The sequence below is a fragment of the Euprymna scolopes genome, chromosome 10 (genome assembly GCF_053919585.1).
Source record: "Euprymna scolopes isolate OS-2025 chromosome 10, ASM5391958v1, whole genome shotgun sequence".
Classification (NCBI taxonomy): Eukaryota; Metazoa; Mollusca; class Cephalopoda; order Sepiida; family Sepiolidae; genus Euprymna; species Euprymna scolopes.
In genome coordinates, this window is record NC_136491.1 from 56,660,408 (window position 1) to 56,948,765 (window position 288,358).

Consider the following 288,358-nt stretch of genomic DNA (forward strand, 5'->3'; position numbering starts at 1 on the left):
AACTGGATTCCAACAGTTGACACTTCAGAAAACTGAATTATAGCAGAACAACTTGAGGGGTTACTTATAAATTACTTAAATAGCTCTTAAAACTATGAAAACATACGATTTTACCCAGAAAAATGCATCATTTGAAATCAACATTTAAAATACCGCAAGCACTTTAAGCCGTGTTCTGTGTTTTTTTCGTGATCTTAACCATGTCCAAATCAATTATATATATGTTTCTGTTCGGCATGTTGGCGTTAAGAGGAATAATTCGGCTAGTTTCGTAGATATCGAAATGTATTACATTTAATTTTCTTCGTGGTGTGTGTGTGTGTGTGTGTGTGTGTATTGGAAGGAAAGGGCAAAGAAATAGGAGTTACGAATCTTCACCTATTTTTCTAAATATCCTATCAAAATATTTATATATTTAAAAAATATTTTAGCGTATCAAAATGGAAATCGCCACGCCTTATAAGGAAGAGTACTGCAATGTAGTTAAAAGTAAAAACATTTCTAAGATATGACAGATATCTTGTATGCAAAGCTATAGTACGATTTTCACATTAGGCCATGCCCATTGCAAGTTCCTTTGATCTGAACACATATGTAGGTTGCAAGCCGACATTTGGGTATGTGTATGAAGAAATAAGACTAGGACGAAAAAACACGACTATGTGAGTTCTGAATCTCGACTTATGCTTTTTAATATTCAATCAAAATCTTACATTTTAAAATATGCTAGCGAATAAATAGTGTTACGTTTTAATGAAAAACACATGCAACCTAACTCTGGGTAAAAACAATTTGAAAAGAACATTGCGAATATATTGTAATAAAAAGAAAATTATACATATTATTTTTAAAAAAATGGGGGGGGGGGGCGTTGCCAAAACTAAAAATGTTATATTTTCACAGAACACGTTGTGTAATGTAACTGAATAAAATCATTTAATAGAATAGATAGCGAATATGTTGTAATCACAAGGAACATAGATTATATTTTTACATTCATTTCTTTTTCAGACTATGAGAATTCATTGGCTTTTTTCTTAGATATCTTACCACATTATATATATATATATATATATATATATATATATATATATATATATATATATTTGTGTGTGTGAGTGTGTGTTGGCGTGGGTGTATTAGTCTTGACGGCGTTTGGGTATCGGTACGAATGGGAGAACCAGTAAGATGATGTTGCACTAAATCTCTACAGATTTTTTACATCCTGTAAAATCTTTTATATATTTTAAAATATTTCAGCATTATCCACAAAAAACGTTATATCTGAACGGAAAACGTCCTGGAATCTAGCTGTGGTTGAAGTATTTTAAATGATATAATTATTTTCTAAAAAAAAGAAGCTAATATTAATAAAAAGTTTTTATTCTTTGCCAATTCATACTTTGTTTTGGATTGTTTATAAGTAACCTGGCTGCATAATTCATAGGTTGCTTGACGGCAATTTGATGTTAGTAAAAAGTATAATACGCTAAGTTACAGGAGATATGACTTGAATCTTGACTTTTTTTCTAAATATCTTATCGAAACATTTATACATTTTAAAACTATTTTTGCGTAAACGTTAACTCTTAACGGAAAAAGTTGTGTGAAAAAGTTGTAAATGAAAACGGTATTAAAAGACCTGACGAATATCATTTCAAAACAAAGAATTATAACGAAATATATTTATTATATCTTTCTGATGATCACATAGAGAGCACTGGGGAGGCCTTTTAGTGCGTGTGCTTCTGCGAAGAGGTACATTCACTGTTTCAGATTCGGGCTCTGGATCTGGTTCCGCCTCATCAGATGAAGTATCGCTATCAGTCTCTGGAAGGGGCTCACTGAATCCGTGCATCGGCAGCTCATCGCTAGACGCTTCACTGCTTTCTTCTGTAGTTATATGACGCACCTCGGTAGCTGGGCGAAGATCTCGCACATGTCGTGGGGTTCCATCGACCAAAACAGACTGCTGGCTAATCACTCCAGATATGTGTCCTCGCTTAAACTTGTCGGTGCACCGATTTCCTGGAGGCCGCACCCACACTGGATCTCCCACTTCATATCTGTTATATGTTCCCTTGTCGGTTGGCTGCGTAGTGTTGATTCCCTTCACTCCGACTCGGTACGTGTAAATAGCATTCGCAGGTGCGGTTGAAGGGGACGTCCCGTCCTTTGGCGTAATGTTGTACCAATATGTTGCTTCCGCAATAGTACATCGCTTCCTGGCAGCAATTCTCTTGATGCTGCGATGGCTTCTTTCAGCAATGCCATTTCCTGATGGCACATGCGCACATCGCAACCGTAGACGGACGCCCCACTCATCTAACAACTGCCGGACTTGCTGGCTACAAAACGCTGCATCATTGTCAGTCAGGAGCTCTTCCGGCGCACCTCGCTCAAAAAAAATGGATGATAGGTGGCGAACAACATTTGCTGAATCCTGTCTGGTCATCTGCCGCCACACCGCAAATCTCGTAGGCCCGCAATCAATGAGAGTTAGAAAGGGCTTGCCACTGTAATGGGTAATATCCATGGCCAGCCGCTGCCACACACTCTCAACTTCCAAGCGACCCTTCTGCCATCGCTCTGGTGCAGGATCAATAGACTGGCAAGCCTCACAATTTCTGACGATCTGTCTGACATCCATCTTGGTCACTGCTTGGTATACGCGCCTCACAAAATAAAGGGTCCTCTTGATACCCGGATGTCCGCTCTGTGCATGAATTTTTTTGTATTTGACATGGGTCGATTGCAACTGCACAAGATCGAGCAGTAATCTCCATTCCCATCTTTGCGGCTTCATACCATTTGTGAGGTACTCGGGTCAGTTGGTCAGCACGATTACAATGTGATGGCACCAGAGTGACGCTCAGTGATAGCCCATACTCAGATACCAAGTTTTTTAGCGTGTCTAGCCTTCTCCGTATTAACATTTCGCTTGCTGCCTTGGTACGGATTCGTGTCCGTCCTGAAAGTGTGTCAGACACCCAGTGGTAGACACAGAGAGAATCTGTGTACAAGGTCAACTTCTTAGACTGCCACTGCAAGGCCAGATTTACCCCCTTTACAACAGCGTCCAGCTCGGCCAGGTGGATATGCTGAGAATCTGTTACGGGCCGCAGCCAACACGCATCCTCGAACACGTTTCCTCCTTGCTCCAACGATACTCCCAACGCCAAAGAACTGGCATCAACCCACACACCTACGTTGTCTCCGTTAACACACCACCGCCCACAGGCAGGGTCCTTCTTGTTCACTCTCTCCAGTGTCTCTTTAATCATCAGAGTTAGTAGGACATCATCGGATATGTCATCCCAACCCGTGGTTGTTAAATTTGCTCTGCGTTTAATCACACCAACAGCTGCGCGGAGCCAGCCACAGACCGGTAAGTGACCAACAAGTTTTCCACACCAAGAAAAAACGGTCCGCCTTGTAACGAGGTTGGGGATGCTTGGAATTTCACTGCCACGCCTCCATTGTAGGGTGCCATCCTCTTCATAAACATCCAATCCCAATACACGTGCTCCTTCCCTTAAACGTTCGGGATTCTTGCATTCCAGACCAAACTGAGCCAACTTTTCTTTGACACACGACGCAGACTGTACATCTTCATTGACGTATACGTCATCAATGTAAGCTGACGTTGAGTCCCTCATGGGCTTTTCTTGGGACAATACTGTGTTGACAATAGTCTTCATGATCTGTGGTGCCACATTTAGGCCGAAGCCAAGGCGTGTAAGGCAGTACCTCTGCCCCTGGAACCAAACTGTCTGGAACGGCCACAACGTCTCATCAACTCGCACCTGTAAATAGGCTTTTCGTAAATCCAATATTGAGACATTAGTGCCTTTCTGACGCCATTCCCTCAACTTACTGGCGCATACGTCAGCATCGGCAGTGTAGGCTTCAATATGCTTGTTAAGCTCCCTATAGTCCAGCACGGGCCGTACTTTCGACTAGTTATGCTGGACTACTGCCATCAAGGGTATTAGACCCTTCGGAGGCCCAAGCTTGTCCTCAGGGTAGGGGATTAACCAGCCATCTTGGATCCACGCCTTTAGCTCCCTTTCGTATTCTGCTCGGGCCTCACTGGGTATAGGGTACTCTGCAACCCCATTCTTGAGTTTAGTCGGTGCCATTCCCTCGGTCCACTTCCAAGATGCAATCCAGGCCCTCTTGCGCGAGTCGTAGTCCACTTTAAAATCCGGCCGATCGATATGGAGCGCTGCACACACTGGGGCCTCTAAGAATCGCACCTTTCCATCCCGATGAATTGCGACTCCCCCCAGCGCCTTGATGGCATCGTATCCGAGCAACAGGTCAAACCCCAGGAGATTTCCTTGGGTCACGAGCACATTGATCTTAGTGGCTGCACCGGTGTCCGTGTAGATCTTGACAGTTCCAGCTCCACAGCATGTCTGGGTCTCGCCTCCTATCGTGGTGACTTTGATCTTCCTCTTAGTCCAACTTGGACACAGCCTGGTGCTCACTATAGTATGCGAACAGCCTGAGTCGAGAAGTGCTGAGCAGGGTATCCTGTTTACGTAGACGGTTATTACTGGTTGCGCCTTGTTCAAATTTTGCTCGGGGAGCAGGGCGGCGCTGACGTCCTCTCCCCTGATACGTTTCCCGCACAGTTTTGGGCTAGATGCCCCAAACCGCCACACTTAAAGCAACGCACACGCCCCCTGTTGGTGCAATTCCTTGCAAAATGTCCGCGTCGGCCGCAGCAAAAACATTTCCCATTGCTTGCAGGGTTCTGATTCGGAATCTCCCGAGCGCCAATCTGGCCTGTCTGTGTCGCCATCACAACTGGTTCCCCCAGGTCCTCCTCATCTTTGATGATGGCTCGAGCACGTTCCATCAAGTGTTCCATGGTCGTTGTTGAAACGCTAGTAGAGGCTCTCAGTAGCTGCTTCACCCGAGTGGGAAGGCCCGCCACAAACGCGTACGCGAGCGTCCGCTCCGACACCCCTCCACCGAACAATACTGCGAGTTTCTTTAACTCAGCGAAGAAAACGTCCACGCTTTCCTCCGGTAGAAGTTTTCGGGAAGCAAATTTTTCATAGGCCGTACAAGGATCCATGGCAAATGCCTTGTACAGCGCAGCTTTAATTGCGGTGACATCTCCCTTTTCGGCAGCACTGAGTTGCTGATATACACTCAAGGCACCCCCAGCCAATCTCAGGGGAATTACAGTGTGTACCCTTTTCACCTCACAAAGGTCGCACATCAGCTCGACCCTTTCAACCCAGTCGACGATGGACGTGGACCCGTCAAACTCGGGTATGAGCTTTAAGTCAAATTTCGACTCGGTCATAGTCCTAGAGGCCAAATGGCCGAGATAGCTTGAAAGAAAAACAATGTAAGGAAAAATTAAAGATGGCGCCCGACTCTCTCTTTAACACGGTAAGATATCCTCAACACGGCACAAGAAGCAACAGCCACACGATTCCCCAGCCAACTCAATCGTCCTCGCCCACGTCTTTCCTCTCACCCGCTTTTATCGTCGTTCTAGGCCGGCTAAATTTGCATATTCCGAGAATTCGTGTGACTTTGCGAGACATCATACTTTACAAAAGACGGCGGTCGCCATCTTGGTCCCTCTTTTCTATTTTTGGTCGGTAACGCTGAGCTGGTCTCGAGGTAAGTCTTTTTCCCCTCATCCGTCTCTCCCACGTACCCACACAACACGCAAACACGCGGGCGCTTATCTCCTGGATGCAAGTTACAGTAAATAAATTTATTATTGTTTTGTAATAAAAAAGAAAATTAAAGTAAATAAACTTGATAGTGTGTGGAATAACAAACAAATCTAAGTAAATAAACTTGTTATTGCTTTGTAATACGTTGGAAACAATTGAGCTAGTGATTTTGTGCAGGGTGGCGGGGACGCATACTATGGTTAACCACGGTTGGCTTTTGGGCTTTTGCTAGAACTTTTTGGAGGGTATGAAGCTGAGTATACCGATAGTCCGAGCAAAATAAAAAAAATGTTTATTTGCTTTGAAATTAATGTGTGTGTTTATTGAGTAATAGATTAAACGCACCGAACGATTTTTCCATTTCTATATATGGAAAATAGCCAAAGTATAATCGTCCAAATTTCTATATATGGAAAATAGCCAAAGTATAATCGTCCAAATGCTAAAGGTCCACAATTATAGGCAACAAAAATTGGAAGAAAGGCAGCTGTTCTACAAACAAAATCAAAAGAAAGACAGCAAAAGTGGTTTATGGTGTTACATAAAAAACAAACTGGATTCCAACAGTTGACACTTAAGAAAACTGAATTATAGCAGAACAACTTGAGGGGTTACTTATAAATTACTTAAATAGCTCTTAAAACTATGAAAACATACGATTTTACCCAGAAAAATGCATCATTTGAAATCAACATTTAAAATACCGCAAGCACTTTAAGCCGTGTTCTGTGTTTTTTTCGTGATCTTAACCATGTCCAAATCAATTATATATATGTTTCTGTTCGGCATGTTGGCGTTAAGAGGAATAATTCGGCTAGTTTCGTAGATATCGAAATGTATTACATTTAATTTTCTTCGTGGTGTGTGTGTGTGTGTGTGTGTGTGTATTGGAAGGAAAGGGCAAAGAAATGGGAGTTACGAATATTCACCTATTTTTCTAAATATCCTATCAAAATATTTATATATTTAAAAAATATTTTAGCGTATCAAAATGGAAATCGCCACGCCTTATAAGGAAGAGTACTGCAATGTAGTTAAAAGTAAAAACATTTCTAAGATATGACAGATATCTTGTATGCAAAGCTATAGTAAGATTTTCACATTAGACCATGCCCATTGCAAGTTCCTTTGATCTGAACACATATGTAGGTTGCAAGCCGACATTTGGGTATGTGTATGAAGAAATAAGACTAGGACGAAAAAACACGACTATGTGAGTTCTGAATCTCGACTTATGCTTTTTAATATTCAATCAAAATCTTACATTTTAAAATATGCTAGCGAATAAATAGTGTTACGTTTTAATGAAAAACACATGCAACCTAACTCTGGGTAAAAACAATTTGAAAAGAACATTGCGAATATATTGTAATAAAAAGAAAATTATACATATTATTTTTAAAAAAATGGGGGGGTGCCAAAACTAAAAATGTTATATTTTCACAGAACACGTTGTGTAATGTAACTGAATAAAATCATTTAATAGAATAGATAGCGAATATGTTGTAATCACAAAGAACATAGATTATATTTTTACATTCATTTCTTTTTCAGACTATGAGAATTCATTGGCTTTTTTCTTAGATATCTTACCACATTATATATATATATATATATATATATATATATTTGTGTGTGTGTGAGTGTGTGTTGGCGTGGGTGTATTAGTCTAGACGGCGTTTGGGTATCGGTACGAATGGGAGAACCAATAAGATGATGTTGCACTAAATCTCTACAGATTTTTTACATCCTGTAAAATCTTTTATATATTTTAAAATATTTCAGCATTATACACAAAAAACGTTATATCTGAACGGAAAACGTCCTGGAATCTAGCTGTGGTTGAAGTATTTTAAATGATATAATTATTTTCTAAAAAAAAGAAGCTAATATTAATAAAAAGTTTTTATTCTTTGCCAATTCATACTTTGTTTTGGATTGTTTATAAGTAACCTGGGTGCATAATTCATAGGTTGCTTGACGGCAATTTGATGTTAGTGAAAAGTATAATACGCTAAGTTACAGGAGATATGACTTGAATCTTGAATTTTTTTCTAAATATCTTATCGAAACATTTATACATTTTAAAACTATTTTTGCATAAACGTTAACTCTTAACGGAAAAAGTTGTGTGAAAAAGTTGTAAATGAAAACGGTATTAAAAGACCTGACGAATATCATTTCAAAACAAAGAATTATAACGAAATATATTTATTATATCTTTCCGCCCATTACTCTCTTTTTCAGACTAAGTTTCGTAGATATATGGACACTATATATAAGCTGCTTGGCGTCCTTCGAGGTGAGAGCAAAACCACGAGGAGAAAGATCAAAGCTATAAATACTGACTGATATTTTTCTAAATATCCAATCAAAACATGTATGCATTTTAAAACTATTTTTGCGTCGTCAAAACAAAATGGAAAAAGTCCTGCAATGTAGCTGTGAATAAAAGCGTGTTTTTTTTTTTTAACGCATGGCAAATATCTGGTAATAGGTTTTTTTATGAACGCATCTTTATATATGGTAATAATTTCAAAATCAATTATATTCTAAACTAGGAGACCGCCCGGCATTGCCCGGTCGTGAAATACGCTTAAATATAATATTTAGATTAGTGTAGATTTCGTTTTTATTATTATTATATTATATTGGACAATATATAATAATGATTTAATTTTTTTTTAAATGACACGTATACCACGACGTAGAACCAAAAACAAAACGTTTAGCTTACGATTTACGTTTTCCTTTGGCGTTAATGCCTGTGCTATGAAGACATGTTTGTTGCAAGGCTGAAAATTAAAACATAAATCAATAGCTATTACGTTAGACATGCATATTTGTAATACCGCCGTTGGACCTTCACCTGGCAAACCCTTTTATTTAATTTTCACACTTTTTCACAGATTTTCCCCGGCTAAAATGCAAATATAAAGTTTTCCGAATACCTATTTATTAAGTGTCATGTATGTAGACCAAAAACTGACAGAGGAGTTTCGTAGACAATTTTTAAAAAATATATATATACGCATACATAGGTATATATAGAAAGAGATGTTTGTTTCTATAACAATTTTACGCGAATATCACGCAAGTATAAATCATGTAGAATATCTGGATTAATATAATTACACATAATCTTGTATATAATAAATTAGACGCTGGGCGAAACTGTCGTAGGTAGACAACAACAGATGTAACATAGAAAAGTAGTATGTTTCCATCATTAGCTATTACGTTATCTAAATATAGAAGGCAATTACATAAACATTACTTCGTAATATTAAAACTTACTTTTATTCCGAGGAGCGGCATGGTTATCATCGTCCTAATCTACAAAGGAAGTACCTAACATTTCACCCATTCTATACCGATTCTTCTTACGACATCATTCTACACCGGGTTCAATTACTCTATCCCCCCCTTTTTTGGAGTCATTCCCGTCATTATCTGACGAGTGATTTCATACACAAACGTATATTCTTAACACCCTCGATCAACACAAATAATGATTTCTCCCTTCCATAAATCCGGCAAATTTTATTAGCTGAGAATTATACATTCTATAATTTCTTATTCGTTTAGTCAGCCATTAATCGAACATTTCGAAACTATATCGCGGCGCGATTTCTGTATGTAGACAATATTCTTTCGCTTTAATTATATAATTCACGACAACTTCCCACGTGTTAACTCTTACATTATAATGTTTGTTTGTGATAATATTACAATTCAAAACAAAAAGAAAAATATCTTTCTCCTTACACGTAAGTTACATTTACCGTTGCTTTAGTTGTTAATCCATTAACGCGTTTTCGACCACTGTACCGACAGACAGAAAAAAGAGACAGACAGACAGAGGGAGATAGAGAGAGAAAGAGAGATTATATCTGCTTTTGTTTTATTCGAACACACGTTTCATTAACTTTAGATGCACCTAACAATTACATGGAAACATAAAGATATCGTAAAACTGTAATTTTACTTTAAAATACTATTTACAAAATCCGGCGCAGTACGCACTGCTTTCAACTACGATCAGCGTTGCTCGGAACACGACATTAACCGCCGGACTCCACCGAGCTCCGCCGAGCTCCGCTGAGCTCGGACGAGTTCCGCCGATTATGAAAGCGTAACAAACGCTGCTAAAAAATAAATGAATAAATAAATAAAAGGAAACATCTAAACATACTAAGTAATAAACCAAGAAACAACGTTGTTGTTTTTTATTTAATATATTTTTAATGTATTTTTTTGTTTTCTTGTACTACGAAAATTACAAAACAAATCAAATAAACAAAGTTTTTGTTTTTTTAAGTTATTGTTTTACAATTATAGAAACTTTTTTTCAACAAAAAAGATTAATACATCATCTTTTTTTTGGGGGGAGGGTAATGGCAGTTTTTGCCATGGGGCGGCCGGAGAGAGAAGTTTATTTTAAAATCCATTCTTAACATGGGTTGGTTTGGAATGCATTGTGTGCCCGTGCATCTCCACCCACGTCCATTTTTCTCAGATCTTTTGGCAGTGATGCACTTCTCGCCACAGAAAACGCATTTTTTCTTTTTCAACTATTATTTTTTTTTCTTGACAATATGAGACCGCTTGTTCCGGCGTCATCAAATATTTTTCCTTTTTTTTTTGTTTATAGTTTTCAGAAAGGTTATGTTACAGGTGTGTGATTTTTATTTCCTTTCAATTTTTGTTTCGAAAAGTTCATCTGCTACTTTGCAGTGTATTGATTGGCTGATCGATGTCTTACGTTACATTACAATGAAACCCGATCATATAACGCCATGTTCCTAGCAAAGCCAATCGGAGGCTGAGTTACATCTGGTTTAAATTATGCACACGTAACAAACTTACAATGATTGAAAGTTAAAGTGTGGTGTGATTATTTCTAAAAAAATATATACAATAACACTCCAAAATAATATATATATATATATATATACGATCTTTTTCCTAACACATAAGTCATATTTATCGTGGGCTTGATTATAAATCCATTAATAAGTTTGTAAGCACGGTTACGACCGAAAGAGAGAGAGAGAGAGCGAGAGAGGGAGAGAGATAGAGAGAGAGAGAGACTTATATCTGTTTTTGTGTTCGAACTCACTTTTTATTTACTTTAGACACACCTAAAACTTTAAATTAACTTGAAAATACTATTTTAAAAAATAGTACGGTAACATAAGTGCATATGTACCATTTTATTTTACATATTTCATTTCCTAAGGACGGTTTGGATGAATTCATAATTATTGAAATGTAATGTGTTGTGTAATTATTGTATTTTTATTAAATAAATAGATGTTACCATGACTTAAAGATCATTATTTCTTAGTACTTATTTATTTTTATAAATCATTACACAACACTTTCAATTTAAATAATTGTGAATTTATTCAAACTGTCCTTTGGAAAATAAATATGTAAAATAACGTATTGCTTATGCACATGTGGTACAGTGCTATTTTTGAAAATAGTATTTTCAAGTTAAATTCAAGTTTTGTCTTTTTTATTAAATTGTTAAGTGAAAGTATTGAGTAATTACAATACATCCGCCACTTCAGTAACATAAGTTCACTCTAAGTCAATCTCCCCTTCAATATATATATATATATATATATATATATATATATATATATATATATATATATATATATATAATAGAATGATTATATAAATTCGAGTTTTACGGTATCTTTTTTGTTTATTAAATTGTTAGGTAAAAATACAGAATAGTTACATAACACCCGCCAGCCAGGTAACATAAGTGCATAAGTACCAAACAAGTGATTTTTAATATTGTATTAAGCTAAATCCATAACAAGAAGCACTTGATTAAATGATTTCTTTTATTCTCGCTACACCATAATCACGTGATAAAAATTTTACCAGACGAAAATTGGGAAGCAAAAAAGTCACAGGAACCAAGATGGAATTTAAATTGTTCGCAAATATGTAGTTTTTCGAATAATGAAAAAAAAGCGTTATTTGCGAACTATTTGCGTTTATATAAAAAAAAAACACTTTATTATCGTATGCGCATATGTAGGTTTTTAGAATATTCATCAATAGAACTTTATTCTTTACTATTAGAATAAAAAAATATCATGTTAAGTAAAATCAAGGTGATTAAGCACAAAGTTATTTTATAGAAACTACAGTTGCAAAATTATTTAAAAAAATGTTTTTAATTGGCGTGCATACGTGTTTTTTTTTTACCTATTTGTCTTATAAAATGACTAATATTTAATGGAAGGTTTCGGGCAATGCAGTCACAAACGTTCCTCTTTCTTTCTTTTTTTAAAGTTTTTTTTTCTTGATCGACGCACACTCTATAACTAAAAGCGAATCTTAAAGGTCAACACGGATATTTTACAAACAAGGATTGCTTAAACAACACTCTCCCCCAACATGTTCATAATGACTTTCAAAATAATAACATATTTCCAGCACGGTAACAAAAATTACATAAGTATCTAATATTTACATTTTTCAGACCGACACTGCACAACCAAAACATTTACATTTTTTCCGATCGACACGGCACACCTCAAATTACAAGGTTGATTTATAGTATTTGCGCGTGGGGATCATAACAACAATTATCAAGATTAAATTTAAGGCAGATAATTTGGCAACCTGCCCAACACAGATAGAATGTCTATTCCGATATCTGTTATTAATAGGTGTGCGCATTCTAAAAGCCATTTTTTGCATGAGAATTTTGGGAGAGTCTATTCCAAAAGCTGTTCTTAACATGAGGAGGTTTGGGGTTTGGGGTTTGGGGTTTGGGGGTTGGTGTTGGGCAGTACCAACAACAACAACCGTACTTGAACTTTTAACGAGGGTGAGGCATGCTTCCATCGGGCAACGCCGGTTAATGGATCCTGCTAGTAGTAAACTAAAGATGATCATCCGATAAGAAAACCGAAAAACTTATAGAGAATTAATTAAAATGAATGCTTAAAAGAATATGCAACTTAGATCTTTTGCAGGTGAATGCATTTCCACGACACATATATATACAAAACTGTGTCTTTTTTAAAAGTAAATAGAAAAAAGTCATTTTTTTTTCTTTTGAGCCTTTGGACCGTGATCTAGATGTAGTATATGTTCTGATGCTTCACTTAAGTTAATTTGTCCTTCGGGAAACTTTTCATAATGAGACCATTGTTATTTTTGGATACTACCAGAGTGCCCTTCTTTTTTCCCTTCTTTTAGGGGACCTGGTTTTCCTTCACATAAAAACAACTTGTGTCACTTTTTTATTCGTGGGGAAGTAAATAAATACCTAAATAAATAGAAAAATTGTGTTTAATATGAATATCAACACATATAAAAAAAACATGCGTTGTGAAGTATTCTTGAAATTTATCAAGTAAAAACGAAGCTTGCCGTTTATGCTATTTTTTCAGTTTATCAATTTAATCAATAATTAAACAATGTAAACATATATATTTTATTTCGAAATAAATTTATAATAACACATAGAAATCTAAGACGTTACCGTTGAAAATGATAAAGAATGACAAATATAACTGCGGAAGAATTAGACAGAATATTTACAAGAAAATCTAGCTTTTGAAGCGGATTTATCTCTTTCTAAAATTGATATACCCACCAAACTATATTTTGGCATTGCTTTTCCATTACCAACCCGATAAAATAATATGATTTGTATTAAAAAACATCTTTAATATAAACGTCATGTGAAACAATTTTGAAATGTATGAATCGATATTGCAATAAATTTGCCATAAATATTCCATCCTTCATTTATATTTTTAAATAGTGTATAAATCGTATTAATTTCAAATAATGCATTTCTCATAACATTTCTTGACAGTTATATTAGATTACATTTGAATAAAATGGCTTATCTAAAATTAGAAATATGAGATAAAACATGTCATTGGACTAATATTTAAATATATTTATATATTTATATTTAAATACCAGTGTTTCTCTCAGAAGATTTTGGCAACTTTTCCTTACTCTATCTCTATCAATCGTTTATATACACACACACACACACACACACACACACACACACACACACACACACACATATATATATATATATATATATATATATATATATATATATACACACGAATATAGACGAATATTGGCTGAAGAAGGCTTATAAGGATATATTAAACGCTCCTAATTATCGGGATTGAAACCGAAGGTACGAATGTCTTGTCTCATATAACAACTTTCTGTACACAAAATATAATATATATATATATATATATATATATATATATATATATATATATATATATATATATATATATATATATATATATATATATATATAAAATAAGATAAAAATTATAACACGGAAATTACATAATTGTCGATGCAATAATTTATTTCAACCTTATGGTATTTTCAAGCATCTAAATCAGACAATTACATTTTTGATACTGAAAAAGAAAAGAAAAATCGTGCTTCGACCCTCAAAAAACCAAAGGTGGTGGTAGTAGCAATCCACTTAATACATTTATAGAGAGGGTGGTAGGGATTTAAAAAAATAAAAATTAAAAATTAAAAATAACTAATAAAAAAATTAGATTAGACACTTATAAGCGGCAGCTCGATGTAACCATAGATACACACACACACACACACACACACACTCACACACACACACACGCAACACATACACATACACATACACACACACACACGCCTCTAAGATGTACGTTCTGACATGTAAATGCCTTGACACGCGTTTATTAACCTAGGCAGGGGGGGGGGCGAAAGTATACGGATATATAGTGAAAGAAATAGAACAGCGCGTAATGGAAAAAAGAAGAAAAAAAAGAGGAAGAAAAGAAGAGGATACAGTGATTGAGTCATGGAAAGTAGGTCTATTAAAAGATAAATAAATTAATAAAAAATATAACTAAAAAAATAAATAAATAAAAATAAGAAAATAAAAATAAGAAGAATATTATATATAAAGTTTTAAAACTATCTGTATGTTATTATGTAAAAATTAATATTATCTTATAATTCATTTAAATATTTTATATGTAATATAATACTATGAATTTAAAAATTGAGTCTATATATTTAATATTTTATATATTTTCATGTAAATAATTTTATTGGTGATTATAGCGGTCGTTGTAATTAATATTTCAATTCTTAATTGATTAAGAAGTGGGAAAATGTAATATTGATCGCCCCCAATTCGATAGGACGTATCTAGTTTCGGTTAATATATACTTTTATTCCCTCCGTACAACAAAATTATTCTCATGCACGCATAAAGAAATAAGTAAAATAATTAAATTTTTGTGTTGATTTGTATCAAATCTAATAATATCTAGTTTTAGTATTTGGTCTTTTTGACTTAACTCAGTTTAATAACTAATGTATTATCTGCAGAGAAAAATTATTATCTTAAGGCTATCTCATTTATTTATAAGTAATTTGGACAAGCCAGGTACTTCGGGGAAAATATATATATATATATATATATATATATATATATATATATACATATATATATATATATATATATATGCCTAGCTTAGATTTCGGACAACAAATCGTAAAGTAGTTATTATCGAGTATATACCGGACAACACTATAATTGCCGGTGGGGTGGGGTAGGATTGTTTATCGTAATTAATCTAGTGGTGTTAGATTCGGTGTCTTTACCATTATAGAATTCTCTGTTCGTCGGATCTAGAGTTATTGGTTATTTTAAATTTACATTTATGTCTACATCTGGCCATCAGTTCATCTCGTTTGTTTAGGAGATTACTGTGTTGGTACTTCAGGATTCTTATTTTTTCCTCAAGGCATAAACTGCATCTCTGCCTAAAGCCGTTTGGAACGTCCGAATGACATAGGATTGACCATGAAATCACTGGGGATCGATTCTCATTTTTTAATAACCACCATTGTTTAGCTAACTCGGTTTTATTCTTAAGTTCTGGGTTATTGAAAGAATGTTTGTGGTCATAAAAACGTTGTTTCCAGCTTCCGGCGGAGATACCGAAGTAAACTTTTTTGTCCCTGTTATTATCTTCTGGGTGGATAGTGGCCTTATAAACCACGCACTCAACTTTACAATTACCGTCCAGTGGGCAGTTATTTTTCACTTGGCAGTTACATTTGTCTACTGTCGCCTTATTTCTATTAGAGTTGTTTAATATTTTATTATTATGAGTGCTAATTATTCTGTCCATGTTTTTAGTGCACGAGTAACTTATTTTAATTGTTTTTCTATTAAATATCTTCCTAAGTGGATTATTTATGGTAAAATGTTTATCTATTAGGTTCAAAAATACTTTCCCTATGTTTATGTTGGATAGTTGACAGTAAGGGGGATTAAACCATATTATTTTCCGGCCTCTGTTCTTAGATTTATTTTTGTTTTTATTTTCCTTCTTAATATATGTGAGTTTTTCACTGTATCCGCTTATCTCTAGTGCTCTATTGTATAATTTTTTATTTGCTTCAAAAATTTCTTTGTTAGCCGAAAGTTTATTAATCCTAGTGTTAATCGTTTTAGGTATTTGTTTAATTATGCAACTTGGATGGTTAGATCTAGTATTAATATAAGAAGGTGTGTTATTATCTTTATTGAACGGCTTGTATATCCCCTTTCTTAAGTCTAGAGTTATGTCTAGATAATTAACTTCTTTACAATTTGGGGTAATATCTATTTTAAATCCTAGGTATTTGAAGGCTCTTACTAATTTTTTATGTATTTTCGATACCATGGGGCCGTCACTATTAGGGATAACAATTAGTCCATCATCCCTGTATAATCCCACTAAGTTAGGCTCTATGATTCTGCTAATAGTGTACATTATAAATATGCCCACTAGGTCGGCAATCTGGGCTGAGTCAAAAGCCCCCATCGGGACGTCAAACTCGTTGTTATTCGATTTGATCCATGTTTCCTGATTGTTTAAAAGGATGGATCTGCGACAAGCCATAATCAGTTTTACCTGATCATCGGATACATCCACGAAATTCCTAGCATAATTAATGCTGTTCATGAGTAATTCCTTGGAAATTGAGGGATAGAAATCCATGATATCGAATTGGATGAAACAAGCATTTCTCTTATTTTCAATCGATTTAAACCATTCGATAGTATCCGAAGAATCCTTCCACAGATTGAATTTAGTGGCCTCCAGGGTTACCTTAATAATGTTCCTGATAATCTCCCTAGATACATGACCGAGTTCCGATTTAGTGGAGTTGATCAGTCTAGACTGCTTCTTGATGTGGAAATTTTTCTTGTGGTCCTTGATGAGTATGTATGCGTTTCTCTTATCTATTTTTCCCACTCTATCTTCTATACCCAGTTTGGATGCAAATATTTTGGTTTCTTCATTGATTGTATTTTCAGTGTCGAGGGTATCCTTTTTATAACTATTACAGATGTTCTCCAGAATAGTTTTCCTGTATTCAGATGGGCACATCTTGTAAATATTCGTTGATTTATCAGCATCTGAATACAGGAAAACTATTCTGGAGAACATCTGTAATAGTTATAAAAAGGATACCCTCGACACTGAAAATACAATCAATGAAGAAACCAAAATATTTGCATCCAAACTGGGTATAGAAGATAGAGTGGGAAAAATAGATAAGAGAAACGCATACATACTCATCAAGGACCACAAGAAAAATTTCCACATCAAGAAGCAGTCTAGACTGATCAACTCCACTAAATCGGAACTCGGTCATGTATCTAGGGAGATTATCAGGAACATTATTAAGGTAACCCTGGAGGCCACTAAATTCAATCTGTGGAAGGATTCTTCGGATACTATCGAATGGTTTAAATCGATTGAAAATAAGAGAAATGCTTGTTTCATCCAATTCGATATCATGGATTTCTATCCCTCAATTTCCAAGGAATTACTCATGAACAGCATTAATTATGCTAGGAATTTCGTGGATGTATCCGATGATCAGGTAAAACTGATTATGGCTTGTCGCAGATCCATCCTTTTAAACAATCAGGAAACATGGATCAAATCGAATAACAACGAGTTTGACGTCCCGATGGGGGCTTTTGACTCAGCCCAGATTGCCGACCTAGTGGGCATATTTATAATGTACACTATTAGCAGAATCATAGAGCCTAACTTAGTGGGATTATACAGGGATGATGGACTAATTGTTATCCCTAATAGTGACGGCCCCATGGTATCGAAAATACATAAAAAATTAGTAAGAGCCTTCAAATACCTAGGATTTAAAATAGATATTACCCCAAATTGTAAAGAAGTTAATTATCTAGACATAACTCTAGACTTAAGAAAGGGGATATACAAGCCGTTCAATAAAGATAATAACACACCTTCTTATATTAATACTAGATCTAACCATCCAAGTTGCATAATTAAACAAATACCTAAAACGATTAACACTAGGATTAATAAACTTTCGGCTAACAAAGAAATTTTTGAAGCAAATAAAAAATTATACAATAGAGCACTAGAGATAAGCGGATACAGTGAAAAACTCACATATATTAAGAAGGAAAATAAAAACAAAAATAAATCTAAGAACAGAGGCCGGAAAATAATATGGTTTAATCCCCCTTACTGTCAACTATCCAACATAAACATAGGGAAAGTATTTTTGAACCTAATAGATAAACATTTTACCATAAATAATCCACTTAGGAAGATATTTAATAGAAAAACAATTAAAATAAGTTACTCGTGCACTAAAAACATGGACAGAATAATTAGCACTCATAATAATAAAATATTAAACAACTCTAATAGAAATAAGGCGACAGTAGACAAATGTAACTGCCAAGTGAAAAATAACTGCCCACTGGACGGTAATTGTAAAGTTGAGTGCGTGGTTTATAAGGCCACTATCCACCCAGAAGATAATAACAGGGACAAAAAAGTTTACTTCGGTATCTCCGCCGGAAGCTGGAAACAACGTTTTTATGACCACAAACATTCTTTCAATAACCCAGAACTTAAGAATAAAACCGAGTTAGCTAAACAATGGTGGTTATTAAAAAATGAGAATCGATCCCCAGTGATTTCATGGTCAATCCTATGTCATTCGGACGTTCCAAACGGCTTTAGGCAGAGATGCAGTTTATGCCTTGAGGAAAAAATAAGAATCCTGAAGTACCAACACAGTAATCTCCTAAACAAACGAGATGAACTGATGGCCAGATGTAGACATAAATGTAAATTTAAAATAACCAATAACTCTAGATCCGACGAACAGAGAATTCTATAATGGTAAAGACACCGAATCTAACACCACTAGATTAATTACGATAAACAATCCTACCCCACCCCACCGGCAATTATAGTGTTGTCCGGTATATACTCGATAATAACTACTTTACGATTTGTTGTCCGAAATCTAAGCTAGGCATATATATATATATATATATATATGTATATATATATATATATATATATATATATATTTTCCCCGAAGTACCTGGCTTGTCCAAATTACTTATAAATAAATGAGATAGCCTTAAGATAATAATTTTTCTCTGCAGATAATACATTAGTTATTAAACTGAGTTAAGTCAAAAAGACCAAATACTAAAACTAGATATTATTAGATTTGATACAAATCAACACAAAAATTTAATTATTTTACTTATTTCTTTATGCGTGCATGAGAATAATTTTGTTGTACGGAGGGAATAAAAGTATATATTAACCGAAACTAGATACGTCCTATCGAATTGGGGGCGATCAATATTACATTTTCCCACTTCTTAATCAATTAAGAATTGAAATATTAATTACAACGACCGCTATAATCACCAATAAAATTATTTACATGAAAATATATAAAATATTAAATATATAGACTCAATTTTTAAATTCATAGTATTATATTACATATAAAATATTTAAATGAATTATAAGATAATATTAATTTTTACATAATAACATACAGATAGTTTTAAAACTTTATATATAATATTCTTCTTATTTTTATTTTCTTATTTTTATTTATTTATTTTTTTAGTTATATTTTTTATTAATTTATTTATCTTTTAATAGACCTACTTTCCATGACTCAATCACTGTATCCTCTTCTTTTCTTCCTCTTTTTTTTCTTCTTTTTTTTCTTCTTTTTTTTCTTCTTTTTTCCATTACGCGCTGTTCTATTTCTTTCACTATATATCCGTATACTTTCGCCCCCCCCCCCTGCCTAGGTTAATAAACGCGTGTCAAGGCATTTACATGTCAGAACGTACATCTTAGAGGCGTGTGTGTGTGTGTATGTGTATGTGTATGTGTTGCGTGTGTGTGTGTGTGAGTGTGTGTGTGTGTGTGTGTGTGTGTATCTATGGTTACATCGAGCTGCCGCTTATAAGTGTCTAATCTAATTTTTTTATTAGTTATTTTTAATTTTTAATTTTTATTTTTTTAAATCCCTACCACCCTCTCTATAAATGTATTAAGTGGATTGCTACTACCACCACCTTTGGTTTTTTGAGGGTCGAAGCACGATTTTTCTTTTCTTTTTCAGTATCAAAAATGTAATTGTCTGATTTAGATGCTTGAAAATACCATAAGGTTGAAATAAATTATTGCATCGACAATTATGTAATTTCCGTGTTATAATTTTTATCTTATTTTATCTTATTGCTCTGTTTACCACATTGAGCTCTCATACCCGGATTTCCTCTGGATTTATTCCATTATAACACTATATATATATATATATATATATTAGAAATTAAGAATTAGACAAATTTATTTTAGGTAGGAATTTTCGAGGGTGGAGTAATTCTTCATATTTACCTTCTTTTTTTCCAATAACATAAGAAATTAAGAATCAGACAAATTTATTTGTGGTAGGCTTTTAAAAATAAAAAAATAAGATAAACAAATGGTGCTAGTGCACTTAGCGATCCGCGCTATTTTTTAAATCGTATTTCCAAGTTTAATTAAAGTTTTATGATGTCTTTTTTATTCAATTCTAAGGTTAAAGTACAAAATATATATTGAAAATGTATATATATATATATATATATATATATATATATAATTATATATATATATATATATATATATAATTTAAAAAATAGGGATTTCTTTACCCATCGATTAATTAGATAGTTAAATGTTGTAATTTGAAAGTCGTCAACATGGGGTGCACCTGAAAGGCTCATTTCTACCGGAAATGAAATATGGCGGACAGTCCCGCAGTTACGAAAAATATTTTTATTTTATTTAATATATTTTTATAATTTGCGATCTTAACGATCGTAATTTATTTTAATAACATGCAAACATTCCTTGACTTTACACATAAATTTCCTGGAAATTTCAATTAAATCGATAATGTAGAAATATGGTTTTATGGACTTTGAACGAACCAAGAATTATATATATATATATATATATATATATACATATATATATATATATATATATATATAAGTGATTGCAGAAATCACCCTCTGAACTAAAGTACCGTAGTTTTGTAACAGATGCCACATATAAATTTATTATGTCTACACCATTTGCAATATACAAATTATAACTATATTTTCCCGGAACTCACGCAACTTAATCATAAATATACCATTGTCTTTCCAATTCCCGACCCCAAAATAATAATTTCTTCCATTGAAATCTCAGCAATTCTCATATTAAGAAATTCCATTCTTCTCTATATAAACAAGCAGTTATAAACATTTGTAAAAATTGATTCACTGAGAGAAAATATTTGGCCGGGCGATGCGCTCGATTTAAAAAGCACACCATCTGTTTTTATAACTATTTCAACAACAAAACAAAAACGTAATGTATATAGAGAGATATTCGGTAAACTTACAATATATTTACATTTTTATTTGTTTTGTTTTCTGTCACGTTACGTTGTTTGGATTTACATGTATTTCCTTAGAAGTCAGAACATAATCTTACCTACTATATACTGAAAATACGCCCGTATATCTATTTATACTTAATTATACTTACAGAATACGCCATAGCTTATATATTATATCCAGTTATACCTGTACTGAATTTTACTTCAAATCATAAATATGTCGGTCGCCATTTGAATCTATATGAAATATACACCTTATTATCCTTCCTGTCGTTTTAAATATTCAGAGTTTGGGCACTGCATTATATTTTAATTTGTAATATCAATTAATCATAGTTGAACATGTTATCTTATTCATAAACATATTAACATATTAACTCCTAGCTTTCTCTTTCCTTTTCTTTCTCTCTCTCCCCTTCTCTATTTCTCTCTCTCCCTCTCTCTCTCTCTCTCTCTCTCTCTTTCAACCCGATCTGTTGCAAATTTAGTTGCTTTTACTGCATGAATTTTAACTCATCCCCTCTTTTGAAATGGAAGGCATAGTACTATCCTTTTATATCATTTTGAGGAGTGTAACTTTTCAGTAGATATATAACCTTTACCAACTAACCTATAGCATTAACTTCGCATAACTGTAATTTCTGAACGTATATACCATATGTAAAGCAAAGCAGCGGAGGGTAGAGTGATAGCACTTGATAGATCTAAAGCTTTGACAGGGTATGGCACGATGGTCTTCTCAGGAAAATCAGATCATACAGTATCACTGGGTGAATACTGAACCTAAGTAAATCCTTCTGAAGTAAGAGGATAATTCATTGTCCTCGACGGTTGTACATCTAAGCAATATGATATAAATGCGGGAATACGTCAGGGGTGTATTCTTGGACATTATTATTCCTAATACTCTTAAATTACCTTCATGATAAAATAGTATCTGAGATGGCTATATTTGCTAATGGCACCACGCTCTATAACAGGCAGGAGGGAAAAACAAATGAACACATATGGCAGAAACACTAGAGGAAGAGCTCTAATCTGTAGTGGAATAGGGACATAAATGGATGTTTACATTCAATGCTGCCAAGACTAAGCTTGTTTACATCAATAATTTACAAAAATTGTCACTCCTTGACAAAGTTCAAAAGAGAGTCGCCAACGTGATAGATCCTGAACTTTCATCTAAGCTCCAACCTCTGCCCCATCGACGAAGTGTTGCATACCTCTGCTTTTTTTACAAATATTTTAATGGTGAATACTTCGACGAACTACAAGCACTTGTACCCCCTCGGCGTAAAGAGCTCCGACAAACTCGATAAGTAGCAAGATCCCACCCCTGCACAGTAGAGATCCCTAGATGTAAGAAAGCTTTCGACTCCAATAGTTTCTTCCCCAGAAATATTTTGGAACTAACTTACCACGATTCTGCTTTCACAAATGTACTGACATGCAGAAGTGCATGTGTACTGATAATACACATCTTGCTGCTCATCTCCCTACATAGTATCCTTGCAACATGTGCCCCGATAGAAGCCTCCTACATCAAAGTGGCATTGTGCTTGTTTGGGGTTAAAATGGAATTAAAAATAAGTATTGTTATTGTCAACTATATTTGTGTGTTTTCACCACATTTATAATAAAAATATGTAAAAATACGTTCATTTTTTTTCATTTACTTTTTTATCGCATATTTTTGCGAATAACTATGTTCATTTAAGGTAATATCTGATATATTTTGTCCAAGTTTGTGCTTGACACCTCTTCCAGCGCTTTGAAAGTTATGGTCTTACCGATTTTTTTAAGCGATTATTTACTCTACAGTTTTAACGAAAATTTCAATAATTAAGGAATTGAATTCGGTGGAGCATTTTATTTAACTTTTATTAAAACGTTATTTAAATTTCTTTTCTGGGATAATTCCCGAGATTGCACACACATTAACTTGGGGGGGGGGGGATTTGGGCATTAGGTATACCTCAACAATTTTCTTTAGAATGACGACTTTTAGAGGTTTTCTACGATGCGGATTTAAAAAACCTTATTCAAATTTGGCGGACACAAGTACTTACAGAAAGATAACGACCTGTATCAAATACTGTAATTCACTGGCTGGCGGATTTGTACGCACGCGCGATAAACAAATCTACGTCTCTCCTAGTGACACTGCCACCGCCAATTTTCTTTTTTATTAGCGTTTGCGGATGGGTATATTAACAACGACTATCGGGGTTAAATTTGGGGGAATTATCTTTCCATCCCACCCATGAATATGGGGGTTGCCTTCTCCTATTACCGTTTTACATGGGATGTTGGAGCAGTCTATTCCAAAACCTGTCTTTAACATAGAGAGTTTCGGATATATATTCCAAATGCCGTTTTTAACAAGAAATACTCAAAGAAGTGAAGAAAAAAAGTCGCCAGTTAAAGCCAGATTATTTCATTTCGGTCACGGTCCCCAGTGTTCGCATGTATGCAAAGACGGCAGAGATCATGACCAACAAGTTTACTTTTTCGTTTTTTGCAAAGGAGGAGGCTTCCACTGGGCAACGCCGAAAGTGTGTGTGTATATATATATATATATATATATATATATATATATATATATATATATATATATTTGACGTTTGGAATAGACATGTATATATATATATATATACTATATGTATATATATATATATACGTATATAAATAAAAATGAGTATAAAAGTGATATAATAATGTTTAAACATTATTATAGGATAAGATCATTGAATAACAAACATATGTATAAGCATAAAGACGAACATACGCACGGAAATGCATAATCATATATATATATATATATATATATATATATATATATATATATATATATATATATATATATATATAAGCGAGATAAGACACTGATAGAATTCAGATGAAAAATCCTGATAGATATTACTTGGAGTAATAGTTTCAAGGTGATCCTAGCCAAAAAGGGGAAAAGCCCAATAGGTGTGGGTGTGTGTGTGTGTGTGTGTGTGTGTGTGTGTGTGTGTGTGTCTATACATATAATTATGTACGTATGCATTTATGTGAATATGTATGCATATATATGTATATATGTACGTATGCATGTATATATACACACAGATAGTTAATCTCAATTAATATATATATATATATATATATATATATATATATATACATATATATATATATATATATATATATATAAATGTAAATGTTGGTTCCTTCGGAGTAAATTGTCTAAAAAACCACTGGACGGATGGCTTCCACGTTTTGGTATAATATGTTTACTATATCCATGTGTGTTTTTATATATTCCTTTTTAATTATAACATAATACTTAATTTTTCTATGATAAATAGGTGGATTTCTTTTTACCGAGAGGCGATTATTTTATTTAGGGACAATTATTTATTACCGATTCTTGTCACGTGACCAGTGTTACAATTTAGCGGTTTTCCTGCTAGATCTGGAGATTTCGTTTACAATCTAGCGGGAAATTCTAGAAAATCTGGAGGTATTTGGCACCCAGAGACACCCGCATAAGATTGCTTGAAAATACTTTAAAACATAAAATAAACTCACTCATGTAAGTAAAAAAAAGTAGCATTTATTGTCTTTGGTAACAATTATTTATTGATTATTTGTTTTGTTTTTCACATTTTTTTCGACTAACCATTCTTAAATCTCACTATAAAATCGATTTTTCCAAGTACATTTTAGGTGGGGGGGCATTCCAATCTCCCCGAAGGGGTTTGTATTACTGTACACGGGTTTGTATTACTGTACACATAGATTCGAAAAAGTTGTCAAAAAACAAATATATAACAAATAAATGTTATCAAAGGCAAGATAAGTTACTTTTCTGCCAAACTGGCTAGCGATTTTCTGGACATTTCTTTTCTCCTGATCTCGCGGTTTTTTTTTTAAATCTCAGTTGACAACATTGCATCACTAAAAAAACACCACAGGCTTAATGTAAACAGAATGTGTTTACAATATGGTACATTTTCAATGGGTTTATTGATAATGTAACCATGTGATTGAACTTTAATTTAAATTAACCACACGTGGTCGCAAAATGAATGCCGACGCTCAAAGTGTATACACATTTTGATTCCTCGCTTTACTTAAAAATTCACAAAAAATCAGGAAATTAACGAATTTTAATGAAAATTGCAGTATTTTTAAAATAATGATCGCAAAATATAATGAACTAATTTTTACTTAACTCTTGGTGAAAATGTTTTATTTTGTTTAAACAAAAAATACCTTTACTAAAGTTATGGTTTTCAGTAGTAAATAAAAATCGCAAAAATTTATTTTTGCTTTTTTTAAAGCATCGTAATTTGTAATAATAAAAAATAATTTTTACAGTAACATTACGAAAAAAGCCCCTAAAGTCCGTATTAATATATTCGATATAACTCGAAGAAAAATGAATTATCGGATACTATTGAGGAAATTAAAGGTTCAATTAGATTCCTATTTCAGTCACCTAAATTATTTAAGGTGAAATGAGTTTAGGAATTTATAGCCAAACCTAAATATTTTTTCTTTGGTAAATATCCAGATACGCTACTAGAGAACACCGACCACTCTAATTTGTTTGTGGGGGATGTGATGTTGGGGCGCCCCCAATGTACAAAGTAAAATCTTCGGAAAATGTTAAATGGTGTTCTAATTGGTAAATTTCGGTGCGTTACTTACGGAAAATTGGAAAATTCGATGTTCCAGGTAAAAAAAAACAGATAAATTACCCCCCTACTCCAACTTGGTGTGCTTTCCTTTTCTTATTTTATTTCTTTTTTAGCTAATTTTAAATTTTCCACCCAAAAAGCGCTATAATGTATTTTTGAAAATTAGAAAATTCTATGTCCTGGAAAAAATTCCCCTCCCCCAACATAGTTTGCTTGGTGAAGCCGTCGTTTATGCTACAGCGTGCATGCGCATAGCATAAACGGATGCTGCAAAATGGTGGAAAGAAGTTCGTGGGTTCAGGAGTAAATATCATGCAAACGGTAAATTTGCCCCGAGTTTGACTATCAGATTCGTTGTCAGCGACCTCAATTACCTATAAAAAAACAAATTAGAGTGGTCGGTGTTCTGTAGTAGCGTATCTGGATATTTACCTTTTTTTTCTTGCTTAAAAAAATAGCATTAATACAGTAAGTTAGGTAAACTGACTTTTTCGTTTAAAAATGGAATTATTTCCCTTTCGCTATTAACTTTTTTTTTTTAATTTTTTTTTTAATAAATATTTTGTGGGGCTTGTATTACTGTACACATAGATTCGAAAAAGTTGTCCAAAAAGAAATATATAACAAATAAATGTTATCAAAGGCAAGATAAATTACTTTTCTACCTAACTGGATATATTTTTCGTATTTTTATTCAATGTAACATGTTTATTCAGCTCAAAAACCATACAGTGTTTACCGATGTATTGGAACATTCAAGATGGCGTCTGATTCTCTCTTTAACACGGTAAGTGTGGGAAAAGATGTTATAAATACAAAACCGGATAAAATACTGTTAAAAACTCGCTCAATATATGTTACCGTGACATACGTGTACATATATTCGGCAGGTTTTTAATAGTATTTTGTATAGTTTTTTATTTATAACACCTTTTTCCATACTTACGGTGTTAAAGAGGGTGTGAGACGCCATCTTAAATTTTCGAATACATCGGTAAACACTGTATGTTTTTCGAGCGGAATAAATATGTTACATTGAATAAAAACGCAAAAAATATATCCAGTTTGGCAGAAAAGTAACTTATCTTGCCTTTGATAACATTTATTTGTTATATATTTGTTTTTGACAACTTTTTCGAATCTATGTGTACAGTAATACAAACACCCATTTTGTGTTTTATATACATAAAGTACAATTGTTGAATGTTACTGTTTTGATTATATTCGTTTGGGGGGCACAATTAAAAAATTAAGAAAGATTAAAATGAAGCGAAATTTAAGTTTCCGTTTCATTTTTACAACAACCGTAAAACAGTGCATACTCAGCAAGTTTTATCGTAATTTATAAGCATATTGAAACACTAAATCAACATTTTATTTATTTTTTTGCATAATTAATGATGGAAGTATTTTTCTGTTTATTTTCTTATCATCTGTTAAAAAAAAATAAATAATTTGTACATTCTCTTGAAAAAAGAATTAAACTTTTCTCTACTTTCACATGTGTTCCATTTTAACAAACTGAGCCACAGCAACGCGTGGCCGGGTACAGCTAGTATATATGTATATATATATATATATATATATATATATATATATATATATATATATATATACATTTAAGTGTGCGTGACTCATAAAAAAACAAGAAATAGATGCTGCATGTTATCTAAAAAATCAAGAATCGGAAATAATTATGCAAAAGTCCTTACTGTTAAAATATATTTCCCTTTTAGACAATAAACGCTTTTTATCACTTCCTCAAGTTTTAGTGCAAGGAATAACAAGGGAGTGGTAAAATAAGAAAAAAACAAACTTTGTTTATTATGTATTTGATGCAGTATGTGAATTAGCATTCGTTATTGTGTATATTCGTATATAATTCACTAGATTTCTTCCAAATTATAATAGATGGTCTATAAATGGCACGCGCGGGAGAGTAAGAGTCAGATAGATAGATAGATAGATAGATAGATAGATAGATAGATAGATAGATAGATAGATAGATAGATAGATAGATAGATAGACATGCTTTAATTTTATTTATTTCTGTAAAAAATTTTTCATATAGTTTTAAGTGAGACAAAGAACGTTCATATATATTCATACTTAAAGAGTAGGATTCCCCCTGCATATCCTTTTTACTTTTTTCATATTCCAGAATAGAGCGAAATATTCAAGTAAGGAATTACCTTAATGTTGAATAAAAATCATCATAATTTTTTTCTGTGTTGCTATTGTTTTTTATTAAAATATTCTTGATTGTCATACAGTTAGTCATTTAAATTTTTTAAACTGTGTTTTCCTGATATGTTTGTTTTATTGCTATGAGAGGTTTTATTTCACTACAACAATTATTAAACTGATTATTTTTTGTTGTTTACATTTTTTGCTACGTGCCTGTTCCCTATAAGATGTATCTTTTTCTATAGGGGTAAATCTACTGTCAAACACATTTTACTGAGCTATTCTTTTACAAAATATTATCTAATTTATCGCAAGCGGAGGTGTTCAAATATACATAGTCTATCGTTATTTATTAATATTCTGCACATGGTGTTGAATTCGCAAATGATTTTGAATATCAAGTTGTGATTAATGTTAAACAGCCTTTTGCATGATAATTATTAAGTAAAGAACAGAAACTGCATAAAATTGAACGAAACTATATTAAAGTTTTATATGTTTATATTTTGTTTAGTAAATGAACCTATAAGTTTAATGTTAATATAAAACTTAGTTCAAGAATAACCATATTTGCTATTTTTATGTATAAACATATGAAATGTATGCATGAAGAATTCAATAAACCAAACTGTTTTATGCTGAAACGATTAACAATAAATTCAGAACATATCAAGTCTAAATTGCTATTAAAATCTTATTTCATGCAAGCAAAAAATGTGAGTTATGCCTATATCAAATAGTAAACCACATATTGGGGGCGGTTTCAAAGTTAAAATGTAATACTTCATATATTGATAGCTTCGCAATTTTATGACGTTTATCGCCTATCTGATCAAACTCTTCATTTGTTTTAGCTAGCAAACCACTGAAGCGCATAGAATAAAATAGTATGTTAATAGACAAGACCAGTTTTGGTCACTTCGAATGATGACATAGATAAATTAGTGACTAATATAAAAAATGGGCAGTAAAAATTAGTTTAAGTTTTTTTTTACAAATCAACCCCCTTTGGGTAGCTATCTGAAATATAACAAAAAAAATCCCTTACTTAGAATTATCTCAAATTAATTATTTTTGATTGATTTCCTGCATAAACAATGTTAGTATTACGTTTTCTTGTGTTTGTATTATTATTAAACTAGTATAATAAAGGATTGTTATTACGAACCATTTCCGGTTGTTTGGATGTTGTCTACCAAACTGATCACGTACGTATACACAGAACTATTGTCTACCAAACTGATCGCGTACGTATACACAGAACTATTGTCTACCAAACTGATCGCGTACCTATACACAGAACTATTGTCTACCAAACTGATCGCGTACGTATACACAGAACTATTGTCTACCAAACTGATCGCGTACGTATACACAGAACTATTGTCTACCAAACTGATCGCGTACGTATACACAGAACTATTGTCTACCAAACTGATCACGTACGTATACACAGAACTATTGTCTACCAAACTGATCGCGTACGTATACACAGAACTATTGTCTACCAAACTGATCGCGTACGTATACACAGAACTATTGTCTACCAAACTGATTACGTACGTATACACAGAACGATTGTCTACAAAAGTTATCGCGTACGTATACACAGAACTATTGTCTACCAAAATGGTCATGTACGTATACACAAAACTATTATCTATCAAAATGGTCAGGTAAGAATACACAGCACTGTTGTCTACCAAACAGATCACGTACGTATACACAGAACTATTGTCTTCCAAACTGAATACGTACGTATACACATAACTGTTGGCAGACAAATTATTCGATATGCATGTGGGTATAACATTTTCGTAATACATACGCATAATTCTCTGCCTTAATTCAATTTAGTTAAGGAAGAAATATCTGAACTGGCGTCATCGAGGTTTATTTTAGGTTACATATGCGTGTGCGTATATGTCTATGTATATGTGTGTGTCTCTATGTCTTTATATATGTATACGGGAGTGATTCTTTGCCCACGACTTATGTATCTACACATGTTGCTCGTCAATACTAGTTAATCTAAGTACATTAATGAGCAGTCTCTCTTATCAAATAACACTTTCTTTTTACTTTAGAAGTAAATTTCAAAATCGTCGCTTGTGAAAAATGTATGAAAAAATAGCACAAACTTTTTATTCTGGCTTCTAGTCAATAAAATTAAAAAAGTAAATTAAAAGAAAATACAATTGTCTTTTTTAATTGTGATGTTTGGAAATTTATTACTGTGAGTTGTTTGTTCTTTACAAGCACCAGAAAAAAAACAAGATTTATGTTTCCAATAATAAAATAAAGAAAATGTTAAGTATTGGTTCCGATTAGGTAAAACATTTTATGATAAATTGTTTGCTGTTGTAAAGCACTGCTTAACAATTAGAGACAAAATAATAATACTCATTATTGATTTAGTAGTAGTATTAGCCAGTAGTAGCATTGTATTAGCAGTAGTAGCAGTAATAGTAATATGTTTTACTTACGAATATTTTTCACGCGAACCACTATCCCTTAATTCTAAGGAAGAAGTAAACCTAGATTCCAACACTAACGACAGATTTTGATAGGAAAATTATTTCACGTTATTACAACAAGTGTTAATTGACTTTTTCTGTCAGTGACCGTTAGTGTTTTTGTGCATTCGAATAGATAATACTTTTTTTCTAATTTTCAGTTGACAATCTGATTTTTGCCTCGGCTGTTTCATCCTCCTTTAGCAGTCATAGCAATTTTATGTGATACCACGCAAGACTGGTGTAATCGAGTGTGGTCATGCACGAGCGGGTGCGTTTTCTATAGGTAGACTGTATGCTTGATGCATTTCCATTTCAGTTTTGATTGATACATGATATGTTGTTTTGTATATTTGTTTTGTTTTTATTGTGGTCGAATTGTACATTAATAACGGTGATGAGTTAAGTTAGAACTTTTATTATGCGAACAATCTCGGGCAACACTTAATTGACTTGCTGACTCCAGCTTTTTGGTCAAGGACTAAACCAACTGAGAAAAAGTAGCCTCAGTTAGTGGATTTGGGATTGACAATAAGATTTTAATAATAATATCGTTTGTGAAGAAAACAAATTTAGTTCGAGATAAGAGTATGAAAAGTTGCTTTGGCTAAGTTTGGGAGCAGAATATGACCATGAAGTCAACTTCCAAGGACGGTCGGCGTAAGAACAAAATGGAAATTCACTTTGATACACGATTATACACGGTTTGCACGGAGTCTATAAGAAGAAAATGATATATATCGTAGCGACCCCTGATTGGCTAGTTTTGACCGGGAAACTGCATATATCACCTAGTCCCTGAATATATAAGATTGTGCACGTTCGATGTTACTAGTCAGTTTACTAGTAGAATTGAAGAGAATTCAATAAGTTTGAACTGACAACGAGCTGAATAATAAAGCCATTGGCCGCTGAGGAATACGCCTTTGTAGTTTGAAATACCGATATCAATCTTTCTCGCGCATGCGCATGCTGAAAACTTTTGCTGAATACTCTTGTAACATATCCTATTTTGGACAAATAAATATGGAATTGTGTTCAGCTAAAACCCTTACTGCTAATAATTACTTCCTCAAAATTATCGCGAACAAAGGCTTTCCCATACATCCACATTTGCAGACTGTCGGTGACAATATAGGAAGAAAAGAAGGAAATAAATTAAGATTCACGTAACTGTTGCAGTCAATTTCAAACCAATAACTATTTATGATATACGAGTATTGAATCCGGAATTATTGGCGACTTTTTCATTCTAGTGAAAGCGGTGCCGGTCGCACATGATGCGACACGTGTTGAACTGTAAACTGAAGTGATTTAATTTCAACTGTATACAATTATCTTGAACAGTGGTAGAATTTTTAAGTACGGGCCATATACTTAATAACGATTATGTTATAATATTAACGCTACGAACATATTGCTGTATAATCTGATTTATAAAAACCATTATATATTGGTGTATGTCTTTTAACTTTTTATAATACATATAAGGATAGCTTAAACAGAAACAACTAAGACTGGAACGCTACATCTTTTGGTTCCGGGCACATACGTTGGAGCTTCTGGTGCATTTCGTCAATTTGTCGCCGTAATCGCTTCGCCCAGATTTCATAAGCTGCGATGAATGAGACCGACCGCAGACAAGCAAACAATCAATATCACCTTTTTGGATCAATGACGGCTTCGGAAAGTGTTGTTGAGCTTCTCCGGCATCTAACCACTATTCCGAACGTTTCCGGTTATCGTAGAGGATCCACTTCTCATCACACGTCATAATCCGCGAGAAATGGATCGTTTTTGTTTAACAGAATGAGCATAAAAGATACCTCACAACGGCCGATTATTTTTTTAATATCGTTCAATTCTACGCGGCATCCATTAATCTAAATTTTTGACTTCCCTATTTGCTTTAAATAGCTAACGACTGTTGAGTAGTCGAGCTCGAGTTCAACTTTTCGTGTAGTTTTGCGAGAATCAGCTTCAATTAAGTCTTTCAAATGTTTTTTATCAACAGCAGTCGGTCAACCGCGACCGTATTCATTTTCAAGGCTCTCGTCACCGTTGCGAAATTTCTTGAATCATTGTTGTGCCACACGTTCGTTAGTGGTTCCTGGACTAATTGCATTATTGGTATCACGAGCTGTTTCGGCAGCTTTTTTGCCTACTTTGAAATTGTGCGAATTTGAATTTTGTCCATGCTCTCGAAAAGCATGCAAAAATAAAATAAATAAAGAGATTGAGAAGGGTAACGAATAACACGATTCGATAGAGCAAAACCCGCGCTTCGAAATAATATATTACATGGCTATATATATATATATATATATATATATATATATATATATATATATATATATATATATATCAATGACTTAATTCAGAAACTATATAATAAAGTAACATATGTGAGAAAATGATATTATTTTTACACCAACCTAATAGATTTTAAAATAGCATGAAAATCTATGAAACTATTACACTGCTAATATCTTAGTTTTTCATGCGTTTCTGGATGCTTAGACTTCTTCCTTTCGAATCAATATTAGTATAATTTATAATGTCTCTATATAGCAGAACAACCTCCAATGTTCTACTCTGACAATGAGACAAAATCTAAATGCAGTAAAAAGTGTAAGGTAAATTACGTGAATTCTCTGAGCGTTGGGAATCGCAAACAATTGATGAGACGCGTATTTCTCGATTTGTTAATAATAAAGATAAACATTTGGGTGGGTTGAGAAACGCATAATCTCTGATTCGTGAATTTATATTCGGGATTGTTTAAGTGTGTATACGAAGTTCAAGTGCTTCTTTAAAAGCAACTATGCGTTAGGATCGGTTTTCATCTTCAAATAAGAGCAAATTTTGCAAATGTGTACTGCAATTTTTTAATTCTGATATTTTCTTTATAAACTGATCAGATCTTTGAGTAACTTCAGCTTGAAAGTAACTATTTAAACTAATAAAAGATTACGCCTTTCAAATCTTATTAGGGTGCTATCATGTTTTATTTAAAAAATGACATTTTGATAATTTTTTAAAATAAACTTAATGAGTCTAAATACGCACAGACTGTCTCTAAAATGGTTCCGGTAGTTTACACCCCGATATTCATGATAATAGGGATTCATCTGGCACTATGTAAGTCAGACAAGAGAAGAGAACACAAGCAGTTTAACCACTCGTAGTGAATACCAGGGCTCTTTCATCTTAATATTGTGATCCCTAAACAGAACTACAACATTAGAGACGTATGGATTCGAAAAAGACCCACAAGGGTTTCATTTGGACAAACAACCAACTTCATTTCAACAAACTTGTATTTTGCTACCTTCTTCGAAAAAGTAAATATTGGCTTCACAAAGATTATGTAATGGAAAAATCAAACACTATCAGAGTCTGCGCAGATTTCTAGACCAGGATGAATGCCGCACTTAAGGATCATTATTACCCGCTACTCATCCCGAAAAAGTTTTTACGAAACGAAATTGAGTAAAATTACTCTAAAAAAATCCATCTGAGCGAAACGCACCTCCAGATTCCCTTTGAAAATGAAAGCCCACAACATGTGTACTTTACCACTCACAAGGGACTATTTTAGTCCAATAAATTAGTTTTCAGGATCAAAGTCGCACCAGCTACCTGTCAACAGAAAATCGACACGATGTTGAGCGGCCTTGATTTTTTCATCGGATACCTAGACGATATTCTAATGAAACACGAATCTATAAAGCAACATAGACATGACGTTTTTCAGGTATTCGAAAACTTAAACGACTACGGCTTAATAGACACAAAATGTGAATTTTTCTTCGACCAAATAAAATACCTAGGGCGGATAATAGGAATTGTTGACAGTCCGATCCAGAAAGGTTTATAGCGTTAAAATGTGCCTGAGCCACACGACATACCCAAACTGCCAAATTTTTAGGCTTAGATAAACGATAGACAGCCTGATCCAGAAAAGTCAATACCAATACAAAAATGCCTGAGCCAAACAATATAACAACAGTGCAAAGTTTTGTTTTTTAGGATTAGCCAAGCACTACCAATACTTCATTTCCTGTATGCACACATTACGCGCACATTAAAACGAACTACTTAGAAAGGATAAGGTTGGAAGTGGACCACGTATTGCAAGAGTGCGTTCGAAAAACTGAAAGAATTCTAACATTAGAACAATTCAGAACCAACTACAACCCAGATTTAGACATTATCGTCACAAGTGACGCGAGTGCATATGGAATCGGCGTGTGTAGTCCGCATAAAATGCCGGACGGATCTATGAAACCTATACCACACGCGTCGGGAAACCTACTACCCGCGGAAAGGAATTATTCCCAGATGGAACAATGATCCTTAGGTATCTTTTTTCGGGAGGAACAACTTTCCACAGATACCTGCATGCACGACAAAATATCTTTATTTTTACGCAGCGACGAACAGGTAAGTTTTGCGTCTTTGTAATAGTAATTAATTTAATGCACTCACCTCCAAAAGACAGAAAGTTTGTTCTGTTTGCTGTCAATGCACAGGGGTTGGGACAAGAAGAAGAAGAAGAAGAAGAAGAAGAAGAAGAAGAAGAAGAAGAAGAAGAAGAAGAAGAAGAAGAAGAAGAAGAAAGAGGAGAAGAAGCGGTAGGCGTGGATAGTTTTATGGGAGAATTCCCGAGATTTGAGAGAAGTAAAAGACCGAACTCAGACGGATAGGCGACCGTGCTTTTGCTCAAGCAGAAAAAACGGTGAGAGGAGAGGAAATCCCGTCAATGAAGAAAGTTCCGACTCAAGATGAAAAAGAAAGTGAGACTGAAAGATCCAGCAGTTTTCGCTCTTCAATCTAAACACTTCAAAACTGTGTAATACGAAAACTGCCGATCGCTGTATTGAGATCAATGCCAATTAATTGGTCAAAATCAAGAGGGTTTCCTTACATGACCAACACATTGATAATGAAAAGTTCTGTAGGAATTCTTAAATTTCCTTTTTAGCAGCAGGTCTACGTTATAGCAGTCATCGTAATTATAGCCATCTTTTGTTATGACCAAGACTGACCAAGCCTTGTGCGCAAAATGAAAGCAAGTGCCGAGGATAGCCACGCAATGTGATAATCAACACAGTTGACATTCTTAGTATGGCAATGACTGGCGTCTCGTCCCCAACTTCACGACAATCTCTAACGACCAGTCTTGTTGAACCGCCAATTGAACATTGTCTTTCACCAACGCTCGAACTTGAAACATCTCTTCTACGGTTAAATAACCCGCTCTGCATACCGGGCGCAACAAATTTCTCGCGTTCTCAGGAATATCTCAATTTGGATTTAGTTTCTTTAGTCAGTTGTTGAAGAACTGCAAATGTCACTTCCCTTATCAGCTGAACTGAAATCGCACGATGAAGCCGCTTCCACTAGATGTCAAGACTTATTACCTTATCTTAATCAATCCAACGACTGCTCCGGCACCATCAAACTCAAGAACGACCATCAAATCGAAACAGCTGTACGTTAAAAGTGAGAATAGATTCTTGTAATCTTGTAAAGTAATGTAAGCAGCGTAGAATTTTCACAGGGTTCCGCTAGGGAAATATTATTTTATAAACAAGCATTTTTCTTCTAACGAATGGTAAGAACTAGGGCTAGGACAACAGCATATTCTTTTCATTGCTTCGACTCTCGAGTATGTATCCGTTGATATCTTATATGGTTTGATATAGAGATGTGGTTCTTGATTGCGGATATATACTCAAGAATCAAAACAATGGTAAGAACATTCTCTTGTCATAGCCCTAGTAATAATAGAACCTGAAAATTCGGCTCATCTTCCCTTCGTTATCAATCCTCAATGAATAATAAAACTGTCGTTTCCTCAATGGATTATGGAAAGATACGTAAGATACGAGAGGCGTGTAATAAGTAATCTCCCAGACCCACTTCCAGTTATCTGATCTAGCTGAAATTTTGCATGTGCAATGATTTATATATCTACGGCTTATGTGACAAATTGCAGCTCTGAATAAATTGTGGTTTCTGTTTTACAGGTGTTTGAACTGAGTCAGGTGTGAAATGGAGCCTATTGAATATCGAGCAGTGATTCGGTTTGTTTACGCACATCACAGGGGACTTTTGATGAAATGAAAGAAACTTATGGTGATAATGCCCAATCATATGACCTTGTAAAACGCTGGCATCGTGAATTCAAACATGACCGGAAGTCTGTGGAAACATCTCCCAGACCTGGTCGCACCTCTTCTGCAATTGATGAGGCATCTGTCCGTCAAGTTGAGGCTGCCATTTTGGGAGATCGGCGCATTACTATCCGCCAAATGGCCCAAGATGTCAAGATTAGTACAGGGTCTGTGGAAACTATCAGTCATGACCATTTGCATATGCATAAGGTGCCTGCCAGATGGATTCCCAGGTTGCTCACACCATTCCAGAAGCGAGAACGCGTCGAGTGCTCGAGGATAAATTTGGAAATGTGCCAAGAATATGAGTCAAACTTTTCGAAAAGACTGATTACACAGGATGAAACCTGGGCCCATCACTATGATCCAGATACCAAAGCCCAGTCAATACAATAGAAGCACTTGGACTCACCACCTCCAAAGAAGCAAGGGTGCAGCCATCCGTTGGCAAGGTCATGCTCACAGTCTTCTGGGACCAGGAATGAGTAGTGATGACAGATTTCCTGACAAGGGTACCACAATTACAGGAGCCTATTATGCTTCACTTTTGAGGAAATTAAGGGAAGCTATCAAAATCAAGAGGCGGGGCAATATCAGCAAAAGTACCCTCCTCCTGCAGGACAACACTCCGTTCCACAACTTCCAGATCAGAAGCACGGGCGTGTGGTTATGAAATCCTTCCCCATCTTCCCTATTCTCTTGATCTTGCACCCTCTGACTTCCACCGCTTTCTAGTCATGAAGTTGTTTTTGAAAGGAAAGTGTTTCCCAGATGATGAAGCCTTGATTCCTGAAGTCACATCGTGGTTGTTCTACAAAAACGGTATCCAAAGCTGCATTAAACGATGGGAGAAATGCATAACTGTGGATGGTCCCTATGTAGAGAAAGACTAATAACTGTGCCAAGGTTTGTTGCTCTACAGCTATGGGAAGTGGGTCAGGGGCCTTACTTATTGGACGCCCCTCGTAAATCAGGCAGAAGTTCTTATGAAATTTGGTATGTAACTGAAAACAACGTTGGTGGAATTAATTTTAAGAGAATGATATATATTAAAATAAGCTTTTCATTCAAATGGTAATTTTTATACTAACGTAGGTACATCTATACATGTATGTTTTTTGGAGATGTTAGCAGTTGAGTCTTTGTTTTTAAAATGAAAAAATATTAAAAACAGTTAATTACTTTTGAGTATAAAATTTTGTAAATAACATGGTCGTTCTAAAAGTAAATCCTCATTTCTTAACTCAGAAAGTTGAAGGACTACAAAGAGGAGAGCGATATCATTTAAACGAGTGACGTTTTGTATTATCCACAATTTATTTTCCACATAGTCATCATTATTCTAAATACCCATTTGCCAGGAATTCAATAACGCATCTTTGCTTTTGGTGCACTTCTATGAGAAGGGTTGCTTTTTTTGGTGTCATAAACTGTCAATATCTTCAATACAAACAAAAAATTTTCAGGTCAGGTATGGATAATTTAAGTCATCATAACAATGTAATTTACAACCACTTTGATTCATTCGGCAGAATAAAAATAATAGGTATTACTTTTGGAATGCCTCTCGAGATTTTTAATTGAATTTTCACTCCAAACAAGGCACAGTGCCATTTTTATGTAGGAAGCTCCTATCTGGGACATAATTGCAGAGACTCTATATAAGGAGTTGCGCAGCAAGATGTTTTTTTTACATTACACCTGGAACCCGTATAGAAAATCCGAAGTCTAGCAGTTCTGGGAAAGAAACTATTAGACTAGAAGGTTTTCTGGCATCTGGGGATGTCTACTGTGTAGGGTGGGATTTTGCTGCTTGTTGGGTTTGTCGAGAGGGTACAGGGGCTCGTAGTTCGTCAGAGAATCTACATTAAATACTTGTAAAACAGGATGCAACATTTCGTTGATGGGACAGAGGCTAACGCCTAGCTGACAGTTTGGGACCTATTACGTTGGCTACTCTCTCTTGACGCCTGTCCAGGAGTGATAGACTACTAGCAGACGCACCAGCCTAAATGTGACAACAATACTCAATACTTGCGCGATTAGTGGCCTTGTAGAGATAAAGGATACCTTCAGGCATAAGTAACTTTCTAGCACGGTAGAAAAAGCCCACCTTCCTGGTAGCAGCAGCGGTAATGCTTTTGATGTATCTATTCCAACTCATGTTCACTGTGAACGTTAAGCCGAGGAGTTTGAACGAAGTACTTTCAGGTAATGTGTTATTAGCCATAGTTATTGTTGGTTGAGAATGTTGGAAAGGTAATTATTAAAGATAACAAGCTTAGTTTGGGCAGCATTGAATGTAACCATCTATTTATGTCGCCATTCCACTTCAGATTTGAGGTCTTCTAAAAGTTCCGCTATTGCCTTAGATATGTGTTCATTCGTTTTCCAGTCGTGCCTGTTAAAAAGTGTGGTGTCATCAGAAAATATACCCATCTCAGAGGAAATTTTATCAGGATGGTCATTTAGAAATATCAGGAATAATAAAGGCCCAAGGATCGATTCCTGAAGTACATCCATATTTATATAATATTGTTATTTAAGAAGGATTTGATTATGTTAAGTTAATATGATCTTATTTTCCTGAGAAACCTATAGTGCAGTAACCTATAAAAGGTCTTAGATATATCTCCGGCTACTGGCCTACCATCCCTTACTTGGTCTAGTGCATAGTACATACGTTCAGATATTACAGTTAGTCGTTGGTCGGGCAGAAAGTTAGCGATTGTAAGATGGTGGACTAAAGTTTAATTAATTATGGACGTAAGCTTCATTTACTGTAGGCTCAAATATTTTGTCAAAAAGACGGAAAACGCTAATGGGCTTATATTTTAATGCATAAGTTCCTACATCCGAAGTCTTGTAAGCTGGTACCACAGGGGCATTTTTCCAGCAGTTTGAAAAGCAAGGTTCGTTAAGGCATTTGTTAAAACGTTTTGAGAGGACTGGAGCAACTTCAGCAGATTATTTTTGTATAGTATAGTCGAGATAAGATCGGGTCAATGTGCTTTTGATGTATCTATGACTTTTATGATATCATGCACTTGGAGTGATTTTAAGATAATCTTCTGTGGTAGGTGTCCATAAAGGAATATCTGGGAGGGAGTGGTTTACTGGCTCTAATGTAGAGTTTGAGGCAAATCAACAGGCACGCAGGTTAGCGTTCTTGGTCGCCGTGCAAACAACCTCACGATTGCTGGATAGTGGTGGAGTTGATTGTTGTATAGTGGGAGAATTTATGATTTTATTTGCAAAATCTCGTCAGCGAGCTCCTGTATTTCGATAGAGGATAATTTCTTATGATGAAAATAATATGCAGGCGGTTACTTACTTATTACATTAGAAGTGCAATACATTAATCTTCACTGTATAGAAAACTAAAATAATGCTTCCGACACAATAAGGATTCCAACTCCTCGAAACAAAAGTTTAAGTCACATAAACCAAGTAAAACGTTGTTGACACTTTCGTGTATCTTGAGAGCACTCTTTCCCAGGGCATATCTCTCAATTCCTAAATACTTCTTTTAATCTATAAGACTAGTAAATCCTTCATTAGTTTTGAAATACGTGTGTGGTTTGAAAATCATTATCAGAAAAAAACATGTGCACGAATTATGTCTTATTTATATTTCTGAAGGTCCTGGATATGACCTTAAACTATATCCGATGGTGAGGCCCAAGCTGTGGGATTTTTTTTTGGGGGGGGGGGCAGCCACCCTTTAATTGGCATTTCTCCCAGGCCCACTCCGGCCCGGAGTGGTAGTACCTGTTAGGGTCCCAACTATGGGTAAAATGGAAACAAACTTGAAAAGAATAACAAATATATTTTATTAAAGAATTTTTTAATCACTGAATTCAGCATTAAATAACCTGAAAATGGTTGATATGCCGTAAAACAACCAACCAACCAACTATATTTCTGTATCCTTCGGAGATACAGATCCCGTAGCGCCAACACATGACCTATCTGAAGATACTTTTCTAAATATATGTAGCGGGATCGTAAATGTTAATTGGCAATTACACGCACCAGACACTACTGTCTTTCGGTAAGCTAGTATGTGTGTTACAAAAACCTAAGCTGAACTCGGCACCTAATTAGGATGCAAGACGACACCGTTGTATAAATGCATGTTGTATGCAGAACTACAGCATGCAACCATTAGAGATAAAAAGAAAAAGTATAGTTAATATGACCAAATAAAACACCTGAAAATCCTGACCTTGCGTGTGGAGGGGCGGCGAAAGTAAGTTCGACAGATCGTCATTATTTTAATTTTGGATGTGACAATCTTTTTTAGACGTCAGCCAACATCAGTTTTCATTAACTTTTCGTTTCGGTGTTTGTATTTTCCGGAGCTAACATTCCGTAAGTGGGCTTTTATTATGGGGACTTACCCATTCACTTGTAAGGTGTGGGGTATATGGTTAGAAAAGAAGAAGAAAAAAAAAGAAACGTACCGGGCGTATCTGCATCGCTCTTTAGGAAAGAAGAAGGAAAGGGTCGCCAGCGCATTTGTATACGCGAAGGGAAACTTAGGAAGCCAGAGCATGATGGGAGAATCTATGTTTTTTCCTGCCGCTTTCTTTTATTTCTGGATAGGAGGAGATAAATGCTGGGAAAAATTCCCTGGGGAGCAGAAAGAAAAGAGTCGTGAACATCTTCTCTTGAAAAGAATTTCGTATTGCTGACGTTCGGATTGTGCGGTGTGACATTGGTGGCGAGAGGCCAGGTGTGGTCGATTAGAAAAGAAGAGGGCAGAAACGCGCTGTTGTAAAGAGAGTGACTCACTCCTTCCTGAACCCCAGGACCGAATCCTGATTATAACCCTAGAAGCTATTTCGGCCAGTCAAGCAGGTTAACATGGCTGAATGGAGACTCTCAACTCAGATGTTGAGACCTTTAACTGGGGAGGGTGACCTAATTAAATGGCTAAAAAAATTAAAGATGGTGGCAAGGTTGCAAAACATCGAAGACGTGGTTACCCTGTTGCCGCTCTACTTAGAAGGGGAAGTTCTCACTATTTACCAGCAGATGCGCGATGAAGATCCTTATCCTCAGTGTAGCAAGGACTGAAATTGGCTTTCGCCGAGAGTCCATTTGAAGCACTCGGCAAGCTTGCAAGTTTGAGGTGGACCAGCGAGTCTGTTGGCGTCTTTGCTGCGGTGATCAGATGACTGGCAGAATTGGTTGGTTACGTGGGGAGGAGTCTGGAGATGACGGTAAAACTATAACTAGTGAATGGCTTCCCAGAAGAAATCTCCGCGAACATGCAGAGAATCACTGAGATCAATACGATGGAAGTGGGCGATCTCTTGGTCCACGTCAGAGTCCTAGTGAAGAATGTCAAGGGCCCAATCGTGGCTGCAGCTATGAGTGGAAATAAGTGCATGAGGCCGCATTTGAATGACGAGAGACAGGCAGCGAGGCGACAGGAGGGGAGGCCTGCCATCGTGCTTCCGATGCTAGGGTCCTCACCTGCTCAAGGACTGCAAAGAGCCGAGACCAGGGGTCGTCTGCTACCAATGTGGACGAGTGGGGCACATTAGCCGCTATTGCGTTGCTGCACGGGACCAGGGAAACGAGTAAAGGGAAGCCATTGCGCCAGTGGTTTCCCCTTCTATGTGGATTTCCACATACGAAACGTTGCCTCAGTTACCGATAGTAGTCAATGGGAAGAGAGCCATGTCCCTTGTTGACTCAGGCTGCACCACGACGTTGGAAACGAAGAATGTCGCTATATCATGGAGCGGATCCAGGAGCAGAAAGACCGTGAATGGCAGGGAGGTGAAATGCCTGGGAGAGACAACAGCGGAAGTACTGGTGCAAGGTGTGCCTATTGGACTACTAGCCCTGGTGTTGGATTGTCTGGTTGGTGATGTTGATGTGGTTTTAGGTGTAAGTGCGATCAACCAACTGCATTGAGAGGGGGCCAAGTAACTTTCGCTCGCCTCAGCGCAGTAGGAATGGCAGGAGTGGAAGGTGATAGAAATATCAGAATACAAAAACCAGAGGCTTGCTGCATCGAGGACGAGGATTTTCTGGCGAGGTTCGATGGTGAAAGGTGGACGGTGGAATGGAAATGGATCTCCGGACCCCAGGAACTACGAAACAAAGTAAGCTGCTACGAGAAAACACTGCGAGGAGAAATAAGAAAATGATTCGAGGAAGAAGTGGTGAGGTGGATAGAGGAAGGAATTCTGAAACCGTGGACAGGGGAAGAAAAAGGAGTGCTACCATTACTGGTGGTTGTTCAACCCACAAAGAATAAAGTTAGACCGGTACTGGATTTCAGAGAATTAAACAGATACGTAGCCTGCCACATTGGGGAGAACTTGAATGGCTGGGGAGAAGTTGAATGCCTACTAGACACTATCCTCGAGTGTCTAAGGTCTCTCTGTACAGGGGTTTGCCAGAACAATCTGGCATGAGGATACCTTTTCCATAGAAGTAAACCCTGACCAAATATTCAAAATCACATAGTATTCGCAGCCCAAATAAGATCTCCTCACTACGGCCACTCCACAGTTTCCGAAGAATGGTGCACCTCCTCCAAGTGATATTACGTCAAGTAATAGCACGAAGCTGGATACTCCACCAGACTAGATAAATTCTTGTCCTGGAATCCAGTACGACCAATAGATCAACATAAAAGATATACTAAAACGTATAAAAATGGTTAATTGGGGAGAGGAAAATTATGTTCTCAACTTCTTTACAAACTCAGTGTTTAAGAGATAAAGAACTTAAATGGAACATTCGAATATCTATGTATCTCATATAGAGTTCAAGTGTTAGCCCCTGGTTGTGGGCCCCTTAATTTCTGAGAACTTCGACTGAAGTAAAATAAAACAAAAGAAAGGGGATTGATGTATACGAAGAGGTGATGAGAAAATGGAAGAGAATGAAGCAGGCCACTAAGATTGTTGACCTGGAGTCGGCTTATCTTCAGATCCATGTAGATGAAAAACTCTGGAAACATCAATTGGTCCGGTACAAGGGGAAGTTGTATTGCCTGACGAGGTTAGGCTTTGGGCTGAGCTCAGCCCCCAAAATTATGACTGCCGCGCTGAACACGGTGCTGAGTAAAGACTGTAAAGTGGACAAGGCCACTAGTTCGTACATTGACGACATTCTCGTGCAGGAAGCAGAGGTGACAGCAGAGAAAGTGAGAGGTAATGTCGCGAGGTACGGGTTGACTGCAAAACCGGCGGAGTTCCTGGATGGAGGAGCGGCGTTGGGGTTGAAACTATGCCGAGATGGCAAAGGAAGCCTTGTCTTTAGACGAGGGATGCAATACCTGAAATCGGAACCGACCTGAGTAAACGAGAACTCTTCTCGGTCTGCAGGAGACAGGTGGGACACTATTCAATCGCTTTGCAGCTTTATTAAACGACAAACGAGCACTGATGGCTGGGAGGGCCGTTTGACGAAGAAGGTCACGAAGATGCTACAAGAAATCATCGCGAGATTGACGAAAGAAGACCCAGTAAAGGGGGAATGGTACGTCAGCGGCGGAGACGCGGGGGTGATTTGGTGTGATGCCAGCAGTCTGGTATTGGGATTCGTATTAGAGATGGTAGACGTAACTGTGGAAGATGCGGCGTGGTTAGGGAAGAAAACGACTATTCCCATATCAACGTAGCCGAACTAGAAGCCGCTATGAAAGGAATCAATCTGGCCCTGAAGTGGGGATTGAAAACGATTGAAATCAAATCCGATTCGGCAACGGTAGTTTCATGGATCAGGTCGGCAGTGACTGGCGATAAGAGAGTTAGGACCAGAAGTGCTGCAGAAATGCTGATCAAGCGCAGACTTGGGGCACTTGCAGATTTGATAGTGGAATTCCAGTTGAAGGTATCTGTAGTGCTGATCCCATCAGAAAAGAACAAGGCGGATTCGATGACACGGGTAAAGAAGGCCTGGCTGCAAGAGAGAAAGGAGATTTCCTCAGTATGCTGTGCAGGGGAGGAAGTTAAAAAGTTACATGAAATGCACCACTTTGGTTGAGAGCGGACGTTATTCCTGGCAAGAGAGGTTTACTCGGAAACCACCGAGAAGGAGGTCAGGGAGGTAGTGGAGCACTGTCTAGAGTGCCAATCGATAGACCGCGGACCGTTATATGTGCGATTTCAAATACCTGACATTCGTACAAAGTGGTACCCGAAGGTGGTGCCCATTCAGTGATAAATGACCAGATTACCGGAGGTCGGGGATCTCAGGTTGTGAGAAAGCTCACCAACAAGTGTCCTGTTTAGGACGCTTATGATTGGTCATTCACGTACCTTACATGTACGTTTCGTAACATTTAAACTAGCCAATTACCACTAGAAATGCCAGCATCTAGCTATTCCATTCCTGCTCAGTATCTTAGCTCTCCTTTCGTAGAATACTGTATATGATTAGATTGAATAGAACCACGAAGGAAATAATTATTATAAAAATGAAGGTAACCGAAGTAGAAATTATTGATATTTTTGCTGGGGATACAATCAGAAATTTCTGGGTAGATAAATTAAAACGTCAGAAAGTGCCGCATATATTTTCGTGCGAATGTAGCCAAATTTAGTAAATAGGAAAAATATTTAATTTTTGAATAACAGATAGCAATTAAAATAGTTTTGCATTCTGTTAATTAGTTAATTTTTTTAATTAAATATTTAGATTGTTGTTCTGGTAATGATAAAGTAGTTTGTATTTAAGATAACAAAATCATATTTTAGATATATCAGCGCCAGTAGAACGTTAGACAGCACCTTAAAAACAGTATGAGCTGACAGGTCTAGGAGAAGATTAGAAAATAACTCCAAAATATAATGCCGAAAATGTTATTTGTGCAGTTTTAACGTTATTTTATTAAAAAAAATATCGTCTGCCCTATCATGTTACGGATTTTTTAATAAGAATTTCTTACGGTCACGGGTATCTACATCATACAGATTTTCTTTGTGTTTGTTACTAGTGTCTTTGCAAAACTACAAAAGCACTTTTTCTTCTAATAAACCAATTCACTCTAGTTTGGGCAACTTTCTGCCATTTCTCTAAAATACACGGAAAATTCCGACGATAGCGATGAACCTATTCCACTTGAATACCAATTTTTTAATAGTTATTTTGATGACGCCGAGGACAGCGTCGACAACGTAAACGGGCAAATATATCTTAGTCACACACACATACACACAAACACACACACGCGCGCGCACACACAGAAGAGGATAATTCTAAACACAAATGAATTTTCTAGAGAAAGAAAAACAGTGATAGAGAAGGCAGGAGGGGATATTGGGTTAAAGAAACCACATTTTTCTTAAAGAAATACAAATATTTTCCAAAACAAATAAGCAAATACATTTACTAAAAAAAATTCTATACATATTCCTTTTACTGTAAGATTCGTTTTGGATAAATATATATTTGTCGCACACACACACACATACACACGCACACACACGCATACACACACCCACACACACGAAGGGTAATACGAAACCCAAATTAATTTAGTAGAGAATGAAAAACGGTGATGGTACTTGCCGTGTCGACTGCTTCTTCGTTTGACTAGATTTGCTTCTGCACTGTCATATTTAATCAGCCAGATTTTTCTTTAAAGTATTATTGGTTGACTTCAGAAGCATCATAAATTCACACATAAACGTGAAAACATGAAGTGTGTACATTGGAGTATGATTTAATTGAACATTTTTCATTTGTTTGTCCCTATGATAGTCTCCTTCTATATTTCAATAAATATTCAACAAATAAAAATATTTAAATAAATAGTAGATTACTATATTTATTTCTATAAATATTCGATTAACATAGATATATATTAATAAATATTTGACAAATCTATATAGTTCGATAAATATATGATTAATGTGTATATTAAAAAATATGTGATTAATGTATATACATATTGATGTATATATATATATATATGTATATTTCAATAAATATTCGATTAATTTATTCATATTTCAATATAAATTCGATTAAAATATATATATTGATAATTATTCGATTAATATATATATATGACAATAAATATTCGAGTAATGTATATATTTCAATAAAAAGTCGATTAATATATATATATATATTTAAATAAATATTAGATAAATATATATATTTCAATAAAAATTCGAGTAATGTATATATTTCAATAGATATTCGATTAATATATATATATATATATATATATATATACATATCAGTAATTATTCGACTAATATATATTTTTAAATAAATACTCAATTAATATACATATTTTAATAAATATTCGATTAATTCGATATTTCAATAAATATTCGATCAATAAAAATAAATTCGATTAATAAAAAAATTTATAATCAATATTCGGAAGCTGACGTTTCTCTACATTAAAAACCGACGTTACGTCTCCATCTGTGCTAACTTTAGTTTTTTATTTCAATTTTTTATAGCTATCGGTACGACACACGGAGCATATAGCTTGATGAGGATACCGATATCAGAGGGATAGAAAAGCAAGAAAAATACAAATATTTTTGCATAGAAAAGCAAGAAAAATACAAATATCTTTGCATAGAAAAGCAAGAAAATTAAAAATATCTTTGCATAGAAAAGCAAGAAAAATACAAATATATTTGCATAGAAGAATACGATGCGATTCATGTCAGAATGAGAGAAAAAATAAGCAAAGGGTACGTGCGCCGTGTCAGAAAAAATTCGCAACACACAACTGACAAACAAAAATAAAGGGATTCCTATCAACCAACTAGTTATGTCAGTAGTGACGAATAGCTTTTGCATTGTTGACTGGCCACAGTGAAAAACTAACAGGCTAGACACTAACACAAGAAAATGTTAACTATACCGAGTAATGTACAGAAACCAGTGTCCACCATGACTTACAATCCTCTGAAAAGCACACTTTTAAAACAGGACTAAAAGGAGCACGTGCTTGAGCACCCCTAGATCCTCTTCTCCACAGCTCAATAGCGGTTTTAGAATTTCGTTGTGGCGAGGAGAATCTTGAAGATGACAAGCGTAGTGGTCGGCTATCGGATGTTGACAACGATCAATTAAGATCTTTAACTGAAGTCAATCCACGCACGAGAACTTGCTTCTGAATTAGACGTAAAATATACGATGATTTTCAACACCTTGATAGTAATGAATCGTGGAAAGACAAAAACCTTGATAAATATGTGCCCCACAAATTTAACGCAATCAAAAGAAATGCCGTTATTAACTTTTTACACAACAAGAACGACCCGTTTCTCGACCGTCGGGTTGTGACTTGCGATGAGAAGTTCTTTACGAAAACGGTGACGCTCATCTCAGTTGATAGACGATCACACTGAGTGTTAGGTTATATCCATTACAGTTCTTTTTTAATGCAGACGAAACCATTACGACGGAGAATTACTGTCAACAAATAGATGAATGCATAAGATATTTCGATAACAACACCCAGCATTTTTCAACAGAAAATTCTCAATTCTCCTCTACGAATGCTCGAGCGCACGTTGCTAAACTGACACTGCAGAAGTTGAACGAATTTGGCTAAGAAACTCTTCCTCGTCCGCCATACTCTCTCCGTACCGACTACCACTTTTCAAGCATTTCGCCAACTTCCATGCGTGAAAAATGTTCCACAAACTTAACTGATATCAAAAACGCCTTCAGCGACTTAATCATCACCAGAATGCAAGATTTTTCGTTACTGGCATAAATACACTTGTTTTACGTTTGGAAAAGTGTGTGTGTTCTGATGGTGCTCATTTTGATCAATAATTTTTTGTTTGAGCCGAGATATATTCATCTGAATTGAAAAGTTAAAACCGCTAGAACTTTTTTGTCAACCTGGTAAAATAAAAATGAAATAAACAACTGACTTATTACTAATGAGACTTGAAAGTCCTTCTTTATAAAACTACTATTTTTTTTACAAACGTTTGTATTGTTTCGCAACAAGTAATACGTAAACGCAATTCTTTTACACGTATGCACAGTCATCCAGATTGTGGCAATGATGAAGCATATATAGTTTGTAGTTTAGCTAAGAAGCGACTAATTGATGATAAGAAAACAACTCATATTTCAGAGAATCAAATCAGAAGTTTCTAAAATGAAAATACATCATTAAGTAACATGTGATAGTGGAGTCAGATAAGTTTACACATGTTCACAAATCTTTTTTTTTTTTAGATAAATATCCTTACCTACATCTGCATTCAAAAAGCTGTAACGGTAATACCAAACACTTAGCGTGAACTGCAAATCTGGCTTCGGGGAGTATGACGCTTCGTCAGCGTCTATCCACTGAGTTGAGCGTCATTGGTTGTTGTAAATAACCCAATTCTCATCGCAATCACAGCCCGCTCGAGAAACGAGTTATTCTGTATATATATATATATATATATATATATATATATATATATATATATATATATATATATATATATTTTTTTTTTTTGCTGTACCCTGCCACGCGTTGCAGTGGCTTAATTTGGTGTAATGTAAAAATTTAATAAAAAAGAGAAAATGCATGTTTCTTATATTCTTAGTGCAGCAATCCACTCCAAAAAGTGAAAAAGAAGGCGAAAATGAAAACAAAAATGGTACTCTCGCAAAATTTGATCTGGATCCTCAGGAGTTTCTGTCAATCGTTCATGGTTTGGATTCGACCAACAATCAGTGGATGAAGCCGAACGTAGCAAAAATGTTGAAACGCTAAATGTTTTTTTTTCTTTATACAAAAATGTGAGTTAGTAATTAATATTTGGTTGATGGGGGAGGGTTACTATACACAGATAAAAGTTGTCCAAAAATAAATAAATTAAAGCAAAGGTAAGGTAAGTTACGTTTCTACCTAACTGGATAATTGTTTAGTGTTTTTTATTTAATCGGCTCGAAAAACAGAAATGGTTGCAGGCTCTGGTGAATACATTAAGTTTGAGAAAGTAAGTTGAAAACTAAAAACTATACAAAAGAGTGTCTAAAACCCCACAAATATATGTTACCATGACATAGGATGGCATAATCGGTGGGTTTCTGACAGTATTTTGTATAGTTTTTTTTTTTAGTTTTAACTCACTTTCTCTAACTTAAAGTAGTCAACAGTGTCCGCCACCATTTTTAGCTTTCAAATACACCGATAAACACTGTTTTTTTAGAGCCGACTAAACGTTACATTAAATCAAAAGGGTACATATTACTAAACACAGATACAAAAAAGTTGTCAAAAAATAAATATATAGCAAATAAATGTTATCAAAGGCAAAAAAAGTAAATGTTCTACCTAACTGGATAAGATTTTAGTGTTTCATGTAATGTATAATCGGTTCAAAAACATTCAATGTTTATCGGTATATGTGAAAAATACAAATGGCGGCACACTGTATCGAACACATTAAGTTTGGGGAAATTTTGGGAAAATGAGTTTAAACTAAAAAACTATACAAAATACTGTTAGGAACTCACTCAATATATGTTATCATGGCGTAGGCTGGCATATAATCGGTGGTTTTAAACTTTTGCTCGATACAGATGACGAATTTTAAAAGTCCCTTTTAGTGATTACCTGGTTTGAGGATATTTGTACAACTAAACGGCAAATCTTCTCCACAAAAATCCGGTATTATTTTACTTTAAGGCCCGTTTCACGTTCGTATATAACGAAATATTTTATTGTAGGTTTTGGTGTGCTAAAAACGAATCTGAAAACCGTTTCCGTAACAAAAAGAAAGTTTTCATGATATTCATGAAATTACTTTTTCGAAAAGCAGGTGATCACTTTTCAATGTAAATTTAACTTAGAATGAGCACCCACTTTCTGGCCACCTGAGAGAGGGGCATTTTTCTGTGTGTTTCTTGGCTAAAAAGTTTTTTGTTTGATTTCTTTTACTTGGTAATAATCCCTGAACTCTGGAACTATTTTCCATTTCACAGCCGTAGGCTTCGTTTACATTATGCGTGAGCATAAACGAAAGCTGTTTAGCCAATACACATGGGAAACCCCCCCTCTGTCAGGTGACTAGAAAGTGGGTTCTCATTTTAAGTTAAATTTACATGAAAAAGTGATCGCTCACTTTTCGACAAAGTAATTTCTTCATATCATAAAATTATTTTTTGCAACGGAAACAGTTTGCAGATTCTTTTTAAGCACACCGAAGTCTACAAAAAAAATTGTTATTTACGAACGTGAGACGCGCGGCCCTTAATGGAAAATTATATCAAAAATCCGGGAGAAAATAGTTTTCAATAAAAACAGCAAATGAATTCGATAGAAAAAAAATGGGTGCTATGTTTTTTTTGTTTTTTTTTCCTGTGTGTTTCTTGGCTAAAAAGTGTTTTGTTTGATTTCTTTTGCCTCGTAATAACCCCTGAACTCTGGCACTATTTTCCATTTCACAGACGTAGCCTTTGTTTATGCTACGCGTGAGCATAAACGAAAACTGCTAAATATGCACTCGCATACCAAACTGCCTTGTCAAAAAACCTTTAAGCCAATAAACACGAAAATAAATGCCCCTTTCCCGTGTGGCCAGAAAGTGGGTGTTCATTTTAAGTTAAATTTAGATCGAAAAGTGATCACCCACTTTTCGAAAAAAAATTTCTTCATATCATGAAAACTATTTTGGTACTCATTGTGCGTTGATTTCCATGGCGACCCGCAGAATTATTCAATGGTCGTTCCCTTAGTCTCCCCCCCTAGTCAAGGCTAACAAATGTGCACGTAACATTTTTTATTTATTTAATAACGTGGCGGAGTTATACAACCATCACCCCCATGCGAATTTCTATACTGATAGTTTTTTTTGAAATTTTTTCACTGGATTATTATTGATTGAACACTAACCAGATTATGAAAAAAAATTGAAAAAAAAAATTATTTCAACATTTGAAAGGGGTACTCACTTTTTAGTTACCACGTTCTGGTAAATCGGTCACCCATTTTGGGGGGGGGGTTAAATACGGAAGTGTCTTCGGGAGATATAAAATGGTCGCATGTTGACGAAGCAATGTATCAGGAGGCGTACGGGATGGAAAATTATTGGTACATTTTTAGATTAGGTCCACCTCCTCAATTTTCTTTTAAATGACGACTTGTAATGGTTTTCGATTATGATGAATACGAAAATCGCAGTGAAATTTTGCAGAAATAAGTAGTTATTAAGATATAAAAAGTTGTATTATGCATTGTAATCTTTGGCGGTCATCTTTTTTACGCGCGTGCATTTGTTTGTGGCGCGTGCGCGCGTAAAAAGATGGCCGCTAAAGAATACAATAATAATATAACTTTTTATATCTTGATAACTACCGATGTCCGCAAAATTTCAATGCGATTTCCGTATTCAGCATACTCGAAAAACTATAAATGTTGTCATTTAAATGAAAATTGTGGAGGTGGACCTAATCTAAAAAATACAAAATTATTAAACATTTAGGTACTCATGCAGAGAGTGATCCGTGCTGAAATAATAATGTTATTATTTTAAAAGCCATTCTTAGCATGGGGAGGGGAGGGTGTTTTGTACATATTTTGTACTTTAACCTTACAATTGAATAAAAAAAAACATCATAAAACTTTAATTAAACGTGGAAATACGATTTTAAAAAAAATAGCACGGATCACTCTCTGCATTAGCACCAACATTTCTCCAGCATGTTAGTGAAATTTATAATACTTAAAAAAAATTATAAAAAACAAACAAAAAACTCTCACCTTTCATAAAAACAAATTATTAAAACAAAAACAAAAAAAACACCCACAAACTTACTTTTAACTAAATAAGTAAAAGAAAAAACAAAAAAAACTCGAAACTTTATTTTCATAAAAACAATAAAAAAGTCATGTTCAATCTATTTTTTTTCTTTGAGAAACAAATATATTTCTGACTTACAAATGCGGTAGAGACTCGTATTATTTTTACTTTTTATGGTTTTGATATAGCGCGTTTTTATTGGTTACAAAATGGGTGACTGATTTATCAGAACGTTGTAACTAAAAAGTGAGTACCACTTTTAAATGTCGAAATAATGATTTCTTTTTTCATTTTTTTTAATAATCTGTTTAATTAGTGTCCAATCAATAATAATCCAGTGAAAAAAATTTCCAAAAACCTATAAGTATAGAAATTACGCATGGGAGTACAACTACGGCACTTTCGCACTTACTTTTACAAAGATTATTTACGTTAACTCTTTTCATAATTCTTTTTAAAAAGTAACTAAACCATTTATTGATAATTTGTCACGTGTAAAAACATTTATTTATTTATTTACCTAGGCTTTACTCTTTTCATGAATAAGAAAAGTGTTACTCTTTAAGAATAATAAAAGGAAAAAATGCAGAGAGTGATCGGCGCTATTTTTTAAATCGTATTTCCATGGTTAATTAAAGTGTTACGATATGTTTTTTTATTCAATTGTAAGGTTAAAGTACAGAATAGATACAAAACACCCTCTCCTCCCCATGTTAAGAATGGCTTTTTAAATAATAACGTTATTATTTCAGCACGGATCACTCTCTGCATGAGTATCATAAAAATTAATACAAATAATACTTATCTCAATAAGTGAAAAGCTCATTTCTACCGGAAATTTCTACCGCAGTTACGAAAAATATTTTCATTTATAATTTAATATTTTTATAATTCGCAATGTTAAATTATTTTAATAACATGCAAACATATTTGACTTTAAAAATAGATTTTCTGAAAATTTCAATTAAATTGGTAATGTACAAATATGGTTCTATGGACTTTGAATGAACCAAAAATTACATTATATATATATATATATATATATATATATATATATATATATATATATATATATATGTACTTACATACATACATAAAGTAAACTTCAAATAGATTTGTTAACAAAGAAAGCCTCCCTGTCTCGATAAATAAATCTCTAAATGATTAAAAGAAGACATTTATAAAAAAATTATAGGGAGATGAAGATTTAAGTTATATCAGAAATTAATTGTATTATCGTGTCAAATTTTCTCTTTAAATTATCTCCATCCTGTTCACTGTTCCTCAGTTTCGCCTTTGGAATATTTATACTAGCTTCCCATTTTTCCTTTTCCATTAATTTCTTCTAAACTTAAATGTGTATCAAATCATAAAATGAGTATAAAATTTTGCATAATGCTTGTTTTTCTCTTCTCTTTTGATTAGAAGCATTTAGCTTTGAAATGCCAATTTTCCTTTTCACTTATTATAATCATCATGAACCTTGTAATAATGATAATGTAATAAAATTCTTAAAATAACTTTAATCTTTACCTTCCCATATATATATATATATATATATATATATATATATATATATATATATATATATATGAAGAAGAAGAAGAGAGTTAAGCCCCGAAACGTTTATCTACATTAAAATCCGTGTACGTAGATTACTGTTTTAAAAAATAATCGAGTGAATAAAATTACGTACAAATGAAATATGGGCGACCTTCTAACCTTCTAAAACTAAAAAGCACTCGATCTCCACACATATATATATATATATATATATATATATATATATATATATATATATATATATATATATATATATATATTAGATATATATATATATATATATATATATATATATATATATATATGGATTTCGGCCTTTTGGATTATTTTCGACCATTTTCCAATTACGTGATTTCCTTTGATTTTACTTGTGCGAATGGAAATTCAATTGAATTCAATTAACTTATATTTTTGGACTTTACCGTCATTGGATTATTTACCTTTCACCAGACTATCTATTCACGTGAAATCACCCTTTTCTCCACCATATTCTCTCTGCTTCATCTTTTGTTGTCAAGTAAGATATTTGACTTACTTGCAGTTTAACCAAATACATTTGTATGCAAAATCCGATCCCGCATTTTGCTAATTCCTACCCTCTGATGCGAAGGATAGTATTTCTTCGAAACTTCACGGATTAAGGACTATCCATTTATCAAGTGTTTTCTTTTCAGATTAAATATGTTTTAAACTCTTTTTCAAAGTGTTTTTAACATGTTTTATTAACTATTTGCTCTTATATATATATATATATATAGAGAGAGAGAGAGAGAGAGAGAGAGAGAGAGAGAGATTGGTTAAAGCGTTGCTGGTAAACAAATATAAAAGTGTCATATAACGCTGTTAGAAATGTAGAATGTGACGTATGAACAAAAAACAGACAAACTGCATTTTCACAGCATTCTTTTCGTTTATTTTCTTTTTAAGGAGGACACTATATTCTTGAAGTTGACATATTCCCTCGGTGTTATCTTCACCAGTAAGTGCATATTTTCTGGTTTATATATGTGGGTTATTCCGAAAATTAAATAGATATATGAAACTGTATAATTTTAATAATGCGTTCGCTGACTTGCCTGCTTTTGTTCATATGTGACGTCACTTCAAAACCTCGATATTCTACATTGCTAACATTGCTTCGTGATAACGAAGTAGTAAGATATCAGCTTCGTAGGCGAATGATTTGACTTTCGAATAATAAATTTGTCGAGGTGAAAGATCTCTATGAGGCCAGAAAACATGTTGAGAACTTCGGACTTAATCTATTTTTAATTTGTATTAATATTTCTTAAATATTTTCTCCTGTGATGTATATGTAAACCAGTTGTATATTCTTGATAACAATTTCTAATCACGTCCAACACTTAAGTAAATGCATTAAAACTTTCACAACTGCGATAGACATTTCATATTGTAGTTAGAAGCAATCGGCCATATCAGTAACTACTCAGTACAACACTACGTCGATATATACAGATATTCCGGCGTGTTCTTATATAATAAAAGAAAAATACTTAATGGTGTTTTATCATTTCTTTTACTTTCTTTTTATCCTGAGTTAATCTATTCTTCACATCAACAGGTAAGATGGGTTTCTCCTGCCAGAATTTGCTCTTACCGTAGGAAAAAAAATCAGAAAATAAACTTCCATTCGTAATCATTATGGATAAAAGAAGTTAGTATAAAAACAGTGATGTAACTTGGTTAAAAGACGTAATCAAATTGTCAGGAAAGAAACACAGTATGTTGAGGTTTTCGATCCCTCCTTTTTTGATAACAAGCCAAACTGCACAACCATTGCAAAGAATGCTCATAAAAGAATCCAGCTCCTCGTTTTTTTTTCGGATGGCCTTGCATGTAATTAAGGTTCAAAATGTATTGCCTTTTGTCTATGATTGGAGCCTTAGAAATTTGGGTATAAAATGCGTGTACAATGATTCTTCTAAATGATAATATAAAATTATATGTTGTGCTCACGTGTTGTTTGCAGAAAGAAGTTAATCTTGGAAGCGGAATATACAATTTTATGCTGCATGACACTAGATTGAAATAAACTATGCCTCCGGGGAATGAAATGGTGATTATATTAATAAAGCGACAGTTTTGTCTTATTTCCTTAGGTAATTGAGCAATGATCCTAATTTATTACGATAAGTTATGATAAGCATTAACTATAGGAGCACTCTCCTAGGCATTGTCTTTTAATTTTTAAAAGGAGTTATTTCTATTCGCCACAATTCTCCCTAGGAAGTATAGCTTTCCATAACTATTAGTCTTCCACCACATTTTTAATTTGTAAATCCGCAGTTTAGAAAAGTGTATTTTTCATTCCCGTAGTTCAGTTTATTGCACCTTGTCGTTCGCAGGTAAAATCACTGGTCAATTGCCTAAAGAAATAAGGCTTAATTAGTTGTTACTTAATAAAAATAAAATTATTTGTTGTTACTGTAATCATATATATATAAACATATATATATATATATATATATATATATATATATGAAAATATATATATATATATATATATATTTATATATATATATAAGTGAAAGAGTCAGTTTGTGTGTCGGTGTGTCTGTGTGTCTGTGTGCATTTCGCTGCACAATAAGTATCAATTTTCAGTCTCGATATTTGGGTTATGAGATTTGGAAAAATCTTTGTAATTAGTTTTCGGTCAGAAATTTGGCTGCTAATTTTGGGTCTAAACACTTGAAATTTTAGATGTAGTTCCTTGGACATGGATTTAACTTAATAACTTGAGTTGAGCCCAAAACAATACATGTTAACGGGTCATAATAGGGGACAAATTTAAAAAAAAAAATTGATCTCTGCGCTCTGTAATAAATTACTCAGACAATTTCTTGTTTCAACATTTTAAATTTTACATAAAGTGTATTAAGAGATAGGGCAAGCTTTTTAATCAGTTTTGGTCGAAAATTTGAGCTACAAATATATAAATCTATGTATGCATGTTTGCATATCTGGCTAAAATTTTCGACAGAGGAAACGGATTTTCACAAGATCAGTATCGTTTCAAAGTTCGATTCTTCAGACGAAAAATAACGAAATATTGTCTAAAAACATTAAATTCTTCACCCTCACCTGGACACTTTTCAACAGGGAGGGGTCGCTTTTTTCGCCGATATTGTAAAAAGTCATACCCTCTTTTCGATCGTCTAGCCTTAGTTTATACCTACGTCACTTCCGGTTTGGCGGTGGTTGTGACAGCAAAGATGTCGCGTTTTTCACATTCTTTTCCTTCTTCGCTGTACGGGTTCGAGCTTGCCTTCCTACTTCCATTTTTCTGCTCAACACCCCCCAAACACCCCGGCAACGCCGGGCACCCACGCTAGTATATATATATATATATATATATATATATATATATATATATATATATATATATATAAATGTCCATATGTATATATTATTAAAATTAACAACAAGTGGTTTTATTTTTATATTAATTTACACAAGTATATACGTATGCTATATATATATTCGTATGCAAAAGTATATATATATATATATATATATATATATGTATATATATATATACGTTATATATTCTTATGTTCATATACACAAGTATGTATATGTATATATATATGTTATATATATGTTATATATAGATGACATATATATACTTGTGTATATGAACTTTTACATTTATATATGCAGTTGTGTCTTATATTTATGACGTCATATATATATAGATTTTGTTTATATAAAATATATACTCAATAAAATACAGTAAAAAACATTTAACAATAATAATATATATTGATATTTATGTGTGTGTTAAATCTTAAAAAATCAACCATATTTCTCGCAGTTGCGATTGGCCGTGGGGTTCGTTTCTTGCTCATAGAGTCAGAGCTTGCTTCCTTGCAGAGTTCGAATATCTCGATCAGTAGTAATTGTGTCACCCTGCACGGATGAATCCCGAATGGATGAAACACTACTATGTGGGAGTATTCAAAAGTTATTGTTGTAGTAATTACGCCAGCATCTTTCATAAACTCGGTTCTTATTGTTGAGCACTTTTAAGTTGAAATAGAAAGTCGGTCACTAAAGCTCCAATACGTAGATTATGATGTTAAAATCATTAGATTACTATGGCCGGATGTTATGACATTAAAAAAATAAATAATTAAATTTCAACGATATTTCTTGCGGTTGAGATTAGCCCTAAGATTTGTACCTTGCAAACCGGGTTCGAATCTCCTCACGGGAAGTAATCGTGTCACCCTGCACTGGTGATTCTCTGAAGGATGAAACACAAGTGTATGTAGGTATTAAAATACTATTGTAATATATATATATATATATATATATATATATATATATATATATATATATATATATATATATGTGGAGAGAGAGTGAGAGAGTGAGAGAGAAATATGATTGTACATTATATTTAAAATAAGTTCGTTTTTATTTTTTATGCAATTTTCCGAACTTCGGACGAACAATCTGAAGTTGTATACTATTATAATAATAACACACCATATTTGCATGCGTTTTTACTTTTTATGATAAATTTAGTTACTGGACTGTTTAATACTTACATTTTAGGAAAAAGTGAAAGTTATTTTTGTTAATAAATTTTAAAATCGTTTTAGGAAATGTCGGGCGTGATTAAATGTTGGTAGATGTAGCTGCGTTGAATGGTAAACTGGTGTGTAAGGATTCTTCCTATAATCATGCCAATTTTACATGTAATTTTAAAAATACACATTGTTCTTATATCTTGTCAAATATATTTATACTAGGGGGAACAGGTATATTATTTTTCAAACGTTTTTAATCGAATTTCCAATTTACCAATTTTAATTCTTCTTCTTTCTGAATATGAAATATTGCGAATTTCTTCCTTTGGAAGCAGCCATTTGCACATTGTGGGGAGTTCAGTAACGAGCTGTTTAGACACATGTTTCCACTTTATATGGTGTTTTGAACAGGATTGCCACTGAGGTTGCAACTGCTTTCACGTCGGTGTACGAAGGTGTTGAAACTCGACCGAACACATTGAAATAAATACAACACAAAAGTAAAATAGAACGGACATATTGAGAGCAAGTAAATATATACACTCTTTATATAGAGTCCATTGGTATAGTCATGGGCAGATCGTCCCTGCAGAAGGTGTTGGCTAGGTAGTTGTCGACTCTTTATCTCGTTGTCTCTCGTTGTCTCTCGTGAGGTCTCTTCCGTCTGTACGTTACCAACCATATTTATATGGTTGATAATCTACGTATGCTAATTAGGTAGGTCCTACCACAACAGAATGTGATCCTAAATTGAAATCTGTTGCATGGGAAAGAAGCGTGGTCGCATTAGCCACAAACCAAAGATACGAAACTCTAATTTAAAATGGCTTCTCCGAGTCACGCAACGATTTGTGTCCATGTCCTGAGTTTTTTGACTTATGTGTTAGGAATTATATTGATTGGAAGGAGTAATACTCAAATGCAACAAAATCCTGATACCTCGACAACTTCGCGCAGAGATATTAGAATATCGTCATTTCGCAAATCAAGGCGTGAATGGTATGCTAATGAATGTAAGATAACGATGGTTCTGGTCAGGTTTGAGTGGTAAGATCATGACAACTAGATGCAAGTGTCACACTTACAATAGAATTGCCCCATTCCAGCCCGAGGAGCTGATGATCTCACCAGCAGACCTCGAATTTTCATTCAAGCAAGTGGTGGTTTATTTGTCGATATACAATTTAGGAACTTTATGGTGGGCGCTGATCGATCTACTGGATGCGTGGAATTGGTCCTAATGATGACGAAGTGAGAAAACTCGCTATACGAGAACTTGAGAATTTTGTCCTGTACTTACGGTGCACCTAAGAAGTTTCTTCAGACAGAGGACCATCGTCCGTGCCCCAGAGGACTACTCCTTTTTGAGAAAGTGGGGTATAGGGAAAAGTACTTCATCCACCTATTACACTTACAGCAACAGCGGTGCAAAATTATTCGTGAAAACTGCAAAACGACATGAAAAGCTGCTCGGGTATTACTAACCCATCACAAGACTCGGATCTAAGACCTTAAAATTTCCCCGACCATTATGTTCTATGGTCGAGTTATTCTAGACCTCGTTCCTGTTCTACGGGATAAATACCAAACGAACTAAGAGAGGTTGCAATGGTCAAGAAACATATGCGAAACTAACTGTACTCTGACCAGCATTGTCGTCCACTCAAAGAAACTCAAAGTCGGGGACTTTGTCAAGATCCAAAACTAGGATAATTACTACCCACATTGATGGAAAAACATAAGGAAGATCGCAAAGATACATGGAAACCGACAGTACAATGTGCGAGTGAACCGGAGCAATCGAGTAACACTGCGAACCCTCATTTTTCCGTATAGTATACCCAGTTGTGTAGTATCCACATTACGCCACACCTGGGGTTCTGAACCCGTTCACAAGCTCTGACCCCTAAAGAGAACAACATCCTAAAGAAGCAATGCAGGTCAAATGGTACACCAGTTTTGGATTACCCAGTGGGCATGATTAAAAATAAATGGAAGTTGATGGTAACACAAGAAGGGGTACACACCTGATCAGTTTCTTTCCGTTAAGAGAACCTTCATGTCGCAAAGCAAAAGCATAAAGAAACTTACCGCAACAAATGCGCGAAAAAAACACACGAATTTTCGGTGCACGTAAATATGGCCACACAATCCACACTCTGGTCACGATTGAATAGTGAATATATTAGTATAAGAGTTGTCTTACTGACAACAGGAACTGACTAAGGGTAATGGGTGATCTCCCCTGATGAGGATTTAAGCAGGGATGATCTCCTGTGGTTGCAATATATAGCAGAGATATGGAAGCAGCCTTTTGCTTTCTGTGTGGAGCTCCGTAACGTACGACAACGACATATTTTCCCACTTAACAACTATGTTCGTAAATAAAATATACAGTTCATCGTTCTCATAATAAAATATGACTGACAGAGCGGATGAATGTTTTGGAACTTTTGATTGCAGTTATTTAGGTACAAAATATAATTTGATCGACACACGATACAGTCATGTAAGCCAGACCGATTATTATTAATGAGCATGAAGCTTATATGGCATGGATAATAGATATTTATAAAATAACTACAGTATAGCTCCTATAATTTGAACATCCGCTTCGTTCAAATTAGAGGATGCTGTTCAAGTTTTGTGATAAAATAATGTGCTGCAGTTACCTTTAATTTTCTAAGAATTAAGAAATAGTAAATGAAATTCATTGCTATATGATACTTCAAGTATATATTAAATTGAGTTTACGATATATTGCAAGTAAGAATTGTTAAATATTATTACCAGCAACAAAAACATTGAAAATAAATTAAATCTTCTCTTACTTGTTAGGTATTTATTACCTATGTTATCATCTACAGAAATCATACATTTATGTAGAATACAGGTTTTTTGTTATTCATTGAATGAGTCTTATTGAAGTTTCTATTTTCATCGATTGAGCTCTCGGGCGCTGCCATTATATTCCGTACGCGTTTTCTGCATCATCCCATGATATTGCTTCATCAGAGTGTTCTTGGTTATTTACATTAGGGTCAAGGGAATGGGAGCTGTCACTATTTTCATAACCATTACTTCCTACAGAATATTGATCAGTAGTTTCCTCATCTGATTGCATCCACATTTCAACATCATTTGTATTAAGTGATTTAAGAACAGTTTGTAGGTCGGTAACCGTTTGGTTTCAAGAATTTTTTCTAGGCCAGATGTATTCTCTGATTCTTTCATTTCAGAAGCCTTTGGTGCTGGGCATAATTTACCCCATGCTTTTGTTGATGTACTTGCTCGAACTTGATTCCATGCACTTGTGAGAGAAAATATGGCATCTTCGATAGTAAAATGGCGCAGAAAATCGCCAATACTCACAGTGCTATTTCAAATATTCATCATGAAATCATTTCTGTAGAAACATTTTAAGTTCCAAATAATCCCTTGATCCATAGGTTGGATGGGAGAAGTCATATTAGGTGGTAAGCAGCACACAAAAATATTCCCGCAAGATGACACTAGTTCTGACTTAGGAGGATGTGCTCTACAATTGTTCGAAAGAAGCAACCACTTTGAATCAGGTTTACCTAATTCAAGAAAACACCATCTGAACAACTGGCAAAAATTCTTGCAAATAACATTTTTTAAACAACTGTTGATTCATCCATCCATTTCGTGAAGAATAATAGGATATTGACAAAGGCGAAACTCCGTTCAATGCTCGTGGACACTTTGATTTGCCGATGACAAGAAGCTTAATTTTTTGAGTTCCAGAAGCATTAGCGCATACCATCACTGTTAGTCTTTCTTTATTTAATTTGAATCCTTTTTATTTTCTGCTCCTCGGGTCCGGCTTATGTTTTTGCAGGTAAGCACTTCCAATTTACGCCACTTTCATCATCGTTGTAAACATCTTCTGGTGTTAAACCATTATCGGCAATTATCGTTTTGAATTTGTCACAATAATTTGATGATGTGTGTGTATCAGCAGACCGTTGTCCGCCTCACAGTGTTAATTGTCATATGCCATGTCTACTCTTAAAGCTCCTACGCCAGCCTTCACTGAATTTCATATCTTCTGTGATATTCAACTCTTCCTTAAGATAGTTTGCTTTAGCAATTAACATGGGCCCAGATATTGCTGCACCTTCATTCCGTTTTGCTACAAACCACTCATACAATATTCAATCGAATTCAACTTGCTTTGGTTTGCGAAGAGTCCTTCTTTTGACATGACTTTTATTTAGGAAAAAAGAGCAGCCTTCAATATTTCCTCCTTTTTCTTTTTGATGTAAAACAGTGTACTTCTTCCAATCTTATAATCTCTCAATATAACGCTGTTTTTAACTCCAGCATCTAATTTTTCTATAATTTGACGTTTTTCGAGTAAATTCAGTGTCACGTGTTTTGTTTTAGAGTTGCAAGCCATTGTGATGGGTTGTTTTACACTATTTTAAATATAGCAATCTGAAACAAAATTACGGTTAGTGTAAATTAATTATCAATAGCCAATCTACATTAATTACATAGTACCAATATTAACATTTCTGGGAAATATCTGACTAAACCATGTAAACAGTTTTACTGCAACTCCGCATCTAATATGCAAATACAATTTCAATGACGAGACAGTTCAAGTTTAGAGAAAGTCCAGGTTTAGAAGAAGTCCAAATGAGAGGAAGTCCAAATGAGAAGGTCCAAATGAGGGGAAGTCCAAATGAGGGGAAGTCCAAATGAGAGGAAGTCGAACTTTAAAGGAAGTTCAAATTAAAAGAGTTGTATGTATTTATATATTTATGAACAGAGCGTATATTTATATGGTAACTGGTTACTTATCCTATATATACCAAATATTTTATTGACTCTCTAATATGCATAGCGTGCGGTTTGTGAATCAGCTAAGTGCTTTTAGAATTAATAAATCTTAAAAGTCAAATTCTCTCAGAATCAACCTCTAACTAATACGCGTCAGAACGAAATCCAACTCACCAATATCTGCGTACATTAATTTCTATATTTAGTTACTCATTTTTCATCTCATTATAGTTTTTTTTTATTTTATCCTCGGCCGTCTTTCGTGTACTACCTTATAAGTGATGAACGCTTGCAAGACAAAATCTGTGTTACACGAAAATTAACTGGTTAAGAAAAATGGAAACGTAAATATCCTGGTGAATACGATTATGTGTGCATCTATATTTTTTTTACCAATACAAGGGATTCCACTCAAGGACCAGATGCAACATGATCAGTAATGGTTTAACTTGGGTAGGAATGGATTATTTAAGAAAAGAGAAACATATTCACTTTAAATGTGAAAATGAATATAATCAGCTAGGAACAGTCACACAGTAGTGTGTTCCACGGGCGGACAGTTTCAAGACAAAATATGTGTAGTTTTAGACATAGATCAAGTGTGAGTAAGGTGTTGACGGTTTCTGTAGTTAGACGTGTGATTGTTGCAGAACATTACACAACGATAGACTATAATTTGAAGCCCAGTCGAGCATCTATCATTAAAATAACAAGGAACAGAGACAAGCACGCACTGTATCTTCTGTGAGAAGTAGGAAGTAAGTTTAAAATACGGTTCTGGAATTTTTAAAACATGAAAAGGTAGTCTTAGGAGGCTCACTCTAGATGTGCCAACAGTACTGCATCTTAGGATCTATTTGTTCAAGTAGAGGATTGCATCGGAAGTGAGATATTTTCTAGCGGGATAAAAATATTTTACAATTTTCCAGTGATGTTGGCAATGGATACAATGTTTCACGTCAGGACTGAAGCGTAGTTTGTAGAAGCAGGTGCTTCCTCAAGAAGAGAGCCATTCATTTCAATCGGGATCAAGTTGATGATGAGAAGATAGAAGTTATAAGTCATCTAGTCTCTCTATCTTAAACCTTTTAAGAATAAAGTATTTTATAGCTGAGAGGACATTTCCAGCAATTATGCAACCAGAAATCTTACGAAGTAGGCATTAATGTCAACCCCTATGCAATGTTAAGGACTACTGCTCTAGAAACGGAGCCACCATCAATAAATTCACTGATTCTTTGTAATATTGCAGTCAGTGCATTAGCTATTTACCTTTCAGAATGAAAACTATATTGCTAGTCGCTGAATATGCTGCTTTGCTGAGGTAACTGAAAACTATTTTATTCATGACAGATTCAAGCAACTTACTCATAATGCACAAAAGGCTGATTAATCTTAAATAAGATGCATTAGACCGATCTCTGTATTTTAAAAGCTGGGAAGACAGTCAATGTGTTGGAAAGCATTTTCTCTTAAGACACTATCTAAACAACTTTGTTAGTAGAAGAGTCAACTTCGTTTGTAGTACTTTGTGCTCTATGCTTGAAACGTTTTCAAGTCTAGTTACTTGAAAGTCTGAAGACATTTCGGAGAGATATATGGATGTAGTTTAGAGTATATATAATCTTTGGCGTAATCGGTCAATATCACACACGGTGGAGTTTGATGCGATAGTTTTAGTGAAAGTTTTGGTTTGATCAGACGATTATATAATCAACTTAGATACGTTGATGATGGTTGGAATGGAAATACGCATCTGCTTCAGATCCTGTTTGTTACACACTAACAGTCCTGGGAATCTCGTCTCTAATCAGTTAGTCATACTTGACAATTATGGAAACCTACTCTTTCAAATTTCGATAACCTTTTAGCTGTAGTTGTATGCACTTATATGTGTGGTTTAAAGAATTAGGTTATTTCTATGTAATTCCACTGACTCATTCAAGTGCCTACCACGATTAGCTATACGTTGTCGGCTGAATTTTTTAGACGATATATAGTTGTCTATGCCGACAGTCAGCCAATCTGTCAAGTCGGCTGCTATAGAGGACACACTCTTTTTGAACATGGAGCATAGGGCTATTTCTGATATGAACGAATGGAAACAGTCCTAGTCGGCAATCGAGTAGTAATACACAGTGTAATTGAGACAGAATAAAAAATAAGCACGGTAAAATATACTCGCTTTTTATAAATATATATATTTTTTTTAGAAGATTATCTATTTTAAAAGAGTATTGATTCTACTTCAGTAGAACGCTGTTTTCTTTTAAACTATAATTTGACTAAATTAAAAGGACCGAATAAGCACTTTCACATTTACAAACAAAATATTTCGTAGTTTGTTTATTTACATGAAATTACACATATCTCTTGCTTTTTCTTCTATCTTTTCTGTTTTTTTCTGCTTTTGTCTTCTTTCTCTTTCAATTTTTCTTATTTATCTCTACCTATTCATCCACCTCACAAAATTACAATTCAATGATTCTACAACAAACGATACATGTCAACATGGCGGACCATACTCTTCGAATTGATTGCAATTAGTTTTCCTTGTGTCTTCACATATTACCTGATTGTTATTATACATAGACACCTATTTACTTTGTTATTATCATATATCTTCATCTAATACTTGTTTTATTTGTTGAAAATTTTCATTTTTTATTTTTATTATTCACATTAAGAAATCACGTTATTTTTCTTTATTCCTTATTTGGGATTAAGTTTATTGTCGTTTTACAACATATCATCAATTTATCTGATCTGATTTATTACAGCTTATAATCACGCTTACGTATCGGATCTTCTAGGAGAAACTGGTCTGCACAGTATAAATGAAAATGTTTTTGCACATCTTTTCTGGTTGGTTAATAAATACTTAACACAAGAAAAGGGATATAAGAAAATCATGAAAAAAATTGAGTTTCAGAATTGCTTGAAGGGAAACCTAAATCGATTAACCTTCTCACACCATTCAAACACCTCCTGTAATCATTAACACATAATCTCAATCAATAAATTACATAAAAACACTCATTTCATTTCTATTACAAACTTATATTTGAATTTCAACAGATATATCTTTTTTCCAGTAAGAATATTAACTGCGTTCATATTTTTAAAATTATATTAACGACTATATGACGTCACTAAAATTTCCCTCTCTTTAACAGCGCCAGTCCTCCCCCCTCCTTTTTGAATTTCCAATGTCTTTTTCCGTTTTTCTGAAATAGAACTGCATCACACTGTGCACGTGAAACATTTTCAAATAGTTTGTACTGGTATTTTTTGTTTCTTAATCTCATTCATCCAGAGGAAGTCTCGAAATAAAGACGAAACGTTGATGAATACATAATACGGTTTGTTCCTTTTTATATCTCTATTTTGTCGGAATACTATTTCCATTATTTTCATCATATATATGTGCGTGTGTGTGCGTGCGTGTGTGTTTGTGTGCGTATGTGTATATATTCGTAATGAACTATCAAGTCATTACACTGTTTTTGTATATTAGAATAAGAGTATATGTAAGACGAGTAAAAATTGGCATGTTTGTATTTGTATACTAGCAGAACATTTTGCTGACTTTGAACAGCGGAAAATAAAATGCACTTACTTTATAAAAAATTGTATAAGTTTTGAAAAAATAACATTAGAGAAAATACAATTCAAAATAATTTATTAAAGTTACATGAATTTGTTTTCACAGTGTAGCGAGTTTTCTGCATCAATGATCGAAGATTGAAAAGATAAATAACGTATATTACATTTTAAACCGTAATTTTATTCTGAAAAATAAAAGAAAATATATACCGAAAAGGAAAAAACAATTATTGTAAAATCGGCAAATATTCAAATAACGGCAGAATTGTAAGACGCTATTAAAAGTGTAACCGATTTAAATAAATGTAGAATTTGCATGAAATCTATTAAATGAACTATTAAATGAGAAAACGTTATATTAGTTACTTATTTACTAGTTTAAAACAAGTTCGATCAAAATAACTAATATTTCTTCCTAACTAATGTAAACAAAATTGACATAAATATATAGGTAAAAAATACGTGATCCACCATACAATATCCCAGATAAATAAAGATTCACTTGATGAAACAAGTGATAATATAAATATATGATGTTTTTATAATTATATTAATTTCCATGTAGATATTTTAATATGTTGTTATCTAGCGGCGGACATGAGATAAGAAAAGGGAAGAAAAGAAAAAAGAGTAAAAAGGGGAGCATCCATTTATGAAATGTAAAGGTGTTATTATTTTAACACATGTTAAAAACAGATGAGGCAAATCTTATAAAATTAAAAACAGACATCACGAGACAAGACGTGATTTAACGATATTCCATCGTCCGGTGGTTTTTAATTGAAGTTTTTTTGTTACAAAATGTAATTAAACTGTTTGGTATCAATAATTCAGAAATAATATCACCTAATATTTTCATTGACTGAATGTTCTTTTTTTTTTTGGTAAATTTACTTTCAATTCGTAACTAAATACAAAACCTCGAAAGTGTATAGTTAACGCCATTTAAAGTTAAACCCATAGACATGCCGACCCACACACCTCAAATAGGTCGACAGATATGTTGTAGAACTAACAATAAACTGAGAAGATTAGTTTGATTAATCTAAAAATACCAAAAAGTATCGTTCACCTAAAATTTCCTAATTGTATATATTGTGCGTTTGAATATTTTCTGCAAATTTTTAAAACAATGAGTTAACAGTTATTTAATTTTTATATAATAATATACATGTAGGTATATAAAGAGACAGAGTAAGTTTTAAAATGCCCATAAATTATTTAGTGGAGACTAGCCTGGGTGTCCGGCATTGCCCGGATGCTTGGAGGTGTGTGTTGAACAAAGTTTTTTTTAAGTGGTTTTAGGTAGGTAGGACTCGTACCCCGAAGGAGGAAAAGAAGGCGAAAACAAACCTGACGTCTCTGCTGTTGAGTTCATCGTGAAACTGGAAGTGACGAAGATTTAAATTAAGGCTAGTCAATCAAAAGAGAGGATAACTTTCGAAAATATCGGCGAAAAAGCGGCCCCTTCCTATAGAAAAGTGCTCCAGTTGAGGGTGAAGGAACGAATGTTTTTAGCCAATGACGAAGAATAAAATTTCCAGTTGAGTAGCCAACTCGTAACGTCATGAATTATAAAAGGTTTGCAGACGAACGGAAAATTTATGTGCGGGAATTTTAAATAATTCAGTATGTTTTATGGAGTGATTCTTGCTTATGATTGGCTATTAGCAGAGCGCCGTTCTGTTTAATTGGGCAGTTCTTATCACTCCTCTCTATACAGATAACTATTTCAATTTCTGTAATCATCCCCTTAATATTAGAACAAAAATATTGCAACAACCCCTTTTTACTATAATGGATAAGACTTTTCAGTTTATATTTTGTTAAAAAAATATGTAAAAGAAATATAAAAATAATAAAATAAACAAGTAAAAATTAAAAGTGTTAAATTATTTAGTTTTAATTTTTATAAATAAAAAGGTGAGCATGTAAAAAACGAAAACATTTTAATTTTAATTTGTTTAAGATGTATTTCTAAAAGAAAGAATAGAAAAAGTATTTTCAGAAAAGTGTGGTTTTTGTTAGGTAAAAGTAATATTTAACATTTATTATGTATTTTTGTATGTTAATAAAAAAAAGTCTTAAAAAGTCAAAAGGATGTAGTTTATGTCTTATCCAAGACGATTTTATTCATTATTTCTTCTCAATTAGTGGTATTCCACCTTCTTACGTGAAAATAAAGTTATTTAACGTTAAGCTCCAACGTGTTTTTATTTTGTCGCCAGTTTTGTAGGTATATCGTTTCTATTTTTCTCTAATTCTATGTAATGTATTTATTTTTTACTGATTTTAATAATTAAGTTTTTACCTCATGAAGTGATAATAAGTAATATATTTTTAGATTTCTGTTGTTTTCAGAAGTATGCCTGCATGATTCTCGCAATTAACTACTTCGGAGTCTTTAGATAATTCTGGTTTTAAAATAGTATTGAGAATAACCTTAAAATATAGCGTTTCTTGACTAGAATCTGAAGGTTCAAGACTTTCAGTTTTACAAGTTAAATGTGCAACAATTTAGTGCTGTTCAGATTGCCACGAAATAATAGGCCCGTTTTTTATAGTCTGCACAGGCATATTTTTTCTATCTTCATCGTTTTTCCCATCTGTATCTATCTAATTTCAAAGAATATGTAGATTTCATTAATAGGAAAAATTGTTCCTTATACTTATTGTTCCTTATTGTTAAATAACTATTGACTTATTTTAGTTCTGGTCAAAACCGTAATTGTAGGGCATTCTAAATTTGTGATAGTTTTCTTACTGTGTGACATATATCGGGTTTTGTTGCCGCCATTAAATACTTAAGACTCCTTATGATCATTCAATATAGTTTATCAGGCCACTTAGAGAAGCTGTCCACTACTATGAGGTAGTAGTCGCCATCGTGTAGTCCACGTCTATCAGTGACTATGGATAGCCAGATTTGGGATATGTTCTATATTGAATTGATGGCGTTTTAGCAGCTAGTGCACATCTTGTGAATGCTTTCACTTTTTCTTCAATACCCTTATCCATGTTTTCCCAGTACACGTATGACCGCAATAAACTTTTGATTCTGGTGGCGTGGTGTGTGAAAATCGTTAAAGATTTTCTGTTGGAGGATCCTGGAACAACTACTCTCTCCCGATATAATAATACCTGGTCGCATGTTGAGAAAATTTTCTGCTACTTGTTAATCTGTCTGCATTTTTTCCTTGGTTTCTCTTATAAAATCGTCGCTTTCGGCTTCTTGCTTTAGATCATTCAGAGTAACGGAAAGTTCTTTCACAGTGTTGGATAGAATCCAACTATAATCTCTCTGACCGTAGTGATGCGATCACCAAGTCTTAAAGTGGTTCACCATTCTTTGGTATTAACCCGGATAGCTAATCTACGCGCCCTAACCTCTTTGACGGAAGGAACTCCATACCAAAGCCGTAATTAGTAGTACTAGTAGTAATAGTAGTAGTGGTCCCTGTCTTTTACGCCTTTTTACCGTATGTGTAGGCAACCATTTCTTCGAGCCAAAGATAGAGAACAACGGCTTGTGGTCCGTTTGAAGTTTTATATATCGCCCATGGAACAATCTGTGAAATATTGTTACCGTTAAAATGATGCTTAAATATTCTTTCTCTGTCTGGGAATAATTTCTTTTCGTTAGTAGTAGGGTTCTCGACGCGTGGGCTGTCGGTTTTGCAGAACCGTCGGACATTATATGCAGGATACACACGCTGATTCCATATGCGCCCGCATCACTTACGACGATAATGTTTAAATCTGGGTGTAATGGCCTAAGAATAGTTTCGATGTGAGCATCTCTTGTAGCTTTTTGAACGCCATCTTGAATTCCATTATCCAATTCCAAACAATTGTTTTTCTTAAGTAGTCCATTTTAAAGTGCGCCTAATGTGTGCATATTAGGAATGAACGTTTGATAGTAATTAGCTAAGCCTAAAACACTTTGCAGTATTTTTTATGTCGTGTGGCTCAGGCATATTTCTATTGCAATGGACCTTTTCGGATTGGGCCGCTTACCATTCTTATCTATTATCTTCCTTAGGTATTTTATTTGGTCATGGAAAAATTTACATTTGGTGTCTTTAAGTGTGAAGCCGTTGATTGTTTACCTTTTCGAACACCTAAAAAACGTGTTTTCTCTGTTACTCTATAGATTCGCTTTTCATTAAAATCTCGTCCACGTATCCTTTGAAAAAATCAAGGCCGCTCAACATCGTGTCGATTATCCATTGAAAAATACCTGATGCGACTTTGATCCCGAATGATGATCTTTAAGTGATGTATTCAACCCAGTCGAGAAGTCTACGCAGACTCTGATATCCTTCGATTTTTTTCTTTACAGACAGGGATGGAAGCCCACTGTTGTAATCGACTCGGATCAAAATTCCTTTTACGCTGCGTTTCTTTTTGAAGATGTAGGTAACTTGAACATGAGTAAAACTTTGTATTTTGATTTGAGACCAAAACAATAAATGTTAAAGAGTCAAAATTGGGGTCAAAGTTTAAAAAGATTTACCTCTGCGGTCTCTACGAAATTACTCAGACAAATTTTGGTCAAAACATTTGAAGCTTACATAAAGTGTATTCACACGTAGGGCAAGTTATGGGGCCGAGCAAAACCGGACTGAACTGCTAGTATGTAATAGTTATGCTTTATTTCGTATTATTAGTTTTACATTCTTAAAGAATCTGGCATTTGCTCGGGAAAATATTGATCATTAGTCGTTTATTTCATTTTTTCTTGGATTAATCCAAATTATTTCATAGTATTTCACATATTCTAATGGGATCATATAACGCAGAAAGTGGACTGAATACATTATATAAGACAGATAACTCAACTGAAACTCCAGTTAACAATAATTAAAAAATATCACCCAAATTTCTAGCAGTAGTTGTTTATGTTAACGAAATAGCAGTAGTTGTTTATGTTAACGAAATAGCAGTAGTTGTTTATGTTAACGAAATAGCAGTAGTTGTTTATGTTAACGAAATAGTAGTAGTTGTTTATGTTAACGAAATAGGAGTGATCGCAGCGGGATGTCACTTCGGTTTAAATTTGTGTTTCAAACAAAAATCTCACATTGTTTAAAAAAAAAAAAACCTTTCTTTCTACGGTTTATTTTTTATTTTCACTTGAAATCGAGAGATTGAGGATTGTACCCGAAATTCTAAACTGTTTTATTACTGCATTATAATCAAGAATATATTGTTGATATTAGAATTACAGGATCTGTTAACATGAAACAAATCTAAATAAAATTTTAAAAACGGCGTTTGGAATACTTTTGTGTTTTGTACATATCTATCTTCGGAACGTGTAACGTGTTTTTGCAAATGTCCGATTTTTTTCTTTGGCAGATGTAAAATGTCTTTCCTTGGTGTCAGAGGACATGATTGATTGTCATAGATTTCTGAGGACGACGAGCTTTAACGGTGATTATTCGGAATGTGATTGGAATATAAATGAAAGCAATTTCAGATTCTCCTTTAACATCGTTAGAAGGCGATTCATGGTTGTAACGGCACTCCTAATCCTCATTACTCTTGTTAAAGGTTTATTGTATCATTAGTCATTTGATATAATGCCCTCGTATGCACACAAAATCTCCATGTATTTTCTGTAGTTTTTTTTACATATATTTGAGTTAGTAGATATGCACGCCAAGTATGTCGCAAAGAGATTCTGTCTATCAGTCGATTCTTCTATTTTTACGTCACGTTGATTCGCTACGTCGATTTATCCCTGTTTGTTAGCTCTTTTTATTTGGTTTTCACCGTTTTAAGGATTATATAATCACTAGTGAGAGCCGTAGAAATTAAACAATTGCTGTTTAAATAAATTTTTAAAGAAATACAAAATGCTATGAAATGTAAAGATGTTATATGATTTTCATAGTAAACCGCACGTAACGTATATATTGTCTACTTTATTGAAAATACAGACAAATAGGCTAGTTAATAAAAAATACCTTTTAAAGCTTATTTATATTGCCATTTATAACAAACGTTGTAATGCTTGGTTAAAATGTAGCAATTTAGCTGCAAAAAAACGGCCATATTCCGTTTCTAATTCAATCGATTATATATTAAAAATACACTATCAAAAATAAATTCTCTGCAGCTATAGTAGGCAATCGATTTTATTGGAAAACTAGTGGGGCTACACGACGTTGCTCTAGATCGTATAAACAATGAGGAAATTTAATTTGATTGTGAATATATTTGTAATTGTTAAGAGAGATAAATTTTTAATGTTTGTGATTCTCGTTTTCAAGTACTTTTGCCGGCTTATTGTTCTTGTTCTTGTTCTTGTTCTTGTTCTTGTTCTTGTTCTTGTTCTTCTTCTTCTTCTTCTTCTTCTTATTATTATTATTATTATTATTATCATTATCATTATGAGAAGAGAAGAAGAGAAGATAAAAGAGTTCACTAATTTCGATGACAATAAAATACAGGAATGTGAAACATTTTGTAATCATCATTCAATTCCTGACAACGTCGGATCACTTTGCTTGTATATAACACAGCGGAAGTAAGCAATCTTATGCCGTTTACCGTAAATTCATAAAAAAAGTTGCATTTGTTTAAAATAAATGTAAAAGTGCCTCGAAAATATCTATATTTAATCTCCACTATTTATAAAAAGAAACTTGTTTGTCGGGGACATAAAACAGCTTAGTCGATTTGTACAAAATTACACACAAAGTTTATGTGCTTGGCAATAATTTAGTGTCAGAATGCCTTCGATAAGTATTACTAATCGATAATCGAAATATTCCGATGAAAGAAAGAACACGCGATTTGGACAAAAGCTACGTTCTTACACAGCCTAACATTGACAAGTTTGATTACAGCATAAGCTGAAAGGCCCGATATATAAAATCAGCAGCAAGTACTTTAATATGACAAGAGCACCTCCGAAATAATTGTTCTGTTTAAATCACTACCGAACCATCACACTAAACTTTTTTCCATTTTAAAGTTAAATTCAAGCCACTATAACCACACAACTAGTAAAGCCATCAATATAAAATCAACAGTAGGTGATATGAATAGAGTGCGTTCAAAATAAGTGTTTCTGTTTAAAGCAGAAGTTTTGCATTTGAAAATTTAATGAAAGCAATTATATATGGCAGAATAGTTTTATAAAATCAACAGAGTGCTCTCTACAGCGCAATTTAAACTACAATATATTTCGAATTAAATCTCTGCGAGGAGCATGTTAAGCTACTTCAAGGCGCACCGCAATGGACTTCCAATTAGAGCGATTGAAAAATGAGCGATTTCACCGATGTCGATTACAATAAATATATGGGATTAATTGATCATTATTTAATCATGAGCAACGTCATGTTACCCCGTTAGTAGATTGGAGGATCTAAAACGATTCATTCCAATCTGGTTATGATGTACAGCTTATGGACCTATATTGTGTAGTTCAAAAGCGTCTCTAGTTAGTGCTAACAACCTATTTAACATTCCTCAATTATCAAAATCGTATGTCGCTATCTTAATATATTTTTTTTATTCAGTACGGATCGCTGCTGTTATTAGTGTCTCAATTAAGATTTCCATAAGAGGTAGTATATATGTCCAAGAAAAGCGAAAAGTATTTAAGGCATATAAAGGCGATACCATTTTGAAGAAAATCACTATATTTGCTCATTACCTGCACTACATACATCCCTAATATCTCACAGAAGAGTACCTCACGAATGCAGAATATATAAAACTAACCATTATTTTGTAATATGCACTGGATATATGATTAAACCTGACGCAATACAACAATAATGAAGAATTTAGAAAACTTAAAATACAATTTGCGTTGCTTATAATAAACTTACAACAGCTACAATAGCATAAAGAAAAATAATCATTCAAAAAAGAGAAGACTCATCGATGAATGTATACGATTTCAGTCAAAAATCTATACTTTTTAATATTTTGTAAAATTTTATAACACTTCGCCTGGGATAGAAGTGAAAATGAAAAAAGATTTGAAGCACGTCCTAATAAAACTTAAATAGGGTTCTCAGAAGAAAATGATACGAACTGTCAGAATAGCATGTCGTAGATGAGAGGATGCAAATTATATTTCCAGAAACGTTACTAGTATTTCATGAGATTCATACAGCAATTATTTATGCATATATGATTCAAGTAATACATATATTACGCGCTTGTTTTATATAAAGTAACGACTCTATATATAAGAGGGTCTTTCGGTTGGACATTAGTTTGATATTATTACGTCGCTACCTTTTGAGCGCCTTACTATTATATATATTACTACTTACTATTATATATATTGGCTTTTGGTTCTGTTTTAGCTTTGTGTGGTGAAGAAGTTTATCATTACACATGACACACACATTTGATTTCTGAATTTTTAACTGGAAGATTGAGTTGCATTTTTGGCATTGAAGATTGTAAAAAAAACAGCATGAACAGACACTAAGAAACGTTCTTAGATACGTTTCCTTCAAACACACTACAACCTTGTAATTTCCAAACCACTTTATATCAAATGCAACCGTTAAATAAACACTATTGAAATGAGAACACTGAAAGTGTTATTCGTTTTCTTTATTTGATATAATGGCAATGTCACATGTTATTAACTCATTACAGATTATCCATATATTTTATAGTTATACACATAAATTCGACTCGAGACAGCACATGTCTGTTCTTATTTCTATCTTTATCTGCGTATGTAACTCTCCCCTCTCTCTCTCTCTCTCTATATATATATATATATATATATATATATATATATATATATATATATGTATATATATATATATATATATATACACCGTCAGTGCCATGAAATGATAGTAACTAACGGAGCTAAACTAAAGGTGTAAAGATCACTACTGTACGACAGTTCCTAACATTTGAAGAGGGACGATTTGCTCGCCAGTGCTCAACCCTGTCAACAAGTTACATCAGGAAATTTCCAAGTTTCAAAAAGTAAACATTCTATGTTCGTCACCAGAATTATTTCATATATGGAACACCTTACGTACTTTGCTTAATATATGTGAGATATCCATGCGCTCCTTGGTAAAAAAATGAGTACAATTGCAAAATAGGGACTGTGGTAAATTGTTATTTAGAAACCGATTTTTAACATATGAGGTGAGTGCTTTTTGTAACTCTTTTGTGTATTCAACTATCATTTTCGCACCCAAACAAAGTTGAATAAAAGTAAATGTATCTTGAACATCAGAGCTTAGAAATGGCAGCGTAAGTATTCCGCACCTAAACAGCAATGCCGCCCATTGCCCGAAAGTGCCCTAAAGTGACAGTAATCATCTTAAAGAGTAATAGTTACAATGTATCACGATGCACACAACTTGATAACAGTGGCCGATAATTGAAGACAAACGTTTGCCGTCCAGTGCCCCCATTGTCAAGAAGTGACAGCAGTCACGTGAAAAATACACTGATAGCCAGTTACAGCCATTCACAGTCATAATCTGCCAGTGACTAACACAGTCCGCTAATGGATGAGAGGCGATTTCATTCAGATCAGTCCAATGGAGCTTGACACTGGTCTTGATAGATAGTAAAAACAATGACAGATACTTATAGAAGAAGCCACTGGCCGATAATAAATGCAAGTAACCCCCCAAAGTGCTTATGACCACCAGTACTCATTAGTGAATATATACACTTTTATTTCGGAGCAGTCTAAAAGACGCCAATATCGGTGATAGTCAAAAGTGAATGCGGGAAACCTAGAGTGACAGTTTTAAAGGAAACCACTGTCCGTCAGTAAATGCAAGTACCCTCTTCAAAACTTTAATGACAATAAGTGCACGCCATTGAAGACAGAAATTTTATTTCAGAGCATTGTATAGAGCCTCCCGGGAAACAATGATTCCGGACAAACCCGTTGAATTTGCAAAGAAGAGACATATTGTTTTGGTAAAATAACTTTAGCTGAAAGTTAATTATGTAAATAGTTAGATGATATGTTTTTAGATTTAGCTGTAGTTAGCTATAAACATAAGAATTTTAAAAAGTGACATTGATCAGGCCACATTTACATATGAAGTTATATTAAGGAGACGTGTTCTTTCACGACGACCTAACAAGAAAAGAGAAAACAATAAGTTTTAGAAGAGTCTATGAGACGTGACCAAGCCTGCTCCAACTCAGCCGTAATGCTGAGACTGAAAAGCAAACGTGTGAATCTGGGGAAACAGGAGACAACTAGAATAAAAAATATGTATAAAATATAAACGGCTGTACGTGTAATCTCTAAGAAAACTCATCAATATTCCACTATGGTTCGTTGTAAACGAGTATATATGTTGTAAACGTGTATATTCCGTCCCACAACCAACAGTTGTGATCGACACTGGAGAAAACGCCGGCCTATAAAAAGAAAGGTATGAACTCCTCTTTCATATATTTTATCTTCTAAGATTACTTCCCTATTGAACATATACATATTGTGTTCTTGTAGACCAGTCGTATCGGCTATGCGATATCGAACCTGGTTTGAAGAAAAAGGGCACAACGGAGAAAACAGGGTCCTAACTAAAAGAGTGATCCGGTGTCGGGAAAAAGCTTGGTGTATACACATGCAAACACACACTACATTAGAAGTAAAGAGATATAACATAACACTAGTGATAAGAATAATGTAAAGAAACGAACAAAAACGTAGAAAGAACAGTGAAAAAGAAATAAGAGCATTGTTTAATGTAGAAATAAAAACACGCATACACGCAAAAGCATTCATATGTAAAACATTATATGTTGAAACTAGTGAAAGTAAAGTGAAACCTTTAAAATATAAGAGAAAATCCAGTTATGAACAGAAAAAAATAACACTGAAAGTAACAATTAGAAGAAAGGAAAAAGAAGGTATATATTAAACTGTTAGAAAATAAAAAAAAGATGTGCCGAGAACAGAAAACTAAGAGAAAATATAAACTGACACACACGCACAGTGCGAAATCATCAAATGTATCAGATTGTTTTGATTAAATGTCAATCATTATAAACGTTTTTAAATTCGTAGGGGTTGCTGTGACATTGTGTTAAAAAAAGGCCATCACTGGGATTGAACTATGTGTTGTAAAATTGACGCTACTTTTGGGTCAGATGCAATGGGCTTTGACACTGTAGATTTTGTTACTTTTCCAGTTCAAACAGTATTGAACATTTTAAAGAGCTAGAAAACGTTGTTTTATGCGATTTAATAAGGAATTAATGTGGTAAAGGTTGGAATAAGAACACAAATTTGAATTGTGTTATATTGTAGTATGTATTGTAAGAATTTCTTTTTCAGAAGTTCAAAAAATGTTAATTTAGAAAAAAAACAACAGAAGGTTAGAGAGTCAGCGTATATACGATAATAAGTTAGGAGAGTATATATAAAGGGATAAGTTACGTATGCGGTAAACTGTTTCATTGTTTCAGGAGATTGTTTAGGATTTTGCAGTTCGTCGTATGAGCAAGCTTGAAGTGTGTTCAAGTATGAAAAATGCTATTTTCGCCGTTCTGTATATAGATCGTTTTAAGCCGACTGCAGTTACCAGTTGAAAGATATATAATTATTTTTGCATACGTAAAAGACAGGGGTTTTTTTTTCTGCAAATCTACGGGGTTCAAAAGCTAGTTATAGCTGTAAATAGAAGAGAACGAAAATATGCTACTTCCTATAAGGTAAACTTGCAGAAAAATGTCTCCTTTGAGCTTCGGCAGATTAAAAAAGAGACTCCTCCCGCACATAGTGCGGACGTATAATGTCAGACGTGGTCATTATGTTGTGAATTAGAGGGGGAGATGAACAAAAAGACAAAATAGATACTGGTGATACGTAAGAATTTAAGTAAGTAGAATTAGAAAAAGGTACCGTTTTAAATGTCTAAGAGGAGAATAGGTACCTTAGAAAATAGGCTGCTGGCCACTGGGAACTGAGTAAGTAGGGGTTTTCTGATTTAATCCGCAGACAAAGGGGTAAGTGATTATTAAAAGAAAAGTGAGATTGAGGCGCTTAAATACGCATGAAAGGACTAGAAAAAGTAATACGCATGAGTGGGAAAGGGTCTAAAAAATAATTTCTAAAAAAAAAGAGAAAAATAGGTTAAATCGAGTTTTTTAGACGCATAGTCAGCCTAATAAATAAGAATTTTAAAGAAATAACAAAATTAAATGTACGTAGGCGGTTTTTTGATTTGTTGTTTTCGGGAGTTGTTCGCCCAAATAAGTTTTTTCGTCACGCACAATCGAAGTGCCCCTATAGAAAAAAATCTGTTTTCTGTGATATTGTGTGCCTAGATAGAGGCAATGTTGCGCATACAGGTTTTGAGTCATTTTGGTAATTCTCAACATAACTAATTAAAAATGCCGATGGGGTTCTCTGAGGCATGGGTATCAGCTTTGGGGAATGAAACATATGGGAAGACATTCTTCGGCAAATCAGATAAAGTAGTAAGAGGAAAGTAATCTATGCCGAAAATGCGTAACAGAATAATGTTGTAAACCTTATAATTTATTGTATGTAGGATAACCCTGTTTTAGGTCTTGGGCACTCTGGTGGAAAGGAAGGAAATATCACGCAGGTGACCGTTACAGTAAGGGATTCAAATGCGCAGTATGATTTGGCGATGGAAAGGGGGTTTCAATAGTCAAGAGTGATGTTTTTTTATGTCTCTTATGAGTTTTAAGAATCCAGAATAGTAAATCCGAGTGAATCGGTATGATAGAAAGTATTTTTAGAAGCCGATCACTAAAAATGTTAAGTAAATATGTTTTGCTGTAGGTCCCTAAAATAGTCTAAAAATTTAAAGAAGTTAAATAATGTTAAAATTCGAGAAAGCTCTAATTAGTAATAACGCACACAGGAGAGAAAGAGACTGAGGAGCTATCGGACGGTATGTCGTCGGATTGTAGGATAAGGTGAAAGGTACATATGATTTTTTTTTTTTGCAGGGGATGGCTGATAAGACAGACGATATTGATCGTGAGGTAATTTAACCAACATCCCTGCAGAATGCCGTGGGGTGCCGAAGAGCAATTCTAGCCAAATAAAATGGTGACAAACTGGAAACATATACAATATAGTTATGATCTCAAACCTTTTTTTAGTCCACGGCTGTGTGAAAAATGTAGTTGTATAAATAGTGAGTATTAGAAAAATGTAAGCATTCTTTTTTAAAATGCCGTAAAGCTTTGAAAAGTCGTGTTGTATAGAGCTTCCTGGAAAATACTGATTCCGGACAACACCAGTTGACCGCGCTAGGCTAAGAAGAAAAATATTGTTTCGGTAAATAACTTTAGCTGGAAGTAAATTATGTAAATAAGTAAGTGATATGGTTTTAGATTTAGCTGTAGCTACAAACATAAGGGTTTAGAAATTCAAAACAATAATCGATAAGTGATATTATCCACGCGAAATTTAGATAAGTGGCCGGAACCAGGCTAAGGAGACGTATTCTTTACCCGGCTACATTACCGGAAAAGAGAAATCAAGACATTTAACAAGTCTAGGAGTTTTCGGCAAACCATTGAGACGTGAGAGAGCCTGCTCCAACTCAGCCTAAAAGCGGAGGCTGGAAGGCAAAACATAAGGCAGGCTCCTGGGAAAACCTGAGATAACTAGGATAAAAATATATATATAATATAAGCGGTCGTACGTATGGTTTCTTAGAGACACTCATCAAGATTCCAGTATGTTTCATTGTATGTCGTAAACTGACGTACGTGTATATTTCATCTCAAACCCAACAGCTGGGATCGAAGAAAATACTACCTATATAAACGTATAAACTTTCCTCTGCCCTATAAAGGTATGAATTCTCATCTCATATATTTTGTAATATGAAACCACCAATGAACAAGAGCAGCCCTTTAACGAGGCAGTGCACTTTGTGGTAACATTTGGGTTTATGGATTCGTGTAACAAAACTAGCATCAGCATATGATACCTTACTAGCAAAAATATTGACAGTAGCCACCGTCTTATCATATATGAAAATTAAGTAAGTGTACATGCGCTGAGTGCATGGAAAGAAGAGGGAGAGAAAAGGAAAATAAAAAAGATAGCACGTGGTCGAGCAAAGGACGCAATCGGACGTGTTTTGACTTTGGGCAGCGAGAGAGAAAATTCGGCGCGTAGTCGAAAAAGAGGAAAGACAAGCGACAATGACACATGCGTGAAATAGCGTCTTCACAGGCATGTTCGAAGCGTGAGTGATACTTTGAAGCAGGTAAAGCGCGTTGCCAAAAATTACTGTAATAAATGGTTTTTGCATTCACTTAAAAGTGCTGCGTTGGATTTTTATATAATCTTTCTTGTTTGTTTGTTACTGTGTTGATACAATCCAAGTGGTTTAAATAAAAAGACACGGTTAAAATGTAACCACGACGCCACAACCCAATGAAACCCAATACTGGTCATGGTCGACAGTTAACGCTGGAAGCCGACAGTGACAGCTGTAAATGGAGCCAATTAGTGGTAAATGCTAGTGAATGCAATTAATTGCGTCAAAAAGTACTTACCGCCATGACTGCCAGTGACTGCAAGTTGTAAAGGCAACCAGCGCCCATCAGTAAACACCAGAACCCGTAAATAATCATCCGATACCAGTACTAATCACCAGATACCACAAGTGCTGACAACGTCAACTAGTGACTTCCGTTATCTACTACTGTCAGACAATTCCTGATAGTGGAAGCCAGAAGATTTCATTTTGACCACGGCCGCCACTACCAGCAATTTTGCAAGGGTGATAATTTCTTTAAAAAACATAATTAATTATACACCTGAAAAGTGGCAGTGATTGCAGCGACTAACATGTTTTGTAAATAGCACTCTAGATTAAAACATTAATTCGATTAATCTAAATAAAACAATGTTTAAATTTATTTCCATAAATATTTCTGATAGTTTTTTTTCTTTGTTAGAATTAACACGCCTCCTACTACTAATAAAATACTTATAATAATAATTCAGTTGTTAAACTCAACGCTTGTAACGGATGAAGTAAACGCACGAAAGAATAACTATTTTATTCCGTTTTTTGCAAACACACTTTTTTTTATTTTTCACTGGAATCAGATTTGTAATATAGAGATTTTCTTGTAATTTATCGGGCCATATTTTCAGAATGAGATATGTTTCCACGTGACTTATGTAAGCCATCCTCCCAGACATTAGCTCCTACTTCAAATGGTTATTGTCTGAGAGACCCTCACAGAGAAATGCCGACTAATCTACGCTTTTTAATTTTTTTGTGTATGCTGAGGACACCTGGTTTGGCAAGCGCGTGCATACAGTTTTTTCCCGGTTCACTTGCATCCCTTATAAGATTCCGAGTATAGATTTTGATATCCTGTTAGGGGCATATTTCGATTATTTACTTTTCCTAATATATTAACGTTTTTACAACTGCTTCAAGGCAATGTTAATTCATAAAATATACCATAAATATTGTCCAAACAGCAGCGTTTATCTTAATGGTATACTGTAAGTATCCTGAGGAAACAATAATGCTTGAAAAGTTAATTTCGCTAAAGTAAATCCATTGCTAAATGCAACAATAATATTTCAAATCATTCCCACATAAAGCTTATGAACTTATAAGCTAGAATCCAGTGGTCAAACTGCATTGTCACAAAATTTGTAATATTTACATTGAGAGTGTGTACTCTAACGAGTTAATGTATAAACTTGTGACAATCAGGCATTTCTTTAAATGCTTGCAAATTATCTGCTACAAAAAATTCAGGAGTTTTTTTTTACTAGATGGCATGTTTCTTAGGTATAATTTCTTAGGGATTGTTACCAGTTACACAATTTATCAGACAAGCAGAAAAACATAAGTGGTTAACATGATCCCATATAAGCTGAAGACAATTTCTGTTTCTTTTTAATATTCATAAAGACTTAAAACATTTGATACTGAGTTCACAAAAACAAAGCTTGATTCGTAAAAGTGAGTAGAATCTCAGTACACATTAAGGGAATTATTTTACAACGTCTAGTCTGCATGTTATGTGTGTGTTTCAACGCCCACATGGTGTATCTATTTTTTTAATTTAATATTAATTAAAATCGTATTGAAATTCTAATCCTCACTACCCGTCCTTTTAATAGTGACCGTGATTCCAACACTTTACAGAAAGAATTGTTTCGGTCTGTCTAGACAATATCGGGTTAGAGTAATACAAAATTTCACGTGCTGACCTTCCTTTTTTTAACCTGATCTTAATTCTTTAAAATTTAGTCTAAAATCACTTTTTCTAATCAAGCCAGCGATTAAAGATGGCATACTGTTGTTCTCTTCCTTTTATTCATCGATCCCATTTGACTGAAGATAAACTTCTCTTTGGACTACTGTACTGTCCGAAAAAAACAATTTCCATTATTTCAGCTGCTTTTAAAACTTTCCAACCGGACTATATGAACCACAGTGGATGAAAGTTTGGACTGCATTATCTCTAAATAACTAATCACGCTTTTGGGGTTGCCTTGAGAGAATCTTCAGACAAGCTGAAATATTATGCCCGGTTTGTTTTTATAGTTTTTTACATATTCAACATTTTTCCACTTGCTTTTTCTTGGCAATTTATGACTGTAATAAATTGCGGTTTCACTTAATGCCATAACCAGCAAATTCCAGCATTGTTACAAATATAATTTGCTGATTTATTTCTGTCCTCAGATGATAATAATAGCAAGAATAGCATCCTTTGAAACTCCGCGGAATAAGGACTTTGTAAATTGTTTTTTGGAGTATTCAGTCAAACAATAAATTTTCATTGTAAATTTCAACTTACAGTTTTAATTTTCTTTCTCTTATAATATGCTCTACTCTTTATTGCGTATTGAGTTTTTTTATTCGGTTGGATTAAATTAGATTGCAGTTTACCATTGCATATATCAGGTAAACCATACTTTTGATTTCATTACTTATGTCTTCATGTTTTTATATCTGCGTATTCATCTTAATGCTTTGTAAGAGATCACGACGTTGACGATTTAAAACGCGAATTGAGCTCAAACGTTTGCTGATGATATCTATGTTCAGCTGGAACGTCAATTCTGTCTGTTTTGCGAGAATATGCAGCTTCAAACTTGTGTGCAAATATGGCATTTAAAACGTAAACATTACGGAACTATACTCGTAGAAGATCATCTGAAAAAAATGCAAACATTTAAAAAATGTCAGCGAATTAATTAAAATGTGAACTAAAAATAGTAGAGGAAAATCTGAGTAATTTAAGTGACTTGCTTTAAAAATGACCTTTCTCTCTAATGTATATTTACAGAGCAGATAGTATGAAAAAGGAATATGGCAAACAATTCTCTAATTGTAACGCATGTCGTTTAAAAATTAATATATTTGCATGACATTGCTTAATATTAACACAGTTTCCAATCAAATAATTATTAAGTCTAAAATAATGTGTTATGTGAAATATATTGCCTATTAACTTGGCTTTCCTTCCTTTAAAATTATTCCTGTTTTATTTACAATGTATTTTCAGATTAAGCATTGTATATATGACATATATTTATTGGTTTATTGTAGCAGAAGTAGCAATAACTAAAATGAGGGGGAAAAGAGCTTACCTCGGGTACGTCTGTTGTGTCACCGGTTGGGGGGAAAAAGAGAATTCCAAGATGGCGTCCGGGGGTTCTTATTAGCGTTTACCCCATGCAACTCTCGGAAAATCACGTTTCTTTCTCATGTGATTATGCAAATGGATAATTCCCGGCCACTATAAAAGCAGGAGGCTAGAGACGAGTCGGCAGTGTCCTGCAAATTGTGTGTGTTGGTGTTTCTGGCGATTGGAGTGTGTCTTCTTTTACCACGGTTATCACGGACAGGAATTCCCTCTCTTCTGGAGGTGGGCGATATTGACTATTTTGAAGGTGTACTGTTGCTGACAGAACATTTATTTTTTTTTTTGCCTACTACATTTTTGTTTCAAGCTATTTCGGCGCGAATATGGCGAAGGTGCAGATAAGCAGTGATATTATCAAGCCGTTCTCTGGCGAGGGAGACGTTGTAGCGTGGCTGAAAAAAGTGAGACTTGTCGCACAACTTCAGCAGGTGGATGATGTAGCGAGTCTGCTACCTTTATACATGGAAGGCGATGCGCTGGCCCTCTACATGGAAATGGAGGAGGACGATCAAAAGAAAATAGACCAGATTGAGGCTCGATTAAAGAAGGCATTTACTGATGACGCGTTTGCAGCATATAGAAAAATAACTATGGTTAGATGGGCTGGTGAACGTGTAGATGTGTACGCCAACAAAATCAGGCAGTTGGTTGGATTGGCCGGATTCACAGGAGAAAGCTTAGAGAGACTCACAAAATTATTTTTGTCACTGGATTCCCTGACAACATCTCAATTGCTCTTCAACAGGTGCCGAACATCAAAGCCCTGACCATGGGGGAGCTAATGTCGAGAGCGAGAATTTTGACGACGACTGGCGAACAAAATCAGGGTGTGGTTGCGGCAACACGCTCACCCAACAACAGGGCCCAGAATAATCCTGTTAACTTGACCTGTTTCAAATGCAATGTTAAAGGCCACCTTGCAAGGGACTGTCGAAAACATGGAACACGGTGTTACCGTTGCGGTGATAGTAGACACTGGGCTCGGAACTGCTCGGGAAACGAGCAAGGGGAGGACGCATAAGCGCCAGTCTCCTTCCCAACCAAGATGTGAACACGACGCTCCCGGTGATAAGCTTCCATGTTGACGGGACGCGATGTTTGGTGCTTATTGATACAGGATGCTCCAGGACAATTTTACATGCACACCGGTGCCGGTCTTGGAGAAAAACAAACGTAAATGTCAACACAATTGGTAGAATGTCCCATGCGTGCTGCGGTGTTGGAACGGTTTCTGTATCCACTGGTGAAGGTGTGTCTGCCAGAGTCGATGTGTTGGTGGTGCATGGCAAGCCACTGGGATTTGACTTGCTTCTAGGGATCGACGCCATAAAAGCTCTAGGAGGTGTCGTTGTCAAGCCTACAGGATCAGTGCAGCTGGGCGCCAGGAAAAGTATTAAATGCGCAGCCATCTCTATCGATGAACCAGATTTCACTGCTACCTTTGACCATCAAAACCGAACGTGGACCGCATCGTGGAAATGGTCTGTGGACCACCCCCCTGAAAGGCTGCATAATCGAGTGTCAGAGTACCCAGTGCCAGCAGAAATTCGTGAAGAATACACGCAGGAACTCCACACCTGGATAGATAATGGTTGGCTCGTGCCATACCCAGAGGATAAATTGGGATCCCCCAAGGTGTAATTCCCCTGATGGCTGTGATACAGCAGAACAAAGCCAAAGTGCGCTCGGTGATGGACTACCGGGAGCTAAATCATTACGTAGACGCATTTACGGCCAACGCAGATGTTTGTGCGGCTAAGCTGCGTGAGTGGAGACAAAAAGGTGTTAACGTGTCTCTACTGGACCTCAGAAGAGCATACCTACAAGTCCGGGTCCATGAGACACTGTGGCCATACCAGACTGTGGAAATCGATGGGAAAAAATACTGTCTGACCCGTCTGGGGTTTGGTTTGAATGTGGCTCCCTTGATAATGAGAGCAATTGTCAGCGAAGTACTATCTCAGGAAGAAGTTATAAGTCGCGCAGCATCTGCTTACATTGATGACATTTTTGTCAATGAAGACGTGGTGCCCGCGACCCGTGTTAGAGAACACCTCGCGCAGTTCGGGTTGGAGTGCAAGAACCCGGAGCAGTTGAAGGACAGTGCACGGGTGCTGGGATTGGCAGTCAGGATGGAACGCAATGAACTGCGGTGGAAGCGAGGAAATGCAATTCCGGAGGCTCCCAGTATTGTTACGCGACGAACAATCTTTTCCCTGTGTGGTCGACTTGTCGGGCACTTTCCGGTGTGCGGTTGGCTTCGTGTGGCTTGCGGAATACTCAGAAGGAGAGTAAGTTCGGTAACGAAGGGCTGGGATGATGAAGCAAGGGACGCCGTACTACATCGTATGATGTTCGAAACCTTAAAATCTGCGCAGCAGAACGATCCGGCACAGGGAAATTGGTGTGTGGACGGCAAAGAGCTGAATGTATGGGTCGATGCTAGCTCCCTAGCAATTGGGGCAGCCTTGGAGATGTGTGAAACTGTGTTGGAAGATGCATGTTGGCTGCGACCTGAAGATGACTCTCAACATATCAACTTGGCTGAACTGGATGCCGTATTGAAAGGCATCAATTTGGCTCTCCAGTGGCAGAGCAAGGTGCTACACATAAAGACAGATTCTGTTTGCGTATACCATTGGGTCTCGGACACGCTAACTGGAAAGGCGCGAGTACGCACCAAAGCAGCAAGCGAGATGCTTATTAGGAGGCGATTAAGCACTCTTAAGGAGCTCGTGAAAGAGTACGGGCTGACAGCGGATGTGACGCTGGTTCCATCAGCACGAAACATTGCTGACCGACTGACCCACAGCGGTGGTTTGAGGCAATGAAAAAGAAAAACGGTCTTGACCCAGTGATAGGCGCGGTCTACATAGACGAGCTGGATGAGAGTCAAATCATGGCTATTCACAAAGATAGTGGACATCCGGGGGTGCGACGCACTACCTACTTTGTCAGGAGAAGATGTCCAACCACGACAAAAGCAACTGTCAGAACGGTCATACAGAAATGCGAGGAATGTCAGTCCATTGACCCAGCGCCAGTCAGGTGGGAAAAGGGAAAGCTGGAAGTTAACGAGAATTGGCAGAGAATTGGAATGGATATCACGCATTATGGCACCTTCCATTTTTTAACTTTAACAGACTGTGGTCCATCGCGTTTCTCCATTTGGAGGAAATTAGCAAGGCAGGACTCGGCAAGCGTGATTCATCAGTTGGAGGCAGTGTTCCTCGAGCGTGGCGCGCCGCATGAACTCCATTTAGACAATGACACAGCTTTCTGCAGCAATGTTCCAAGCATTTGCATGTAAATGGGGAGTTCACTTGCGATTCCGTTGTGCATACGCTCCAGCCGGGAATGGCATAGCGGAGCGATGTCACCGTACAGTGAAACGAATAGCGGCTAGAATGTGTTGTCCCATACAGGAGGCTGTCTACTGGTATAACATCACACCAAGAGACGACACATCTCCCTCCACTACGCCTGCCAACAGGATTTATCAATACGAAGTTCGAGTAAAGGAGACCAATCTCGCAACTGCGTCCCCAGGTCCCAAGAACAGCTTTTACCAGGTTGGAGATCGCGTATGGGTCAAAAGACCGCAAAATCGATGTACCACGAGGTTCGGCAAGGGTGAAGTGACCAAGGTAATCAGCCCTCAGTAGATTTTGGTGGACGGTGTGCCTCGTCACGTGAAGGATTTGCGCCCTCGCCATTATGTTATAACATCGGAGGAAGAGGGAGACTCAGACAGTATGATGTCTTTTGAAAAGACAGAGAGTATGATGCAGGACGGCGGAGAGGATTTTGAGCCATATAATGTACATACTGAAGAAGCGGAGGAAGGACCACCCGTCTTGCCTTTACGAAGGAGTACCCGACAGAGACAAATACTGTCCCCCTGCCCTGATTGTGAAACACCGCCTATGGAGCAGACTGGTGGCAATAATGGCGATGAGGAGGATGGCAGGGAGGAAGTGCTGCCTCCGGTTCTTCGGAGAAGTACCAGACAGAGACGACTGCCCCCCTGCCCCATTTGTGATCATGAGATCAGGGGGGAGTATAGCAGAAGTAGCAATAACTAAAATGAGGGGAAAAAGAGCTTACCTCGGGTACGTCTATTGTGTCACCGGTTGGGGGGAAAAAGAGAATTCCAAGATGGCGTCCGGGGGTTCTTATTAGCGTTTACCCCATGCAACTCTCGGAAAATCACGTTTCTCTCTCATGTGATTATGCAAATGGATAATTCCCGGCCACTATAAAAGCAGGAGGCTAGAGACGAGTCGGCAGTTTCCTGCAAATTGTGTGTGTTGGTGTTTCTGGCGATTGGAGTGTGTCTTCTTTTACCACGGTTATCACGGACAGGAATTCCCTCTCTTCTGGAAGTGGGCGATATTGACTATTTTGAAGTTGTACTGTTGCTGACAGAACATTTATTTTTTTTTTTTGCCTACTACATTTTTGTTTCATTTATTCAGTAAGTTATTGACTGCTATTGATAGTAACATTTATATTTACTTAAATTTAAAAGTAAGTGTCGAAAGGTGCTGTTATTTACACAATTTAAACAACACACAATGCATTCATCATATCAGATTTTTTTTAACGAGGCAGCGTACATTGAGGTCTTTTTAAATAAATGTATCCTTGAATTCTTACACGAATCAAAATATTCTGATGAAATTTGGAACAAATCTCATGATTAAAGACAGGGCAGGAGAGTAACGACTGTCTTCGCCGAGCACCCTTTCCAAAAAGAACGACACAGGTTTTATCATCACGAGTGCTTTGGTTTACTGTCTGAGGATCGAGAATTGCTGCGTCTGCCGAGAGGCTGCGAATATCCGAATCAGTGTTTGATAATATGGCATAGACCAAAGTTATGGCTCACTGGTTTCAGTATCTGATTCGCTGTCGTCATCTTAAGGTGGTTGTTATTCTATCGCCGAGCGTAATTTTTTAACCTTACGGGACACACCATAAACCCGCACTTTTGCGGCCTGGTTATCTCAATGACTCATCCGCTACAGTAGCTTGTACACCTGCCGCGTGCTTTTTTGACCAAAAAGGCATCTCCCTTCTAAAACTTCTTTCTGATAACTTCCAGGTTGGGGGTGGGGTGGATTCAATACCTGTCACCCTTACATTGTGCTTACGCAATGCTTCTGCCGGTGATGTGGAAGATGTAAGTCATTTTTTGGAGCAACCTTGTACCAATAGACCCTCTCAGTCACTGTACAGTCCTTCTTGGCTGCGATGATCTTAACGATTCTGTTATTTCGTTCCATGATCTTGTTTCCACTCCGAAAATAGGCACATCGGAACCATAGATGCACGTCCCAACTATCCAAATATTTGTTGATACACGTCCCAACTATCCAAATATTTGTTGAATTTTTCACTAGTAAACGCAGCGCCATTGTCAGTCAGTATCTCCATTAGTGGGGCTCGCAAAAGGAAGATACTCCTTAAATATCGGATGACGGCGGTCGTATCTTGCCGACGCAGCGGCTGTCATACTGCAAACATAGATAGACCGCAATCGAAAAGCGTCCAGACATCCTCACCATTGTGATGGGTTATATCCGTCACCAGTCTATTTCGGTTGTATTTTGCGTTGAGTCCTCCCTCTTGTCCAGCGAACAGATGCCGAATCGACTGACTGGAAGATGTCGTTGTTTTTTCAACAGATTTTACGTTCTTTTTTGACACTTACGAGTCGATTAATCTGGAGAAGTACATATTCAGCTTCATACCTGGATGTTCACTTTGACAATGGAGATTGGCCACCTGCTTAAACACCCTCATTCGTGAAGATCGGCACAATTCCAACTCCATAACAAGCCTGGAAACTCCATCAATCGTCCGGATTCTTATTCATTTATCGTTCCACGTCCACCATCGATTCGCATTAACTATTGGCTAGGAACACTCGAGGTCGACGGACGCTGAGTCAATACGCCGTCAACTTCCGTATCATCCACAGCCAACGCCAAATCTATTGACTCAGCTTGGGACAAGGTAGCGACGGACCTTGTCCCGACACGCGTTGCCCGAAATGTGGCCTAGCTTGTTGCAAAGATAATAGCGTATTCGTATTTATACTCTTTGGTTATTTGTGTACTCTGTATTGCTCCGGCTTCAGTATTCTCCCAAGAAATGGTTAGATCCACGACATTTGTAGCATCTTGGGCCCTCAGTTAATGATTTTGGTGCTTTCGTAGTTCCGCAACTGGTCCCGCGTCTTTCAAAATATTTCTGGCCTTGACTTGCAATTCGTCCAAGCAAAGGTCTTTAAGCATCAAAGACACTCGCAGTAGCCGGTTACTATCGTCTGAAAGACCCACCAAAAAGCCGCATCCTAATATGCGTTCATTCGTTCCACCGAATGGTACAGCTAAGCTCCTCAAATCATCCAGGAAAAGGTCTATTGTTTAACACGGTTGGAGCCATCGTTCAGTAAATTGTTTGCAGGCAATGAAGGGATTTATCACAGGAGCCGCATATAGGGCCTGATTAATTTCATCCAAGTACACGTCATCCTCGAGTTGATGATACACAATTTGGGCTAATTTTACAAGCCTCAGTAGGATAACCAGTGTGGGTTCTTTTGTGTTGGACAGTTTGCAAACACGTTCGGCCTTTTCAAAACATTTGAAGACCGTCGAGTACAGGGATAAACTTTTGGTCGAATTTGTCCATAACGCCGAGAAGTATGTAACAAAAATAAGTAAAGGAAAAAAGTAATAAAAAGGCAAGACAACAAAATGATTCAGTAACATGCAACAACAGTCTCCAGGGATTTTAGTACAACCGTCTGTCCGCGTTCTTCCGTGGTCTTATTTTATGCAATCGAGCGATGAGATCTCGCACAAGAGCCGCGAGGTTTTGCATCACTTAAGTTATAAAAGTTGTGGGCGCCGCCACCTTGATTTTCTTCCCTTCGCCGACAACAGGAGGCACACATATGCAGACGCTTTGATAATAAACCACAATTTTTCCTACATTACTTGGTGAATAAAGTTTACAAATAAAGTGAACTGACTATAATAACAGGATAAAATACTAAGAAGACAGTTGTGATTGAAATATAGCCTGCACTTTATTATGGACGCATAGACGCGTAATTATCCAAACAGACTGTCATAGCTCCTCAGTGCAGCTATACCAGACACTATTTCAGGATGAAATCGAAGCTCGACCGGATAGTCAACAGTTCTGATCGCTATGCAACTTAAACTGCTACTAAATAGGTGGGAATATAACAACGATTAATATTGATGAATATATATATATATATATATATATATATGTGTGTGTGTGTGTGTGTGTGTGTGTGTGTGTGTGTGTGTTTGCTAAACGGTAAGTTTTTTATTTACTTTTCTATTCATGAATTCAGTGTGATGACACTATTTAATGAGCGTCTATAATATAATAAAATGCATAATATAATTATCCAGGGAAACGCTTTCTGCTATCTTATAATATACTATTTGTCTGGCAAACACCAAATTAAATCTGCTTTCCATGACATTATATACAAATGTAGGCAAAGTTGGGCATATTTTATTGGTTTGAAAATATTGTTTTATTTTTTACCAATTGTCATAAAATTTTAACCATAGAATTGTATTAGAATCTTCAAAAAGCCTGCATATATTCACATAGTTTTGTCCCATAGAACAAAATATATGAGCATTTCAATATTCAATTTGGCTACTAATATAAACATATCCATATATAAAGAAACCACCTTTTTGTCAATTTTATAAATTCGAAATCTTTGAATCGTATAGTGGGTCATGTAACATTTGCCCTTAAGGTCGTTCGTTTGTTTTTCAAAATGTGAGGGATCACTTGTTTACATTAATTTAAATGTAAAATAAGTACTCACTTTATAGCCACATTTGGGAGGGCTGTTATTTATTTAGGAGTTGTGTTTATTGTCGCCTAGTACACCAAAAATAAATCTACCCTTAAAACTTGTTTTATATATATATATATATATATATATATATATATATATATATATATATATATATATATATATATATATATGGGGTGTTAAATGAGTTTCGTAAGCGATTGTGCCTAAGAATAGAGCGTTAGCTTTCTTACTATGTGCATAAATATCTAGGATACACAATATTTGAGACTAACTCCTCTGGTGCTAATATATTTTGGGGAGCCTACCCGCGAACATCCTACATAAAACACTCCATGGCCATAGCAAGATTAAGCTAAGTTGAGTTTCACCATTGTTACTGATTGTCCTTGCGATATGTTGACTGTTATGAAAGAACATTATTTAACTGGAAACTGAATTATTTTAATATGATTTCCAGAATCTGATGAAATAATGAGTATTCTCCGAAGGGATACCAATATACCTGTTATCCACACCAGCTCATATGACAGTTTCTATCATATTAGGTTGTAGGTGTTCAGCGTACAGTCTTGTTCCATTGTATAATCGCAGAGCATCACGATTCTGGAGTAACATTATTGGGCATCCATCTTTCAGCTTTAATTTGTGTGGTTGCATAATGAATTTATAAATTATGCTTGGTATTGTACAGCATGGTCATCAAGGGGAGCAGAGTTTACGAAAGCTGAGAGTTTGTTTCTTCCATGGAATTTATTGATTAGCTGTTGATTAATGACATATATCATTTAAATAGCAAGAATTAATTACTCGTTAGTCAGTGAATATGCACATTGTCTTCAGCTATTTCCGGGTAAACTTTGTTACTAAGTTCTGTGAGTGATGAGACAATACGTTGAGTAATAACAAAGTTGTCATGTTTAACCCCCCACCCTTAAACATAAAGTAAAAACTTTCGGTAGGTATAGCAATTATTTCATAAACTTTAATATATCGAGTAAAGAAATCCTGGAAACTTCTCTCCCCCATAAAAAACTTTCATTACTTATACAGAGAAGGTACAGTGCTAAAATAGTAACATTATGAAAGAATGTCTATAGTTTCTCTTCGGGAATTAAGCCCTATTTTAGTCACGGGTATTCGTTCGAGTTCAGAGCAAACGACTTCGAAATTGTGTTCGTGTTTCTTTCACGACAAACGTTTGTTTCTCAACGTTATGAAAGAAAAAAAAAGTCGGATCCGGAATTCGTTATAATAATTGGCATTTTATTTCATCTCCCTCACCGTTACCGTCGTAATTCTATTTCCGGCCTCTTTCCAACTAACCTCACGTGCACGAGATTAAAAAATGTCACTGCTCCTGAATAAACGATAAAAATTTGCTTTTTTCTACTACTTTTTTTTTCGTATCGGATGGTTTTCGAATTCGAATGCGAGCGCTTTTCTACGGAGTGTAAATGCCAACCTTTGGCGCTTATTGCTGTTATTCTCCACGCCGTTATTTTATTGGGACTTTATGGAAAGGTTTTATTGTAACTATTCTGTATATTCATCTAACAATTTCATAAACAAAAACGTCGTAACACTTGAATTTAACTTGCTAATACTGCCAAGAAAATATTTTACGAAATCTGAATAAGCACCGATTTTATATTGATTTTTTATCAATATTTTAAAATACTTATTTAGAAATATTTATATATTGAATGAATTAATCAAAGAAACGAATCTCTAAAAACGTTATTTACTCATGCAGAGAAGATACCGTGCTGAAATAATAACATAATTATTTTGAAACCTATTTTTACATTTAGAGTGGAAGATAAGGGGTGTTTTTGAGTATTTTAATAAACCAAATGTATTGTAAAACTTGAATTCAATTTAAAAATGCTATAATACTATTTACTACGTCTGCATGAAAATAGTACAATTTAATTTAAAACGAAAAAAATTAATGAATATTTTAATGAAATTATTTGCAAATCAATGTATCGGGTAAATTAATCAAAAGAACGTTCCAACTAGCGGTCCTGGTCAATAAGTTGATACTATGAAGTATTTAGGCCGGTGAATTATAAGAGGCTTAACAGGAGAACACAATTAGAGAATATGTACCCTCTTACCACCTGGTAATGTACTTAATTGAAAGAACTACTCTTCTCGGATATTTTATAAGAATTAACAATATTGAAGTGACATTTAAATCAACAAAAACTATGAAGATAAGGAGAACAATCCGCAAAATAATGAATACACAAAACCTGACTACATTTTATTAATATAGAGATAAACGACCGCATTAAGTAAGTTAAGGGTCTCGGGAATGAAGTTGACAGACGTTTCAATTTATTAAGCACTGACTATGAGAACTTGGCGTTGCGTCCGTGATCATTACAATGTCATGAAATTTTAAATCAAACTACATTTGAAACTGTTAAAATAGGTATATTTGTTTATTGCTTGTGTAAAAAAATGTATCCTATGATCTTAACGTTGAATGTTTACTGTTGGGCGGTTGCTCCTGATTATACAATCATGTATAAAATGCGAATTGACTCGGGGGCACAACATCTGTTTGTTTGTTGTTGTAAATTTTGCAGTAACTCTTTAGAGAATTTTTTGGGACCTTTGTCTGAAAGCAAATCTTGCCGTAGCTGAGAGAGTAGCGGAAAGCTATCAAGTACCAACTTACCAAAAGAGCAACAAAAGAAACTACCAAAGATTTCTTTTAATTTGACTGCTGAGCAATGCTTACATACTTTGTCGATGTTTCCAATGTCAGCTGTAGTTAGAGAGTCATTTTTATTGCAGAGAAATCCTTTTCTATTGCAATATATATATATTTTTTAAATTGTCCCAAAGCAGTCATTCCTTGTTTAGCTGCCTCTTTTTATTTGTCATTTCCTGGAGCAACGTCATACTCTCTCCCTTTCTCTCTGTCTCTGTCTCTGTCTCTGTCTGTCTGTCTGTCTGTCTCTCTCTCTCTCTCTCTCCCTCCCTCACGCCCTGTGGATAGGCGAAATATTCGTTCGATATCTTATTTATCGTCTCGTAGTTGAGCTTCTCTCAACTGATTCATTTACGTCTTCTTTTTGTTTCCTCATCGGTTTCATTTACTTTCGCCTTACTTCTCCCAACTGACCCTGTGTACGTCTTTTTGTTTTCTCTTTTGTTTTATTTGCTGTTCTTCTTGTTTCCCTTTCCTTATCATTACTTTGCTTGATTTTTCTTGTGATAAATTTACCCATCTTGTAGTATGTCTAGTACTTTTAGCTTCTCGTAAGGTTTCCTTTTCCAAATTTGTTAATTTTGCTCTTCTTTCACTTTGACGTCTTAAAGATGTCTCTGTCTATGTGAAGTGTTTTCACTGGAGCAAATTGCAACAACACTATTATCCTCTAATCTTGCAAATCTTGCTTTCTCAGTTTTTTTTTCAATTTCGTTTGGAAGGGATCTTCAGTTCGTGTCTGAAAAAGGAAAGAAATCGTTTAACTTTTTCAAAAGAATTATATGCATCTCAAGAAAAAAAGATCCTTAATAATCCGTTACGTTTGCCAGCGTTATTTTGGAATGTCAAAATAAGAAGCTACAATGTCATAAATTAGGGATATGTTATGGATCACTCTTATGCCAAATTTCATCAAGGTGGAAGAGGTTGATCTGATTGAAATCCACAAAGAAGTTGGCCGGCGTCATGGTGGTGGCCACCAGTATAGTGGCGAGCCCAAACTTGATGTGCACCTTCCCTAGATGGACTACTTTATGAAGAGCTGCACCACATATGATCTTAAGATTTGACCTTGAAAAGTGGTGTGCACCATCCCTGGACAAGAAACAATTTTGATCATGATCGGTTCAGTGGTGTTGGCTGTACATATATATATAAACTATGATTTTTAACTTTGACTTTAACCTTGAAAAATAATGTGCATCAACTTAAATGCGGGGACTATCAAAATGTCAGATATATATATATATATATATATATATATATATATATATATATATATATATATAGATTTAATGATTAAATTTTGAATATATGACTGAACGTATAAAGCTTTACAAATTTACACACCCATATACGTATTGCATTATCGACAGAAATATATGCAATGTAATTGAATATTGACTCACTATTTGATGCAATATCTGCGCACCTTCAAGGACTCTGGATTTGTCTAAACTTCAACATAATCGAATTTTTATATCGTCGAAGAGGACAACCATCTCATATGCACTTCAAAATCACGGAATGAGACTACAAAATAGTCTGGATATATCGGATTACTTGATCACCTCTGATTTTCCCCTTCGATCACTACTCGTCCAACCTGGCAGTAATATCCTGGAAACTATTGAACTCATTCTGATATTGCACTGCGCAGGTTTTATGATGTCCTTTTTCTATGACTTTTAAGCACCTTTTAAATACATTTAAATAAAATGTTCAATATATGTGTTGATAAGCAAAATATTTGTTTATTCATAGCTGAACATTTTGCTAATTGCATTTCATTCCTTCTGATGATATTAGCCATTATTGAAAATCCATGGATAAAATGAATAAATAAAATTTTTCTCCATATATTCCATGTTTCAAGCAATAAATTCTTAACTTGAATATATATATGCATATATTTTTATCTAGAGAATTAAACTTTAATCATTAAACTTATATATTGCTCTATTTTTATATATTGCGCTTTACCTTTTGGTTAGGATCGTCCTGAAAGTATTTTCTCAATGTAATATCTGACAGGAAAATTCACTTGATTTCTAATCTGAGACTTCTCTCATATATATATATATATATATATATATATATATATATATATATATATATATATATATATGTATGTATGTATGTATGTGTGGGTGTGTGAGTGTTTCTATTAAAGTACCCTCGTCCTTTCTCTCTAAGCATAGATTCCATCTATTTTTTTTTAAGATTTGTAATTGAAAATGACAAAACTGGTATCATATATTTAATACAACTCCTATATTTTCACGCATTATGGCTTCCCCAAAGCAAACAAAAGGACATACCTACGCGTCCTATAATATCTAGCGTCGGTAGCACCACACACAAAATCGCACAGCCAATATCCACCATCATAATCTTATTAATTGACACTATTAGCATTTCTTGCTTTAAAAAATCTCTGGAGATTTTCTTTATAAAACAAGCGCACATGTACAGATAAACACTATACTCATCTTGAATGTAATACAATCATATGATAATGTTAATAAAAAATGGTTAAATTTACACGATATACACTTAAATATCAACATTAATTTACCGTTTCCTCCCAAAACCCTAATAAAAACCATCATACTTATAACTATCAAGAATATTTTAAATGTAATAACATTTTCTACAAGAAAAAAATTCCATAGGCAACTCTTTTAGTGGAGTACCAGCCTACTTATACTTAGAACTCCTGGAATGTAACCCTTTCAATATAAGATTACCTTCAAACACAGAATTATTTACATATATTGGCGAAGTGTTAGTTTATTACTTCCTGAAAACACGAATTAGGAACAAATTAGACAGTTATACCTTTCAAATAATTTACATATGAAACAAAGAACATTTTTTCTAGACATACTCATAATAAAATCCAACAATAATGCATCCTTAAAAGTTTATCGTAAACTACACATTTTTACTCACATATAATACAAAATTAAACAAGGCATGATAATCAGTTTCTTTGTGCATTCAGAATTCGTTGTCCATTAGATATAAACGAAGAATTTACATACATTACACATTCTGTTAAAATTTACATTACACATTTTATATTAAATTCTATTAAGATATCAATTACATTATTCTCTAAAACCACTAAACAAAAAAAACATACACCAGACACTGCTCTCCTTTTATCTACCTACGCCAATAATATAATAATTTACAACAGTCTAAACAAATTTGGAATTCTTATAACATAAACTGCATCACAAAATCTGAACATATTTTTCATAAAGCAACAACACATTTTAAACACTAACTAATATATAGTGCAGGAATATATAATATATAATATTTAAAGGAATATATATTATATATAATATTGAAAAATGATATATGCATGACATTTAAAAACAATATATTCTATGTATAATATTTAAGAACAATATATACTATATATAATATTTAAAAACAATATATACAAGCTATAATATTTAAAAACAATCTAGTGCAAGAATATATACTGCATCATGCCATAACTGTTGATGAAACTCAACGTGAGCTAAAGTGAACACGAAGAAAATAACAAAAATAAAATGACTCTTATTCTATTACATTAGTATCACTCTTTTCATTTTAAAGAAGCTAAACTCAATAAATCCGTTGTAAATAAATCTGAGCAAAGACTTCTTAAATCAGTACGCATTACAAACCCAAACAAAATAAAACAAGTTTATGGCTATTAACGTTTTCTTATTTTGAACAGTAATCTCATATTAAGAGAATATAATTTGGATTAAGATATAAGCTAACTCCAATCGCAGAAAATGATATCAACAATAAAAATATGTCAATAAATAAATGAAAACAAAGAAACACCTATTTTATTTCATGTACACATCCGACATTTTAAAATCTAACGACCATATTCATTCAGCAGAACAGATACAGCATCTTAATTTTCTAAGTTCTTTAGGCTACAAGTCGTTTTAAAGACTGTTTAACCCATTCGTACGAAAGCTTTGAACGTTAATGCCTCTTTATGGTTGTTCGAAATGAAAAACAAAAAAAACTCCATTTAAAATTACAATCACAAAAATATCTAAATAGTATGCTTATATTTTATTTCTTTAAATGAATAATTCTAACGGAAGTTATATAATAACTTAGAATATTTTTCATATATATGTGTGTGTGTGTGTGCGTGTGTGTGTGTGCGCGTGTGTGTGTGTGTGTGTGTGTGTGTGTGTGTGTGTGTGTGTGTGTGTGTGTGTGTGTGTGATAATCTATGAAAATATTAATTGTATGAAAATAAAACCTTCTACCAGGATGAATATGTAAAGTTCTGCAAAATCTATTTCGGGACAAGTAAAAATAATTACGATTTTCAAAACTAAAAAAAAGTTCCGCACTTTGATCTTCTCAAGTTCTCCAATTTTGCGATATTATATTTATATAATTACATAATATGGTTCTAATCATCAAACACACTGTCGCACAGATTGCAATAAAATGCTTCAGTCCTATCAATATTCCTTGTTAATTCATTTAGGTTGAGAAAAGATGATTTGTAAACATTACTTTGGTAGCAGACGCCTATTTCTCTGAATCATCTGAATCATCTGAATCATTTCCGCCAGACATAATTTACAAAGACAAGTTTGATGATAGTGTTTGACTTTGTCGGTTTCAGAACTTTTCTTTTGATTGTACACATCACATGAATCAAGTAGATGTTCTATTTTGATGTGGCCAAGAGTTTTCTGGTTCCGTATAAATCGTCTCTTGCAATTTTATAAACTCGCAAGTCTACAATTCTATTTTTCACATCGAAGATTACAATCTGAAAGTATATATGTGGCTAAGATTATATTTTTATTTGCTATGAAATTCTACTCAATATAGCTTTAGTATTTACAGGTTTCAAGAATATCAAAACGCATAATATTTCATATTAAATGCAGACATATGTATCAATTACAATTGTTGAAATAACGACGTGACCGTTCTGTATTTACTTTGTATATATTAATCCATGCTTATTCATTTTCGAAACATTACTGAATGTGAATAAATTCACTGTTCATTGAGTAGTTATCAGAATCTTACTCTTCACTGTGAGAACGATATCTGTTTGCAGAATATGAGTGTCGAAATTAAATCACGGATATTAAGAGTTTGATTTTTCTACTTCTACGTCCTTACACATTTATTTCATTACAGATCTATATAGATTCGCGACACACGAATATTGAAACAGGATGAAGCAGTACCTATGATTAAATTTGCTATTCTTTACTGTAATGCCTCATATTCCATATCTATTAGACAAAATAATATCATTATAAGATGCGACAGTCAATGCAATACCATTTGATACTTTGTAAAGATGCAATACCATTTGCTACTTTGTAGAGATGCAATACCATTTGATACTTTGTAGAGATGCAATACCATTTGCTATTTTGTAGGAATCCTTTCTAACGGGGTCTACTACATTTTTATTTTACTTTACTATTAGTTTAACAAATTCACTTTTTTTATTCATATTTCTACTGCATTTCAGTCAATATGCCACTATGACACTAGATAATATTTACTGTAACATTATTAAGTGAAATAAATTATGGAATACTTTATACTTAATGAACATTTATGGTAATTACATTTATAGAAAAAACAATTCAATTTTAAAATGCCCATTCAAGTATTTAGGCGACAATTTGTTTCGATTTTGAATAATTTAAGTTAAATCGTCAGACAAAATATAAACTCATGATTTATAATAAAATAGAACAATGTCCGTAAAATTTCACTTAAATGTGTTTTCTAAAAGAGAACGCAATTTGAAACTTTATGCGATTGTGTTTATCCTGATACTCTTAGAATACACTTAAAACTTATTTTCGTTATATTCCGAATCAAGAATTGGATTGACTAATGATATTTTAACAGGTCATGACATTTTATTAGCGAATCTTAAAAATGTGTTAAGTATGACTAATTAATAAGAATTTATTTTTATAGAACTCGACAGAAAACTATCGGCTAGAAAGACGAAAGCCGATGTCGGAGGCAGAAAAAAGGCTAAAGGAACAAAAAATATATCAAAGTCACGAATCAAATATTTCGAATTTGTAAAACTCCTCAATTTGTTTTTCTCTTTAACAAGATTAATAGAATTCTGTTTGTTGGTATTGTTTTTATATATCTGTATCTCATAAAAGCGATTTTCTTGTGTTTGTTTTAGCAATCGACCCTACCTTTTTAGAATAATTGTTGTGCCAAAACCAATGTTATGCGGACCTTTTAAAAATGTGGAAATGAAAAAACTAGTTCGAATGTTCCTCGTTTCACATGCAACACTAAATGGCTTTCATGGCGTATAAGACCACGCACACTATATCCTTAAATTATATCGTTGAACTATGTAAGTGGTGTTTCCCACATAATCAATTGGTTTTTATTAAGCACATCATTTTTACTACGTTTTTCAATTTAAAACATTGCATTTAATACATAGATTGCTTTCCTACTCGTAATTCTAAAATAATTTACTTTTGTTCCGCCACTTAATCATCTTAGAAAGTAGAATCTCATACTGGGGGGAGTGATTTGGAAGAAAGGGGTTATATTTATTATTATTATTATTATTATTATTATTATTATTATTATTATTAACACTACTACTGCAATCTTTACTATTATAATTACTATGCTTTTATAATTACGCGAATTCGCTTCGACCGTTATCATCCTGGATATGCCTAAAAAGGAAAATCAAATATTTCAAATGGTGATTATACATTTGAGTTTAATAAAATAAAAGAAAAATAGCGTCGCTGAAAACGGTTAAAGCCTAACCACATTCTAATTGAGTGATGAAAATACTAGCTACATCCTGATTGGATAAAAGAAATCTTACCAATAAGAACATGTTGATTGGCGTAAATAATGTATTTATTAACGCTTATTCATAAAAAAAAAACTTTATAGACAGAAGAAATAGAAATAAAAATAAAATTGCTTGGATGAGGATTCTATTGTATAACTTTTAAATGTCTGTAATAGATTCTTTTTTACATTTAAAATTATTATTTGTTTGTAAATAAATTAAATTAGAAGAATAATCATTTATATGTTATTGTGCTATTTTTAATAGTATTGACAAGTTGTTTTTCCTTTTTTTATACATTTGTATATTTTAAGATTTTATGTATAATTTTTATTATTTATTTATTTTTAGATAAGAGTTTTAACAATACAGGTACTCATGTAGATAAATTATTGTGCATATTTCTAAGTTCGTGGAATTTTTTGTTTATTAAATTGTTAAATGACATTACAGATTTGTTTAAAACACCCTGTCTCCATGTTCAAAATGGATTTCGAAATAATGGTGTTATTTAAGCACGGTCATTTTACTGGAAGAGAGCCATTTAAAAAAACTTAAAATCTCTCTCATTCCGTTTTTAGTTTGTTTGAATAATTCTAATTAATTTCCCCTTTCCTTCATATAATAGTAATGAGGTCAGTTTAAATACTTCAAAATCTTTTTCAAATGACAAAGTAAACATCATTATTATAGACAAAAATGCCTGACGCTGACTGATTAACAGAATTTGACAGTTTAAATACTTCAAACTCTCCTAAATTTAATTGTTAGGTGAAAGTGCAACATAGTTACCACACTCGCTTTCTCTTCCATGTCAAGAATGGCCTTCTAAATAACGATTTACGTGCGGTAACATAGATGAATAAGTATAATTTTTTATTTCAAATTATTTACCAAAGAACCAAATTTGATAGAATGTTATTTATTCGTAGTGATGGAGTGTGTTTTTTTTTATTTTATCTATTTTTCAACTGAAACAAAATCTTTATTTCTAATTACACTGTGCAACAAATTTGAATTGAAAAAAAAGTACAAGACATATAAGACCTGTTTCGGTGTAAGAAAAGTATGCTGATTCAAAATCTGACATTTATTTCTCTGGATTAGGTACCATTTCCATGTACTTTATTATTAATTATTTTGAAAAAAAAACACACCGAATTCACCAGTTTAAACACATTTGTCCTCTTAACTCTCTTGTGTAGAGTGTCATCATCTTTTTTTTTAAATTCCAGCAGTAGTCTGCCAACATACCAGTGTTCCATTTTCCTTTAAAACGTTTTTCTATTGATGAAATATCTTGATGGAACCTTTCGCCGTGTTCATCACTCACGTGGCCAAGATTCTCAGCAAAAAAATCCAAATGAGAGTGGAGCACATGAACTTTTAGAGACATGTTACATCCCATATTATGAAAATGATGCAATAGATCATTCACAACTTGCACATAGTCTTCTGAACGATGTTTTCCCAGGAAGTTATCACAAACTTTCTTGAATGACTCAAAGGCACATTTTTCTTTTCTCGTGTGATGTGTGTTAAAAGTTTCATCAAGAACACTTTTTCGAATTTGGGGACCTATGAAGAGACCTTCTTTTATTTTAGCTCGACTTAATGAAGGAAACTTTCCTGCAATATATGTAAATGCCAAGGAATCCTTGTCTAGTGCTTTCACAAACTGCTTGAACAAACCGAGTTTAATATGCAAAGGTGGTGAATGGATTCTATCACTTTGCAGAAGTGGTTTGTGTTTGATGTTATGTTTTCCTTGCTCGATTTCATCTCTAGCAGGCCAGTGTTTGCGTACATAGTGTTCAGCTCTTGCTCTAGAGTCCCATAAGCACAAGAAGCAACACAATTTAGTACAGACTGGCTGAAGGCCAGTGAGCATGGCTATAACCTTGAAATCTGCACAAACATGCCATTTATGGACTTTATAATGTATGCTTGCTAAAATTGTTTTTAAATTTTCATTTGATTATTTCATGGTTGTGCTGTAAGCTATAGGAACAGATGTCAGGGTGTTCCCATTGTGAAGCAAAACAGCTTTTATGCTTTCCTTGGATGCATCTAAGAAAAAGTCGCCAGTTGGTGTTATCATATTGTATTTCCAGCTGTTCAAAAAGTCCAACAATGTCATTGCAGAAGCATAAATCATCTGTCAAAGTGAACAAAACATGCAAGTTTTGTGCACGTTTTCTGTACAATGTTATTTTCACACCTTTTCTAACAAGATTTCGTTCTTTAAGCCTTGATGCAAGAAGTTCACTTTTGTCTTTGGTTAAATAAAGATCTCTGCATAAGTCATTTAGAGCATCTTGAAAAAACAGTATTGGTTTATTATTGCTTTCTGAATTAGAAAATTCTACTGTTTCATCACTGTAATGTTCATCCCCACTGCTTGAACTCACCATTTCCTGATCAGGGGGTTTTGGTACAGGTAATTCTTTTGAGTGCTCAACTGGGCGCATTGCTGATTGCGAATTTGGGTAAACAATGTGTGTCTTTTTTTTTGCTGTTGTACAGCCCGTATAGTCTTGCTGACAAAAATAGCAATCATTAGAATGATCTCTCTGCTCTCGCCAAATCATTGGCACACCAAACTTCATGTGAACATTCTTTTTTGCATACCATGCGCTCAATGTTTTCACACATGTAAGGCAACAGGTATGAGGAGCCCATGACTTGTCTTGGTCTCCTATAACAAAATGAAAGTACGCCTTGTACAATTTCTTGATATGGCTGGTAATGCTGCGCCTTTCTTTAGCAAATGTTAATTCGCCACATATGTAGCAGAATTTGCTTGGATCATTTTTGCACTGTCTTGAAGTCATCGTCAAAGTCTATACTGCATATAAAGAATAAAGACAAGAAAAAAAGTAAATTGTTTTATAAAGAAAAATAAGGATTCCATAATGTGAACGCTTATATAATTATAAACGCCCACTAGCAAGTTATTAGATTCTTTCGTACATAAAGTAAGGGGTTGATAAAATTTCATTTCTATTTTTTGCATTTAATTTAGTAAATTTTCAGAAAAGAATGTATAAAATGCCCCTTTATGTTTAAAACATTAAAATAACCAATAATCCGGTCTTTATTGTAGTTTTTAGTTAAAAAATACTTTATTAAATGGATATCTATTTTTAACCCTCAGATTTTTCCCGTGCCCTACAAATAAGGTTCTGAGGCAGGTTTTAGTTTCTCTTCCTTGATTTTTTTAGCCTACATTAAAAAATGCCTTTCTTGACGAATACCATGGCTTTTCGGAAGGTGGTGAACACCAAACCATGTGTTACAGCATTATGTTTTTACTTTTGAAAAAATTAGCCCTTGGTCTAGAAAATATTATGCTAACCAAGCTAGCTCTGTCATCTAGCTCTCTTAAATCTGGAAAAATAGCTCATTTCAGCTGACTTTAGCAAATAAATGATTCAAATAAATGATGTAACAAATAATGTACATAATATGTGTATATTAAACTGTGTTTTTCTCTTAAGATTTATAATTTAATACACATAATATGTGACTGCAAAGTCGTCAGTAACCCATTTTTGACGTGTTTACTGAAATTTACGACTGTGGCAATTTTGCACAAATTATACCTAATTCAACAAAAAGAAAGCCAGAAATAAAATTTCCACGTTACTAGGTATACAAAAATTCCTGCAGATATCCTGTACTTTTTTTAGTGTTGCACAGTGTTATTTAATCGAATAAAATTCCATATTTTACTTGATTATTAAAGTAAAAAAAAAAACCTTGATTTTACAACTAACTGCTTTTGTGGGGGGAGAGGGTCAATCCTTGTATCACATAAAAGGAACAAAATTTCCTAATCACCGTTATGTTCTTATTTACTTGCCCCTTTACGAGGGAAGACTTAGACACAAGATCGGTTTTATGTGGAGGAATCCCGGTCCGAAAATGGTCTGAATAGGAACAAAAATAAAATATCGCATTTAAAAGTAGTAGTTTTCCGGATATTAAGTAATTTGATTTTTTAGCTGTAAAGTGCTGCCCATATTTTTGATGTACAACTACAACCACCACTTTTAACATAAATTATATTGTTAATATCCGGCAAACTACTTATTTGCGGGAACTTATAATGAAATATTCGTTTTCATCATACCAGAAAATCTTTGAAGTCATTATTTTAAAGGAAAATTTTAAGGTGGAAAAAAGTAAAAGTTTACCGTTTAAAATTATAATTCTTTTTATATTGTTTAAAATTTTTTAAATGGTTATAAAATCACAACATGGGTCTACGTTCTAACCTTCCAGAGGCTGAAACCTAATTACAGGAGATTAAACCTGACCTTTTAGTTTAAAGCGAAACTGGCATTGGGCAGACTATGTCCCCAAATAAGTTCGTAATTAAAGGACACTCTAACTTAACTTCTAACTCTGACCCCCAAGATCGCCATGGGCATGGAATATGTACCTATATTAGAGATGACTTTCCATGTGGTAAGGGCATCTCCAGAGAAGATCCTAACTTATCCTACATGTGCTTCCGGGTTGGAGTAGCTCACAGTACTGCATTTATATTTACTCTCTATCGCCCGCACAACAGCTGAGTTAATATCTTTAAAAGCATATCTGAGAAAATTGACAAAGTCTTATCTGCTTATCCTTCAGCTAACAATAACGTATGTGGATACTTCAATGTTCATCATGTGGAATGGTTGAACAACTCAAACAAGATGATGAGGGGAGGTTCTGTCATTATTTCTGCATTGCTTATGACCTCACTAAGATTGTTTACGAACCCACCGGTGTGCCCGACAATGACGGCCAGTATTCGAGTCTACTAGACCTATTTCTCACAACTTGCCCTGAACTATGATCTTCCAACAACTCTGTTGTATCAATAAAAATAAAAATGAAATATAATAAGATCCCAGACGTACCTCTCCACCGTACAGTATATCGATACACTATGGCTGACTGGGATAGGTTCCGTACATTTAGATCGGATCTACCTCTGCGTTCCATGTTTAAAAAGAATGTGTTCTCTATAGTATCAAACCTGACGGAATGGTTAATTGTAGGTATATACTGTTTGATACCTTCGAAAAAGTTCCAGCAAAAACCTAACACCCAGCCATGGTTCTCTCCAGAATGTGCTGCTGACATTGCGTACAGAAATCACTTTTTCCACTGCTTCCAACGTAATAGATGCATGGAAACTAAAGCAGCAATCATTCTAAGAAAGTAATAAAGAACGCAAGAGAGAGGTATGCTCAGTCCGTCAAGTCCAAAGTAGCTGAGCAGCGACTTGGTTCCCATTAGTTTTGGAAAATAGCAAACAGAATCATGAACAGAGTGTGTACTCTATCCAAACTATCATCAATGGACCTGAGGTAATCTCGTCAGCATCAAACAAAGCCAAACTCTTTGCCAAGAACTTTGCAGCTATTTCTACGCGTTGCGACCAAGGCCGCCAACCTCGAATATTTGCTCATGTATCAGAAAACACGCTATGTGATATACAGATATCTGTATGCGATGTTGCCAAGCTAATCAAAAATCTTGATTCTAGTAATCCAATTATAATACTAAAAAAAACTTCAACCAGAACTAGCGCCCATACTTATAAAACTGTTGTAACGTTGTCTTAAGCAGAATTGTTTCCCATTAACCTGGAAAATCTCATCAGTATGCCCTGTATTTAAGAATTCTGGTGATCGTTAACCCCCCTCTCAGTGCAGGCCAATAATATCCTGAGCGTCATGAGTAAGTTGATGGAATCTATGTTAAATAGAGAAGTAATCAACCATCTCAGCAAAAATAACCTTCTTAGTGACACTCAATATGGTTTCCGTTCTGCTAGATCTACATCAGGTGTGCTTACAGTAATATCTCATAGGATTAACGAATCTCTCAACGAAGGCAACATTTCTAGGGCAATTGCTCTTCACATATTTAAGGCCTTTGATAGGGTATGGCATGAAGGTTTATTCACAAGATCTCTAGGTATGGTATAGCTGGAAATGTCTTCTCAATTGTTAATTAATTTCTTTCTGACAGTGTCATAAGAGTAGTAGTTGATGGGCAAAAATCAGAAGCTCACAGTATTAATGATGGTGTCCCTCGGGGGGCCATCCTGGGCCCAACTCTTTTCCTGATCTACATTAATGATCTTCCAAATCACATCCTTACATCATTTGTAGACATTTATGCTGATGACACTACCATCTATGGTAGCACATCTAAGTCAGTAAACGACCAAGTTCTCTCCGATTCTCTCTCCTCTGATCTTGAGCACGTATTACAATAAAGAAAGGAGTGGCTGGCTACTTTTAATACATCTAAAACCAAGTTTCCCTCTTTACATCATCAACGTTCTGATCCCCATCTGGCATCAATCTAAATGAATGCCTCTCGTCTTGAGGAGACCTCAAGTTTTGACAAGCTTCTGGGCTTGACCTTTGCTTCTGATTTAAATGGAACACATACATCAAATCTGTTGCCAAGGCCGCTGGGAAAATGTGGGGATCCTTCTATTGATCCAGTAGATATCGCACTACTGATGCAATTATCTATCTATATTAGAGCCAGGTACGTCCAAGGATGGAATACTGTTGCCACATCTAGGCAGGAGCTGCTAGAAAGGACATGCCCTATCTTAATAGAGTTCAAAATAGACTTCGTAACCTCGTAGGAGATGTCCTTTTCTCTTCCCTGCAACCTCTATCTCACAGAAGAGATGTTGCGAGTTTGTCTCTGCTGTATCATTATTTTCATGGAAAGTGTTCGACTGAGCTTCAGTCTATGGTCCCCGTTCGCTAAACTTTCACAAGAAACTATCGTCTCGCTGAAAACACTATAAATAATTTCCCCACTCGTTATATGTGCCTAAACCTAAACGTAGATTCCAGGAACAAAGCTTATTTCTTAGAACTGCACACCCGTGGAATTGTCTTCCGTCTTCCTGCTTTCCAGCTGACTACAATATGGTTGTCTTCAAGTCTAACGAAAACAAGTTCTTGATGATCCGTTCCACTTGTTTACAAATTTACTGAATTTCCATTACTAACGATTACTATATTGTCCAATTTCTACTGTACACTCTTTAACGCTTATCCTCGAGTGGCATCTTGGCCTTGATGAATGGTGATGTCTATGTAAAAAACTGTTCTGCGTATATTATTTAAATCAAAATAATAAAAGTTTTATTATTAACTATTATAAAAAGTGTCATTGATATTGTTTAAAGTTTTCTTAAGTTATGTATGTATTGTTTAAAAAAAAAGTTGTAAGTTCTGCTTATTTAAAACTGCAAACTTCTGAAAGATCAATATCATTGCTCATATATATTGTTGCTATTGCCTCCTCACGAGGCCAGAGTTAGCAACCAAGGCCGTTTGTTGGCATAGTAACATAACGATGGTTACGAAATTATGTTCGTTTTATGTTATAGAGGGATCGAGAGTATTTTAGCACCTAATCTCCAGTGTGATAAATAAAAATAAAAAATAAAAAATTATTATTTGTTAATTGTTTAGAAAATAGACCCCAATCCACCTCTAAATTCCGCAATTTACTTTTTTTTCTTTGTTCACATTAATCTCACCGATTACAAAATTAACTTGCAGATTTATTTATATTTTTTTAATGAATTTTATCCTCGGGATCAGTTTTCAATTATAACGTACTACTACGTTAAACACATACTCACCGAGAAAAATATTGCAGTTCGATGAGATTAACGTGGAAAGTGAAAACAAACGTGTTAATTGTGAAATTTAGAGGTTTGCTAAACGTCCGCTGTATTGTATGACCTTAATAACGGACTCGTAAAAATATTTACTTACAAAGTTTTTGTTTTTTAAAGTTATTTTACACTTATTTCAAACTGACATAAATTAGTACTTGTCATGTTGAAATTAGTACACATTCCAAAGCATTTCAGGTGAAACATTATTAACGACTAAAGTGGCATGTCTTAATATTGACAATCATACGCTGCATTTGTTGATAAAATATCTTTTAAACCTACGCTTTTCAGGTAAAACATTACCTACTTAAGTGTCATGTCGAAATAATTAAAATTATTTTAGTGTATTTGTTGATTAGGGATGTTTAAATCTACACATTTCAAGTGGAAACATTATTACCTACATACACGTCATGCTGAAATTAGTAAAAATTGCAACGTATTTCAGAAAAAAAACATTATTACCTACAAAGAGTTATGTCAAAATAAGTAAAATCATAAGACAGTTTTGTTGATTATTGATCTTTTAAACGTACGCATTTCAGGTGAAAACATTATTACCTACTTATATGTCATGTTGAAATTATTACAAAGCAATTACTACAAAGCAGTTTTCTGCAAATATGGAAAACCAGGCATTCTTCCATACACGCGTAATCCAAGATTTACTTAAATATTAAATAACTTAGGGTTATCAAAACTTACATAAAATCGACCTGACATAATATCGTGTGTGTATGCACATCTAGTTGAACTTTGGAAAGACATGAAAGACAGAAATGTACTAAGAATTCTATTTGCAAATGTTTATGTTACGGAATTTCAAAAACGATGATCATAATGTTGCGAGATCAGGCTAAGATCAGAACAGTTCACCAAATTAATGCAATTGTCATCAGAGATACCAGGACCTGAAAATTCAGAGCTTCGTGATTTAGTTAAGTCTTGAATGGTCCAACCTCAATGTGGTTGTTTGATTATGTGATAAGATGTTTCTTACTGACGAGTATTTTTTTTTATTTTTCTACTACCTTTGAATTTCCACATGTTCTGCCAGTTATTATTATTATTATTATTATTATTATTATTATTATTATTATTGTTGTTGCTGCTGTTGTTGTTGTTTTGTTGTTGTTGTTGTTATTATTATTTTCTTTAAACTAACGCAAATAAATCTAACCTACCAAATCTTTATAATTGCGAGAAAAAACATAAACATTTCTTTCTCTCACGTTATTTGACAACAAAACCATAGGTATTTTTTTAGCCGGAATGTCTAACATTATGTTATATCGTAGATTATATGAATAACAAGTCATTACTGGGGTTGTACAGAAAGGGTTTATTTCGGTAAAAAGGTACACACATTTCTAAGCGTCCATTGACAGCTTAGTAATAAATTCTGTCTCCCACGTGAGGAGAGTTTGCTTGTCTTTTTATAGACGTAACAGTCCATTCATTTGAGGGGTGTTGGATTAGTCCATTATATCACCTTCCTCCCAAGCTAAATTCTTCCCTAGAATTTCGCTTCACCATTTTTTTCTTTTTTGACTTTGTCCAAAAAATTCAGTTCTTTTTCTTTTTCTTTCACTTCTCCTTAAAATTTGCGTTTGCGAATTTTTGGATTTTGGAGAGTGACTTGTATTTTCAGTTACTGGTGCTTCCTTTTTTGGAGGCTCTATGTGAAAACTGTCATACAGTACTTCCATCGGTACTTCATTGTTTTTAACTATTTTAGTATATCGGGGTCTGAGTTGGTTTATATGTTTTTTGTGGGAAAATATCTGACCTTTTATAATGGACCATTCTTCCAATTCTTTTTGAGATTATGCCTTCTTCCCAAAAACTCTTCCCTGCCCGTTAATTGTTGAAAAAAAAAATTTATCCCCGTCCTTGTATATCTTGTATCGTCCATTATCTTTTACACTTTTTTTAACTTTTTTACTCGGAATTAACCGGTCGAACACAGAGCGCACTTTTGTGGCAAACATTATTTCCGCTGGGGATAAATTTGCATTTGTATTCGGATTAGGCGTTATCCTGTACACTGCTAAAAATTTCTGAAGACTTTTTTCTTCCGTGTCGATGTTATCGTTCTTTTTTAACGCTCGTTTAAACGTATCGACAAATCTTTCAGCTTGTCCGTTAGATCGAGGGCTATAAGTTGGTGTTGTGACATGCTCTATGGCCAGTGACTCACAGTAGATCTTAAATTCTTGACCTTTGAACATGGTGCCATTATCACTAACAATTGTCTTTGGTACGCCAAAACGCCCAAATACCTCGTCCAACGCCTTTATTGTGTTTGCCGCTTTAGGATGTTTAAATTTAAAAATTTCTGGTCATTTCGACATGCTATCTACTATTACCAGGTAATAATATCCTTTTAGAGGTCCTGCGTAATCTATATGGATCCGCGTCCATGGTATATCTGTTTTAGGCCAAGGTTGTGTCTTAATGGGCGGCGCTTTTGCTGCTAGTTGGCAACCCTTACATAATTTTATCATTTTTTCTATGCCCTGATCCATTCCAGGCCAGTACGTATATGCTCTCATTAGTGCTTTCATTCTGGAGATTCCAGGATGTCCCATGTGGAATTCTTTTAAAATTCTCTTCTGTAATACTTGAGGTATTACCACTCTATCTGCGTACATTAGAGTTTCATCGCACTTTGAAAATGGAAAAACTGTTAATCCTTTCCTCTTCTTTTCTTTTTGTCCCACTTGTTTTTTTATCTTGTTAATTTATTCATCTGTTCTTGCTGCTTTCTTTATTTCCTCAAGTGTTACCGGAAGTTCCCTAACAGTATTTATTAATATATCTGTTAGTTCATTTTCTTCTTTTAGTGCAGCTATAACAGTTTCTTCAAGTAATTCAGTTTTATTTGGGATCAACCTGGACAAACAATCTGCATGTGCAATTTTGCTGGATGCTAGGTGTTTCATTTTAAAATTGTAGTTTAACAGAATCATGCTCCATCTTTGTAACCTATTAGCTGTATGAGTAGGAACTCCTTTTTTGGAACCAAAAATCGATAACAAAGGTTTGTGGTCCGTTTCCAATATAAAAAATCTTCCATGGATGAACCTATGAAATTTCCTCATGGCGTATACAATTGCCAGACCTTCTTTTTCTATCTGACTATAATTTTTTTCTGCGGGTAGCAAAACCCTTGAGGCATGAATGATTGGTTTAGTCGATCGATCTTTGAGTCTGTGTAGTAGCACAGTACCTAAACCGTATTCGCTATATCTGCTGCTTCAATTAATTCTTTTTTCGGATCGTAGTGAGCTAGTGCTAAATCCAATGACAGACATTTTTTAATCTTTAGGAATGCTTCATCACATTCTTTTGTCCAGAGCCATTTTTTATTCTTTTTCAATAATTCGTTTAAAGGTGCTCTTAGTTCATGCATATTTGGGGTATAAGAATTATAATAATTGGCTAGTCCCAAAAATGACTGTAGCTGCACTATATTTTCTGGTCTAGGCATGTTTTTGCTTGCTTCAGTCCTATTAGGATTAGGTTTTCTACCATTTCGATCAATCACTTGTCCCAAATATTCAATTTTGTCCATCCCAAAATTACATTTTTCGAGAGCCACTTTCAATCCATAGTTTGATATTCTCTCGAATACTTTGCCAATGTGGATCTTCCATAGTTTTACTTCTTATAAGGATGTCATCTAGATAAGTCATAGCAAAATCCAAACCTGCTAGCATTGTATCCATAATTTGCTGGAACAAATTTGGGGCTACTTTTAAACCAAAAGGCAAACGTTTTAGTGAAAATAGTCCTTTATGGGTATTTAATGTCAGGTACTTAGCACAATCTTCCTGGACTTTTACTTGTCAATACGCTTCAGACAAATCAATTTTTGTGAAAATTTTTCCTCCGCTTAACTTCGAAAAAATTTCCTCTGGGGTAGGAAGCGGGTAGTTATGCTCCTTGAGACAATCATTTAGACCTGTCGAAAAGTCCGCGCATACCCTGATTTTATTATTTTTCTTCTTAACGTAAACCGTGGGTGAAGCCCATTCAGAGTAGTCCACTTTTTCTATTACTCCAATATCTTGAAGTCTCTTTAATTCTTTCTCTATAGTTTCTAATGCTGAATATGGAACCTTTCTTTTGGGTTTGAAAACTGGTTTAGCCTTGTCCTTTAGTTCAAATTTCACCTCCGTTTTCGTGCAGCAACCCAAACCTTCAGAGAATACCTCTTTAAAATCTTTTTTTAATTCGTCAATAAACTTTCCTGGTATTTTAGAATTTTCTAAACCCGCCAGACTTACTTTATTGCAAAATGAGCTTATGGGTTTTTCCCATAAATTAAAAAGAATCATTAAGTCTATACCGAATAAATTAGAATTTTTCTCCCGTACGACATATAACTTGGTTTTCACAGCATTCTCCTCTAGAGACACATTGGTAAAAAATTCACCCTTAAATTTTAGTTTATTTCCAGACACACTTCTGGCAATTTTTTTTTGTATTTTGTAACTTTGGAAACCCAATTTTCTTCCAAGTTACTTCGTCAATTATACTTATGTCGCTTCCCGTATCTAGAAGGCAGTTCACATTGCAGCCATTAATTTTAATTTTAATATATTTTCTTTTATCACACCTAGACTCATTTTTAGAACCAATGGTCTTTATTTCTGCTTTTCGGTATTTTCCTTTCCTGCATACCGTTGATTTATGGCCTTTTTTATTACATTTGTTACATATTTTGTATTTTAAGTAACAATCTTTAGTGAAATTTTTTTCCCCCACATGTCTTACAGGATTTTTCGCGTGCACATTTCATCACCCTTTTTTTTCCATATTTTTTCCATATTTTTTTCTTCAAAATTTTTTCCTTCGATGCTTGTATTGTCCTGCTTTAAATTTAACAGTTTCTGACGCTCTTCCATAACTTTTTGTAACGTTATTTCTGTGTCTTGGTTCACATTGGATAATATCCTTGAACGAATATCCTTATCTTTAGAGGCTGTTAAACCTTGCACAAAGATTAGACTTTTAAACATATCCTCTTTGAGGTCTTTTAATTTAAAGGATTCACAATGAGCATTCACTTTCTCTGCATAAGTAATAAAATCTTCGTCCTCCTGCTTCGTGATATTTAAACATTTATAACGTGTATAGAATAGACTCATTCACTGAAAATGTTTGACAATATTTTTATTGTTTCACTAAAAGAAATCTCTTCAGGTGTCTTTGGCAGGATAAAATTCGTATACTTTGTATTTTCCTGAAATCAAAGTTTTTTGAAGAAGAAGGATAATCTTCTCTTCGTCTGTCCAAGACTGACATCTCTTAGCAAAAATATTTTCGTATCTCCGAAAATATGCCGGAAAAGTTAACGCATTTGTCGGCTCGTATACAAATTCGGATAAAGAATTTGCTATTCCTTCAGGAGTGAAACGACAGTCTTTCTGCTGCGTTAAAATACTCTGTAGTATTTCGCTTTGCTTCAACTGCTGTTGCTTAAGTAATTCCATTTGTTTTTGTTGCGCAAACAATGCCGATTGCATAGTTCTAGTGAATTCCGCTAACTGCTCCATGTTATTTATTTTTTTTTTACAAAAACACACAATTAAACAAAAGATTAACTCATATATCCTATAAATTCAATGGATTAAAAGTACAATGTCCTTCCGAAGAGAAGAGAAAAAAAAACACTTCCAGCCGAATAAAACTTGAAATGGACACTTTTTTTTTAATTTCCTTTCAAAAAAATGTTCGCTTCAAAATGTCAATTTCTTTTCTTTTTTTTTTTAGGACTGTAACCGACTGAAACACTTACTTTTTAAATGTTGGCTCGGTCGAAGTTTTTCCTTTTCTCTTCCTTCTTTGGATTTCTTTTGTTTTCTGCTCGTTAATCTTCTTGTCTGCTTATTCCTTCGCTTTGTTTTTTAGTGAGTTTCGTTCGAATTCTTCGTCGCCAGTTGTTATATCGTAGATTATATGAATAACAAGTCATTACTGGGGTTGTACAGAAAGGGTTTATTTAGGTAAAAAGGTACACACATTTCTAAGCGTCCATTGACAGCTTAGTACTAAATTCTGTCTCCCACGTGAGGAGAGTTTGCTTGTCTTTTTATAGACGTAACAGTCCATTCATTTGAGGGGTGTTGGATCAGTCCATTATATCACATTATAAAAAAATGTTATTGTTTTTTACTTATAATAAGATATTAATTTATCTCGGTTTTATTATTTCCGTTGTCAATCTCTGTCTCTTTTTTTCTATTTCATACGACCAAAAAATTACCCCCCTCAGATTTTTAAAATATTAACTTGTTTTATTTATTATGTGAATTTAAATGTATTTTAAATCCAACTTAAAGCAACATGCTGATCATTTCCGGTGAATTCAGTAGATCACATATCTAATTCTCACATGTTAGCAAGCTTATATAAATTGTTAACATCCCTACTTCGACATTTTACCTGTTTAATAACGTGTAAAAACATTTCCCCTCTACAAATGAACATTTTTCAATCAGAAATATCTGTTAGAATTCTGATTGTCTATTAGTTTTTCATTTTATTCAGCTTAATGTATCAATAATGCACCTCAAAGGTTTCCAAATATTACCATTTCCATGAGCATTAACGAATATCTGAGTCTATATATATATACATATATTAACGACAACACATCTACTTTCCTTTGTCTCTCTATTTGAATTGAATTATAGTTCTCCTACACAATGCCGCAATAAATATGCACTCATGTAACCACTATTATTTCTAGTTTTCCTTACAGTTTCTATACGTTATGATAAAAAAATGGCATACAATCGTTTTTTATGTACCTTGATTTACATCCTATAGTACAGTTAAAAAAGATAACTAATAAATGAATAACATCATTTGATATCTCTTCTATAATTATGCGTCAAAAGTTGTGTTCTTTTTTCACATAAAGCTTAGTTTTGTTTGTTCTTTTCCTATGAATAAAAAGAACAAAACAAAGACGGGAAGACGCGGATATTACATGTATTCCTCACATCTTTGTTAATTCATCTTTTATCTATAATATTGTTTATGATTTAAAATAAAAAATGGAAACTCATTTATATCATAAAATATCTTTCTCCTAGATAATATCATTAGAGTAAATATTTTAATGTAATCATTCGAACATATTTTATTTTTTAATTAGCTTACACATCGAGTATTTATAGTATAGTATAACTACAATAATAATAATAATAATAATAATAATAATAATAATAATAATAATAATATATTGTGCTTGTGTTTTGCTGGAAATCATTTTTAGGTTATTATTAAAAACACGAAGATTTTTTTAGTATCGACTGCAAACAGTAATCCAACCATAAAGAAGTTCGTTTATCGCTTAGGAAAACAAAAGACGGCCGAGCACAAAACGTTTGTGAATGTTATTTTGCCACGTAAAAATTAAGAGTTGTTTTATGCCGGGACAGTGGAACTTCTTGCAGAAATATTTAGCGAGAAATTCTCTTTTTTCCATACGGGTTGAACAGAAATTTGCAGAAGAATGACGAAGATGATTTCGCAAATTACGCAGCCATGGTAAATAAACATTGCGACGAATTCAAACTTTCAGACCCCAGTGCAGAGAATTTTAAATGTCTAGTATTTGCGCAAAGACTGACTTCTGGTCGAGATACGGAAATTAGAATTCGAAATGAACCCAATCTAACCCTACAATAATTAACAGAAGACTGTCAGAAAATAGAAATTATAAAAAGAAAGATTTGATTGATATCGAATCAGGAGTCGCGCATAAAATAACAAACATATAATTTTAACAAATAAAACACAAGTTAGAAAAAAGAACATATTGGCACACAGAGCTAAGAAAGAATTTACAGAAAAACGTCCTGGCACAGTGTAAGTAATGTGGTAATTTGCATTGGGTTAATGTCTGACCATATCTATCTAAAATTGTTTAATATGTAAATATATATATATATATATATATATATATATATATATATATATAGAGAGAGAGAGAGAGAGAGAGAAAACACGGCAGACGTTTCGACTGGTTTAAATGTGTCAATAAATGACTTCTATTATCCCCTTGCTAAGCCATGAAAATATAATAAGAATAAACGGTGCTCAGGTTTTATTTAAAGTTGACTTAAACGACTCATATCTACAGATAGGATATAAGAGTGCTAAGTTACTCTGCATAAATACGCATCAGAGTCTTTACAAGATATGAAAGAGGCCACCATTTTCATCAGGTTATAGGCACTATGCAAGGCGATCTTGACTTTGCCATCCCATATCTTGACGATATTATTATAGCCAGCAATAAGAGGGAAAATCAAAAAGACCATAGTATTCAGACGAATATGAGATTAAGAAAAACAAATGCGAATTCTTCCTGCAAAACATAAACTATCTGGAGCATATAATTGATAAGAATGGCAGACGTCCAGATCCAGAGAAAGCCGTTGCTATAAGGAACATGCTGGCAACCTACAAATTTCATATGGCTCGTTAATCAGGGCTTTATTCCAAAAATGTATGAACTGCATGCAACTTTGAACCAGCTATTAAAAAAGGCCGAGCCTTGGGAATGGACGAACACGTATCAGCCTGCTTTTTAGGAAATTATAATGGTTTAAAGATCAGACATTTCCTCACATATTTTAACCCGGAACTAGATATCATAGTGGCTAGTGATGCTAGTCACTACAGTATAGGTGCATGATTGCTACATAAAATGCCAGATGGGTTCAAAAGAACGATTGCCTATGTATCCAGAACACTTCCCCCGACCAAAAAACAATGCTCACAAATTGAAAAGAAAGGGCCTCCGTATTATCTATCCTATCTCAAAATGTCATCGTTATTAGCATGGTAAGTATTTTACGCTTTAACAGACAATTTTTATCAAATATATGGCTGCCCACATTTCGGCGAACATTTTAGTAAGATGGGGAACTACTCTTTGGAATTATTATTTCAAACAGGAATTTTTATCTTTAAAAAATCGCACATGCAGATGGAGAGTCTGGTCTAATCCCGATATTAAACGAACCCCCTAGAGGACGAAGTAATCGCGACATTGCGCATAAATAGTGAGCTAAAAACGATGATTTGCAATACAATCCGGGAATTACCAGTGACCCTTTAAGAAATTACGACAGAAGTAGCAAATGATGAATTTTTAAAACCCACAAACAGAAATTAGAACAAGGAGAACTTACGTAGCTGCAGTTTTACTTCTTTATTTCTGATTCTCACCGGAACATACTTCCTTATGTTCTCTGTTAGTGAAGGTCCATTTTTGCATTTTTTTACGTAGCTCTTTTTTGCTACTTTTGCTCTGCTCGCTTACATAGGCCTTGTGCTCTGCTCGCTTGCATAGGCCTTGTGCTCTGCTCGCTTGCATAGGCCTTGTGCCCTGCTCGCTTGCATAGGCCACATGTTATTTTCCTTTGGTACTGACATGCATTGTACTCATGAGGTCATCCACATTTGCTACAAGGTGTCCTAGGATTTTGTCTATCCTGATAATTTTATGAATGGTTCTTTTTGCCTCTTCGTTGGTAATTGCTGGCTGGGGGGTCCTTTATTTTTGAAGTGCATTTTTTAATGTGAGCGATACCTGCTTCCTCTTTTTTTCGGGAATCTTGCTTCATTGCCACAAACCGTTGCCAATCTTCAGCCAGTTTCTGAAGCGTCAAATCAGGTGCTAATTCCAATTTATTTAGAGCACGACGTCTTATATCGGCGTCTTTTATGGCTATCAAACCTTGTGTAAATATTAACCATTTGAAAATGTCCGCTTTTAATGACGACAATTTGAAATCATCACAGTGCTTATTAACTATAGACGCAAATGTCGTATAGTCCTGATTCTCCTTACGTGTAAGATTCATGCATTTCCATCTTTTATGAACAGGGCTTTTTTTGGACAGTATAACTCCATTAACAGTTTGACTGCCTCGTCATACGACAATTCCTTGGTTTTTCTTGGTCACGAATTTGTTATGTCCGAGTGTAGGTAACTTCCGTAGCAATAAACGAACCTTCTTTTGATCAGTCCATGCACTGCAATCAATCTTTTGAAATGTTCCTCAAACGTTGGGTCTTCTTCGGGAGAATAATAAAATGTATCAATAGCTGACCAGATCGCATTTTGGAAAAAAGCTGTGCTGGTTTTTTCTCCGCTGTCCTTATTCACTAAAACTTGCGTTATCAAATCCATTTTCATCTGACTGGTTTTGTTGCTCTAAATTTCATTTTTTGAATTCAAATATTTGTTCATTAATTTCTTTCCTATCTCTTTCCTGTTTTTCCTGAAAGAATGTTATTAAATCTAGCTGCTTTTCCAATATTTGTTCGTTCATTTCTTTCTTTTCTCTTCCTCGTTTTTCTTCGAGATATTTTGTTAAATGGAACTGTTTCTCTTCGTTTTTTTTTCTGTATTACCAACTGTTTCTCTTCGTTTTGTTTCTGTATTGCCAATTTCTATTCTCTAAACCGTTTTTCAAGTTCTAATTGTTTACTTTGTTAGAATTTCACCATTTCCAGAATTTGTTTTGCAAACTTGTCCATTTTCATTTTTTGGGCGGTCTGGAATTTCTTAATATGATAAAACAACCTAATTCGTTTATTTACTTTTCCTATAGTACCAACTCTATAGAAAAAAACATTTACAAAATTCGTACCTGGTTATTTAACGAATATTTCTTTCATATATGTATTTCCACGCGTGGCAATTTGTCTGAGAAAATAATTCGGCGTTTGCATTCATACAGAAAGCAGTAGATTTCGTTTGTCATTCATTGTTGATCATACACGTTTTTTTTTTTCTCTTTTTTCCTTAAAAATAAAAAAGTTACTTATCTTTGAAAGAGAGTTTATAGCATTTATTTAATAATAAGCTATTCTTTTTGATCTCTGTGGGAAAAAAGAATGTCCTTTTCTCGTTAACACCTTACGTGTCGTGCTTAGCGAAATCGTTTTTTCTTTCTTCGACGTGAACAGTTTATTTTCATCGGATTAAAATCCGACGTCTTTTTTAATTTGTGCAAATACTCGCTTTAGCCAATAAAATAAAATATCTCATTTACTTTTGCAGGAGATGTTCACCCTTTTTCCAACGATAATGCATTTTAATCATAAGACGTATTAGCAAGACATGCTTTTTAGAATGACAAGGTTTTTTGTACTTATTGAAAACTTGGTCTCGTAAGAAATTGTCTGTATTTTTGAGATGAGTTGTTTTCATTGATTGAGATTGTCGGACTGACTTCCTCATCTTGGTTGTTATTGTCACAACGTTTCGGCCGTTTTGCCCTCCGGCCTTCGTCAGGTGAACGGTTTGTTAGGAGTCTCGAACCCAACCCTTTATTATTATTACGGGGGTACCGTGTTCGGACTCCAGCTAGGCTTTGGGACATAGTTGCTGATTCTCGGTTTTTCAATGTTACTTTTTCACTGCCTTCGTTCAGGATTGAACTCAGCACCTTTGGGTAACTGTAAACTTTGATACAACGTCTAGGACCACTCGGCCATATGTCACTAGGACAATTCTTAGTTGGTTTTTGTTAATGTTAAACCTATGTTGTTATTCAAGAATTGTCCTAGTGACATAAAAAGAAATCTGGCAATATAGTTTAATTATTCTTCTCTTACAGATATATAGAGATAGTTGTTGACTGTCAGAATTCTGAACCCCATGATATCAATGTCGATGCACTTTTATGATTTCTTTCAGTATAAGTTAACATGGTATTAATCAATGTTCATCTAATCATAAGAGAATTTATGACATCGATTTATAATAAAAATGCCAGGTTCTTACTCTTCGTATCTGGAACACTTAGTGTTGTAGTGATAAAGTAACTATCAATGTCCAGCCACTTGTTTGTCTCTATTCCAAATATAAGGCTGTCTCTTCGAGAAAACTATTTACTTTTCAATGACTTTTGCCCAGATCTGAAATAAAGAACGCCTATCCATTTTGCTGTTGAAATTTGTGCACTGGTTAAATATTTTACCGGTCCTAGCAAAAAAGTGTTCATCACATAATTAATAGCATATTTTTACTAATAAAATCCAATAATAAAGTATTCTTCACAGTCCACCTTAAAATACACACAAAAATGATTCACAAAAATGATACTCACACCATAACAAAAGAAAAACATGTATGAGCATTGGTTAGTTTCTACATTAAGAATTGGAAGTCCAGAATATCTGGACGAAGAATTAAAATAACTCACAATCTTTGAAAACTTTGTAAGACCTCACATATTTTAAATTAAATGCAAAGTAAAAGACACACAACTGTTTTCCAGAATAAATAAGCAAACGTCACATAGAGATACTTCTCTCAAAAACAGACATCTTCCTTTACCTACACTTGCAAGTCATACACTAATTTGCAACACTCTAAATAAACTAGGATTCCAATAAAACAAAACATATCACAAACTATAAAACAAAAATAAAAAAAACAACAAAACATTTCCAAAACAAACCAATTTACAATGCAGAAAATACACTGGGTTTTTTTTACCAAAACGGGCATAATATATACGTTCGTGAAACCCCCAATGTACATTAAAAATCCTCAATGAACATAAAAAAGATATAATAAATAACAATCCTATGAATGCATTATTATCCATTGCAGCATGATATTACTGTTTACTTCAAATAAGCAAAAATAGTTACATTTATTTCAAATTCTTGAATTAGCGATTATCGTAAATTCAAGAACAATTAAACAACGTGGAGGTTTCTATAATTTGTCGCCATTAATAAGCAAACTCTTATTAAAATGTATAATTTAATTTTGGACACAGGTTTACTCTCCAACGCTATAGAAAACACCTAAAATATATATTATTACGTATAATCAGTCATAAATTACATAACAAAAATACACTCATTTCATTTCATATTTAAATTAATACGGACAGATTTATTCCTAAAAGTATACATATTACATCATATTTTTAAAAATATATTAACGGTTGTATATCGGTAAATTAATCTTACTCTATATCACAAGGCTATAATTTTTTTTAATTTCCATCGATTACAACCAAACCATATTTTTAAATACTGGGTATTTTATTTTCTTTATTTCATTTTTCCAGAAAAAGTGTTCAATAAAGTCGAGATGTTCATGAACACGTAACTTAGTTTCTTCGTTTTTAATCTCTCTCTTTCTCTCTCTCTCTCTCTCTCTCTATATATATATATATATATATATATATATATATATATATATATATATGTATATATATATATATATATATATACTCGGATATGTGCGTCTGTGTGTAACAAGGTAGAAGCGTAAGTTCTTGTTGCTTTACGTGATTTCGACGATGAAAATCTCTTCCAAATAAAACAATCTATTGAAGCATTAATATCTCATATGGTTGGAATACACACACTGAATTGAAGCTTTTTTTCAAGTTAATGTTTGCTCTTTCAATTCACATGAGACTAAACACTGCCTTTTTCATCTTTCACATGGATAAATACATATACACAAACACACATACACATATCTATGAATGATTTTAATATATGTTTACGTATGTATATTTATTTGTTAATAGGTCACTGTGAATATGTTTATCTATGACCTAATATATATTTATATATCAGTGTGACGCAAAACTATATATAATTGTCTTTGTGAAACACTAATATAAGTAACGCATATATATGTACATATATATAATTTACTTATATACATTTGTATATATTAATCTATATATATATATATATATATATAATGCAAAAATGGGGCATATGTATAGCTACATCTATCTATTTATGCATGCATATACGTACGTGGATATGTATATATAAACACATATATGCGTACATGCCTATATCTAGAAAGATATAGGCATATATTCATGCATGCATATATATGTGTTTGTAAATACACGTATACAAGCATGCATACAAATATATATTTATCCATATGTATGTATGTTTGTATGTATATGTATCTTATGTTTGCGTGCATCTGTTTGTATGCATGCTTGCATGTGTATGTGTATATCTTTATTTCGATATGTGTGTGGGGTGGAGAAGACTCCCAAAATCCCTGTTAAAGCAACCCCTCTGGGTGAAGCCAATCTCTGATTTAAAAAAATATATAAAGCGGGAGACCAGTACCCGCATTAAGCTGGTCTGCAGTTTGATTTGTTGCTGGCTATCTTGATCATGCTTGTTGCTGGATCTCGACATTTTGAACCGATAGACAGAGAGAGAGAGAGAGAGAGAGAGAGAGACTTAGCTGTCGTACAAAGCTAAAACTCTGTAACATCATCTTTGTATAGATACTTCCTCAGGCATTTGTCTATAAAAATTGTCCGTGGCGATGGAAAAAGTGTCATGTGTGTAGCCCTGAAATGCTGAAAGCATGTAATAATTGATCTGCCATCATTCTATATATGCATATGTGTATATGTATGTATATATGTATGGATGTATGTATGTATGTTAATATATGTACTAGTGTATGTATGCGTATGTATACTTATTTGTAAATGTATGTATATATGTATGTGTATATTTTTTATTTATTTATTGTGTATACATGTTTATGTGTGTTTGTATGTATATACATATATATATTTGTGTGTATGTATATGTATATGTATATATGCATATATATGCGTATAGGTGCATATATGTCTATGTGTACGTATATGTAGGCAACTTTATGTGTATGTATGCATATGTGCATACATGTGTACGTATATGTATGTGAATATGTATGCATATGTGGGTATGGATTTGTATATGACAGTATATATGTGTATGCATATATATGTATATGTGTGTGCATGTGTGTATGTGTATGTTTGTATGTATGTGTTATATGTATTGTGTATGTATGGATGTGTGCATGTGTGTATGTTTATGGGTATGTATGTGTATGTATGTGTGTATATGTGTATATATGTATGTATGCCAAGGACCGTCTTCAATGTCATGTCTGCTTGAGCGTGTGAATTCGCTGGCAGGACTAAAAAAAATGTCACTTTCGGGCTCATGGACTTTCAGGTACTGAGGGAGTGGCACTCGTCTGACAAGACGTTGCAATCATCATATGTATCCTATACTACATGCGTATAATATTTATATATATTTGGATATATATATATATATAGATATATAGATATATAGATATATGTATCATATACATTTGCTTACGTATGTGTGAATGTATATTAATTTGCATAGTTATATTTGTATGTTCATACATTTAAGTATATATATATATATATATATATATATATGCATAAACACATATTGTACAGACTAAAGGCGCAGCTACCAATAATTCAATATATCAAAATAGTATTTATCCGTATGTTTTTAAAATCCTGCGTCAAAATCTTTTATGATTATTATACTACTTACAACCTAGTGGTGAACAAATAGTGTATATATTCTAACTTCGTATATATTTATAAATAACAGATAAATTATACATCTATGCATACATATTTATGTAATATATGTGCGTATGTTTAGTTCATATCTGTATATTTGTATAAGCCTATACGTGCGCACCTATATCTACGCATTATACTACACATACATTCGCGACAACTTACCAAAATTAAAGGTAATGTATGCATTTATACACCGATGTATAATCACATCAGTAAAATAACTTTTGTTTTTCATTTTATTTCATGTATATTTTTTGGATAACTACTGTTTGTTTTTACTGATTTGCAGCGTATCATCCGCCGACGCCGAACTGTTCACTTCGTCATGCCGAGTCAAACAATGCGTACATCAGTCGCCATGGTAATCGCTAAGTATTATTTGATTGTTTTCCGAAGACTCGATTCCTCGTCTGAAGAATTCGTTAAAGTTGTATACAACCATTTCTTTTTTTCTAATTCTAAACGTATTCTTCGCATTGTAATATATGTACAGCGTTTGCTTCTCTTATGTTAACAAAAGTCATCGGAATTCGTTTGATTTCTTTGCGTACCTCTTTCGAAAAAAGTTACCTCATTTTTTATTGTTTTACCACAATACACGTCAGTGCCGAGACAGAAACAAAATAAAAATGATTGATTTAGCATTATGCTATTTTGGCGTTTAAATCAAAACTTAGGCAATATCATTGAAGACTCAGCTAAGGACAGTGATGTACAAATATATACAAAACCTTTAATTGTCTATAAAGTAGTGAGTTCTTTCAGAATTGAAATAATTTCAAATTGGAGAGTTTATATTTAATGTGGCGAATCTATGCTAGGACGCTACAAAAACTAAACTTAAAAGACATGTCTAAATTACAGAATATAATGTTGATGCATTAATGCCAACTGGCGCAGAGGAAGAGAAAAACATATTACTATCTTTGTATAGTTATCACTTGCAACACATTGCCGTCAATTCGACCTAAGGTATCTGTCCTTTAAGTCCAGTAAACAAATAATAATCGTTCAAAATCAAATGGAAGTAGAGAAGGATTAACCAATTGAAAAATATAAGAATAAAGAAAGCTTGTCAAAACAAACCGTTTCATGGCATAATCCATGACATGTGACATCATCCAACGCTACATGAGCACCCACCAATATAAAAACCATCACAAAGGAGAATGCGCTTTAGCATATGTCTTCCAAAACCAGAAGCAATTGAAGGCGTGTAAAGATTTTTACACACTTCCATCTTAAAATAATAAATGGAAAATTAAAAAAGGGTAAAAGGAAAATTAGGGGGAAGTAACTAATTTATCTTTCGTGGGAGTGAATTATTAGTCTCTCAAACTTAGGCAATTACAGTAGTACGAACTCTCATCCCTTGGGGAAATCTGCTGCATGCCTAGCCATTTGAAATGATACCAGTAATTGCATCCATCACAGCATGTCATTAGACGACCATCATCCGTTCGAAAATAATGTTAATTCTGGGCAAATGCATGTGTGTTCAGCATCATTTAATGAATCATTCCTAAATGTATAATAATGGAATTATAAAAGGGTTTCGAGTGTAGGATTTCTGACAACAACTTTCCTCTGGTGGGTGATACTGTCACAGACCAACATATGAGATGGTAACAGTTATCACAACAGTCACATTTTATGGCATTGCCATCGTCTGGTTTACCATAATCAGAGCAAACCCAAACAAGCTCTCCGCCCTCTCCAACAGAACTACAATGATCACACACAGATATGCAGCTTAGTGTTGTCATCAGCATTCATTGTCAAAGAATCAAAGCTAGCAGCGTGTTTCTGATTGAACAACTCCAGGGGATAAAGGTGTTTCAAGGAATGAATTTACATGTCATCGCTTTATTTCAGCAGATCTCACTAAGCCGCCATCTCCTGTTAAGCAATGTGTGCCCCCCAATGGTCGAGGTTTGCTAGGAAGCTTGATTGTCACTACGTCTCCCGCATAACTAACGCAATCTTTCTTTTTTTCCATTTCACATATTCTCCTAGGCTCAACATATTGTTCTAGCATCAAATGCACTTATTTTTTTAATTACTCACCCATGCAAGTAAAGGACTTCAAAATATATCGGGAGTTTACTAAAAGGGTTGAAAATGATTTGAGCTTATTATTTCACCACTAGAGTCTGATGAATTTCTCTAAGTCACGGGACAATAATTTACAGTATCATATATATATATATATATATATATATATATATATATATATATATATGTGTGTGTGTGTGTGTGTGTGTGTGTATATGTATATATATATATATATATATATATATATATCAGAAAGAGTTATCAGATGATTGGAATAAGTATAACAAGCTCGACCCATTAATTTATATGAACAAAACTTGATGATTTGATACATCTGTCCTATACACTTCCATTGCAAAGTGAGAGTAAAGGTGTCTTAATGTGTTTGATTTTGCACGTACCTAATTTCTCCTTAGATTCACTGCAAGTAATGCCTCATGAAGTATGTCACACAATGTTAAAATGTGCCTGGCATATCCACTAAAATATATGAAGTAATGCTGTAAAGGTAAAAAAAATCGAATTAAACTCATTAGAAATGAATCAAAAGACATATTCTTAATTAATTCCAGATGCACCAATTGTATCAAAGAATTGAAAATAAAAACAAATACATCTTCGCCCTTTCTTCACTCCTCCGGACCCACAGATAACCTATACATTCCACCGCTCAGTGTAAAAATGGCCTTATCTAACCCACTCGTTGTTTTGGTAAAATGATCATTTTGGGATAGGGAAATGGAATGAAGTTGTACTTTTTCGAGCCAAGTACGTATGGTGTACTGCGCATATCCTTCCCAGATGTTGCACGATACGTACTTGTAACATTCAATAATTTCGAAAATGATGAATATATTTGTCATATTCTACAACTAGTGCCTCATGGATATACGAGGCAGTGCAAACTATTGAGGATACAATTGTTTTAATCTCTGGGCTCAAATAATTCAAAGAATTTGCTGACCAAGAAACCGGTCGGGTTTTCATCAGATAGCCAATATTACAAATTAGCCCTCAGTTTAGGTAAACTCTTGGCGATAAGAACAGCAAGTTTCTGTGCAGTCGGTACATATTAAAATTGAAAAGCTACGCCAAATTCAGACATTAGTTAACCCTCGTATTGAGCAATGTCTTTCAGTCGATTTCTAGTAAAAACAGTTTTGTGAGTGGTCTGTTTTGTTGACTAACAAGGATAACACATTCATGAATCAATCGCAATATTTAGTTTTAACTTGCTCTTAAATAGACTATCAACAATGTTCGGAGAAATTAATGACTGAGAAAACTGACAATAGCTCTAGAGGTGGTAAACATTTTGACTAAAGGCAAAAAAGAGAGATAAACTCTTTTTTTTACGAACGGCACACCGCAAAAAAAATATGCACTATGAGAGGCATTAAATAATAGAACTAATTCGTCCACCTTTTCTTCATCAATCGTGTTTTTCGAAAAGTGAGAGAACCAAGTTCTGATAATTCGGGGGGCAATTATCGCCCATTTTGATCGAAGTTCACTTGACACAACTTTATTTAACTGAAAACCCAACTTCCACAACTCACTAAAAAGAGTACGTACCTGTATAGATACTTGTAAATATGAGAGAGGAGAAAATATCGTTGATTCTTCAAACAATATACATCTCTTCGTCGTTGCCTCAAGGTAACAATTATAGGGAGCAATTAGGATTCTATCAATAAAAATGTCATAATGATAATCGTACATCTTCTTCTAAGAAGATCCGTGACTCAGAAGAATACTAATGATAAAACTCTGTATGATATTTTATTATACAACTAAGGACAAATGGACTTGAGCTAAACTCAAATATGATCGTTGTATAACAGTAACACTTTCATTTCTTACATTTCAGAAAAAAGTTATTCTCATCAAATTCATGAGCTAAATCGAATCATCAACAATGCCAAAAATTAATAATTGTTGAGTCAAAATTAGCATATCTATCCTTATATTAATCCTAACATAAGAAACCTCATTTAGAGACACAGGATTCCTGCCTAGGTGGAACGCACATATAAATATTGTATTCTTCAGGGGTGCATTTTAAAGGGTTCTATTATCCCTTCCTTTACTTAGTCCTCAAAAACCTTGGCAGTTTCCTTATACAATTCTGTATTCTTACTTTGTCCAGCACCCTAAGTGCTATGTGATCGTTAGACTGGCATTGTTATAGTCTGTCTTTATGCCAAGGTAATGGCCATCTTCATGAACCACGTTTGAAATTAATTTCATTATTTTATAGCTGCCATAGTGAGAAACTAATTCTATCTCAGGAATGCCCAGAGATACCAGACTAAGCATATATTCAAACCCTACAGTGCTTTCCTAAAAATATCGGCCAATGGAGTAACATAGTTCGGAACAGGAGCCACAATACTATTAACCAAGACATCAGTACAATGATACTCCTTGTCAATCTCATTATAGTTTAAAGCTCTTGAAGTTGTCTTAATCATGCTGCTATAGTAATCGTACAAATAATTATTTTGTTTTTCATGAAAATAACACTGACAGACGTCTGTCAAGCTGCGCCATTCATACATCGTATCACTCACACGGGAGTCATGTCTTGGATCAAATACACCCCATGAGACCATAAAATTGTACATTGCCACTCTATATATTTGCACCAAATATATAATTTAGTTTCTAAGGTTATTCCAAACAGGTGGGGGTGAGATTTAATTCACGATCAACGAGAGTAGGCAGTTGGAGGGGGAGCTACTCCTGGCAACACTTTTAAAACTGCTATTATCTGTTTGAATATTATCTGTTTGAATATTATCTGAAAAGCCCCAGCATCAATATCTATGGACTGCACTTCAAGTGCTGTAGGACCCTTCTACGATATACGACCTCTCACTGCTATAGTAAATAAGGCAATCCAGAGAAACTGAGAAGATTCTCCTTCTAATTGTGATGTTCACCATGGGCAGTGTGTTTTGAATGTCCCATATTCCTCTGCTGATATTTATTGCGCTTTATTCCATGGCAAATTGAGGAAATATAGAAGCACTATGTCTTTGTTATTTACAATGTGTGCCAGAGGATCTAAACCCCTTATCTTCCGGACAGGTTTTCCGATCATGGCTGGCAACTGTGTAGAATTACACAACCCCAGCTGCCTACAGCATTGCAGACACTCATTAGACGTGGAATAGGTATAAGGGATAAGTTGTACATTGAATGCTAACATGTAAGTTTCTTGCACAAAATTTGCAATAATAGATTTTGTCTACTAAGTTCAGGTCTGTATTAAAACTCTGTAATTCAGAGATTTTAGGTGGGGTTTTCGTCCAAACTGCATTTGACAGGCATTAACCTTTAAGTCGGTTCTGTTTCAGGAGTTACAATAGTAAGTAATGTCGTTATATATCATGACTGTAGTGGAGTATACAGTCCAAACCAGGATATGGTGTGTTAGCGAATCTTAGGAATTCAGCTTTCATCTAATCAGAAATCATATAAAATAGGAAATGATCCCCCAGACATCCACGTGTAGGGTCGCCAACCAGAAAATCATATGCATAATCAAAATCTAACTTGTCAAGTTCATATTTAATTTGGAAGAAATAGTCCTGTAATTGTTCATATAATATGTCTTTGTTATGCACGCATATTACAGTATTTTTGTAAAAATCTCTTTTTGAATTGCTTCTTTGCCTCAGTTCTCGTCTTTTAATACATATATTGCCACATTATGCATTTGATAATTTTCGGACAAATAATAGATTAAATGTAATGGCCGACGATTACATAGGCCTTGAGGTATATGAGTTTTCTGTCTTCCAGTTTACTCCAGATGTGCAAAGCTCGAAGCTGATTTGAAAATCCCGCAGGGAAAATTTATGTGTTTCATCTAAATGCTGGACATGTTATTTTTGGCTTAGTTAATTCAATGTCAAATTGAGATGGGGATGGTAGAATCGAAATGGTTAAGGATAGTAAAATGAGTAGGTAAGGAGGCATCCGATTCGGACAAATATCTATTCACACTGGTTTATTAAGCAAAGCTGTCTCATAACGACAGATAGTGTCGCTCTTATTATTTCTTTATCGAGGTGCAACGATTCTTGTAGCAACTGACGAGTATCTTGTTTATGCAACTCCAGCACATCTCTCTCAAGAGCGCTTAGATGTTCAAGCATTGGGTCGATCATCGTGCGAGAAAACCTCTGATCTTCCAACAAGGAAGATCGCGAGAATGGCCTTATTTGCTGTAAGGAATTCATTTAAATAAATGAAATGGTTCTGAACCAACGTTTTGTAGGGCGCAACAATAAGTATAATTAAACGACTTGGGTCAAAATTATAGAAATTTATCTTGACACATCAATGACATGCAGAGAGAAAGAGAAAAACACCTTACCTTGCTGTCATTTGTGACCCAAGATTTCAGTCCTTGAAGTCCAGTATTAAATATTAGTAATAGTACAAAAATAAATGGAAGTAGAAAAGGAGATAAACTACGGTGACAGTAGGAACCAATTGTAAAAAGAAAATGGTAAGAACATACCACAAAAAATTATTTTATAGAATAATCCATGACATGTGACACCACTAATGCTCACATAATTACCCATTTGTATAAAAACTACAAGTAAGAATGCGTTTTCTCATCTGTCTGCCCAAATTGGAAGCCATTTATGGTAAGTTTTTCATACATAGAAAATGAGTATCTTCGTAAAAGGTAGTTATGAATCATTCACTTTTATTTCGAAGCTGTAGAAATTAATCTTGAATTTTTGCACACATACCTTTGAAACATATAGTTTACTTTGGAAGAGTTAAGTTAAAATCTTTGAAAAGTAATGTTTTAAAAGAAATTTACTCAAACACCGGAACGGTACTGCTGTTCAGCTCTGCATTTACCTACGATAAAATTTTTAAAATCAAAATGCCACTTTCTTCAATAATGACTTAATGAACTCAGAACACAATGAAAAGATTAAATACAAACATTATGCTCCTCCTGCTGGCCGCCTTAAATCTGTAATCACACACAATATGACTCGCAAGAGACCAGTTCAAAATACAAGATCTGCCGCTATCAATAGTAATGAACCAGTCTACATATATAATCCAAACCGAAATACTAATCGTAATACATCTAACCTACCCAGTTGTATCAGGAGAAAGAATAATATTTGGTTTAATTCTCCATTTAGCGTAAATGTTAAAACAAATATGCGTAAGGAATTCTTCAACATTTTACAAAGCTCTTTCAAATACCCACACAGATATAGTTCTATTTTCAATAAAAACTCAATCAGGATTTCTTATTCAACTATGCCTAATTTAGCACAAAGAACATCTAATAACAAAAACTTATATCAGCCTCAAAAAACCCTTTCCCAATTAAACCCAAAACTAATTGTAATTTTAATAACAAACATACTTCCCACTCAATAATGATTGCATCCATAAAGATGTTATATATTCTTGCACAATTACAGAGATCCCACGCAATTCTCCCATAACAGACACTAATATTTTATTTTCTAGTTATCCCTCTTCCTATCCTCCATCTGATATAGTTACTAATCCAATATACTACGCAAGCAGCCCTTCCATCTACACTCATACTACTAGCAGTAATAATAATGATAATGATAATAGTAATGGGAATAATAATATTTCTCCTAACAACCATCTAAATATTAACAACACTCATTATTCCCTCCAAAACACTCCTCGTACAATCATTGTCCTGCCCTTTGTTCAATACAATGAACAAAATTTAAACTATTTCCCTAATACAAATCAGAAAATTAATATTAATTCCAGATCTTGAGCTTTTAATAAACTGCATACATATATCGGCGCTACTTCAACCTTAATTTAGAAAAGAATATCAAACTAGGTTTCCTCTTTTAACAACCAAAATTCTAATAATAATCAAGGAACTTCTCTAACCATTTTAATTAAGAAAATTAATTCTAACAATAGCCCTTTCTCAATTAAATGGTCTATCCTAAAAAAGTCATGTCACCTCTGCACAACCGAAACTATAACTATAATTAATTCAACTCAAAGTAGCAATATAATAAACTCTAAAAACGATCTGATCTCTTTTTGCAATATAAGTCCAGATTTAATTATGGTAAATTCGTAATTACATAGCTATTAAAGTAACCTTTCAGATATATATTTTTTCTATAACATTATTGTTTTTTCTGCATACTTTCTTCGTATTTTATAACTTTACGATTATTTTTATTGTAATTCTTTATTTCTTCAATGTTTGGCCGATTTTTCATCTGCAATTTCCGTTTTAGCGTTTAAATATTCCTATCTATCGAATATATAAATCTACCTACAAAATTATATTCTACATTTATGTTTCTATTTACAATGCTTCCCCACGGGGCAGAGTTAGACACCAGGGTCGTTTTTTAACGTGGAGAAAAGGAACAAAAATAAAAATTGTCTCAGTCGTGAAGGATTTCTCCTCCACTGACAGAAAACAAGAAATTGAAATGCAGCATCTGAAGACAGATACTACACTTTGATCTTGACCTGAAGGCCAAGCAGTAATTTGCAGATACAGGCTATCATCTCCCCTTTAAATAGTTAAAAAATGTATTTATTTATTCATCTATTTACTTAGGTATATGTATGTGTGTGTTTGTTATATATATATATATATATATATATATATATATATATATATATATATGTAATTTTATGCATTCATATATATGTATGTGTATACATGTGTATGTATTTATTATATGTTTCTTCTCATTTCATTTGGTGTCCTTTACTAACTCCTGCTGATAATTTAATTCTTAAGTAATAACTTGTACATTCAAGTTTACCCCTTTTTTACTTTAAATTTTGGCGCCTTTCAACGTCATATTGTCATTTTGGCATTGGCTTTTCTATTTTAAAATTAAGTCACTCACCATTCAATTTTTTTCTTCTATACTCATTTTTCTTAATTTAGCCCGGACTAGACAGTCGAGCTTTAAATTTCTTCCATGTCTTTTTTTACGCACATTTTATCTTTCTTTTAATAGTATTCTTGGAATTCATTCCCTTTTCCTTGTACCTATTTTTGAATTATTCCACGGATGTCTGCCTTTTGGATTACTTTGGATCATTTTACAATCACGCGATTCCTTTGGATTTTACTTGTGCGAATGTAAATGTAACTAACTTTCTTGGATTCTGCATTTTTGGATTTTACTGTCATTGGATAATTTACACTTCACCAGACTATCCATTCACGTGAAATCATTTTTTATTCACAATATTCTCTCTGCTTCACTTTTTGTTATCAAGTAAGATCTATGATTTACTTGCAGTTTCATTAAATACTTTTGCAAGCACAATCCGAAACCGCATTTTTCTAAATCCTACCCTCTGACGAGAAGGAAAGTATTTCTTCGAAACTCAGCGGATTCAGGATGATCCACTAATTTAATGTTTCCTTTTTAAAATTAAATGTTTTCAACTCTTTCTCAAAGTGTTTTTTTACATTTTTTATTAACTACTTGTTCTTGTATATATATATATATATATATATATATATATATATATATATATATATATATATATATATATATATATACTTCCCATAGAAGTAAAGAAAAGAAACTTGGCACAATTATTAGTCTTTCTCTACATAGAAACCACCCAGAGTTAGTTATGCATTTCTCCCATCGTTTGATGCACTCTGGGGGCCGTTTTTGTAGAACACCCCAGGTCGGTCCTCCAATCACGACGTGACTTCAGAAATCAAGGTTGCATCATCTGGGAAACGCTTTCCTTTCAAAAACAACTTCATGGTTGGGAAGAGGTGAAAGTCAGAGGGTGCAAGGTACGGGGAGTAGGGAGGATGGGAGAGGATTTCATAAACACACACCCGTGCTTCTGATCTGGCGACATGCGAGTTGTAGACCGGAGCGTTGTCCTGCAGGAGGCGGGTAACTTTGCTGATCTTGGCCAGCCTCTTGATTTTAATAGCTTCCCTTAATTTCCTCAGAAGTGAAGCATAATAGGCTCCTGTAATTGTGGTACCTTTTGCCAGGAAATCTGACATCACTACTCCGTCCTGGTCTCAGAAGACCCTGAGCATGACCTTGCCAGTGGAGGGCTGCACCCTTGTCTTCTTTGGAGGTTTTGAGTCCAAGTGCTTCCACTGCATTGATTGGACTTTGGTCTCTGGATCATAGTGATGGACCCAGTCATGCAATCAGTCTTTTGAAAAAAATTGACTCATCTTCTTGGCACATCTTCAAATTCATCCTCGAGCACTCGACGCGTTATCGCTTTTGGAATGGGGTGAGCAAGCTGGGAATCTATCTGACAGACACCTTATGCATATGCAAATGGTCATGATTATAGTTTCCACAGACCCCGTACGAATCTTGACATTTTCAGCTATTTGGCGAATAGTAATGCGCCAATCTTCCAAAATGGCAGCCTCAACTTGATGGGCAGATGCCTCATCAATGGCAGAAGTGGAGCGACCAGGTCTGGGAGATGTTTCCGAAGACTTCCGGCCATGTTTGAATTCATGATGCCAGTGTTTTACAAGGTACTATGATGGGGCATTATCACCATAAGTTTCTTTCATTTCATCAAAAGTCTCCTGTGGTGTGCGTCCTTTCAAATACAAAAACCGGATCACTGCTCGACATGCTCAACAGGCTCCATTTCACACCTGACTCAGTTCAAACATCTGTAAAACAGAAACCACAATTAGTTCAGAGCTGTAATTTGTCACATAACCCGTAGTGATATAAATCATTGCACATGCAAAATTTCAGCAATTGGAAGTGGGTCAGGGGCATTACTTATTGCACACTCCTCATATATATATATATATATATATATATATATATATATATATATATATATATATATACAGAAAGAGAGAGAAACAGAGAGACAGAGAGACAGAGAGAAACAGAGAGACAGAGATTACCTGTAACAGTATTTATTATACTTATCTATGGAATAGTGATTATAAAGAATTAATGTATGCATGTGCAGATGAGTATACAGAATTAATATATAAATGCGCAAAAATGGAATAAGAAAACAAGCATAATAATTAGTGAAAACAATACGCAATTTCGCACAAACGTAAATACTTGACTGAAAAAAATGGCGACCAGTTAAAGCGATACCGAATACGTTGAAAAATTGCAACTTCAGCCCGATTGGTGAATTAAAATGCCGCACATGTTCTCCTTTAGGGCACTAATTATACAGAATTACAATTTTCTTGTCATGAATGTTTCCTTGTGGTTTATCTAGTGTTGTTTTTAATGTCTTTACTGTCTTTATATAATAGTTTTTATCCGTACAGATCAATTCCAACCCCGGACTGATGCAACCAAAGATGTCCATGCCAATGAGATTAGTATACTCCCTCATATTTGACAGACATTCTTACGTTTATCCTGTAAAGCAGATCATGTAATAAAGATGTCTAAAGGTGGATGAAAAAGCAGTGTCACTCTTCCATTTTTAAAAACAAAATTCAGGTTATTTTCATTTAATTTAATTTGTACTGCATTACACATTTTTCCTATAGCAGCCTTGCCGCATGAGTTATATTCGGCATAGAATAACGCAGAAACCTTAGCATCTTTAAGCTTGTGTTATCTAAAATTTCCATATCTGTTTTTATTAACATTTAGACTCAATTGTACCTCTACCTATGAATCATTTCGTCTCACGATCACATTGTCCAATCTATAATGTTCATGTCTTTTCATGTTCGCCAAACGATTCACTTTGATAGGACTCTGTGTGCTACTATCTTTGTCTAGATAGTCGTTTATTATTGGAATTATAGTTTTAATAATAACATCACTCTTTCTACCTTTATTTTTGCAATGAGAGTCGTTCTTATCTTCTATCCCAAGTCTCCGGCTCACGAGAAAAGTTCATCCTTCCAGCATCCGAAGTTCTTTAAATACTGTTACTTTTATCTTAAAAAAGGTAAATAAAAAAGTATTTTCTTTAATCAAATATAGAGTAATTAATAAAGCCATTTTATTATCAGTTTTTCATGTCGCCAAACAAAAACATAATAAAATTAGTAAGATGAAACATTTGTATGAAATCCCGCAAATGTTGCAATATTTGATGATCAATAAAGATGTAACTCTGATAAAGTTAATAAAAATGGAATTCTTTTTACTAGCGTGTAATATGTAAAAGTACTTTTAATATAAAAATTATGACAATTTTAAACAATTAGCAGTAGTTACCGAAAACATCACTGTGCGCATAGTTGCAATAAAAATTATATCAAAAAAAAAATCTAATTTTAAAGATTTTTCGAAATGAAATATTGTATTTGACCTAACAAATAACCGTCAGTCTAGTAATCAACGAAAATATTTTTTGTTAATTATTAACGTAAGTTTTAGTGTCCCTTCTATCAAAGGAGGACGTTTTAGAGATGGAGATATACATATATATATATATATATATTTATATATGTTATGCATTTTATACTGTAAACGATGTTCTGTAAGGGGTTTAAGGTCAAAAGCCCAGAGCATAGATATTAAGGTATTTTTGTCAACCTCTCTTTGTTCAAGATGATTGCGTGTGACCGTTAAATTACATCCTACACCTGGTGATCTTCGTTAACCTAGACCATACAGTCTAGGAACGAAACACAATTAATCTAGAGGAGGCAGCATTGATAGAAGAAGCAAGCAGATTTAGTTTGTCAACCATGGAAGGCAAAAAAATGTAAAAGAATGAAAACATTTGAATAAAACCCCAGCTGCTTTGTGGCTACGCCAATGTTGGAGAAAGGTTAAGAAAAACTACCTCTACAGAAAATCTGAAACGCGCTCTACGTACCACTTAACATTGGTTTCATACGTACTTGTTTACTCCAATCCTCAAGGCACCAGCGAGACAAATAGGGGGATTCTGATGATTAGAAACTCAGTTTTTAGGCTTGCATACCGAACAGAATATTTCCATTACATTTTGCTGTAAAAATGAACGAAAATGGAATGGCAGTTACAACAGCTTAATTGACATAGAACTGACGGTGATAAATTAAAAACCTACTATTGTGTAGCTCTCAATCAGTAAGTTGCTATCGTGCCACTGACCACCTGTTCTACAGAGTGCGTAAGATTAGGTTCGCACCAACAAGTAGACGTGTGTACACAAGCCATGAAGAAACATGCATTCATACTAGTGTGCTGGAATGTCAGAACTATATTGTCTGGCTTATCAAACAACGTGTAAAACATTTCAAACATATTTCAGCCATGAATAATGAGTGTTGAAATATTTTTTAATATTTTATGGGAGTAGATATTTAAGTGCTGCCCACCACAACATTATTTAAAACAATGTCAACGGGCACTCTTACCTAACAAAAATTGCCTCAGCATCCTCCTCGGCATTACCGGTCGAGGCAACTCAGAGATCAAGCAATCAACTTACTCCACCCGAAAGCCAACAGGCAAAAACTGGGAGGGTGGACCTCAGTCAAACGGCGTAGCCCAGAATAACAGGTACTAGGCCAGTTTCTGGATCCGCATATGTCTGGTTGATTGTTAAGAACAGATTCTTGATTGGTACTTTTTCTGCCCGAATTTTAAGCATCTGAAGCAGCAAGGACACTCATCCCTACCATATTTAATGGGATGGATAGTGGAATACTTCCCACCACAGCATCGTGTGATATAAGGTCAAGAAAGTGGAGTGTCAAGCAAAGCCCCCTAAAGGATGGGCACTCTTGCCTTGCAAAAATTCCCTGGACATCCCCGTCATCATTCATCGGTCGGGGCGCCTCAGGCAATAAGTAATGGACATTCGACCCGCAAGCCGGATGGCAAGACCTAGTCAACCCAGATGGCATACATCAGTCCTATAAGTACTGGGCCAGTTCATTGTGAAGCTGATTGTCAAGAAGGGATTCTTGACTGGTACCTTCTTCCCGGTCTCTTAGCAACCGAACCAGCAAGGAGGTTCCTCCTCACCATATTTAATGTGGGTATGCTCCCTCACAGTTGGGTAATTCTATTTATAAACGCTGCTGATAAGTAATGACGAATCGGCTGAATTTACTTTCTCCTATCAACTAATCAGAAACCACAATTTCTCCATAAAAATAAAACTTTTTAGTATAATTTTGCTCTTTGGCTGAAAAAAAAAATAACAAAGTCCAAAACTTGTACAGAAGAGCTGTATACTAGGAATTCTTAATTTCCAGGATTTGTATAGTATAACTACTCAACGGAAAATCTTCTGAAATTAAACATGGCTTCCAATTTAAGAATGAACTTTAACGCTTTCAGGAAGACATATATTGCAGGAGACGCCTCTTGCTTACTAACGAACTACTAAAGCGCTCGACATACCTATTCATTTAGAAACTGAAGGAGGAAGAATCAAGGCACACTGGGTTTGGTTATGTAACACGCTCTTGGACAAAATATACCTTAATCACAAATGACCCGAAACCTAAATGCTACAGATGATCTAATCGCCCTCCTTTGCATATATTCGACAAAACGTACAGCTTCTAAGGAAATGAAAGATACATTTTGCAGTAAGCCAGACTCATTCATTCAACGCTTCGGTAGACACGAGAACACAATCATTCAGTTTGATTTCAACGGGCAGATTGGGAACGACAATGAAGCTTGGCCGAACAAACTTTGTACACTCGGAATAGGGAAATGAAACGAAAACGGTCTAAGATTGCTAGAACTGTTACCTTGCATGAACTTTGTGTTACCAACAGATTCTTTTTCACCAAAAACACCATCGTGTGTCACGATGACATCCGAAATTAAAGCATTGTACAAGATGGATCTTAAGCTTTATAATAAACAGAATTAACTACAACACTGATTGGGACACAGACTTTAAATTAAACTTCAAACGAGTAAATATTTCCAGATCTAAATCTACATGACAGCAGGGCTATGGATTTAGATGCCGCAGTTGTTGATGCTCTCGTGGCCTGGGATAAAAGCTGGATCGACTGCTATAAACCACCGAGCAAGAGTTCCCATTAAAAGCATGCTGACTCTCCCAATCACAAGAAGAGCAGACAGAGCACATCCACCCATAAACTTATGATGATCTTTCTTTTTTTTTTTTTGACAGCACGGAATTGATTTACATTTACTGTGTTCCAACTAGACAGACAATCAACAAGAAGTAATATATTGCGGTATTAAAGGAGTTCGGGAAGAGATTTCCTCGGAAGACTCCAGTACTTTTTCAATGGTGTGAAATGTTTTCCCATCTTCATTTTCCTTGATGTCATTCTAATGATTTTTAAATGACTATTGTATTAAAATTATTTACATTGTAAAAATATCTGTGTGTTTGTCTGTATACAATTCCCTATAAAATAACTCTGTAAATTCTCGGCTTAGAGGCTCATGCTTTGATATAAGAGGTATTGAGATTTGGGAAAATCTTTTTAATCGGTCAGAAATTTGGCTGTCAAAAGATTAAAGTTCAACGATTTGACCTTTGAAATCTCTACCAAGCTCCTCCGCTAATTTTGGGTTTAAACACATGTAATTTTTAATGTAGATTACTTGAGCATGGATATAACTTTTTAATTTGATTAAAGCATAAAAATAAATTTTAAGGGGTCAAAATTGGGGTCAACTTTAAAATTGTTAACTTTTGCGGTCTCTTCCAAATTACTAAGCTAATATCTAGTATAAACATTTGAATTTTTACATAAAGGGTATTCAGAACTATGGCAAGCTTTTTAATCGGTTTGGATCGAAAATTTGAGCTGCCAACTGGTCACAGTTCAAAAGATTTGACTTTTGCGGTGTCTAGCAAACTACTCAGCCAATTTTGGGTCTAAGCATTTAAAATTTATATATAACGTGTATTCATATGTGTGGCAAGGAAAAATTAAGCTGTAAAAAAGTCAGAATTAAAAAAGTTGACCTTTGGAGCTCCTATCAAATTCCTCCGCCAATTTTTGGTATAAAGATTTGAAATTTTAGATTCATGGTTACTTGAACATGGGTCAAACTGTATTTTCATTTGAGACTAAGCTAAATATTGGTCTAAACATTTGAAATTTTACATAAAGTGTATTCACACGTAGGGCAAGTTATGAACAGTACATGGGGCCTGAGCAAAGCCGGGCTGAACTGCTAGTAGAATTATATATATATATATATATATATATATATATATATATATAGAGAGAGAGAGAGAGAGAGAGAGAGATAGAGAGAGAGAGAGAGAAAGAAAGAAAGAAAAAGATTAGAAAATAACGTCTCATAATTAGATAGGGGCTGTCACGTCCGGAAAGAACGTAAAAAAGACAAAGACGTACCTGGATTTCTTTCAAAAACACCAGATCCATTAGTAGGCCTAGTAATATGAGCTTTCCACAATTGTTGATTTATATGGAGAATGAGTTTATGGTTTAGCAAATGGAAATTCAAATACTCCAAGATAAAATTTCTTTTGGCTATGTTAGTTTTATACCCCTCAATTTCAGCTTACAAAAAGAGAAATTATATTTTTGGTGGCAAATTTCCAATACAAAATTTAAAAACATAAACGAAAATGTATTCCACAATTGTTAATACCATGAGGAATGATATTCTTATTCATAAAATTCAGTTTAATAATTTTTCAATAAAAAGTGAAATTATATTTTGAGGGGAAATCCGTCCAAATATGGAACATGGTTAGCTAGCTTGAATTATGTCAATAATTCAACGTCCAAACGGCAAGTAACTCTCATAGAAAATATGACCGTTAAATCTTCTGCCTTAATTAAACCTTAAAACTTTGAGGCGTGGAAGTCAAGGAAATTAGAAACGTAAAAGGAGATGAAGAAAACGTATGGATCACATTTAACAGTACAATTTCTGGCATGATTAGTCACAATAAAATCCAAAATCAGAAACCCACGGATAGCGATATGAATAATCCCAATAAAATTCAAATCCAAAGGGCTATAGAAAGTCAGTATATGTATATAGTAAATTATTTTACAACTGAATTTAACTAGAAATGCAGATGTGAAATGAATAATTCACAAATGAATTGTAATGATATTTATGTATCTATAGTTCTATAAATATGGGTTGTTTTCATGCATTGATATTAATAATAAAAATCTTTTTTCTATTGATTTAAAAAGAAAATACAACTTTTTTATATATAGGTTATGTACTTGCATTCATCTGAAAAAGATCTATGTAATTTGCATATTTTTATTAATACTTAATTCCCTATGAGTTTTTTCGGTTTCTTATTGGAGTAGTCAGGATGCCCAGCGTTGCTCCGGTGTTTGGAGGTGTGTGTTGAGCAAAAAAAGTTGTAGTAGGTAAGCAGACTCGAACCCGTACCGTGAAGGAGGTAAAGAACGTGAACAATTTTTTTCGATATTTGTCATCCGAAGGGGCAAACCTCAAAACGTACCGATCTCGTGAAAATCTGTAGCCTCTGTCGAAAGTTTTAGGCAGACATAAAAACATATATGATGATGATTTCAACGTCTTGTCAGACGAGTGCCACTCCCTCAGTCCATGAGCCCAAAAATGTATTTTTAGTCCTACCGGCGAATTCGCATGCTCAAGCATACATGACACTGAAAACGGTCGTTGGTATGCATACATATATACATAAATACACGTGTTGTATAGCTGGGAGTCTTTTTTAAGAGATACAGGGACATGTATATTGATGAGGGGAAGATACATTTATACACCCCTTGGGTGTTTCTTCTTACAACATATAGCGAGGAGAGAAAGGGTCATCGCTTTTAACACAAGAGGAACAGTCATTACTTATGATAGAGAGGGGGACACATTACTTAAGATGGGTTATAGAAAGTTCATTAAAGATGATTACACATTACTTTGTTGTAGAAAGACAAGACGAAGACGGCAGTTACAAAAATATGATGATGTTCTTTTAGTCCATTTGACCGGTCGCAATGATGATGCCATTCAAGAATTCAAAGTCGATTATATGATTAAAACTTTCTTCCTCGCTTCCAAAGGGGGCCTCCTTTGACCATGTCAGCTCTGCTTCCTACCTTCATCTCCAACTCTGTCTAACTCATCTTCGACTCTAGCTCCTATATTGAGAATTTATTTCTGCCATGACGATCATACGTGTGTCCAAAAACGTCATCGACCCACGTGGCCTGAACATGCGTGGTTCGGCACGTTTCCAAACCATTTCTGCAGATAAAGAATTCTCTCCTATTTTTCCTAATCTATTTTTCAACATATGTAAATTGCATTGTTCTTTAATTTCTAGTTGAACTTATTTTAATTCAGGTTTCCTAAAAAAGCATTAACCAATCAAAATTCCTTTTACAAAAAAGTATCTAAACTATTTCATGTGAAATTGAACAATGCGAAATTCCACATTCCATTTCTGAATCTATTTCTGAACCTTGTTTACAATGTTCGAATCTCGGTCTATCGTATCTTGTTTTTTACTTACAAGAAAATGGAAACATTTTCTTGTAACACACGCACACATACATATATACACATACACACATATATCTATAAACATACGCACATATATACATATATGCATACATACACAATACATAATGCACATACATATATATATACATACACACATGCATACATACACATATACATACACATATATAAAAACATATACAAATACAGACACATATATACATACATATATACATACATATATGCATACAAATACGTACAGATATATATGCACATATACATACACATAAATTTAACTACATATACATACACATATATGCATTTATACACATACATACACATATGCATATGCATACATATGCATACATACACACACAACATGTATACATATATGCATACAAACACACATAAAAATATATACACACATACATATATACATACATATATAGATAAATATGCATACATATATATATACACCCGTACATATACAAAAATACATACACATATACATACATACACACATAGATACACATAATGATGGCAGATCAATTATTACATGCTTCCAGCATTTTAAGCCTACACGCGTCACAACTTTTCCATCGCCACATGACTATTTTATAGAAAAATGCATGAAGGAGTATCTATACAAAGATGATGTTACGGAGTTTTAGCTTTGTACAACAGCTAAATCTCTCTCTCGGTTGAAAATGTTGAGATTCAGCAACAAGCAAGAGAAAGGTAGCCAGCAACAAGTTAAACTGCAGACCAACTTAATGCGGGCACTGGTCTCCCGCTTTGTCTTTTTTTAATCAGAAAGTTGCTTCTCCTAGAGGGGTTGCCTTCACCACGGCTTACGGGAGCCCTCTCTACCCCACATGCACATGGAAATAAACACATGCATACACAAATACATGAATACCCACAGAATGCACACAAACATACATACGCATGTACACGGACCTGTAAACATACACATATAGAGGCACACATACAAACATGAACCTACACATGCACACACACGTACACACACATACATGTAAAATACACATGAAGGAGCGTTCCAAAAGTCATATATTCCAATGATCAGGATGAAGGTGACGAGTACGATTTTGAGTTTGACATGAATAAAAAAACGTGGAAAAAAGAAACAATCCAAAACAAACAATTTGTAGAAGAGACAGTCACTTGTTGAAGAGTTTGTGCAACTTTACAGATCAGTAGTAACGACTTTTTTTAATAAATAAAATGTTTATGTATAAGACCCACACTTCTGCTGTGGGTAATGATGATAATGACAAGTTTCACACAATATTTTACAAATAAATGGACGTAGAAATCGGGCGAAAACAAATATCGAACCGAACGCCCGGACCCCTTTTCTTAAATAAAATTTTTGCTTACAAGACACACATCTCTGCTGTAGACAAGGATTATGATGGCAAATTATACACATTATTTTACCAATAAATTGACGTAAAAATCAGACGGAAACAAATATCCAACTGGACGCCTGGACTTTTTTTTTTTACATACATACATACATGTATATATACATACATACATTTTAATAGACAGGTAAGATTTATATAATAGACTAGCCTGGGTTCCGGGCGGTCCCGGGTGTTTGGAGATGTGTGTTGAGCAAAAAAAAAAGTGGTAGTGGGCAGGCAGGCTCAAACCTGTACCGCGAAGGAGGCAAAGAATGTGAAAAAATGATGTCTTTGCCGTTGCGTCCATCGCCAAACCGGATGTGACGAAGGTTTAAATTAAGACTAGTCAATCGAAAAGATGGGATAAGCTTTGAAAATATCGGCGAAAAAAAAAGCGACCCCTCTTTGTAGAAAAGTGGCTAGTTGAGGGAGAAGCAATTAATGTTTTAAGCCAATTTCTCGATATTTGTCGTCCAACGAATTGAGCTTTAAAACGATCTCAATCTCATGAAAATCCGTCACCTCTGTCGAATTTTTTAGGCAGAAATGCAAATATACATACATACAAACATATATACATTTAAACAGACAGGTGATAATTAAATAATAGATCAACACTATAAGTTTTGTATTACGTGCAATTATATTCATATAGATATTCTGCATTACGTAATATTTGCGTAAATGAATTATAGTAAACACAAATCTCTTTCTCTCTCTATATATATATATACTAGCGAGGGTACCTGGCGTTGCCCGGGTGTTTGGAGTTGTGTGTGGTTTTGGGTAAATCAAGACTCCGGGGGGGGGGTAAGATAAAAAAAGTTTTGGTAGGTGAGTATGAGGATCGAACCAGAACCCTTGAGGTAAAAGTGGGAAATTAAAGTGTGCAAAAAAAAAGTGAGATGTTAACTACTGGGCTACCGCGACATGCTAACGGAAACACGTTTGAATTTATTTAATTACTTAGATTTCACAGGTGCACGTTTTAATGACTTAATGAGGTCAACTTTGACTGCGGGATAGTATTTTATTTAATGTGGGAATGCTTTTTTATTTTTATTTTCCCAAGATATTGGAGGTGGGGACCAGCTCCCCTTTTACAAATTGTATAGCAATTGGCTGATATAAGGAAAATATTTCCACATTGTTCAAATCTGATTGCTTTCGGACATTTCCAGCGATCGCGACTGGAAAAATACCGTCAGAATTAGTGTCGCTTTTATTATAGGAAAAAGCCTAATCGACATGCGGCGAGCGACAAATGTTGAATATTTATCTTCCAGAGGTTTGCAAATTAAATAGACAGGCGACCTACGTTGTTAACTCGGAAATATTATGATTTATATGTGATATAAAAAGTTTTAAGAAGTTGTGAGCCGGCCGAGCGCTTCTCTGAAAAAAGCCTTTCTTGGGCATGCACAAAAAGTGAACATAGATACACACATTTTCGCTTTTATATATATAGATTTATGCATGCGTATATATATTTGTTTAAAAAATGTTACGTCTTTCAAGTTTTGGTTTACAGGCCTGTAACTTAGATAGTGTATTTGAACCCATGTAGAATCCTTATATTTGTGTTGTAGTTGGCGAAAATCGGTACAAAAGTGTGAAAATAAAAAAGAAAGAAAGGAATTTGCAAGGCGAAGAGGGAGCGACAGTCTTACGTATATGCATGTGTGTGGTTTATATAATTTTGTTTTCTTATACACGCATTATGTTAAATGCTATAAGTTCAGAATTCACGTTTTAAAAAAGTATTCTGAAGCACGCATGCGACATCTTACGTAGTGGTTCTTTTGAACGGGCATCAGTGATTCCAGAAGCTTGTACATTCAATGATTGAAACATAATTTATGTTGTATATAGTGCTAATTAATCTATGCCACGTTTACATAATATATACGAGTCCATTAAGATAGACATGGCTACTGCGTTCCTTTAATTTATATCAGATTGATCCAGTAATCAACTAAATAGAGGACGTGGCAACAACCATGACATTAAGTCACATTGATAGAACTTAATGCCTCATGTGGAGATCAAAAAAGGGATCTTCCGAGTGATAGCCTATCACCTATCCTATTTTTCCTTTAGATAGAACCGTTACATATGCTACTCAATAACACCCGATAGCCTACAATCTCAACCAGGGCTGCTCTTCATAAATACGCTGATATCAGTCGACTCTTTAAGGTCGTACATAATTTCTCCAGAAGTATTAAATGAGGTTTGGATTACATAATTATCTCAGTGTCCTATCAGAGTATATGGCAAGTCCCAGCAGAAAACAGACCGTTTGATGATGATAACGTCACAGATCTAGAAAGTAGGAAAAGTTACAGATACCTTGTCATAAAAGAGAGCATTCCAAAGCAGCATGTCAAGATGAGAGAAAACATTGGCATTGAATATATACGCCGTACAAGGAAAATCTGTAAAACAGAGTTTACACACAAAAACAAGATAACTGCCATTAACTTACTAACCATGAATGTGATTGATTGGCACTGTCGACTGATCACAAAAAAGAAAAACAGACTAGACACCAAAACCCGAAAAATGTCAATACTGTACATACAGAAATCAATGTTTACCTAAGCCTCTGCCTGGAGGATCAGGAGATATACGCGTCTTATAAAATGACCATCAGCATTGTGTCAATATTGTGAGCACCGGACAATATCTGATGTAATCACAAAATTCTAAATGGTTTATCAACACGAAGAAACAAAAGCTAGCAGAACAACTTCAATCATGAAAGTGACAAATCTGTTGGCTAAGACTGTTATTCGAATTAATTTGGCTATGGTAATTGCCCTAAAGTTTCACCCAAAATACTCTAAGACGTTAAATTGCAAAAACAAATGAGAGAATGGGGCATACCAAAGCGAGCCGATTATTTTCTGAATTAATTGACTTGTGACTATATAGATAAGATTCAACCGAGAATTGCTTCACTTTGAACAAGAGATTATAGTGGCTGCTTGGGATGAGCGCTTGATGATCAATGCTTTTAAAAAAGATTAGTGGTCTAAGCAATGCCAACAGGCATAGGCTTTGTCACACAGAAACTAAGGGTGTACGCCATCTCACACATAGCTGTAAGGTTCTGCTGGCGGGACGGTTACTATAAAATGCGATACAATGGAGTGTGCAAATATCAGTACTGGACGATCTGTAAAAGTTAAATGTTGAATACAGCAGCAAGTCTTATGAATATATACCTGAAAAGACAGTTGGGAATCAGTCATACACTATTCAATATGACTATGCAATAACTACAGCTACATAGATAAACAAGGATCTATTAAACGTGACATACTTATGTGGGATAAGAAGAAAAATGAAGAAACCTTAGTAGAAGTGAGTGTCTATGATGATCATTTATTAAACAGAACTGAGAGAGAAGAAAAGGAAATACCTTATTTTATGTACGACATGAAAAGAAACTGTAATCATTACAGTAAATATAAGATCAATTTGATATTAAAAGGAATTGGAAAATCTGCCATTGCAAATATCTCTAGAAAACTAAGTGCAAAAGAGATTCAATCAATTGCACTTGAAGGGACAATTAAAACCTGAAAAATGATTTCTCAGCTGGATAACTGCTTTTGTGGTACCAGTTTTCAAGAATAATGGCGAAAGAACTTACCCATTAAATTTTCGACCCATTAGCCCCTCCCGCTTTTTGACAAAATATTTGAGTCCATAATTAACCAACAACCTTACAGCTGCTAAACTTCTGACTGACACTCAATATGGATTTAAACAAGCCCGTTCCACAGCAGATATCCTAACTCTAATTTCTGAACGTATATACCGTACACTGGATAAAGCAGGTTAGTCTATAGCGGTAGCCCTATATATATCTAAGACTTTTGACACGATATAGCACGATATTTTTTCCAGGAAAATCAGATCTTACGGTATCACTGGATGAATACTTTACATGAGTAAATCTTTCTTAAATAATCCAGGTTGTCAATATGATAAAATGTGGTTGTTTCTCAGATGTCTATCGTTGGACCTTTATTATTCCTTATATCCATAAATGACTTCCCTGATAAAATTATTTCTGAGATGGGTATATTTGCGGATGGCACCACGCACTATAACAGACACTATGGGAAAACAAATGAACACATATCTAAGGAAATTGCAAAAACATTAAAGATAGACCTCCAATCTGCAGTAGAATAGGAGCAAAAATAGATGGTCACATACAATGCTGCCAAGACTAAGCTTGCCTCCTGCAATAATTACAAGACACCTTCTCTACCACCAATAGCTATGGCTTAATATACATTACTTGAAAGTACTTCTTTCAAACTCCTCAGTTTAACGTTCACAGGGAATATGAGTTGTTGCATGTTTCTCTCTATCGTACAAGTATTTTAATGGTGAATGCTCCGACGAACTACAAACCCGTTAACCACTTTAACGATAATACAAACTAATACAACCGACAAGCAGCAAAATCCCACCACTACACAGAAGAAATCCCTTGATGTAAGAAAACCTTCTAATCTAATAGTTTCTACCCCGTAACTGCTAGACTCTGGAACTTCCTTCCGGGTAGCTGCTTTCCCAATTGTACTGATTTGCAGAAGTTCAAGTGTAATGTGAACAGACATCTCGTTGCTCAACTCCTTACATAGTCTCCCTGCAACTTATGTCCCCGATAGTATCTCCCTACATCAAAGTGGTGCTGAGTATTATTTGTGGTGAAAATGGATTTTTTTTTAAATATTAGAGTGTGAATTTCTGACACCCAATAGGATGCCCCATCTACACTTGAAGAAAATAATAAGAAAATTTTAAAAAAGGAACTTAAAACATAATTTGTATGGGATAACTTGTTTAAGAAAGTTATGGGTCTGACTAGCTTTAAAAATATAATAGATATAGTAAGCATAGTTGAATTTAGCAAAGATTTCGTCTTATATATATATATAAATATATATATATATATATATATATATATATATATATATATATATATATAAATAACTTTATTAGGATTGCAAAATTTTAAAACGATGAAAAAAGAAATGAATCATACTCGGATGTTATAAAATAAACATGTCTATTAAAAAAAGTCGATTTAAAAAAATCATAAATTGTAATGGAACCGAAGCGCTTTCCGTCAGACAAACTTTTTAAAGATATATATGCGAGTGTTTTTTTTTTCTCTTTCCTGTAGAAATAATTATACGAAAGGGATAAGGACGAAAAAAAACTAAATAGAATGTGTCCCCCAAATAGTTTTAACTAACCGAAAGTTTCTCTACTTGCACAAAGTAGGGAGTGGCTAAAACTGATGGCAAGCGCCTCAAGGACAGACAGGTGGAACTTAATGCGTCCTCTGTACAAAACAGAAAAACACTCCGGAGAGAATATAGAACCACAGTTATTTTATCTACTGAGTGTTATCCAACAGCCGATTCCACTAATTGGGCACTCCCGGAAATAGGCTGATGATCTCGGATGAAATGAGGAACATGCTGGGTGATTCTAACCTGAAGACGCTGAGTCAATTTGCTTAAATAGACGACACACCGATATTGGAATTTGTAAACAATATTGCTTGACTGTGAGATAGGATAGACGTCCTTGCGAAAAGAGGGAAGGGCGCACTTAGTAGAAAAAGCGAAATTCGAAGAGAAAATGCACCAAACTTGGGTAACAAGAGAGGAAATCTTATCCCCGATATGTGTGCCTTCATGTCCAATCCAAAGTAACTTGGGGTATACAGGAAATTTGGATGGGCAATATTTAGCTTGCTCATAAAAGGATTCTATTTTTTTCAACTTTGTTGACCAATAGAGGCGGATATCCATTCATAATAAAAATATTTTTTAATATTATCGATTTTAAAATCGATATAAGAAGGAGAGCATGTGACAAGTGACCGATGGGTTTATTTTCTAATAATATTGAATTTCCTAGTTGTTGGTGCGAACGAATGCCAATTCAGGTAAAGTCCAGTAAACGTAGTTTTTTTTTATAAATGGACACCACAAAGGAAAACTCATATTTAGAAACTAAAACGTCTAAGAAAGAAAGGGAGTTATCTTTTTCGATTTCTATCATAAATGAGAGGGAAGGGTGTAAATTATTTAATAATTTAAAGAAAGATACAGCTTCGTCATGCGTAGCGAAACAAGAAAAAGTGTCGTCAACGTAACGCATATAAAACATTCAGACATATGTCTTTGTCTGTTTGTCTTTGTTTGTTTGTCTGACGAAATGTGTTTTGGGTTCCATTACAATTTGTGATTTTTTAATTCGACTTTTTAATCGACTTATTTATTTTATAACATCCGAATATGGTTCATTTATTTTTCATAATATATATATATATATATATATATAAAGTAGTAACGTGTGTGTGTGTGTCTGTGTGTGTGTGTGTGTGTGTGTGTGTGTACGTAATATTCCTACAGTCGATTGGACCGATCATGAAAAAATCTGGCGTGACGATGGTCTCCCACCTAGGGATGGTGCACAATTTTCAAAGGTCAAGATCATAGCCTAGGTACATATACTTTCCTACAACTCTCACCATGATCAAATCTTACATGATGATAGTCTCTGAGCTAGGGATAGTGTACACCATTTTTCAAGGTCAAAAGTTAAGGTCATATGTGGAGCGGCTCTTATTGCATCCACTTACTGCAAACGTTCACGCGAAATGTGTACCCGAGCGCACAGCAAAGCACCATGTGAAGCCAGGATATCTTTGTTTTTTGGTTAATATGTTCTTAGTTTCTGTGGTAAATAACCGAATATTCTCTTTTTCCATGATAGTGATGCAAACCTTACAGTTGCGGCTGTGGATCGGAACTTAAAGTCGATTCCTTTACTAGCCGATGTGGACAGAGTAAAGTAAAATGATTTCAACATTTTGATTATAAAGCGACATTAACTTGTTGTTGCTGTTTTATTTGTTACTAGATATAGTCAAAAGTACCTGTAATGTTTTTTTCACTTTTGCGAATAGTATTTTCTGAATTATCGAAGGTTTCTCTTGCCGGCTCGAGATAGAAATTCGTTTATAAACATTGCTCAGTACCCTACAGCAAATATATCTACTAAAACGGACTTTCCAATCAAATTTATAGACAAGATGGACTTTTTCAAAGTCAATATTAGTTGTCGACATATAATATATTTGATTGTGTTATTGTAATAAAACGAATCAGTCGAAATCAATTATTGAACGTTTTGAGCTGCTTAATACGGAGGTGTGATTCGTTGAACAAATCATGTTTAAGACTCGTGAATTTGAATAGTTAAGCTAAAAAAAGAAGAAGAAAAAGAAGAAAAAGAAGTAGAAGAAAAAGTTATAGTACCTCATGGAACAACCGACCGGTTTGCGTTTCTTTATTAAATACTATAAATCAATTAATATTTAAAGTATGATACTTAATTTGCAGTTATAAATTCGTTCTAATATGAATAGAAGCCATAAAGAATGCATCCCAATCACAGGCGTTACGCAACATGTAAAGCCTTTTATGTTTTTAACTAAAAGTTCAAACAACTATAAATACTGGCATTGTAGCAGAAAAAAGAGCAACCCTTTGTGCTCTAGATTTTATTTTACTGTATAGTCACTATCATTCTTACTGCACATTTTTAGCGATGAACGATTGCAGAACATCGACGTCCAGAAGGCACTTTGTTATACAAGCCTGTGCCAAAGTAAATTTTTAAACTACAAAAATTGCCAAACTACGTAGACGGCAGTGCTACCATAAACACGGGCGACGTTTTGTGCTCTAGAATTATTTTTTTCGATACAGTCATTACGATTCGCAATACACTAGAATTTTAATAACGAAACTCTGCTTCTGACGCATATTATGAAAGGGATTGCTTTGCCAATAACAGTTATCGAAACAATGCAATGGAATCCCTTTTAAAACACCCCGCTTATTAGGTCAAATAAGACGTAGCGCGACGAATTCATCAGTGAAACGAATATAAAATTTATTCCAACAAATAAATATTTAGCTTAAACGACAGTATGTCTACCAAGTTTGCATAAAACCGAGAGGCATATTCCTTTTGTTTTCGTATTAACTGAAATTATTAATCCGTGATAAACCGATAATTAGTAAACCATCTCAGTACAAATAACTTAATCAGTGACATGCAATACGGTTTCTGTTCTCCTTGATTAATAGCTGATGTGCTAACTGTAATATCGCTGCTGACAATGACCAAGGACTCTAATTCTCTCTCTTCTGACTATGACTACGTTGTGAAATGAAGAGAGTGGTGGCTGGTTAATTTTAATGCATCTAAAATAAAGCCTCCCTTTTTCCATCATTAGGGTAGACCATAGTTTGGAGCTCAGAAGATCACTTGCCATGAAAATAATGATAAAGCAGAGACAGGCTCGCAACGTCTCTTCTGTGAGAAAGAGGCTGCAGAGAAGGGAAATGAGCATCCTCCACTAGGTAACGAAATCTATTTTGAACTCTGTCAAGGCAAGATAAACACTTTCTAGAAGCTCCTGCCCAGATGTGGCAACAGTACTCCATCCTTGGACGTACCTGGCTCTTATATAAGTAGGATTGCATCAGCAGGTAAATATCTACTGAATCGATAGAAGGACCCCATTATTTTCTCAACGACCTTGGCAACAGATTTAATGTGCGTGTCCCATTTCAGATCAGGAGTAATGTTCAAGGCCAGAAGCTTGCCAAAACATGGCGCCTGCTAAAGATAAGAGCTGAAATGAATGGCTCCCGTCTTTCGGAAGCGCCATGAATTCCAATTGATGCCAGATGAGAATCAGAGCGTTGATGATGTAAAGACAGAAGCTTGGTTTTAGATGCATTAAAATAACCAGTCACCTCTTTCCCCATTGTTCTACATGCTCAAGATTAGAGAAGAGAGAATCAGGGAGAACTTGATCGTTTACAGTCTTTGATGTACTGCCATAGATGGTCGTGTCGTCAGCATAAATGTTTACTAAGGATATGATTCGGAATATCATTGATGTAGATTAGGAAGAGAGCTGGGCCCAGGATTGACCCCTGAGGGACTCCAGCATTAATACTGTGGACTTCTGATTTATGCCCATTAACCACTACTCTTCTGAACCTATCAGAGCGAAATGATTTAATAATTGAGAATACTTTTCCAGCAATACCGTAACTATAGATCTTTATGCCATACTCTATCAAAGGCCTTTGATATGTCAAGAGCAACTGTCCTAGAAAGAAAACATATGTCAAGAGATTCGCTAATCCTATGAGATATAGCCGTAAGCACATCTGCTATAGATCTAGCAGAACGGAAATCATATTGCATGTCACTAAGAAGTTTACTTTTGTTGAGGCTCCTAGTGCCGCCTTGCGACTTTTTGTTTCGGGGTGATAGAGTTTGAAAAATACAGAGACGGACAGACACATTATAGATTATAAATAAATATATATAGATATATATATGTGTGTGTGTGTGTGTGTTCATGGGTGTATACTAGTAATCTATGTATTGCAGTTATTGCATATGTATACATTCATATGTTTATTCATATGTGTATGGTTGTATAATTATTTAACTAAAAGCAACTATCTTATATATAATCAACTGAAAACTTGAAGGAACGAAATAAATTAATTCCTTGTTAATTGATTGATCATTTAAACTTTATTCAAGAATCTTTCGTTTTCAATATCTTTTTAATATTCTTTAGAAATATATATTATATAACCAATTTTGCATTGACTATTGTTCTCTGCACATCGCCAATTTCAATCAACAGATCCCATTATTGGTAAAGTGTGAACGCTTGCCAAAATAAGAAACATCCATTACGATTTGTCAGTTTGAGTTCAGCAGTGATAATATTTTACAATTAATCGTTTGATGCTATCATATTTCCACGCTAAGTGTTCAATAAATCTCTAATAGACAATCAATGGTTTTCAGCTGGAATATCTTTAAATTTGGACACCTAAGTAGTATTAATTTCAGGTCAGTGAATGTCAATAACCAGACAAGGCGACGATGAGAAAAAGTGTAATTAACGTTTTGCCCTGATTTCCGGATGGGTTGAATCGTTTCCAAACCGAAACTGTCTTGCCAGTTACTTTAGATGTCTGTGCGTGAATGCAGCATAACGGTAGAACGTTTACACAACAGCGACTACGTTTAGAAATTCTACGGCGAACGCGAAAAAAAAACATAATGAGTAATGTAAAACTGATAATCTACTTGATGCTATTAATGAAATGCTATATTGTCATAGTTTTTGATAGATCTGCATTTAGGAATGGGAAATGTATAAACGATCAAATTTGACATACGCGAAAAAAGTAGATTGTTCTGTTGTTTTACTTTGCGACCTTCTGCAGTTTATTTCACTGTAGTTCATTAATCTTCTTCGAAATTTTAACGGTTCATAGTATGCAATCTACTGGTTACTCTATTTTGCATGTAATAATTCTTTGATGTCTTATATCAGTTCAGTTTTAGTAAAGTCTTTTACCTCAACATCGAGGAGGAATTTACTATAAAATTTATTTTAAGCAGTGACTTTATCCACCTGCTCATGTTTTTTTTATTTTTTGTTGTTGATGAGATTACACCTCAAAGTTGTCAGGTAAATCAAAAGCTACGCAATAAATGTAATTGTTACCGAATTTCTAAAAATAATCGGAAAGCGGAATGTCTGTAGTTCATGCCAGTGGTTTCAATTAAAATTTCGGTTGCTTATAAGTTTACCGACAAAAATGATAAATTCAGGAATAGGACTGATGACAATGTAAATGTACAATTGAGAGGGTTTGAAACACATGTTAGAATCAGGAAACGATAATTCACATAAGAATTGGCACTTTTCGATAAGTCTAACAAAGTTAACACAAAATATGTTTAAAGCTGTGTTTATATAAAATTCTCAGAACTGTAAATTCTTCTAATATTAAAGTAAATATTATAACTTAATGTGACATTACTATTACAGAATCTAAAGTATAATTTTTAATACATGGTATCAAAAAGAACTATCATAAAATCTAGTACTGTTTTCAAGAAGATAGGTATTAAACAACGAATAATTTTGTTCTATTTATAATCAGATTAATATTGAACAATTAAAAATTCCCGTTTAAATAGTATGTCTATGCAAAAATACATTGCGTCATTATAACAATTATATATAAATAACGATTAAGATTGCTAATCTAACATTAGATGTTTATAATAGGTTGCTAATCTAAATTAAAAGAAAAGAATATTTGTGCAATATATTTAAAAGTTTCTTTTTATTTTCTGTTTATATATATATATATATATTTATATATATATTACTTTTTAAAATAAAAAGAGTTTAAGAAATTGGTGATTTTCTTCTAAAATAGTGTATTATTATGTTTTTACCCAAGTCTTACAAACTATGAAAATGTAAATTATCAACCTAAATTGTTTCAAATAAACTGTTTTTAATGATATATGTTTTGTGAATTCGTATTTTAAACCACAAAGCATACTTTTCTCGATCACTACATATCTAAGTTAATAATATTGAGTAGAATTTGTACAATATTATAATAGGACTTTTAACTTTGAAGACGTAATGCTTTGTATTAATTCATAACTTGCAACTCAAGACGAAGTTTATTATATTCAGAAGAAAACCGCTATTTTTGTAAAAAGAAAGCAAAACGATAACTGTTCTTATGTTTTTTTCTCTAAATTGCAGAGAAATATACTGAATAAAGATAATAATTAAAATCAAATTAAAATGATGCAAATGTTTTATAAAAATAATTTATATTTCTAAGATAACGGCCTTAATTTAGTTGTTTAAATTATAACAACAAACATAATACGATTTTTAGAAAATGCACGTTCGATTAAAATAAATTCAGGAATTAAATTATTTACTTTAGATAATTTTACTTACATATATTTTATATAAATTAACAAATTTACATTCTAATAAGTTTTATGCTGTAAATGTATTTTTGAATATTTTTAAATATATATGTTATTATTGAGAGATAAAGTTGAGAATATAAATTTAAATTACATTACTCTATTGTTTTTATACATTTACTACTAAACCTCGTTTAATAATTGCTATGTACTCTAGACAGACGGACAATTATAAAAATGTGGCTGGAAATAATATTAGACATGAGAAACACACGTGAAAAGAAACACAGTGTCAATCGTATGAAGAGTTGCCTATTTTAAAAAAGTTTTAAAATAGTTTTAAGTAAGAGATTGTCGAATAGAAAGTAAGAGAACTAGACACGTAAAATGTGATCATTAAAATAAGTATTTAATACAAACACTTCGAGAGAGGAAGCCAGAAATAAAATCACAAAAGTTAAATTTGAAAGCTATCTCTGAAACTCCAGAAAAAATATTCTCCTTTACCTTCGTAATGGTTTTTGAAACCTTATCAAATCAAACTACCTTGAGAGTGCTACACTTTTTTTAATTAAATTATAAAATTGGGCAACTCCGTTTTTATGTGGATACCCATAATGTCATTTATGAACGGTATATTACAGTGTAGAGGATGCAGGTGAAGCTGGGACGGCAGTGCTTCATAATTCGAAGATGTTTGATAGGATCCAGGTTGTTCTCAATCGTAGTACACCTAACCAGCATCACAGTCGCGAGTGCGTCCCTTGGGTTTATAAGTAGGCATATATTATTCCCGATGTATACACACGGTAATGCGTTTTATATGCGTTAACGGGTTTTATTTTCATTCTCCAGAGAAAGGAAAATCATATATCATTGGATACAAGGAAATGTATTAATGGCCTGGAAAATGTCTTCAGTTACAGAAGAATGAGTAAAACATATATGATCACAATTTAATGCTGATCTACACCTATTTTGGGGGTAGATACACTTTTCCTGACATTATATAGAGAGTTAGAATGAAGTGTTGTGGCAACTATATCGGCTGTAATGGGGTGTCGTTGACGGTGGCAATACCAATCGAGTATCCGATCTCGAAAATCAGTTCAGCAGAAACTGAGCCATTTTTTTAGTGACCTTTTATATCCCGGCCAAAGGTATTCGTCCTGGTAAGATAAACCTTGATATGCATTACATGCCTTTTGGGGGTAAGAATTACTTTATAGCTGCCTGAGGTGTCCGACCGAAAAGTCCTGACGGCTGCTAAATATATTTTAGAAGGTTAAAGTTCCTCTTATTTAGGGAAACTGTCTTGATTCTTTCCACTTTCCGGCCTTGTGCCACACATAGAAAATGTAAATACGATCGTTGATTACAAGTTATATCCACAGTATCATACTATTATGTAATTACACACATGTAAATATACATAATTGTTATCAGCCACAACACATTTTATTCTACCAAGAATAAGATTCTGTGCTTTAACGATTATAAAAAACACTTTTTGCAACCGCTGATGTTCAGGTCTAACATAACTCTTCATTAAACTGCAATGTTTCAATTTCGTAGCCTAAAAAATTATGGGCAATCTTTAGCGGAATAAGTGGATAAAGATATAGCAATTTCGATACTCAGTTATGTTTTTTTAAGGATGGTGGTCAGGACAGGTTTTGGGGGTTTTTACTTTGGGGTGTTTTATACGATGAAGATATTTTAGGGATGAGATATATTTTCAGTGAAAAAGATGTGCAGGTTTTATAATCAAATGTGGGAAAACATTGTTATACGGTAAGCAACCTGTACCACAAAGGAGGAAAAGAAAGTGAAGAAAACGTGACGCGTTAGCTGTTGCGCCCATCGCATAAACCGAAAGTGACGTAGGTTTAAATTAAGGCTAGACAATCGAAAAGAGGCGATGACTTTCGAAAATATCGATAAAATAAGCGATTCCTCCCTGTAGAAATGTGCCCAGTTTTTGAAAATGTGTCACTCTGTCGAAAGTTTTTTGCGAGGCATACATACATACGTACATACATACATACGTACATACATACATGCGTACATACATACATGCGTACATGCATACATACATAAATACGCACATACATACATGCATAGTCATTCATTCATACATTGCTGCATACATTTAAACATACAGGTGAAATTTATACAATAGAAGACTGGCCTGAGCGCCCGTCATTGTGTTTTGAGTTGTGTGTTGAGCAAAAATAAAGTGGCAGTAGGCAGGCAGGCTCAAACCTGTACCGCGAAGGTGGAAAAGAACATGAAAAAAAACTGTCATCTTTGTTGTTGCGTCAATCGCAAAACTGGAAGTGTGGAAGGTTTAAATTAAGATTAGTCAATCAAAAAGAGGGGATGACTTTCGAAAATATCGGCAAAAGCGTGGAAAAGTGCCCAATTGAGGGTGAAAGAATTAATGTTTAAGCCAATTTTTCGATATTTGTCGTCCGGAGGGCAAAGCTTCAAAATTATACCGATCTCATAAAAATCCGTCGCCTCTGTGGAAAGTTTTAGGCAGACATACATACATACACACATTTAAACAGACAGGTGAGATTTATAGTGGGGGTGCCCAGCGTTGCACGGCGTTGCCTGTGTGTTTGGAGGTGTGTGTTGAGTACAAAAATTAGTGGTAGTAGGCAAGCAGGCTCGAACCCGGGACGCGAAGGCGGAAAAGAAAGAAAACCTGACGTCTTACCCTATACTCCATGACGCGACCAGAAGTGTAAAACGTCCAAATTTAACGTAGTCAAACAAAAAGATTACTTGCGGAAATAGCATTGCTTTTAAACGCTTTTAAACCTCCAACGACGGTATTTTTTTTTTATGTGGGGGAGGGACCAGTGCTCCCCAAAAGAGGGCACTCTAGCATTATCCGATTAAATATGAATTGTTTCAGTATGAAGGGTTTCCCCTACATTGACCAAGGACCAATTACATAACACATACTACCCGGCCGGAAGGCCGAGAGAGAGCCCAACATTCGATTAGTTTCGCTTTATTTATACGAAAAAGACAAACAAACACTCGAAACGACAGGAAGGAGGCAATTTTTTAAAAACTTGATCGAAAGAAAGATAGAGACCACCTCTGTTTTCGAATCGTAAATATTATAATCTAGGAAGTATAAGGAAAGTTCTAAAAAAAATAGTAACCTTGTCGAGAAACCCCACGAAAAAAGCCTTTGTTGGACATACTGACACTCTTGCGCATGTTTGGCATTCGTGTAAATAAATAAAATGTTGAACCATTCTACTATTAGTATATTGATGTATACATTCTGCAAGGATAGATTAAATACGTAATGTAGAAAAATAAACAGCCGAAATAAGAAACATTGGAAAAGGTTCAACATATTTTTATTGTTCAGATATATCGCCTGCTGCAATACAATATTTTTCTCATGTTTGATTTAAACTAATTCGCTTTTGCGATGTTGAACTTTTGATCATTTTTGTTTTCCCCCCAAGAGCTGAAACGCAGCTATCAGTCAAAAACTACTTTCGACATCACTAATTAGCCTAATATATTGCAGCATAAGAACAGCGTTTTAAAATCGTAAATATTCATATCTTGTTTTTCATAATACACACACAAACCTGATTATAAAAAAAGATAGAGACAATGTCCGTTTGCAAATCTTAGATATTTTGATCTTGGAAATATAAGGAAACTCCTCCGGAATATAACCGATGCAAGAACCTCGACGCAAAAAGCCTTTCGTTGGCATATACAAACGTGCGCACCAACTTTGTACTTTATATATTAGACTAGCACGGATGCCCGGCATTGCCCGGGTGTTTGGAGATGTGTGTTGAGCGGAAAATAAAGTGGAGGTGTGTGTAAGGGTATTGGTTGAGCAAAAAGAAAAGAAAGGAAAATTGCTATCGAAAAAAAAAATAAACAGGAGTAGAAAGAAGGCTCGAACCCGTAATGTTCCAGATGAAAAAGAGGTAAAAGAAAACAAAAAAAACAATATGTTTTACTGGTGTGCATATCGTGGTTCAAACGTGACTAGCTGTCGAAATAATACCTATTATGCGAAATCGTGGGCACAAGAGTTGAATGACTTGCAAAAAATATGAGCGAAAAAAAAAACCAAACCCTCCTGGAGAAAAGTGCTTAGTTGAGAGTGACATAATTAATGTTTTTACCCAATTTTTCGATCTTTGTCGTTCGAAAGTCGAGCTTCCAAAGGATTCCGATTTCCTCACAATCCACCGTTCCTGTCAAAGTTTTTGCGAGACATACAAACATACATATATTGAAACAGACCGGTGAGATTTATATTATAGAAGATCACACTCCAATAATCTATTTTTAAAAATAATTTCATCAAGAATTCTTCATGTCTTAGGTTCAGTTTCGATTTTAGCTGATGGCACCTTTGTAATCTATTTTTTATAAATAATTTATCAATAATTCATCATAACTTTTAGTTTTGGTTGCGATTTATATAATTGAGAATTCGGTAGTCGTTCGTATACCAATAAATTAATTCCATATTGTTCATTAAAAAGTGTTTTTTTCTCAGTGTCTGAAGGGAGGCCGTTATTGTGAATATTTTCAAACGATATAAGGTTTTAAATTGTCCGAATGGTCGCGAAACATTTGTGACGAACAATGAAAATACGCTAATTGCTGCAATCAATCCAATCTGTGTTGTCTTGGTTTTGTGAAAACAATATATATATATATATATATATATATATATATATATATATATATATATATATGTATGTATGTATGTATATAGTCTTTGAAGTTTTTAACATTTGAAACTATACAAAAAATTACTTTTTATCATTCGTTAAAAAAAAATCTAGTCAGTAAGTCATTTAATCACCTGCAATAACTGCATCAACTCTCTCAAATTTACTATAATACCAATTTTTTTTTATTTTTCAAGGGATCATCAGTTGTTTACCATGAAACACTGTTTCGGGGATTAAAAAAAAACAGTGTATTACATCATGGCTCCACAGCAGTGTTGATCAAACACCACCACCCTTAATCTTAGGAAGAAGACAAATTACAAAAATTTGATCCAATTTCCTATTCTTAATTGCAATTACTAACCTTTTCATAGTATAAAAATGAATTTCTTACCTGTGCGATTCATCAATTTCCACATTTAAAATGGATTATATTTATTTGCTGTCCACTCAGCAAAATGTGGCACAAGGCCGGAAAGTGGTAACCCAGCAGGCTCCCCTAAAGGAGGGGCACTCCTGCAATTTTAAAAATTGCCTGAGTAACCCCGTCGGCATTCCCCGGTCGGGGCGCCTCAGGCAGCAAGCAATAAACTTGCCCCACCGGAAAGCCCGGTGGCAAGGCCTGGGAGGGTGGACCTCCTAGGTATTACCCAGGCGGTGTACCTCAGTCCAACAGGTGCTGGGCCGGTCTCCGGCCCCTCACCTGTTGGGCTGAGTGTCAAGTGACGGATCCTTGACTGGTACTATCCATTTGAAATGGATTATATTTATTTGCTGTCCACTCAGCAAAATGTGGCACAAGGCCGGAAAGTGGTAACCCAGCAGGCTCCCCTAAAGGAGGGGCACTCCTGCAATTTTAAAAATTGCCTGAGTAACCCCGTCGGCATTCCCCGGTCGGGGCGCCTCAGGCAGCAAGCAATAAACTTGCCCCACCGGAAAGCCCAGTGGCAAGGCCTGGGAGGGTGGACCTCCTAGGTATTACCCAGGCGGTGTACCTCAGTCCAACAGGTGCTGGGCCGGTCTCCGGCCCCTCACCTGTTGGGCTGAGTGTCAAGTGACGGATCCTTGACTGGTACTATCCATTTGAAATGGATTATATTTATTTGCTGTCCACTCAGCAAAATGTGGCACAAGGCCGGAAAGTGGTAACCCAGCAGGCTCCCCTAAAGGAGGGGCACTCCTGCAATTTTAAAAATTGCCTGAGTAACCCCGTCGGCATTCCCCGGTCGGGGCGCCTCAGGCAGCAAGCAATAAACTTGCCCCACCGGAAAGCCCGGTGGCAAGGCCTGGGAGGGTGGACCTCCTAGGTATTACCCAGGCGGTGTACCTCAGTCCAACAGGTGCTGGGCCGGTCTCCGGCCCCTCACCTGTTGGGCTGAGTGTCAAGTGACGGATCCTTGACTGGTACTATCCATTTGAAATGGATTATATTTATTTGCTGTCCACTCAGCAAAATGTGGCACAAGGCCGGAAAGTGGTAACCCAGCAGGCTCCCCTAAAGGAGGGGCACTCCTGCAATTTTAAAAATTGCCTGAGTAACCCCGTCGGCATTCCCCGGTCGGGGCGCCTCAGGCAGCAAGCAATAAACTTGCCCCACCGGAAAGCCCAGTGGCAAGGCCTGGGAGGGTGGACCTCCTAGGTATTACCCAGGCGGTGTACCTCAGTCCAACAGGTGCTGGGCCGGTCTCCGGCCCCTCACCTGTTGGGCTGAGTGTCAAGTGACGGATCCTTGACTGGTACTATCCATTTGAAATGGATTATATTTATTTGCTGTCCACTCAGCAAAATGTGGCACAAGGCCGGAAAGTGGTAACCCAGCAGGCTCCCCTAAAGGAGGGGCACTCCTGCAATTTTAAAAATTGCCTGAGTAACCCCGTCGGCATTCCCCGGTCGGGGCGCCTCAGGCAACAAGCAATAAACTTGCCCCACCGGAAAGCCCGGTGGCAAGGCCTGGGAGGGTGGACCTCCTAGGTATTACCCAGGCGGTGTACCTCAGTCCAACAGGTGCTGGGCCGGTCTCCGGTCCCTCACCTGTTGGGCTGAGTGTCAAGTGACGGATCCTTGACTGGTACTATCCATTTGAAATGGATTATATTTATTTGCTGTCCACTCAGCAAAATGTGGCACAAGGCCAGAAAGTGGTAACCCAGCAGGCTCCCCTAAAGGAGGGGCACTCCTGCAATTTTAAAAATTGCCTGAGTAACCCCGTCGGCATTCCCCGGTCGGGGCGCCTCAGGCAGCAAGCAATAAACTTGCCCCACCGGAAAGCCCAGTGGCAAGGCCTGGGAGGGTGGACCTCCTAGGTATTACCCAGGCGGTGTACCTCAGTCCAACAGGTGCTGGGCCGGTCTCCGGTCCCTCACCTGTTGGGCTGAGTGTCAAGTGACGGATCCTTGACTGGTACTATCCATTTGAAATGGATACATTTTTTAATTTATCAGTCTTGTATTTATAAGATTTGGATTAATCCATTTAACTACTTATCACCCCCACTATAGTTAGTAGTTTGTATATTTACATTCTTATTTATTTAAAATTAGATATATAAAGGTTAAAATATTTTATTTTTACATATATACATTTTATTTTATTTTTTATTTATATATATATATATATATATATATAAATTTATTATATGTAATTATAAATACATTTATACATTGCTAATATAGTTTTGGATTTCCTTTATTAATATATATATATATATATATATATATATATATATATATATATAATCACCTACAAGCAGTACTGTTTCGCTGTTTCACAGCTCATCAGTGCGGCTAGACAAACAACTGCCTCAAGCCACGATGAAAACCCGACGGCCAAATGACAATCAAGGCTTCTCACCAATTAGGTATACGGCTGATGCTGCGTGGGTAATGAATTAACGATGTCTTGACATCATCCAATATATAAGTTTGGGATTCAATTTTGATTCAAGCTGATGAACACAAGTCATATAGATATTGTTTAATTTTTTAAATCTCAACTTTATAATATATAAAAATCGATAGGCTATTACCACTACATAATATATACGAAATATGCAAAAATTAAAATAGAATACCTAGTATAATAATAATATATACGACATTTTCAAAAATTAAAATATCATATTTAAGTGTACTTTATGAGCAGCTTTGCCCGGCGTTCGTGCTAATCTTAGATAAAAATATTTTCAGTTTTAACAAAAAAGCTGCAATAATATCAGAGCGTCATTGAACATCTACAGAATATCAATATATTAGATATGAATGAGTCCTCTGTGGGATTTAATCCTTTTTTAATAGCCCATATTCGAGTTTCCTGACGATTCGAAAGCTGAATATTATCAATTCTTACCTTGAATGTATTTTTTACTTATGTTTTTATGTTGTAACTAAGTATTCCAGACATATATCTTCTTCTGCACAATTGCACGAATGTTAATTCATTCGTTAAGCATATAACCAGTATACCAAACTAGTGGAAATACTGGCACAAAAAACAGTTTGTACAATTTGGCATTCTTTACAATCTTTTTCAATTTAACTTTTCTTCTGTGTACTAAGTGTTAGATGGAGATTTTATGAACAGGGCTTAGTTGTAAAAACAACTTTCTATGTGACACATTAACGGCGGACTGATTTCTTGCAAGTTCCAACCTGAAAATATTCAATTACAATGTAGCAGAAACCTCTTATGAAGCACTCACATGTACGCTGATTAAGCTCATGTGTGACTTAGCTTTGATAGATCGTACACATCTTTATTTAAAGATTATTATATGTGCTGTTTCTCTACTTAAATCTAATTTAACTCATTTGAAACATGTGCCTGCAAAAACATTAAACAACAAACAACAACAAAATTTTGTACACAAGAAACCTCATCGGAAATTTACGATGTAAAAGTAGAAATGAAAATATTAACCACTAGAACTGAAAAATGAATAAAAACTCTGATTCGGGCAAAAAGAAAAGCTGTGTCTTCATGTTTTGGTTGTAAATAAGTTCAAGCTTTATCTACATATATATAAACATAAAATAAAAAAGAATGGACAGCTACCAATTGTATTAATATTCTATATACACACACGCATTAATTTCAATACATCTACAATAAATCTAATATGATTACATCTTTTAACAGTTCAATAATGAATAAACTCAATAGATTGATGTGTTCCGATTGTCAGACGGTGGAAACATTCCAATCAGACAATCAGCTCAAATCGAAGTTATCGCTTCAGCGGAACGTATCTATCTACTAATTGTCCCCAATCAGACGTTATCAACAAAGTGGTTAACAAGTTATGAACGTCTCCTCTCAACGGTTCACCGAATGCCATATTTCATGACGAATTAGTGTTTTGGCCAAACAACCAATATCTTATATCGTAATATTTATAGTAAATTATATATGAAGACATCCAATAATTAAGAGCAAACAGCAGGAAAAGGTGAATGACGTAAATAATGCAGGGACCAGAGGGAGTGGAGACGGTTAAAGTGGAAAGAAAAATAAAAAGGGAGAAAAAGAGAGGGGAGTAACAACGGAGAAGATAAGTAAATCTAAAGACAATCACACGATATATATATATATATATATATATATATATATGCAGAAATATTTATTCGAAAACTATATATTCATTCTCTAAAGAAAAACCTGAATATGTATAAATAGTTTTTAAAAGAATATTTGTATTTTCAGCTCTAACATTCGCGATTAAGCACTTTATTTTATTTCTTTTCATCGCTTCCTGACACGCTACTATATATATATATATATATATACTAGCAGAAGTACCCGTCGTTGAGTGGGTTGAAAACAGCCTACATAAAATGGACTGTGATTGATGAAAGTATGATAGGTTATGAAAAGGAGGGGGTTGTAAAGAGATCGGTTTTGATACTCAAAAATTTTACCCTAAACAAAATATGATGAAAGTAAAGATAATTTTCGCGAAAATATATTTTTTATATCAACTTTGTGTCCATTCGTAGCCAAGAGTGGCCAATAGAATGATATATATATATATATATATATATATATATATATATATATATATATATATATATATATATATATATATATATATAAGCAAGAAATAAACGTTACCATAGTCAGTAAAGTTACTTTTATGGTAGAAAAGTTCACTGGTTTGTATTTTTAAGTAGTTTGTAATTTTTTTTTTAATTAACGAACCGGTTTAAAAAAATCAAAATGGCAGCGAATTTGAAATAGAGAGCCCCGTTTTCAATTTGAAGGAGGGTAACCTGAGCACTTTGTGTTAACAATTTAAGAGAGTTCCGTCAACGTAAGGAATATTTATAAACATATTTTAATGTTTTTCGTGATTTTGTGCTTGAGGAATATTCGATTATGGCATGTGTAGTTTATATAAAAATTAATGTAAGTAGTTATCGCCTCAAATTTCGTTTTAATTTCAGTTCGCTGAAATTATTTCAAGTAAAGAGCATTAAAAACTATTTCAAAACAAAAAAAAATGAACTGTTATTGACTATGGTAACATTTATTTCTTGTATATTTATTTTTTCGGGTAGTCGTTTGTTGGCTTTTCTGCTAAACACTCTTACTAAATAGTCTCGACGAAATTTCGAAAAACAAAGAAACAAAAACAGTTTTGAAAAATAATGAAGCTTTACTTACTTTAGTAAAATAATCCGAAACAGCAACATGGGATATTAAAAAAGTAAACACATAATTACTTTAGTTTTTTTAAACAAAGAATCTATATAAATCTGAATAAGAAGAAAATGGAACCTTTTTCAAGCAGAACAGCTTCATTTCAGTTTTACAGTATTGAACGGTGTAGAATTGCGCCGTCAGATTCAGGGTTGTATTATTGTAATGTAAATAACAAGCAGAAATGGATATAATAAACTGAATTCCTTCTAGTAAACTGGCAACAGAAGCTTAAACAGATATATAAATAAAAATACAAAAGGTCATGTAAATGTTTTTAAAAAGACACGTAATAACGTGAGCAGGATGTTTTCCTTCTTTTGACAAGATAACAAGTAACGTTCTTATTTTTTATTATTTATCTATTTTCGAAAGAGTGCCACGTGCAAGTGGAGAAGGAAAAAAAACAAAGTTATGCAAAATTTGTGTCGAGAATTTTCTAAAGTTCCAACTTTTTTTTTTTTTGCTTTCACTTTAATAAGAACGTTAATTTATGAGGTGAATTTATTCGACAAACTATGATTCAACTCAAAAAAATAAATAAAAGCTAACGTGAATCAAGATTAAAGTTAAGGTGTTATTGTGGACACTTTATTTTTGAAAAAAACTTGTTAAACTTTGTGACATATTTACATTCGTTGGAGATCAGTCGCGAACGAACACCCAATAATTTTATTATACCATATTTCTTCAAACTGAAAAAGTATTATCAAAGTATACTTACGTAAATAGATACGAAAAGGCTTTGTTAAAGTTTGTGCCATATTTTCATGGAGTACAGGCGCGAACGCAGACCCCACAATTTTATTATACCATCCCTATTTAAGTTGAAACATACTTATCAAAGTATTATTATGTACATCTATATCAAAAACACTTTAAACCTTGTTTTGTCAATTTTTATTTCCATACTTTGGGGGCCAGGCGCGAACGCAGATCCCACAATTTTTATGAACCATCGTTCTGCCAGATCAAACATACTCATTCCTTATCCTCGATACATCTTCTATCATTATATGTAATCAGCTTTTTTAATAGTCAACCATATAGGAGTCTATTCGTGACCAGACACACACACACACACGTTCAGCTTTATATTATATATATATATGTGGGTGTGTGTAAGTGTGTGTATATATATATATCATTATTAATTACTTTTATTATTTATATCATTTTGATATGAAGAAACCTTTATAAATATACATATATATGTGCAGAAAATCTATAACGTAATATTGTGCGCTTAATTTTGTGCAAATTCACTAACAATTATAAGTTTTGCATGCTATCAATTTTCAGGTAAATACTATACTTACCAACGAATATCTAAATTAAATATATGCAGGGTTTAATAATATTTTGTATTGTTCGTTTAAGACGCATTTGAACCACGTAATGCCGCTTATGTATAGCAGACTGCTGGTTCAGTGGGTTTGGCACGGTGAAGGTGTTTTTATAATACCGTCTATGATTTGCCAGTCACTGCCAGAGGAGCAAGCAAGAGCTGGTGAGAAATGTATTCCTATGGATTCCAAAACACAGCCGCAAGAACATAGGATTACTTAGACCTACGTACATAAAGCTAACTATCATACTGAAGATCTGAGGACAAGAAAATCTGGAGAAAGAGAGTCACATTGGTTCGAGAAAGGAGTCCGACGAGATGACATGGTGGGTCTATGCACGACTGAAAATTACCAGAATAGAGCAATTTCTTTATGATTATCATCACATAACCCACCATCTTTGAAAAGGGATTCAATTCAGAGTTGTATATTGAGTTGCGGTCTTGTGTTGTAAAGTGTTGGATGAGGCCACATATGTCACGGACGGACTCAGATCACTAAGCCTGAATTGCTTGTGATGTTGAAGGTAATAACACCTTTGTATTACTTTATTGTTTCACATTATTTTGAAAACAATTCATATATTATTATGCTACTAACTTTTTGTTTCTATTGCATTTGTGTTGCATTAATGTTCCAAAGTTATATTTATATAACAATTTTCCATTGTGTAAGGTGTGTGTGTATGCGTGTGTAAGGTGTGTGTGTGTGTAGATAATGTATTAAGTAACCTTTTCAAACGTCAAATATATTATGGTGAAACCGTGAGAACCAACACTATAATGAGGTATAATATAATTTAACGATTATGAAAACGCTCCACTATAGTTCGTTGTAGGATGTGCATTAATTAATCTATGAATAGAACCATCAGAAATGTGGAGAAAGAAGTGGCTTACCGTTAAAGCGGCTGCGCGTTTGTGCCTGCAGAGCACAAATTGAGAATCAAGATGGCGCCCGCATGCGTTTATGTGGAAAAAAGTCTCGTGGAATCTCGGGGAATCTCGGGGAATCTCGGAGAATCTCGTACCCTGATTTCATAAATAACGAGGAAAGGAAAGCGGGAGGAGAGACAATTTTTTAGTCTCTAAAGCGAACGGACGTGTGTAAAAGAAGAGGTAGAAGAAAAGAGTGTGGTGAACGAAACAAACAACGACTCGGTTGAAAGTAGAGTTGTAACGAACACAAGAAAAAACATCTCATATATTGAATACATGCAGGTGGGAATATCAAAAATAAGAACGTTAATAGAACATTTAATGAAGTGAAAGAAAAGAATAGGTCATTAATTTAGTGTATGGACTTTCATTTACACTTGCGTATGCAGAGGGTCCGTATTAAAAGCATAATTTGTGTAGCAATTATATACAAACAATAGAATGTAGATGGGAAATAAAGAATGAAATAAATAGTAAATAGAATCGATTACTCTGAGCAACCGGGACTGATATCAGGCATGCGTTTCCTCTTTTAATGCTATGATTCACAAATGAAAATAAAGAGTTTTCTTTATTTGTCTATTTTTCTCACTTTGCAAATAAATATGCCTAACGGTAAAACGAGCGCTGATATATAAGATAAAAATGTTAATAAAATATAAAACCAATATCATTTTTTACCGGGATTGGTTTTACAAGTTTCAGATTTTATCATTCTATAATCCCCTTGAATAAAAAAAAAAATCTGCATGTCTAACAAAACTAAATAATATATAACTAGAATAATAACACTCGTTCTCACGCGGGTAAAATTAATTCCTCGAACATAACTGTTTGTATCGGTTATTAAGTGCCTCTAAGTTAAGTTGTTCATAAAAAAGTTGGTACTCCTGCAGTATTTTACCCACCGATTTCACGATCTTAGCCGAGCGTTGATCGACATCCGTCGGAAAACGCCGGAACATGGCGAGCGGTACGATACTCTATCAGCAAATCAGGGCGCTTCAAACGAACGCGCAGCAGACGAATAATTTTCATTGAAATTACACACATAGCGTTTCATTTCAGTTATTTTATTGTTCAAAGTAAAAATACACAGCCTTTCATTTCAGCTATTTAATTTAGCGATATATAAAAAAAAAACCGGGAGCTGTTGGAAACATATTTATGCGAATTTATGTGGAGACAAAAATTTGGACACAACCCTTTTGTCTCCATAATAAATCAAATCGCGGAAGGCTACCCGGTTTGGGAAGGAGCTTCTTTCCACATCCTCTGAAAACCCTTTGCTTTCTACTTTGCCTCTCTACAGTCAGTAGAAAATCTTCCAGTCGGAATTAAAGATAAACAGTAATTGTTGCCCCCCCCCTACAAACATTACTGAAAAAAAAAAAAAAAAAAAAAAAAAACATTGTTGTTACTGTTTAATAACGTTTTGTTAAAAACACACAAAAAAAAAACATTGAAGTGTTTATTACTGTTGCTTACCCCCCCCCCCCAAAAAAAAGCTATCGGAAAACAAAATGAACCAAAAAAAAAATATTCAACAAAATAAATTTATTTTACTTTAAAAAAAACTTACGGTAAGTTTTTGTGATTTATTTTATCCAAATTTTTTGTATTAATTTTATCCATTTTGTTGTGTGTGTGTGTAATATCTTTTCCTTGTAATGTTGTTGCTATTCACATACTTTTAGCGTTCTTGCACCGTAGCTCCGAATTCTCGGCTTTCGTCGGCGTTAACGCCGAAAGCGTTCGTCAACGCTCGGCTAAGATCGTGAAATCGGTGGGTAAAATACTGCAGGAGTACCAAAAAGTTTCCACGGCCTTTTTCTCCTTTTAATAAAATAAATATAATTCAAGTGACGTCCTGTAACGCTTAAAGGCTGTATTCTAAAATTCATAACGATCGGTAAATTAATATATCGAATGAGATTTAATTTTTATTAATGACATTTGTGGTACAATATCTTCACGAAACCGAGTTGGTGGATGGTTTCCTGATAACCACATGTTTTACCTGATCTTTCTCTGTTTCCTTCAACGTTGATTTAGGATCCGTAGAAAGAAGAGATGAGTGCGGCCCAGTCGATGAAGGTTGAATTTGTTGCTGGTTGAAAAAATAGGTTGCCAGGCAATCAAAAGATAATGTCGGAAAGCGCTTGTTATAAAAAATAACAACGTTTATTAACACAATCTTCAACAAACACCACGGAATGAGAGTGATTGTGGTTGACTTGTGGAATAAAGTTTTCTTAAAAAATCTTAACTGCAATAAGACAGCATCAATGATGAAGAATGCAATGGTAAAGGATTTGGTTCTTTAAGCAGCGACGAAATACGAACCAACTCGATTGTTCGCTTCGGGTATCCTCTATTTATTGGTCCGAATCCTTAAACAATCAGTTCCTGGTTGTTTAGTCAATGAACATTGTCGACTAATGGCTATCGTAGTAACAATCACCCTGATTTACCTCTGATTGGTTTTAGATAATCTACAAATCAGTTGCAGTAATTGGAAGGGGCTAAACAGAGCAATTCTGTGATTAGTTGATGAATGATGTGCAGCCGCCCAGTCCTTGTGCCAAACGTGTACTCAATTCCAAGTTATACTGACCTAAAATATTTGCTAACTTAGAAATATATTTATTGTTTATAATTTTGAAAATTATACTCACAATTTGTTTTGTTTTAGTTTTAATTGCTCGAGTTACATCCTCTTTGCACTTAATGCTGGATTCCCAAAACGAATTTATTTTACTTATATAATTTATTTATAATTTTGAAAGGTATATACACCTGCAGATGGTTTTTGTTTTATTGACAGTTGGACAAATCTTGTTCTTGTTCTGATTGCCATCTTTTTGCACTCAATGACAGTTTATTACACTTTTTCTTAAAAAATGTTGGCTATCCAAACGAATTTTATACTGCTCAATAAAACAATTAGTATCATGATTTAATTAATTATTAGTACATTAATTTCGCAAGTAAACGTTTTGACACTCAACTAAAAGTGACATGACTTTTTCTCTGAGTAGATTAGCCTTCATCGAAAATAAATGGTTTAAGAAAAAATGTGAACTGCATTCTTTCTGCAAACAATAAATTTTTGTTATGAGATATTTGTTTTTTCTGAATGAAATTTTAACAAAAAACTATAATTACCATTTGCTCTATTTATTCTATTAAGTGTATCGAACTATTATTTTTCTGGCTGGGACTGTCTTATAACAAAATTACCGCCTAAAAAATGCTGTAACACTCGATACCACACGATTTATTAATCTGTGTTCCTAGTCGCCTCAGGATCTCGATATATATATATATATATATATATATATATATATATATATATATATATATATATATATATATATAATCTCAATAGAAGATGCGCATATAAAAATTACAAACAACCACAGAATTTCCGCATAAGCCTGAAGAATCCTAGAGTGGATGAAACGCGGAATATTTAGTGTAGCTTAATCGCCATATACATTTTATAACTTACTAACTAGCTCTACCTACGTGTTGAGTACTTTTGAATTAAATACTTAAAGTTTACGCATAAATCTATACTTTCCTATATTAATTTTATGTGAGTAAATTAAGTAGTTATATATATATATATTATATATATATATATATATATATATATATATATATATATATATTGAACACATTAGAAATAATTTCAAGTGGCTGGGTACGTAACCATCCAATATATATATATATATGTATATATATATAATGTATCTATAGATAGATAGATATAGATATGTGTGTATGTGTATTTGTGTGTGTGTTTGTGTGTGTGCACATATAGTTACATATGTATATCTCGATATATATATATATGCTGTAATTAAAATTTATAAATTGATGAATTAAAAACAAATGTACATTCCATACCAATTTGTAAATCAGACTTTTAAGCCATTGTACATTTATTTTTGCACGTTCCTTACATATTTAAACATATTCTTACACACGAGATGCTTACTACTTCAAGTAATTTAAATGCAATACGAATTGAAACATATAAAACATTCATATTTTAAACGAAACAAGAGTCAAAAACTGCCTGAAGACGACTGAAGAAAATCAGGTGAAAGTACTTGCTACAAACAGCTGGACAAAAATACCTACGGAACTTTTCTACACTAATCTGACTGAGACATAAGAATGACCACTCGAAAAATGGAAAAATTTTAAATATAGATCATTAAGCTAAAATATTGTCTGAACGAAAACACGGTGCTTTATACACAATACAGACACCGGACACACACACACACACACATACATATATATATATATTTATATATATATATATAGAGAGAGAGAGAGAGAAAGAGATAGAGAGATAGATAGATAGAAACATAGATTGATATGTAGACACTTGTGTAATTAATTCCAGCCTAAGCTCTGCTGATGACGGATTAAAGTTGGAAACACGTATGTCCATAGGTATACATTCAGTGGTTATTATATCTATGTAGTTTCATTCGTTTGTATCCAGTATTTTTGTAATATTTTCTGTGATTAGTTTGTTATATTATTGCTTATTTATTTCATAAAAAATACTGTTTTTTTTCTGCTTGAGTTGTTTATGTGTCTAAAGCTTTTGTGTATTTTTTAAAACTATTTTGGAATTTTGGAATTTGGAAATAAATATGGAAAGTAAACAAATCACCGATAAATTAGCGATAAAGTTTGTAAATTACTACATAGAGAAGTATACGATTTATTCAAAGACCACGAATATGACTTTAATAATAACGCTAGCACTCGCTTGATCAATCCAGCTAAACCAGAAATAGCTAGAATTAATAAACAATACTTTCTAGAGTAAACAAACAAATTAAACAAGGCCTAGAAATTAACTAGTGAAAAAATACTGCCGATGCAATCACGTTGTTTAAAAATATAGATAACAATAATAAATGTACTTTCTACAGTTCGACATCGTGGATTTCTATCCTTTGATATCCGAAGAACTTTTCAACAGTGCCCTGGAGATTCCCGAGGTATATACCGATATATCCTCGGAAAAAATCCACATTATTAAAAATGTAGAAAATCAGTTCTAGTAAATACCAATAACCAATGGATGAAAATATAGATGATAAATTCTTTTGACTTGACAATGGTGATTAGACTCTGCATAGGAATCAGATCTTGTGGGGTTATTTATTCAATATACTCTCACAAGCATATTTGATACTACAGATATCAGCGTATACAGAGGTCGTTGATTAGTTATTATACACGATTCTAACAAAGTCGGGGGAAAGATTTAAGAAAATCATACACAAAGAAATGAAAAAGTTAGGCCAAAAAGAAGACGTCTTGACTAACATAAAAATAACACATTTCCTGGAAGTCACGGTAAATTAAAATAAAAAATACATATGAACCCTACTTAAAAGATAACATTAATCCAATATATGTAAACCTTAAGTTCAACATCACCCGATTAGTTATGAAACAGATTCCTAATTCGATCGTAAATAGACTCAGAAATAACTCAAGTGATGAATATGTATTTCACAGGTAAATCAACATCTACGATCAGCTTTTAAAAAGTGGGTACAAAATATTGATATTAAATACAAGCTACAAAACACCGATAACTCTAACAAAATTAAAAATTCAAGACAAAGAAATATAATCAGGTATACGCCGCCACATAATCAAATGTTAAAGACAAAACTTGGCAAGAAATTTCTCGACCTTATCGTAAAGCACTTACCATAATAAATGCCCTACACTAAGACTTTACCAAAAATAACCTAAAATTATCATACAGCTGCTGTGAAAATTTAGAGATGATAATTAAAGCACATACTGACAAAAAATTAAATAAGAGCAATGAAAACAACAATAACAAAATAAATAATAAAGTGAATAACATGACAAAAATAAAACTACCATAATAGGAAAAAATCAAACAAGTAGAAATAATAATAATAATAATAATAATAATAATTATTATTATTATAATTCTGCTTGTCAATTCCAACTTAATGTAAATCCTCTAAAAATGCATGGAAAAAAGCTAGATGGGAGGCTAGCGAAATTTATTACAAAAAAAAATTGTTAAAAAAAAGAGAAATTCTATATTCCTTGTGGCAACGACAGGCAGAATGTTTGCGTTTGCGTATGTGGATGTGTGTATACATATATACATATGCATATGTTTGTATTAGAAAGGACTGTTTCAACCCTCCACCCGCTCCTATCCCTTACCCTCTACTGACCAATGACCTGGCATTTAACTCAAGACTGGAGCCCACAGTGGATAGGTATTAGTACACTCGTGACAGAAAACTATTCTAAAGAACCCAACGAAATGTCAGTTATGTCCTTTTTTGTTTAAAAAAAAGTTAATGTTACTTCGAATTCATTTCAGAAAACAGTCTTTGTTTCGATATAAACGTATAATTCTGTTTGTCAATTCCAACTTAATGCAAATCCTCTAAAAATTGATGTAAAAATACCCAGACGGGCGACAGGCAAATTATCTAGTTAAATGTTTGTCCGAATTTATAACAGAAACCAAACTTTTTTCCGATATTGACGTTGAAATTTGCTCCGCTTTTGAACGAAGGAATTAAATACAACCAAAGCGGCGGGGAAAATTGCCCTCCTACTCTTTTCCCATACATTTCAAGCGCCTAAAGCGTACGGTGTTAGATAGACCTATCTTCAAACGCCCTCTTTCAGAGCATGACTTTCGACTTTTACTAAGTAGAATACTTAGTTATTTATTTATTTTATCTATCTATTTTTTATTTTTATTTGTTTATTTTATTTTTTATTTTCTTATTTATTTACTTTTCTTTGTCCTATATGTAAGTGTGATAGTGCACGATACCTCTTGGATACACAGGAGCTTTACACTATCCCTGCATCAGAACCACAGGTAAAACAATTCTGGGGTCGGTGTTGCCACAAACACCAAAACATGAAAAATGTCAATTACAAATAATCCAAACCTTGGGACCCAGAAGAAAGATCTGGGTGTCATGATCGGACGGTGCTCCTTCGGTGGACAGCATGGGGGACCCGGTCGTCATCCTGCGAATGTTGGCCAACTTTCTAGTTTCAGAAACTCAAATGACATGGACGCTGAACAGGTAAGTATAACTTCTAATTTCAGAGAACAAAATGATACTGAATAAACACAACACAACCATGATAGCCATAAAAAAAAACAACCGACGAAAGAAATGGACAACAAAAGAGAACAGACTGGAATGCTACTATAGAAGCCATCGTAAATATAGATATGGAGGTTACCGGAAACGAATCCAAGAACTATGGGACCGGTCCAGTGACTAGGCATGGCATGGATTGACTACAAAAAAAACATACGACAGGATCCCCCAATCATGGATAATAGAATGCCTAAAAATGTATAAAATACCAAGCAGAATCACCAACGTAATAGAAAATGAAATGAAAACATGGAGACTGGAATTGACAGCTGATGGACAACACATAACAGAAATAAACATACAAAGAGGCATCTTCCAAGGAGAATCGCTATCACCACTAATGTTCATCATAGCCATGATGCCCTTGAACAGTATTCTGAGAAAGTGCCAAGCCGGATACAAGTTCTCCCATACAGAGGAAAAAATTAACCACCTGATGTACATGGACGATCTGAAACTTTTTGCAAGGACCGAAAAGGAGCTAGAGACACTAATTAACACTACCAGGATCTTCAGCCAAGATATCCAAATGGAATTTGGAATGGAAAAGTGCGCACAACTTTTTATAAGAAAGGGAAAACTGGAAACGAAAGAAGGCATGGAACTACCCAACCAAACAGAAATGAGGACACTAGGGAAACAAGACAACTATAAATACTTGGGTATGCTGGAAGCGGACACCATCAGAGCAACAGAAATGAAAGAGAAAATTGGAACGGAATACCTCAGGAGAACAAGAAACTCCTGGAAACTAAATTATATAGTAGAAACCTAATAAAAGGTAATAATACATGGGCAGTATCACTATTAAGATACTCTGGACCGTTTATAGGGTTGACAAAAGAAGACCTGAGACAACTCGATCAGAAAACCAGGAAACTCATGACCATGCATAATGCAGTACACACAAAGGACGATATTGACAGACTCTACGTGAAAAGGAAAGACGGTGGGAGGGGACTGATCTGTATAGAAGACTGTGTGAAGAACACGACAAAAGTCTAGAAAAATACATAATGCAAAACACTGAAAGGATAATTATGGCAGCGAGAGACACTGAAAAAAAAACAACAATACAGAAAACAGAGAGACAAACGACAAAACGAGAAAAGAGAAATGGGAAGCGAAACAACTCCACGGAAGATTCATAAGAATGACAAAAGATGAGAACAACGGAAACACCTGGATATGGATGCGAAAAGGACATATAAACCGAGAAACTGAATCTCCAATAACTGCAGCACAAGATAACTCGATAAGAACCAACCATATCAAAGCAAGGATCGATAAAACACAAGAAAACAGCAAATGCAGACTCTGTGGACAAAGAGACGAAACGATAAACCATATAGTAAATGAATGCAGCAAACTTGCCCAAAAGGAATGCAAAACAGGCATGACCAAGTGGGGAGGGTGGTACACTGGGAATTGTGTAAACGACTGCATTTGAGCGTACAGACAAATGGTACAAGCATAAACCAGCAACAGCACTCGAAAACAAGAACCACACAATCCTATGGGACATGGACGTACAGACGGACAAACCCATCCAAGCAAGAAGACTAGATGTCGTAATAATTAACAAGAAAGAAAAATCCTGTCAAATCGTGGACTTTGCAGTCCCAGCTAACCACAGGGTGAGTATGAAAAAAAGGAGAAACGAAGCAAATACACAGAGCTAGCCAGAGTTAAAAGGGATTTGGATGATGAAGAAAATCCAAATAGTACAGATAATAGTAGGAGCACTAGGAACAATTCCGAAAAACTTCGAAAAAAGAATGTCAGAAATTGGAACCAGAGGAATAACTGCAAAAGTACAACGACTAACGATAATGAAAACGACTGAAATATTAAGGAAACCCCTTGAATGCGGAGAATGATACCAGACAATATAACGAATAAGCGTTACAGGGAATGAAGAACACCGAAACTGCATATTTACAAGTTCTACCCCATCATGCATCCCCCCCATTGTTTTATCACCGATCCCCCCCCAAATAAATGATTCCAAAGGGCCGAGAAGGGTCAATAAGGACTGAAAGACCGAGGAGCGAGCGCCAACCAGACCTCGGCTGGACAAGCGCAAAGAGAACTTGGACCTTGGGGAGGCTGAGTGCCACTCAAATTCCAGTATAAACCAATGGCCACTACCAGCGAGAAATCAATGGTAAGGTGCTGTTGCGATGATGCAAATTTATTTGCAAATTCTATCGAAGGAGGTGGAGAGAGCTGGACGTCTGGGGAGACTTGTTGTCACTCAGCTTCCAGAGAACACCACAGGTTACCAATCAGATCGTTTGTTGACTTGTGTGAAAGCTCCATGTGAGCCATTAATAATAATAATAATAATAATAATAATAATAATAATAATAATAATAATAATAATAATAATAATAATAATAATAATAATAAACCAAACCCAAACATCAACAACTCAAATAAAAATAAATATAGTAAAAATGAACAGGATAAATACAACGGTAGATCCTGCAATCCCTGCCTGCTTCAAAATAAATATCTTATTCAAAACACAGTATTTGCAAATATCTTATTCAGGCCACAGTATTTGCAAAAACGTAAACCCAATAACAAGAAATACTACGTAGGTATGACCTTCTTAGATTTCAAAACCAGGTATTATAACCATAAAAGTACGTTTAAAAATTAAAAAAAAGAACACAGAATGAAAACAGCACTAGCAAACCAAAGTGAACGTTCTCCGGTAAACTAGTAAGACAAGCAAGTACATGTGCGGACCTTGATTGATAATGTCTAAATGAAAAAAATCATATCCTGTTCTTTAAACAACCCAAACATTTAGGATAGACAACTGCGTGCACAGGAGAAACTTTACACGAGGTTAGCAATACAAATTACAATTTAAAATTGACAATAACAATTAAAAAAAAATTGAAAAAAAGGAGATTAAAATATTATGGAAGTTGAAGAAGGTTGGTCCTGTAGTGATTGACCAGTGGATTGAGAACATTATTATGCATTGCAACGTTAAAATATAAGCAGAAGATATTCTTGTCGGAAACCGTCACTATCTCGTTGAAAGTGGTGGAACACCGAGAAAAAAACGCTGATAAACATATCATACACATATACTCACGAACACACACACACACACACACACACATATATATATATATATGTGTGTGTGTGTGTGTGTGTGTGTGTGAAGTGTGCGTTCAAATAATGATCTAACTTTTTATATATAGACGTCTTTTGCGAGATCATTATTTGAACGCATACTTCACAATACATTTTTGTATAACTAGCGGAGGCGGCTCCCGGCTTTGACTGGACGTAAAATACGCTTAAATATTATATTTTGATTTCTCCAGATTTCGTATATACTTTTATATTTTTCGTGATTTCAAAAGCTTTTAAAAAAGTATTAAAGTGTCATCAGCTAGAATTGAAACTGAAAGCAAAACTGTAGCATGCAAAGCTGGTGACGTTACCACTGTACCAACTGAGACACATAAAAACTGATTTTAATTTAAAAATTAAAAAGAAACTGAGCTGAATGTACAAAATATATAACGATGTTTTTTTTTCAATTTTGATCGATTTAAGACCTTTTAAAACAAGTAAACCGACTAAAGACTAATAAGAAAACGGTCCATAAACTATCCAATCATTTGAGCCCCATAGCGCCGCCATGTTACATTTAGTTCGGTGGAGATACAGTTTGAAAATATGGAGACAAACAAAAAAAAACAGACATATAACCTTTTTATTTAATAGACTGCATCAAGTTTTACATAGAGAAATCAATAGTCGTGCGATGATTCGGTATTGATTATACATTGGACTATTTCATTTTTGTCATGTTCTCTGCCAATATTACACAAAGTGTAAAATAACTTCAAAATTATATCGTAAGTCACGGTACATATTTTTCGCAAATGATAGTCAATCACATTAATATTCATGAGATTCGTGTAAGGTTTTTGTGGTCGATATATTAATTAAAGCAATGTAAACAGTTGCATCATCATCATCATCATCATCATCATCTCGCCATCGTCATCATCATCATAATTTTATTTATTGCATATTATTTGGAAATGTTTGCTTAAATAACAGTGATCAGTAACATTGTAGATAAATATGATTTCAATTCAATAATAAAAAGCGGAGTATGAATAACTTAAGGTATAAAGCTAGTCTGTGTGCGCACACATTAATATATAACATTATAAGTAAACTGTTTTGGAATTTAATATATATATATATATATATATAATATTATATATATATATATAATATTATATATATTCCTTAAAATGCATAATTTCCTTAATGCGAGTCTTTTATATTACTTCTATCCATCCATCCATATATATATATATATATATATATATATATATATATATATATATATATATATATATATATATATATATAAATATGTATATATATATATACATATATAGGTATATATGTAATATATATACATACACATATAGATACATCTATAATATAAAGATGAACGCCTGTGTGTGTGAGTGTGTGTGTCTCTGCACGAATAGACTCTTATATGGTTGACTATTTAAAAAAAACTGATTACATATAATGATAGAAGATTACGAGAATCAGGAATGGGTATGGTTCATCTGGCAGAATGGTGGTTCATAAAAAATTTGGGGTCTGCGGTTGTGCAGTATGAAAATAAAAAATGAAAAAAAAAATTTACAAGGGTTTTTGATATAGATGTACATAAGAATACTTTGATAACTATGTTTCAACTTAATAGGGATGGTGTAATAAAATTATGCGGTCTGCGTTCGCGCGTGTACTCCATGGAAATACCGCACAAACTTTAACAAAGACTGTTCATATATATTTGCATAAGTATACTTTGATAATTATGTTTCAGTTTGAAGAAATATGGTATAATAAAATTATTGTGTGTTCGTTCGCGCCGGACCTCCATAGAATGTAAATATGTCACAAAGTTTTACAAGGTTTTTTAAAGGGGGTGAGGGTCCACAATAACACCTTAACTTTAATCTTAATTTACGTTAGTTTTTATTTATTTTTTGGAGTTGACTAATATTGTGTCGAATAAATTCACCTCATAAATTCACGTTCTTTTTACAGTGAAAGCAAATAAAAAAAGTCGGAGCTTTAGACAATTCTCGACACAAATTTGGCATAACTCTGTTTGTTCCTTTTCCACTTGCACGTGGCACTCTTTCGAAAATAGATAAATAGATAAATAATAAAAAATAAGAACGTTACTTTTTATTGTGTAAAAAGAAGGAAAAAACCTGCTCGCGTGATTATGTGTTTTTTAAAAACATTTACATAACCTTTTTTTTATTTTCATCTATATATCTTTTAAGCTTTTTTTGTCACTGTATTAGGAGGAATTCAGTTGATTACAACCCCTTCTGCGTGTTCTTTACATTACAATAATACAACCCTGAATCCGATGGTGCAATACTACACCGTTCAATACTGTAAAACAGAAACGAAGCTGTTCTGCTTAAAAAGGGTATATCGATTCTTTGTTTAAAAAAACTAAAGTAATCACGTGTTTACTTTTTCAATATCCCATTTTGCTATTTCGGATTATTATACTAAAGTAAGTAAAGCTTCATTATTTTTCAAAACTGTTTTTGTTTCTTTGTTTTTCGATATTTCGTCGAGATTATTTAGTAAGAGTGTTTAGCAGAAAAGCCAACAAACGACTACCCGAAAAATAAATATACAAGAAATAAATGTTACCATAGTCAATAAAAGTTCAGTTTATGTTTTTTTTGTCTGGAAATAGTTTTTAATGCTCTTCACTTGAAATAATTTCAAATTAAAACGAATTTTGAGGCGATAACTAGTTAACTGAATTTTTATATGAAGTACATATACCATAATCGGATATTCCTCAAGCAAAATATAACGGAAAACATTCAAATATGTTTATCCATATTCCTTACGTTGACAGAACTCTCTTAAATTGTTAATACAGAATGCTCAGGTGCCCCTCCTTCAAACTGGAAACGAAGCTCTCCATTTCAAAGTCGCTGCCATTTTGTTTTTTTTAACCGATTCGTTAATTAAAAAAAAAAATTACAAACTACTTAAAAATACAAACCAATGAACTTTTCTACCATAAAAATAATGTTTATTGACTATGGTAACATTTATTTCTTGTATATTTATATTATTATATATATAACATTTTCTTTTTGTAAGGAAACATCATCTCGTTGGACACTCTTGGCTACGAATGGAATCAAAGTTGATATAAAAAATATATCTTCGCGAAAATTATCTTTAGTTTCATCATATTTTGCTTGGGGTAAAATTTTTGAGTATCAAAACCTATCTCTTTACAACCCCTTCCTTTTCATAACCTATCATGCTTTCATCAATCACAGTCCATTTTCTGTATGCTGTTTTTCAACCCAGTCAACGATGGGTACTTCTGATAGTATGCATGTATATATATACATATATATATATACATATATATATATATATATATTTATATATATATATGTGTATAATGATCAGTTGCGCATAATTTATACATATGTGTATATCGAAACAGAGAAATGTAAAATATGTATATATATATATATATACATATAAAAACATATATATATACATATGCATATATATAGAGAGAGAGACATATTCTGTATTTGTATATGTTGATATTATATAATTATCCATGCATAGGTGTGTTGTCCTATTTATGTCTCATTATTCTGGCTTCACCTAGCGAGTTTTGTAAGCGGAACCACATTTGAAGTCCAGAACTATACCACAAGGTTTTACTTTTTCTTGCTTTTTTAAAAATCACTAATTGTATTATATATGTATATATATATATATATATATATATATATATATATATAAGTTGTATTTTTTTTATTTAAATTTCATTTAGAAAAATATAACTTTTCGAAACAAAAATGTTTTATTCGAACAAAGAATAGAATTAAAGTCACTTTTGATGTAGGCTCATATTCTCACAGGAAAATACATAAACAAAAAAATAAAACTGGTTTTGAATAATCTTTCTATTCACCACATATATAAACATATATTAAAGCTTATTTTTTAAAGAACATAGAAAAACTAAGGATTAAACCAAGGAAAGTATACGAATGATGTGGTAACCTTTAATAGAGTCGTATAACGTTGTAAGATTTCAAATTTATTGAAGAAATCAAATGTTGAAGGTAAATTCCAATTGTTTTCAAAATACCATCCTTGGTAATTAGTAATGATACTATGGAAATGGATCACCAGGAATGCATTGCGTCTCATATTTTCGTAGTACAATCTCCGAGGAAGTATCCATTGAAAATGGTCATTATTATAGATTAAAATCCATTCGTTTAACATGAAAATTCCAAAATATTTTTTGATAAATACTATGATAGATGGCAAGTCCAAATCTGATATTTTAACGGTGGGTTTTTAAAATTAAGAGAACTTTAAAATGTAAAGAAATTAAAGTGGGTATGTTTTTAAGAAATTATTATCCAGTGTTTATAATTGAATGAAATTAAGAGAAAAAGCAAAGAGAAAAAAGAAAAAGGAAATAGGAAAATAGGAAAATAAAAGAACAAAGAATATTAAAGATAAAAACTTATTTTTATCCTTCGCTGTTTGAATAAGAGGTAGGGGAGATAGAAATAAAAAGGGAGGGGAAAAAGAAGAAAACCAAGCTGAAGTTTAATTTAGAATAATGAAGTGTTGAAATTAAGTGCGAAAGACTTTATGCATTATAAATAAATTAGTCAAAAGTGGCAGTGGGAGGAACGGTTCTATGTCCCAGGTTAGTAGGCAGCTTAGGGGGAAAGGGTGGGGAGATTGTCCGTAAGGTTTATGCGAAGAAATCACAATTAAAATACAAATAGAAAGGAACACAAATGTAATTAGTTGATTATTCAAATTAATGGTTAGATTTTTACTAATAAAATAAGAAACTTTTAAATTAAATATTATTAAATAAATTAAATATATCAATATGTAAGATCGTTTATCGGAGTAAAAAAAGTTTTATCAATTAAAACTATATAATTATACAACCATACCAAGCATTTTAAATGTTTTATAAAAACTTAAATAAATAAATTACTGGAGCTATTTTATGGTAGGTAGCATAGGTAGTTTTAGGTCGGTAACATAGGTAGTATTTTATAGGTAGGTAACAGAATTTGATTTTTATGAAGCTAAAATATTTTTTTGAAATAAGAAATCTAGAGTATAAGTAATAATTGTTTAGAATAATAAAATATGATATTGCTTTTAAAATATTTTTACTAAAATTATTTTAAAACATTTTTTTTATATTTATAGTATTACTAACATTTTTTTAATGTGACCCCAACCATTCTAAACCTACTGTTGATTGTCGATATTGGTCCTTTCGACGTGAGTTGTAATAAAACTTCTCAATTGCACTTGTCATGTTAAGCTCTATAAGATGTTAACTTTGGTCAAAATCACCTGTTCCTTCTTTCATCATATTATTTTAAGCATCGATTATCGATACTTATTGATGACATTCCCACACAAAACCTATCTAAGCACACTGCCAGACACATAATGTACATCCGTATAAAATTCCATAAAACTTGACCCAGCAGTTTTCAAGTCCATATGGACAGACACACAGACACACAGACACACAGACACACAGATACACAAATCCCTTTAATATGATTTAGTTTAAATAAAAAGATCGTTAGAGAGTATACTTAGTACGATCATCTACTTTTAGATATAAATGAAATAAATATTGAAGTAATGGCTGTGTAGTTAGCACAGCGAATTATGGGTGCATTAGAGCATTGCTTTCATCGGCTTGATAGATAGTACAAAGTGGCAATAGCATATTAGCAATAAACATATGCTATTTTGCGTGTATACATATATATATGCATATATATATACACACATATATATGTATATATGTATATATGTGTATATGTTTATTTAGTGACTTTAAGTTTTATTTCTGCATTTTTGTATGAATGTGAAATAGAAATGATTCTCTTCATAACTGTTGTTCTCTAGTAATAGTTAAAATATTTAATTCGTGTACAGTTTTGTTTATTACAACAGTATTACAACACTTATCAATCACAGAACATATTTCGTTGCACCGTCTTATTTCGTTGCATTTGTAGCGTCAGTCGATCTGCTAGGAGTAAATTCGAATTGAAATTGCCGCACAGAAATAGGTAAGGTATATTGTTGTACACGAAACACATTTTGTCCTTCCAAACTATCAAAGAAAAATTGAAGTTTTATTTCTGTTAATCTAAAATAGCATTGAGATAGAAGATTAGAAAGGATGGATTTTATTAACATCTTTTGTGGTTAAAATTCTCCGTAATCTGCTCCTCTAATGCTAGACATGGATTTAGATAAAGACAAAGTAATGCACAAACAAATATACGTATGCACAGCAAGTCATAAATGACATCAAAACGTTAGAGTATCGGAATATGTTGACACGCATAAACTAGAGTAATTGCAGTAAATGTCGACGGAACATGCTGTTTGTGTTCTTGGAGCATTGAAAAATTGTAGATATTCGACTGAGGATAATATTGTGTGCTAATATGTCAGCTACTAACAACAATAACAATGACAACAACAAAACAGAAAGTTCTAAACAAAAACAACACATAACAGTGCATTGGGGACGGGGGTAAAATTATTTGTCTTTTGTTGAACGTGTATATTATGATGTTAATTCCTAATTACAATTAATTCTGAATGATGTACACAGTTCTGCAGTATTTGTTAAGCTTCAATCCGGACATCAAGTCGCCGTTCCTTGGCCTAAGCCACATTTTCTTGACCTCGAAGTAACACTAACGAAATTGGATGCTGAGACAACGTCGTTTCCTGGAATTAGAAATGATTTCACCAAATATTTGTATTAATCAGTTGTTTTGTTTTTGAATTTCTTTCTTAATACACGTCATTTAAATTCAATAGGAAGTGCAATTTAGTTTCGATAGCTTTTCCCCTTAGTTAATTTACGGTTATTTGTGTTTGCGTCATATCAGTCTGTTAGATAAGTCTTCACATATCTAAGAGAAGATCGGTCGGTCGTTCTGTAAGCTTCCCTTTATCATGAGTACAGAAATTAAATGGACGCATCTTAAGAATATAATGTTATTTTTTTTTACTTTCAGTGTTTGAATTTATTCTAATTTTGTACTCGTTTCATATCAATATTTCAGCATTTGATCAAATTAAATTGTTTATTTTTAAATAAAAAAAACTCAAACCTTTTCATTTTCATAATCAGTTAAGAGCTTTAAAACTTTCTAAAATGAATTATGTAGTAAAATTACAGATACCGAAATAAAGCGTTAAAAAACATATACAGGAAACCGAACTTTATTGCCTGGATGTGAATTGGGCTTTTGTGTTCAAATCGGGACAGGTCGGCTTAAGTTATAATTTGGTCCAAAGAAACCTCAGGATTTGTTCACTGACCAGAGTGGAGTCCAAATTAGATAAGCTCAGGAAAATATTCGTTAACAATTGTTATCCAGACGACCTTATAAATGGCTGTATTAACAAAAAAAAAACATGCAGATTTCAAAATCCCTTAAAATATTTGGGCTTTTAAAATGACGTGTTTATTTCAAATTATCGTTAATAATTATTAATCGCTTCTACTCTGTTTACTTGCGTTTGGTATATAGTACGAGACCTGGCTTTCTTTTTCTTTTTGCAAGCATAGTTGGCTCTAGGTCCACTACTATAATATTGCTTACCAATTTAAATACGAATATCATGCTAGTTATGTGATGCGAACTTGGATAAACCAGCACATTTCATTTAATATTAGCCAGTCCCCCCTCCCCACCCATACACATTAGTAACGACCTCGGACCACAGCCGCCTTCCTAAGGAAGCAATATACCCCAAAATACTATAAAACAATATACACATTCCCAAACCAATAAAAGCAAACACACACACGCGCACACACACGCACACACACATAAACGCACACACACATAAACACACACACACACACACGCACCCTACCCCACCCTAAAGGAAAATAAAAACATTAGCAGAAAGAAATAGCGACTACAGCCAGGTCAACGTCTCCCTGGACAGGCCAATAAAAGAGCAATAAAAATTGAGCATACCAATGAATAATAAACACTTACAAGCCTCCACCCCTTGGAAAAACTTCAAATTAACTACGAAAATCGCCATTTTTACATCTCCAACACATTTGAAAATAATTTCTGACGAGGACGCATCACAGACCGTCTGAAACGCGCGTAGACGATTTCAATGACTTAAAAACATTATTACAATGATCCAAACATAATTCTCAATGAAAAACCAAGACACGGAATAATAAAATAATGTTAAAAAATACACATTGTTGGTGACTACTCTCTTATTTAAATATACATCTTTCTTTCGTTGGAATTTCTTAACCCATTATATATATATATATATATATATATATATATATATATATATATATATATATATATATATATAGCGTACTACTCGAGTTTAATTGGTGGCTGATCACGCACACACTTGTACACAGATACGACACACGCATTTATACATGCATATATATCATATTTATTCATAGAAGTGCAAATGAAAGTTACATTTGAACGTTATTTTATTATGAAGCTAATAAGAGTTGCATGCAATAGAACAAGGGGGAAATACTTTATGCCATAGAATTTCTAATTTCACCAGAAGCTGAGAAAATCCCGTATTTTCATCAGCATCCTATTCCGATAATCGTATTTTATTAAACCTATTTATTTCACTAAAAATAAACGATAATTTTAATAGATTAGGATACATAAATAACTAATCATCAATTCAGAATGTAAACCTTGTAAGTCTATCTTCATTTGCATAAACCATGTGCAATAAAAAAAGTTTTAATTATCGTAGATGTAAGCAAACCGCTGTCACGTTGCCTATAAATAAAAACTACTCGGATGTAAAAGTCGGATAAGTATCTAACATATCTATTCAGTAAATAATTATGTTAATAAATTCGATTACTAGAAATTGGTGATGATAGTTCAAAAAGTAAGTCATACACACCCATGTAAGTTTTTACAGTAAATCGCAAATATGATAAAAATGTAACAAAGCCAGTAGTGGAACTCGAAATAATGACTAGTGTTTAAATATGAAAATGAAATAACATATATGCTGGAAAACTTAATTAAATTATACTTCTAACATTCAATTAAAAGAGAGCAATATAGGCGACTTGGAATTAAATTATAAAAATGATACTAGTAATTTCTTTAGAAAATAAGAGAACTATAGCAAGTAAATCACATAAATCATTGCAAAAACTACAAAGAACCAGACACCACCATATATATATATATATATATATATATATATATATATATATATATATGTTTTGAGAAAAAATAGAAAAACCGAATGAAATCATTAAAATAATCAACGTTTCGTCCTTATTTCAGAGGACATCTTCTGGATATTGAAGTAAAAATGCAAGAAAAGAAAAAGTCATAGATAATATGAAAAAAGAGAACAGTTTTTGAATCCTACCCATGTCGGGAAGGACAAACATATGATCGTTTCGGAAACGATGTTTTTATTGAGACAGACAATATGCCTTGGACAATAGATTTATCATTTGATTTTATAAAACAAAGTCCCCTCATCATCAAAAAGAGTGAGTGCGGGTTTAAAGACACGAAAACTAACAGTAGCGTTTTTTCAGTAAGGCAGATATATCTTTCATTCGTCAATCCATTCATTGGTATGTTGTTTAATGTAGTATATATATATATATATATATATATATATATATATATATATATTCTTGCGTGCCTTTAGAATATGCAGACCCCAATATCTTAATGATGAATTTCTATACATTACGAATGTTTTAAAAAAACTACAGTACCCATCCTATTTCATTTCTTACGCAAAAAAAAAGCGACGAAAATACACTATAACAGACAGAAAAATAAAACAAATACCTCGCTACTAAACAATATTCGTGCAGGAACACATGTCATATTAAAGAAAACTACTTTTAATGAAAACTATGTATAATAACACTGGAATCTTATTCAATGACAATAACAGAGAAAGTAATAACAATAACAATAACAATGACAATAATAGACAAAATCGTTACTGGAAGCTAAACGAAGGCGTATAAGTAGAAAACTATTACGATATTCAAGATATGCATAAGTGCATACCCTCGTGTTTGATCGCGAAACTAGATTTCTTAATCTTCTTTATAAATTAGTAAATGAAATGAAAATTTACTTCAACGATTGACAAGCATAAAATTGGAAAAATCAAGAGAAGATGGCCCTTTGAGATTAAATCTGAGACAGTCTATTAAAAATACTCAACTAAAAACTGATATTAGTTAAAAGATTTAACTAATATCAACGAATTAAACTGGTTTGTAAGCTAGAGTGAAAACGAAATATGCATAAATGCAATAGTAAAATGAAATCTTATCATTTTATTTGATAATTACCGGCAGAAATAATACATGGTTGCTTCTGTGTAACTTACTTTATATATATATATATATATATATATATATATATATATATATATATATATATATAAAGTTATAAAATACGAATGGCGATTAAGCCTGAAGAATCCTAGAGTGGATGAAACGCGGAATATTCAGTGTAGCTTAATCGCCATATATATTTTATAACTTACTAACTAGCTCCACCTACGTATTGAGCACTGTTGAAATAAATACTTGAAGTTTACGCATAAATTTATACTTTTGTATATTAATTTTATGTGAGTAGACGAAGTAGTTATATATATATATATATATATATATATATATATATATATATATATATATATATATATATAGGATAGAGAGAGTTTTCTTTTAATCAATTGCAGTAAACTAAATTAATACACCCGATGTTGTACTATCAAATATATAACAGGTGCACAATCTGCAAACTGACGGTAAACAAACGAAAAGGATGTTTAACTAGTAAGAGATTAATTAAATAAGAAATTGACATTAAAATCTCTTGTGTTCTATATATTCTGTTTTGAGTAGATTTAAAAATCTCTGACGTATTTTAAATCGCTGTAATTTTGCTGCTATTTAGTATATTGATCACGAGAAATGCAAGCAAGTCTCTAAGGTTGGATAAAGGTCAACATACTACGTAAACAGGAAATTTATTGTTAAAAGAAGGAGTTATAAATAGTCAGCCTTGCTGTCTCCGTTTCGATTTGTTCACGGTTTTCAATGTCACCAATAATCTCTTCGCCTCACATTTTACATATTATTTATCTTATTAATTAAATTTTCTAGTTACCTTTGTCTCTATTTGGCTGAATAAATATGAACATTAATATATATATATATATATATATATATATATATATATATACCCTGTAGAGAAGGAATATTATTACTTGAAGTTTTATTTTGCCGAAATCGCTTCCAAATATCATATTTGTATTAAAACAGTTAATTGAAGAATTAGGGAAAAAGTAAATAATTCTGAAGATAAATTCCTAGGGTAATATATGCATATTTAAACATATATGCAGAGAACCACATGAAATACTAATAAAGAGCCGAAACATTTAACACTATTGCAGTAAATGAAACTGAACCGTTTTTTTTAAATAAATATAAAAACGAGTTCATGTTCCCAGTGTAGCTACATATTATAAACGTATTTACTTTTTTAGTATTACACTATTGATCTATCTAAACATACTTTATGTTATTGATATTTATTTGGAATACAAAACTGGAAAAATGATTCTAAGAGTACATATATACATATAAATGCATAAGTAATTGTGTAGATAGATTTTTAAAATATTAACACAAGTGACAGTAATTTGCATATGAGGCCAAATGTGGGCGATTAAAGATACTAATTAGTAAGAAAAAGAACTGCAGTTTAACAGCAAAAAAAAAGAAATATGGATTTACATTGGAAAGAGTGAGATTTTTGTATATGTTCGCTTTGTAAGTTTACGATATGTTTGTAATAAACAAGAAAAAAAAGTGATGCAGCAAAAAGAAATAAACGAACATTTCATCGACATAGAAATACATGACTTCGACATTGCTTGTTCTCAACTCGAAATTATTTACATGGCTAACATAGGAATTAATTCTCCGAAATATTTCGTTCAGTCATGAAATACTAAATACAATCTTTCAACTGCAAATTTTGTCGATTGTAACACATAAATCACGGTTTTAATAAAATACATAAAATTACTCAAGCGTAGGTTTTCATAAAAAGATAAGCATACACATTTTTTACAATGTAATAATGTTAAATAAAATCTAATGAACTTCACACAATTAACGAACAGTAAGGAATACACATTAGTGAATCTACCTTTAATCTAAGTTTTAATAATAAAATAGTACCACATACGGTGCTAAATGCAATTGTTAATAAATACTGGTGTAGATAAAGTTTAATCAAATTCTATTTTCCCTAAGAATACTTTTCTCTCCGCCGAAAACACATTAGATGGGCATGGCAAATTTCCAATGAGATTATGAATAGTATATTTTGCTGCACGAATCTAATAAGTTGGAGTTTCTATTTCTCTTCAACTAAAAGAATTACATTATTTATATATTTATTATTGTTCTCAAACCTTATTATTTTCCGGAATTATTAAATTTTATTAAGTTAGGCGTAGGCACTTGCCTAAAACTAAATACACAAATAACATTTAATTCTTTTTCATCATCTTTATACACATGGTATATGTATATTACTACGGGAGATTTAGTATCTGTTTTTGTGAAGTAAAATATATTAATTATACGTGTAGGCATTTTTAATGGTCAATTCAGGGGAGTACTCTAATATCTGTTCTGTTATGATGAGATCTTCTCACGGATATTACCCCATCCTGTGCTGTACATGTGCTGTGGTAATAGGACACATGCTCCTAGACATGTCATTCATCTTCCATGGGAGTTGAGTGAGTTGAGTAGTCTCTCTTATTTTTATAACGATACCATCTTCCCAGAGATTACCTTCTCTATTTCATTCAGAATAGAAAATCTTTATAATTTTATAAGGAACATAGTTCATATAGGTTTCATGTACAAATATTCAGTACATAATTAGAAAAATAGAGATGAAAATTTCCAAAGGACTGTATAACTGGTTACGGTCAATAGTAGTCCTCGCCAGCGAAAGTCTTTGTTATTATTATTATCATTATTATAATTATTATTATTATTATTATTATTATTATTATTATTATTTAAAACATTTTGTGTCCTGCTCTTTCGCGAAAGGACTAATAGAGCCATTAAAACTAACTTGAATATATGTAGAATAAATAAATAATAAATACTCATATGTATATATAAATAGATATACATATACATATATACATATACATATATACATATACATATATATATACTAGCTGTACCCGGCCATGCGTTGCTGTGGCTCAGTTTGTTAAAATGGAACACATGTGAAAGTAGAGAAAACTTTGATTCTTTTTTTCAAGAGAATGTACAAATTATTTTTTTTAACAGATGTTAAGAAAATAAACAGAAAAATACTTCCATCATTAATTATGCAAAAAAATAAATAAAATGTTGATATAGTGTTTCAATATTGCTTATAAATTACGATAAAACTTGCTGAGTATGCACTGTTTTACGGTTGTTGTAAAAATGGAACGGACACTTAAATTTCGCTTCATTTTAATCTTTCTTAATTTTTTAATTGTGCCCCCCAAACGAATATAATCAAAACAGTAACATTCAACAATTGTACTTTATGTATATAAAACACGAAATATTTATTAAAAAAAATTTTTTTTTAAAGTTAATAACGAAAGGGAAATAATTCCATTTTTTAAACGAAAAAGTCAGTTGACCTAACTTACTGTATTAATGCTATTTTTTAAGCAAGAAAAAAAAAAGGTAAATATCCAGATACGCTACTACAGAACACCGACCACTCTAATTTGTTTTTGTATAGGTAATTGAGGTCGCTGACAACGAATCTGATAGTCAAACTTGGGGCAAATTTACCGTTTGCATGGTATTTACCCCTGAACCCACGAACTTCTTTCTACCATTTTGAAGCTTCCGTTTATGCTACGCGCATGCACGTTGTAGCATAAACGACGGCTTCACCAAGCAAACTACGTTGGGGAGAGGGGATTTTTTTTCCAGGACATAGAATTTTCTAATTTTCAAAAATACATTATAGCGCTTTTTGGGTGGAAAATTTAAAATTAGCTGAAAAAGAAATAAAATAAGAAAAGGAAAACACACCAAGTTGGAGTGGGGGGGTTAATTTATCTGTTTTTTTTTTACCTGGAACATCGAATTTTCAAATTTTCCGTAAGTAACGCACCGACATTTACCAATTAGAACACCATTTAACATTTTCCGAAGATTTTACTTTGTACGTGGGGGGGGGGGCGGATGTGATGTTGGGGCGCGCGCGCCCCAACATCAGATCCCCCCCCAAACAAATTAGAGTGGTCGGTGGGGTTTGTATTACTGTACACATAGATTCGAAAAAGTTGTCAAAAAGCAAATATATAACAAATAAATGTTTTTATTCAATGTAACATATTGGGTTTGTATTACTGTACACATAGATTCGAAAACGTTGTCCAAAAACAAATATATAACAAATAAATGTTATCAAAAGCAAGATAAGTTACTTTTCTACCTAACTGGATATATTTTTCGTGTTTTTACTCAATGTAACATGTTTATTCAGCTCGAAAAACATACAGTGTTTACCGATGTATTGGAAAATTCAAGATGGCATCTGATTCTCTCTTTATCACGGTAAGTTTGGGAAAAGGTGTTATAAATAAAACCCCAGATAAAATAATGTTAAAAACTCGCTCAATATATGTTACCGTGACATAGGTTGACATATATTCGGCGGGTTTTTAATAGTATTCTGTATAGTTTTTTATTTATAACACCTTTTCCCAAACTTACCGTGTTAAAGAGAGAATCAGACGCCATCTTGAATTTTCCAAGTCATCGGTAAACACTGCATGCTTTTCGAGCTGAATGCTGGGTTTGTATTACTGTACACATAGATTCGAAAAAGTTGTCAAAAAACAAATATATAACAAATAAATGTTATCAAAGGCAAGATAAGCTACTTTTCTACCTAACTGGATATATTTTTCGTGTTTGTATTCAATGTAACATTTTTATTTAGTTCGAAAACCATACAGTGTTTACCGATGTATTGGAACATTCAAAATGGAGTCTGATTCTCTCTTTAACACGGTAAGTTTGGGAAAAGATGTTATAAATAAAAAACCGGATAAAATACTGTTAAAAACTCGCTCAATAAATGTTACTGTGATATAGGTTGACATATATTCGGCGAGTTTTTAATAGTATTTTGTATAGTTTTTTTATTTATAACACCTTTTTCCAAACTTACGGTGTTAAAGAGGGTGTGAGACGCCATCTTGAATTTTCGAATACATCGGTAAACACTGTATGTTTTTCGAGCTGAAAAAGTATGTTACATAAAATAAAAACACGAAAAATATATCCAGTTTGGCAGAAAAGTAACTTATCTTGCCTTTGATAACAGTTATTTGTTATATATTTGTTTTTTGACAACTTTTTTGAATCTATGTGTACAGTAATACAAACCCGTATTTTTTATAGTTTTTTTTTTATTTATAACACCTTTTTCCAAACTTACGGTGTTAAAGAGGGTGTGAGACGCCATCTTGAATTTTCAAATACATCGGTAAACACTGTATGTTTTTCGAGCTGAATAAATATGTTACATTGAATAGAAACACGAAAAATATATCCAGTTTGGCAGAAAAGTAACTTATCTTGCTTTTGATAACATTTATTTGTTATATATTTGTCTTCCCCCCAAAAAGAACAAATTAGAGTGGTCAGTGTTCTGTAGTAGCGTATCTGGATATTTACCAAAAAAAATATTTAGATTTGGCTATAAATTCCTAAACTAATTTCACCTTAAATAATTTAGGTGACTGAAATAGGAATCTAATTGAATCTTTAATTTCCTGAATAGTATCCGATAATTCATTTTTCTTCGAGTTATATCGAATACATTAATACGGACTTTAGGTGATTTTTTCGTAATGTTACTGTAAAAATTATTTTTATTGTTACAAATTACGATGCTTTAAAAAAAGCAAAAATAAATTCTTGCGTTTTTTTATTTACTACTGAAAACCATAACTTTAGTTAAGGTATTTTTGTTTAAACAAAATAAAACATTTTCACTAAGAGTTAAGTAAAAATAATTGGTTCATTATATTCTGCGATCATTATTTGAAAAATACTGCAATTTTCATTAAAATTCGTTAATTTCCTGATTTTTGGTGATTTTTTAAGTAAAGGGAGGAGTCAAAATGTGTATACACTTTGAGCGTCGTCATTCATTTTGAGACCACGTGTGGTTAATTTAAATATCCAGTTTGGCAGAAAAGTAACTTATCTTGCCTTTGATAACATTTATTTGTTATGTATGTGTTTTTTGACAACTTTTTCGAATCTATGTGTACAGTAATACAAACCCAAACTTCGGAGGTTGGAATCCCCCCTCACCTAAAATGTACTTGGAAAAATCTGTTTTATAGTGAGATTTAAGAATGGTTAGTCGAAAAAAAGGTGAAAAACAAAACAAATAATCCATAAATAATTGTCACCAAAGGCAATAAATGCTATTTTTTTTACTTACATTGAATATTTTCAAGCGCTTTTCTTTATTTTTTAATAATCTAATGCGGGTGTGTGGGTGCCAATACCTCCAGATTTTCTAGAATTTCCCGCTAGATTGTAACCGAAATCTCCAGATATAGCAGGAAAACCGCTAAATTGTAACACTGGTCACGTGACAGGAAGCGGTAATAAATAATTGTCCCTAAATAAAAAAATGGCCTCTCGGTACAAAGAAATCTACCTATTTATCATAGAAAAATTAAGTATAATGTTATAATTAAAAAGAAATATATAAAAACACACATGGATATAGTAAACATATTATACCAAAACGTGGAAGCCATCCGTCCAGTGGTTTTTTAGGCAATTAATTCCGAACGAACTAACATTTACATTTTATATATATATATATATATATATATATATATATATATATATATATATATATGACTATAAACTACCAGTCTGAGTTACACCGCAATTTTTCCATGTTCTTATCACTGTAGTGAATATTCATTCATGAAAATGACCGATTTAATTAAATAATCAGGCGTTATTTTTGTTTTTGTTTCTCACGTCGACTTTGCTGTCATAGAAAATGTACGTAAGACTGAGCCTGTTATCACTACGAACATCATTTGTATATAAAGTAAATTATAATTCATAATACCTGAACCCGTTACGTTTAAGTTAAAAGTTAAGAAAAAGAGAACAAATGAAAGAAGACTATACAAAAATTAGAATTTTATGTAAAAAGTATTTATACATTTCCCCTGTTTATTTGACCCTATTACAAATTATATAAAATAAAGTCCAGTTCCCATGTCTTTTCTATTTGCTGATTTACGATTTTTTCATTGCCGGTTTTTATTTTGCAAATTAAAAATAATCCAATAATCTTTTTTGATGATGAAAAAATGTGCTGACAATTAAGTGATTTTAAATATTTGAATATTTTTTTTAAATGAACAATAAATTAAAATCAATTTACTAAATAATCATTTTTTTCAAGATTTATTTACACAATTTACTAATATTTATTGATATAATTGGATAATTTTGCATTGTTCTTCTAATGTTTTATATTCATTTTATTTCTTCTGTCAAAAAATTATAATCAATATAATAATCGTTTTTTATAATGAGAAAATTTATGAATATTTAAAATCTTAAAAAGTTCAACAAAATGCCAATTGCATTTTTATTAGTGCATAAGGAACATCTGATTGAGTTGAAATAAAATATTTTTTGCTTAAATTCTAGTATCTTTCTTTTTATAGTTTAATATTAATAGTTTTTGGTAAATTTTATGGTTAAACATTTTGTTGAACATCTTTCTGTTGAGGCCGAAATCCTTTTTCAAGAAAATACCTAACTTTTTAAAATTCTATTCATCAATAACGTAAGCAACAATAAAAATAATAGAATTATATTTATTAATTAATAGAACATGCTAATGATCACAGGAAAAGTATTACATAAAAAAAATTTACAGAAATTTGTTTTAAATTCTGAATTTAAGTGATTCATAAAAGTGCTATCGTTCGCCTGCAGGGATACAGTTATAGCCCCATACCACGCTGATTGGGAGGTTAGCACTCAAGTTTTTGCTATTTCGATTGGATATATGGTCTGAGTTTTCTCAATTATTTGTTTCTTTTATATTTTTCAAAAGAAATGCCAATATTGATGGACGACATTTTGGAATGAAAATTAAAATTATATGAAATATTGGTGTCACTGATAATATTTCACTTGTTATTATTCTAAATAATGCAAGTAAAATGCCCAAATCGGCTTTCATAAAAGTGAAGAATATCTGGTTTTACAATGAAATTTCTGCAAAAAAATTTATTGAAATATATAATTTCGGAATTAATTCATTGAGGATCGTAATTTTAAAATAAAAATCTATTTGTTTGAACACACACATATTCCATTGCAGTAGAAAAATTCTAGTGGCTTTTTGCAAATGCTCAGTATTTTGTTGACAATATTTGCGAATTGAAGAGTCAGTTTTGAGATAAATTTTGAATTGCTTGAGTGTAAATAAAATTGTTGTTTTTTAAACTCTAGTATCTTCCTTTTTAGAGTGTAATACTGATCAATAGTTTTCAGTAAAATAATTTTCCGGTTAAAATTTTATATTACATTTATCTCTTGAAGCAGAAATCGTGTCTCCAGTTTAGTTATGATTCATAACAGTGCTATTGTTCGCCTGCAGAGTAGCAGTTACAGCCCCATGCCATGCCTAGGTGATGGTTGAATTTTAAAAGCGAAAACCACCACTATTTATTTCTATTGAATGTATGACCTTGTTTTTATCAAATGTTTGCTTCCTTTATATTTTTTCAAAAAAAATGCCAACAATATTGGACATTTTCGAAGGAAAATTGACATTATTAGAAAAGTTAGTGTCACTGACAATATTCCACTTAATATTATTTATAACAATGCAAGTATAATGCCCAAAATCGACTCTATTCAAAGTGTGCAGAATAGCTGTTTTTACTTTGAAATTTGTTCCAAAAATATTTTGTTTTTTTTGTACTGAAATTCATAATTTCAGCATTAATTCGCCGAGGATTATAATTTTCAAACATAAATCTATTTATTTGAACACACAAATATTTCATTGCAGTAGGAAACGTTCTAGTGACATTTTCCAAGTGCTCAGTATTTTGCTGACATTTGATACAATGTTTGAGCACTGAAGCATCAGTTTTGAGCAAACTTTTAAATTGCTGTCGACCATCAGTAGGATGAAGTTGAATAACTAATCTCTGTGGTATTCCAGCAATCTGCAATTTTGGAACCCACAGCCAACTTTAAAGGTGCAATTACATTCACTATCTTGTAGTCTTTGGCAGTTTTGTTTGTGTATTCTAAGACATTTCATCACTTTACTTTCTTCAAAAGTGAATAATTGTTTGGCACTGTCAGGGCACTTGTTTATCAAAAATTCCCAAAATGCAATAGCACATTCTTGTTGGCCACTATTAAAAACGCCTCCGATTGATTCTCTAAGATCAGCAACACTGTGAGTGCCAGGGACAAGCAATCTTTTTAATTGCTGAATTGGCAAATCAATGTTTGGAATGCTTTTAATGATGTTAGACAACAAAGGAAGGTGGTAAATTGTCTGAACAATACTGTTAGCAAAACAAGCATTTCTTTCATTGATCATTTTGAGGTCCAAATTATTTTGAGAAATTGAATTGTCTATTTTCAGCCATTTTCTATTTGGACTATTATGTTTTTGCTTCAAATCATGATCTATAACGATTGTTTTTGTTTCGTTTATAAGTCTGTTTGTACAATGACAAACTTTGAGGCATAACAGAACAAGGAGGAAGCGGTGGCAAATCAACCCTGTCTCTTTTGGCCCTCAATCTATTATATTCAGTCCATGCACTTTTGTTACACATGGTCAATTTATGAGGGTCAAGGTCAATCAAATAGACATTGCACAGCTTTCTAGCACGTGACAAAGCTACATAGGCCATTCCATCTGAAAAGACATCAGATCCCAAGTCAACAATGATACCATCGACTGAAATACCTTGGGTTTTGTGGACAGTTAAAGCATAGCTGAGTGACAAAGGTATTTGAGATCTAATCACAAAGAGTCCAGGAGAAAGTTCATAGTCAGCTTGCACAAATTCAACATTGACTGCATGATCCATATGATCAAATTTTACAGTCACAGCAACAACTTTGCCATCTTTCATTTGTATTTCAGTGACTGTACCCATCGTACCATTGCAAAGTCCTTTTTCAATATCAATATTTCGAGGCAACATGCATCTAGCACCAATTCCAATTTTAAGCACAGTTTCAAGTCCAGCTGTGTCAGAAATCTTTTTAAGTTTAGAAGTTTTTGGTGTCTGTTTTGATTGTTTTTTGTTACGGTTTTTTGTCTTAAGTTAAGGAATCAGTTGCTGAAATTTCAATGATATGAATATTATTTTTTTTCAACATTTTATAATTCACTTCCTCAGCAGATTCATTTGTGGGTACAATGCAAATAATATGCATTTTCTTTTGCAAATTTTGCAAAAGATCAGTAACTTGATCAATATTTGCTTTTTGTTTAGGATTGATTCGATGCCTTTTCAAGATCTCAATATCCTAATCAGTTGGTGACCCAAGTCTAATTCTGTTAAGAATATTAACAAAGTTTTCATTGTCATCTTTTTGTCGCACATTTATGGTCAATTCATCATAATCGAAATATGACCACAAATTTATACCAGCAATTCCCAAATTTGATTTTCTAGCATCTTGAATAGATATTTTGGAAAATACAGGTTTTTCATTAACAGGTGGAAGCTGAAATAAATCACCAAATGCAACAATTGACATGTTTGCAAATGGATACACTTGTTTCCTAATATCACCAAAAACATCTTGCAAACGTTGGTGAATAAATGCTAATTGCAAGTGACTAACCATGCTTATTTCATCAATAATGAATAATCTCGCATATCCAAGTATGGTTCTCAAACTTTTTATTTTATCCTTTGATAATGGTTCATATTTAGGTGTAGAACCATGCTGCACATTTAGTTGAAAGACTCTATGGCATGTAGATCCTTTCAAAATGTTGGTGCTGCACTAATTGTTATTTTCTTAATAATATAAAAGAAAGTAAGAATTTTATTGACACAGTATTTGTAAACAAACAACAACAACAACAAAAAATAGTACGCTTACGTGTTGTAAATAATGCAAGAAAATGTTACATGTAAGGAGCTCCTCGGCAACGCAGACATTAACAACTTTACGGATGTGTGTTTGTTACAATTTAACGTCTGCTCATTCGGTAATAGTCGGTAATTTTCGGTGGGCGGTGGTGAGCATGGATGGAAATGCGGGATTTAAACTAAATCAATTTAGCAATGGTAGTAATGTAACGGATAATCAAAAATAGGGGAAAAATCAGTTATGTAATATTTTACACAAATACTGAACAGTAGCCCCCCTCTCTGTCTGTCTGTCTCTCTCTCTCTCTCTCTCCCTCTCTCTCTGTGTTGCTGTTATTATGGTAGTACGAATAGTGGTTTGTTTACGTTGTCGTGGAGAACTTTGATGAAACTAAAATCCGGCAATTATATTCAAATATTAACGGTATTAGTATCAAAATATCTGAAAATGATATCTTAAACTAAACAGAAGAATGTCAAGGTAATTATTGTACTATTTCAGAAAATGTTCAATAAGTATGTCTCAAGTAAATTAATTTTTTATTTTTTCTACCGGTACCCTACGCTGGATTACACAATAGTAGTCTCTAAGTAACATTTTGTTTGTCTCGCAGTTACTTGCGAGACTAATATATATATATATATATATATATATATATATATATATATATATTCGTTATTACTGTTGTTATTATTAATCTTTTTATGGTTAATAGTAAAATTCCCCTATTACTCCACCACGCCATTCATCCAAATCCAAAATTCTATTTTTGTCCTGTTAGACACCCCCAAGGAATTTGCCACCCTATCTCTCTACCTTTTTCTTTATAAAAAAGAAAACAGAAATATTGCGGCATATTACCTTGCATATAGTATAATTTGAAATCCAATATTGTAGCCTTATTATTACCCACACAGACCCACACCTTTCGCCTTAAATAACCACCATAATATCCCTCTCAAAAGTATACACTAATTCATAGTAATGTCATCTCGCTTGCATATGTAAAAAAAAATGTCCCTCCATAGATAATAGACACCTTACACGCCGTTAAATTAGAACCGCTACACATCCAGTTAAATCCCAACTTTAACCCTAAAACATATAATAGATACACTTAATACTATAATAAAGACTCTATACACCTTTCTGCACTACACTATATATAATACGCTTCTCCTTTATTTAGAATTCGACACCCAACATCATCTTTAATTTTAATTTTTGTTGATCTATTTCGTTCCTAATGAATCCAACGCTAGACGCCGCATCCCCACTATGCTACTTAGCATCTTCTCTACTCTTCTGATGAGAAGCATTAGGCTTCGAAATGCCTTGGCATGAAGTCCCTTCTGTCCCCCAATTAATCGATTTTATTCCCTTATTGAATAAAGGAACCAATCTGTATCCACCAACATACAGTTCTGTGTCTTCATTTCCTACTCCTATTGTCTTCATATATATATATATATATATATATATATATATATATATATATATATATATATATATATATATATATGAAATAAAATGGAGGTGGAAGGACCTGGATACTCAACGTTTCGCCCGATTTATGCGGGCTTCTTCAAGAGGGATGGTCATTGACTTAAAGAAGCCCGCATAAATCGGGCGAAACGTTGAGTATCCAGGTCCTTCCATCTCCATTTTATTTCATATCGTCGGATTTAATCCAGCTCAACAATCATATATATATATATATATATATATATAAATGGCATTATATCGTAGTGCCCCCTTCGTGGTGGTTGTTAACCCCCTCCCCCAGCATGGTCAGGAGGTGATTTGACCGTAAGCGGAGGGATATACAGAAATAAGTAACCAGAATGCAATCACACAATCCCCCCCTTTTCTCGATATCTTTTTCGTCGAGATAGCTTGGAGTGAGACGTATATTTTTGTCCCTCCGTAAATGAGAGGGAGGCCACCCCCTCCCTCAGCACTAGTTAAGGTTAGTTAGTTTTAAGGAGCCAACTGTGTTAAGTTAGTTGTATGATCTGTATGTTAATATTGTAATATATATTGTAAAAATGTTGTAAAACAAAATAGTTAAGATCTTATAATTGTGTCGCGGGTTGTTTTTGCTGTATTGAATATCTGCTTTAAGTAAAAGGAAACAGGCTTGAAGACGAAGAAGATTCCATTCAGAATGCCATCAGTGCGAGGGCATAGTCTTGAGTGAAGGAGACAGCCACCACCAACATTCCAGGCATGCTTTTAATCTTACCTTTGACAAAAGACGTGTAATTCACAGATCCTCATACGCGGACCGATTAGACGTATATATATATATATATATATATATATATATATATATATACATATATATATGTGTGTGTGTGTGTGTGTGTGTGTGTATATATATATATTCCAGGTTGAAAATATTTAAAAGATTAGAATAACTGAGTTTATAGTGCTTAATCAAAGAGAACAAATTTTTTTTTTCCTTAAAGTGAACACAGGTATATCTTGCTGCAATGTTTAGACCGTTCTGATCATTATTGGTCTCATACAACAAGGGAAAATTTTTAACATTAAAAAAGTTGAAAAACTTTTTTTTGATTTTAGAGGAGAAAATGTGTTTCCATGTTAACGTATAGCATAGTTTAAAGATCTTATGATAGTAGGTTGAAAACTTAAGAATGATGTATAGAGATTACAGTGAGTGAGAGAAATAGTGTAAGAGAAAAGATGAGAGAAAAATTTTGGAAGTTGGTTGGGAGAATGGTTCGTATAGGCATTTAGAAAGAGAGGAAGAAATAAAATAGAAAAGGAGAAGCGAGAGGAGTTAGAGTGGGATAGGGTATATAGGAGGGCCGGAAGAACAATATTTCAGACAAATGTAATTGGGCGTAGGTGGGTGGCATTTATACTTAATTTATTTTTACAACTATCGCTATCATTTGAACTTATTTGATTACGTTTTGTACCGCTACTTTTCAAGTCTCATAAACTGTATCACAGTTATGAGAGAGAAGCTCAAATTTAAGTAACACGCCATGGCCTTGGCGACCAGTATGGTCTATTTATATTTTAAAACATTAAAAAGTTAATCATGGTTCTTTCACAAAAATGGCCCGTTTAAAAATTACAGTAGGTGCAGCTTGATTATGCAACCCCTAACTTTTTTTTTTATATAACTCTGCAAACATATATTGAATCTTGAAAGTTTTCTTATCAAAGCATTATTTTTATACAGACTATCATGTATTTATACATTAAAATGAAACATTTCGGTTAAACTTATATTTTTATACGATAATAATTTTTTGTTCAATATCATGTCTCCGGATAGATTATGCAAAAAATGATGCTCTTTCAAATGCTTTTTTAAACAAATACAGAATCAGAATGAATAGAATACACCAGTAAACTACAAAATAAAATAAAGAAAAGAGTTGCGATGTTATTTACTTCATCTTACGAGTCAATATAGCCTCCTCCATTTTTCAGAAGACGCTTGTCGACAGCAGAAGTGAGTGTTTGAACCTCACACGGCTTAATTCATCTCCAGACTTCCACTACTGCATTCCAGAGAGCATTCAAAGTTTTAAATTGCGTCCCATCAGCATAAATTCTCTGCTTAATGATATCCCACAAATTTTCGATTGGGTTTAAGTCGGAACTGTTGAGAGACTAAACCATCAATCTGCCTTCCATGAAACTGTGATCCCTTAACCAACTCTGTGTGTAATTGCGCTTGTGCGCTTGTGCATTATCTTGCTGAAATGCCAAGGATTTATTTTACATAAAAGTTTGCTTTTTCAGCCAGGGAATTGAAGAAGTCCGTAAGTAGCTTGTAGTAATTAATTTTTATCCCTTTTGACACCGTAAATAGTTCAATAATCTCACTGCTTTTGATTCCTGTCCAGAACATTATGCCCCCACCGCCTTGTTGTCGGCGGATCCGTGGTGCAACTGGATGACTATTCAATACCCAACCAGAGGGCCATCTGCCTCGTCCATCCAACGTCGCTTGGCATTCATTAGTGAACACAACGTTCTTTAAATCCATCTTTAGATATTGTTCAGTCATTAAACACGCATTTCCATGTGATTCTTGCTCAATGGAGACTTTTTTTTCTCGAGTTCCTTACTTTTCCAAAATTCCTTGATATCTTGCACCTTGAAGTTTTCAAAATTTGGAACGCTCTAGCTCGCAGAAAATTTTCTTTCTAGTAGAATGGGGTGTTCTGACCATCTCCCTGGCAATCCGGCGTTTATTCCTTTCATCAAGTTTTCTTAAATGAGCCTTTTCAGGTACTCTCCTACATGTCTTTCCATTGACCACATACATTTTCATGGTTCGATGATCTCTACAAAGTATTTTTGATATTTCGTTGGTAGTCATTCCTTTACTAAGCATTCAAGTTCTTTGAAGTCGAGCAGAATGGGCTAAACCTGGATTTTTCTCCATTTTATGACTCGTACTTAATCAAGTCGGGCAGCTAAAATCACCACTTTTTAGAAAAATTCCATAAACAAGACTATTAAACTGAATATTTTATAGTATATCTTTGTATAGGGAAGAGAATATCACACTTAAACTATATATTTCAAATTTTTTTACCGAGGAATGTGAAAAATTAAATTTTTGTAGCAAAAATTAATTTGCGTAATTAGGCCGCACGCACTGTAGATGCAACTAAACAGGTTAGTAGAGCGTTTGTCATTTTAGTATTACTCTTGATAATGTTAACATTATTACAAATTATATTATTAAAACAAATTAAAGTTAGCTAATGCTAACAATGTACTGAAGTCTTTAGATAATCCGAAAAACATTACGTGAACGAAATTATTTGCATTTCGAAATCAGTTTGCGAAAGAGAATATATACTCGCTGACATTTAAACTATGAAAAAATCGTTACCTGAAGGAAAGTCGATTAGAATCAATTTATATATTAAAAAACATTATTTGAATCAAGATAAAGAAAACGACTATTTTTATTCGCTTAAGCCATCACACACCTCAACATTACAACACCAAATAAGACAACCAATATTTTATTTTAAAAAAAGAATACAAAGTAAATATTCTCAACAATCAATCTAATTACATTTGTTCTTTAACATACGCCAAGCCCAGTTTACATCGTTTTCTTTTACCGTGTTAAAAGTTCATTTTAACAACAGAAAAACAACATTTGTCTTAATTAATGAGATGCCATTTTCAGATGACAAAGCAATTAAATAATGGAGATAGACCGTATCTTAATGTCTGTCTCGTGCAAATAGTGTATTGTGATGCATATTTAATGGATTAAACTAAAACTTGTTTTTTGTATTTTTTGGTAATAAGAATGTACGTCTGTGTGCACGAAATTATCCCTGCAAAGGTATTATTATATTTGAGTAATAAATTATTTAGGATTTCAGAAAAATGGTAATCTAAAATCTCACCCACTATCTGTCGCTGGAGAACAAAAGTTGTCCAATTCTATTAATAAACGAGTAAGTAATGTAAAAATATTATTCTATCAACATAAGTCTTAAACATTTTGAAAACAAAAGAAAATCTCAAATTGACAATGTCTGTGGAAAGAATCTCCACGACAGCTGTTAGGTGTTTTCAAATATGGAAAATATGTTATCTCTACGATTTGAAATTCGAAAAATTATGAAAATGTTTCAATTGGAAAATAATTACAAGAAAAGCATGCTGCTTGTGCAGATTAAACATTTTTCAACGAAGGTATTTCAGGTAGAAACATTATCATGTACTTACGTGGCATGTCGAAAACATTAATAAATAGTTCAGTAAGTTTTAGAATATTCCATTCGAAGAAAGTTATTTGACACATGAATTGTAATATTTTTATACACTACATACAATGAGGTTGTTGCATCGTAGCGATCTGTGAAGAAATACACATGAAGAAAGAGATTAAAGAGACACGTATATCCCAATAGTGAGAAAATATTTATAGTGATACTAAATATATTATTTTTCAAACTGTTTGTCAGATTTAAAAGACATAGGTTCTTAATTCTAACAAAACAACTTGTTTATTAGTGATCTGGTAGCATTTTTATGTAGATTCGTGATCTTTCAAGTCAATGCATTTCAGGTGAAAACATTATTACCTACTTATTGCCATGTCGAAATTAGTATAAATTCTGTAAAATTATAGAAAATATAGAGATTATTTAAAAAAATGGAGTAATATGTAGAGTGGGGATCTTTTAAACTACCATATTTCAAGCGAAAACATTATTACGTACTAGTTTGCTTTGTGGGAATAAGTATAAACTCAATAAACTTATAGAAAATAAACAAAGAAAAAGGATTACCAAAAACACGTTGCATGTAAAGACTAGTAGTTTTTTAACAGATTCATTTCATGTGAAAAAATTAACGTACTAACGTGTCATGACTGAATTTGTACAAATTCGAAAAATGATGGAAAATAAATTAAAAAGGAAATAATTACAAGAAAATATATGGTTCTTGTGTTGATTGGGGTATTTTTAAAACTTATTTTCAATTGTTTTTCTGACAAAAAAGTTATGTACAACATGTATCTATTATCAACAAGAAAAGTTAATTTACTCTTTAATAAAAAATAATTCACCTGTTCAGAATTCTATCTAGATGTAAAAACAAACCAAATTCTACCGGTGACAAAACAAAAATCACATAAAATTATAAAATAGTTCAATTTTTAAATAAAAAAATAAGATACTTAAGGATAATTTTAGTAGTGCACTGAATTTATAATTAATATTTTTATGGTGATCTGGGTATCTATTGACATTTATATTCGTTTCACTGGTTACTTAAAAAATTCTTTTAAGGTTGGTGGATAGAAACTTACTTTAAGTAGTGTTCTTGAAGCCTCCTTAATTTTATTTAATGAATTCGGTAGCGCTCTCGAAGCCTCCTGTATTTTATTTTTTCATTGAACACTATAACAATAAATTCTCAGAAAAGGAGGTTAAAACATATTTTAATACTACTCTGAAGGTCACCTAGTATTATTTTTTTCAGTGCTCATTTAAATTAATTTCTATTTTAGGAGAGTTAGAAACTTATTTTGTGGTCGTGCCCTTTAGGCCTTCTTAATTTTTATAGCATTGTGTAGGCTTCTTAAGTTTTATATTTGTTCACGGATTACTTTTAAAAAATTCTTTTCAAAGGGTTTGTGTTTAAAAATTTAGTTTGAGTACTGCTCTCAGGGCCCCCTTAATTTTAATTAATGCTTTCAGTAGCATTATAGAGTTTAATTTATTTTTAAGTACTCACTCCAACATAATTTTTCTTCAAGATGGGTGTTATAAACTATAATTTATTTAATATTTTTTTTTACATTTGTGTAACTTTTTTAGTTTAAGACTTAATATCTATACCATTAATTGCTAAATGATAGATACATTTAATTTTTTAAGTGCAACAACATGCACATATTTTGTATATTCTAATGCTTCAAATTAGTTATTACATTTTATATTTTATTTCTAAATGTACAAATCCACACACACTGTTTTCTTATCACTCATAAAATATAACGTTTTAGCAAGTTACATCTACGAAAAAATTAAGTTGGAATTGTTTACTTGTGCAATTACATATGAAATAAAAACTACAATAAATTCCGTTAGATTTTGTGTAAATACTTCTCTTTTATTTAAAGTATTTGAATAACATTCTGTTCTCAATAGACAGATATTTACAGAGAAAATAAATAAGAGTGAAAGAAATAAACATAAAATTGAAATAGCAAATATATTTCATAGCAGATTGAAACTTCACTAATCGTGTATTAAATTAACCTAACGCGATTGATTTGAAAAAGAAACAAGTAAAAGACGATAACAATGGTGGCTCAACTTTCGCTAACCAACAAAGCAAATTAAAGAAATGCTAATAATGACGATTAGCAACGATACTTAATTTTGACGGCAGATCGTGGGGAAATAAATATTATGGAAATAAACAATGCATTTCTATGTCAGTGAATTGAGGTAAAAAAGATGTAAGTTTCATTAAAGACACTGTTTTTTGCTGCTATAAAATCTATAATTTAGGTTTCAGTTTCTTATTTCAATTTACAATGTCTAAAATCGAACATTGAATTAGTTTGTGCTTTCAATCCTTAGAAACACATAAGGTTACCTTTTCTAGAACTTAAAATGAATAGTATGATATAGTATGGCTATAGTAGCAAGCTATACATCGACTAAAGGCAGAATTAAGAGAGTACGGTTTCATAAGCCCGACCAACCGTTGCGCTCTCAAGTTACAAAACTTCTATGCTTGATCTTGTGTTCATAACAATTCGAGTTGACAGAAAATAAATAAAAGTCTCAGTTATTTTCGATCGTATATGTTTACTGACACTATAATTCGTCCGTCGTTCATGGAAAAACAAGAAATTTCTATTGATCTGTGTTTCCTTATAGGGAAAGTAAATATGCTTGTCTGTAACTTAATGGATTATAAAGTTATATAGAAGATAATTATTTAAATCTACCTGATTGATCTTTCGACTACATAAATAATAATTAAAATATGACTGGCGTTTTATTAATTCATCTAAATAAAATGTAGCGCTAAGCAGTAGACATACATATATTTACAAAATGCATTTATCGCAAAGTAATGTACAGAAAACTAGATAATTTAGTTTAATCTAAATGAAAATAACGTTGTCCATATTATCAAACATGACAGAATGGGTAATTGTAGGTATAGACCGCTTCATATCTTCCAATAATCCAGCAAAAACCTAACAGCCAGCCGTGGTTCTCTCCAGAATGTGCTGCTGCACAGAAATCACTATTTCTATTGCTTCCAACATAATAGATGTACTGTGACTGAAACCGCCTTCAGTACTGCCAGCAACCGCGATAAAAGAGTAATTAGACACCGAGAAAGTTGTATGCTCAGTTGATCAAATCAAAAGTAGCTGAGCAGCGGCTTGATTCCTACCAATTTTGACAAATATCAAGGTTCTGCTTCGCAACAGCCTGGTAAATCTTATCAGTATGCTTCGTATTTTAAAAGTCATCTCTAAACAAAGCAATCAGTTTCCTGTACGCCATAAGTAAGTTACTGGAATCTGTATTAAATAAAGAAGTAGTCAACCATTTAACAAAAATAACCTCCTCAATGACATACAATACTATTTCCGTTGCGCTTGATCTACAGCAGTTATATCTCATATGATTAGCTAATTTCTCGACGAAGACTTCCTTCCTAGGGCAATTGTTCTTGACATATCAAGGGCCTTTGATAGGGTATTGCATAAAGGTCTACTCCACAAAATCTCCAGATACGGTATAGCTGGAAATGTCTTAAACTATTTCTCTCTAGTAAGGTCCTTAAGAGTAGTAGTTAAATGGCAGACATCAGAAGCTCACATACATAGCGCCAGAGTCGCTCAGTGGTCCATCCGTGGTCTAACTCTCTTCCTTATCTACATCAATGAGTTCCAAATCACACCCTAAGTTCATTCGCAGACATGTATGCTTACGACACTACCATCTATTGCAACACTTAAAGGCGGTAAACGACCAAGTTCTCCCTGATTCTCTCTGCTCTGATCTTGATCACGTAATACCATTGGGGCCGAGATGGCTGGTTAATGTTAATGCATCTAAAACCAAGCTTCTATCGTTTCATCATTAATGCTCTGATCTCTCTCTGGCATTAATTGAAATGAACGGCTCTCGCCCTGGGGAAGCCCCATATTTTGACAAGCTTATGGGTCTGACGTTTACTTTTGATCTGAGCTGGAATATGTATATCAAATCCATTGTCAAGGCTGCTGGAAAAATAGTTGCATCATTCTGCCACTCCAGTAGATATCTCGCTGCTAATGCAATTCTCTACATGTATAAGAGTAAAGTAAGTGCAAGGATAGAGTACCATTGCTACATCACAACCTAAGAGCATTCGCAGTGTATTTTTGAGTGTCGCTTGCACTCAGGATTGTAGATTCAACCTCGATAACTTCACGCAAATAATATGCTGACAAAAAGGTAGAAGATATTTAATTACAGAAATATATGTTCTATTAAAAATTCTTTAAAAAACAAAGAGATCGTTATTTTATACATATTAGCAATACGTTAATACGACCAAAATAAACAAAAAGGAAAGTTTGTTACTAAAGTTTTAAAAAAAACGATTATTTAATTGCAAATCAGCGAATTAATTTCAGATATTTCATATTTCTTATGACTACGAATTATTCTTATGTAAAATTACCTTTGCTACAAACATGTGAACAAGATTCAAAGCTGAAAAAATGTTGCTGTGAAATGCCAATGGGTACTAACTTTATGTTTAAATTTAATTGACAAATATTGTCCATTTCATAATCAGTATTCCCATAATGTTCTCCAATTATTCTCATGATGTAAAAAATACAGCTGAATAAACCCCCGCAATTGTGTGTGTGTGTGGGGGGGGGTAAATTGTGTAAAAGCATAAAACGCATTACAAATGTGCAAATCGATAGCACAAATGTTAAAGTGTATTAAGACATATGGTCGTTTTGAAGATGAATCAATTAAGGCGGATTAAATCGCCGAATCAAAGATAATTAGTTGGAAACGTTTGTGTATTAATGTTATTGCACCATTGTTTAGAACACTTTTGCATTGAAATCATTTTTCATCGACCAAAATGAAGATATTTTGGGAGTAAAGTCGATAAAGATTTATAGACTATGACAATGCACACGTTTTGTATGTTCTAGAATTCTCAATCACTGCGTAATATTAAAAAGGAAACTTACAATTTTTCGCCGTGTCTGAATGTGTTCAAAGTTAAACGTAATATTTTAATTGAAACTTAATGCACAGATAAGAGAACATAAATGCAACTATTTTTTACAGCTCGAGTAGTAATTAACAAAACATCGAAACATTTTAAATATTAAATAAGTAAATAATGGAGGCAATGTCTAATCTATTACTTTGATTTCCCAATCGGATATTGTCGGAATTATCGTCAAGTAAGGACGAGGAGAAAAGACGTTTAAAGCTTGTAACGTAATGGGACGGTAGCTTACAAGCAATTTTTATTGTAAGGGTAGCAAGATGGTAACGTAGACGAATTAAATACAGTGTTTACTGTCTTTAAACCAGACTAAAATTGCCGACTTCTTGTTTCGCGAGATTTTACGAGAATAGACTGTCTAGATAACAGGTCAAATTTAGGCACCCGATTTCGAGTAGCAGGAAAATAGTATAGCGTCGTCTATAAATAGGAGAGTTCTTTTACATCCCCTCCGGCCACCCTCAGTAAGTTAAGCACTTTCCAGTCATTACAATATTTTAAAGTCATTTATAACAAATGGTTTAATCGAAAAACGTGAACAATTTGCAAAAAGTATACAAGAAAAACATAAAATAAATTATAAATGTTACTAGTTTTTATAAAAGTTAAAATACCTCCAAAAAAATAACACGTGCAAACCTAGAACCCAATCCTCCAACGCCGACCCGTATTACCATGTCTCCTTCTCCAACATCAGGGGTCTACGTTCCCACCTTCAAGGGGTTGAAACCCAATTACAGCAGACGAAGCCAGACATATTATTCCTAAGTGAAACTGACATTAGTCCGACCGTTTCCCTTGAAGAATTCATAATTAAAGGATACTCTAACTTAACATCTAAATCTGACCCCCAATATCGCCATGGACATGGAATATATGCTTACATTAAAGATGGCTTTCCGTGTAGTAGGGATATCTTCAGAGAAGACCCTAATTTACCTTATATGTGCTTCCAGGTTGCACTTGCTTACACCACTGCATTTATATTCGCTCTCTATCGCCCACACAACAGCGGAGTTTCTATCCTTAAGAGCATATCTTAAACACGTCTGTTGGACTTTTATTAAGAACAATACTTAATAGGTTTTTTGTTTTTTGTTTTTTTTTTTGTTTTTTTTTTTAATGGAGAGTAGAAAACGCATTGTGGATGCGTTATCGGCAGCTCCTGTTACTCTCGCTTCTTCTTATTTGACCCTCAGTCCTCATTTTTTAATGAGTGATTTTTCTGACAAAGGGAGAAGAAAAAGCTGTTTTCTAGGTTGGCAGTATTTTGCGCGAACAGTTGGCAGAGTTAGTCGAAATTTTCTGTTTCTATGTCTATCCTTGTAGCCATGTCACTAGTAAGGGTGCTGGAGGTAAACGTTTTGTCTGGGCAGACGTTATCCGCCTGATATTCAGGGACCCGAACCTTGGATTAACCACTAAGGAGGCTGTCCTATCAGCAGGTGCAAAGTACTGGGGCTGCTGTATTGCCATTTGGTGAATGGAATCTGGACCATGCAGTAGCTTCTGGTGGGGCCTCTCGATGCCATACTAGTGGGTAATTGTTACGGCTTTACCTTATCATGTGCTACAAAAAAAAATTCTTCGTTTCTTTTTCTCTCTTAGTTTCCCTTCTCTGTCCTGCTCTAAGTAAATCTGACGACCTAGTTCACAAATTCCAAAATTTCATCATGACAAGTTTCAAGAAAAAATACACGATTAAACCCGGTTCTCCAACTTCCAACGTAGACCCCTACTACCATGTCTCCTTCTCCAACATCAGGGGTCTTCGTTCTAACCTTCCAGAGGTTGAAACCCAATTACAGGAGACTAAACCAGACCTTTTATTTTTAAGTGAAACTGGCATTGGACAGGCTATTTCCCTAGATGAGTTTGCAATTACAGAATACTCTGACTTAACTTCTAAATCTGACCCCCAAGATCGCCATGGGCATGGAATATGTGCCTATATTAAAGATAGCTTTCCATGTGGGAGGGACATCTCCAGGGAAGATCCTAACTTACCCTATATGTGCTTCCGGGTTGCTTTAGCTCACACTACCGCATTTATATTTACTCTCTATCGCCCCCACAACAGCGGAGTTACTATCTTTCAAAGCATATCTGAGAAAATTGACCAAGTCCTATCTGCTTATCCTTCAGCTAACATTCACGTATGTGGAGACTTCAATGTTCACAACGTCGAATGGTTGACCCACTCAAACAAGACCGATGATGAGGGGAGGTTCTGTCATGATTTCTCCATTGCCTATGACCTTACTCAGATTGTTCAGGAAACTACCCGTGTGCCCGATAATGACGGCCAGTATGCGAGCCTACTAGACCTTTTTCTCACAACTTGCCCTGAACTATGTTCAGTTTCTGTTCTGTCGCCTCTTGGATCTTTCGACCACTCTGTTGTATCAATTAAGATAAAAATGAAATGTAATAAGTCCCCAGACGTACCTCTTCATCGTACAGTATATCGATACACTAAGGCTGACTGGGATAGCTTCCGTACATTTATATCTGATCTACCTCTGCATTCCATGTTTAAAAAGGATGTGTCCTCTATAGTATTATACCTGACTGAATGGTTAATTGTAGGTATTGACCATTTCATACCCTCGAAAAAGTTTCAGCAAAAACCTAACAGCCAGCCATGGTTCTCTCCAGAATGTGCTGCTGCCATTGCGCACAGAAATCACTTTTTCCACTGCGTCAAACGTAATAGATGTATGGAAACTAAAGCCGTTTTCAGGACTGCCAGCAACCATTGTAAGAAAGTAATAAGGAACGCAAGAGAGTTGTATGCTCAATCTGTTAAGTCCAAAGTAGCTGATCAGCGCCTTGGTTCCCACCAGTTTTGGCAAATAGCAAACAGAATCCTGAACAGAAGCGTGTGCTCCATCCCAACTATTATCAATGGACCTGAGGTAATCTCGTCAGCATCAGACAAAGCCAAACTCTTTGTCAAGAACTTTGCAGCTAATTCTACCCTTTGCGACCAAGACGGCCAACCCCCAATATTTCCTCCTGTATCAGAAAACATGCTATGTGATATACGTATATCTGTACGTGATGTTGCGAAGCTAATCAAAAACCTTGATTCGAGTAAAGCAACTGGCCCTGACGGTATTCCAATTATAGTACTCAAAAAACTTCAACCTGAACTTCAACCATACTTACAAAACTGTTTAAACGTTGTCTTAAGGAGAATAGTTTCCCATCTCCCTGGAAAATCTCATCAGTATGTCCTGTATTTAAGAATTCAGGTGGTCGCTCATCCCCCTCTCAGTACAGGCCAATAAGTCTCCTGTGCGTCATGAGTAAGTTGCTGGAATCTGTGTTAAATACAGAAGTAATCAACCATCTCAACAAAAATAACCTTCTTAGTGACACTCAATATGGTTTCCGTTCTGCTAGATCTACAGCAGATGTCCTTACAGTTATATCGCATAGGATTAGCAAATCTCTCGGCGGTGGCAATCTTTCTAGGGCAATTGCTCTTGACATATCTAAAGCCTTTGATAGGGTATGGCATAAAGGTTTACTTCATAAGATCGCTAGCTATGGTATAGCTGGAAAAGTCTTCTCAATTATTAAATCATTTCTTTCTGATAGGTTCATAAGAGTAGTAGTTGAGGGGCAGAAATCAGAAGCTCACAGTATTAATGCCGGTGTCCCTCATGGATCCATCCTGGGCCCAACTCTTTTCCTGATCTACATTAATGATCTTCCAAATCATATCCTTACATCATTTGTAGACATTTATGCTGACGACACTACCATTTATGGTACCACATCTAAGACAGTAAACGACCAAGTTCTCTCCAATTCTCTCTCCTCTGATCTTGATCACGTAGTACAATAGGGAAAGGAGTGGCTGGTTACTTTTAATGCATCTAAAACCAAGCTTCTCTCTTTACATCATCAACATTCTAATCCACATTTGTCATCAATTGAAATGAATGGCTCTCGTCTTCAGGAGGCCCCAAGTTTTGACAAGCTTCTGGGCTTGACCATTACTCCTGATCTTAAATGGAACACGCTGGAAAAATGGTGGGATCTTTCTATCGATCCTGTAGATATCCCACTGCTGATGCAATTCTCTATCTATATAAGAGCCAGGTACGTCCAAGGATGGAATACAGTTGCCACATCTGGGCAGGAGCTGCTTGAAAGGACTTGTCCTGCCTTGACAGAGTTCAAAATAGACTTCGTAGCCTCGTAGGAGATGTCCTTTTCTCCTCCTTGCAACCTCTATCTCACAGAAGAGATGTTGCGAGTTTGTCTCTGATGTATCGTTATTTTCATGGAAAGTGTTCAACTGAGCTTCAATCTATGGTCCCTCCTCGCAAAACTTTCACAAGAAACACTCGTCTAGCTGTAAACACTATCAATAATTTCCCCCACTCTTTATCTGTGCCTAAACCTAAACGTAGATTCCATGAACAAAGCTTCTTTCGTAGAACTGCACGCCTGTGGAATTGTCTTCCGTTTTCCTGCTTTCCGGCTGACTACAATATGGTTGTGTTCAAGTCTAAAGTTAATAAGTTCTTGATGAGCCGTTCCATATAAGTTATCAAATTTACCAAATTTGCATTACTAATGATTACTATATTGACCAATTTCTACTGTACACTCTTTAACCCTTATCCTTGAGTGGCCTCTGGGCATTGATAATGTGGTGATGCCTATGTAAAAAAAAAAAAAAATATCTGAAAAAATTGACCACATCCTGTCTGCTCACCCTTCAGCTAATATCCACATTTGTGTTGACTTCAATGTCCACAATGCGGAATGGCTGACCGACTCTTACAAGACAGATGATGAAGGGAGGTTCTATCATGATTTTGCCATGGGCTATGACCTTACCCAGATTGTCCACGAACGCATCTGAGTGCCCGATACTTCCGGTCAGTATGCTAGCCTTCTAGACCTTTTTCTCACAACTTCCCATGAGCTATGTTCATATTCCGTTCCGTCTCCTCTTGGATCTTCCGACAACGCGCTTGTATCAGTTATGATAAAAACAAAATGCAATAAGTCTTCAGATGTACCTCTCCAGCGCACTGTATATCGATACTCTACCACTGAGTGGGATAGCTTCCGTACACTTATATCCGATCTACCACTGCATTCCCTGTTTAAAAAAGATGGGTCCTCCATAGTATCAGACCTGACGGAATGGCTTATTGTAGGCATATACCGATTAATACCATTCAAAAAAATTCCAACAAAAACCTAACAACCAGTCATGGTTCTCCCCAGAATGTGCTGCTGCCATCGCGCACAAAAATCACTTTTTCCCATAGCTACCAACGTAATAGATGCAACGAGATTAAAGCTGCTTTTAGGACTGCCAGAAACCACTGCAAAAGAGTAATAAAAATGCAAGAGAGCTATACGCTCAGTCTGTTAAATCCAAAGTAACTGAGCAACGGCTTGGTTCCCACCAGTTTTAGCAAATAGCAAACAGGATCCTAAACAGAAGCGTTCGTTCTAATCCCTTAAGTGTTGCCTTAAAGAGAAGTGCTTCCCAACACCCTGCAAAACCTCATCTGTATGCCCTGTATTTAAGAATTCAGGTGATAAGTCCTCTCTCTCTCTCTCTCTCTCTCTCTCTCTCTCTCTCAGTACAAACCAATAAGTCTCCTGTGTGTCATGAGTAAGCTGCTGGAATCTATATTAAATAGAGATGTAGTCAACCACCTCAGCAGAAATAACCTTCTTAGTGACATGCAATATGGTTTCCGTTCTGCCAGATCTACAGCAGATGTGCTAACGGTTATATCTCATAGGATTAGCGAATCTCTTGACAAAGGCTTCCTCTCTAGGGCAATTGCTCTTGACATAGCAAAGGCCTACGATAATTATGGCATAAGGGCCTACTTCACAAGATTTCCAGCTACGGTATAACTTGAAATGTTTCCTTGATCATTAAATCATATCTCTCCGATAGGCTCATAAGGGTAGTAGTTGATGGGCAGAAATCGGAGGCCATCAATATTAATGCTGAAGTCCCTCGGGGGTCCATCTTAGGCCCAACTCTCTTCCTGATATACATCAATGATCTCCCAAAACACATACTTAAATCATTCGTTGACATCTATGCTGATGACATGACCATCTATGGCAACACATCAAAGGCCGTAAATGACAACGTTCTCCCAGATTCTCTCTCCTCTGATCTTTAGTGCGTGGTACAGTGGGGGAGAAGGCGGTTGGTTACTTTTAATGCATCTAAAACCAAGCTCCTATCTTTACATCAGCAACGCTCTGATCCGCATCTGGCATCAAGTGATATCGGTGGCTCTCGTCTAGGGGAAGCTCCATGTTTTTATATACTTCTGGGCTTGACATTTACCCCTAACCTGAAATGGAATACGTGCATCAAGTCAGTTGCCAAGATCGCTGGAAAAATGGTAGGATCCTTCTACCGCTCCAGAAGATATCTCACCTCTGATGCAATTCTCTATCTGTATAAAAGCCAGTACGTCCAATGATGGAGTACTGCTGCCACATCTGGGCAGGAGCTGCTAAAAACAGCCTATCCTGCCTTTACAGTATACAAAATAGGCTTCGTGGCCTAGAGGGTGGTGCCCTTTTCTCTTCCCTGCAACCTCTCTCCCACAGGAGAGACGTTGCGAACTTGTCTTTGTTTTATCCTTACTACCATGGCAGATGCTCGTCTGAACTCCAATCTCTGTTACCCCTCGCCAATCTTTCACGATAAACACCCGCTTAGCTGAAACCACTGTCAAAATTTGACCCCACTTTTTATCTGTGCCTAAATCAAAACGTAGATTCTATGAACAAAACTTCTTTCACAGAAGTGCACGCCTGTGGAACTCTGTTCCGGTTGCCTGTTTCCCACCTGACTACAACCTGGTTTGCTTCAAGTCTAATGTGAACAAATTCCTGATGAACTGCCTCCTTAAATAAGACACTTTATCAGATCTCCAACACTAACGTACTGTACACACAATAACTCTTATCCCCGAGTGGCTTCCGGGCCTTGATAAGTGGTGACTACCTTGTACAAAAAGAAACATAATTGGCGAACAGGCTCGAAACGCATATACATACAGATCTACACCAATAAAAATAACAAGTGTGTCAGCATTGTATTTTTCTTAATCTTGCAAATAATTATCCAAATCTTATTCCTAAATGCACGCATTATTAATGCCACTAAATATATAAGTCAAAAAGCTCTGAAACAGAGCCAGTATTTTGTATGACAAGCGATATTGAAAAAAAATTAACAGCTAGATAATTTCGCATGCACTTTGACCTCATTATTAATGGCGTATACGTCGTGAAAGATGAAATTAGTTGTTTATCTTCACAATAGACAGATAAAGATAATTATCAAAACTAAAACTATTACGCAATCCATCAATATTGAGAAGGGGCGAATAACCATACTTAATAGGAAACGAGACACTAGGTATAATATTTCCACTAAAATCATTAATTACATTTTACAGAAAATAAAATTATTTTGCAAACATACCATTGCCCATTACAATGATCTAAGTAAGGCATATCAGTTGATACTCGAATGAATAGTAATATAACTGGAGACAGATAGACAATGTTAATTCCAAAATCACGTGTACGTTGAGGGGAAACACCTATTGTAATAATAAATATATAATTCAAGATACATTCCTACTTAGAAATACATTAAAAGTTACTCGTTGAGAGAGATAATTTAAGCAACATTTTATAAATTTATCATAAAAAAATAGAAAAGAATTTGATATATGGAAAGTTTAACTAAAGATAAATATCTAAGGATTTCCATACGTGGTCTTCCCGAATCCTTTAAATAAATCTTTTATAATGAGTTACATTTATTTTCTTACATGAGTAAAACGATTGTGAAATTTGCAGATAATGTACAATGGTAGAAAATGTACATAAGTAAAACACAGACGTAAACAAACAGAGAAAATAATTACATGTTGTATATGCAAGATAAACGATTTTTTATGTGCAATATTCCTTGCCAAAAAGTTGTACAGCGATACTCAAAAGTGAGCAGGTAACGGTCCGGTAGCAAACATGATGAAATATTGCAAAATTAAATAAATGATAACCTTCTCCCCTTGATAACAAAAACCAGACTAAACCAACAAGGACATAACAAAACCTGAATATATAGGCTTGCAATCCCCCATTCCTTTCCATAAATATCAGTCGCTCATCTCTATTTATGTTGACCACAATATCCCCCGAACACAAGACATACGTTTCACTCTTAAATTATTTTTTCCAATAAGTGGTCAGAAGTTGCCAAATCTATGAAATCTACATGAAAGTTTTCCATGAAATACTGGCAATATTTGATTTTCTTGAAACTCAATTTACGATAAAGGTTTATTATAATTTTATATAGAAGTCGTCATGTGATGAATGGTTATTTTCTTGTAATATACAATAACTTAAATATTTCGTATATACGATTAATCACAATTTAATTAAATCAAACGTTTAATCACGATTTAATTAAATCAAACGCAGGTGCAACTGAAGATAATTTATTATAAAATAGTCCAGTATATAGCAAATAACTCCAACACACACAGTAAGATTTCGGGAATTTCATCAGTTTTTTCATGTTCGTGGGAAAAAATAGATAATTTTTGGATAATATAATTACTAGCAAAACGAAACATTACGTCGAAAATGAATATCAACAAGAAATACCTGAAGAATATGATTATTAAAAAATTAATAAAATACTGCTTTTTATCATAAAACATCCTAACTAAAAACACTATATAAAATCTCTGAAAAATATAGGGACAAAATAATCGTAAAAAAGAGTCTATGCTAATCTGTGATTTGTTTATTCGTTTTCTATTATAAAAATCTATATATGAGTAAACTTTACACAATATGACATGTGAAATATGTAATTTACAAATTTTATACAATAGCTGGGTATGGGTCAATCTAAAGTTGATCTTTTTATCTATTAGTGTAGAATAAAGACATGTGGTGTATGTTGAAAAAGAAGTGGCAGTGGTATTTGCAAACCTTGCAGTATAATATATCATATATAACATGCTGACCTATTCAATGTGATAGCTGTAAGCGTTAACATTTGTATGCATTGTACTTATAGATATTTTGTCTTCGGAAGCATCAATCTTTGCGTCACGCAGAAGAAGCAATCTATTTGCTGTCTATGCGTACACACTTCCTAGATGTTGAGAGTATAATGCAAAAACGCTTGAACATATAGAAGCGAAAAGACGTACGCTTGGATATATACAAGAATGCGAAACTAGATGCGAACTCTACTAGTAGTACTAGGTTCTATTATTAGTAGGAGGAAAAGAATGAATTGATGGAGGAGAGTATTTATACTACACTTGTTTGATTATCGATTTTTTTTTATTTGGGCCTGTTCTCTTGTGTTACTTCGGCTATAAAATACATTAGGTGCGTTATCCATAATTTGCCTGGTTTTGTTTTATTGTCCTTTTGTAACAGTTAATTCATTAAGCTCTTGTTTTTCAAACCATTCGTTATTTCATCATTTAAGCACGGTCAGAATAGTAAAAGAACATGCATACTGCTTTTCTTTTTCTACCAGATATGTATACATATATATATGTGTGTGTGTGTGTATATATATATATATATATATATATATATATATATATATATATATATGTTCAGTAAATATCTGGAGTTCTATCAGCACCTCCCATATATATATATATATATATATATATATATATATATATATATATATATATATATATATATATATATATATATTCATTATATAACTCTACACACGGCTCCCGCCTAACACTTACCATTACAACCATAACTTATTAGAACAGATACACCACTGCACACAGCTCACAGCCCGCCTCAAATTCCAAACAGGACACTACCACAACCTCCTCCCATATAAATAATATAAAAAAATAAATAAAATAACAATAATATACTAAAAGAAACCTAATAAATAAAACAGCAGTATATATTTAACAAAAATTAATTAAAATTAAAAAGTTACTGAAGTAATACAAACCAACTAAAATCAAAAGTTAGCTGAAGTAATACAAACCAATTATAATAAAATAAATAAATAAATATAAAAATCTACTACCACTCATATATATATAACTCTACATACGGCTCCCACCTAACACTTACCATTACAACCATAACCCATTAGAACAGATACACCACTGCACACAGCTCACAGCCCGCCCTACATTCCAAACAGGACATTACCACAACCTCCTCCCATATAAATAATACAAAAATAAATAAAATAACAATAATATACTAAAAGAAACTTTATAAATAAAACAGCAGTATATATTAGAAAAAAAATTAATTAAAATCAAAAGTTACTGAAGTAATACAAACCAACTAAAATCAAAAATTAATAAAAACCAACTAAAATTATAAGTTTGCTTAAGTAATACAAACCAATTAAAATAAATAAATAAATATAAAAATCTACTACCACTCATGAAAATAAATAAATTAACAACCCCCAAGGAATGTCACCCCTATTCCCCTTCCCTTCCCCTCACCTATCTTCGTACCCCCCAGCAACACTAACCTAAACACCAAGCTGCCGACCCCGACCTCTCCTCCTCTCTCACATCCCGCCCCTACAGTAGTCGACTGGACGCAGCCCAGTAGCGACTCAAGTGACCCAGAAAAGCAGAGACACCACACATCAGCAGAACAAAAATTAAAAAAATGAATAAATAAATAAATAATAGTAATAATGATAAAGACAACATAACAGAGAACAATAAAAAAACCTCACGCTAAAACAAGTTATAAACCAAAAAAATAAATAAATAAAATAAAAATAAAGACAAATAAATAAAAATAGCAAATTTATAAACATGTTAACTACCTAATCATACCATATATATAAATCTCCTACTCACATTTGCCCCGAGGCCTCACATAGCTACACAACTTCCGGTCTTTCATCCAGCATGCTTTGAATCGACCTGTTACGCACACCATTTGAAAAGGGAAATTTTTTCCGAAATTAATGGAATACGTCGCATAGCATTACAAGTAAGACATTTTACCATACAACTGAATAAATATATATAGAAAAAAATCTATATATATATATATATATATATATATATATATATATATACGTATGTACTTATTGATTTGTAAATCGCCACTTGTTCTCGTCTCCTCTTACCAACAGCGACTATAATTCATTCCTCGCATTGTGACAGCCTTCTAAATCTCTTTTACACACACACACACACACACACATATATATATATATATATGTGTATGTATATGTATGTATATGTAAATATATATATATATATATATATATAGAGAGAGAGAGAGATAGATAGATAGATAGATAGATAGATAGATAGATAGATAGATAGACGACCGTTTTTGTCAATTTCATGTTTGAAATCTCGGTGACTATTGATGAGAATTTAACAAATGAAGGGTCTTTCGAAAAGTAATGATCTGAACTTAAAGTAGGTTATGGTACATTTGCCCCGAAAGGTCGCGCATTAAAAGAATCATCAATAATTTTTGCGACTTTTTTACAGCTATCAATTGTTTCAATCATACTTATTTTTTTTTCTTAGTTTTGCATATCAATTACTAAATATCTGATATTTCCCCCAAAACCTCTGGCTTAGATAGGGGGGGGGGAGACATTGCTGCTATTTTTTCAAATGATCTGAAATAATAGCAAGAGATATGATTCCAAATATTTATCATGTTATATCTCGCCTCTTTGGTTTACATACATAAAATAAATTTCACAGTGGACAAGAGTTTATTTGATAATGGAGATATTCATTATCGTACCATATTTCCAAAAGAGGGAAAATATAGCATCTAAGAAATATATGGATTCAAGTTTCCACTTGCTGGCATTTCAGATCATTTTAAACCATAGTAACAAGTATCAGACTCCCCTACATCAAGACTAGAGGTGTTGGATATATATATATATATATATATATATGTGTGTGTGTGTGTGTGTGTGTGCGCGCGCGTGTGTATGTAAATACACACACACACACACACACATATATATATATATATATATATATATATATATATTAAAAGGTAAAAAGTTACAGTTGGTCGCTTCAAGCAGCCATTTGTTTCAGTCGATGAGACTTCACCAGGCGACCTTGAACAATATGACGCTCATGAAAAAAGAAAAAGGTGAGCTCTTCAAAGAAACACGCACGCACACACACACACGTGCGCGCACACACACACACACACACACACACACAAAGCACATACACAACCTCTTAAATTTCATTAGTTCCTACTTTTGAATATCTGAAACTTGGATATATATATATATATATATATATATATATATATATATATATATATATATATATATATATATATATATACGTTTTATTTTTATTATCGTATCTTTCTGTTAAGTTGCATTATTGTTTCGGCTACACAGCCGTTTTTTTTTGGCCGTCTGTAGCGTCCTCAGACTTTGACAGAAACTGTCCAAGTCTGAGGACGCTACAGACGGCAAAAAAAACGGCCGTGTAGCCGAAACAATAATATAACTTAACAGAAAGATACGGTGATAAAAAATAAAACGCATATTTGCTCTACAACAGTATTGAACACTTTCTTCGGTTTTTATTAATTACCATCTCCACTATATATATATATATATATATATATATATATATATATATATATATATATACATACATATATATATATATATATATATAATGTTTATGTTTTAAATGTTATTAATTTAAACGTATAACGTTTTTAATCAACTGGTGGAATTTGTTATAATAAAAACTGAATCATCGTCAATTTCTATGGAAAGTTCAATGGATCTATTTTATAGGAGCTAAACATATATAGTACTTAATTTTTTTGAAATTCAAAGCCTAACATTTTTCTTATATATAACTCTTGTTTATTTTACATTTGATCTCTTCATTACATCCGCGTCGTTAATGGGATGACAATTCTATGATTTTATGTTTGCATAGAAATTTTCCTCTCATCAGATGCGATTTCCATACGATGTTATCTACAAAAAGTTAATTTGTACATAATAAACCTGATGCGTTTGAGAAAAAGAAAGTCCATTCCCATGTTATTGCAGGCTGACTATCTTGGGAAACCTATAAACCAAAAATCTTATTTGGAACCTTATTTTCGTTTTTATTTTGTCTTAATTTCCAATGTTTTCATTATTAATTATTCTTTCATATGTGTTTTTTTAAATTTTTATTAATATATTTATCGGTATTTATTCTAATTGTATTTTGTTTGGTTTCGAATTGTTATTCGTCAGTTAAACTCCTTATTTCAAAGGGAGGTCACTCTCATGGTATATATGTTTATTACTAGAGTTACTTGCATCTTTTTCTTTAATTATATTGTACTTTTTTGTTTTGTCAATATCTCCTGTTTAATTGTTTTTATTTTCATTTTTTTAATAATATTTCTCCAGTGTTTTTTTTTATTATAACCTTACGTACCATTATGTTGTTCTCTTTATTTTAACATTATTCTTACATAGTCGATTACCTATGTTTTTCATTTTTTATCGTCATTCGGCCCGTTGCCTGCTTTGTACTCTACATTTCCGTTTACGTTGTGTTTTATAATCTGGTTTAATGCGTGAAATTACTATCGATGTTTGTGTAGACATACATGAATTACATCTGGTCATCCGTTGAAAAGATTTTCTTCTGATATTAATATACGGTATGCTTCTACTATGCAAAGGTTTCATATTTTTGATTTACGTGCTGTATATTTTTCTCTCTACCTACTATATACTAAATTGTTTTGTTCCTTTACCCATACTGCTAGTGTGGTTGAGTTTCTCTTGTTTTCTTCTTATTAGTTTCGTCAATTCTATTGGTTCTGTTGCTATCTTCATTATTGTTATTATCTCTACTATTGCTTACATTTTTATCTACATTGTTGTTATTTTCGTTTCTTGCAGTGTTATTTTCTTTCTCGGTGTCTAGCTTAAAAGATGTTAGGTGATTAAGATATCTGTCCTTAAAGAAAGCTCCGGTGCTCCCCAAATATACTTTAGTTTCATTTCTTGTTCATAACTTTTCATTACTTCACTTGTGCATACTATGTCCGAGGTAAAACAGCCCCCCCCCAAGTTGACATTCCGGCAGTTACACTCCTTTTCTGAGTTAGATTCATTTTCAATCCTATCTCTATTTTTAATAAATTTGTTTAATTTCATGTTGTTGGGGCTAATTAGCGTTTGTGTTGTTAGCAGAGTTTAAGAAGGATAGCTTAAAAGTGTTTTAATTAATTATTTTTTTTAGTTTACTATCTTGCAGGAATTTTTTTACTACAATTTGGTAGAATTCCCTCGGAACGTTACTTTTATATGATCGCTGAACGGTGGATTAAAACTACATTTGGCATATCCCTACATTTTTCTTTTTTACATCTCCTTCTGTTTTATTATGGTTAAGCTTTTCATGTTTCTTCTTAGTATTTATTGTATGTTCTTTGTTTTAATTGGTTTTATGCGTCTTTGCTTTTTTTATATTTCTTCATGTTGTATGATATTGTATTTGTATTTTTTATTGTTCTCTTTATACTTATAGTATTATCTTGATTTCTTTTAACAAATTTAATTTGTTCTTTATAGCCTGATCTTGCTAAGGATTTGTTATAATATTCTTTGTTTTTATTGAATAAGCCTTCATTTTGCGATATTTTAGATACTCTTTTTGAGATGCTAGGGATAATTGTTTTTCATGCTATTCGGGTGGTTGAACTAGTAATCTACATAGAATAACGTTTGCTTGGGCGAATGGTAGGGGTCATGAGTGTCAAGATTCCAAGTTACGTCTAAGAAATTTACATATGGTTTGCATCTATTGTAATTTCTATGTTCAGCTTACTGAAAAACTGTTTAATTTTTGTTTAGCTTTTTTGTCAAATATTCTATTTGTGTAGTCTATGTAAAACAATGCATCATCTTAGTATAATTCCCCTTGAAGTCCTGGAATTATTTACGTAATTCATGTAGAACACATAGGCCAACAAGGTTTGCTACAAGGAGCTTAACTGATTAATATTATTTCGAAACCAAACAAAATGAATATTAGAATAAATACGCATATAGTAATACAAAATATAATAACATAGGAGAGGATAAACAATAAGGAAGAAAATATAAAGTAAGATAAAGAAATACCAAAATAAGATTTGAAATAAGAAATTTGGTTTGAACGGTACCCAGGAGTGCCGACATGCAACCACGTGGGGATGATATTTTCTTCAAACAAACGCACCAGGTTTATCATATAAAATTTTTTTGTTGATAACATCGGATGAAAATCGCATCCGACGAGTTGATGAGAGGAAAATTCCTATGAAAACATAAAATTATAGAGTTGTCGTCTCATTAACGAAACAGCTGTAATGAAGAGATCCAAGGTGAAATAAACAGGAGTTATATAAAAGAAAAAATGTAAATCTTTGAATTTCAACAAACCTTGTATATATATATATATATATATATATATATATATATATATATATATATATATATAGTAATAACATGGAGTAATAAATACTGATGTCCAATTATAAGTAGTAAAATTAAATATCCAAAGACAAAAATAATATTAAATTTCCTAAAATTCTTACTGGAATGGTCCGCATGCACACGTAGTGAATAAAGTAGGTGTCAGTGTTGTTAGTTCAACTCTTCTAGAGGTTGAAGGTTTTATCCTGGGTTCGGGTGACACTCAAAATGCAATTGTTTGACAGAAGGAAAGCATGTAGCACTAGTGGAATAAATAAGGTGTTCCATTCGAATCTTCGTGCAGATTCCCGAACTGACAAAAATACATCCGAGTTCGACAAGATGCATCTGACGAAGATCGGGATTACATCGACCGAAACGTTGTGAAACACTCAACATGAGATCAAGTATTCAAAGAATCCAAATGATACTAACAGCAGTATTATTACTTTTATTTTAGGTTATTACTTTTCCAAACAGTAAAAACGTGCACTGTCATTAAATATAAGTTAATATGGCAACTGGATGCGTTTTTTTAAATTTCCCTCACAAGCATAACATGTTCCTTTTTTTTCGATAGTTTTTACAGATTTTATTGTTTTGAAGATGTGTCAAATCTACATTAATTACAAATCGCCAACTTAGGCAATGCTGAGTATTCCATAAATTTTATATTAAAAAAAAAGAAAAGAAAAATAGACAAAAGTGAATAGACATAAGAAAAAGGTGGAACGTAGAATTTGATTTTAATATTAGGAGCTGCAACTTGTGAAGAAGAAGAATGATCAACGAACAACGCACTCATCTATACTAAAGGAAAAGCCTCAAAGAAATATTTGAAGAATGTGCAAACACTTCGGAGCTGTAGAAGGATTGGCGCCAAACGTACGTTTTTACAAAGAAACGGAGGCGTGCTTGCATGTGGATGAAGGACTTCTCATAAATAGTAGATAGTAAAATCAAATAAAGGGATATGAGATGAAATCAATGAAGGGATTATACAAACACATTGAAATATAATGGAGAATCTTTCAGTCATAAAGTCATATATGCTAATGATACTTTTTAAAAGTATCATTAGCATATATATGCTAATGATACTTCTACAAAAAATATTTGAAACAATTGAAACGTTCCTTTGTATTCCTTTCGAGTTTTAGAGATTCCAATAATACTTTAGCGATAATGATTTTAAATAAATATTAACAATTATAATATATTTACTCAACCAACAGTCAAGAAATTAATGATTACAACCCATCGGGAGATTCGAATTAATCGTAAAGTAAACATATATATATATATATATATATATATATATATATATATATATGTATATATATATATATATATATATATATATATATATATATAAACAAACATATTATTGTTTATTGCGTGTATGGTGTGTCTGACACATATGTCATTGCATGGCAGAAATTCTTGAAACACCTCATCGGAGGCGAACAGTTGAGTGGGCTATATATACTAAACAAATTTATATAAAGACAGTCCTGATTAAGTAGGGTGACTATATAAAGGCGAACTTTTATCTTTTATGAACTACAACTTAAGAAACTGGATAAACGTTATATACACGCTGCGATTGTTTTCGAAATATTGATTTAAAATAGCTATAGACCTTATTGTAGATATTAGTGTAATCAATTTCTTAATATTTAGTAAATTATACATATGGGCCCTACAAGTATTAAAATATTCTAATAGTCTTTATAGGTAACAGCTTTGTTTTTTTACTGAACATTTTATTTTTTTTTTAAGAAAAATCTTCGTGATTGTCTAATTTTGTTTCGATTGTTTTAGTAAACTTTATGGTATTTTTTGTAGATTTTACTTGGTACTAGTAATTATATAATTAATGGTACAGTAATTATATAATTAATGGCCAGTCTATTAAAATTAAATTCTCATCTTTTATTAATATTTTCCGAATAAGATCACCTATTGTTTACTGAGCGAATTCTAGTTTCCTTTTAAAACTTAGACACAATAATTTGGAAATAAAGCTAAAACACAATAAAATCAAATATGACGCCAGGTATTATTGACTCCCTGGTGAGATCTGAATTTAAAGTGCTTTTCTACATAATAAGTAAGATTTTATAATCTTGTCAATTTCAAAGATTCGTTTTTTTTTTCAATCCAATCTGCTCATTTTTTTTCTAAGGAATTTAATTTTTTGCTATAATGAGTTGTTTCGTGACTGTCTATCATTCATTTGCAATAAAACAATATACATGTAAAATAAATACATCTGTCCCTTTGGAGAGTCTCTATACAATATATAAGTGTAATGATTGATTTCTTATTAAGCTTAAATAATTGAGAAAAACTTTATTAAATATACGCTATAAAAATATACATATTTACAATTGTATATATATATATATGTGTATATATATATATATATATATAGGAGAAAGAAAATTAAAACTGTTAGTTGAACTTTGCAATCAAAATTTATTGTTCGACTGAATACTCCAAAAATAATTTACAAAGTCCTTATTTCGAGGAGTTTCAAAGAATGAAATCCTTAATATTCTTCTCATCAGAGGGCATAAAGAAATCAACAAATTATATTTGTAGCAATGCTAGAATTTGCTAGTTAAGGCATTAAGTGAAATCGTAATTTATTGTAGTTATAAATTGCCAAATAAAAAAATGAAAAAAATATTGGATGTGTAAAAAACTAATATAAAAACAAACCGCGTATATTTCAGCTTGAATGAAACACCTCTCGAGTTGATCCAAATTGCAAAATAGTTCTTTAGATAGAATGTATTCCAAAATAAGTCCAGCGTGATGATGCAAATAATCCGATTGTAAAGTTTTCAAAACAGCTGAAATAATGAAAATTGTTTTTTTCGGGCAGTGTAGTAGTCCAAGAGAATATATTTGTGGGTGTACTCCATTTAATGTATGCTTTTCGAAAGAAAGCGTCGGATATTTAGACTACAGTTCGATGCTCACGACATAAATCGCACACTTGGACACTAAAGGTTTTAAAGTACAGTGCTAAAAAGGAAATACATGTAAAACTAGGAAAATAAGGGTGCATTTAAAGAGATGTTGCAATTTACATTAACCCATATTTTTCGTAAAATGGCATTGCAATGGTTGTATATTCATATATGCACGCTTCTTCAATTGAAATATAAATAAAATATACTCTGTTTCTGTAACTGACGGTAATGAATTATTTTAATCGGTACTAAGTTTTAGTATTAAATAAATTTAATTAGGCTTGATTTGCTGAAGAACCTAAACCAAACCAAACCCGCATGATAATTGGGTATTTAAAGTGAAATAAAATAATATATAAGCTTTACTTTAACTTAGATATTTACATTAAGGTAATAAAAATATTTATCATCTTAAATTAAGCATTTTGAAATACTTTTATATAATAAGAGTAGCATTCCCAAGAGAGGATAAATTAATTCATTGAAAAACAGTTACGCCGGCAATTTTCAACTAAAAGTATATTGCTACTAAAACTTATGCACATAATTCTAGTTTAAACGTTCAGCAAAATCCATATGTTTTGGTTGTAGAAAACATGTAAAAATTAATAGCTTATGCTTTAAAAGTTTTTTTTCAACAGACATTGATAAAAAAAAATATAGATATTCAAGAAATACTAATTATTTGGTTCTTATTTATGAATTTAATTGAGAAATTAAATGTGAATCTAATATTTTCATTTTTTTTCATATAGGAGTGTGCCCATATAATGCGCTGGAAAAAATGTTTGAAATAATCCAAACAACTGTAATTTGTAGGAATATATTTAATTACTTATCGTAACAATTTCCTAAAAATCCGATGTATCTGGATTTAAGAAAAGAGCTTCCGTCACATCAAGCTCTCTTACATCAAACTACATAAAACAAAATTTACCTCCTCTTACATATCTTTACGCTTCAGTAAAATCCATTACATGGTTTTGAGTCTTGATTAACTGCTTTCTATTGATTATAGATAAATTCAATCTTCAATTGTAAAATAAGTGGGTGTGCCTACGTAATGCTCTGAAAACATATCAGAGATAGCTTGATTTTCTGCGAATGACTTCCATCACATTATACTCACTGACACTAAACAAAATAAAAGTAAATTTAGTCTATCTTTACGTCTTGCAACTATGCTTCAAAATTCAGGATTCTCAGTCAATAGGTTTTAGAGTTAATCTTCTACACACAAATATATAAACACACAGATTTATAATGCTGTTAGTATTAGCGTGGCCTTCGTTATAAAGATGGCCGGCCAGCTGAAAAAATGACGTCATCGCCGAGGTCCCAACAAGCAAGATATGTGGAACTCTTAGACTGTCAATAATGAACAGACAGCGTTATAAAACTTCAAAATTGGATTAAAATAAAGAAATAAAGAAAGAACACGATGATTTATACTGAAACTCATCTAATATTAATAATAATAAAAAAAAAACACAAGTTATTTGTTTAAGTATATTATAAGCAATTGAATATTTCGTTGTATTATAGATTTTAAAGATTAGAATGCGTTCTTTAATTACTTATAAATTACATTTTTAAAAAGTGAAGGAACACGATTTGATTTGAAATAAACTTGAAGTTTATTTAATATAATTAAATGAAAATTATGCATGTAAGATTATGAATATTTAAAGCAGAACACAAGCAAAACATTTGATATGAGTTAAGACAATAAACAAATATTAAAATTAAACTTTTTTTAAAATCAAAATGAATATTTTTTAATCAAAATGAACAATATTTTTTTTAATCAAAATGAATATTTTTTAATCAAAATGAACAATATTTTTTTTAATCAAAATGAATATTTTTAATAAATTCATGAAATATTGCACAGTAAAAAAAATAATTAACCTAAAGAAAAAATAATGTTTCTAAAGATTATTTCACCACATAACAAAAATAACATGCAAAATCATTTTTTTATATCCATATTTTCAGTTTGTTAAAATACGAAAAATATATCCAGTTTGGAAGAAAAGTAACGGGTTTGTATTACTGTACACATAGATTCGAAAAAGTTGTCAAAAAACAAATATATAACAAATAAATGTTATCAAAGGCAAGATAAGTTACTTTTCTGCCAAACTGGATATATTTTTTGTCTTTTTATTACATGTAACATGTTTATTCAGCTCGAAAAACATACAGTGTTTACCGATGTATTTGAAAATTCAAGATGGCGTCTCACACCCTCTTTAACACCGTAAGTTTGGAAAAAGGTGTTATAAATAAAAAACTATTAAAAATGCGCCGAATATATGTCAACCTATGTCACGATAACATATATTGAGCGAGTTTTTAACAGTATTTTATCAGGTTTTTTATTTATAACATCTTTTCCCAAACTTACCGTGTTAAAGAGAGAATCAGACCCCATCTTGAATGTTCCAATACATCGGTAAACACTGTATGGTTTTCGAACTGAATAAACATGTTACATTGAATAAAAACACGAAAAATATATCCTGTTGGTAGAAAAGTAACTTATCTTGCCTTTGATAACATTTATTTGTTATATATTTGTTTTTTGACAACTTTTTCGAATCTATGTGTACAGTAATACAAACCCGTTACTTTTCTACCAAACTGGATATATTTTTCGTGTTTTTATTCAATGTAACATGTTTATTCAGCTCGAAAAACAGTGTTTACCGATGTATTCGAAAATTCTAGATGGCGTCTGATTCTCTCTTTAACACGGTAAGTTTGGGAAAAGGTGTTATAAATACAAAACCGGATAAAATACTGTTAAAAACTCGCTCAATATATGTTACCGTGACATAGGTTGACATATATTCGGCGGGTTTTTAACAGTATGTTGTATAGTTTTTTTTTTATATATAACACCTTATCCCAAACTTACCGTGTTAAAGAGAGAATCAGACGCCATCTTGAATTTTCGAATATATCGATAAACACTATGTTTTTCGAGCTTAATAAACATGTTACATTGAATAAAAACACGAAAAATATTTCGTAGAAAAGTAACTTATCTTGCCTTTGATAACATTTATTTGTTATATATTTGTTTTTTTGACAACTTTTTCGAATCTATATATACAGTAATACAAACCCAATTATTTTAATGAAATGAAATGAAATGAAAGACCACGAGTGAACGCGCGTTTTTTTTTAGTTTAGTTTCATATATATATATATATATATATATATATATATATATATATATATATATATATATAAGTATTTTTAAATTTTATCTTTCTAGCTTTAAAAAAAAGTTTAAAAATTTTATCAGCCGGCATAATTTATTTTTAGATATTGAAAAATTTCTGGAAAATTAATTTTTGCTAGATTTTTAAAACACGTGTTTTAAAGAATCGATGTTGTCTCGCATTTTCATTAGTTTTGTATGCTGTAAATTTTTTTTTTTTTAATATTAGCAATTTATTTGAAGCTTTTTCTTTTGAATGGTAAAAAAATTAGGATGATAATATTGAATTAAATTATAGTTACATCGTGTTAAATACAGGGGGGAGCACGTTAAAACTTACTTTGCTGAATGGAGATGGTGTAAAAAATTTTTTTTTTACTGCATTATAATTCTTTATCTTTCGGAAATGAAAATACTGTCACTTTTTGGTCCTTTATGATAATTTCCTCAGCAATTTGGAACGATGCACCGTGAAGGCATTTTAATAAAAAAAGAAATATTACACTGACTCCAAGAGGTTACGAGTGCCTACCGGTGACTACCGGTGTCACCGGTAAGGACTATCCGTGATGACGTCAGCAGATTAAATTATTTTTGCCCACCGGCCATCTTGTCTTTTAAGACGGTCTTGGTATTAGTCGTTTCTATAAAGATTGTTATTGCATGACTTTTTTCAAAATAGTCTATATAAGCTTTTTTTCGTTCAAGCTAATTTGATTCACTAGTGGTCTTTATAAATTTCCTGTGTTTATATTTTATATCGTCGGGCGAAAGTGCAGAACCTCAGCTGAATTGAAGTAAAGTCTGTTTAATTCAGTAATAGAGTAATCGTATATTGTGGTTAATATTATTACAGCGTTTTTTTTTTCACTCGAGTAAGTAGTTTTCACTCTTGTAAACTAAAAAAAAAAAGTGTGCTAGATTTCTGGCTTTTAATGGATAATTGTAAGGATGGTTAAATAGCAACAAGTACTTTAAAAACAACAGACACTACAGCTGCAGAAGACTGATGAGCGAATGCAGAAAATGGAAGAAATATCACAAAAATTACAAAACCATGTGAGTCAGCAACAACAAGAAACGTGAAAACATTTAGAATTATTTCTCAAAACATTAAACAATAAAATCCTGTTCTCTTAATATAAGATTACTGTTTAAAAATAAGAAAATTTTTAGAAGCCATTAAATTAATTTATTTTATTTGTGTTTGTAATGAGTACTAATTTAAGAAGTATACGGCGAGACTTATTTGAGAGAATAAAGAAAATTGATATTTTTATATTTCTTTTCTGTTCACTAAGCCTTTCCTTCGCTCCCCGCTGAGTTTACCAACGTACATCTGATGACGGTTGAAAACATAAATATTTTTCCTTGTTCATTTCTCCTTCATATTGCAATATTATTCGATAATTTTTAACATATATATATATGTGTGTGTGTGTGTGTGTGTGTGTGTGTGTGTGTGTCTGACTCTATATGTTATGAAGCGAGTTAAAATTATGCAAATTATGACTTACACGTTTTATTGTTTCTAAAAAAGAGATATCATGTAAATTGAATTCTTTTCAATAAATGTTGTAAATAATTATTTGTCTAATTTCAACATCCCTCTGATACTATTATTTTCCATCGTCGTCTATCGGTGTAACTTTATGCAAAGTTCCAATTATTCGGATATGAATAATAAAAAAAAAACAATGTTAACTTCTTTCTCCAAATTCATGAAAAGACTACAGTTAGCACTAAGTGTAACAAACACCAAATATGCCTCGACAAAGTTAAAAAATACTTCCATGCAACCTCTTTCCCATAGAAGAGACCTTCTATGCGAGTCTGCCTTCGCTCTATTATTATATGATTAGTTTCATTACAAGTGTTCGTCTGAGTTCTAATCTATGGTCCGCTTGTCAAACTTTTACGAAAAACACTCGTGTAGTTTAAATCAATATAATAAATGTCACCCACTTTCTATCTGTGCCTAAACCTAAACGTAAATTTCACGAATAAAGCTTCTTTTTTAGAATTGCATTCCTGTTCCGTTTGCCTGCTTTCCAGCTGACTACAATATGATCGTTCTAAAGTTCAACGCAAACAAGTTCTTGATGAGACTCCCTTTAATTTATCAACTATATGTTACTAAGGATTACTACGATATTGTCCCATGGACTATCGTGCACTCATTTACTCTTATACTCGAGTGGCTTCTGGACCTTGTAAAGTGATGACTCCGCTGTAAAATAAAAAGATTGTACCGCATCAAGCTTATAATTTATACATTGCTACCTCTGTATACAGTCCCTTACGTTCAGAATAGCATTTCATGAAAGGTTGATATTTTTGTAATTGGACAACGATTAACGCACATGTGAATACGTTTTCATTACAAAAATCCGAAAATCGTGGACAATAAATTTATTCATTTTACAGAATAATCATGTTTTTTACATTCTTATAAATGGTTGTTTATCTACAATAAGCGATATTTCTGATCGGATAGGGTTAGAAAAATCAGCATTGGTGATTATGAATTAACTTGTTTTAATCTTACAAGATCGAAAATCGAATTGAGAAAAGTATGAACAATTTAAGAGAGTTGAATAAAAATTACTATATTCTACAAAAATATATTTGAGACAAAACATAAATGAGTAAGCATTCTGCGATTATGTGTACGTTTAGTATACGTTTATGTGTCGGTTCTAGCATTTGTAAGAATTCTAGAAAAATCTTTAAAAATTGAATATATGGCAAAAAATCGATGTTTGGCTTCCAACACCTCCTACATCCACCATATTCAGCATATTTTGCACTCTCCGATTTCTATTTCAACACATGAACAAATAAGTAGGCTCTACGCTACAGGTAACTAGTTGATTGAAGTTTTGGGCGTTTCTTACAGAACAGTTGTAGGGTAAGAATATAGACGCTATTCACCATCGATGAGGAAAGCAAATAGATTAAGAGAAACCGCCAGGATTGTACGAAAAAGAATGAAAAAAATATTGGTCGGAATTGTTGTCGTTTGTGCCTGTATTTTCACTCACTTCCCATGAACTAAATTGATGGACAAAATCATAACTTTTCATGATTTATCTTTATCGATAACTATGTTTCTGCACTAAGTAATAAAAACATTTTTCAAAGCTGAATACTCAATTTAACTAATCATTCATTTATAATAGACTAGCATGGGTGCCCGGCGTTGCCCGGGTGTTTGGAGGTGTATGCTGAGCAAAAAAAGGGGGTAATTATTTAAACTTTGACCCCTATTATGACCCCTGAAAATTTATTGTTTTGGGCTCAAATCAAGTTATAAAGTTAGATCCATGTCCACGGAAGCTATATCTAAAATTTCAAGTGTGTAGACCCAAAATTGTCGGAGAAGTTTGGTAGAGTTCTCAAAGCTCAAATCGTTGAACTTTGACCCCTTAATCGCCAAATTTCTGGCTAAAAACCGATCACATAGATTTTTCCAAATCTCAGTACCCTGTATATCAAATTTCGAGTCTGTAGACTAAAAATTGACAGAGTTATTTCGTAGGGAAATGTACACAGACACACACACACACACACTTTCACTTTTATAGATATATAGATTTAAAATTTGAGTCTGACAGAATGACAAAATTATATTGCAAACCGATATATTAAACAAACGAACTTCAAAGAGACAAATGAACACATAAGTAAAAACAATTTGTATTAGAAAACATTTATTATTCCACGTCTTTTTTACAGACCTGACGACTGAGGTTCGCTCTTAATAAAAATTGTTTTTTATAGTCTTAATTTTGACTTCCTTTTACATAAAAAACTAAAAGAAAATCAAGAAAGAAAAGAAATTTAATTTTATTTTTACATTAATTTCTTTCTGTGCAAAGCAATTCTTTCAAACTTACTCTGTTTCCAAAATGTTTTTATTTTATTCCCCTCCCCCTTCATTCATTTTCCTCCGCATCCTGGCAAGTATTAAAATAAACCATTTATAATATTTATTTATGGATTTATTTACTTATCATTTCTTTTGTATCGGTAAATGAATTCCATTTTAAAAAAAAACTGTAAAAGTCACGTTAAAGGTGATTAAGTTGGAAAGTAAGTAAAAATTTTCCCTTTTTACTTTTATACGATTTCTGATCACTTTGAAAAAGGTGTGTGTGCGTTTTAAAAATGTTTTTTAACTGCTATAATCTCATTTATATATATATATATATATATATATATATATATATATATATATATATATATATAACAACGTGAGTATTCATATCGTGGGTTTGTATTACTGTACACATAGATTCGAAAAAATAGTCAAAAACAAATATATAAATAAATGTTATCAAAGGCAAGATAAGTTACTTTTCTACCTAACTGGATATATTTTTTGTGTTTTTATTCAATGTAATATATTTATTCAGCTCGAAAAACATACAGTGTTTACCGATGTGTTGGAAAATTCAAGATGGCGTCTCACACCCTCTTTAACACCGTAAGTTTGGGAAAAGGTGTTATAAATAAAAAAAACTATACAAAATACTATTAAAAACCCGCCGAATATATGTCAACCTATGTCACGGTAACATATATTGAGCGAGTTTTTAACAGTGTTTTAACAGGGCACATCGTAAAAACTGACCCATTAATTTTCCTGAAGTAAAAACTATATAGTTTTTAAACTTTTAAAACTGTACATTATAAAAAGAAAACTGTTCGAGTGATTTTTTTTTACATGGGTGTCACCACTTATCAAGGCCCAGAGGCCACTCAAGGATAAGGGTTAATAGGTATACATTAGTCATTGTGATTTTAGCATAGTAAACAGTGGGAATTTTGTAACTTGGATTACTTGAAAAAGAAAACTGTTCGAATGATTGAAAATGAAAACAAAATAACAATGTAAATATATTGATAAGAAAAAAACAAAAACAAACGAAGTTTCCGTTTCGGGAACCCAAATTAATTTTATGTCGTAATCATTCAACTCGTTAGCGGTTTTATTCAGCGATTAGGGATAACCATACGACATATCTAATTACCAAAGCGATATTTTTATTTTTTTTAATTAAAACTAAACCTGTTTAGTTTTAATGAACCAATTTTTTTAAAGCCAACACTTTAGTTATTTTGAGAGCGTGCAACTGCATCCGAAAGGTTGATTAGGAAACTCCAAATCCTTTTATGACTCGAAAAAAAGGGCTTTTTATCGGCTTAAATGATAAACTAATGTTAAATATTAGTATTTAATATAATGAGATATCAATCTACACAATTTGCCATCGATTCTGAAATAAAATGAAATCCTGACATTGTGATCATTTTTGCAGCTGTTATGTGCCAAATATTGAAATAAGAATGTTTAAATTCAATTATTGTAATTTAAGTCTTTAATTTTAAAGTCGATTTTATTTATAAAATATCTTTTTAGAAATCAATCTCAAAAACAATCTGAACAATAAATCTCTTTTGTTATGGCTAAGTTTTTGTCAAGGGTAGAAATTATAATAGACAAGTATTCATCCATGATGACATTTTACCGATTTCCTGGTTTACAGGTATTCTTGCTAAATTTCTTCGAAAGAATTGACATAAACAATACTTCAACTAAATACGTATATTTCATACAATAATGACTTTTGTTTCTTCTGACTTTTCCTAAACTGAACATAAAACATCGGTTAGGGTTAGTTTAACATTCTGTAAAAGTACCTTCCGTTTTTTTTTTTGTACTTCTGCAGAGAAGGTAAAAAACCGATAAAAACTGGATATATTTTTCGTGTTTTTATTCAATTTAGCATGTTTATTCAGCTCGAAAAGAATACAGTGTTTATCGATATGTTGGAAAATTCAAGATGGCGTCTCACACATTCTTTAACACCGTAAGTTTGGGAAAAGGTGTTATAAATAAAAAAACTATACAAAATACTATTAAAAACCCGCCGAATATATGTCAACCTATGTCACGGTAACATATATTAATCGAGTTTTTAACAGTATTTTAACCGGTTTTTTATTTATTACACCTTTTTCCAAACTTACCGTGTTAAAGAGAGAATCGGCCGCCATCTTGAATTTTCCAATACATCGGTAAACACTGTATGCTTTTCGAGCTGAATAAACATGTTAAATTGAATAAAAACACGAAAAATATATCCAGTTTGGTAGAAAAGTAATTTATCTTGCCTTTGATAACATTTATTTGTTATATATTTGTTTTTTGGCAACTTATTCGAATCTATGTGTACAGTAATACAAACCCGAAATGAATTTAAGACCACGAGTGAAATGAGAAAATGAAGAAAATCACATTTACTGTGTGTGTTTACTGTTTATGTAAGTCAGCGGGTTTGGTTGCCATAACAACGTGACGGTAGTGAACGTGTGTGTGTGCGTGTGTGCGCGTGTGCTTGCTAGTACTACTACTAAGTTTGTAGGAGCGTTTGATTTCGTGTAGTTTAGTTTCGTATAATAGTTTCGTATTTTTTTAATTTGTAAATAACAAGTTATTAAAAAATTAAACCCTTCCAAGATGGACAATAAATAAAGTCATAATATTTTATGGTAAAGGTAAGAGCGTAGAAACGATTGTTTTTTAGGAGATGTGATTATTGGATTAACCAATCAGAAATCGTCTGTGGCACACACATCTCTGTTTTTATAGATATATAGATAGATAGATAGATAGATAGATAGATATAGATAGATAGATAGATTAAATGTTAAATAGATTTTGTAAATAGTACAGTTGAAATGATTAGAATATTTCCAATATGTAATAAGGTCGAGGTAATTAGTTAAAGAGATTTAATATAATGTGATATGCAAATGAGCATAAGTCATTCGATATGGGGGGTGGTTTGTAGAATAGTATATAAAGAAATTAGGCAAAGATTCTTATGTCTCCTATAACAGAAACATCCTAAAATGGGTTCTAATGTTTCTCTACCAGGAGAGATCTACCCTCTTACCTCCTTTATATTTCGTTGATGATGGAGAGCTGTACACACAGACAGAAACACACGAACCCTATTACTTTATAAAAACATAGATATTGTAATTTCGTCATTAAAAAAAACTTGCAAAATTGTTATAATAAAACACAAATAAACGACACTACTTTCACTATCTACACACATACATGTATATATATATATACATATATATATATATATGCATGTATGTATTGTGCATCAGATAATCTAAAAAAAGCGTTGATATGCAGCAAGACAAAACAAAATCACAAAGAAAACAATTTTAAAATCTCATCTTACAAATTGTGAAGATGTGTTTCAGACGTGTGCACATTGCAAGATTAATAAATTACTATACTTGTTTCACCTCCATAAAAATATTATTATTATTAACTTGTTTCACCTCCATAAAAATATTATTATTATTAACTTGTTTCACCTCCATAAAAATATTATTATTATTAACTTGTTTCACCTCCATAAAAATATTATTATTATTAACTTGTTTCACCTCCATAAAAATATTTTTATTATTAACTTGTTTCACATCCATAAAAAATATTATTATTATTAACTTGTTTCACCTCCATAAAAATATTATTATTATTAACTTGTTTCACCTCCATAAAAATATTATTATTATTAACTTGTTTCACATCCATAAAAAATATTATTATTATTAACTTGTTTCACCTCCATAAAAATATTATTATTATTAACTTGTTTCACCTCCATAAAAATATTATTATTATTATTAACTTGTTTCACCTCCATAAAAATATTATTATTAATAATAATAAATTGTTTCACGTCCACCAAAATATTATCGAACAACCCGATTTACAGCAAAATCGTACTTTTTATTTAACATGTGAGATTTCCTTTGGATTTCCCGTCTTCCTCATTATTTCCACGGCTATACAGTCATGCAGAAATGTAAATGCAATATAAACAAATATCTTTCTTCCGAACATCTTATCCCTGTTGCCTCCTGTATATTTGGTCTCTATTAGAGTAGCATCTTACGCCTCATTAGAAAATGTCTTTTTACGATGAACTAAATAGTAAAATAAGAAACAATATATGTTTGAATTTTATTATTTTTTTCGAAAATACATAGGACAGTAAAATTGCTAATAAACAATACAATTTTCAAAAATAATTTATTCAAAAGATTAAGTAATAAATATATGAGTTGGTGAAAGAAGAGTCTAACAAACATTAAACTGTTGTATAAACTTTGTTGATAATTTCCGAATGAATCAATTCAACCGTTTTGTTTATCTGAAGGAATCAAAATCATAGGAAATCTAATATAATTTATGTATATTTTTCGTCTACAAGAATTCTTATAAATCTTTCTTCTAAAAATGTTTCTCTCCCTCTCTTTTTCCATCTTTTTCTCTTTTCATTCTCGTTTTCTTAATCACGACGAGGAATTACTCAGTGTGATCTTATCGCGGTCGGCGACTATCGTAAAGTTGAAGCCTGGGCGTCGTATCAGATTTGCACAAAATGTTGAAATCGGTATCTCGAAAACAATTGCTCGCATACCTGTCGAATCTTGGGTAGCTCCTTTAATTTGGAAATAAAAGAACCATATTTTTATTTTCATACAGCATTCAATTCCGGTGCCAAACTTTCTATAAGTATTGACGTCGACAACTCCACAAAAGACCCACCAGCAGATGTAATCGACTATATATTAATCCATTAATCAAAAATGGATGTACCTATCATCTTATATCATGTTTAACACCAAGAAAGTTGGTTGTTATACGAGGAACGTATCAGTCGTTCGATAATTTGTCCCACAGTGCGGACAAATCAAGTTCACTTTCCTGCAAACAAGCACGGAAATATTGTAAATAGCAACAACAAAAACCACCGAAATGTATTTTTTCTGTAATTTTATGAAGACTGTGCAATAGTGTATTACATTTTAAACTGTCAAATTGTTAGTCGTCAAGGAATTTGTTTCAGAATATTTTCAAATAAAGACAAGAAACCATTTAAGTATTTCATCGCTTCATTAAATTCGACTAGTTTATTTTATCATATAAAGAATACGATCATAATTTATACGACTCGATTTTATATTATGCTTTCATATATTTTAATAAGATTTTTCGTTCACCAATCTAATTGGACACGTCAGATCACATTGACGTTTTCTTGAATTTTTGTTATAACTCCTGGCAAAATAATGTAAAAACGTGACGAACAGTGTCTGTTAGTATCATGCCGTTTAATCACGATATAATGATTCTAAATATTTGTGTTGGTCATTGTGACTGAAAGATTTCTGTCTATGACAGTAACAATTCCAGATCACAAGATTGATTTTGCCGAGTAGAAGACACATTCTTTTGATGGGTGAAGGATTGACTTTGACAAAACTGCGCCCAAGGTTCTACAATGGCAACAGTAGAGCTTTGATTCCAGAAAGGATTAATTTAGATGTTGGCCGCTAAAATCGAACAACTGAACAAACGACGCCCAATACTCATGCATATTAATTTAAGTAGCATCTAAGCATTACCCGCGCGTCTATTTGTCTCGTTCACTCCCTCTCCATGTATTTCTCTCTCTCCCTCTCTCTTTCTTTCTCTCTCTCTGAATATATATATATATATATATATATATATATATAAAATACAAAGCATATTTAAGTGGTTACTTCGTTATTTTCTAGTACTGATATTATTATTTTATGATCGTGTCGCCATTAATTCATACAAACTATGTATACCGTTACAGTAATAATAATGTAAATAAATTATGATATTCTAATGCATTTCAAATTCGCTTTTAAATATTATTAATTATGGTTCAAATGTACTGATTTTTCTTGCAAATAATCCTGTAGATATTGTTCAGGGCTTAAATTTAAAAATAATACTTTTGCATTCTGTTTAACAGTTCGAAAGTTTTTTTTCTATTTCCTATTTTTATTTAAAGATTGCAGAAATCATAGTCAATAATTTTTAATACACGTGTATGTAGACTTCTTCATGAAACTATAAAGTAAGTACATGTATTCTAAGCCAAAACATGTAGGATTGAAATAACGAATTCTGATTAAACAACCTCTAACTGTTGTATGTCGCTTACATCTTCCAAGTTGACTCTGGCATGTATGATAAACGCATTAGATGAAAAATTAAATGATAAAGTATTTAATATCTAGTTAAATCGCGGCTAAAGAATTATTATGATTTTCAGGAAATAAATAAGATGCATTTTCGTTTCATGTGTGTAACGTTTATTTTGCATGTAATTTGATATGCATTGATTTGCATAGCAATGAGGTTTTACCCCGAAAAAAACCATATAAAAGACTAAAATGAGAGGGCAGGGAGTCAAGTTCTTGGAATCGAACTGAGTGGGTCGGATCATAGAAAGTAGTGTGAACCTTGAGAACTGCTTTTTATTTTAATCACAGTACAATAAAAATCACAGTACAATAAAAATATTTTTTACTCTAAAAAATTTGATTATGAGAGGCATTAAATATTTCAGAAGAAGAATATAATTTGCAGTAAACTATAAAAATGTATAAACTCTCTGAACTTACAACGTGATACGCTTGTTTGTAAACTCTATTTCACCTAGCGCAAATGTATACAGTTGTGTAAACGAACATAATTCAATGTTGATATTCAATGTTTTAATTCATCCTAAATGAGAATACGTTTTTATCTGATCTCTAATATAATCCTTAATGCCAATTCGACCGCAACAAAAATATCAATGCCATGCATCTATTTAAGAACAGTGTTAATTTAATTGGCTTGTTTTGATGCAGAAAATGAATGATTCAGCTTTGTGTTTCTTTCATGTTAGTTTTTATTTATACTTTATAAAATACGTCCACTAATAACTTTAATTTCCTCGAAGTTTTACGGATCAAATGTGGAAGATAACAGTATACTAAAAGTTATGAATTTAATATTCGACATGCCATAAAACAAGAATTGTATAAACGCAAACGAAATTAATGTTTGGGACAATGGAAATCAGCAGGAAATTAACATGCTATTTAAAGTGAGATCACTCGTTCTAGTTACACTGGATGATATCCAGGAGAAAAATAAATTTCAATAGAAAATTGTTTAGGCTATAAACGATAAAAGATGCATCTAATCATCAAAGTATCACATATTCATGTTTATATAAACAATCAAAATGCCGTTAAAATAGCTTCCATTTGATCATATGCGCTCGACATACGTACGTTGAAACACCGGGTCTCTTCAAATCACCGAAGTTAAGCAACGATGAACCTGTCAAGTACCAGGTGGGTGAGTGTTTAGAACAGCAGGGCGTTGTATGTAGGTGGACGTCGACACTCTCCACCCCCGCAGAGTTCGACTTCACCATAAAGTGACTGGGTATACTAGATGCTGTGTGAGTAAATAGAAATCCAAAATTATCAGATTAATCGATATCAAAAAATATATTCCATTCGTAATTGCAACAAACATCTATCTATCTATCTATATATATATATATATATATATATATATATATATATATATATATGTGTGTGTGTGTGTGTGTGTGTGTGTATGCATGTTGTATTCCTACACGTCAACAAACAGATCATTTATAGCCTTTGTTTCATGTCTAAATTCACATCTTTATCAGGCTATCTCGACTTGGTTATACAGAATAACAAAGACTATAAATGATCTGTAAAGAAAAAGACGGTTAACAGGGTACAGTTTGGAGTTCGCAGACTCACCGTCAGTTTTTTTCCTTAAACGGAAAATGTGTAATGAACGGGGCCCTAGCAACACGGGAAAACGAAGGAAAAGCGATAAAGCGGTGTCCTGATTAAACAAGGCAGTTGGAAGCGTCGCCCTCGAATCAGACTGAGAGATCACGTTGGCGACAGGAAAGCACATTCTATTTTTAGATATGATACACGATTGAAGCCAAAGAGCGAATTACAACATACCCATTATAATCGGTGGCGAGGAAACAATGAAAAAAAGAGAGAAAGAGTTGGTCTCTCCTTCAGTTGACGTCAGCGTAAACAGACGCGTTTTTTTTTAGAGCAAGAAATTGCTTAATCGTAGTAATTGCACATGGAGCAAGGATGGAAGACAATTTCCTGCTCCGAGACGTACAAGGTCTCTCATTGAAATTTTTATGCAACGAACCGTATACATCCTCCCGGGGTAGCGAGGCGATTACGGATTATGCTTAAAAAACAATTCGGTTTTATTTTCGGTTCTGCTTGACTGTTAACTCTACGCTTCTTATTTTCGCTATGTTTTCGTAATTGTTTGCACTGAGGATTACATAGAATACAAGCCTAATACCCCACTTGCCTTGGCCCGACAGAAGTCAGCTAAGAGCCTCAACACTCGGGGTTGAATGTCTAAAGAAAATCAGTCGTGTGGCTCGTTCTCAATGGTGAATCCCATTACCCTTTAACGAAAACCTTTCCACGCACTGACCCTAAGTCCAAGTGTTACTGCCAAAGTTATTTCTGTGCTCTGAGACTGGATCAAGGGTGTATTACTATTATAACAGTGTTTAATATAATAGTGTATGTTATATATAGTGCGTTATGATCGTGTGTTGGACAATAATGTGTATTATAATAGCGATGCTACGACAGTGTCTATTATGATGGTGTGCGTAATAATAATATGTGATATTATAGTGTAACGTATGTTATAATAATGTGTATTACAATTTTATGTATTATAATTTTCTGTTACCATAGTGTGTATTTTATAGTATGTACGATGTCAGTGTGTATTAATTTAATATTTTTAAAAGTAATGTCGATTATAATCGTGTCTATTATAATAATGTCTGTTATATATGATGTATTATATGAATGTGGATTATAAAAGTGTTTATTATAATAGGGGTATTATAATAGAGTGCGATATATTAGTGTATAATTTAATAGTAAGCATTTTGATAGTATGTATTTTATATGTGTGTTATAACAGTGGGTATAATAATAGTACGTATTATAAAAGCATGCATTGTAATAGTGTTTATTATAATATACACTATTATAATACTTATGGCATAATAGTGTTAATTAAAATAAGAGATGCGTATAATAGTACGTATCATACTAGTGTGCATTATAATAACGTGTACAATAATGTGTATTACGTAAGTTTGTGTTATAGTATTGTGCATTATGATAATGTATATTATACTTATATATATATGTATATGTATTATACTATTGAGTCTTATATGGTTTGTATTATAATAGTGTGTTTATGATGGTTTGTATTACAATAGTGACCGTTATATAGTATCATCATAATAGTATTTAATATGATAGTGTTTATGTAAGTGTGTTTATTTTAGTGGTTGTTACACTAGAGTATTCGTGTAGTAATCTGTAATGTACTTATACCTATATATTAATATTGTGGGTTATATGGTGAGTATTATAATAATTTGTGCTAATAATATTTTGTATTTGAATAGTGTGTATTATAATAGTATGTTATAATATTTTGCGTTATTATTGTGACTGTTATATGTGTATTATGTGTTTTCTAGGGCGATAATTTTATCGTTCCACGCCGTATATTAATAGTTTGTATTATAAAAATGTGTATTATAATAATGTATATAATAATTGCCTCTATAATAATAGTTTCTGTGTAATTATAGTATGTATTATGATAGTGTGTATAATAATAATGTGTATTCTAATAGTGTGTATAATAAAAGTGTGTGTTAAAATTGTTCCCATAGTTATAATGTATATTGTTGTGGTTGCAAGGTTGAACAATAATTAGTAAGGAAATACAATGAAGACGCAAACAACAAGATAACGCAATAATAAGTGTATTAAAGAAAAGGTATATTTACAATATGTACAAATGACGGTGTCGAGTCAGAGAGTCTTGGTGGGAGGACATGTACGCTCTTCGGCGTCACTTCCGGTGGCATTTGAGTAAGACACACCAAGGCCAACCTAGGCTTGCCATTTATAGTGTTATGTTATTCGCATATGCAAATAAGTGGTTGCCACCACAACACCCCCCTCCCAAGATTTGAAGTCACACAGATTTCAATATCTTTTTCTTTTTGGGTTTACCATTAATGGTTCATTCACTTTTCTTTTCCTACCTGATCTTCGGGATTCAGGTGCATTTTGAGGCGGTTCCAAATTAAAAGATTCGTATATGATATCTATGGTGTCCTCCTCTTCGACTGTTGTCGTATCATCATCATCTTGGATATGACATTTTTTTTATCTGATTTAGGTGCCTTTTATGTATATTCTGTGGACCTTTAATCATGTATGTACGATCACCAATGCGTTTTTCCACTACTCCACATTCCCAGTAAGATGTGTTATTTCTGTAGCACTTAAAATATACTCGATCTCCCGAGTTATATTTCTTTCTTCTCGTGTGCGTAGTGTTTCAGATAATTGCCTGCCTTGGCAATAGTTTGTCAAACGCTGATTTTACCTTTCTGGCAAACATTAGATCAGCTGGTGATATTGTTGATGGTGTACTAGGATGTGGTGTAATCCTATATACTTGCAAGAATTGTTGCAAAGCTTTTTCTGTTGGTGTTCCAATGGATTTCTTTAACGCTCGTTTTAGCGTGTCCACGAACCTTTCCCCGAGGCCGTTCGACCTTGGATGATACGGCGGAGTCGTGATGTGCTCCACTCGGAACGTGTCGCAAAATTCCTTAAACTCTGCGGATGTGAACTGCGTTCCGTTGTCAGTGACCAGTGTGTCTGGTACACCGAATCTTGCAAACAACTCGTGTAGGAACCCTATTGAGTTGTTCGTTGTTGGATTCCTGCAACGCATTACCTCCGGTCATTTTGTGAAACTATCCACTACAATTAAATAATAGTTTTCACCTACTGGACCAGCGAAGTCCATGTGGATTCTCGACCATGGTTGGTCGGTTTTCGGCCAAGGTTTGTGTACTATAGGTGGAGATTTTGCCGCTAACTGGCATCCTTTACATTTATCAATTGTTGTCGCTATGTCAGTGTCCATGTTACGCCAGTACACGTAGCTTCTCATTAACGACTTCATTCGATTTATCCCCGGATGTCCTGTGTGGAAAACTCTTAACATCCTATTCTGCAATGTTTTGGGTATTACCACTCTCTCGCTGTACAGTAACACATCGTCACATATGGAAAAACTTCCTGCACCTTTGTGTCCGTTATAATTTTCTCTTTTATGTCCTTTATATATTCGTCTTTCTCGGCTTCCCTTTTAATGTCCGACAAAGTTACGGGTAGTTCCTTAATGATGTTTGCTACCATATTTTTTACTTCAACATTTGTCCGAATTGCTGCAATGACTGATTCTTCCAGATTGTGTTTTTGTGGTATCAGTCTTGACAGTCCATCCGCATGGCAAATCTTTTTTGATGCTAGATGTTGTAGCTGGAAATCGTAATTAAGTAGTATTGTACCCCAGCGCAGCAATCTATTTGCGGTGTATACCGGCAATCCTTTTTTTGATCCATAGATCGTGACTAACGGTTTATGGTCGGTTTCAAGTATGAATTGTCTACCATATAAATATCGGTGAAATTTTGTCACGGCAAAGATTATGCTCAACGCTTCTTTTTCGATTTGTGAATATGCCCTTTCGGCTGGTATCAGCGTTCTCGAAGCGTGCGCTATTGGTTTTCTAGACCCATCCGGCATAATATGTTGAATGCATGCTACGTAGCCGTAGGAGCTAGCGTCACTAGCGACGACTATTTTTAAGTTTGTGTCAAAGTGCGTTAAGAATAATTCGGATGTTAGTGCGCTCTTTATTTTGCCAAAAGCGGTTTGACATTCTTGCGTCCAGTTCCACGGTGTATCCTGTTTAAGCAGATTATTTCAGGGGGCTCGCAAGTTATGCATTCCTTCAATAAAAAATTGGTAATAATTTGCGAGTTCTAAGAAACTCTGCAAGGTTGTTACATTATAGGGTGCTGGCATATTTTTTATTGCCGCAGATCTGTCTGGGTCTGGACGTCGTCCATGTTTGTTTATTATGTGTCCAAGATACTTAATCTCGCTCATACAAAAGTCACATTTACTTTCTTTTACTTTAAAGCCGAATTCTTGTATTCGAGTAAATACTTGTTTCAAATGTTCCTTATGTTCGTCTAGGGATTTGCTCCTGACAACAATGTCGTCCAGGTATGCACATGCGCACTCAATACCACTTAGCATGGTGTCCATCGCTTGCTGAAAGATGGCAGGCGCTACTTTGATGCCAAAAGGCAATCGGTTGTATTTGTATAATCCCTTATGCGTATTGATGCATAGTATTTTTGAGCAATTCTCCTCGACCGGTATTTGCAAATACGCGTCGCTCAAGTCTATCTTGGAGAAGATATTACCCCCATTCAACTTCGTGAATATTTCCTCTGGGCTTGGTAGGGGGTAATGGTGATCTTTTAATAGGGAGTTGACCCCGGTCGAAAAGTCTGCGCACACTCTAACTTCGTCATTCTTTTTCTTTACGTATACGGTGGGGGCTGCCCACTCGCTGTGTTCTATTTTTGATAGAATTCCCGTCTGTTCCAATCTATTTAATTCTTTATCAATCTTTTCCAACCCAGCGAACGGAACATTTCGCTTTTTTCTAAAAATTGGGCTGGCGTTTTCTTTAAGTTAAACGAGGCCTTGAATTTATTGCTGCGACCTAAGTTAGTCGAGAATACCTCAGGAAATAATTCTTTTAAATCGTCTTTTATATTTACTGTTGTTGGAGAAGAACATTCTAATTTTTTACAGAATGTATTGATTGGCTTATCCCATAGTCCGAATTTCTCAATTAAATCTATTCCAAACAGATTTTCACTATTTTTTAGTACGAATATTTTTAATTTCTTCGAAATCCCTTTCAATTTTATCGGGAGGACAACTTCTCCTTCAAATTTTATACCACCACCAGTTACCGTCCGGGCTGCTTTACTAGTTTTCATCATGGCCGGTTTTCCCAACTTTTTCCACGTATTCAGGTTTATTATAGAAACATCGGAGCCGGAGTCGAGTTGTAACTTTATTGATGTTTTAAATATTTCCACTTTTACGTATTTTCGCCGATCTTTGTCTAATTTTGTATTTGATTTTGTTTGCTGTACTCTCTTTCTGGTGTAATCTTTATATCTGCAGCAATCGCTTTTGTGTCCCACCTTCTTACAAATGTAGCATTTTTTCTTCTTATAAGGACAATCTGATTCCCAATGCTTTTCTGCACATCTCTTACAGTTATATCTAGGAAGAGGCTTGTAATATTCTGTACTATATTTATGGTTATTATCTTTGGAATATCCCGTTCCATTGCTTTTCTTTGTAAAGTTCTTGGTTGGTGCGTATGGTTTTCTAACTTTTCTTACATATGCCACTCCGGATTCTTCTATATTTTTTTAATCCTTTTTTAGTGTAATGGCCCTTTCACAGTCCTGTGCTAGTTTCTGGAGGGTTAAATCTTGCTCAGATTCCAGCTTAGACAACACTCGTCTGCGTATTTCTGCATTTTTCGTGGAAACTAACCCTTGAGCGAAAATTAGACATTTAAAATCTTCTACCGTTAGTTCTGCAAGCTTAAAATTATCGCAGTTTTTATTGACAACTGATGCGTATGTCAAATAATCTTGGTTGTCCATCTTTCTTAGATTCATGCACAGCCATCTTTTATGAAAAAGAGATATATTTGGATTAAATAATTCTTTTAGTAATTTTACAGCTTCCATGAACTCTAATTCCGCAGTTTTTTTAGGTAATATGTAATCTACGAATTTGCTGTGTTCTGATGTACCCAATTTTCTGAGTAAGAGGCTCACTTTCTGACTATTTGGCCAATTTTTACAGTCCAGTTGAAAAACATCCTCGTATCTTGTGTAGTATGCTTCAAAATTTTTCTCTTCCTCAGGCACATAATGAAATGTGTCCATGCTATTAAAAATAGTTGTATGGGAGAAATTAACACTATCGACATTTTCTCGATTACTCTTTAGCGTAAAATCCGTTTGCTCATCAACACTTTGCATTCCTTAAAAAATGGTCAACCTTTGCGTTGTACTTTTTTTTTTTAAATAGTTCTTCGTCAAACTGTTATATTTGACGCTTCATATCTCGTCGCCAACTGTTGTGGTTGCAAGTTTGAACAATAATTAGTAAGGAAATACAATGAAGACGCAAACAACAAGATAACGCAATAATAAGTGTATTAAAGAAAAGGTATATTTACAATATGTACAAATGACGGTGTCGAGTCAGAGAGTCTTGGTGGGAGGACATGTACGCTCTTCGGCGTCACTTCCGGTGGCATTTGAGTAAGACACACCAAGGCCAACCTAGGCTTGCCATTTATAGTGTTATGTTATTCGCATATGCAAATAAGTGGTTGCCACTACAACATATATAATAATAGTTTTTGTTGTAATTTAGTCTATTATGATATTCTGTATACAAATATCATGCCATATAATAGTATTATAATAATACTTTGTACAATTATGGTATTTTAAAAATAGGGGGTATAATAATAGAGTCTATTATAATAATGTGTAAGTCGCTGAATCTCACCGATAACTGTGTTATATTAAAAAGTATATATTTTTATCGTAGATTAATATTTATAAATATTTTCGAACCCACATTTTCACTTAATTTTATTAATGCTTTTTCTGGAAATTCATTTTGTTGTCAATGCGAAGTTTTTCCTGATAAACAATTTTATAATATTATTTCTTCTAGGTTTTTTTAGTTCGGCAATACACTGTCAAATTTATATATGTTTAGTGATGATGCTAATATTTTTAATATACTACAGAACACGGTATTAGAATATATATTAATGTAATATTTTTAAGAAGAAAATCAACAAGTAAAATAAATTGTGTAAAACATGTTTGATAACTGAGTATTATTAGGCTAATATAATTGAAATATTTTTTATATTTTGTTGAACAGGACTGAAATGTTCCCTGTTGATCCTTCACTGATTCTTATCGAGTGATTTGATTAGTTTCTAAAGAATTAATGAGTTCTCGTGTGGTGTCTGAGTACATTTAAACGCCGACAGGGGACATCATCTAGTGGGCTAATGTCAGAAATGTACTTGAAATTAGAAGCGTAGCTTGAAATACGACTAAAGATCTAATCAACATATCATAAAGTGTCGTCCTACTGTTCAAAAAATATCAGCCGATGGCAAGTGAAGTAGGTGTGGATTAAGTTCGTTTTTATATTGCTTTTACTAGCAAATATACCTGGCGTTACGCATATATTCTCATAATAATAATAATAATAATAATAATAATAATAATAATAAGTAGTAGTAGTAGTAGTATTAGTATTATTATTATTATTATTATTATTATTATTAGTAGTAGTAGTAGTAGTAGTAGTAGTAGTAGTAGTAGTAGTAATGATAGTTGGGGGGTTCTTATTCAAAATAAGGAAGTTTGGAGAAGGAATGAAGGTTTTTCAGGCAAGATTATTAATTTTATTTCAGATCATTGCATTTTATCATATTGAAAATGTTATTTTATGTAATTAAACATACATTTACTTGTTATTATGATTTGTAATCGTGGAGTAAAACACTTACGTTTATCCTCTGTGGAAGTGAACTGAACACAGTGTCGACTATAACCGAGTTAATATATCTAACACCTTAGACAAAACTGCAGTTTCTTAATCAAAATTTGCGAGTTTCGAGAAGGAATTAAAGTATGTGTCTCATGTAAAATTAAGAATTTTATATGTAGGTGGACACATCTTCCAATACCATTTAACACTGAGCTCACGAGAACTTATACAGATGTTCTCTCAGTAGCCAGAATTGTTAACCCAATCGTTATCCTGTGAATCTTGTTTAACTGCAGTCAGGAAAATTTCACGGACATCAGACAGATATGTACACCTCTAATTGCATGTAAGAAAATAATCCAGATAAAGCACATGGCAGAAAATATAACTAATATAAACAAAAACTCTGAATACAAATGCGAGATTAATACCATAAAAACGAATCAAATCAATGCGGACCAAGCGAAACTTTTTCTCACGAACTGCTGGTTTTCAAATTTCAAACTAATAGAAATGCAACGGGAAATAAATGAAGAAACACACCAATTAAACATTTCAGTGGAATTCAACACATAGAAACTCTACGTAAGAGTTACGGAAAAACTTAAACGCTGCAAACGTAGCGATCGATACCAATGAAGCAACAGAACAAACTGCTGAAGTAGAAAACAACAACTTATAAACGAACAGAAAAACTCCGATTTCTAAGTAATTGAATTGGAAGAAATTAAAAGCAGAAATAGAAAAGGTGAACTAAATCATTTCAACGAATACTATTATGAAGTTACATAATTTAATTCATGCAGAAGACAGGAATTAAAGACGAAAAAAAACAAGAAAAAGAAAGTTGACCGACAAAACCAGAATAGCAATTCAGGATGGAAACCCATGTCAACAAACTTAAGAACAATGCCAAAGCGGATCACATGAAGAAAGTGAACAAAAATTTACGGAAAAGCGAAAATAACTCTCATAGGTAGAGACTAAACAAGAAACACGAAGAACTAAAACAAAATATAGCAGTAACATAATGATTGAGATGATATAGATACAAACCTTGAGAGTGCAAGCAAATAACAACGAAAACTAAGTTTATAAACATGTAAATAGGAAACACAAATACAACAACCAGACCCGATAGAAAAGAAATGTGGTAAGAGCAACAGAACCTCAACAGATAGAACCACAATGATACTAAAAGATACAGAAAAAAAAACGTCCCAACAACTACATGCTTATAACTTCTTGTGAAAAATCTTAGCAACACATGACAGAACAAATTGACAACTTCATCCCAATAGAACAGAAAAGGATGACGAAAGAAAAACAGCAAGACAGAATCTAGTATATATACAGCAAAAGATCCTGAAGTAGGTAAAATGTTGGAAAATATATAGTCATTGCATGGATAGATTACAAGAAATCTTTCAAATATGAATAATTAATGTTTGAGGATGTACAAATTATCAGACAAGATTATCAATTCGATTGAAAATGAAGTGCGAACATTAGGCCTTTACTTGGCAACTGAAAGGCAATACATACAGACAAAAGTATAAAGAGGGATCTTCCAAGGAGATTATCCATTACCACTAGTATTTATCATAGCCATAATGCTCCTTATCGGTTTATTAAGAAAATGCGCAGCCGGATATAAGTTTATTAATATTGTAATCAGCTGGAAATCAGGAAAACGGTAGACAGTTCAACAGGCGTGCAGTTCTAATAAAGAAGCTTTGTTCATGGAATCTACGTTTAGGTTTAGGCACAGATAAAGAGTGGGGCAGTTATTGATCGTGCTTTCAATTAGACGAGTGTTTCTTCTGAAAGTTTGACGAGGGGGACCATAAATTGAAGCTCAGTCGAGCACTTGCTATGAAAATTACGATAAAGCGGAGAAAAACTCGCAACATCTCTTCCGTGAGATAGAGGTTGCAAGGAAGAGAAAAGGACGTATCCTATGGGGCAACGAAGTCTATTTTTAACTCTATCAAGGCATGATGTGTCCTTCTAGCAGCTCCTGCCCAAATGTGGCAACAGTACTCCATCCTTGGGCGTACCTGGCTCTTATATAGATTAAGAATTGGATCAGCAGATAAATATCTACTGGATCGATAGAAGGATCCCACCATTTTTCCAGCGTCCTTCGCAACAGATTTGATCCACGTGTTCCATTTCAGATCAGAAGTAAAGGCCAAACCTAAAAGCTTGTCAAAACTTGAGGCCTCCTGAAGACGAGAGCCATTCATTTTAATTGATGCCAGATGGGGATCAGAACGTTGATAGTGTAAAGATAGAAGCTTGGTTTCAGATGCATTAAAAGTAACCAGCCACTCCGTTCCCCATTGTATCACGTGCTCAAGATCAGAGGAGAGAGAATCGGAGAGAACTTTACGTATTTTACGGTCTTAGATGTGCTACCATAGATGGTAGTGTCATGAGCATAAATGTCTACGAATGATGTGAGGGTGTGATTTTGGAAGGTTACTAATGTACATCAGGAATAGAGTTGGGTTCAGGATGTGATACTGTGATAATATTGTGAGCTTCTGATTTTTCCCATCAACTTATGAACCTATCAGAGAGAAATGATTTAATAATTGAGAATACATCTCCAGCTATACCATAACTGGAAATCTTATGAAGTAAACCTTTACGCCATACCCTATTAACGACCTTTGATAGGGCACGTGCAATTGCCCTAGAAAGGTAGCCTCCGTTGAGCTATTCGCTAATCCTATGAGATATAATTGTACGCACATCTGCTGTAGATCTAGCAGAACGAATACTTTATTGGGTTATTTTTGATAAGATGGTTGATTACTTCTCTATTTAACACAGATTCCAGCAACTTACTCATGAAGCACAGGAGACTTATCGGCCTGTACTGAGAGGGAGATGAGGGATCACCTGAATTCTTAAATACAGGGCATATTGATAAGATTTTTCAGGGGGAAGCAATTCTCCTTCAGACAACGTTTAAACAGTTTTGTAAGTATGGGTGCTAGTTCTAGTTGAAGTTTTTTGAGTACTATAATTGGACTACCGTCAGGGCCGGTTGCTTTACTGGAATCAAGGTTTTTGATTTGCAAATATAGATTTTCACATCTAAACGGTAAGGAATAGGTTACTATTCCTCTATTAATATCAAGTATACTTCTCTGATGTTTTGCAAATTTTTGTCTATCTTGAAATTTCTCTGCGGTTTTTGAAGTAATATTTTTTTTTGTGTTCAACTCAGGGTTTGCAATTGTTTTCTAGATCACAACAATTTTCTGCAACAAATTACTCCAAACAAAAGGAATACATGATTAACTTGATTAAAAAAATATTTTTGCCATCTTTAGCAGTGAAGTTGAAAGTTTATGATTTTCTATTACTCTTTTTTGAAAAAAAACTAACGTCACTATAGATGATAATGACTGTAAGTCCGATGTTGTTTTATTGTACATAAAAAGTGTGTACCTATATACGCATACACACACACACACACACATATATATATATATATATATATATATATATATAGAGAGAGAGAGAGAGAGAGAGAGAGAGAGAGAGAAAGAAAGAGAGAGATGTAAGTTAAACTTACGTTTACTGGTGAAAAATGCAGTTAACACGACTCGTGTTTATATAACATGCAGAATAAAAATACGTGCTCCAATAAGACAAACCCTATCTCGGTTTATATTAATAAATATTTTTAAATCAAAATAATTACCCAAATAGCTGCACTTGTTTAGGCCGACTTTTCTCAACGGCTATAGAAAGTCCAAATATCATTGAGTATAATAGAGTATTTTTTATAATAATTTTGATGAAAAAATCATTGATAAAACATTATCATTGATTATCATTGATAAACATCATTGAGTATATTGACTATATTGTTTCATTGATACAAACATTAGTTTGTGTCAATGAAAAAATATACTCAATATTTGTGTGTAGACGCAACAGAAAGCAAAGCAGTTAAATAGGAATCGTTCTAATATATAACACCAATTCATATAATTTATAGACGGATCGTTAAAGGTGGGTACATTACTGCTATACATTTGTACCGCGGTTAATAGATATTTTAAATCTACTGCAAATATCAAATAAATTTTAAAATTAAGACAATATCATAACACTCTGTTTATATGTGGCAGATATGAAAAAATACAAACAGTGATAGCATCTAAAACTCTGCTGTTTAATGGGTCTATACTTATGACAGCCAATTAAAAAATGCTTACATAGAGACTGACCAAATAAACGACATTAATTAATTTATTAATTGATGGCAATCGCATTCTTGACTTCTGCCATGTTTCATTTCATTCAACCTTCATTTTTTCTCGAAATTAATAAACTAAAAGGAGTGTCGCTTTACTCCCAAAGTATATTCAGAGTAAAATGGCCGTTATGAAATTTAGCACTTAACTATCATTAGATAGTAAAATGATTAATTTCATAACTGCCATTTAAGAAAAAGGGTGTGAGAGAAATACTTAGAGAAGTAACTTAAACTACAATGATTGCAGTAAAAAAACGGCTACTTAAGGGATGAAAATACAAACACAAGTCATTCCCAACGATGTGATATATTTTACCATGCACTTTCTGTCGTAAAACTGCATAAAGAAACCAGCTTTAAAAAACAAATGTTAATTGATGCAATGCAGTTATTGAAGTAATTCACTCTATTTCTTAATTTTATAGACAAATAATTGTATGAGCTGACAGGAGAGTTGACACAAGAGATGTTGCTTGTGTAAAACCATAATGAGTATGTTTTTAGTTATAAGGCATTTTCATTTTCTCATAGAAATGAAATGTTGTTCCAAAAAAATGGTAGAATCGAGAGAATGTTGAATTGTAAAGTTTACAGGCGAGGAGTAGAATTCGTTTCCGTGTAAATAGGAAAATTTATTCGCAAGAATTATAAGAGATTCATTATATTTTATGGATTGATATCGCTTTCTGATTGGTTGGTGTCAGGGTGTTGTTCCATATGTATTTGTTAAAAAAGAGTACAGAGGATTTTTTCCAAAAAGTAATTTAAGTAAAAGTTTTCACAATTGTTACGTATTTAGTATGTTACTTTTGTTAAGAAAAAAGTGTTAAAAAAGGCATTTTTAACCCTTGATTATAAATATAACCTTTAGCTTTTTGTAACAATACCCTTATATTTATACCAAAAGTATTGCAACAACCTTCGTTTGAGCATGATGGGAAAGTCCTTGTCGTTTAAAATTAATTCAGAAATATAGAATGTATGGAATCTTTTAAAATTAATTTTATAATCATAAAAATGTATGAAAAATAAGAAATCTATTTTCATGTTCATTTTGTGTATATCTTCATATTTTAAATTGGTATATTAAGGCAGCATTCTTTCATTAAAGTAAACATTATAAAATACAATGAAAATATATTGCTTTATAATTATTTTTATTTTTTTATTTTTCCGTATAGCCTTTTTTTATATAAAAATCAAAAATATTCATGAAAGTTCTATAATTATCACGAGCGCTTTCGATTCGTCTGCGAATCATCTTCAGGTGGAGTTCATAGAGTTGATGGGGTGAAAGGAATAGGAGCGAAAATAGAAAGTAGAAAAGTGAAAAGTAAAATACACAATGAATTGCATCGAGTGAATGGAGATTAAAGTATATAAAAAGTCGATAAAAAATGTCAGTTTTAAAAACCAACGAACCCGTGTGCCAATATTGGCAAAGCGCGTCGTTTATGTGGTGCTCATCTCGGCTACGATATTATTATTAGTAGGATGCTGATTTCTAATATAAGATGCGTGTAGAAGTTTTGACTTCTTAAAATTGTTTTAAACAGAAGAATTTGTCTAACATTAAGGGAAAACAGTTATGTTCTTTTATTAAATACTTTAATATGGCGCTGGTGTTGTTTAAATGCGCAGTAATTCGGCGAAACAATGTTGTCGTTGTATGTCGAATGTATGTATTAATCTTATGTTTATTTTGGGAGTTACATTTTTCTAGAGGGATTTTGAACCAATACACATTTGTTCTAATATGTTCATAGCTAGGAGGATTTGTTTTAAACCACGAAGTTTGGAGTTCTAAACTTCTTATAATCTATATATATACAAAATAGTAGCGTTCGCGTTTGGGGAGGGCATAACTCTCCTGCAAACCGCACCACTGGATCGACCATGTTCAACGCTGACATAATTATAGTCCCCGCCTAGCGATGGTGCACATCATTTTTCAAGGTAAAGATCAAAAGTTCAGGCCATAACATATGTATATATACTCGCTTAGAGCTCACAATTCTTGACTGATCATGATGAAACCTGACATGATGAATGGAATGGCGCACACCATTTTTCAGGGTCAAGGTAAATAGTTAAGGTAATATTTGGTTCGACTCTTCATAAACGCCCCTACCGAGGGGGGTGCACACTAATTGAGGTTCGCCACTATTCCGGGGTCCTCAACAGTGCGCCAGCTAACTTCTTTGTGAATGTTAATCGGATAACCATCATTTACTCCATCCTCTCAACCAGTCCTGATGTAATTTAGCAGATAGCGATCCCTAACATCGGCCAACATTTCTTGACCTGCATCTCTTAACTTTGACTTTGCATAATAACGCTGCCTCAAACAATATAACGAATCATTAAGGATTCTTTTTTTTTCTTGAGATGCTCATAATTATTTTGAATAATTTAAAATAATTTCCTCTTTCAGATACATACTAAAGATACCATCCAAACAAAGTAGAAACGAAACTGAGAAAGAAAGATTAAGCAAGATTAGAAGTTAATACTAGGAGTTGCTGCAATTCGCTCTAAGATCTGGAACTCAACAGAATACGTTAAAGATAGAGGAGAGCAAAATTAACAAATTTGCAAAGTTCAACCCAACTTGTAGCTAATAGAACCAGACATGCTGCTAGGTGGTTAAATTCCTCACAAGATAATTAAAATTTAAAAAAAGCAAAGAGATGGTCGGGAAAGGGAGGCAACACGAGCAAATGACCTAAACGAGGAAGCAAGAAGACATACAAGGGGTAAATTGAGAAAAGCAAATGAAACAAACGAGGAAACAAGTAGACGAACAAGAAGTCAGTTAAAACAAAGCAAGACTAAGCGTAAATGAAACAAACGAGGAAACATGTAGACGAACAAGAAGTCAGTTAAAACAAAGCAAGACTAAGCGTAAATGAAACAAACGAGGAAACATGTAGACGAACAAGAAGTCAGTTAAAACAAAGCAAGACTAAGCGTAAATGAAACAGATGAGGATAAAAAGGTGTAAAACGGGCAGGTTGACAGAAACTCAGAAACGAGAGAATAAATCGGGAACCGAACCAATCTTTTGCCTACTCCAAGGGTTTGAGCGAGAGTCTGACTTAGCCACTGAAAATGACAGAAAAAAAGGTAGCTAGAAACGTATATCTGCTTCGAGTCTATAAGAAATAGAAAATTACAATAAGAAAAGAGTTCTCTACTACAAAACTGACATTTTTACTACAGCTGACATAGGAAAATGGACAAATATGACGGCATTACTCAGCTGTGAGTCACGATGGACAGGAGGTGGTCCATTATCACCGACAAATATTACTGCAACTTCATCATTTGTTGGATTATTATATCTCATCGCATCAAGGCCAGCAATAAACTGCACGGTTATTTTTCTGGAGGGAACATTTTGTAATGTATCCCTTTGTTTCTCTTCAAGTTCGACAGTTCTCATGTTTTATATGCCCCTACATAAGGATTATCAATCACTGCTTGAGATATTTTTTCGAAAACTGAATATAAGCAATGAGAATTTTGAGTAGCATTTAACCACAGATTTAATGTTTCATTTGTCTCAATTATATATAGCTGTCCATATTTTCTTTCTTCATTTTCATTTGGATGTAAATTTGTTGCATAATGATATATTTGTCCTTGCAATCGAAAACAATTTCAGTTCAATGCACAGTGATGAAAAACTATTTCAGCAATATATAGTTGGTGCTTATGCAAAAGTAGAGAGTTGTTGTTTGAAATTCGTCGCAGAAAATCAAGCAAAACTAAGAGTTGCAATGTATTCTGGCTTGATGGAGTACCTTGCAAGAAATAATGAAACTGAAGGTCCTTGAATACCTGTCATTTTGCCATCATCCTTCACAGGAAGCCCACGAAATATGCAACAATGCTTGCAAGACGCAATGGCAATAGTTTGCAAATATGGAAGGCCTGGGGTATTCATAACATATACTTGCAATCCAAAATGTCTAGAAGTAATCGAAAACTTACAGTCTCATGAAAATGCACAGAACATACCTGATTTGTTGGCAGGAATTTTTAAAAAAACATCTCAATGAATTTATGATTGACATAAAGGACAGACATGTACTTGGGGTACCTGTTGCTGCGATACATGTAATTGAATTTCAGAAACGAGGTCTCCCACATTGTCACATGGTAATCATGCTGCGCGCAGAAGATGTAATTAGAACTAGAGAACAAATTGATAATATTGTTTCAGCTGAATTACCATCAGAACATGATCCAGAATTGAGACAATTAGTGAAAAAACTCATGGTTCATGGACTCTGCGGTACATTTAATCCCAACTAAATCCGTATGGTAAAAGGAGAGTGCCAGAAGAAATTTTCTATACCGTATCAGAAGGAGACTATTACAAATGTTTCTAGATATCCTCTTTATAGACGCAGAAATAATGAAGATTCTGTTACAGTGGGTGCCCATGAGGTTACTGCAGGTTTGTAGTACCATGTAATAAATATTTACTCAGAAAATATGGTGCTCACAATAATGTAGAAGTGTGTATCTCGGTGAGCAACAAGTTTATTATAGGCCAGGTGAACAAAGATAGTCTATTACCCTCGTAGAAGGACGCAACACGCAATTAACTGCATGATTCAAACTTAACCAAAGTGACGTGGATGCAAGAGCCCACCTTTATATTGATATCCTTGAATATTATGTATTCAACAAGCTAAGTGACACCTGGACTAGAAGACAACGTTATCGCCAGATTGTAACAAGAATGTACCCTGCCAGTCCTAGAAATGCTGATAAATTCCATTTAAAGATGATTCTTCTTCATGTACCAGGTGCAACTTCTTTTGATGACTTGAAAACTGTAGGAGGTGAAGAATTGCCGACCTTTAAGGATGCCTGTATTCGATTACAACTGCTTGAAGATGACAACGAACTACAAATGGCTTTGAGTGAGGCAGCTGTATACCAAATGCCATGGCGGCTTCTTAGCATGTTTGCAATGATTTGTGTATTCAATACACCACAAGATTCTTTACAATTATGGAATGATAACAAACACCTTATGATAGAGGACGTTTTACGCCAATATCATAATAATATTGCAAAAAATATCGCTCTGCATCACATAAACATGATTCTGAATGAAAATGGCATGAATTGTGCGATGATAACTTTACCAGAACCAATCAATGACCCTCATGTCATTCAATACGTGGAAGAAATTCAAGAAGTTAATCCTGAGGTACTAAATATTAAGCAAAGGAATATTTTTGATATTGTTATTAACGCTGTAAACACCATAGATAGAGGCTTGGAGACTAAGCACCGGCTGTTTTATCTTGATGCATCCAGCGGTTCTGGTAAAAATGTGGCTGTTAGTATTTATGCTTGGACAGGTATTGCAACAACTCTATTGAAAAATAGAGAAACGCTTCACAGTATCTTCAAATTTCCTTTTCTTTTAACTGAGACAATTGCATACAATATTCCACATAATTCTGACCAAGAAAATATTCTCAGGCAGGTGAAAGTTTTCATTATTGACGAGGTGTCAATGATCCCTCGAAATGCATTGAATGCCATTGATAATTGTTTACAGTATATTATAAACAATAATAGTGCATTTGGTAGTAAAGTCATCATATTAGGAGGAGACTTCAGACAAATTCTGCTGTGTTTCCTAGATCTCCACCTGCTGCAGTATTAGATGCATGACTAAAGAAGTTTCTAATGTGGCAGCATTTTCATCAACTGAAGCTTTCTCAGAATATGAGGACTAATGAAACCGAACAAATTTTCTCAGAATTGCTCTTACGAATTAGAAATATTTCTGTTCATAGTTCAATTGATAATGTTTCTCATGACACGATCGATATTCCAGAACAATGTGTATGCAATAACTCTTTAGTATCAGACATATTTGATAAATGTACACAAGATTAAATGAAAAGTAAAGTTATTTTGTCACCAAAAAATGCAGATTGCTTGGAAGTTGACGAAGATATTTTACGAAGACTACCAATTGAGAGCAAAACATATCTCAGTACAGATTCAGTATCAGCAGGCAATGAAATGGAAGCTAATAATTATCCGATGGAATTCATAAATTCACTTACGCCTTCGGGGATGCCTCCTCATCGTCTCAATCTCGAAGTTGGGTCTATTATTATGCTGTTTCGTAACCTGTCATTAACGCAAGGACTATGCAATGGAATACGTTTAGAAGTATTGGAGCTTCATAGCCACAGTATTCTAGCTTCAATCATAAGTAGAACTAATGCTCAGGCACAAGTTTTAATTCCAAGAATTAAACTTAATCCCAGTGATGCAAATATTCCATTTGTTCTGCACAGGACTCAATTTCCCGTCCGCCTATCATATTCAATGTCTATTAATAAAGCTCAAGGACAGACATTCGATAAAGTTGGGATCTACCTACCACAACTTTGCTTTAGTCATGGACAACTTTATGTAGCCTTCTCACGAGCAAGGTCTATGAAGAGTACAAAGTGAAAATGTATCCTCAGAATAAATCTAGTAAGAGGAATAAACTTCACTAGAAATATTGTATATAAAAAAGTTTTGTAAATTATTTTATGCATTGTTCATTTTACTAATTATATATTCAACTCAAATCTTATAACATTTTATCCAAACAGTTAGAAACAAGATAATTAATATTGAAAATATAATTTCATGTAATTTACATGGGTCCGCTATCTTCTATATACGCTATATATTAATATTATAGTGTGTGTTATTTTGTGGGGGCGTACATCTTTTTCCTTCCAAATGACTGTCGTTTAATTAACTCTGTATCTTTGACGGATCAATTAAACAATTTACTTTGCAAAAATATTCCAAAACTAAAAAAAAACATGTTTACTGTTAAAATAAGGTTATTGTATTTCATTATTAAAAAAAGGAGGGTATGTTGATAATATTTTTTATTTAAAAAATATGCGGAAGTGAATTGACATTGGTCCATAATAGTCGTTATTGGATTTATTTTATTTTCTATTTTCTTATTTGTTTAATAAAAAGAAATAATTCTATTATTTGTCTATCGAAGCAAAATAAAATTAATTTCATTAAAAATGTAATTATTTCTTTGTTTTTTTATTCACAAGTTTTACTTTACATATTCTTATAACAAACGTTCTCAATTTTTATTTAGATATAAAAATAGTTTAATCGATTTTGAAACATTAAAAAATATTTAATACAAGTGAGAAAAAGTGTCCATTGATTTTTTAGGAAAAATTTAAAAGTTCAAATTCGATTAACAATTCTAGATAATGTTTTATATTATTTTGTTTTTAATTGAAGTTAGGGTTATATCTATCTGGTAAGTGCAAAAGTTATAAAGAAATAATTGATTATAATAGTTATTCTGTAGTTAAAAAATCAACATAATTCTTTCGAATGGCGGACGCTATAAATTTTCTAATTTAAGATATTTAGAGAAAAAGTAATGCGTCACTACAATTCTTTTTTTTACAATAATATCTACAGCAGTTATTTGTTTAATTTGTTTTTACATTTTTTAATGTTTCAGAGATAGATAGATAGATAGAGAGAGAGAGAGAGAGAGAGACTCGATTTATGCTGTGTACTTCCTTAGTAAAACTATTACTGCTACTACTACATTTTCATTTGTGTGTGGGTGTATTACACTCATCTATGTGTGTGTCTGTGTGTGTGTGTGAGAGAGAGAGAGAGAGAGAGCTTAAGACTTCTATATATTAATATGACGGTGTATATGCCTAAATATAACAATATTTAGATACATGCTTTTTGTAATAAATACTGATACAAAAATTCTTCGGAATTTTTAGTTTCGGTTTCGATCATAGCTGAACGCATCTAAGTTATTTATGTTTTTATCACTATTGTATATTTTACCCAATATAATGTATGTTATCTTCTTATATTATCTTATCTATATAGTAATACGATAGCGTGTTTTGACAAGCTTTTGGGTTTGACCTTTACTCCTGATCTTAAATGGAACACATACATTAAATCCGTTGCCAAGGCCGCTGAAAAAATGGTAGGATCCTTCTATCGATCCAGTAGATATCTCACGCTGATGCAATTCTCTATCTATACAAGAGCCAGGTACGTCCAAGAATGAAGTACTGTTGCCACATTTGGGCAGGAGCTGCTAGAAAGGATATATCATGCCTTGATAGAGTTCAAAATAGACTTCGTAGCCCCGCAGGGATTTCCTTTTCTCTTTCCTGCAACCTCTTTCTCACAGAATAGATGCTGCGAGTTTGTCCCTACTTTATCGTTATTTTCATAGCAAGTGCCCGGAGGAGCTCCAATCTATGGTCCCCCCTTGCCAAACTTTCACAAGAAACACTCGTCTAGCAGAAAACACTATCAATAATTTCCCCCACCCTTTATCTGTTCTAGAGTTATAATCAGGATTCTGGGGTTCGGGAAGAAATGAGTCACTCTCTCAACAACAGCACGCTATCCTGAGCCAGCCGGCGATTGGACAGTGTCCCACAAGTCTTCCGCAGAACGAGAAGAGTTCTCGTTTTGTCAGGTCGGTTCCGATTTCGGGTATTGCATTCCCTCGTCTAAAGACAAGGCTTCCTTTGTCATCTCGGCATAGTTTCAACCCCAACGCCGCTTCTCCATCCAGGGACTCCGCCGGTTTTGCAGTCAACCCATACCTCGCGACATGGCCTCTCACTTTCTCTGCTGTCACCTCTGCTTCCTCCACGAGAATGTCGTCAATGTACGAACTAGTGGACTTGTCCACTGTACAGTCTTCACTTAGCAACGTCTTCAGCGCGGCAGTCATAATTTTGGGGGCTGAGCTCAGCCCAAAGCCTAACCTCGTCAGGCAATACAACTTCCCCTTGTACCGTACCAATTGATGTTTCCAGAGTTTTTCATCTACATGGATCTAGAGATAAGCCGACTTCAGGTCGACAATCTTAGTGGCCTGCTTCATTCTCCTCCAGTTCCTCATCAGCTCTTCGCATACATCAATCCCCTTTCCAGTGTGGCAGGATACGTATCTGTTTAATTCTCTGAAATCCAGTACCGGTCTAACTTTATTCTTTGTGGGTTGAACAACCGCCAGTAATGGTAACACTCCTTTTTCTTCTCCTGTCCACGGTTTCAGAATTCTCTTCTTTATCCACCTCTCCACGTCTTCCTCGAATCATTTTCTTATTTCTCCTCGCAGTGTTTTCTCGTAGCAGCTTACTTTGTTTCGTAGTTCCTGGGGTCCGGAGATCCATTTCCATTCCACCGTCAACCTCTCACCATCGAATCTCGGCAGGAAATCCTCGTCCTCGATGCAGCAAGCCTCTGTTTTTTTGTGTTCTGATATTTCTATCACCTTCCACTCCTGCCATTCCTACTGCGCTGAGCCATCCAAAAGTTACTTGGCCCCCTCTCAACGTAGCGCCCCCCAGTTGGTTGATCGCACCTACGCCTAAAACCACATCAACATCACCAACCAGACGATCCAACACCAGAGCTCGTAGTCAAATAGGCATACCTTGCACTGCACCAGTACTTCCGCTGTTATCTCTCCCAGGCATTTCACCTCCCTACCATCCACGGTCTTAATACTTCTGGTACGGTCCATGATCTAGCGACATTCTTCGTTACCAACGTCGTGGTGCAGCCTGAGTCAACAAGGGACATGGCTCTCTTCCCATTGATTACTACCGGTAACTGAGGCAACGTTTCGTTGTGCGCCATTTCCACATAGAAGGGGGAACCACTGGCGCAATGGCTCCCCTTCACTCGTTTCCCTGGTTCCGTGTAGCAACGCAATAGCGTGTAATGTGCCCCACTCGTCCACATGGGTAGCAGATGACCCCCGGTCTCGGCTCTTTGCAGTCTTTGAGCAAGTGAGGACCCTGACACCGGAAGCACTTGATGGCAGGCCTCCCCTCCTGTCGCCTCGCTGCCTGTCTCTCATCATTCAAGTGGGGCCTCATGCACTTATTTCCACTCACAGCTGCAGCCACGATTGAGCCCTTGACATTCTTGACTAGGACTCTGGCTGGACCAAGAGATCGTCCACTTCCATCGTATTGATCTCAGTGATTCTCTGGGAAGCCATTCACTAGGTATAGCTTTACCGTCATCTCCAGACTCCTCCCCACATAACCAGCCAATCCTGCCAGTCATCTGATCTCTGCGGCAAAGACGTCGACAGACTCGCCTGTTCACCTCAAACTTGCAAGCTTGCCGAGTGCTTCAAATGGACTCTCGGCGAAAGCCAATTTCAGTCTTTGCTCCACTGAGGCAAGGTCTCCCTTATCTTCATCGCGCATCTGCTCGTAAATAGTGAGGGCTTCCCACTTTAAGTAGAGCGGCAGCAGGGTGACCATGTCTTCGATTTTTTGCAACCTTGCCACCATCTTTAATTTTTCCAGCCATTTTATTAGGTCACCCTCCCCAGTGAAGGGTCTCAACATCTGAGTTGAGAGTCTCCAGTCAGCCATGTTAACCTGCTTGACACGCCGAAATAGCTTCTAGGGTTATAATCAGGATTCGGTTCTGGGGTTCGGGAAGGAGTACTGTATACCGATACTCTATGGCTGACTGGGATACCTTCCGTACATTCATATCTGATTTAGCTTTGCACTCCATGTTTAAAAAGGAAGTGTCCTCTATAGTATCAGATCTGACCGAATGGTAAATTGTAGGCATATACCAATTCATACCATCTAAAAAATTCCAATAAAAACCTAACAGCCAGCCATGGTTCTCCCCAGAATGTTCTGCTGCTATCGCGCACAGACATCACTTTTTCCATAGCTACCAACATAATAGATGCACTGAGACTAAAGCTGCGTTCAGGAACGCCTTCAACCACTGGAAAAGAGTAATAAAAAATGCAAGAGATCTATATGCCCAGTCTGTTAAATCCAAAGAAGCTGATCAGCGGCTTGGTTCCCACCAATTTTGACAAATAACAAATAGGATCCTGAACAGAAGTGTGCGTTCTATCCCAACCATTATCAATGGACCAGAGGTAATCTCGTCAGCATCAGACAATGTCAAACTATTTGCAATGAACTTTGCAGCTAATTCTACCCTATGCGACGAAGGCCATCAACCCATATTTCCTCCTATAACACAGAACACGCTAGGTAACATACAAATATCCGTGCATGAGGTCGCCAAGCTAATCAAGAACCTTGATTCCAGAAAAGCAACTGGCCCTGACGGCATCCCAATTTTAGTGTTAAAAAAGGTTCAACCCGAACTTGCTCCCATACTTATGAAACTGTTTAAGTGCTGCCTTAAAGAGAAGTGCTTTCCGACTCCCTGGAAGACCTCATCAGTTTGCCATATATTTAAGAATTCAGGTGATAAGTCATCTCCCTCTCAGTACAGACCAATAAGTCTCCTGTGTGTTATGAGTAAGTTGCTGGAATCCATAGTAAATAGAGAAATAGTCAACCCCCTCAGCAGAAACAACTTTCTTAGTGACACACAATATGGTTTCCGCTCTGAAAGATCTACCGCAGATGTGCTGACGTTTATATCTCACAGGATTAGTGAATCTCTTGGCAAAGGCTTCCTTTCTAGGGCAATTGCTCTTGACATATCAAAGGCCTTCGATAAGGTATGGCATAAGGGTCTACTTCACAAGATCTCCAGCTACGGTATAACTGGAAATGTTTTCTACATCATTAAATCATTTCTCTCCGATACGCTCATAAGAGTAGTGGTCGATGGACAAAAATCAGAGGCCTGCAGTATTAATGCTGGAGTCCCTCAGGGGTCAGTCGTTGGCCCAACTCTCTTCCTGATATACATCAATGACCTCCCTAAACACATACTTAAATCATTCGTTGACATCTATGCTGATGACACGACCATCTACGGCAACACATCAAAGGCTGTAAATGACAACGTTCTCTCTGATTCTCTCTCCTCTGATCTCGAGCGCGTGGTTCAGTGGGGGAAGACGTGGCTGGTTACCTTTAATGCATCTAAAACCAAACTCCTATCCTTACATCATCAACGCTCTGATCCCCATCTAGCATCAATTGGGATGGATGGCTCTCGTCTGGGTGAGGCCTCGTGTTTTGACAAGCTTCTGGGTTTTACCTTCACTCCTGATCTGAAATAGAACACGTACATCAAGTCTGTTGCCAAGGTCGCTGAAAAAATGGGGGGATCCTTCTACCGCTCCAGAAGATATCTCACTACTGATGCAATTATCTATCTATATAAAAGCCAAGTATGTCCAAGGATGGAATACTGCTGCCATATCTGGGCAGGAGCTGCTAAAAACAGCCTATCCTGCCTTGACAGAGTACAAAATAGACTTCGTGGCTTGGTGGAGGATGCCCTTTTCTTTACTCTTCAACCTCTCTCCCACAGAAGAGACGTTGCGAGCCTATCCTTGTTTTATCGTTATTTCCATGGCAGGTGCTCGTCTGAACTCCAATCTCTGGTCCCTCCTCGCCAATCTTTCACGAAAAACACCCGTCCAGCCTAATCCACTTTGAAAAATTTCCCCCACTCTTTATCTGTGCCTAAATCAAAACGTGGATTCCATGAACAAAGCTTCTTTCTTAGAACTGCACGCCTGTGGAACTCTGTTTCGTCTGCCTGCTTCACAACTGACTACAACTTTGATGTGTTCAAGTCCAACGTTAACAAATTCCTAATGAACCGCCCCTTAAGTAAACACTTCATCAAATCTCCACACTAACATAATGTACTTGCAATAACCCTTATCCCTGAGTGGCTTCCGGGCCTTGATAAGTGGTGACTACTGTGTAAAAAAAGAGTCACTCTCTCGACAACAGCACGTTTCTGCCATCTTCTTTTCCAATCGACCACACCTGGCCTCTCGCCACCAATGTCACACCACACAATCCGAACGTCAGTAATACAAAATTATTTTCAAGAAAAGATGTTCACGACTCTTTTCTCTCTACTGCCCAAGAGAATTTTTCCCTACTTTTATATCCTCCTATCTAGAAAGAAAAGGAAGATAAAGTTAAAAAAAATAGCTTCTCCCATCATGATCTGCCTTCCCAAGATGTCACTCGCGTATACAAATGCGCTGGCCATCCTTTCCTTCTTCTTTCCCCCAAAACGATGCAGATACGCCCGGTACGTTTTTTTCTTTTTTCTTCTTTTCTAACCATGTACCCCACATCTGTGCCTAAACCTAAACGTAGATTCCATGAGCAAAGCTTCTTTCTTAGAACTTCACGCCTATGGAATTGTCTTCTGTTTTCCTGCCTTCCAGCTAACTACAATATGGCTGTCTTCAAGTCTAACGTAAACAAGTTTTTGATGAGCCGTTCCATATAAGTTAACAAATTTACCGAATTTTTATTACTTACGATCACTATATTGTTCAATTTCTACTGTACACTCTTTAACCTTAATCCTCGAGTGGTCTCTTGGCCTTGATAAGTGGTGATGCCTATGTAAAAATGTGTTATGCTATGTGTCACGCTTGCATCTTTTTTCTTCCGAGTGACTGTCGTTTAATTCTTATAATCTTACATTTCTTGTCATAAATAATTATACTAAGGATTCTCTAATAGTTTTAGGTGCGGTTTTGATTATAAGCGAAGGAACTCAAGTATATATATATATATATATATATATATATATATATATATATATATATATATATATATATATATATATATATATTAGTCCTCTCGCGAAAGAGCAGGGCACAAAATGTTTTAAATAATAATAATAGAATAATAATAACAAAAACTTTCGCTGGCGATGACTACTATTGAGCGTAACCTGTTGTACAGTCCTTTTGAAATTTTCATCTCTATTTTTCTCGTTATCTACTGAATATTTTTAATGAAACCTATATGAAATATATTCCTTATTAAATTGTAAATATTTTCTATTCAGAAAGAAGTTTTAAAAATTTGATCTAAAAACGTTATATTAAAGTTTTTGTTAAAAAAATTAAGATTTCCTCATTATTCAGACATGTATGAAAAAGAGGGAGTTGCAAAAAGAGTAGTGGTGTGAGGAGAAATAGAAACTGAAACAGAGAGAATATTCAGATCTGTAATAATACAAAGAGGGTGTTGCAAAAATGAGTTGTGCTGTGAGGAGAAATACAAACTGAAATAGAGAGTAGGAGAGTTTTTTTATAAATACATGCAAAACCACATTCATTTGTTTTTTAATCCAAATTAATAAATTAAATAAAATTAATCTTAAAAAGACACGATACAAGTTAGAAAAGCATTTCATCCAAGGCATGAAAATTGTTAAACAAAATGTCTTTACTATAGGCTTTAAAAATTCAATTTGAAATGTATTTATCTTGAAAGTGCACTTTTATACATTTTACAGAGTAAGGTATTAAATTTTTATACCTTACTTTATAAAATTGATAAAAGTGCACTTTGAAGATAAATAAATTTCAAATTGAATCTTGTACCTTTATTTTTAAAGCCTATAGTAAAAACATCTTGTTTAACAATTTCCATGCCTTGAATGAAATGCTTTTCTAACTTGTATATATGTATATATATATATATATATATATATATATTTTATATAATCAGAAAAAAACAACACCTTTTATTTAGTAGTACACAATTTTTGTTTTTATTATTTTTTAAGACATGTTATTATATATTTTTTCTTAGTCTGACAGCTGTTTCGAAGGGTAAAAAGACAAACGGTTGTTTTATTTATAACATACCGAATCTTCATTATTTACCGTTCTCTTCGGAGACAATTAAAATCAATTGATTACAGTCAAAAAATTGTTTTTAAAAACTCACATGGGGATGGAATTTTTTTTATCGAGGTTGCCATCTTTTTTTTTTTTTTTTTTTTTAAACAAAAATTGTGTACTACTAAATAAAAGGTGTTGTTTTTTCTGATTATATAAATTATATTGCTCTGAACTCTCATCGAGCTAAACCGAGGTTAATATTGGTACAATTATCAATAAAATACCATTTAAAAGGTATTAAAATTGATTGTTAAAAAAATACATATATATATATATATATGTATATATATATGCATATATATATGCATATATATAGCATATATATATATGCATATATATATATATATATATATATATATATATATATATATGGATGAGAGTTGATGCACCGACGTCGAATGGATATATATATTTTTATATTTTGACAATCACAACTTTAAAATATATAAGAATCACTAGAAAATTTACTATATAATAATATGTACGAAATCTGCATGAATTAAAATATCATATTTAAGTGTAGTTTACGAATGGGCTACAGCGGATGTTCCTGCTAGATTAGATAATTACTTTTGCAGTTTTAATAAAAGAGCTACAAGACGTCTCCATTTATGATGCATGCCCACATCAAAATTTTACGAATGGAGGAGGCTGTTATGGTATTTCCACAAATCATTATTAACATTTTCTCTACTTCAGCATCGATCTCGTTATCGTCGCTAGACGTATACATGGAAGGTTGGGGAAACGAATAGTATATGCATCTCGGTAGTTGCGTTTTCGAGTTATGATAGTGACAATGCCTGGAACGTGGATTTGTCCAAGTAGCTTTGTAATTCAGTTTACGGTGAAAAAAGTGTAACAGATAGCAAGATTTAATTCTGAACACTGCTCCAGTAGCTTAAGGCCATTAAAATTCATCGTACCAATATCATAGCGGTTAAGAGCAGTTCAGGTCTCATAGTCTTTCCCAACAGAAAGAGGATGATCTAGAAAGGAAATTCTGGGAATGTATTTCTTTGTATCTCTACGCCCATGGCGAAATCACCACTCGGCTATGCTTTAGAGTGTGTTAGAAACTATGGCACTGAGATATAGTGCCACAAGTTGAGTTTTACTCCTTTTCGAAGATAAATTTTTGTTTTCTTCTTGCTTACATGAACCACCTTTAGCGGCAGGAGACTAACCAGTGACAGTATGACCGACAATTTTTGGTGCACATTTTCAAGCATTTTCCCAAGACTCTGAATGAGCCATGCTCTCCCTAAATAGGACTGCTCAGTCATGGGATCCCCCACCGAAGTTGACTTCTGCCATGATAAGGCACACCATCGATGTACAAAATACGGTCCTTATTGCCTATGTGCACATTTGTGACTGTGTACCTCCAACTGGTCAGGTCTGTACACGTTGCCACTCCTTCATCGCCATAGAACTTGCAGTAGAAATGAACAACAGATAAACGATTTTAAAAAGATTATAAGGGAGATCCCGAGAGAAATCTGTACATTATTGTATTAAAATAACAAGCGCTTGTACGACCCGAGTAACACCTTCTGAGCCACTGTCACAATAACTCAGTGACAAGCCATTACAAGATGACCGGTATTTGCTTCGAGCGCAGATTTTTCATAAGAGTTGTCGTTTTATAGAAGGGTTGCCTTCACCATGACTTGTAGAAGCTCCTTCTACTCCCATAATGTACTTTTCCCATGACTGGGACTTAGGCAACTGGGCAGTCCACACGCCGTTAGGTCATGAATGCCGCAGTTAGCAGGGCCTATGCTCCTCTGAAAGTTTCTTTAAGGGTTACCTCACCCTTAGCCTTTGGTCGAAAAACTTTATCGCACAAGGCAGTGAGGGTTCAGTTTTCTTGTACTGAATACTTGCCATTCCCCATCGCCCCGTTAGCGTAGCGGAACTCACGACATGCACGTGGCGATGTGGGACTGAAGCTATGTATGACGCTAGAGCTTAACCACGGCCACCGAGAGTAAGAAGAAGGCTTATTAACTGAAAAATGCCTGCAGGCAATGGAGGTAAGATTTTTCAGACTTGAATACATTGATTTAAATTTAAAGTGTTGTGTAATTATTAAAAATAAAAATTCAGTTGGGGTTGTGCTTTATTTCTTCAATTTTGAATAATTTCACAATTATTAATTAATTCGCGTGTACTTTTAAAAAAAGTATTTTAATCGGATTATTATCGATTAGACACTTAGCTGAAGCGGGAAAGGGATCGGAAGAGGTGTGGGGGTAAGCAAAGAATTACTAATTTAGAATTACAAATAATAATCTGATTAAAATACCACTTTTTTTAAATATACACGCGTTTATAATTCTAAAACGAAACAATCAATTTTAATATATAACGCTCAGTCACTGCTAAATTTCTTAATGACCGTGTTTTGAATAATTTTCAAACCGACTTTTAAAAAAAAGTATAGAACTACAAAATATTTGTAAATACTCAATGAAAGGTTTTACTTATTAATAAAAAGACATTTTGACAATTATTCTCATGTAAAAATTATTTGTTTATAATTTTAGAAACTAAAACAAAATTTAATTAAATTTTCAACCGTTCTGATATTTTTCGCCTTACAAGAAAATAAAAAGTTAAAAATATCAACATAATATTTGCTGTATTTGCAATAAATAGTATTGTTTTTTTTAATTTATATTAACAATGTTATCAAACGTTATGAAAGTACTTGCATACAGTTCTAATTAAATATACGTTTAATTATTAACAAATAACATAATGTTCATGTAAAAATTATTTCATTTTTATTTTATTGTTACAAATTACGATGTTTTTTTACATAAAAAATAAAAAATAAATTCTTGCCTTTTTTATTTACTACTGAAAAAACTATAACTTTCGTAAAGATATTTGTTGTTTAAACAAAATATTACAGTTTTACTAAGATTTAAACAAAAAATAATTAGGTTATTATATTTCGCGATCATTATTTGATAAAAATTTAAAATTTCATTAAAATTGGTTAATATTCTGATTTTTTGTGAAATTTAAGTAAAGGGAGGGGTCAAAATGTTTATACATTTTGAGCATCGGCATTCATTTTGCTCGTACCTAAACATTACATATTTTACTATATTCGGTTGGAATAAAATTTTCCCTTCTAATGACACGTTTCCAAATTGAGAGTTGCTCCTTCTCTTTAGGAAAAGAAAATATATGTACCTTGGGGCCTTTTGGATAATTTCCCCGGCAATTTGGAACAACGCAAGAATAGGCCAAGAAAACTGAACCATGCAAACTGAAAACTAGACGAAACTGATGCTGATAGCCTAGATCATATACCTAAAAGTGAATCTGATAATGACGTCCCGCTGTCTTGTTTGTGCTTCGGCCTTTTTTCTCGCTATTTCTCGCTATTTACGGCTTAACACGCGGCCACACAAATCCTTGAGTTATATATATATATATATATATATATATATATATATATATATGTATGTATATATACACGTGAATACACATACAAACACACACACAAATATATATATATATATATATATTGTGCCGCAAAACTTTATTAGTATTATGTAAATATCCCGCTTATCGCCCACATTATCTGTTAAGTGTAATTATGAATATTTTACATGTCAGCTTGAGGCACCATCAAATTTAAGGTTCTTTTTATTTTCTTTTTATTACTTCCATTCTTTGTCATACTTCTCTGTCGCCCAGTACATTACGATGATTGTCTAATATAGGTTATGCATATTTAATGCAAATTTATATATTATGAAACGCCGATACTGTCAATGTAATTGTGTTCGATTAAATTATCCCTTGGGATATCAGATCAAATGTGATCGCAAATGTAAACACAGAGTTAAGTTCGATCGTTTTCTTTCATTAATACAACGTCCGTCCGCTATCAACTCTTTGATCAGCTCCGAGAATAATCTCCCATCAAACCATATCATTTTGGCGTTCCGCGCTGACGATAATGTTAGAATATTATGACTTCCGTCCATATTGAAATATTCTCCAGATCTGTCAGAAAAGAAACAGGAATTCTGGATACTAACATATATTAGTCCCCTTATTCTTTATATCTACATTATATATATATGTGTATATATATATATATATATATATATATATATATATATATATATATGTGTATATATATATATGTGTATATATATACATATATATATATGTGTGTGTATATATATACATTATATATATATATATATATATATATATATATATATATATATATATATATATATATACCAGCAGGAAGGCCCGACGTTATTCGGGATTGAATGAGGATCAAGAAATGTTCCACCCGCCCATACATTTATTGTCGTTGAAATCAGTGAAATCAGATATCTTTCAAAAGATCAATTAAATGTCTCTTCTAGTTGGGGATCCCTTCGTAGTGTATTTGAAGCTGTTCATTTTATAAAATTATATTTAAATAATGGATTGATTTTAAGTTTATAATGAAAAAGTAAAGCATCATTGTTCAATTGTGATCTATTTCAAACGCGCACTTGTCTTATCTGGGAGTCTCCAATTGATTTTATAAAATTATATTTACTAGAATAAAAATTAAACGTAAAAAAATTTAGAATCATGGTTCAACTGAGATGTATAGAAAAACCATTCATAACGCACACCTATTCGAGGACTTGCTTCTGAATTAGACAATCGTATACGACGATTTCCAACCGCTTTAGCGATATTTGAAGGACAAAAACTTATAAGTAGGTTCCTCATGAATTGACTGACAACCAAAAGAAACGCAGTTATGAAATGTAACTTTCCCTTCTTTAACTCAACAAGGACAACCTGTTTTCAATCGGTTTTTGACTCGCGATGTAGAAGTGAGTTATTTACAACAACCAGCGGCGCTAAACTCAGTGGTTAGACACCGGCAAAGTTCATCAACAATTTCTTAAGCCAGAGTTGCATAAAAAATGGTCATGCTCATCCATTATTGTTTTTGAATCTTAATGAAACCGTTAACGCGGATAAGTATTGTCAACAAATTGATGAAACGCATCAGAAACTTCTACAAATATTAGTCAACGGAAAAGTTCTAATTTTCCTCTACGACAATGCCCGAACGCACGTTGCTAAACAAAGCTTGCAAATGTTGAACGACGCCATGCTCTCTAGACCTCTCACCTACTGAATATTACTTTTTCAAGTATCTCGACAACTTTCCAATCTCTCTCAGGTGGTTGGAAATCTTCAGATATGTTACATCCAATTCAGAAGCAAGTTCTCGAACAATTGTTTGTTGATTGAATTCGACTAAGGTTTTCACTTAATCGTTGTTAACAATCAATTGCCGACGAGTACGCTCATCACCTTCAAGAATCTAATCGCCACCACGAAATTTTCTAAATCACAATTGTGTTTTGCATTCAGTATTGGTTTCTGAGCCCAAATGTTTTGTGTACATTGCGAGTTCTTTCAGCAGCTGTTCAGCCTAGATTTTACTGAAGTGAAGAAATTGTGCGAGTTTGCTTTTTTCCATCTTGTATTCAACGTTTTGAAAAGAAGACATACTTGTTTTAAAACGATTGTAATTTAAACGATTAGATAGAGTGAAGACGTCCCTTAAGATGATTTTAAAGTTAAGGTATGATACGACAACTTATTTGGAAATACCTGATTTAAAATCAAAATTAATAATTTCGCAAGACTTTTCTCAGCCTAATAATAAAATTTCGATGTGAAACTTCGATGACATTTCCTATTTCATAATCACGTTGATGCTGCATTCGTAGAAAATAATCGTATATTTGCTTTCTATGGTTTTAGAATATGGATGATTCGCACGAGAATATTGTGAACGCATTTAGTGAAATAAATAATGGTGGTTGTTACATTAGTAGTATAGTATCACTTATTCAAAACATAACCAGTTGTAATTCTACCGGGCAATTGCGGAATCTTCGAATGACAGAGCGACATTAAATATATTTTATAATAACTTGAATACGTTAAATCCAACATTCGTCATTACTTAAAATTAGAACTATTGACTTCGGCTAATTGAATCAAATTTAATTATTTGCATTTTATTTAAATCATTTAGCTCCAAAAAAACTGTTTATTTCCGATATTTGGTTCCCCAAAAATGGAAGGTGGACCTGTAAATTCACCCTTGTCCGTTCGTCTGTCCGCACTTTACTCAATAACTACGCCTTGGATTTTTTAAAAATTCTGCGCAAACATTAACCATGATATGAGTAAAAAGTAATAGAACGGATTTTCCGGGAAAACTCCGTTTGTCCCCCCCTAGACGTGCCTTGCGAGTTAAAATGGCTAAAATTTACAGTTTTGTGCTTATAAAAAAAATTGATGCCTTGGAGTTTTATAAAAGTTTCTGAAAAGTTGTAACTAACTGATTTCTATATAATTGTTTTGTTTCTACTTAGCGATAATTCTTGGTGTGCTCCAGGGGCCTTTTTAGGACTAATAAAAACAGTATTTTTGGGACTATTTTACACATTTGTCTAAAATTTTCTGTGTATGTCTATTTAGCTGTTTTGCATGATGCTGAACTCAAATTTAAATATGTTAAGGCCTTGAGGACTTTTGGAGCTTAAATGGGTGGGAGCAAATAATGGATTTATTTTTATTTATTTATTTTTTTGCATCGTGCAGAACTCAAATTTACGGATAAGGCCTAAAACTGCACCGCTTGTTCATTTTCACCAGGATTTGACGTCCCCTGGGGACTTTGGGAGCTAAATGGGACGGCAATGCTGAACTTAGACATTTTTTATGTCTCGTTCTCTGTGCACTCAATAGGGACCATGCATTCCTCACTTGTTATGCATATTTTAACATGCTAACATGCTTTATTGGCATTGTGCTATTTTATTTTTACAGTTTCATCTTTATAAACCAACTGTTTTCGTTAACTAGATATGTCTTCATAAAAATGTTTTTATTTTTAAGGATTATTACGTGACAATTATTTCTGAGGTTGAATAAAAACTGAGAATAATTGTAGAGGGTAATGAATCACCATTCACCTTCAGGCTGGCAAACTATAGTCGTGACACATAAAATCATGAAGAGGCTAAAAGAAAATGTAAATCACGTAAATTCGGCATAATTAGAAATATTATTCAATGATGGACGACTGTCTGATAAACATGGCGAATTGGTCACTTCCTGTTTGATCGTCTTTTTCATAATGAATAATAAAGAAAGAATAGGAAAACACAAATTATTGGAATTGATAACAAACAAGCTGATTGTTCTTTTTTATTACATTAATAACGATGATTGGAATACTAATTAGAAGAAATTAATCGCAATTACTATCTCATTTCTGTACTATTGTCAGAAAACAATGCATTTATTACTGCAGAACATAGCGAATTAAGTCGACAGAATTAGCATTGAATATGCGTATGATATTTTAAGGAAAGAAAGATTTAATGTACTGCTGACATTGGATATTCCTCGTCATGAAAATATTTATACCGTGATATAAGTTGAGAAAATCGTTATTTAATGGGACAACATATATTTAATCTATTAGCCTTCCTCTATGTTTCTTATTTATGATCGACTGTATTCGTTTTCAGTAGGTATTATGCGTTTCCACCAGTTCTGATTCATTTATTATGAATAGAAAAATTACCATTTAATGTTTTAATATATTTATTTATATTTCAAGTAGAATTTTCGACGATTTCATAAGCCATTCACAAAAATCTTATGATCTTATAAGAATACACGTTTATGTTCGTTTATACTAAATTATTACCTTAAACTAAGATTATTGGTCACAATCCTAGACTATATAAACTTCAAAATGAATTGTTCTACACTCGAATATATGAATCACCTATAAAATCCTACTTTCCCTTTGACCTAATTAAATATAAAAATCTACTCAATGTGTATTTGAAAATAAGTGATGATTTTATAACCAATGCCCACAGCCCACTCGGGAATGCTGATCATAATGGTAGAAATCGACCTAAATTCTCGACCCAAAACTGAAGAACCAAAACTACTAAAACAACTAGGTATTATAAAAAGCCTGATTGGGAAGCCATCAGAGATCTTATCAGAGATGTCCTATGGGCACATATCTTTTTCCCCCAGCTGAACAGTGCGTAAATGCGATCACTGAATGGTTCAAAACTGCAATTGAAGCACTGATTCCCACGCAAAAATTCTATAGAAACCCCACTCTCTCCAATGTTTACTTCTACTTGGCAGCTGCTATTGCTCAAAAGCAGCATGCACACCACAGATTTAACTGACATAAGTCCAGTTACAACAGCCAAACGTTTATAGAAGTTAGAAGTGATTGTAAGAAAGAAATAGCGGCAGCTAAGACAGAATACACTGAAATCAACAGAAAACGCATCGTAGCACAGACATTACGAAGCCGTGATCTTTGGAAGCTCTACAACAGTGTAGTAAATAATGGACAATCAACAATTCCATCACTATCAAACAATCATGAGGTTATTTGCCCGGCAACCGAGAATGCTCACATGCTTGCCAGTCGGTTTGCCTCAAACTCCACATTGGAACTGGCAAATCACTCATCCTCTGACTTTTCTCTGAGGACAGCGGCCACACTAAATGATCTGAAAATCAACCCTTCTCAGGTACATGGTACCATAAAAAGTCTAGAACCCTTAAAAGCATGTGGACCCGATCTCATCTCGGCTGTGCTATTAAAAAAAGGCTCCGCTGAGATTGCTCCAGTTCTCTCCAAACTTTACAACAAATGCCTAAACGAATGTTGCTTTCCTGACTGATGGAAAACTGCTTCCGTGCTACCAGTTTTTAAGAATTCTGGCGGAAGAAACAACCCAATTAATTATTGCCACATTAGCTTCCTCCCGTTTTCGCCAAAATATTTCAGTCCATAATTTATCAAGCTCTAGTCTATAACTATTCAATCTCTTGTCTATAACCGTTAAACTTCTGACCGACAATCAATATGGATTTAGGTTAGCCCGTTCCACAGCAGATATCCTAACTGTAATCTCTGAACGTATATACCGTCACTGTACAAAGCAGGTGAAAGTAGAGCGGTAGATCTAGATATATCTTAGGTGTTATAGAGGGTATGGCACGATAGTGTTCTAAGGAAAATCAGATCACATGGTATCACTAGGAGAATACATAACATAATTTAATCCTTTATGTGGAGAAATAAAGTCCAGATAGCACTTTTGCCCAGCTTTATGTTCTCAGATAGTCTCGTAACTTTTGTTCTTGTTGTGCATAGAGACATTACTTTAACTTAAGATATATATGCGTTTCTGCATAATTTCGAAATGGGTTCCTTCATCGAAATATACAATAATTGTCAACTTTTATTCAAAAGAAATTTAGATTTCTTTTATTGCATTTTCACCCCAAACAAGGTACATTGCCACTTTGTTGTAGGGGGCTACTATCAAGGACATAAGCATCACGGGTACTGTGTAGGAAGTTGGGCAGCAAGATGTCGGTTCACGTTACACTTGAACTTCTGCATGTCGGTACAGTCGGGGAAGCGGGGACTCGGAAGGGAATTCCAAAGTGTTGCTGTTCTGGGGAAGAAACTACTGGAGTAGAAGGCTCCCTTGCATCTAGGGATCTCCACTGTGAAGGGGTGGGATTTAGCTGATTGTCGGGTTTGTCGGTGGTATTTACGTCTAGGGGGCACAAGTGCTTGCAGTTCGTCAGAGCAATCACCGTTAAAGTACTTGTAGAATACAGAGGGATGCAACATTTTGTCGATGTGACAGTTTAACTGACAGTTCAGGACCTATCAAATTGGCGACTTTCTTTTGAACCTTGTCTAGGAACGAGAGACTAGTGGAAGATGCACCAGCCCAAATATGACAACAATATTCCATGCATGGGTGAATGGTGGCCTTATAGAGGTATAGGATACTTTCAGGCCTTAATAGCTTTCCAGCACTGTAGAGAGAACCCACCTTCCTCGCAGCGGTCCTGGCAATGTTCTCAATGTAATTGTTCCAACTCATGTTTCCTGCGAACGTAAGACCGAGGAGTTTAAAAGATGTACTTTCAGATAAAAATGTCATTGGGCATTGCTATTGGCGGTAGGGAAGGTTTCTTGTAATTATTGAAGGAAACAAGTTTAGTCTTGACAGCATTGAAGGTGACCATCCGTTTTTGTCCCCATTCCACTACGGATCGGAGGTCATCCTCTAGTGTTTCTGTCATTTCTTTAGATATGTGTTCATTTGTTTTCCTGTCGTGTCTGTTATAGAGCGTGGTGTCGTCAGCATACATACCTATCTCACAGACAATTTTGTCAGGGAGGTTATTTATGAATATTAGGAATAACAGATGTCCAAGGATAGACCTCTGAGGCACTACCGCATTTATATCATATTGTGTAGATGTACGACCCTCAAGGCAACCTGGATTTTTCTCTTATCTAAGAAGGATCTAATTATGTTATGCATTCTTCCAGTGATGCCGTATGATCTGATTTTCTTGAGAAGACGCTCATGCCATACCCTGTCAAAAACCTTAGATATATCTAGAGCTTCCGCTCTACTCTCCCCCCTTAGTCCAGTTACTGGTATATACCTTCTGAGATTACAGTTAGGATGTCTGCTGTGGAACGAGCTTGCCTAAATCCATATTGTTTTTCAGTCAGAAGTTTAGCATTTGTAAGGTGATGGACTAGAGCTTGGTTAATTATGGTCTCAAATATTTTGGCGAAAAGTGGGAGGAGGCTAATGGGGCGATAATTTACTGGGTCAGTTGTTTCGCTTAAATTCTTGAAAACTGGCACTACAGAAGCAGTTTTTCAGCAGACAGGAAAACAAGATTCATTAAGGCATTTGTTGTAAAGTTTGGCGAGAACTGGAGCTACTTCGGCGGCGCACTTTTTTAATAGCATAACCGGGATGAGATCAGGTTCACATGCTTTTGCAGTGTCAAGCTTTCTTATGATAGCATGCACCTGAGCTGGAGTGATTTTCAGATCGTCTAGTGTGGGTCTGTCCGCAAAGGACAGTCAGAGAGGGGGTGGTTATCAGAGTCCAGTGTGGAGTTGGAGGCAAACCGCCTGGCAAGCATGTTAGCCTTCTCGGTTACAGAGCAAACAATCTCATGATTGTTGGATAGTGGGGGAATTATTGAATGTCCATTATTTACTACACTGCTGTAGATTTTCCTGAAGTCTCGGATTCCTAATTTCTGTGCTTCGATGCGTTTTTGGGTTATTTCAGTAAATTCTCTCTTAGCTGTCGCTATTTCTTTCTTACAGTTATTTCTGGCTTCTATGTACTTCTGTCTGTTTGAACTGGACTTATGTCGGTTAAATTTGCGGTACGCATGCTGCCTTTGCGCTATGGCAGCTGCACAAGTTGAAGTGAACCGTTGGGGAGAGTGAGGTTTGCTATAGAAATACTTAAAGTAAAAACAATAAATAAGATCATATATTGTAATATTTAAGACGCATAACTTTTTATATTACTTCATTATCATTCTTATCAGTATCACTTTTTACAATATTATTCACAGTAATTTCACAGCATTTGCACATATCTGTGCATCGTACCTATTTTGCAGACATGTACAAATGTTTACATCTTTACATTAACTTGATTACATTTGGTAGAGCAGTTCATTAAATCTATTAAACTCCTTGAAACTTAATATTTTACCATGCAAATCAGGAAGATGGATATCTGGATTTACATGAAGGCTAATTAAAGTGTGTAACTTGATATATTTCTAGTGGCTTCAAAGTTTTTTCCTTGTTCTCTTGAGAGATATACCTGAAATGTTAGAGGAAAATAATATAATTTATATAGGACATATATAGGTTTTGTATAGTTATACCACTTCCATTGTGGGTTGTTTCATGTTCAGACGTAGTTTCTTCAACCAAATCCTTATCGGTTCATATAAAATTTGTTGGAATACCTGTCTGGGTAGTGGATGGGAGAGATTTTTTCACGATTCATTCCAATTAGTTTGTACTGTATCATGATTTGAAACTGAGTTAGAAGCACAATGTTACAAACATTTAGCAAAGGAATCAATTGTGTAGTGTAGAACGATACCAAATGTGTTGCCATTAATGTCCATCAATCAGGAGCTGAAAATGCCTTGTGAAACAGACAAAAGCTGTCGATGCGCAGATGCAAGAATATCTACTATTTTTTTCTGTAACTAACGCTGCAGATGCATTAACATCCATGCAAAAAAGTTTTATAAAATGTAAAGTACTGTCTTTTCAGTCTCTTGCAAATTTATTGTGCCTGGTGGTCATAACACAGAAGGTGTAACTTATCTAATAGTGTTTCTCTGATTCACAGATAGAAGATTTGAATTTGAGTGTGCATGACTTGTTTACTGTTGTGGCAGTAAGTTGGTGTTATCTTGTTATTAGTTTCTTTTATTTGGTGTTGTGGTCTGTGTTTTCTCATGAAGTACTCAGTTTAACTCTACAAGAGAAGACGTTGAAATGTCATTCTCATACTCAAAGTCACAGGATGTTATTTTAGGACTACTTAATACGATTGAGGAAATTTTTGATCAATTTTTGATCTTAAACATTATGTTTTATACAAGTAAGTATCATCACACATCATTTACTTTCCAATCTCATTATTTTTTTTTAATTTCAAGCATTTGGTTGTGAACGAATTTGGCAAAAAAACTTAAATGCTTTACCAGTCTTTTATAAAAGTGAAAGTGTCTTTCTGTCTGTCTGACTGTCTATATGTGTACATTTCCCTACACAATAACTCTGTCAATTTTCAGTCTTGAAATTTCATATACAGGGTATTGAGATTTGGGAAAATATTTGTAATCATTTTTCGGCTAGAAAGTTGGCTGTTAAGGGTCAAAGTTCAACGATTTTACATTTGATAACTCTACCAAACTTCTCCGCCAATTTTGAGTATAAACAATTGAAATTTTAGAAATAGGTTTCTTGGATATGGATCTAACTTAATAACTTGATTTCAGCCTAAAACAATAAATGTTAAGCCGTCAAAGTTTGAAAAAAAATTGACCTCTGCGGTCTCTACCAAACTACTCAGACAATTTCTGGTCTAAACATTTGAAATTTTACATAAAGTGTATTCAGAGATATGGCAAGCTTTTTAATCGGTTGGCGTCGAAAATTTGAGTTACAAATATATAAATGTAAATATGTATGTTTGCATGTCTGCCTAAAACTTTCGACAGAGGCAACGGATTTAACAAGATCAGTATCGTTTGGAAGCTCGACCCTTCAGACGACAAATACCGAAAAATTGGCTAAAAACATTAATTTTTTCAACTTTAACTGGGCATTTTCTACAGAGAGGCGTCGCTTTTTTCGCAAATATTGTCGAAAGTCATCCCCTCTTTTCGATTGGCTAGCCTTAATTTAAGCCTTCGTCACTTCCGGTTTGGCGGTGCTTGTAACAGCAAAGACGTAACGTTTTTTCACGTTATTTTCCTCCTTCGCGTAACGGGTTCGATCTTGCCTTCCTACTACCACTTTTTTTTATCAATACACACCTCCAAACACCCGGGCAACGCCGGGCACCAATGTAAATGAAAATAAAATGAATAAAGGTTGGTTATTTATTACAACGTGTTTGTTGACATTGAACTTTTAGATGATTAAGTTGTAACCTAAAGGGAAGATTTTTCTGGTAATATATCTCACATGGAAAATTCTTGAAAAGAAACTTTGCTTGTGAAAACTCTGATATAAAAAGGAAATTTTTTGAAGTTAGTAAATATGTTCGTATGAACGTCTGACAGGAAACCCCACTTTTCATGAAATTAATAATAGACTAGAGAAAGGCTAACAAGGTTACTTTTGTGATAATTTTGTTCTTGTGCATAGACTGTAGAGAAGAGAATAGATCACCCTCCTCACTATATTATGTAGTTGATTCTGGACTCTATCAAAGAATTAAAAAAATGTTCTAAGCGACACCTGCTCAGATGTGGAAACGGCACTCCAACTTAGTATGTATCTGAGTTTTTAAAGTAAGCCAAGAGTTTATACCTTTGGATAAGTAGAAAGATCTATCCATTTTTCAGTAACTTAAGAAATCGATTGGATACAGGTCTTTCATTTAAATATGGTATGAAAGTAAGTCCTAGAATTTTAACTTGAACTTAAAAACGGGTCTGGGCATTGCTTGGGAAAGCAAAGAAGCTTGGTTTTAGAATTCATAAAATTAACAAACTATTTCCCTCCCATTGAATCACATATTCAGATCAGAAAGGAGAAAATCAGGAAGACTTTTGTCATAAATGCTCGTCAAACTGTTGCCGTATATTAAAAATTAAAAAAAATTGCATACAAGAACTGATAGATAAAATTACTGTAGCACTGTCTGTTCCCCTTCCTCAAATGTTTGAGATTTTATTTTTAGGCAATTGCGTGTGGATATCATGAAAACATTGACGGAAAGAAAAAACAAAAGAGAAGTTTTGAATTTTAAATGAAAGATGTTTCACATATAAATTTAACTTACAATGACAGTTCATTTTAGGCAGGGATTCTTATATCTCTATATCTAATATTTAATTGCAGAATATATATATATATATATATATATATATATATACGTTTTATTTTTACCGTATCTTTCTGTTAAGTTACATTATTGTTTCAGCTACCCGACCGTTTTTTTTTTTTGGCCGGCTGTAGCTTCCTCAGATTTTTACATGTTCGTTGTTATGGGATAAAAGAGTTAAACAGTGAACAATGACAGGGGTGCGAGAAGAGCGGGGAAAAAGAGGAAGGGAACTAGGGGGAAAGGTTGGAGGGGGGCTTGGTATGTCGGTAATATTTTAATTTTGGAGTTTAAGGAATTTGTGGGGGATGGTCTGGGAAGTTTATTTCTGGTGTGGCTGAGGGTATAGGGATACATGGAGGGGAAGGGGAATATGTGGAGGTGGGAGGAGGAGGGTTACTTTAAAATGTGAGTCTTAATGTTAAAGTTTTTGGCGTCTCGTTGGTGAGATGATTTCTTGATAAGTATGCCTTGACCTGCTGGGTGTTCGCTTAGGTGCGGAGGCGGGGAGCTATGATTCGGTTTATTTAGTTTTTATTTGTTGTTAATTGTTTGGAGAGGGTTAGCTAGCGGCCACGCGCGCGAGCACACACATGCGCACGTACATGCATATATACTTAAAGAAACGTTCACATGTACACATACATCTCCGCCC